Source organism: Pseudophryne corroboree, chromosome 6, assembly GCF_028390025.1.
Source record: "Pseudophryne corroboree isolate aPseCor3 chromosome 6, aPseCor3.hap2, whole genome shotgun sequence".
NCBI classification, from domain to species: Eukaryota; Metazoa; Chordata; class Amphibia; order Anura; family Myobatrachidae; genus Pseudophryne; species Pseudophryne corroboree.
In genome coordinates this window covers 809,408,277-809,696,634 of record NC_086449.1, presented here as the reverse complement: position 1 = coordinate 809,696,634, position 288,358 = coordinate 809,408,277, and the positions used below count along the sequence as shown (strand labels likewise).

Genomic DNA, 288,358 nt, shown 5'->3' with positions numbered 1-288,358 from the left:
TCGGGGAAAACGCAGGCGTACGCTGGGTGGGTGTGTGACGTCAAAGGCCAACCCTCAAACGTTAGAATCAACGCACATGAAGAGTAAGTCCAGGGCTGGTCTCGTTTTGCACAAAATGTGTTTGCAGGCGCTCTGCTGCACAGGCGTTCGCACTTCTGCAAAGCGAAAATACACTCCCCGGTGGGCGGCGACAATGCGTTTGCACGGCTGCTAAAAACTGCTAGCAAGCGATCAACTTGGAATGACCCCCAAGGTCCCTGTGTCACTAAGCCTTGGAGAGAGATAAAGTGGAAGTAGATAAAGCACCAGCCAATCAGCTCCTCGCTGCAATGTTGCAGGCTGCGTTTGAAAAATGACAGCAATTGGTTGGTAGTTTATCTTTCTCCGCTTTTTCTGGGAATAGGGATGGTCGCCCCTTAATGTTATTTCAAGACAGAGAATAATATAAGATATAATATAACCTTTGTAGATCTAGCATTTTTCTAATAGAGAAAAGCTTTTTTGTTAAAAAAAAAAGAAAAAAATACCCATAATTTATTTTTGTTGAAACAGTAGAAGGCGGCTCCCAGAACCGTTCACACATCAGGAACCCGGTGAGAGCAGCTGAGTATGGCTAAGCTGCCACGGTATTAAAATAAGGTAAATAACAGCAATATACGTAATTTATCATGGCAACAAAAGATTATACTATTTGCCATCGTTAGGATAATAATGTTATGTAGAGCCGTAAATCTCTTTTTTTTCACATTTTGGTGGCAAAACTAGGGCGTTGGTGCACCTGCTGTCATCTGGATTTAGGAAGCACTATCCCTGATCTACCCGACTTCTCCGGTCACAGGGCAAACTCCATTACCGCCATTGAGGTCGCCATCCTATTTCAGAAGTCATATCGACTTCCACCAAAAATGGGTACATTCGCGCAATTGAAGGCGGTGACATCGCAAAACAGCAATTGTAATCCGGGACTGAGCTATTGCACAGCCATTAATAACTGCACGGTCATAAATAACCCTTATTGTACAAAACAAATTAGGACGAGTAACAACATGGCCATGGTTCTTTAATGGTTAACATGTATTCACTTGACAAACTAAAGTAACACAGACTAGTGTGTAGGCAGCGCATAAGAACAGAAGCAGCTAGGGTACGCAGGTTTTCTTTGCAATTATTCCATACTGTGTGTCATGGAGAAGATTAATTGAGAATTATGGTTAAGGCTTCACAATGGATAACCTGCCATCTGTTCTCTCCCTTTTTGCATGGATAATTTATGTATTTTCCCTCAAAAAAAGCTGCACAGCTGTTTCTCACTGGAGTCACATGGTACTGCTCACCGAGCAAACCCATAATGCTTCAGTCCTCCCAAAAACATTACAAACCTTCCCTTACTGAGGTAAAAAAAAAGAGGGAAAGTATTTCACTTTGTGATTACATGCTCTACCATGATAGTTGGTACATCCACAAGGCAAACCTGGCTGCTGCCTAGGGCCCTGTGTGCACCGAGTGGCCCAGAATTTATGATGTTGTTAGTTTTTTGCTTTTTTTTACAAATTGAGCAGGGCCCTAACTAGGGGTGTGTGAGCGGTGCCACCGTCTAGGACACATGACGTCACACGTGACGTGGCCAGCCCAGGGTGTAATATCTAGAGATGAGCGGGTTCGGTTCCTCGGAATCCGAACCCCCCCGAACTTCAGCCTTTTTACACGGGTCCGAGGCAGACTCGGATCTTCCCGCCTTGCTCGGCTAACCCGAGCGCGCCCGAACGTCATCATACCGCTGTCGGATTCTCGCGAGGCTCGTATTCTATCGCGAGACTCGGATTCTATATAAGGAGCCGCGCGTCGCCGCCATTTTCACACGTGCATTGAGATTGATAGGGAGAGGACGTGGCTGGTGTCCTCTCCGTTAGAATAGATAGAGACACTTGAGTTGATTACTTAGTAATTTTGGGGAGCATTAGGAGTACTCAGAGTGCAGAGTTTTGCTGATAGTTACTAGTGACTGACCACCACCAGTTTTATTTATTATTTAATATAATCCGTTCTCTGCCTGAAAAAAAACGATACACAGTCACATACCATATCTGTGCTCAGCCTCAGTGTGCTGCATGATAATATCATCTATATGTATATCTGACTGTGCTGAGTGCTCACTGCTCACACAGCTGAATTGTGGGGGAGACTGGGGTGCAGTTATAGCAGGAGTACAGTGCACACTTGCTGCCAGTGTGACTGACCAGTGACCACCAGTATATTGTCTGCCTGAAAAAGTTAAACACTCCTGTCTGTGGTGTTTTTTTTATTTATTCTATAAACGCATTCTGCTGACAGTGTCCAGCAGGTCCGTCATTCATTATATTATATAAATATTTACCTGCAGTAGTGTTATATTTTTTTTGTTCATCTCTATCATCTTTATCATCTCTATATTAGCAGACGCAGTACGGTAGTCCACGGCTGTGGCTACCTCTGTGTCGTCAGTGCTCGTCCATAATTGTATACCTACCTGTGGTGGGGTTTTTTTTTCTATCTTCTTCATACTAGTAGTTTAGGAGTCTGCTGACAGTGTCCAGCAGGTCCGTCATTATATTATATATACCTGCAGTAGTGATATATATATATATTTTTTATATCATTATCATCTCTATACTAGCAGACGCAGTACGGTAGTCCACGGCTGTAGCTACCTCTGTGTCGTCAGTGCCTCGTCCATAATTGTATACCTACCTGTGGTGGGGTTTTTTTTTCTATCTTCTTCATACTAGTAGTTTAGGAGTCTGCTGACAGTGTCCAGCAGATCCGTCATTATATTATATATACCTGCAGTAGTGATATATATATATTTTTTATATCATTATCATCTCTATACTAGCAGACGCAGTACGGTAGTCCACGGCTGTAGCTACCTCTGTGTCGTCAGTGCCTCGTCCATAATTGTATACCTACCTGTGGTGGGGTTTTTTTTTCTATCTTCTTCATACTAGTAGTTTAGGAGTCTGCTGACAGTGTCCAGCAGGTCCGTCATTATATTATATATACCTGCAGTAGTGATATATATATATTTTTTATATCATTATCATCTCTATACTAGCAGACGCAGTACGGTAGTCCACGGCTGTAGCTACCTCTGTGTCGTCAGTCACTCATCATCCATAAGTATACTAGTATCCATTCATCTCCATTGTTTACCTGAGGTGCCTTTTAGTTGTGCCTATTAAAATATGGAGAACAAAAATGTTGAGGTTCCAAAAATAGGGAAAGATCAAGATCCACTTCCACCTCGTGCTGAAGCTGCTGCCACTAGTCATGGCCGAGACGATGAAATTCCATCAACGTCGTCTGCCAAGGCCGATGCCCAATGTCATAGTACAGAGCATGTAAAATCCAAAACACAAAAGATCAGTAAAAAAAGGACTCAAAAATCTAAATTCAAATCGTCGGAGGAGAAGCGTAAACTTGCCAATATGCCATTTACCACACGGAGTGGCAAGGAACGGCTGAGGCCCTGGCCTATGTTCATGGCTAGTGGTTCAGCTTCACATGAGGATGGAAGCACTCAGCCTCTCGCTAGAAAAATGAAAAGACTTAAGCTGGCAAAAGCACAGCAAAGAACTGTGCGTTCTTCGAAATCACAAATCCACAAGGAGAGTCCAATTGTGTCGGTTGCGATGCCTGACCTTCCCAACACTGGACGTGAAGAGCATGCGCCTTCCACCATTTGCACGCCCCCTGCAAGTGCTGGAAGGAGCACCCGCAGTCCAGTTCCTGATAGTCAGATTGAAGATGTCAGTGTTGAAGTACACCAGGATGAGGAGGATATGGGTGTTGCTGGCGCTGGGGAGGAAATTGACAAGGAGGATTCTGATGGTGAGGTGGTTTGTTTAAGTCAGGCACACGGGGAGACACCTGTTGTCCGTGGGAGGAATATGGCCATTGACATGCCTGGTGAAAATACCAAAAAAATCAGCTCTTCGGTGTGGAAGTATTTCAACAGAAATGCGGACAACATTTGTCAAGCCGTGTGTTGCCTTTATCAAGCTGTAATAAGTAGGGGTAAGGACGTTAACCACCTCGGAACATCCTCCCTTATACGTCACCTGCAGCGCATTCATCATAAGTCAGTGACAAGTTCAAAAACTTTGGGCGACAGCGGAAGCAGTCCACTGACCAGTAAATCCCTTCCTCTTGTAACCAAGCTCACGCAAACCACCCCACCAACTCCCTCAGTGTCAATTTCCTCCTTCCCCAGGAATGCCAATAGTCCTGCAGGCCATGTCACTGGCAATTCTGACGAGTCCTCTCCTGCCTGGGATTCCTCCGATGCATCCTTGCGAGTAACGCCTACTGCTGCTGGCGCTGCTGTTGTTGCTGCTGGGAGTCGATGGTCATCCCAGAGGGGAAGTCGTAAGACCACTTTTACTACTTCCACCAAGCAATTGACCGTCCAACAGTCCTTTGCGAGGAAGATGAAATATCACAGCAGTCATCCTGCTGCAAAGCGGATAACTGAGGCCTTGGCATCCTGGGCGGTGAGAAACGTGGTTCCGGTATCCATCATTACTGCAGAGCCAACTATAGACTTGATTGAGGTACTGTGTCCCCGGTACCAAATACCATCTAGGTTCCATTTCTCTAGGCAGGCGATACCGAAAATGTACACAGACCTCAGAAAAAGACTCACCAGTGTCCTAAAAAATGCAGTTGTACCCAATGTCCACTTAACCACGGACATGTGGACAAGTGGAGCAGGGCAGACTCAGGACTATATGACTGTGACAGCCCACTGGGTAGATGTATTGACTCCCGCCGCAAGAACAGCAGCGGCGGCACCAGTAGCAGCATCTCGCAAACGCCAACTCTTTCCTAGGCAGGCTACGCTTTGTATCACCGCTTTCCAGAATACGCACACAGCTGAAAACCTCTTACGGCAACTGAGGAAGATCATCGCAGAATGGCTTACCCCAATTGGACTCTCCTGTGGATTTGTGGCATCGGACAACGCCAGCAATATTGTGTGTGCATTAAATATGGGCAAATTCCAGCACGTCCCATGTTTTGCACATACCTTGAAATTGGTGGTGCAGAATTATTTAAAAAACGACAGGGGCGTGCAAGAGATGCTCTCGGTGGCCAGAAGAATTGCGGGACACTTTCGGCGTACAGGCACCACGTACAGAAGACTGGAGCAACACCAAAAACGCCTGAACCTGCCCTGCCATCATCTGAAGCAAGAAGTGGTAACGAGGTGGAATTCAACCCTCTATATGCTTCAGAGGTTGGAGGAGCAGCAAAAGGCCATTCAAGCCTATACAACTGAGCACGATATAGGAGGTGGAATGCACCTGTCTCAAGCGCAGTGGAGAATGATTTCAACGTTGTGCAAGGTTCTGCAACCTTTTGAACTTGCCACACGTGAAGTCAGTTCAGACACTGCCAGCCTGAGTCAGGTCATTCCCCTCATCAGGCTTTTGCAGAAGAAGCTGGAGGCATTGAAGGAGGAGCTAAAAGGGAGCGATTCCGCTAGGCATGTGGGACTTGTGGATGGAGCCCTTAATTCGCTTAACAAGGATTCACGGGTGGTCAATCTGTTGAAATCAGAGCACTACATTTTGGCCACCGTGCTCGATCCTAGATTTAAAACCTACCTTGGATCTCTCTTTCCGGCAGACACAAGTCTGCAGGGGTTCAAAGAACTGCTGGTGAGAAAATTGTCAAGTCAAGCGGAACGCGACCTGTCAACATCTCCTCCTTCACATTCTCCCGCAACTGGGGGTGCGAGGAAAAGGCTCAGAATTCCGAGCCCACCCGCTGGCGGTGATGCAGGGCAGTCTGGAGTGACTGCTGATGCTGACATCTGGTCCGGACTGAAGGACCTGACAACGATTACGGACATGTCGTCTACTGTCACTGCATATGATTCTCTCCCCATTGAAAGAATGGTGGAGGATTATATGAGTGACCGCATCCAAGTAGGCACGTCAGACAGTCCGTACGTATACTGGCAGGAAAAAGAGGCAATTTGGAGGCCCTTGCACAAACTGGCTTTATTCTACCTAAGTTGCCCTCCCACAAGTGTGTACTCCGAAAGAGTGTTTAGTGCCGCCGCTCACCTTGTCAGCAATCGGCGTACGAGGTTACTTCCAGAAAATGTGGAGAAGATGATGTTCATTAAAATGAATTATAATCAATTCCTCCATGGAGACATTCACCAGCAGCAATTGCCTCCACAAAGTACACAGGGAGCTGTTATGGTGGATTCCAGTGGGGACGAATTGATAATCTGTGAGGAGGGGGATGTACACGGTGATGAATCGGAGGATGATGATGAGGTGGACATCTTGCCTCTGTAGAGCCAGTTTGTGCAAGGAGAGATTAATTGCTTCTTTTTTGGTGGGGGTCCAAACCAACCCGTCATTTCAGTCACAGTCGTGTGGCAGACCCTGTCACTGAAATGATGGGTTGGTTAAAGTGTGCATGTCCTGTTTATACAACATAAGGGTGGGTGGGAGGGCCCAAGGACAATTCCATCTTGCACCTCTTTTTTCTTTCATTTTTCTTTGCGTCATGTGCTGTTTGGGGAGTGTTTTTTGGAAGGGCCATCCTGCGTGACACTGCAGTGCCACTCCTAGATGGGCCAGGTGTTTGTGTCGACCACTAGGGTCACTTATCTTAGTCACACAGCTACCTCATTGCGCCTCTTTTTTTTCTTCTTTGCGTCATGTGCTGTTTGGGGAGTATTTTTTGGAAGGGCCATCCGGCCTGACACTGCAGTGCCACTCCTAGATGGGCCAGGTATTTGTGTCGGCCACTAGGGTCGCTTAGCTTACTCACACAGCTACCTCATTGCGCCTCTTTTTTTCTTTGCGTCATGTGCTGTTTGGGGAGTGTTTTTTGGAAGGGCCATCCTGCGTGACACTGCAGTGCCACTCCTAGATGGGCCAGGTGTTTGTGTCGGCCACTTGGGTCGCTGAGCTTAGTCATCCAGCGACCTCGGTGCAAATTTTAGGACTAAAAATAATATTGTGAGGTGTGAGGTGTTCAGAATAGACTGAAAATGAGTGGAAATTATGGTTATTGAGGTTAATAATACTTTGGGATCAAAATGACCCCCAAATTCTATGATTTAAGCTGTTTTTTTAGGTTTTTTTGAAAAAAACACCCGAATCCAAAACACACCCGAATCCGACAAAAAAAATTCGGTGAGGTTTTGCCAAAACGCGTTCGAACCCAAAACACGGCCACGGAACCGAACCCAAAACCAAAACACAAAACCCGAAAAATTTCCGGTGCACATCTCTATTATCGCCCTGCTATGGCTCTGAAATGAATGGGGAATGGCCCAATCCGGGTGGTATTCATGTGACCGCCGGTCAGCTGACCGACAGTCGCCACCGAGCCCGCAGCGTGGCGAGCGCAGTGAGCCCGCAAGGGGCTTGCTGCACTCGCCCCTCCCCGCCGGTCACCAGTACTACACCCCCCAATCCAGTGTGTTGCTCAGGGAACCATGGGGTATTAATTTGGCTCTGTGTACATAGACCTGGGTATCTTTGGTACAATCTTGTCTACTCCCCTGGTTCTGTATGTCCAGGTGGCTCTCTAATTTGGACACCCTCTGAAGTCCTGCCCGCTTCTGTAGTGAGATGGACAGGGTAATGATGGCACAATTTGCATGATCATGGCTCCACCGCCTTTTCCCACATGAGGGGGGTGGGGCTGTGTGCAGTCTTCGTGTGGGCCCTGTCCTCTCTCGCAGGCATTGTGCCATGTTTCCGGTATCCTACCATGCATGTGCAAATTGTCCTGTCCATGTGGTACTCTGAGGAGGTGAGTATAATATTTGTGTGCAGAATGTGCAGTGTGGACCCCTTGGACCCAGGGGCCCATGGGCACAATATACCCTGCAGCCATTATAGCTATACCAGTGAGTGTTAGAGACCCATCTTATGGAATTCACCTTGACGTGGTTGATGGATCTTGTATTTGGCCAAACATGCATTTGTACTCCATGTTCATTGAGGTGTTGATCATAATTGTAATTACCATCAGTGCTGTTAGTGCTTAGAGGACAATGCAGTCCTATTCTGGTCCTCAAATCACTACTTACCAGACGCCAACCATACAAAAGGAATTAACGCTATTGCGGTCCCCGTCGTGTATATAATTGACAAATTCTAAGGAACGCGGAATGACAATCCCCAGAGTGGCAACGGAAATTGTAGATCGTATCACCACAACTCTGCACCCCTGCGGCATGTCCCACCACAAGATCCAATGCATGTGCCATTCTTCCAAAACGTGTCAGTCTGCCCAGCTTCGAGCACTCATCTACTAAAGCCATAAATGTGGCCTAAACGCGCAAATATCCACAGTTTCCAGCGGCCGAGAGAAAATAAATTACCACGCCAAGTCCATAAAATGTATCACTTATTCTGCAAGTCACAACGCCCCCGATAGACCATACAAGACGTATGTCCAAGGACCTGTCAGTAGGGACAAGCCAACATGTGCAGTCTGTCAGGGAGAGCGCAGCTGAGCAGAACCAGTTTGCAGTCTGCAGGCTTTAGACAGCACAGACGTGCAAGGAGGAACAATGACAGACGCGAGACTCCCGCCAATTCCTGCATAATGTTAATGTGACATCTACATGCACGGTATTTTGACACGGTATTAATGTCAGTGAAAGCATTTTATCGGCGTTTGAACTTTAAATGTGATGCTTTACCATTATGTTTAAAGTTATAGGGGGTCATTCCAACCCAATAGCTCGCTGCAGTTTGTCACAGCGCAGCGATCGGGTCAGAACTGCGTATGTGCCGGCGCATGGCAGCTTTCGTTACCTAGCGATCGCCTCTGAGACAGAGGCAGTCGCTAGGCGGGAGGGGGCTGAATGGCGGCGTTAAGCCGCCGTTTAGGGGGAGCGGTCCGGCCAATGCAGGCGTGGCCGGACTGTAGGGGGGGCGGGCTGCAGCGGCGGCTGTGTGACGTGTCACACAGCCGCTGCGGCCAGCGGGAGCGACGAGCAACTCCCGACCAGCCGCAGGAGCTGCGCTAACCGGGAGTTACTCCTCAAATACAAAGGCATCGCCGCTGTGCGATGCTTTTGTACTTGTGCGGGGGGGGGGGGGGGGGGGGCGGCACTGACATGCGGGGCGGACTAGCCCTGTGCTGGGCGTCCCCCCGCATGTCTGTGAAACCGATCGTAGATGTGCTAAATTTAGCACATCCACGACCAATGGCTAGATGCCTCATCGCTTGTAAAGTGATAAAATGGAGAGTGAAAAAGTACCAGCCAATCAGCTCCTCACTGCCATGTCACAGGCTGTGTTTGAAAAATGGCAGTTAGGAGCTGATTGGCTGGTACTTTATCACTCTCCAGTTTATCACTTTACAAGCGATGATACATCTGGCCCCAAGTCTAAATTACCCCCATTGTCTGTATATACAATAACAGGTAAATTATCAGGTTCTGGATCACTGGTGCAGCAGGGACGTATGTGAAGTGCGACCCAGACGTATGTGCAGTACAAAAACCGCTGAGATCCGCAAACATCGCCATCGTCTTCAACTGTAAGTCACTATTTTCCTGTTTTGCTTATTTTGTTTCTTGTACTCTGTAATTGAGCGCTGCAGATTCCTTGTGGCGCCATATAAATAAAGGATAATAAAATTAATTGTGACCACTTTCAAATCGGGCCCACAAGCACATATATACCAGTGACGTGCGGTGAGGTCATTGGCTGGGGGGGGCAACATCAGTATCGGCAGGGTCCCGCCGCCGATTCCCCCCGCCCAGCACTGGATCCGCTGTCCAATCACATCTGCCTCGCTGACAGGGACGTGGTGTCCCTGTCAACGAGGCACTTGTATAAGTGCCGCTTTCACTGCTTTTCTGCTGTACTCCCCCTCCTCCCTGTCATTAGTACTCCGCTCAGGGGCGGGGTTTCACAGAATAAATGCGTTTGCATCATTTCGCAAAACTCCTCACCCCCGAGCGGAGAATTATGACAGGGAGTCAGGGGAGAAGAGGGGCGGGCTGGCGGGCTGACAACTGGCATTACTGAATAAATAATATGAGCACTAAAGTATGTTTTTTGTTAGTGCTGGGACTTGTAGTGCGGTGGGGAGGACATACAACGTATAACATATGTAGGACAATACAAAAGAACTGAATGAGCAGCAGAGTGAAAGGAGAAAGTTACAATTTAGTATAAAGAGAAAAGAAGAAAGTAAAATACTAAACAAATTAAAGAGCAAAATGTTAACCCAGACGGGCCTTGTAATGGACGTATATAAATCTCAACATACCACCGCCCAAAAAAAAAAAAGACTGTAAACATTGGATTTCGCTCTTTAATTTGTTTATTTCATTTGTTTAGGCAAATGTGTATTTTTTTATATCGGAGGGGGGGGGGCGCATTTTTAAATCTCGCACTGGTAGCCAAAATGAAAAGAAACAGCCCTGCTGTCCCTAACCGGTATCCGGACTCTGGGTCGACACCACTTAGGACGACACCAATTAGGTCGACAATAAATCGGTCAACACTAGAAATAGGTCGACATGACCATTAGGTCGGCGTGAACAAAGTCGACATGCAAAAAGGTCGACATGAGTTTTTCACTTTTTTTTTACTTTTTCATACTTTACGATCCACGTGGACTACGATTGGGAACGGTAACCTGTGCCGAGCGCAGCGGTAGTGAAGCGAGGCACCTTGCCCGAAGCATGGCGAGCGAAGCGAGCCATGCGAGGGTACACGGTGCACTAATTGGGGTTCCCGGTCACTTTATGAAGAAAACGACACAAAAAAAACCCATGAAAAACTCATGTAGACCTTTTTTCATGTCGACCTTCATGTCGACCTATTTCTAGTGTCGACCTAGATACTGTTGACCTAATGGGTGTCGACCTAGACACTGTCGACCCTGAGTCCCATACCCCCCTAACCATCCCCTTCTGCAGCCTAACCCCTGCAGCGTAACCCTAAACCTAGCCCCAGTACTTACCATTGGGGTGCTGCTGTCGTAATTTTGACCGTCAGGATTTCCACCTGCCGGGATCCTGACCGCATTCCGCTTAATGTCATACATGGAAGTAACTGAGCTTAAATCAAAAAAATGTTAACTATAGGCAAATAGTACATGTTTTAATGTGCCATAAAATGAAGACATTAAAACAATTCAGTGCAAAGTGTGCCGACTGTCTCCCCTGAAATCCTGCCACCCTCGCGCCGTGTGGACTAGTCCTTCCCCAAATCAAGGCATGCGTCCTATTACCTAGAAAATAACTGTAGGATATTCATTACTGCTGCTGGGGGAACTCTCATTCATTTGATATGCAGAGGCGCCACCTAGAGGTGAAAATCTCATAGTTCCGGAAACTAAAGCGCCAAATCTGTGTTGCAGTGAGAATGTTTGCAGATTCCGCCCTCTGCACGATTCTGTATCGCCTTCGCAAACAGAAGGGATAATGGGGGGTAATTCCAAGTTGATCGCAAAACCATGTGCACTGCAGGGGAGGCAGATATAATATGTGCAGAGAGAGTTAGATTTGGGTGGGGTGTGTTCAATCTGCAATCTAAATTGCAGTGTAAGCAGCCAGTATTTACCCTGCACAGAAACAAAATAACCCACCCAAATCTAACTCTCTGCACATGTTATATCTGCCCCTCCTGCAGTGCACATGGTTTTGCCCAATTGCTAATAAACTTCCTGCTGCGATCAACTCAGAATTACCCCCAATTTGTCTAAACTGGCTTTTATACTTACGGCATATTTATCAATATTGTTTTTACTAAAATAACGTGAAAACACCCTTTTCACGTGTGTGTCCGCGGGATGCTCATGCTGTGACACTCTCACTTTACAGCGCCGATGCCGGTTGGAAGATTCACAGCAGCAGCTAACTGGAGACTGGGCGGGATGTATTAAGATACATCGCCGCCCCTCGCTGCTTATCGCAGCAATGTTGATCGCATATGTACTAACATATGCGGTCAATATCGCAATGCGGTGACGGAGGCCCCCCGCGATACCTGTGAGGTGGTCTGCGGGGGTCTCCGTCACCTCCCAGGGGTCTCCACACTTCTCCCACGCCGGGAAGTAGCAGCAGGCTGCCCCCAGCGCCTCCTCCTCTTCCCTGCAGCCGGAAGGACCTCCGGCTGCGTTGCTAGGGGGAGGAGGAGATTACCTTCCGGGTCCAGGGCTGCCTGGAGGAAGGTATGCCGGGGGGGAGGGGAGTCAGCATCTGCGGCAGGGGCGGCGGATTGCGGCGGTCGGCGATAAGAAGCCCATAGGCTTCTATAGGGTATAGCCATCCAGAGATTTGAAAATGCAGTAAAACCCCCGTTTTCAGGGGTTTTACCGCATTTTTCCTTTAGTACATCCCGCCGACACAGAGAAGGAACGGGCACTGAGCCCTGGCTGCAGCAGCGTGCAGGTAAGCGCTAGCTCAGCAGGGAAAGCCGCAGGGGTCGCAAGGGGGAGGGTGATAGCCGACGGCAGCACATTTGTGGTCACACACTAAGGGTATTTTTCGAGAAAAGTGCCTTGAGAAATTGCGATGAAAGAATTTGCAGGGACAGAGCTTTCTAGCAAGCTCTGTTCCTGCACGTGATAACTGATATATCCCTGTGACGCATTCAAGTATGACTTTGCGGATTGGGGCAAATATATCACATCCCATCTGCATCTGAGATGCGGATTGTGACAAATATGCCCCTAAATCTTAGGTATTTCAAACTGAACAGGAACCGTCTCCATTAAAGGTATTGTATACATTTCACACCATTTACAGAACTGTATATATAAGCTCAGGCCTTGTCTATCACCAATTTCCTGGTGTTAGCTTTATGCTTTACAATGACTGGAAGCTGTTACGTCCTCCATGTTTATGGTTTGTAAACACATCAGCGACCAGGCATGGGAACCAGCAGGAATTCTGAAGGAGACTGTGGGGACAACCGGACTCCAGAGGACTTCAGGGCAAGTGGGAGAGACTGCATTGGGGGTAAGTATCAGGGGGATGAGCCTCGGTGTGTGACATTCCTGACAGGGTGCATCCTTGTGAGTATTAGTCTAGCTCACTAGGGGGGAGATGTGTCAAGCCTTGGAGCGAGATAAAGTGGAAAAGTTGCCCAACCAATCAGCTTCTGTCATTTACTTAGCACAGTCTTTCGAATGACTGTTACATGCTGATTTGTTGTTTCAGGTCATTTTTCTACTTTATCTCTCTCCAAGTGCCATATGCACTAAGCCTTGAAAAGTGATAAATTGCACGGTGATAAAGAGGTATATTCATGAAGCAGTGAAAAGAGTGGAGAAGTGAGCCTGTGGAGAAGTTGCACATGGCAACCAATCAGCTGCTCCGTACAACTGTATAGTATGCAAATTATAAATGTTATGTCAATGCTGATTGGTTCTCCGCTGGCTGACCACACTTTTTACTGCTTCATGAATAGACAAAGTATCAACCAACCAGCTTCTGTCATTTTTCAAACCCAGCCTGTAACATGGCAGTTAGGAGCTGATTAGCTGGTACTTTATCACTATGAAATGTATTACTTAGTCCATCTCCCCCAAGGCTCGATACGGGTGTGGTTCATCAAATCGACAGTATCTAGGTCGACAATGTTTAGGTCGACCACTATAGGTCGACAGTCACTAGGTCGACATGGATGGAAGGTCGACAGGGTTTCTAGGTCGACATGTGCTAGGTCGACAGGTCTAAAGGTCGACATGAGGATTTATTTATTTTTGGTGTCGTTTTCTTCGTAGAGTGACCGGGATCCCAAATTAGTGCACCGCGTCCCCTCGCATGGCTCGCTTCGCTCGCCATGCTTCGGGTATGGTGCCTTCGCTCCGCTACCGATTCGCTCGGCACAGATTACCGTTCCAATCGTAGTCCACGTGGATCGTTAAGTATGAAAAAATTCAAAAAAAGAAAAAAAAAATGAAAAACTCATGTCGACCTTTAGACCTGTCGACCTAGCACATGTCGACCTAGAAACCCTGTCGACCTTCCATCCATGTCGGCCTAGTGACTGTCGACCTATAGTGGTCGACCTAAACATTGTCGACCTAGATACTGTCGATCTTCTGACCGGATCCCGCTCGATACACCCCCCTCAAAATGTCTTTCTTTGGGGGTCATTCCGAGTTGTTCGCTCGTTATTTTTTTGTCGCAACGGAGCGATTAGTCGCTAATGCGCATGCGCAATGTCCGCAGTGCGACTGCGCCAAGTAAATCTGCTATGCAGTTAGGTATTTTACTCACGGCATTACGAGGTTTTTTCTTCGTTCTGGTGATCGGAGTGTGATTGACAGGAAGTGGGTGTTTCTGGGCGGAAACTGGCTGTTTTATGGGTGTGTGCGAAAAAACGCTACCGTTTCTGGGAAAAACGCGGGAGTGGCTGGAGAAACGGAGGAGTGTCTGGCCGAACGCTGGGAGTGTTTGTGACGTCAAACCAGGAACGACAAGCACTGAACTGATCGCAGATGCCGAGTAAGTCTGGAGCTACTCAGAAACTGCTAAGAAGTGTCTATTCGCAATTCTGCTAATCTTTCGTTTGCAATTTTGATGAGCTAAGATTCACTCCCAGTAGGCGGCGGCTTAGCGTGTGCAAAGCTGCTAAAAGCAGCTAGCGAGCGAACAACTCGGAATGACCCCCTTTATTGTGTATAGGAGTTTGTAGCAGTCTAAAGGACCAATTTAATTAAGCATGGCATCCTGATGTAGCCTTGCATATGACATGCTGCAATGCAGATTTCCAGATATTATGGAACTCTAATGATTTGTGAGCAAAATATAAATAAAATAACTTTGTTAGTATTTGAATGTTCCCTGAAGAAAAGTCTCATAAAATCCTCGTAAACTCTCAAGTAAAAATTATTCTGAAAAAAAAAAAATGAATAAAATAAGATAAAATATTACCTAGAAAAAAAAGTAAACTCATGTTTTTGAAATACACATTTTAGCAATTTTATTTTACTCTTCTGTTTTGACGCGTCTCCACGATTCTACGTTGCGCAGCACATTTCTCATCCTGCATATTAACAAAGCGCAATTGCCAAGGGGCGGAATAAAATGATCTTGGCGCGGTTTGCTTGATTTACACAGACGCGTCTAATTTGCGTGTATGTTGGAGCCAATGAGTATAGGAGGGTGGAGAAGGGTTACAGAAACTAGACGTAACTGAGATATCATTTTGTGGAGTGAAACTATTAGAGGATGGGGAGTGGGCCCTATATATTTAAAGGATTCCATGAAACCTTGAAAGGTGCTGTTATTACCCCTCCCAAAAACAATATTTGGGAAAGCAAAAATTTCAGGCGCAGGCCAGTCTCCTGAATCTTGCACCTCTCTCTTGTGAAGTGGGTGGAGCATTGATGACGCATTTTGCATCCTTATGACAGAATCTCCAGCGGCACAATAATATGAGTAACAGCTTTGCGCATAGAAGGTGAGTACTAATGCAGAAGAAGATTGGCAATGCCTCCATTTTTGTGTGGTGCTCACACAAATATATATACAGTATGTATCTCCTATATATTAGCCCAGAGTGACTGCATGTATAACGCTGGGCGGAGTCATACAGTCACAGATCTGGGTGGCTGAATGCAGGGCAGGAACTCCCTCGATTCGCCCAGCCCCGCCCAGTGCCCTACCCGTCTCCGCCCAGTCCACTCTGTCCCCTCTCCCCACACAGTCCCCGCACCCTGGTGACACTAGAGCCGGTTACTGGGCAGCATGGAGGAGAATGGCAATGTGCCAGGGGCAGGCACTGAATGCCTCACCCACCTGCGGCACCCTCGCATCCGCCCTCACCCACAGACCCCCTCCCCCATCTGCGGCATCCCCCACAGCCACTCCTCCCCCATCTGCGCAATCCCGCACCCTCACCTCCACCATCTGCAGCACTTCTGGAACCCAGCACCCAACCTCTTTCCCCCCTTGCAACTCCCCCTCCCCCAAATGCACCCCCCCTACATCGCCCCTCCCCCATGCACAGCACCTCCAGACTCCCTCCTTCATCCATGGGCCACCGCACCGATCCGTCCCCCACCAGCATCTACAGACCCCATCCAAACCCCCTGCCCCTCAACCCGCGGCACCCCCCAAGCCGCCCCAAACACACCCCAACTGCGGCACCCCGCAACCGCTCCCCCCCACCCACCGCACCACCCACTCGCGACCCTCCCCAACCGCAGTAATCTCGCACCCCGCTCCTCACCCACCCACAGCGCCCACGGACACTCCACCCCCATCCACGGCATACCCGCACCTGCCCCTCCCTTGGCCGTGGCTCTTCCGGACACCCTACCCCACCCGGCACCCGCGACACCTGCCACTCCCCCAACTACAGCACCTCCGGCTCCCTCCCCTATCGGACCCTCCCCCACCCGCATAATTTACAGACACCCTCCCCCATCTGCAGACCTCCCACACCTGCACCTCCCACACCCGCAGCACCTCCGGACAACCACCTGCAGCACAACACCTCCGGACCCCCTCCCCCACCCACGGCTCCCCCGCAACCGCCCCTCCCCCACCTGCAGCATCTACATACCCCATACGCACCATCCCGCACCCACACCTTCCCCACCCGCAGCATCTACATACCTCATACACGCCATCTCGCAACCAACACCTCCCACACCTGTAGCACTGCTGGAACCCATCACCCAACCCCCCCCCCCCCCCCCCCCCACACACACACACACACACACACACTGAACTTCTGTGAGTATAGGTGCTACCAATGGAAATGGGGTTATTAAGAAACACTAATACTGTGGCCATTATATGTATAAGCGACACTGCTACCTGTGGGCATTGTGTATAAGTGGCACTGCTACCTGTGGCCACTGTGTGTATCAACGGTATGTTCTCTCTAACGCCTTGCCTCTCTTTATCCTCTCCCTACCACCCTGCCTCTCCCTATCCTTTACCGATCGCACAGCGTTTCTGTATATTCCCTTTCTCTCCACCCCCCCACCCACCCCCTTACGCCTCTCTGTCTTTTCTCAACCGGACACCATTTCTGTATGCTCTCTATACTGCCCTGCGTTTCTGAATCTGTTATCTACCGGCCTGCGTCTGTTCCAAGGCGTGCAGGGGTTAATGGGGCGTAGCTCCTTCCGACGGTGTGAAGAGCGCCCGTAGGGCGCGATGAATCACCTAGTATATTATATATTGCATAGTACATATGATAGATATGTAAACTGCCATAGCGTAGCTTACATATTGCACTGTACAGTAACAAACAGTATGAATGAAAGGGTTCTGCAGCTTTGATAAAAAAAATTTTTTTCATATTTTGGGAACTACATTTATATGGAAAATCCCACATCCAATAATGCAGTGTGGGTAATGGGATAGAGGGGGTAATTCTGAGTTGATCGCAGCAAGAACTTTGTTAGCAGTTGGGCAAAACCATGTGCACTGCAGGGGGACAGATATAACATGTGCAGAGAGAGTTAGATTTGGGTGGGGTGAGTTCAAACTGAAATCTAAATTGCAGTGTAAAAATAAAGCAGCCAGTATTTACCCTGCACAGAAACAATACAAGCCACCCAAATCTATCTCTCTCTGCACATGTTATATCTGGCCCCCCTGCAGTGCACATGGTTTTGCTCAATTGCTAACAAACTTGCTGCTGCGATCAACTCAGAATGACCCCCAGAGGGGGTCATTCCGAGTTGATCGCTCGTTGCTGAATTTCACAACGGAGCAATTAAGGCAAACATGCGCATGCGCTAAGTATTTTAGCACAAAACTTAGTAGATTTACTTACGTCCGAACAAAGAATTTTCATCGTTGAAGTGATCGGAGTGTGATTGACAGGAAGTGGGTGTTTCTGGGCGGAAACTGGCCGTTTTCTGGGAGTGTGCGGAAAAACGCAGGCGTGCCAGGATAAAACGCGGGAGTGTCTGGAGAAACGGGGGAGTGGCTGGCCGAACGCAGGGCGTGTTTGACATCAAACCAGGAACGAAACGGCCTGAGCTGATCACAATCTGTGAGTAAGTCTGGAGCTACTCAGAAACTGCTAAGAATTTTCTATTTGCAATTCTGCTAATCTTTCGTTCGCAATTCTGCTAAGCAAAGATACACTCCCAGAGGGCGGCGGCCTAGCGTGTGCAATGCTGCTAAAAGCAGCTAGCGAGCGATCAACTCGGAATGACCCCCATTGTGCGGTGCAGAATTTCTACAGTAATTAGACAGACAGTCATTAGCTTGACCCCATATGGCCGACATGCAATAGATTGATACGGTCAAGAGGTGGACAGGTAAAGGTAGGCAATGAATAAGGTCGACAGGTATAAAAGGTCAACATGAAAATGATTGACACAAAAAGGTCAACACAAGTTTTTTTGGTGTAATTTTGTATGTTTCATACCATGTGACCACATTATGGGGGTCATTCCGACACGTTCGCACGCAGCGGTTTGTCGCTGCGGTGCAAACGGGTCCGGAATGCGCAAGCGCGGCGGCTGCACTGCGCGTGCGCGACAATGCCCGGCGACAGGGGTCGCCGGGTTACGTACAGGAGAACGAAGAAAGCGGTCACAGAGCCGACTGCAAGAAGATTGACAGAAAGAAGGCGTACCTGGGCGTCACCGGACCGTTGGAGACCGTTTTCAGGGAGTGGTAAGGAAAACGCAGGCGTGTCCAGCAGAACGGAGGGCGGATGTCTGACGTTAAAGCCGGCCCCAGCATCGCTGAGATCGTCGCACAGGGTAAGTATGTCCAGGGCTAGTCTACTTTTACTTGAATTTTTTTTAGCTTAGCAGCCCTGCTAAGCTAAAATACACTCCCCCATAGGCGTAGACTAGTTGACCGCAGCAGCAGCAGCTAAAAGTTGCTGGTTGCGATCAACTCGGAATGACCACCTTAGTGTAATATTTACCCTCGTGAGGCTCTCTTCTCTCCTTGTTTCAGGTAAGGTGGCTCGCACCACTACCGCCGCGCTCGGCACAGGTTACTATTCCCAATCGTAGTCCACTTGGATGGTGGCATTAAAGGGAAAGTATGCCTTTTTGCAGATGACACAAAGGTATGCAACAGGGTAGACACACCAGGTAGGGTAAAACAGATGGTTGAGGATCTAGGTAGACTAGAGGAATGGTCAAGAAAGTGGCAATTACAGTTTAATGCCAAAAAATGCAAAATCATGCACTTGGGTCTCAAAAATTCAAAGGCTAAATATAGTATTAATGGCACTATACTGGAAACTACTGAGGAGGAAAGGGATCTAGAAGTCACTATTTCAGATGACTTAAAGGCTAAATACAGTATTAATGGCACTATACTGGAAACTACTGAGGAGGAAAGGGATCTAGAAGTCACTATTTCAGATGACTTAAAGGCTAAATACAGTATTAATGGCACTATACTGGAAACTACTGAGGAGGAAAGGGATCTAGAAGTCACTATTTCAGATGACTTAAAGGCAGATAAGCAATGTAACAAAGCAATGAGGAAGGCTAGTCAGATGCTTGGTGCATTGGGAGAGGAATCAGCAGCAGAAAGAAAGAAGTAATAATGCCACTGTATAGGTCATTGGTACGGCCTCATCTAGAATACTGTGTTCAATAATGGAGGCCATATCTTCAAAAGGATATTAATACATTAGAGACTGTACAAAGAAGGGCAACTAAAATGGTGCATGGCCTACATCACAAAACATACCCAGAAAGACTAAAACATCTAAATATGTATAGTTTGGAGCAGAGAAGGGAAAGGGAGGACATGATAGAAACTTTCAAATATATGAAGGGTTTTAACTAGAGATGAGCGCCTGAAATTTTTCGGGTTTTGTGTTTTGGTTTTGGGTTCGGTTCCGCGGCCGTGTTTTGGGTTCGAACGCGTTTTGGCAAAACCTCACCGAATTTTTTTTGTCGGATTCGGGTGTGTTTTGGATTCGGGTGTTTTTTTCAAAAAACACTAAAAAACAGCTTAAATCATAGAATTTGGGGGTCATTTTGATCCCAAAGTATTATTAACCTCAAAAACCATAATTTACACTCATTTTCAGTCTATTCTGAATACCTCACACCTCACAATATTATTTTTAGTCCTAAAATTTGCACCGAGGTCGCTGTGTGAGTAAGATAAGCGACCCTAGTGGCCGACACAAACACAGGGCCCATCTAGGAGTGGCACTGCAGTGTCACGCAGGATGGCCCTTCCAAAAAACCCTCCCCAAACAGCACATGACGCAAAGAAAAAAAGAGGCGCAATGAGGTAGCTGTGTGAGTAAGATTAGCGACCCTAGTGGCCGACACAAACACCGGGCCCATCTAGGAGTGGCACTGCAGTGTCACGCAGGATGTCCCTTCCAAAAAACCCTCCCCAAACAGCACATGACGCAAAGAAAAAAAGAGGCGCAATGAGGTAGCTGACTGTGTGAGTAAGATTAGCGACCCTAGTGGCCGACACAAACACCGGGCCCATTTAGGAGTGGCACTGCAGTGTCACGCAGGATGTCCCTTCCAAAAAACCCTCCCCAATCAGCACATGATGCAAAGAAAAAGAAAAGAAAAAAGAGGTGCAAGATGGAATTGTCCTTGGGCCCTCCCACCCACCCTTATGTTGTATAAACAGGACATGCACACTTTAACCAACCCATCATTTCAGTGACAGGGTCTGCCACACGACTGTGACTGATATGACGGGTTGGTTTGGACCCCCCCCAAAAAAGAAGCAATTAATCTCTCCTTGCACAAACTGGCTCTACAGAGGCAAGATGTCCACCTCATCTTCACCCTCCGATATATCACCGTGTACATCCCCCTCCTCACAGATTATCAATTCGTCCCCACTGGAATCCACCATCTCAGCTCCCTGTGTACTTTGTGGAGGCAATTGCTGCTGGTCAATGTCTCCGCGGAGGAATTGATTATAATTCATTTTAATGAACATCATCTTCTCCACATTTTCTGGATGTAACCTCGTACGCCGATTGCTGACAAGGTGAGCGGCGGAACTAAACACTCTTTCGGAGTACACACTTGTGGGAGGGCAACTTAGGTAGAATAAAGCCAGTTTGTGCAAGGGCCTCCAAATTGCCTCTTTTTCCTGCCAGTATAAGTACGGACTGTGTGACGTGCCTACTTGGATGCGGTCACTCATATAATCCTCCACCATTCTATCAATGTTGAGAGAATCATATGCAGTGACAGTAGACGACATGTCCGTAATCGTTGTCAGGTCCTTCAGTCCGGACCAGATGTCAGCATCAGCAGTCGCTCCAGACTGCCCTGCATCACCGCCAGCGGGTGGGCTCGGAATTCTGAGCCTTTTCCTCGCACCCCCAGTTGCGGGAGAATGTGAAGGAGGAGATGTTGACAGGTCGCGTTCCGCTTGACTTGACAATTTTCTCACCAGCAGGTCTTTCAACCCCAGCAGACTTGTGTCTGCCGGAAAGAGAGATCCAAGGTAGGCTTTAAATCTAGGATCGAGCACGGTGGCCAAAATGTAGTGCTCTGATTTCAACAGATTGACCACCCGTGAATCCTTGTTAAGCGAATTAAGGGCTCCATCCACAAGTCCCACATGCCTAGCGGAATCGCTCCGTGTTAGCTCCTCCTTCAATGTCTCCAGCTTCTTCTGCAAAAGCCTGATGAGGGGAATGACCTGACTCAGGCTGGCAGTGTCTGAACTGACTTCACGTGTGGCAAGTTCAAAGGGCATCAGAACCTTGCACAACGTTGAAATCATTCTCCACTGCGCTTGAGACAGGTGCATTCCACCTACTATATCGTGCTCAATTGTATAGGCTTGAATGGCCTTTTGCTGCTCCTCCAACCTCTGAAGCATATAGAGGGTTGAATTCCACCTCGTTACCACTTCTTGCTTCAGATGATGGCAGGGCAGGTTCAGTAGTTTTTGGTGGTGCTCCAGTCTTCTGTACGTGGTGCCTGTACGCCGAAAGTGTCCCGCAATTCTTCTGGCCACCGACAGCATCTCTTGCACGCCCCTGTCGTTTTTTAAAAAATTCTGCACCACCAAATTCAAGGTATGTGCAAAACATGGGACGTGCTGGAATTTGCCCATATTTAATGCACACACAATATTGCTGGCGTTGTCCGATGCCACAAATCCACAGGAGAGTCCAATTGGGGTAAGCCATTCCGCGATGATCTTCCTCAGTTGCCGTAAGAGGTTTTCAGCTGTGTGCGTATTCTGGAAACCGGTGATACAAAGCGTAGCCTGCCTAGGAAAGAGTTGGCGTTTGCGAGATGCTGCTACTGGTGCCGCCGCTGCTGTTCTTGCGGCGGGAGTCCATACATCTACCCAGTGGGCTGTCACAGTCATATAGTCCTGACCCTGCCCTGCTCCACTTGTCCACATGTCCGTGGTTAAGTGGACATTGGGTACAGCTGCATTTTTTAGGACACTGGTGACTCTTTTTCTGAGGTCTGTGTACATTTTCGGTATCGCCTGCCTAGAGAAATGGAACCTAGATGGTATTTGGTACCGGGGACACAGTACCTCCAACAAGTCTCTAGTTGGCTCTGCAGTAATGATGGATACCGGAACCACGTTTCTCACCACCCAGGATGCCAAGGCCTCAGTTATCCGCTTTGCAGTAGGATGACTGCTGTGATATTTCATCTTCCTCGCAAAGGACTGTTGAACAGTCAATTGCTTACTGGAAGTAGTACAAGTGGGCTTACGACTTCCCCTCTGGGATGACCATCGACTCCCAGCGGCAACAACAGCAGCGCCAGCAGCAGTAGGCGTTACACGCAAGGATGCATCGGAGGAATCCCAGGCAGGAGAGGACTCGTCAGAATTGCCAGTGACATGGCCTGCAGGACTATTGGCATTCCTGGGGAAGGAGGAAATTGACACTGAGGGAGTTGGTGGGGTGGTTTGCGTGAGCTTGGTTACAAGAGGAAGGGATTTACTGGTCAGTGGACTGCTTCCGCTGTCACCCAAAGTTTTTGAACTTGTCACTGACTTATTATGAATGCGCTGCAGGTGACGTATAAGGGAGGATGTTCCGAGGTGGTTAACGTCCTTACCCCTACTTATTACAGCTTGACAAAGGGAACACACGGCTTGACACCTGTTGTCCGCATTTCTGGTGAAATACCTCCACACCGAAGAGCTGATTTTTTTGGTATTTTCACCTGGCATGTCAACGGCCATATTCCTCCCACGGACAACAGGTGTCTCCCCGGGTGCCTGACTTAAACAAACCACCTCACCATCAGAATCCTCCTGGTCAATTTCCTCCCCAGCGCCAGCAACACCCATATCCTCCTCATCCTGGTGTACTTCAACACTGACATCTTCAATCTGACTATCAGGAACTGGACTGCGGGTGCTCCTTCCAGCACTTGCAGGGGGCGTGCAAATGGTGGAAGGCGCATGCTCTTCACGTCCAGTGTTGGGAAGGTCAGGCATCGCAACCGACACAATTGGACTCTCCTTGTGGATTTGGGATTTCGAAGAATGCACAGTTCTTTGCTGTGCTGCTTTTGCCAGCTTGAGTCTTTTCATTTTTCTAGCGAGAGGCTGAGTGCTTCCATCCTCATGTGAAGCTGAACCACTAGCCATGAACATAGGCCAGGGCCTCAGCCGTTCCTTGCCACTCCGTGTCGTAAATGGCATATTGGCAAGTTTACGCTTCTCCTCCGACAATTTTATTTTAGGTTTTGGAGTCCTTTTTTTTCTGATATTTGGTGTTTTGGATTTGACATGCTCTGTACTATGACATTGGGCATCGGCCTTGGCAGACGACGTTGCTGGCATTTCATCGTCTCGGCCATGACTAGTGGCAGCAGCTTCAGCACGAGGTGGAAGTGGATCTTGATCTTTCCCTAATTTTGGAACCTCAACATTTTTGTTCTCCATATTTTAATAGGCACAACTAAAAGGCACCTCAGGTAAACAATGGAGATGGATACTAGTATACAATTATGGACTGCCTGCCGAGTGCAGACACAGAGGTAGCCACAGCCGTGAACTACCGCACTGTACTGTGTCTGCTGCTAATATATAGACTGGTTGATAAAGAGATAGTATACTCGTAACTAGTATGTATGTATAAAGAAAGAAAAAAAAACCACGGTTAGGTGGTATATACAATTATGGACGGGCTGCCGAGTGCCGACACAGAGGTAGCCACAGCCGTGAACTACCGCACTGTACTGTGTCTGCTGCTAATATATAGACTGGTTGATAAAGAGATAGTATACTCGTAACTAGTATGTATGTATAAAGAAAGAAAAAAAAACCACGGTTAGGTGGTATATACAATTATGGACGGGCTGCCGAGTGCCGACACAGAGGTAGCCACAGCCGTGAACTACCGCACTGTACTGTGTCTGCTGCTAATATAGACTGGTTGATAAAGAGATAGTAAACTCGTAACTAGTATGTATGTATAAAGAAAGAAAAAAAAACCACGGTTAGGTGGTATATACAATTATGGACGGGCTGCCGAGTGCCGACACAGAGGTAGCCACAGCCGTGAACTACCGCACTGTACTGTGTCTGCTGCTAATATAGACTGGTTGATAAAGAGATAGTATACTCGTAACTAGTATGTATGTATAAAGAAAGAAAAAAAAACCACGGTTAGGTGGTATATACAATTATGGACGGGCTGCCGAGTGCCGACACAGAGGTAGCCACAGCCGTGAACTACCGCACTGTACTGTGTCTGCTGCTAATATATAGACTGGTTGATAAAGAGATAGTATACTCGTAACTAGTATGTATGTATAAAGAAAGAAAAAAAAACCACGGTTAGGTGGTATATACAATTATGGACGGGCTGCCGAGTGCCGACACAGAGGTAGCCACAGCCGTGAACTACCGCACTGTACTGTGTCTGCTGCTAATATATAGACTGGTTGATAAAGAGATAGTATACTCGTAACTAGTATGTATGTATAAAGAAAGAAAAAAAAACCACGGTTAGGTGGTATATACAATTATGGACGGGCTGCCGAGTGCCGACACAGAGGTAGCCACAGCCGTGAACTACCGCACTGTACTGTGTCTGCTGCTAATATATAGACTGGTTGATAAAGAGATAGTATACTCGTAACTAGTATGTATGTATAAAGAAAGGAAAAAAAACCACGGTTAGGTGGTATATACAATTATGGACGGGCTGCCGAGTGCCGACACAGAGGTAGCCACAGCCGTGAACTACCGCACTGTACTGTGTCTGCTGCTAATATATAGACTGGTTGATAAAGAGATAGTATACTCGTAACTAGTATGTATGTATAAAGAAAGAAAAAAAAACCACGGTTAGGTGGTATATACAATTATGGACGGGCTGCCGAGTGCCGACACAGAGGTAGCCACAGCCGTGAACTACCGCACTGTACTGTGTCTGCTGCTAATATATAGACTGGTTGATAAAGAGATAGTATACTCGTTACTAGTATGTATGTATAAAGAAAGAAAAAAAAACCACGGTTAGGTGGTATATACAATTATGGACGGGCTGCCGAGTGCCGACACAGAGGTAGCCACAGCCGTGAACTACCGCACTGTACTGTGTCTGCTGCTAATATAGACTGGTTGATAAAGAGATAGTATACTCGTAACTAGTATGTATGTATAAAGAAAGAAAAAAAAACCACGGTTAGGTGGTATATACAATTATGGACGGGCTGCCGAGTGCCGACACAGAGGTAGCCACAGCCGTGAACTACCGCACTGTACTGTGTCTGCTGCTAATATAGACTGGTTGATAAAGAGATAGTATACTCGTAACTAGTATGACTATAAAGAAAGAAAAAAAAACCACGGTTAGGTGGTATATACAATTATGGACGGGCTGCCGAGTGCCGACACAGAGGTAGCCACAGCCGTGAACTACCGCACTGTACTGTGTCTGCTGCTAATATAGACTGGTTGATAAAGAGATAGTATACTACTAATATTATATATACTGGTGGTCAGGTCACTGGTCACTAGTCACACTGGCAGTGGCACTCCTGCAGCAAAAGTGTGCACTGTTTAATTTTAATATAATATTATGTACTCCTGGCTCCTGCTATAACCTATAACTGGCACTGCAGTGCTCCCCAGTCTCCCCCACAATTATAAGCTGTGTGAGCTGAGCACAGTCAGATATATATATACATTGATGCAGCACACTGGGCTGAGCAGTGCACACAGATATGGTATGTGACTGAGTCACTGTGTGTATCGTTTTTTTCAGGCAGAGAACGGATATATTAAATAAAACAAACAACTGCACTGTCTGGTGGTCACTGTGGTCGTCAGTCACTAAACTCTGCACTCTCTTCTACAGTATCACAGCCTCAGGTCAATCTCTCTCTCTCTCTCTCAACCCTAATCTAAATGGAGAGGACGCCAGCCACGTCCTCTCCCTATCAATCTCAATGCACGTGTGAAAATGGCGGCGACGCGCGGCTCCTTATATAGAATCCGAGTCTCGCGATAGAATCCGAGCCTCGCGAGAATCCGACAGCGTCATGATGACGTTCGGGCGCGCTCGGGTTAACCGAGCAAGGCGGGAAGATCCGAGTCGCTCGGACCCGTGAAAAAAAACATGAAGTTCGGGCGGGTTCGGATTCAGAGAAACCGAACCCGCTCATCTCTAGTTTTAACAAAGTCCAGGAGGGAAACATTCTCCAAATGAAGTGAAGCAATAGGACACGAGGACATGCACTGAGACTGGAGGGGGGGAGGTTCAGGGGAAATTTGAGGAAATATTACTTCACAGAAAGGGTAGTGGACAAGTGGAATAGCCTCCCATCAGAGGTGGTAGAGGCTAAGACAGTAGAGCAATTTAAACATGCATGGGATAGACATAAGGATATCCTTACAAAGAAATAAGGATCAAATAAGGTCTGAGACAAAATAAAATAAAAAAAAGGGGCAGACTAGATGGTCCAAGTGGTTCTTATCTGCCATCACATTCTATGTTTCTATGTACATTAAAAGTTGAGAAGTATGTGAAAGTAACTTGTGTCAACCAAATGTGTCGACCATATGGTGTCGATCTATTGACTGGTTTCCTAGATATCATCGATCTATATACATTTGGAACCCATGGGAGATGGGACATCTGAATGACCTGTTTACTAGACATCACGCACATGAAATACTCCCGCCTGTGGAGATGTGTTATTATTATAAGTAACTTCATTTACATTGGCAACACATTGATAAATAATGTTTGTGTGCAGCGGGCTGGATCTTATTCATGAGGCCTGCGCCTGACAGCCCAGAACAGTTCTGCGTTACTGGGCCGCAAGCCTGTTAATGGCAAATCCCACTTACAGTATGAATGGTTTGTTCCCCGACATCTGTGACTGACACACCTTATAGTAATGTATTGCTGGTAAACATCACAAGCCTTTGTGAATGACAGTTCTCCGCTCTGGCAGGAGGGTACCTGCGGCCTCGTCAAATAAAAAAACAACAAATAAACAAATTGAAATATACAGCAGAACTGGTATACGGCCTTTTATTGTCAGAAACTTTCATTATTATTATTTTTTTTTTTCCCAATTATCTTGATTCTAGTTTTGAAGTTGAGTATACGCCGCACTTTTTAAATGAGACCTTTCAAGCAGTTATATATGTAACGTTATGCCCATATTGTTGAGAGCAGGTTGACCCATTCAATACAGGCTGCTTGGACACATTGAATTAATAATAAAATGATCAAATTTCTATAAAAAAAAAAGTAATCTTTAAATACTTGAAATACCTTTAAACTTTTTTTTAAAATAACTTTTTGGAACAAAGAAAAACAGTGAGTATACAACAATACAACCCTTTGTGCCAATATAAACAAAAAGCATCTTATATAACCCACCCTTGAGAAAGGCGCCAATGTGCACTGAAACGCGTCAGCCGTACAGAATGTATTTATTCCTGTGGAAGCTGTATAATATCTTTGTGGAGCTGGGCTTGTAGAGATTATAATATCAGTCTAATTGCAAGCTTAGAACAGGTGCCCGTTCGTTACTACATTAGGCTGGACACACACCAAAGCAACTTGTCGGTGGGCCTGCCGTCTCAGGGACACAGCGGTCAATTCAGGTAAGTATACACACTTACCGATCGGACGTTCGGTGTGTCTTTCCTCTCTCCAGCTGGATTGGCATTTGAATTAGTCCGTCCAGCAGTGGCATCGGCCCCCTAAGCACTTTCGTGGGCGGTCGGAGCTCCGGGTGCCGAAAAAGTTGGAGGGCGCGCTGCTGCCCCTCACCTCCCCCCCCCCCCCTTCCCGCGGGCCACAGTACTGCCCTCGATGCTGCAGCACCTCTCTCTTTCCTGGAAGCTGCTGCACGTCTCTAGTTCAGATGCTGCAGCAGCTCTCTCTGCCCTAGCTGCTACAGAACCTTTTTCTGCCCCAGCTTCTGCAGAACCTCTCTGTGCCCCAACTGCTGTAGCACCTCTCTCTGCCCCAGCACTTCTCTTCACATTGATGCTGCAGCACCTCTCTCTGCCGTAGCTGCTACTGCTGCAGCACTTCTCTCTGCAGTACCTCTTTCTGCCCCGGCTGCTGCAGCACCTCTCTCTGCCTTAGCTGCTGCAGCACCTCTCTGCATTAGAAGATTAAGTGCCTCTTTCCGTCTCTCAAGCTGCTGCAGCACCTGTGCTCCACAAGGTCTAGAACCAGTACTGTCACCAAGTTAGGATTTTTAAATATTGTTTGTTTTCACATGTAACATGCCACCACATGTTATCCAGGCCCTCAATACAGTTCAGGGGAGGGGGACGCCAAAACTTACCCTTGCTCCGGGGCACCATGGCGCCTAGCTACACCCATACTTGCCTACCCTCCCGGAATGGCCGGGAGGCTCCCGAAAATCGGGTGACCCTCCCGGCCCCCCGGAAAGGCGGGCAAGCCTCCCGCTTTCCCCCTCGGCCGCCCGCAGCAGTGAACAAGTAGGCGGGCCGAGGGGGTCCGATGACGCGATTCGCGCTGAATCGCGTCATCGTAGCTCCGCCCCCCGCTATGCAGCGCCTCGTTTCTCGGCACAGCACAGCGGGGGGTGGAGTCACAATGACGCAACCCTGATGCAACGCCCCCGGACCGCCCATCCTGCTGCCGGCCACGCCTCCGAACCACCCGTCCTGCTGCCGGCCACGCCCCCATTCACCTACAACGCTGCCTCCTCCCGGAGGAGGAGGCAGCAAAGTAGGTAAGTATGGCTACACCTCTGCCTGTACACACAGCGAGATGTGCCGATATATCTTTAGAAATATTGTCCATCAGTTGTGCTGCTCTTGTGTTCAGCTCCTGACTGTCATGAGTTTGAAAAATGACAGTAGGGAGCTGATTGGCTGGAACATCACTTATCATACGCATCATATTTGAATTGAAAAAAAGACCCATTTATTAATACGCTTTGCATCTGTCCATCTAAATTACTGTGATCTATGAAAATACTTCTGTAGACACAGGGGAAGATGTAATTGGCCTTGGAGACAGATAAAGAAGAGAGAGAGATAAAGTACCAGCCAATCAGCTCCTAATTGCCATATTACAGGCTGTGTTTGAAAAATGGTTTTGGCATATTTATCTGGGAATATATGTAATACCACCAAAGCTGGTTTCATCCGACCCTTTACAAGAGCCAGGACATGCCCCAGGGTCTGTCAGAGAGAAGTGTGGAGAAATTGCCCAGTCATCTTCCACCTATGATTTTATGGAATGTACTTGATAAATGTTACCTTGATGCTGATTGGTTTCAATGTGAAACTTCTCTACTGGTCCACGTCTGTTTTCACTGTTTGATACATCAACCTTATCTCTCACAGGGTGGGATGCATCAATGGTAAGAATGGGGTCAGACCATTTTTGGAGGTTTGGCCGCATTTCGCATGTACACCAAGCTCCGGAATGCGATACATTCTAGAGCTTGGACCCTGTAGGTAACGCGCGTTACATGCAAAATGCGATGCTTGAAGCATCCTGCCCACATTCAGGGGGAGATTTATCAAATTTCGGAGAGAGATAAAGTGGAGAGAGATAAAGATTGCAGGCCGTGCTTAAAAAATTACAGTGATTGGCTGTTACATTATCTCTCTCCACTTTATCTTTCTCCAAGATTTGATAAATAGAACTCTCCGGACAAGATGGAACTTGTAGTCCCCCCACCCGCTAGATTGCCGCAAGTGGCCTTTTGCACCACTGTTGTGCTATGTTGAGTGCTTTAAAACTGAAAAATTTATACCTTGGAAGGCTGTCAGGGTAAGCTGGGCCTTGTAGTTCCACTACAACCGCAGGTTTTAATCCACAGTAATACAAATTTTAAAGAAAAAACTTGCACCACTACCAAGGAACCTTTCCTTTTACTTATAAAGCCATGATTCAGCTCATTCAGGTACCCTGGGGATAGAGGCCATAGCCTCAGGGTGATCTGTGACATACACCCCATGTAATGTCCTAAGAATGTCACAATTAACCTGACACGTCAGTGTCATGTGTAACAAGATGCATACCTGCTTTGGAACATGTGTCTGAGCGATGACTCTTCAGCCCAAAACAATAGCGCGGTGGACGCCACTGTCACCATCACGACACAGCGTATTACTGAGTCTGTCTGACAATGGGGAGATAATTGACAAGAGCTTTAGGATTAGTCTCAGTGACACAGAGCCCAGTTACTGATCTGCAGATCATTGGAGGTTAACCTGCAGTCATGGGTAACCCTGGAGACCGGGCCTTCGGGCGCTTTGCAAACTTTGCTCAGATGCTAATTGGTGCAGTGGGAGAGTTGATGTGTAACTCAGAGGAATGAGAGACAATATGGAGCCGTGGTCCCCTGGATCTGACAAATGAATGAATTGTAATATATTGTAATGACGCTTCTAACAGGTGGGAATGATTAACTGCGCTGACAGGCCACCTAGACAATTATTAGCCGCCATGGGTTTAATGTAGAAATCGTCTCTTCATGCCTATTCTGAGTTCTAGGACTAAGGAGACTACATACAGTATTTCAAGTCCAATTATCACGGCAAGAAAAACATAGCTTTTCATTGCGAACTATAAATATCTTATCACCGTGTCGGTTCAGCTATGGAAAACTGTAACCGCTACTTATCTCCGCAGCGCGTATGTTTAACTAATTTCAGATACCAGTTCCGCATCTTAAAAAGAATAAATAAATAAAATAATCATTACATATATACTAGGTGATTCATCGCGCCCTACGGGCGCTCTTCACACCGTCGCAAGGGGCTACACCCCCTTAAGCATAGCACGGGCTTTGGGCGGGCAATATGTTGAATATATGGAGTATTACCTCCAAAACTAATTTTATCATTGGTTACATATTGTGGAGACAAAGGGCTTGCGACTGTGTGAACAGCGTAGGCAGGGCACGATGTATAACTTAGTAGGTTCTGTGGTTGGGGGAGTGGCGGGTGGGGGAGGGGTGGTTGCAGGGGTGCTTTGGGTGGTGGAGGGGCGGGTGGGGGGTGGACTGAAGATGGAGGAGGGTGTCTGTAGATGGTGTGGGTGAAGGGAAGGCGAAGATGTTGTGGATGGGGGAGTGTGGGGTGCAGGATCGAGCCAGATGGGGGAGGGTGTCCTGGGGTGTGGCGAGTGGTGGAGAGAGTCCTGAGCAACCGTGGTGGTGGTGGTATAGCGCTGGTGTAGCGGTGGTGCCGTGGGTGGTGTAGGAGTGGTTGAGGGAGTGCGATGGGTGGGTAAGGGCCGGGTGCGGGAGTTGAGTGCTTGGGGGAAGGGCGGATGCGGGGGTGCGGCGGTGGGGGAGGGGGTATGGAGCCATCGTGGGTGGGGGAGGGTGCGGTGTTGCTGCGGTTGGTGGAGGTGTGGGATTGCGTGAGGTGCATCCAGCTGGGGCCCGGCAGAGTTGACAGTATAGCGGACATAAGCACAGTATAGGTGACAGGCGGTTGGTGGAGGGGCGGGTGCGGGGGGTGACGGCGGTGAGGTAGGGGGTCCGGAGCTGGTGCGGGATAGGTGGGTGCGGGGATGGCGGTGGAGATATAATATATAAACGTCTACATACTATTGAGTAATTTTAGATTGTACCACAGACAGTACTGGGCTACATACACACACATGCAGCTGCAGACACGCTCTTTACGCCGTCGTAAGGGGCTACACCCCCTTAACCTCTGCACGCCTTTGCGGGGTCAATATTTGTACTATATGGAGTATTACCTGCGTTCCTAGTTTTGTCAGTGGTTAAAAATTGGACGATGAAAGGGCGTCCAATGGTGAAGGGGGCGTAGCTCCTTGCGATGGGGTGAACAGCGCCTGCTGGAAACGTGAAGGGGGCGTAGCTCCTTGCGATGGGGTGAACAGCGCCTGCTGGAGACGATGTACAGAATGTAGCGGGTGTGTGGGGGACCGCGGATGGGGGAGGGTGGCAGTAGATGCTGCATGTGGAGGGGGGTGGAAGCGGGGGGGTGCGCGGATGAGGGAGGGGGCGGGTGGTTATGCAGGTGGGGGAGGTGCGGGGGAGTGGGGGCCGCGGATGTGGGAGGGGGTCTGTAGGGGCTGCGAGTGGTGGAGGGGAGGGGGTGCTGGGGGTGGGGTAGGTGTGGAGCTGTTGCGGATGGGGGAGGTGTTCCGAAGGTGCTGCGGGAGGGGAAGGGGCAGGTTGCGGGGGTGATGCGGGTAGAAGGTCCAGAGGTGATGTGGGGAAGGAGGGGAGTGCTGCGGGTGGTGGAGGGGCAGGTGTGGTGGGTGGTGGAGGGGGTCTGGAGGTGCTGCGGGTGGTGGAGGGGCAGGTGCTGGGGCGCTGCGGGTGGGATAAGGGCGGTTGCAGTGGGTGCAGCGTATGGCGTCAGGGGGCGCTGCGGGTGATGATGGTGCAGGGATGCCACAGGTGGGGTGGTGGTCCCGGGAGTGGGGTCCGGAGGTGCCGTGGGTGGGGGAGGAGCATGGGGTTGGGGTAGGGGGTCAGGAGGGGCCACGGGTGGTGGAGGGGCGGTTGCTGTGGATGGGGGACGGTGCGGGTGGGGGAGGTGCGTGGGTGGGAGTGGAGGTGTGGGAGAGGCATATTCGGGGGTGCTGTGGATGGGGGAGGGGGTCCGGAGGCACTGCGGGTGAGGGAGGGTGTACAGGGGCACAGTGACACATGCGCAGACACAGTATACAGGGGGGCTGGCAGCCATGCAGAGGCACATACCTTCTGTTATACTGCTGCTCCAGCCCCCCCTCCTCCCCAGCACATCGTACATAGGTGGTCATTCCGAGTTGTTCGCTCTGTAATTTTCTTCGCATCGCAGCGATTTTCCGCTAATTGCGCATGCGCAATGTTCGCACTGTGACTGCGCCAAGTAAATTTGCTAAGAAGTTTGGTAATTTACTCACAGCATTACGAGGTTTTTTCTTTGTTCTGGTGATCGTAATGTGATTGACAGGAAGTGGGTGTTTCTGGGCGGAAACTGGCCGTTTTATGGGAGTGTGTGAAAAAACGCTACCGTTTCTGGGAAAAACGCGGGAGTGGCTGGAGAAACGGAGGAGTGTCTGGGCGAACGCTGGGTGTGTTTGTGACGTCAAACCAGGAACGAAACTGACTGAACTGATCGCAGTGGCAGAGTAAGTCCCGAGCTACTCAGAAACTGCAAAGAAATTTCTATTCGCAATTTTGAGAATCTTTCGTTCGCAATTTTGATAAGCTAAGATTCACTCCCAGTAGGCGGCGGCTTAGCGTGTGCAATTCTGCTAAAAGCAGCTTGCGAGCGAACAACTCGGAATGAGGGCCATAGTCTGTCTCCAGCCTCCCAATTACCTGGCGTCGCGGGCGGGTCGGGAGGCAGGAGGACGCACATGTGCTCAGTTGTGTGTCCAGAGCTCATGATCAGCCGCTCATGTTGTGCAGCGGTGGGAAACGGACGGGTGGCGGAGGGGGCAGGTCCGCGTTGTTGCAGCTGTAACCAATGGCTGTTGAGGGGGGGGCGGTGCCGCGATGGAGGTCAGAGCTTTAACCAATGGCTAGCGAGGGGGGGGCGGTGCCGCTACGGAGCCTTAAGTTGCTGCTGCTGTGTCTGACTGTCTGTACAATCCAGCGGCCGCTCTCTGTTATCTAACCTGCGTAGTGTTATGAGTTATTTCTCACATATCTGTCTCTTTATATATATTAGTGCAGAGCTATGGCTTTTAGGGTAGAACTATGCCTTGACTCCGCCCAGTGATGTGACTCCGCCCAGCGATGTGACTCCGCCCAGCGTTAGCAAATGAGGCACAAAGTCACAGATCTGGGCTAATATATAGGAGATACTGTATATCACATTGGCCTCTTCACGTGCACATGTAGGGCTGTTGCAAATTTCGATGGCGCGACCGATGGCGGGGTCTAAGGACGCACCAAGGGGTCTATTCATGAAGCAGTGAAAAGTGTGGATAAGTGAGCCTGTGGAGAAGTTGCCCATTTCAACCAATCAGCTACTCCGTACAATAGGATAGTATGCCAATTATAAATGTTACTTCAATGCCGATTGGTTGGTATAGGCAGGGGTTAAAGTGAGGGGGAATGAGGTGGAACTGAGTTCCACCACCTCTAATGGTAGGGAGAACTAGTTCCACCTCCTCCATTGCCCTGCACAGTAATTCCAACAGAAAAACCTGCCCCATCACCTACATCAATAGATGTGTTACTGATGAGCTGCAGCCACCTCCCCTTTCCTCAGGTCCTGGTGGCTCCATGGTCCTCCTCCATTTTCAGCCCACCCCTCCTGGTACTCACCCACGCTGTGTCTGTTGTACAGCATTCATCCCCTCCTCAGGGCCCAGTGGCTTCCTTTTCCGTCAAGGCGTATGTGATATCATGCTGTCACCGCTGCTGAAGTGAAGAGGAGCCATGAAGAGGAGCAGGCTCTGTGCATCTTGAAGACAAGATGAGTGGGGGCTGGAGAGACAAGAGAGGTGGAGAATCTGCTGGGGGTATACAGGGCATGGAGCTGCTGGAGGGACACAGGCAGTGAGCTGCTGGATTGATAGAGGCAGAGATGCGTATAAGGGGCACTACTATTGTGGGCATTATGTGTAAGAGGCACTACTCCTGTGGGCATTCTGTATATAAGTGGCACTACAACTGTGGGCATTTTGTGTATAAGTGGCACTTCTGTGGCCATTATGTGTATAAGTGGCACTACTGTGGTCATTATGTATAAGGGGCACTACTACTGTGGAAATTGTGTATAAGGGGCACTACTGAGGGTACTGTACATAACGGGCACTACTGTGTGGCATAACATGTATAGAGGGTACCACTGTGTAGTGCAATGTGCATAAAGGGCACTACTGAGTAATGTAACCTGAATAAGGGGCATTACTATGAGGTGTAATGTGAATAAAATTGTGCTACTGTGTTGTGTAATTTGAATTGAAAGTACTATTATGCGATCATGCTGCTTCTTTGTGAGATCAATGTCTCTTTACAAAGTATGGTAAATAGGGCACTAATTTATAGTTTGCAGGGGGGTGCCAAAAACACTAGCACTGGCCCTGGCTCCGCTTAATGTGGGGAGGGAGGGGGGTCCTGGGTAAATTAGGTACACCACCTCTCCAGGACCACTTTAAGCCCTGGGTATAGACAACTTCTCCACACTTTTCACTGCTTTATTAATAGTCCCCCAAGTGTGTACAGTGGGCATCTCAGTCCTTGCATAGACGTACACCAGGGAAGGAGTTTGCAAAGGTATTTGCAGATGGGCCACCGCCAATAGGCACAACTGCTGATGTTTCTGCCTCCACCTCTATATCAGACGTTTTATATTTTATGTGCAGTTTCATGGAGATATTGTGTTTAATAATGTTGTTATTATTATAAGCCAAATCAGAAATTAAATTAAGCATGTACAAAAGCGTTGTTAAGTGGTTTAAAGCCCCCACAATAGTAACCTGGTCTGAGAAGAAGATGTAAAAAAAAAGTGCATTTTCCAACTACAAAGACGTTGATAAATCACCTTTAAAACTGAGAAGTAATTATGTGAGCATTGCATATAGATTTCTCTCTGCTTTGATGAATAGCCGCTAAGTGACATCACTCTGTTTCTGTCACAGTCCTGTGATGTACGACTTGTTTAAGGCTCCAATAATCTTCCTAGTAGGAACCAGTAATCGGTGTAAACAAGGGACCCCTTTAATGGGACCATACCACCTACTGGGTGGATTGGCGGGCATTTATTAATTGCAATTGCATCCACTTATATTCTACTTTTTGCATTATTTATATTCATCTCTGAGCGTATTTATGTATAATTTATATAGAATCATTTATAATGTACGGTGTACAGAGACTTTCAAAAGTAGTATTAAAACCTAATAAGAATGTACAACTATACGATACATAAATTGTACATATACACTGCTCAAAAAAATAAAGGGAACACTGAAATAACACATCCTAGATCTGAATGAATGAAATATTCTTATTAAATACTTTGTTCTTTACATAGTTGAATGTGCTGACAACAAAATCACACAAAAATTATCAATAGAAATCAAATTTATTAACCCATGGAGGTCTGGATTTGGAGTCACCCTCAATATTAAAGTGGAAAAACACACTACAGGCTGATCCAACTTTGATGTAATGTCCTTAAAAAAAGTCAAAATGAGGCTCAGTAGTGTGTGTGGCCTCCACGTACCTGTATGACCTCCCTACAACGCCTGGGCATGCTCCTGATGAGGTGGCGGATGGTCTCCTGAGGGATCTCCTCCCAGACCTGTACTAAAGCATCCGCCAACTCCTGGACAGTCTGTGGTGCAACGTGGCATTGGTGGATGGAGCGAGACATGATGTCCCAGATGTGCTCAATTGGATTCAGGTCTGGGGAACGGGCGGGCCAGTCCATAACATCAATGCCTCCGTCTTGCAGGAACTGCTGACACACTCCAGCAACATGAGGTCTAGCATTGTCTTGCATTAGGAGGAACCCAGCATATGGTCTCACAAGGGGTCTGAGGATCTCATCTCAGTACCTAATGGCAGCCAGGCTACCTCTGTCGAGCACATGGAGGGCTGTGCGGTCCCCCAAAGAAATGCCACCCCACACCATTACTGACCCACAGCCAAACCGGTCATGCTGGAGGATGTTGCAGGCAGCAGAACATTCTCCTTGGCGTCTCCAGACTCTGTCACGTCTGTCACATGTGCTCAGTGAGAACCTGCTTTCATCTGTGAAGAGCACAGGGCGCCAGTGGCGAATTTGCCAGTCTTGGAGTTCTCTGTCAAATGCCAAACGTCCTGCACGGTGTTGGGCTGTAAGCACAACCCTCACCTGTGGATGTCGGGCCCTCATACCACCCTCATGGAGTCTGTTTCTGATCGTTTGAGTAGACACATGCACATTTGTGGCTTGCTGGAGGTCATTTTGCAGGGCTCTGGCAGTGCTCCTCCTGTTCCTCCTTGCACAAAGGCGGAGGTAGCGGTCCTGCTGCTGGGTTGTTGGCCTCCACCACGTCTCCTGATGTACTGGCCTGTCTCCTGGTAGCGCCTCCATGCTCTGGACACTACGCTGACAGACACAGCAAACCTTCTTGCCACAGCTCGCATTGATGTGCCATCCTGGATGAGCTGCACTACCTGAGCCACTTGTGTGGGTTGCTGGAAGGTCATACAGGCACGTGGAGGCCACACACATTACTGAGCCTCATTTTGACTTGTTTTAAGGACATTACATCAAAGTTGGATCAGCCTGTAGTGTGTTTTTCCACTTTAATTTTGAGGGTAACTCCAAATCCAGACCTCCATGGGTTAATAAATTTGATTTCCATTGATAATTTTTGTGTGATTTTCTTGTCAGCAGCACATTCAACTATGTAAAGAACAAAGTATTTAATAAGAATATTTCATTCATTCAGATCTAGGATGTGTTATTTTAGTGTTCCCTTTATTTTTTTGAGCAGTGTATTTAGTTATGTTTCTGAACTTGCTCGTTGTATAATGTGGTAAAAAATTAACTGGAGGACACTATAATGCTGCATAATATATACTTGGGCAATGTAATGTGGCACAACATGAAGTAGAGGCACTATAGTTTTGCATAATATTATGAACTGGGGATACTGTAATGTGGCATAATGTGTACTGGCAGCCCTACAATGCGACATTGGGCAAAATAGTAACTAGGGCACAACATTAACAACTGCAGTGGAGAAGTGTCTCTCTAGAAGCATTGGACAGGGGCCCTTTCAAAATGTTGCTATGGGGCCCACAAAGTTCTGGCTACACCCCTGCGGGGATTATTGGCATCGAGTGCGCTACTGCACATACTCCAAGATGGTTCCCCCAGGAAAACTTCATTCTGTAACTAAGATGGCCGCAGTTCTGATACAGAAAATAGACATTAAATAGACAGACAGTCATTAGGTCGACAGTAAAAGGTCGACAGGGTGAAAAGGTCAAATAGTCAACAATCAAAAGGTTGACAGGGTCAAAAGGTCGACAGGGTCAAAATGTCTACAGTCAAAAGGTCAACAGGTTCAAAAGGTCAACAGTCAACAAGATCGACAGTGTCAAAAGGTTGATACAAAATATTTGGTGTTGTTTTGTGTTTGTAAACATTTTTGCCCCAATTTTTTTAAATGTGTGCCCTCACGGGGTCTACTAGTATTCATGTCAATAGTTTGTGACATGGATAGTAACAGAGCCGGCCATAGGCATAGGCAAACTAGGCAATTGCTTAGGGCATTTGATATGCCTAGAGGCATCAGCTGCTTCTGCTGATTAAAATGATATTCGACATGCCTATATTCTGTGTGTAGCATTTCATATGCAGATACAGCCACAGTCTCACACAGTATATAGGCATGCTGCATATCATTTTAATCAGCAGAAGCTGCTTGTGCATCCTAGCCACGTAGCAATGCAAATAAGATGCATTTTCATTAAAAAGGTTTCAGGCGTTAGCATTGAGGCAAGATTTATGAGGACACATATGTATCCAAGCAGAGGCAGAGGTCACAGTGTTAGTGGCAGTGTGAGTGCTGTGTGCAGGTGGGTTGATTGTGCAGTAGTGTTCGGAATATGTGTAAGGAGCATTATGTGTGTCATGTAAAAATGCATTAATAATGTGCAACATATGTGTAAGGGGCACAATTGTGTGTCATGTGTTTAAGGGCATTAATAATGTGCGGCATATGTGTAACAGGGTACTACTGTATGTGTATCATTATGTGTATAGGGGCACTAATAATGTGCAGCAAATGTGTAGGGGCACTATGTGTGTCACTATGTGTATAAGGGCATTAATAATGTGCGGCATATATGTAAGGGACATTATGTGTAAAAGCACATTAATAAAGGTTGTCATAATGTGTAAGGCACATTATGTTTATAAGGACATTAATAATGTGTAAGGGGCATTACTGTGTGGAATTATGTGTATAAATGCATTACTAATGTGTGGCATTATGTGTAAAAGGTGCTCTACTATGTGGCGTTGCGTATAGAAAGGGCATTATTGTGTCATCTAATGTGAATAAAGAGCAATAGGGTGTGGTGTAATGTGAATAATGAGCAATTCAGTGTGATGTAATGTGAATAAGGGGCTCTACTGTGAGGAGTAATGTTTATAAGGTAAAGTGATACTACCGTGGGATGTAATATGAATTATGGACAGTATCGCATGATCAAATGTAAATAAAGTTGCAGTGCTGTGTGGCGTAATTGGAATTGGGGTTACTATTGTGTGGCCATGCACCTTGCTAGCAAAAACACACCCCTTTTTGGGCTGTGCGCCAAATGTGCGAACTGTTCCTATTTAAAATATAGGGGGTACAAACACCAAAATAAGGACTGCTATGGGTGAGGGGTGATGGTGCTGGGAAAGAGGTGCAAGGTCAGAGGCGGAACCAGCGGTGGTGCTAGGGGGCACCAGCCAAAATTTTGCCTAGGGCATCATATTGGTTAGGGCCGGCTCTGGATAGTAAATGCAGTAAAAGTTGTAAAAATGTAAAGAAAAACTAAAAAAAAAAGTGTCAACCTTTTGACCCTGTCGACCTCTTGACCCTATCGACCTAATGCATGTCAAGCATTAGTGGTGGACCTATTGACTGTAGACCTTTTTTAGTGTAGATATATAGACCGGATACCGATGGCAGTGGTAGATTGTACTGAGTATGCTTGGCGCCATCTTGTTACTGTGTAGAGTGACATAGTGGGAGACGGACATTTCCCCCTTAGCTCCAGAGAGATCCTGCCATTGCCCGCCTTTTTACCACAGTTTTAGAAACCCTGCACCGCCACTGATTGCATATACAGGTACATGTACTGGTGACCTGCTCCAACCCTGCTCTGCCTCATGCTACTGTATAACCAGTGTAACCACAGTGAGTAGGGCTGTACCTACTATCCTTAATAAGCCACACTACTGGTTAAGCCACTGGACTGTTAACTGTCCAAAGACACAGTCTGCTGGTGTGTACATACCTCATAGACACCAAGGGGTAAATTTACTAAAGTGTGAGTTTTTTTAGAAGTGGATATGTTGCCCACAGCAACCAATCAGATTCCACTTAATATTCACCCAGCACCTTCTAGAAGATAATAGCTAAAATCTGATTGGTTGCTAGGGGAAACTTTTCCAAAAACTCACACGTTAGTAAATATACCCCCACCCCCCAGTCAGTCAAGTGCCAAACAGAAGAAGTCCATAGCGTTCCAGATGCCTGAGCAGCACACAGGCACCCCGCTTGCCACATGTAAAGACGCAGGGTGCTCCATAACACAAGTGAAGACAGCAGAGTGTTTAAAAATAGAGTGTCACTACAGAGATGGATTAGAGTGCAGAAGCTGCATGTCTGTGAGAAGCTCACATACAGGACCTATGCCCATAATGAGCTTTATCAAAATAAAGGGTGCAGAGAATTATGCTACATGGAGGTTTGCAATGGAAATGCAACTAAAGCGTGAAAGGCTGTGGAAGGTAACAGTAGATCCTGGTGATAGTCCAAGTCCAGATGATGTAGAGAGCCATGGGTACCAGATAAAACTGAGCCAGAGACTACCAGTGTGGAAGTTCAACTGCAGAAAAGATCTTCTGCTAGATCAGATATCAGCAAACCACCTAAGAGGAATGACGCAAACATCACATCTAGTGAACCTCAAGATATCCAAAACTGATTGATGTGAGTGATAATCTAAGATGCAGAAGGAAAAGAGACTGTGCAAGATTTAAAAGTCACAAGCGCAAAAGGCATCAAGAATTATGACAGTGACAGCAGCCTGAAGTTAGTGAGTTAAGAGACTGTTGCCATGATCCATTTTGTCAGTAGGAGGACTCTTGTTAATGTACCGAGCAAGAAGGCCAAACCAAAGTCACTTGATATGTTGATGTTTTTTCATGTATTTAACTTCACCTTTCTTACAGATTGCTATGAGAAAACTTTATTTGGATGTAACATCGAGAAGCTTGTAGCGAGGGCCAGTATTGGTATAGGCGTGCGCTACTACGCATACGCCAAGATGAATCCTCCAGGGAAGCTTCATTCCTTAACCAAGATGGCCACCTCAGATAATACTACGCATACGCGGCGCCATCTTGTAACTGTGTAGAGTGACATAGTGGGAGGTGGACATCTCCCCCTTAGCTCCAGAGAGATCCTCCCATTACCTGCCTCTTTACCACTGCACTGCGTCTGATTACACGTACAGAAATCGGCTGGTGACCTGCTCCAACTGCGCCCCACTACAAGCTCCGTTTAATGCTGTAATCAATGTAACAACAGTGCGTATGGCTGTACTTAGTATCCTCAATAAACCACACAACTAGTTAAGCAACTGGACTGTTAATTGTGTTAACTTGTGTTCCCATGGTGTGTACATAACTCTGGCAACCCACTGCATGTACACATGTTTCCAACAGGGAGCAGTGGGATGAAACTTACGTTCTCGGTTCCAGTCGTATTAGGTCCTCTCAGGTTCTCCCAGGTGCCCATAAGAGTCCCATGATGCAGTTGCTTTCAGTCACTCAGACACTGGGAGTGCACTGCGCAGTGACATCATCACTGTGTGGCACGCTCCCAGGCAATCAGTGACTGAGAGAAGCCTCATCACAAAACTCCAGCTCTTCTACTAGAACAGGGCCTGGGAGAGGACCACACAATGCGACCGCTGACAAGCCCTCTGACCACTGCTGTGTGACTAAGGTAAGTGAAAGGGGAGGAGGGATGTCGGGGGAGAGGAGGATAGCCCCCTAAATAGCTGTCTCATTGCATCCTTCCTGCATATATGCCACTGAGCCTTTCACAGCACACACTGACCTCCCCACAGCTCACTCACTGAACCCCAACAGCACTCACTGTCCACCTCACCGCACTCTGCCTCTTAATTGTCCACCTCACAACACCCCCGTTTACTTCACTGTCCACCTCACAGCAGCCCCCAGCCCCTTTCATGTCTACCTTGCAGCACACTCCTTGGCCAAGGGTCTACTAGCACCATGATCGATTAATTGTGGAGTGTCCCCCCAAAAAATACATTGGTGCCCATAGAAAAATAAAGCAAACACACTGCTCTAGACGGGGGGGGGGGGGGGGGGAATCACAATTGGCCATGACAGAAAAAAAAACAAATACATTGGCCCCTACAGGAAAGAATATAACAGATTGGCCCCCACAGAAAAAAATACATAGGCCCCCAAAGGAAAAACAAACACAAAAGCTCCTGCAAGAAAAAAAAAAGCAAACACATTGGTCCCCACACAAAAACAAATCTCACACATTGGCTCTCATACGAAAAAACTCCACACACATTGACTCCCACAGGAAAATATAAAACACACATTAATTGTCCCAGCCCCCCACAGAAGACCAACCTCTACACTGTACATCTTGCGGTACTGTACACTGCACATCTTCCAGCACTGTACACCGCACATCTTGCAGTACTATACACTGACTGTACATCTTGCACTACTGTACAATGTACATATTGCGATACTATACACTGCACACCTTGTAGTACTGTACACTGCACAACTTGTGGTACTGTTCTCCACACATCTTGCAGTACTATACACCGCACATCTTGCAATACTGTACACAGCACATCTTGGAGTACTATACACTGCACACCTTGCAGTACTGTGCACTGCGCAACTTGCGGTACTGTACACTGCACATCGGGGCTAATTCAGACCTGATTGCTGCTGTGCATTTTCGCACAGTGGGCGATCTGGTCTGAACTGCGCATGGCCCACAGTGTGCACGTGCATGCAAGAGATGCTATCGGCATCTCAGCCCAGCGATCGCCTGGGCGGGGGGGTGGGCAGCGTTTGGGCGCCGTTTTGAGGGCGCGGTCTGGTCAACTCAGGCGTGCCTGGACCGTGCGGGGGCGGGCCGCGGTGGCTGCGTGACATCACACGCAGCCACTGCAACCCAGGATGCGACAAGTAGCTCCCTGCCAGCGCGCAGGAGCTGTGCAGGTAGGGAGCTACTTATAAAGTACAAAAGCATCGCCGCTGTGTGATGCTTTTGTACTTGTGCGGGGAGTGGGGGTAGTGCCTGACATGCGGGGCGGACTAACCCCGTGCTGGGCGTCAACCCCCTGCATGTCAGAGTAAATGGGCCTAACTCAGACCTGATCGCTAGGGTGCATATTTTGCATGCCTGTGATCAGGCAGATGCCGCCTAAAGTGGGTGGGGAAATTGCTGTGCAGGGGTGCGATCAGAAATTTGTGCAGTCTCTGCACAGCCCAGGACTTACTCTTCCAGTGCGATGATCAGGGCCCGAGCTGATGTCAGAAACCCTCCCTCCAAACGCCTGGTCCCTCCTCCTACGTTTCTCTGGACACTCCTTAAAAACGTCCTCTTCCTGTCAGTCACCTTGCGATCACCCATGCGATTGATTCTCTCGCACCATCCCGTCGCTCCCCGTCGCTGTGGACAGACGCACCTGCGCATTGCGGTCCATATGCATGCGACGTTCAGACCTGATCGCAGGCTGTACGAAAACGCAGCCTAGCGATCAGGTACTGTACACTGCACACCTTGCAGTACTGTACACTTCACATCTTACGGTACTGTACACTGCACCTCTTGCAGTACTGTACACTGCACATCTTACGGTACTGTACACTGCACCTCTTGCAGTACTGTACACTGCACATCTTGCAGTATTGTAAACTGCACATCTTGCGGTATTCTATACCGGCGCACATCTTGTGGTACTCTATACCGCACATCTTGCTATATTGTACACTGCACATCTCATAGTACTGTACACTGCACATCTCATAGTACTGTACACTGCACATATTGCAGTACTGTACACTGCACATCTTGCAGTACTGTACACTGCACATCTCATAGTACTGTACACTGCACATCTTGCAGCACTGTACACTGCATATCTTGCAGTACTGTACACTGCACATCTCATAGTACTGTACATTGCACATCTTGCAGTACTTTACACTGCACATCTTGCAGTACTGTACACTGCACATCTCATAGTACTGTACACTGCACATCTTGCATTACTGTACACTGCACATCTTGCAGTACTGTACACTGCAAATCTCATAGTACTGTACACTGCACATCTTGCAGTACTGTACACTGCACATCTTGCAGTACTGTACACTGCATATCTTGCAGTGCAGTACAGTACACTGCACACCTTGCAGTACTGTACACTGCACGCCTTGCAGTACTGTACACTGCACATCTCATAGTACTGTACATTGCACATCTTGCAGTACTGTACACTGCACATATTGCAGTACTGTACACTGCACATCTTGCAGTACTGTACACTGCACATCTCATAGTACTGTACACTGCACATCTTGCATTACTGTACACTGCACATCTTGCAGTACTGTACACTGCAAATCTCATAGTACTGTATACTGCACATCTTGCAGTACTGTACACTGCACACCTTGCAGTACTGTACACTGCAAATCTCATAGTACTGTACACTGCAAATCTCATAGTACTGTACACTGCACATCTCATAGTACTGTACACTGCACATCTTGCAGTACTGTACACTGCACATCTCATAGTACTGTACACTGCACATCTTGCAGTACTGTACACTGCACATCTCATAGTACTGTACACTGCACATCTGCCAAATGAAGGAATTTGGAAATACATCACTCCTTTTCAGCACTAAAGACATGGAAAGTTTTATTCTAACACAGATAGAAACTTGCTAAAGGAGATAATTACAGCATAAAACGCCTTTCTTATGTCCTGCTGAGGTAGCTGCAACACAATCATCACAGGGATCTGGCAGAGGGGCAGTGCAGAATTAATCAGGGTGAAGTGTGAATGTGCCCCCTCTCTGCACAACGCCACCGGAAAATCACCTTTTTATTTTTTGTACTGGTTTTCTTAAATCTAGGGTGTAATGAAGCAGCGCAGTGAGGTAAAAATAGTATCTTTTTATTATTTTTTTAACCTGTGGTTGAAATATAGACTGCGGGAATCAAGGGGATTAATCTCAGGAGACTACAGTATGTAAAGTCATCATAACTAGCAGATTTATTATCTCCTACCAAGAGAATGCGTCTTCAGGAATAAATTATCGATCCCCACCGCAGGTCTGATTACAGCACCTAACTGATTTAACTCCTCTGTCCCTCCACAAGATATACAGCATATGTGTAATATACTGTATGGAGACTAGAGATGAGCGCCTGAAATTTTTCGGGTTTTGTGTTTTGGGTTCGGTTCCGCGGCCGTGTTTTGGGTTCGAACGCGTTTTTGCAAAACCTCACCGAATTTTTTTTGTCGGATTCGGGTGTGTTTTGGATTCGGGTGTTTTTTTCAAAAAACACTAAAAAACAGCTTAAATCATAGAATTTGGGGGTCATTTTGATCCCAAAGTATTATTAACCTCAAAAACCATAATTTACACTCATTTTCAGTCTATTCTGAATACCTCACACCTCACAATATTATTTTTAGTCCTAAAATTTGCACCGAGGTCGCTGTGTGAGTAAGATAAGCGACCCTAGTGGCCGACACAAACACCGGGCCCATCTAGGAGTGGCACTGCAGTGTCACGCAGGATGTCCCTTCCAAAAAACCCTCCCCAAACAGCACATGACGCAAAGAAAAAAAGAGGCGCAATGAGGTAGCTGTGTGAGTAAGATTAGCGACCCTAGTGGCCGACACAAACACCGGGCCCATCTAGGAGTGGCACTGCAGTGTCACGCAGGATGGCCCTTCCAAAAAACCCTCCCAAAACAGCACATGACGCAAAGAAAAAAAGAGGCGCAATGAGGTAGCTGTGTGAGTAAGATTAGCGACCCTAGTGGCCGACACAAACACCGGGCCCATCTAGGAGTGGCACTGCAGTGTCACGCAGGATGTCCCTTCCAAAAAACCCTCCCCAAACAGCACATGACGCAAAGAAAAAAAGAGGCGCAATGAGGTAGCTGACTGTGTGAGTAAGATTAGCGACCCTAGTGGCCGACACAAACACCGGGCCCATTTAGGAGTGGCACTGCAGTGTCTCGCAGGATGTCCCTTCCAAAAAACCCTCCCCAATCAGCACATGATGCAAAGAAAAAGAAAAGAAAAAAGAGGTGCAAGATGGAATTGTCCTTGGGCCCTCCCACCCACCCTTATGTTGTATAAACAAAACAGGACATGCACACTTTAACCAACCCATCATTTCAGTGACAGGGTCTGCCACACGACTGTGACTGATATGACGGGTTGGTTTGGACCCCCCCCAAAAAAGAAGCAATTAATCTCTCCTTGCACAAACTGGCTCTACAGAGGCAAGATGTCCACCTCATCATCACCCTCCGATATATCACCGTGTACATCCCCCTCCTCACAGATTATCAATTCGTCCCCACTGGAATCCACCATCTCAGCTCCCTGTGTACTTTGTGGAGGCAATTGCTGCTGGTCAATGTCTCCGCGGAGGAATTGATTATAATTCATTTTAATGAACATCATCTTCTCCACATTTTCTGGATGTAACCTCGTACGCCGATTGCTGACAAGGTGAGCGGCGGCACTAAACACTCTTTCGGAGTACACACTTGTGGGAGGGCAACTTAGGTAGAATAAAGCCAGTTTGTGCAAGGGCCTCCAAATTGCCTCTTTTTCCTGCCAGTATAAGTACGGACTGTGTGACGTGCCTACTTGGATGCGGTCACTCATATAATCCTCCACCATTCTATCAATGTTGAGAGAATCATATGCAGTGACAGTAGACGACATGTCCGTAATCGTTGTCAGGTCCTTCAGTCCGGACCAGATGTCAGCATCAGCAGTCGCTCCAGACTGCCCTGCATCACCGCCAGCGGGTGGGCTCGGAATTCTGAGCCTTTTCCTCGCACCCCCAGTTGCGGGAGAATGTGAAGGAGGAGATGTTGACAGGTCGCGTTCCGCTTGACTTGACAATTTTGTCACCAGCAGGTCTTTCAACCCCAGCAGACTTGTGTCTGCCGGAAAGAGAGATCCAAGGTAGGCTTTAAATCTAGGATCGAGCACGGTGGCCAAAATGTAGTGCTCTGATTTCAACAGATTGACCACCCGTGAATCCTTGTTAAGCGAATTAAGGGCTCCATCCACAAGTCCCACATGCCTAGCGGAATCGCTCCGTGTTAGCTCCTCCTTCAATGTCTCCAGCTTCTTCTGCAAAAGCCTGATGAGGGGAATGACCTGACTCAGGCTGGCAGTGTCTGAACTGACTTCACGTGTGGCAAGTTCAAAGGGCATCAGAACCTTGCACAACGTTGAAATCATTCTCCACTGCGCTTGAGACAGGTGCATTCCACCTACTATATCGTGCTCAATTGTATAGGCTTGAATGGCCTTTTGCTGCTCCTCCAACCTCTGAAGCATATAGAGGGTTGAATTCCACCTCGTTACCACTTCTTGCTTCAGATGATGGCAGGGCAGGTTCAGTAGTTTTTGGTGGTGCTCCAGTCTTCTGTACGTGGTGCCTGTACGCCGAAAGTGTCCCGCAATTCTTCTGGCCACCGACAGCATCTCTTGCACGCCCCTGTCGTTTTTTTAAAAATTCTGCACCACCAAATTCAAGGTATGTGCAAAACATGGGACGTGCTGGAATTTGACCATATTTAATGCACACACAATATTGCTGGCGTTGTCCGATGCCACAAATCCACAGGAGAGTCCAATTGGGGTAAGCCATTCCGCGATGATCTTCCTCAGTTGCCGTAAGAGGTTTTCAGCTGTGTGCGTATTCTGGAAAGCGGTGATACAAAGCGTAGCCTGCCTAGGAAAGAGTTGGCGTTTGCGAGATGCTGCTACTGGTGCCGCCGCTGCTGTTCTTGCGGCGGGAGTCCATACATCTACCCAGTGGGCTGTCACAGTCATATAGTCCTGACCCTGCCCTGCTCCACTTGTCCACATGTCCGTGGTTAAGTGGACATTGGGTACAACTGCATTTTTTAGGACACTGGTGAGTCTTTTTCTGACGTCCGTGTACATTCTCGGTATCGCCTGCCTAGAGAAGTGGAACCTAGATGGTATTTGGTAACGGGGGCACACTGCCTCAATAAATTGTCTAGTTCCCTGTGAACTAACGGCGGATACCGGACGCACGTCTAACACCAACATAGTTGTCAAGGCCTCAGTTATCCGCTTTGCAGCAGGATGACTGCTGTGATATTTCATCTTCCTCGCAAAGGACTGTTGGACAGTCAATTGCTTACTGGAAGTAGTACAAGTGGGCTTACGACTTCCCCTCTGGGATGACCATCGACTCCCAGCAGCAACAACAGCAGCGCCAGCAGCAGTAGGCGTTACACGCAAGGATGCATCGGAGGAATCCCAGGCAGGAGAGGACTCGTCAGAATTGCCAGTGACATGGCCTGCAGGACTATTGGCATTCCTGGGGAAGGAGGAAATTGACACTGAGGGAGTTGGTGGGGTGGTTTGCGTGAGCTTGGTTACAAGAGGAAGGGATTTACTGGTCAGTGGACTGCTTCCGCTGTCGCCCAAAGTTTTTGAACTTGTCACTGACTTATTATGAATGCGCTGCAGGTGACGTATAAGGGAGGATGTTCCGAGGTGGTTAACGTCCTTACCCCTACTTATTACAGCTTGACAAAGGCAACACACGGCTTGACACCTGTTGTCCGCTTTTCTGTTGAAATACCTCCACACTGAAGAGCTGATTTTTTTGGTATTTTCACCAGGCATGTCAACGGCCATATTCCTCCCACGGACAACAGGTGTCTCCCCGGGTGCCTGACTTAAACAAACCACCTCACCATCAGAATCCTCCTGGTCAATTTCCTCCCCAGCGCCAGCAACACCCATATCCTCCTCATCCTGGTGTACTTCAACATCTTCATCTTCAATCTGACTATCAGGAACTGGACTGCGGGTGCTCCTTCCAGCACTTGCAGGGGGCGTGCAAATGGTGGAAGGCGCATGCTCTTCACGTCCAGTGTTGGGAAGGTCAGGCATCGCAACCGACACAATTGGACTCTCCTTGTGGATTTGGGATTTCGAAGAACGCACAGTTCTTTGCGGTGCTTTTGCCAGCTTGAGTCTTTTCAGTTTTCTAGCGAGAGGCTGAGTGCTTCCATCCTCATGTGAAGCTGAACCACTAGCCATGAACATAGGCCAGGGCCTCAGCCGTTCCTTGCCACTCCGTGTGGTAAATGGCATATTGGCAAGTTTACGCTTCTCCTCCGACAATTTTATTTTAGGTTTTGGAGTCCTTTTTTTACTGATATTTGGTGTTTTGGATTTGACATGCTCTGTACTATGACATTGGGCATCGGCCTTGGCAGACGACGTTGCTGGCATTTCATCGTCTCGGCCATGACTAGTGGCAGCAGCTTCAGCACGAGGTGGAAGTGGATCTTGATCTTTCCCTAATTTTGGAACCTCAACATTTTTGTTCTCCATATTTTAATAGGCACAACTAAAAGGCACCTCAGGTAAACAATGGAGATGGATACTAGTATACAATTATGGACTGCCTGTCGAGTGCAGACACAGAGGTAGCCACAGCCGTGAACTACCGTACTGTACTGTGTCTGCTGCTAATATAGACTGGTTGATAAAGAGATGTCTATGTAACTATGTATGTATAAAGAAGAAAGAAAAAAAAACCACGGTTAGGTGGTATACAATTATGGACGGACTGCCTGCCGAGTGCAGACACAGAGGTAGCCACAGCCGTGAACTACCGTACTGTGTCTGCTGCTAATAATATAGACTGGTTGATAAAGAGATGTCGTAGTAGTATGTATGTATAAAGAAGAAAGAAAAAAAAACCACGGTTAGGTGGTATACAATTATGGACGGACTGCCTGCCGAGTGCAGACACAGAGGTAGCCACAGCCGTGAACTACCGTACTGTACTGTGTCTGCTGCTAATATAGACTGGTTGATAAAGAGATGTCTATGTAACTATGTATGTATAAAGAAGAAAGAAAAAAAAACCACGGTTAGGTGGTATACAATTATGGATGGACTGCCTGCCGAGTGCAGACACAGAGGTAGCCACAGCCGTGAACTACCGTACTGTACTGTGTCTGCTGCTAATATAGACTGGTTGATAAAGAGATGTCGTAGTAGTATATATGTATAAAGAAGAAAAAAAAACCACGGTTAGGTGGTATACAATTATGGACGGACTGCCTGCCGAGTGCAGACACAGAGGTAGCCACAGCCGTGAACTACCGTACTGTGTCTGCTGCGACTGGATGATAAATGATATAAAAAATATATATATATCACTACTGCAGCCGGACAGGTATATATTATATATTATATAATGACGGACCTGCTGGACACTGTCTGTCAGCAGAATGAGTTTTATTTTTATAGAATAAAAAAAACAACAACACACAAGTGAAGTCACACGACGAGTGTTTAACTTTTTCAGGCAATCACAATATAAGTATACTACTAACTATACTGGTGGTCAGTGTGGTCAGGTCACTGGTCAGTCGCAGTGGCACTCCTGCAGCAAAAGTGTGCACTGTTTAATTTTAATATAATATTATGTACTCCTGGCTCCTGCTATAACCTATAACTGGCACTGCAGTGCTCCCCAGTCTCCCCCACAATTATAAGCTGTGTGAGCTGAGCAGTCAGACAGATATATAATATATATAGATGATGAAGCACACTGGGCTGAGCCTGAGCAGTGCACACAGATATGGTATGTGACTGAGTCACTGTGTGTATCGCTTTTTTCAGGCAGAGAACGGATATATTAAATAAACTGCACTGTCTGGTGGTCACTCACTATATAATATTATGTACTCCTGGCTCCTGCTATAACCTATAACTGGCACTGCAGTGCTCCCCAGTCTCCCCCACAATTATAAGCTGTGTGAGCTGAGCAGTCAGACAGATATATAATATATATAGATGATGCAGCACACTGGGCTGAGCCTGAGCAGTGCACACAGATATGGTATGTGACTGAGTCACTGTGTGTATCGCTTTTTTCAGGCAGAGAACGGATATATTAAATAAACTGCACTGTCTGGTGGTCACTCACTAGTAAACTCTCTGCACTCTCTACACTTCTACAGTACTCCTCCTAGTCCTAAGCTCCAGTAAATCTCTCTCTCTTATAATCTAAATGGAGAGGATGCCAGCCACGTCCTCTCCCTATCAATCTCAATGCACGTGTGAAAATGGCGGCGACGCGCGGCTCCTTATATAGAATCCGAGTCTCGCGATAGAATCCGAGCCTCGTGAGAATCCGACAGCGTCATGATGACGTTCGGGCGCGCTCGGGTTAACCGAGCAAGGCGGGAAGATCCGAGTCGCTCGGACCCGTGAAAAAAAACATGAAGTTCGGGCGGGTTCGGATTCAGAGAAACCGAACCCGCTCATCTCTAATGGAGACATATATACCGAGATCAAACAAAAGCATTATAGTGGGTGTGTGTATATATTGTATATATATATATAATATATAATATATATATATACACATATATAAAAAGGGCAAGGGCAATCTAACTCTCTCTGCACATGTTACATCTGCTTCCCCCTGTAGTGCAACATGATTTTGCCCATTAGCGTGTTTTTTGGGGGGTTTGCAAACCTGAATAACCCCCTTAGTTGTTTAAATCAATATAACTGACATACTGTACTAGTTAAGCCACCTCTGCTCAAATATGACTATCCTCACAACCTGGCTTGTTAGTGTACCTTGAAGACTATGGTTGGGAACCCCTGTTGACAGATCAGTAATTGGACTCAGTACTTTGGGCAGTTAACTAAACAGTAATGTCTAAGAGAAAAGCATAAAGATATAAAGGAAAGAAGGGGGTAGAGTTTAAAGTGGCAATTTCCCACGGGCAATGTGCTACTTGGACAAATAGGCTCATTTGCACACGAATATAACATCATTGCTAATATAAATCTGTGAGGGGACTGGTAATATAATGATGTGGATGACTGTACTGGTATAATTATGTCAGGAGTGTAACAGTGAAATTGTGCTGGAGACTTTATACCTCATTATAAAGTTACTGGTATTTTGTAGCAGTCGTTCACCGTGTCGCTAGCTATCATGCCTAGTGTTGCAGGATTTTTTTTTTCTGTTTTCCCAACCTTCTCATTTCTGTCCTAATCTTTCTCTTTCTCATATATCCCTCTCATCTCTGTCCTCCCTCCTCCATCTGTCTCTTTCTCATCTCTGTCCCCACGTGTGATCCCTATCATCTCTATTCTCGCTCCCCATCTCTTCCCACCTCTGTCCCTCCCCCACATATCTCTCATCTCCGTCCCTCTCCCCCCCATCTCTCTCAGCTCTGTCCCCCTACTCCCCCATCTCTCTCTATCTCATTTGCTCTCCCTCTCCTGTCACTCTTTTTCACCTCTATCCGCCCTCTCCACTCTGTCTCACATCTCAGCCCCCCCCCACCCTGCTGTCTCATCTCTGTCCCCCCATTTGCCTCTCCCAACTGTCTCTCTCTAATTTTCCCCCTCCTGTCTCTCAATCTCCCCCCCACCTTGCAAATGTGAGAGTTAAGTTGGGAGTGCGTGTCACCTCCAAACATTGACAACATTGCCTTATTTCATCTATTCCTGTGAGCCAATGAGAGCTGTGAGTGGGCGGGACCTTAACTCACTTCAAGGCAGACGTTTAAGTTTATTATATTATAGAAACCCATGATTGTGTCTGCTCCAAACCACAGTCAGTATCCACAAAGGACTGAGTATTCATACATTAACAGCAATCTTGATCTTTACCGGATTTGCCCGGATCAGGGATGTGGTTATTTTGTAATGATTACGCTTTTGTGAATGTCGGGCGGTGCACTTTTGTAAGCATGTTGGGGGGGAATAACTTAGCTCTCTTTTTAAACTACTGCAATGTTGCTGATCCAGCCTCCTCTATTATATTCTATTGCATTTATTATAGCACATATTCATTTTAGGCAGTACTAAATAATTATTTGTCAACAGGATCTAAAATCAGAATTGCTGAAAAAAATATACCAAACAACTTACATGCGCAAGCCTACAAATTTCCGGTACTCGGGGAGTTAACCCCCTTTAAACAAGTTGCCATGGAAACTCATAGAACACATAAATCCACCTCTTTTCTAGTAGCTGAAAGATTAATGAGCGCCAAACCAGACGTGGCAATTGTCACTGAATTACTGACTTTTTTTTTTTACTGATTTTGAGTCCTGGCTGAATTTTAGCATAAGTGGCACTGTAAACATTTACTGGATTGAAGGCGGGCAAAGCCGAACTTTCTTGTTTTAAGATGACAGCCGAAATTTGCAGCTGCCACCTTGCGCTGAGACTGGCGTAAGTGTCTGGCATGTTAGCTATTTCTGTACATTAGAAGTGAGGAAGGCACACTGTGCGTCTGCAGCTGTTGTGGAGGGAGCAGCAGTTTTCTTGTGTGCCCTGCCAACCAAGGGCTGGTACTATACAACAGGGGTAAGCAACATGTGGCACTCCAGCTGCTGTGGCTCTTTGCATCCCAGCGGCATACCCTGCCACAGTATTGGCCTGTCCTAGCAGCTAATCTGTGGCTGGGCATGCTGGGATGATTAGTTCTACAGCAGCTGGAGTGCCGCACGTTGCCTACTATTGCTCTTCAACATATTTTCTAACCATTCACCCTGGCATGGGGAGATGCTGGACAGGAAGGCCCAGGTAGGGGGAGCGGGAGGCATGCTGCAGTTAATGATGTCATAAAATAATTAAGGAGTCTCCCAGTTGACAACAGCCAGAAAGCCACATATTACATGACCCTGATTTATATACCCTGATTTATATACTGTAAGTGAATATTATTAAAGAGGAAACTTTCTCTACCTACCTATTTGCTTCTGCGATCACAAGAAAAATCAACAACAGCTACAACAGTGCCCCCCAGTGGTCAAATTATCTGGAGGATCGAAGAAAACCTGCATTATCCTATATAATAAAAGGCTAACACTGCTCCTCACCTCTATGGGGGGATTCAAGTGTTATGCATGCTGCCAGCCACTAGATGGCGCCCAACAGAGCTGACTGTTATGTTGTTCCATCATGCTGACGGGCTGGTAACTAGTCAGGATATAAATATTAAGCCAATAACTTCTGTGATACCCGGGAAGCCAATAACTTCTGTGATACCCGGAAAACCAATGACTTCTGTGATAACTGGGAAGCCAATAACTTCTGTGATACCCAGGAAACCAACAACTTCTGTGATACCCGGTAAGCCAACAACTTCTGTGATACTTAGGAAGCCAATAACTTCTGTGATACCGGGAAGCCAATAACTTCTGTGATACCAGGGAAGCCAATAACTTCTGTGATACCAGGGTAGCCAATAACTGCTGTGATACCAGGGAAGCCAATAACTTCTGTGATACCAGGGAAGCCAATAACTTATATGATACCAGGGAAGCCAATAACTTCTGTGATACCAGGGAAGCCATTAACTTCTGTGATACGCAGGAAGCCAATAACTTCTGTGATACCAAGGAAGCCAATAACTTCTGTGATACGCAGGAAGCCAATAACTTCTGTGATACCAGGGAAGCCAATAACTTCTGTGATACCAGGGAAGCCAATAACTTCTGTGATACCAGGGAAGCCAATAACTTCTGTGATACGCAGGAAGCCAATAACTTCTGTGATACCAGGGAAGCCAATAACTTCTGTGATACCAGGGAAGCCAATAACTTCTGTGATACCCGGGAAGCCAATAACTTCTGTGATACCAGGGAAGCCAATAACTTCTGTTATACCGGGAAGCCAATAACTTCTGTGATACCAGGGAAGCCAATAACTTCTGTGATACCAGGGAAGCCAATAACTTCTGTGATACCAGGGAAGCCAATAACTTCTGTGATACGCAGGTAGCCAATAACTTCTGTGATACGCAGGAAGACAATAACTTCTGTGATACCAGGGAAGCCAATAACTTCTGTGATACGCAGGAAGCCAATAACTTCTGTGATACCAGGGAAGCCAATAACTTCTGTGATACGCAGGAAGCCAATAACTTCTGTGATACGCAGGAAGCCAATAACTTCTGTGATACGCAGGAAGCCAATAACTTCTGTGATACCAGGGAAGCCAATAACTTCTGTGATACCCGGGAAGCCAATAACTTCTGTGATACGCAGGAAGCCAATAACTTCTGTGGTACCAGGGAAGCCAATAACTTCTGTGATACTAGGGAAGCCAATAACTTCTGTGATACGCAGGTAGCCAATAACTTCTGTGATACGCAGGTAGCCAATAACTTCTGTGATACGCAGGAAGACAATAACTTCTGTGATACCAGGGAGGCCAATAACTTCTGTGATACGCAGGAAGCCAATAACTTCTGTGATACGCAGGAAGCCAATAACTTCTGTGATACCAGGGAAGCCAATAACTTATGTGATCAACGGAAAACCAATAACTTCTGTAATACACTGGTAGCCTTATTTTACATGGCAATTGAATTTTGTGCACCAACATCAGTGGCGTATCTAACTATCTATAATGGGTGCAGGCTGTTCGTGCACACTGGCATCTGGGTCCAGGGGGGCCCACGCTGCACATCTTGCACCTATTTTATCAATCCTTACCCCTCTGGAGGCTCGTGTTGGCAGCAGCAGTGCTACACAAATTACATGGACAATGGCCGCCACTCCATTTTCCCGGAGACCAGTGCAGACGCACTAAAATCGAGCACTGTGCTAGGGTTTACTTAGTGACCCTAGATCTCAGAGTCTGCTGTCCTGCCAGCTATAGGGGGCCCGGATGGAGACTGCACATGGACCCCGTCCTCTATGCACCTCTGGCCAACATACTGGGGCTGATTTAGAGTTAGAAGCAATGCAAATTCAAGAAGTGACCTTGTATCGGGACAAACCATGTTGCAATGCAAGGGGCGCTAATACGGTTATTAATTTCCATGCAGTGTAAATACTGGCGGTCTGTTTAGCCCTCGCATGCTGGACAGCTTTAGTTTTACTTTGCAAGTTAGATTTAAGTATAGACACGCCCCTAGGAGGAAAAAATGTATTGCGCTATCCTCCTTCTCCTTTGTTTTTGGGTTCCTCAATTACATTCTTCGGCCGATCCACTCCTGAGAGGATATTGGATCAGGAAGTGTGGGGTCATTACCTAGGAACAGAGCCAGGATTGAGAACTTGCTTAGAGGAAAGTTAATCTTTCCATATACTCTCCATGTAACCCTTCTTAGCGCCTGATGAAGTTTACTATTGTTTCTATAGACACGCCCAACCCAAACCTAAATGTCTCTGCACATCTTACAGTGCCTCTTCCTGCACGAGATCCATTGTATAGATAGACAGTGTCTAGATAGGCAGGTAGACAGTGCTCAAGGTCAACAGGTACAAGAGGTCGACAAGTTCAAAAGGTCGACATGACAATGGAAATAGCAACCTTGCCCAAAGCGTGACGAGTGAAGTGAGTCCCCCAGGGTACACGTGCAATTATTGTGGTCACATATGATGAAACAGAAAATGACACCCCAAAAAGTAAAACATTTCTGTCAACTTTTTTTGTCAACCATTTCCATGTTGACCTTTGCACCCCTGTTGACCTAATGTCCTGCCCCTTTCAGACTAATTACCGTAGATCTTCTATAGCACACCCCTCCTGCAGTGCAGCATGGTTTTTACCCCGCTGCAAAGTTACTGGCTCGTTTTGGCTTGGCTCCTAACTTAGAATGAGCCCCTCTGTATTCATATAAACACGACTTCCTAAAAATAAACAATGCTGAAGTTCCTGCAAAGTGCGCCGCATAGTCACTAAAACATACACCAGAGGAAATGTTTATAAATCATATTTAAATGAGTTTAGGCTGACAGATTTCTCTCAGAATACATGGAGTGATCCAATTTGTTTGTAAGTAATGCAAACAACGGCGCCATCTGCTATGTAAACAAGACACGCATTGTAGCAATAATGCAAGTTAATTGGCCCAGTTTCCCGTTCTGTAGAGAAAAATCACTAGTGAAATTGGACTTGCTAATAGAACAGAAAAAACTCACATTCTTAATAACTATGGGGGTAATTCTGAGTTGATCGCAGCAGGAATTCTGTTAGCAACTGGGCAAAACCATGTGCAGTGCAGGGGGGGCAGATATAACAATTGCAGAGAGAGTTAGATTTGAGTGGGTTATTTTGTTTCTGTGCAGGGTAAATACTGGCTGCTTTATTTTTACACTGCAATTTAGATTTCAGTTTGAACTCACCACACCCAAATCTTACTCTCTCTGCACATGTTATATCTGCCCCCCTGCAGTGCACATGGTTTTGCCCAACTGTTAACAAATTTGATGCTGCGATCAGCTCAGAATTAGGCCCTTAAGAACATAGCTTAGCGGGGTTGCAAAAGTTTACATAGCCAGATGGACTTGGTGCATTTGGTTGTATAGACTCAATCATGCGCCTCCTGGTAATTATTAGTTATTATCGCTGCTTACTGCGGCAATGGGAAATTAAGGATCACCGGAATTTGCCGAGTTTCACATCCAGGGACAGGGGCTTCTGTAGTAAATACTTTCTAAAACTAAATAACTATTTGCGAGATGAGTAATTCGCCCTTTGGTTAGCAAGAAATTGGGCGTTTTTTTTTTCTTTTGCAGAAACTTTGTTCCTTTCTATACTTAAATATTCTATCCCCGCTTCTCAGGAATATTTACCTGCCAGTGTACAAAACTAAAGGCCAGTACTGACGGGAGAGATGTGTGCTGAGCGACCTAATACAGACCGCTCAGCACACATCTTTCCCCCCACTCAGCACAGCGTGATGTGCTGAGCGAGGAGGGGGGGCGGACGGGGGGGCTGCTCACTTCACACAGCGCTGAAGTGAGCGACCCGCTAGATTGAGCCTGCATGCAGGAGCAATCTAATACCGGCGATAGCGATATGCGCGCGGGGGGGGGGGGGGCAGCAACGGGGGGAGGCGTTCGCGCGCGGGGGGGGCAGCAACGTTCCGTTTCTTAGACGGAGGTTGCCGGGGCGGAGGCGGCAAAACGGGAGCGGCGACTTAAAAATGGGGGTGGGGGGGGCATGGGCGTGATCACGGTGGCTGCGTGACATCACACGCAGCCATCGAGATTGGAAACATGGCGGCTAGCCTCCTGCAGCGATTGCAATTTCTGCTTGATAAAGGGGGGGGGGGGGGCGGAGGGGCGGCGGTCAGCCCTGCAATGGGTGGCAGCCAGCTTGTGATCTCATGGATTGCAAATTCTGCTACTTAGCAGAATTTGCAATCCAACCTGAATCAGGCCCTCTGACTGCTGGCAAATCAATCGCATCCCGTTTCCGTGCAGGGTAAATACTGTCTGCTTAATTTCTACACTGCAATTTAGATTTCAGTTTAAACACCCCACCCAAATCTAACTCTCTCTGCACATGTTACATCTGCCCCACCTGCACTGCACATGGTTTTGCCCAATTGCTAACTTTTTTGGTTTGCTAACAACTCTGAATTACCCCCTATATGCTACAAGCGCTATACGCTGCACTTATGGTACCGCTGAATTCACAGATTTTCGGTCGCAGACTCATAGGTCTTGCGTTCACAAATTTGCGAAACTGGGGAGATAAGGCCGCGATACGGGCGAATTCTAATGCCCGCTGCCGACATATACGCACCGTCTCAACAGCAACTTGCCCCTCCTAAATGCTGGGGTTGAGTTAACTGGATAAACTCTGAGGGGTAGATTTACCTTAGAAGCGTTTTGCCAAAGCTTTGGCCGATAGTTGTAAAACGGCAATAGTAACAAATGCTGAACCAGACGCCTGTCTCAGGGAATTCCATCCTATGTGTGTGGTACAAAAGATCTACAGTTATTAGGTAGACAGCTAACTGGTCGACAGGGTTAAAAGGTTGACAGGTAAAAGGTAGGCAGCATAAAAGGTCGTCAGGGACAAAAGGTCAACAGAGTCCAAAGGTCAACATGGAAATAACGGTCAACACAAGTATTTTATGTTTTCTTGGTGTCATTTTGTATGTTTCATCATCTGTGACCCTGATTAGTGGAAACGTGGACCCTCGCGGGCGTGGTTAATGGCAAACCAAGCAAAAGTTGAAAAAAATGTGAAACCCCCCAAAAAGTGTGTGGACCATTGTCATTTGACCTTTTCAACCTGTTGACATTTGTACCTGTGAACCTGTTGACCCTGTCGACCTATTGCCTGTCTATGTACACTGTCTATCCATAGTCCGGATATCAGTTATTATATAGATATGTATTTTATACAGTATTTTATTAAGTACACCTTATAAATGCTGCAAGGATTCTGTACAACACCATCTCACGCAAAAGGGGAAGAGAACGGAATACATGCGATATCCTGGCGGATGGGATGCCGACGGTCATGTGACCGACACCGGCTGCCAAAAATCCTGAGTATGTTTAAGTATGTTTACCCTCCCCCCTTAACCCCCAACCCTAACCTTCCCTTCCCGCAGCCTAACCTTAAGCCCCACCCCGCAGCCTAACCCTAACCCTCCCCAGGGGTGCCTAGTCCTATCCCCCCTTACCGCAGCCTAACCTTCTCTTCCCCGCAGCCTAACCTTCCCTTCCCCGTAGCCTAACCCTCCCTTCCCCGTAGCCTAACCTTCCCTTCCCCATAGCCTAACCCTCTCTTCCCCGCAGCCTAACCCTCCCTTCCCCGTAGCCTAACCCTCCCTTCCCCGTAGCCTAACCTTCCCTTCCCCGTAGCCTAACCCTCTCTTCCCCGCAGCCTAACCCTCCCTTCCCCGTAGCCTAACCCTCCCTTCCCCGTAGCCTAACCCTCCCTTCCCTGTAGTGTAAACCAACCTCCCCACGCGGCTTACCACTGAGGACTACCAGCAGAGGCCAATCAGGATTCCATTGTTCAGGATCCCGGCATCGGCATTTCAATCCATGTTGGGAAGCCAGGGACGGCATTCTGAGCAGTATTGGGATTCCGGCGTTGGGACTCCGACTGCCGGGATCCCGTACGGATCCCAAGAGAACAATTTTTCACAGTTTCATATAGGTTTTCCTTTTGCCTAATCGCCTGTCTTCTTTCTCGGCAAACAAAAAGGCCACTGACATTCTTATCCACCTCAATCATGTGAGGTTTTCCTTTTTGTGTAAAAAAATAAAATAAAAGCTCTGTACTTAAACCTAAATAATCTCCTGAAGCCTGATGGCCACGTAACATTTCATCTAACAAATGTTATATAATTAGTTCTATATGTCCCTATTTCCTGCAGACTAGATGGGCCAAGTGGTTCTTATCTGCCGTCACACTATGCAAATCACAGGACACAGTGAGAAAGCAAAAATATTATAGCGCCGTATTTATCTATCCCGTTAGACTAACTAAAGGTTATCTGATCTGTAGGAATAATGGGCCTAATTCAGATCCGATCGCTAGGCTGCGTTTTCATACAGCGGGCAATCAGGTCTAAACTGCGCGTGCGTATGCACCGCAATGCGCAGGTGCGTCGCACGGGTACAAAGCGGATCGCCGCTCAGCGATGGGTTTGTGCGAAGGATCCATTCACACGGGCGTTTGCAAGAAGATTGACAGGAAGAGGGCGTTTGTGGGTGTCAACTGACCGTTTTCTGGGAGTGTTTGGGAAAACGCAGGCGTGTCCAAGCGTTTGCAGGGAGGGTTCCTGATGTTAATTCCGGTCCCGGACAGGCTGATGTGATCGCAGCAGCTGAGTAAGTCCGGGGCTGCGCAGAGACTGCACAAAATCTGTTTGTACTGCTCTGCTACACATGTGATCGCACACTTGCAAAGCGAAAATACACTCCCCTGTGGATTGCGACTATGCGAACGCAGGACTGCAAAAAAAAAACCTAGCGAGCGATCAGGTCTAAATTAGCCCCAATATTGGGGGTCATTCCGAGTTGTTCGCTCGTTATTTTTTTTTCGCAACGGAGCGAATAGTCGCTAATGCGCATGCGCAATGTCCGCAGTGCGACTGCGCCAAGTAAATTTGCTATGCAGTTAGGTATTTTACTCACGGCATTACGAGGTTTTTTCTTTGTTCTGGTGATCGGAATGTGATTGACAGGAAGTGGGTGTTTCTGGGCGGAAACTGGCCGTTTTATGGGTGTGTGCGAAAAAACGCTACCGTTTCTGGGAAAAACAAGGGAGTGTCTGGGTGTGTTTGTGACGTCAAACCAGGAACGAAACTGACTGAACTGATCGCAGATGCCGAGTAAGTGTGGAGCTACTCAGAAACTGCTAAGAAGTGTCTATTCGCAATTTTGCTAATCTTTCGTTCGCAATTTTGATAAGCTAAGATTCACTCCCAGTAGGCGGCGGCTTAGCGTGTGCAAAGCTGCTAAAAGCAGCTTGCGAGCGAACAACTCGGAATGACCACCTACATGTCACTATGGGGTACATGTACTAAACCCACAGTTACCGACATTCTGGCTGCTCTCTGCGGGAGAGGCAGCCAGGTCGGCTCAGAGGGCGGGCAGGGGAGGCTGTCACGAAGAGGAGGGAGTGGGCCGGAGGCGGGATGGGGCGGAGCAAGGGCGGGTGGGGCGGAGCAAGGGCGGGTCACGATGACGCCTCCTTTAAGCCACCCCCCCGCTCTGTAATGCAGCGATCGCCGGCATTGCACTGCAGGGGGCGTGGCTATGATGACGACTGCTCGGACCGCGGATGGGCAGGGGGGACCCCGCGAATCGGGAGACTTGCCTGCTCTTCCGTGGGGCCGGGAGGGTCACCCGATTTTCGAGAGCCTCCCGGCCATTCCGGGAGAGTAGGCAAGTATGACTAAACCATGATAAAAGTGGAGAAGTGAGCCAGTGGAGAAGTTGCCCATGGCAATTAATCAGCTGCTCTGTATATTTTGATAGTATGCAAATTATAAATGTTACGTCAATGCTGATTGGTTGCCACGGGCAACTTCTCCACTGGCTTCTCCACTTTTATCACTGCTTAGTACATATCCCCCTATGTCTCTCATTGATGGGATTTAAGACTAACGTAATATAAAATGCAGAACACATCAGGTTTTGCATTTAATATTCTTGCCCTATCAAAGCCAGTGAGCCGAACCACTGACACACAGTGGCCTTTCCGTAAATATACCCCCGGGGCTTTAACAGGCTCCAGACAGATCTACTTATTTCCAGTGACCTTGCAAACAATCAAATCTGATCTTTGCCCTGCACTTTGTAGATAAATATATCCAACTATATAAAGTCCTTGGTGAAAAACACAGAAAGAAGTTACGATATAAAGCAAATCAATAACTGTAATGTAGCTGTCTGTGGTGGTTACCGGCAATGTGAAAGCAGGAATAAGCAATTAGAGGTGTGAGAGGAATTACATTCAGCTGCATGAATTCACACTGTACAGTATATAAACCATGGGTTCTCAAACTTGGTTCTCAGGAGGAGGACCCCAAACAGAACATGTTTTCCAGGTCTCTGGGTTATTGGCACATCTGATATAGGATAACCAGTCCGTTGGAAGTCTAGCCCCTCTGTCTGCAGTGCCTCATCCATTGATAAGAAATACTTGCTTATACCCCTTTCAGACCAAAAGCTGGGGTGCATCCCGGGTTACGGAACATGGGTTCAAACCGTGTCATAGCGGCTTGAAACCTGTTCACGCCGCAGGGTGGACCCAGGTTATTTACGGTGGGTCTCCTCTGCCGGTGTTTGGAGATGACATCATCTTTAAGCTTGGTGAGTCGGCTCTCCATAGGGTTTGAACAGGACCTGGGCCGGATGACTGGGGTTACCCGTTCACACTGCCCTTTAACCCGAGTCCTTCCCAGGACCAACCCTGCAAGCTGCCCAGGTTGAATTTACTGGACACAGGGTTTTTTTTTTTGTGACCCTTTAACACCGAGCCGCGTCCCGGTTCGATTCGGCGTTGTGAAAGGGGTATAAAGGGCTGTTCCTGGCTCCTTCTTGATTGGATTGGAGTTCCCCATTGTGGCTATAGCTCCTTTACAGACCCGGTAGCAGTGTCAGCATAGAATACAGTAAAATAATGCTGTGCCCATTGCAATAATACTTTGGGGCACATAAACTGGGGGGTAACTGAAGAGAGGGAGAGGGGGTCTTTGTGTAATGAACACGCCGGTACTCACCTTCAGGTTAATTCCTTTGCGAAATCATTGGAAAAATGGACACAGAGCAATATCTCTCAGGGCTTTAGGGTTACAGTCAACACTTTTTTTCTGGGCAATGTCACTTACATGTTATACATATATGTTCACATTCTAACCCTACTACAGGGTCATAACTAGGGTTGTGCGACTGGTCCCACAGCCCTGGATGTATGGCCACTGTCAGTGGCACCAAGAGGGGGGGTAGATGAGGATCTGGTCGGGGGAGGGGGGGTATAGGGTTAGGCTATGGCCCCAGAGGATTTAGGTTTAGGCTGCGAGGAGGGGGGGAGGTTGGGGATAGGCACTACCGCCAAGGGTTAGGGTGAGGCTGCGGAAGGCGGGAAGGGGAGAGGTTTAGGGTTAGGCAGCCAGGATTACAATCTTCGGGATGCCGCGTTTGGTATTCTGACCAACGGCAAATCAAACCCATCTCACTAGAGGGTACTAATTACCCAGGCCCTGTTGTGTGCTGGGCTGCAGTGTGGCCGTGGAGGAGCTTGAAGTACTATTTTTTCTGTATTTTTTTTCTAAGGGTGCATGACCATGCCTCCTGTGATTAGGCCACACCCCCTGAAAAGTACCTGGGTCCAGCTAGGCTCTCTACTGCCCTGGCTACTGTCCCAGGCTTCTGGGGTGACTAGAAGGGCACCCCACTGCTTGGAGAAGCATCCAGCGTGTCTTTAGGACTTGCCTAGTGCACATATCCATACTCTAGGCAACTCGCTTCTGTGTCACTGGTGGCAAAGCTCCTCACTTCAGTGATGTCGTTACATCACATGACGTCACGTGTGTGTGTGTGTGTGTGTGTGTGTGTGTGTGTGTGTGTGTGTGTGTGTGTGTGTGTGGTGTGGTGCCTTGCTACATGTGTGTGTGTGTGGTGTGGTGCCTTGCTACATGTGTGTGTGTGTGGTGTGGTGCCTTGCTACGTGTGTGTGTGTGTGTGTGTGTGTGTGTGTGTGTGTGTGTGTGGTGCCTTACTACGTGTGTGTGTATGTGTGTGTGTGTGTGTGTGTGGTGTGGTGCCTTGCTACCAAGAATGGTGTCACGCCATGTCTTTTAAGTGCAGCTGAAACACAGCTGGGAGGGAAGCTATTTAATATTTCAGTGTTTTTCCTGCTGACAGAAAAACTCTACGTGCAAAGTTCTACATAGGATCCAAGCAGTGTTGCAGCAGCAGAGCTGTTTAATCGCTCTGTGTGACAGGTGCTAGGTAATGACCATGAAGGGCCCTTTGGGCCCCTTCCAGCACACATGTTTCCGCCATGCTTTATAAGGCCTTGCTTGTCATCAATGGCCAGGTTTTTGAAATCTTGAAGAAGGAAATATAAATAGACAAATTCCGTATACATAGTAATAATGAATCCCGTTTATTATTTGAGTGTAATAAAAATTTTGTGTGTGTGTGTGTGTGTGTGTGTGTGTGTGTGTGTGTGTGTCCCATTATTTTTGTCACATTCAATAATACGGCTCCTGTGACATCTCATATATTCAAACTTTAGAGTGCTTTGCGTGTCTGTGTATTTTTCATATACTTTATACAGTAAAAACTCTGGCACAAACGTTAGTATGACAGGAAAGCCTCTGCCTCACCTGCCTCACGCCACCGCACGTCACTGCTGTATGTATGTATGGGTTTAGTAATGCATCAGAGCTGGGCCCCTGGCAGGGTAGCGGCTTTATCCCCCTCCTCCTATAGCCATTACCAGTGCTCAGTGGCGTCACATTTACGTGCCTGCAATGGGCTAAAACCAGGTTCCGCCCGCGAAGCCCCGCCCCTCTATTTAAGCCCCGCCCATTCCAGTGAAACCCCGCCCCTTTATCCTCGCTGCCGCACCGGGTGTCACAGAGGTGAGTGACGCCTCTGCCAGTGCTGACTGTCCATCCTCCAGCATATTATCCCTATAGCACTGCGGCATTTTAGTCTATTTTTAGTAATTTATTAAAAGTCATAGAGCGCACGCATATGTATTATTCATATTAGTCCATGGGGTAGATTTATCAAAGTTTGGAGAGAGATAAAGTGGAGAGAGACAAAGGGGCATATGTACTAAGCATTGGAGAGAGATAAAGTACCAGCCAATGAGCTCCTAGCTGTCATGCTTCAGGCTGTGTTTGAAAAATGATAGAAAGGAGTTGATTGGCTGGTACTTTATATCACTCCACTTGATCTCTCTCCACATAGGCCCTCATTCCGACTTACTTCTTTTTGCAGCCGTGCAAACGCATAGTCGCCGCCCACAGGGGAGTGTATTTTTCGCTTTGCAAGTGTGCAAACGCGTGTGCAGCTGAGCAGGCCGAAATTTATTTTTTGCCGTTTCTGAGTAGGTCTGGACTTACTCAGCCCTTGCGATCACTTCAGTCTTTTTGGTGCCGGAATTGACGACAGACACCCGCCCTGCAAACGCTTGGACACGCCTGCGTTTTTCCAAACACTCCCTGAAAATGGTCAGTTGACACCCACAAACACCTTCTTCCTGTCAATCTCCTTGCGATCGGCTGTGCGAATGGATTCTTCGTTAAATCCATCGCTCAGCAACGATCCGCTTTGTACCCGTGCGACTCGCCTGCGCTTTGCGGTGCATACGCATACGCAGTAGTGACCTGATCACAGCACTGCGAAAAACAGCAGCAAGCGATCAACTTGGAATGACCCCCATAGGCCCTCACATGGCATTTACAATATATATTCCCTGCCGCACATACGCACACATTAGGTTTATTTTTGTCAGATGCCAAACTTTACATTGTTATCCATCTTGTGCATATATAAAATTATCAAATACACTGCGATTACTACAAGCCCATATTATACCAATAGTACCCATGAGATTGTGTGTCCAGATTATGCCAGCAGTGACTATATAGACTAGCAGGTACCTAGATCATACCATCTTTGGCTATATAGTTATATATAAGCACTAGCAAACCTCGGAATGTAGCAGCGATGCCCTCATTGCTGTCTCCATCTCTGAAAACAAGAATATGCCCCACCAGGGTTTTTTTCTGGGTACTCAGAAACCCCCCCCTGCGTGCACCACTGATAGGGTACATTTTAGTAACAGCGTCCACCTGAAGCTGAGGTTTGAGTGTCTCGGTTTCCTCTATGCCCAGGCACCACTGAGTCTAGGGTTGCTATAATAGCCTTTTAATCAGGGAACCATATGAATGACGCAGGTTCTGTGCCCGGCTGGCTTCACGTTTGCATTTCGCCTGGTTTTAATCAACCACAGAACCTGTGACCTCCATGTGTGTCCCTGACTAAAGGGATACTATAACAATATTGAAAAAAGAGGATAAATCTGTATAACCTGGCCAGAGGCGTATCTAGGGTAGGGCGAGTGGGGCACGTGCCCTGGGCGCCTTGGCAGGCACAGGAGAGGGGGGCGCCGGCGGCGACCAGGGCATCATGCCCCACTCGCCCCCGTCAACCCTAAATGTGAGGGGAGGAGAGCGCAGCGTCTCTCCCTCCCCTCACCGCCGCTGCCAGCACTAGCAGCGGCGGCGGCACAGTGGGGCATGTATCTGGCACCAAATGGGGCATGTAACTGGCACTGAGTGGGGCCTGGCACTGTGGGGCATGTAACTGGCACTGCGGGGCATGTATCTGGCACTGTGGGGCATGTATCTGGCACTGTGGGGCAATGTAACTGGCACAGTGGGGCAATGCAACTGGCACTGTGGGGCAATGTAACTGGCACTGTGGGGCATGTATCTGGCACTGAGTGGGGCATGTAACTGGCACTGTGGGGCATGTATCCGGCACTGTGGGGCATTGTATGTGGGGCAATGTAACTGGCACCGTGGGCTATTTCAGTGGCCACACCCCTTTCTGGAGCGTGTCCACACCCCTTCGTGGCCACGCCCATTTTTATTATTATTAATTTTTATTATTATTTTTTTTTTGGGGGGGGGGGGGCACGCGCCATGTTCCATCTTGCCCTGGGCTCCCAAAACCCTAGCTACGCCTCTGAACCTGGCTCTGTCCCTGGGAATAAGGGCATGCCAGCAGCTGCTGGGCAAACAGTAAAGGCAGGCATGAACCTACTGCTAATATAATATGGTGCACACAGGGGTATGAGGCAGCCTGGTCTCCCTGTCACCACCACACAGTGTCTGCTGCATACAGGATAGGTGACTGCTGGGTGAGCGGCACTGGGCACCACCACCTGCAGCAGGGAGAGTGGGAGTGGTCATGCGATGGCAGCCAATCAGAGCCGCGTATGAGAGTGAGGCTTGGCACGCAGGCCATGTGCTCGGAGTGGTCGCCATGGCGACAGGTACACACACGCTCTAGGAACTGGCACCGGGCCCTGGGGGGTGGGGACTGGGTAAAGCCCGGGGGAGAGGCCACTCTCACTCACTCAGGAGCCTGTATCAGTGAGGAGGATGCACAGGGCAGCCCGAGGGAAGCAGGTGAGGGAGCAGAGGGCGCTGGGGCTGCTGATGACCTGGAGGGTAAGGGGGGGAGTTATGGGGTGGTGAACTGGGGGGCACTGGTGGTGTCACAGGTAAAGTGTGAGTGAGTGTGTGTGTACATTTCAATCGTTTAATTAAATTTGTGAGTATAAAATAAGTAAATGAGTGAGAATGTGCAACAGTGTGAAGGGTTAAATCTCCTCTGTCATTGTGCATTGTGTAAATATTGTTTCTTTTTCTTTTGCCTTGGATTTAGCTTGCATTGCATAAAATGAATATAGCTCCACCCATAGTTTGTTGGGAACTGTGTGAAATCACCACCCCTAGATGAAGTACTAGGCTGTATCCTACTTCCCCCCATGTAGCCTGTTTTACCCCTCCTATGCAGTAAAGTTAAACCAATAAAGTATTTACTTTTGCCTACCCCTCCCTGGACATTCCAATCCCTCCCTAGACAATGATGCCTTATATACCATTGTTATGAACAATAAACGCAGAGTGATTCTTAATTACATGGTGTCGTGTATAATCTGTAATTTTAAGGATTGCTCTCACTGACGTCAGTGGCCATCAAATCGAGGGGTACAAAAAGAGGCTGATATCCTTTCAAGTGGGGGCTCAGTCCTGGATTCAGTTGATCGCCCCCGAATCGGTAAGATAGAGAATTCATTGTCTGTCTTTTCCGTAAGGGATTGCGTTCAAACACTGAATTTGAACTCGCTCCGTGTTCCGGGAACACGTGACAAGGTAATATTTAAGTCCGGGACTTAATATTACGTAGTTTTATGTAAAGCCATAAAACAGGTATCAGGGATACCATATAATCTTTAATGTCTGGGACTTAAAGATACGTCTGAGAAAAGCGCAATTCTCCAAAGACGTTAGTATCTGGGATACTTAAAAAAAATAGACCTGGGGTCTATACGTAACGTAGAAAATACCCCGATTTGATCGCCTATATTCTTGTATGCTTGTAGTGTGATAAGTTCTTATGTTTGGTCCAGACGGCTGGTAAGTTTTCGTCTGCCAGATATCTTTACTCAAAACACTTTTCTTGCTTCCTGTTTAAAACGCTGTATTTTTTCTGACATCTTGTACGAAGGTAAGCGTACCCGTCAAAAGATTTCATGTTCTCATTATACAGATAATATTGTGATATTGTCAATGACTAATTAACTGGTGTTAACTAATGCATGCATAGAAAGTTTTTGTAAATTGCATAGAAAGTCTTTTTGTTGTGAAGTTGTATAGAAGGTTTTTTTTTAAACTGCATTTTTGTTGTGATATTGCATAGACAGTTGTTATAAGTTGTTGTAGAAATTGCGTAGAAAGCTGGTGTAGATTGTATTCTTTACTATGGGAGGGGGTCAGAGTAAGACAGTCATTTACCCCCCACCTTTACCAGGAGAAACATGTAAGGAATATGTTGCCCGTAACTCCACCACAGATTATTATTTAGTTAACCCTTGGGTGGATAACTTAGCAGGATGGACAGAGAAAGTTGGCAGCCCCAGTCCATTCCCCCGTGACGGTATTAATTATCCCTTTTATATGGACATGGTCAAAGGTCTTTGTCTGGAAGACAAGGAAGCCTGGCCATGGTACGATCATGACCCACAATGGGACATGACATATATGCGTGCTGGAGGAGAGCAATGGCTCACGATAGCACCTCATTGGTATGACAAGAATATCAAGCAGAAACAGCGTAGAATAAAATCTGTAACTTCCAGACTGCATAAAGCTGAGGAATTTAGAAGCAACAAGTTTCTGAAAAATTCTTCTCCCCCGCCTTACAATCCCCTATACCCCTCCTTAAAAGACACAGATCTGTTAGCTGCAGTTGCTTTGTCACGAATTCCGATGCAAAGGGGAGGGGGAGGAGGGGAAGGGGAAGGAGAAGGAAGCTCAGTTGCTTTGTCACGAATGCCGATGCAAAGGGGAGGGGGAGGAGGGGAAGGGGAAGGAGAAGGAGGCTCAGGAGGAATAGCCCCCCCTGACAGTACCCTCCACATAGACGTAACCACCCCCGCCCCTAGTGCCCCTACTCCTAACAAACAAATCACCTCCCGCCGTAACGCTGACTCAACTGTTATCATTCACCACCCTCTTACCCCCTCCATAACGCGATCCGGCACTGGTTTCCTTGAAAACAGTGCTGATGCCAGCAGTGTCGCCACCCAGCACCTGCCCTTTATGACAGTAGGGGATCAGTTGTTAAAGAAACCCATTGAAATAGAGGATTTAGACAGAATTGTTAAGAACTGTCCCAAACCCACTGTTGCACCTGACGGCTGCATAGCTTACTTGAAAAAGGCTTGCACAGGACGCAGCTATACTCAAGAAGATATGAAGCTGATCATAGATGGGGTTATAGACCATTACAACGGGTGGGATTGGAAAAAGATTCCCACCATAAACACTCCTACCACCCTTAACGATGCCGTTCGCTACCCTCTCAATACTGGGGACGGTGTAACGGAGATGTGGAAGGAAATTGAGACCCATATGAAAGAGATTTTTAAAACCCGAGCTTCTCTTCCTATTGCCGTAGCATGTAAACAAAAGCCCACTGAAACTGTCACTGAGTTTTGGAAGAGGTTTAAAAAGTGTTGGTCTGAAGATGCAGGTCTTACTCTTGTAGATACAGACCATTTACTAATTTCTACCTTTGTAAATAACTTGTTGCCATCTGTTATGGTCCCTGTTAAGCAAGGTGTTTCTTCCTGGACCTCTGATAATATTAAGGAATTTGAAAAGCACTTATATGAAAAGGAAGCTGCAGGATGCTTTGATGTTAAAAAACCCTTGCAGAATGCCCCAACTCATAATTACCAAAATCACAGAAACCGGGGAGATAGACGCCAGCAGCACTTTACTGGCCCACCCCGCAATCCAGCCCGATATCAAAACCCACAAGCCAGGCCACCCCACCCCCCTGACTCTGCCAGCAGGAAACAAACCTCCTGCTTCAACTGTGGAAGGGACGATCACTGGGCAAGGGATTGCCCTTGTCCCCCACAAAACCACCGACAGCCCCAAGCTCCGGCTCCCTCCCGGGATCATCCCCGACAGTCACACAACAACCCCTTTCAGGATCATGTCCGATTCCGAGTTGACTGGCAGGACCCCTCCCACTGACGGGGCCCGGAGGAGGGTATCCCAGCCTTTGCCCAACTCACCAGACACTGGAAGGACCCACCGCTACTAACCTTGATTATAGGAAAGAGAGCAATCCCTTTCCTGGTAGATAGCGGGGCAACTACTAGTGTTTTGTGTGTCGACCTGTACGATGGTCATTTGGAAAAGACTGCTCCTTCAATGGGAATCAATGGGATACCCACAGATGCTTACCTGACAGATGCCCTTAGTGTCAGAACCACGGGAGGCACGTATATGGGTAAACACAATTTCACTGTAATACCTGAATGTCCAATTAATCTTCTGGGAAGGGATCTTCTTAGCAAACTCGAAATCTCCATTCTCCCTTCACCCACTAGCAGTGGCCTGGAGGTCGAGTCCCCACACCTACCGGTGTGGGAGGCAACAGACATTACACCTGATTTTGACAAAGTGAACCCTGCTCTATGGTCGGAGGGTCCCTATGACACTGGCCTCATTCCTTGCACACCATATAGAGCAACCCTGAAACCTGACACACAACCTGTCTATCAAAAGCAATACCCCTTGTCACAAGAGAAGGTTGAAGGTCTTAGACCAATGATACAACAGTTTCTCCAACAAGGCATTCTCAGACACATAATCTCACCTTACTGCACACCAGTCAACCCTGTTGCTAAGTCAGATGGTAGTGTAAGGTTTGTACAAGACCTCAGGGCAATTAACCAACTCATTGTGCCCATAGCACCCATTGTACCTGACATTAACTCACTCATTTCAGCTATCCCTGCAGATGCTGCAATTTTTTCTGTGATTGATTTAAAAAATGCATTTTTTAGCATTCCAGTGGATGCACAGACACAGTTACTTTTTGCATTTTCTTTTGAGGGCAAGCAACTCACCTGGTGTCGTTTACCCCAGGGCTATATTGACGCACCCGTTGTCTATAGCATTGTACTCCAGGCCACATTGGGGCCCTGGCAACCTCACCATGGTTCAGTCCTGCTACAGTATGCAGATGATCTGCTGCTCTGTAGTCAAACTGAGGAGGCCTGCCGGGAGGATGGTATATCACTGTTAAACTGGCTCTGTGAATGTGGACACAAGGTGTCCAAAACAAAAATGCAATGGTGTAAGAAGCATGTGGATTACTTAGGTTTTGTGCTCACTCAGGGGGAAAGGAAAGTCAGTCCACAGCGCATTCAGTCTGTATTGGGCCTGGTCACCCCAACTACCCAGAGAGAACTGCTGTCTTTTCTGGGTATGGTAAATTACTGCAGACAGTGGATATCTGATTGTTCCTATTATGATAACATTTTGAGACAAGCCACACTGAAAGACAAACCTAATATTGTACAATGGTCACAAGAAATGTTAACTGCATATGAAAGCTTAAAGTGTATGTTAATGAAAAGTCCGGCACTTGGCCTCCCCAACTATGTACTACCTTTTCATTTGTTTGCAAGGGACAATTGTAAAACCATGGCGGGGGTGCTCACACAGTTTCATGGAGGAAAGTTGCGCCCAGTGGCATTTTTTTCCAAAGTAATGCCTGTCACTGTGCAAGGTATGCCTGCTTGCCTCAGGGCACTTGCAGCCTGTGCAATGGTAACTGAAATGGCCACCACACTCACCCTAGGCCACACAACAATACTTCACACCACTCATGATGTTCTAACCATTTTAAAAGGGTTACACACACAACACATGTCAGCTCAGCGCCTTAGTGGATATGAGGTTCTCCTTTTGAACAACCCCTCCCTCACCATTAAGTATGCCACCAACTCTTCAGGTCCTGCACCCATTCTCAACGCTCTCCTGGGGCTCAAAGGTCCTGAAGACCACCCTCCTGAACCCCATGACTGCTCAGCCTCCATTGAGTCAGAAACATCCCCCAGACTGGACATGTCCCCTGTCCCTGTCCCCGACGCGGATGTCATTTTTGTAGATGGTTCCTGTAGCAGACCCAATGACACCACGTACCAAGCGGGTTATGCTATTGTCACTCTCCCTGACATTATTCTGGAAGCACAGCCCATTCCTTACCAGTCAGCACAGGCTGCAGAGCTCATTGCTCTCACAAGGGCTTGTCACCTTTACCGGAATAAACCAGTCACCATCTACACTGACTCCAAATACGGGTACGGCGTCGTGCATGACCATGGGGTCATTTGGCAACGCCGTGGTTTCCTTGGAGCTGATGGAAAAGGCATATCACATGCCCAACTCATCTCTGACCTTCTGCATGCCATAACCTTACCCTCTGACATTGCAATCCTCCATTGCAGGGCACACACCGGGGGGAAGGATGCAGTCTCCCTTGGAAATGCCCTTGCTGACTCTGCTGCCAAACATGCAGCCTCACAGCCCATCACTCAGGCCCACATGACCATCATGACCCCCCCAGCTCTCGACAACCATTACCTGATCACCCAGTTACAGGCCTCAGCCTCCAATGCCGACCTAGCTGACTGGACTTACCCAGTTTTGCAGAAGAATCCTAAAACAGGATTAATCTGCAAAGAGGGGAAACCCTGTATACCCCAGTCCAGTGCACCCTTGTTTATTGCTCACTACCATGGCATAGGACACCACAGTAAGGCAACAACTACCTTACTTTTACGTAATGATTTCTATGTCACGGATGCCAAGTCATTAGTAGATCAGTATGTCAGTAGATGCATCACTTGCCTGCGAAACAACCCCAACAACCCTGACAAGGCAAAACATCAGCATCTTGAATATCCCACCACACCCTTTACACACCTGCAAATTGACTTCACCCATATCCCAGGTACTGGTAAACAGGAGTATGCCCTGGTCATTGTAGACATGTTCTCTCGATGGCCAGAGGTATTCCCCACTAAATCTGAGGATGCAAAGACAGTTGCTAGGATCCTAACTCAGGAAATCATCCCCAGATGGGGGTGCCCATTGCAAATCAATAGTGATAAAGGCTCCGCCTTTACAGCAAAAATTACACAGGCCTTGGTAAAGGCCCTGCAGGTGGAATGGAAGTTCCACATCCCGTATCACCCGCAGAGTTCAGGGGTCGTAGAACGCATGAATAGGACCCTCAAAGACAAGCTTAGGAAGGCCACAGGGGGTACCTTCCATAAATGGAAGAAGGTCCTTCCTATTATCCTAGCAGAGATCAGAATGACACCACAAAAGACTTTGGGTTACTCCCCCTTTGAAATATTAATGGGTAGGCCCTTCCCTACACCTTGGGCTAAGAAACCATTAGTAATACAGGAGGGAGATCTAGAACTTATCAGAGAAGAGTATGTCAGGTCCCTGATAATAAAACTGAATGAAATTGAACATGAGGTTGTTTGTAAAAACCCTTTGAATCCACAGGAACCTACACACCCCTTTAAAGTCGGAGACAGAGTCGTGGTGAAGGTGCTCCCCAGGAACAAGAGCCCAGGAGACTTTACCTACGGTCCAGAGACAGAGGTCGTAGCAGTAACCAGAACAGCAGTCCTGACAGAGGAAAGCCCCACCTGGATCCATGCATCCCGAGTGAAAAAGGTTCCTAGACCAGACCTAGAGAGGGAAGCAAGTGATTCCAGCGAGGTACAAACGGGGGCAGACAGCCCTGACCTCCCACCTAGCGAAGACAGAAGAACAGAGGAGGATGAGGAACCTGTCCCCTACCTCTATCCTGGGGACTATGTTGATAATCCTAATGGTCCTCACTTGCCAAGCTACAGCTGAAGTAGACATTACACAAAAATCCGGCACCTACACATTTTGGTATAACTCCTCCAATACTGAGGTTGCCGCCTATAAAATAGATTTCTGTACCATTGCTCCCTGTCTTAACAAACATTATGCCTGGCAGTGTGATCAGTATGGTACACGTAATACCCCCACTGAAGCCTATATTTGTGTTACTAGTAAATATTGGGGAAATAAATGTGCGTATTGGGGATCAGTGGGATGGAATTCTGGCCATAGTTATGGATACCAGCCCAAAGAGGCTCTCTCAAGAAAAGACAAATATGGTGAGTCCCTGCTTACCCGTCTTACCCTTCATAGACAAAACAGATGTGATAGTAAATTCATATTAAGCATAAAACATCCCCAGTCTACTGATGCAGGCACCTATGTCCTAGGTGAATCCTTTTTTTTAAACCCATCCCTTACACCATTCTTGTTACAGGATATGTTTAACAATGAAAAGTATGCCCAGCTCAAGCCCCCTAAACCACGCCCCAACCTCTTGAAACCTCATATAACCACCTTCAAGGATATGATGGCCGTTAACAATCCCACCTTTAAAGACACCCTAGCTATTGAAACTGGTTTCTCTGACATCAATTTCTGGTTAGAATGGATGAAGTATAGTGCTAGCAAACATAATAAAAGTAACTGTTATGTCTGTGGCAAATCTAGGCCCCACCTAGGTACAGTGCCCCTTAATATACCCCTAGAACAGGAAAATTGTTTTTTCAGCCTTTTTAATGACACCAAAACAAATGACAGTCAGTGCGAAATGTGGAAAAGGGAATATCCCATATTGTCAAAAAATCCCAACCCAGGAAGCACCATAACCATATATCCTGGAAACTATACCTGTTATACATCTAACACCACCACAGGGAGAAATTTAAAAACCTTCCCACCAGGGTATTGTGCAAATAAAAGAACAACTGTTTTAGTCAACCAAACTAGATCATTAGGTGACATTTATTATATATGTGGGGATATGAAGCTTAGAACTAAATTAGACACACCATGGTATGGTGAGTGTGCCCTGGCCAAAGTCATAATGCCACTCCTAATGATCACCGATGACCCCACTCCTCCCTCTAATACTCCTGCTAATCGAAAGAAAAGAGCACTCCCAGGAGGTAGCTTTGACCCCCACGTATACATTGATGCTATAGGGGTCCCAAGAGGTGTTCCAAATGAGTTCAAAGCTAGAGATGAAGTGGCTGCGGGTTTTGAATCATTGTTCCCTATAGTAACTGTAAATAAAAACGTAGCCTGGATTAATTATATATATTATAACCAACAAAGATTTGTTAATGATACCAAAGATGCTCTTAAAGGTATAGCTGAACAGCTAGAAGCCACTTCCCAAATGACATTTCAAAACAGAATGGCCCTTGACATGATTCTAGCAGAAAAAGGCGGTACATGTGTTTACATTAGTAAGGTGGAAGGCTGTTGTACATATATTCCTGACAACACTGGTCCCAATGGTAAGGTTACTTTAGCCATAAACAAATTAGAAACCTTATCCATAGAACTTAAGAAAAATTCAGGTGTTGATAACCCATGGAGCCAATATTTTGGGTGGATTGAAAATTGGAAACAGGCTCTTGTGCAAATAAGTATATTCATAATAATAACTTTAATCTTTATAGGTCTCATAGTTTATTGTGTGATTCCCTGTGGAAAGAAACTCACATCTAAAGGTATTGACACAGTCTTGATGTATTATGATGTTACCACTAGCCCCATCACCTCCTCTGATAGCAAAGGCCCCGATGATTATGTTCAATATCTAAAAAATTGGAGAAACAAAAAGGGGGCTCTACAGAAGAATCATGTCGTATAACAATCATGATTCTAAGAGGGGATTGAAGGGTTAAATCTCCTCTGTCATTGTGCATTGTGTAAATATTGTTTCTTTTTCTTTTGCCTTGGATTTAGCTTGCATTGCATAAAATGAATATAGCTCCACCCATAGTTTGTTGGGAACTGTGTGAAATCACCACCCCTAGATGAAGTACTAGGCTGTATCCTACTTCCCCCCATGTAGCCTGTTTTACCCCTCCTATGCAGTAAAGTTAAACCAATAAAGTATTTACTTTTGCCTACCCCTCCCTGGACATTCCAATCCCTCCCTAGACAATGATGCCTTATATACCATTGTTATGAACAATAAACGCAGAGTGATTCTTAATTACATGGTGTCGTGTATAATCTGTAATTTTAAGGATTGCTCTCACTGACGTCAGTGGCCATCAAATCGAGGGGTACAAAAAGAGGCTGATATCCTTTCAAGGTGATAGTGAGGGGGCTGGGGGGATTCTAAGCATTATGTGTACAAAATGAGGAATGGTCAAAGTATAAACATGATGGTCAGGGAGCTCCTAGTAAGGGTTCAAAAAGTTACAAGTGGGTACACACACACACACACACACACACACACACACACACACACCACACACACACACACACACACACACACACGTGAGGCAGAGCCTTTCCTGTCATACTAACGTTTCATCCAGAGTTTTGAACATATAAAGTATATGAAAAATATAAAGAATATATCAGAAATATCTTCTTTGTATTATTCTAATCATTTTTATAGTCAAAACTCTAGAGTAAAAAGTATATGGCAGGTGAGGCAGTGCCCCCTTGCCTATCCTTGTGTATAATGCCCACATGTATATACCGCTGCACCTGTGTATAATGCCCACATGTATATACCGCTCCCCCTGTGTGTAATGCCCACATATATATACTGCTGCACCTGTGTGTAATGCCCACATATATATACTGCTGCACCTGTGTGTAATGCCCACATATATATACTGCTGCACCTGTGTGTAATGCCCACATATATATACTGCTGCACCTGTGTGTAATGCCCACATATATATACTGCTGCACCTGTGTGTAATGCCCACATATATATACTGCTGCACCTGTGTATAATGTCTACATGTATATACCGCTGCACCTGTGTATAATGCCCACATGTATATACCGCTCCCCCTGTGTGTAATGCCCACATATATATACTGCTGCACCTGTGTGTAATGCCCACATATATATACTGCTGCACCTGTGTGTAATGCCCACATATATATACTGCTGCACCTGTGTGTAATGCCCACATATATATACTGCTGCACCTGTGTGTAATGCCCACATATATATACTGCTGCACCTGTGTGTAATGCCCACATATATATACTGCTGCACCTGTGTATAATGTCTACATGTATATACCGCTGCACCTGTGTATAATGCCCACATGTATATACCGCTGCACCTGTGTGTAATGCCCACATGTATATACCGCTGCACCTGTGTATAATGCCCACGTGTATATACCGCTGCACCTGTGTATAATGCCCACGTGTATATACCGCTGCACCTGTGTATAATGCCCACGTGTATATACCGCTGCACCTGTGTATAATGCCCACGTGTATATACCGCTGCACCTGTGTATAATGCCCACGTGTATATACCGCTGCACCTGTGTATAATGCCCACGTGTATATACCGCTGCACCTGTGTATAATGCCCACGTGTATATACCGCTGCACCTGTGTATAATGCCCACGTGTATATACCGCTGCACCTGTGTATAATGCCCACGTGTATATACCGCTGCACCTGTGTATAATGCCCACGTGTATATACCGCTGCACCTGTGTATAATGCCCACGTGTATATACCGCTGCACCTGTGTATAATGCCCACGTGTATATACCGCTGCACCTGTGTATAATGCCCACGTGTATATACCGCTGCACCTGTGTATAATGCCCACGTGTATATACCGCTGCACCTGTGTATAATGCCCACGTGTATATACCGCTGCACCTGTGTATAATGCCCACGTGTATATACCGCTGCACCTGTGTATAATGCCCACGTGTATATACCGCTGCACCTGTGTATAATGCCCACGTGTATATACCGCTGCACCTGTGTATAATGCCCACGTGTATATACCGCTGCACCTGTGTGTAATGCCCACGTGTATATACCGCTGCACCTGTGTATAATGCTCACGTGTATATACCGCTGCACCTGTGTATAATGCTCACGTGTATATACCGCTGCACCTGTGTATAATGCCCACGTGTATATACCGCTGCACCTGTGTATAATGTCCACGTGTATATACCGCTGCACCTGTGTATAATGCCCACGTGTATATACCGCTGCACCTGTGTATAATGCCCACGTGTATATACTGCTGCACCTGTGTGTAATGCCCACATGTATATACCGCTGCACCTGTGTATAATGCTCACGTGTATATACCGCTGCACCTGTGTATAATGCCCACATGTATATACTGCTGCACCTGTGTTTAATGCCCACATGTATATACTGCTGCACCCCTGTATAATGCCCACGTGTATATACTGCTGCACCTGTGTATAATGCCCACATGTATATACCGCTGCACCTGTGTGTAATGCCCACATGTATATACCGCTGCACCTGTGTATAATGCTCACGTGTATATACCGCTGCACCTGTGTATAATGCCCACGTGTATATACCGCTGCACCTGTGTATAATGTCCACGTGTATATACTGCTGCACCTGTGTATAATGCCCACGTGTATATACCGCTGCACCTGTGTATAATGCCCACGTGTATATACCGCTGCACCTGTGTATAATGCCCACATGTATATACCGCTGCACCTGTGTATAATGCCCACATGTATATACTGCTGCACCTGTGTATAATGCCCACATGTATATACCGCTGCACCTGTGTATAATGTTCACAAATATATACTGTAGCACCGGTGTATAATGTCCACATGAACCCTTTGGCTCATATATTGTGTGTAAATCTGGCTTCAGTACAAGTCAGTGCCTCCCGGCCTGATACATACACACAGTAGGTTTTAGTAGATGGCACGTCATCTACTGTATCTGTGGTGCCGGGATATATATAATGATTGCTAGCTATTACTAATCCCCGGGGACCGTCCCATCCAGAACTTTAGGTGTAGACAGTTCTTGTTTTGACATGTATTTCTGAGCACCTGTACTGGTAATACATTGTATGAACGCCTCATACCTGTTGGCAGGGAGCATATAAATCATTTAACACTTACTAATGAGTTATTTTTGGCGCTGGGAAGGGCATACAGTGCACTTTACATGACACGGATCGTTCACCTGCCCCGCAGAAAATGTCCCGGAAACTTATGTTAGAAAGTTGGCAGCTGAGAATGGCAGTGTGTGGTTGTGGGTAAATAACACGTTGTAGAGGGATTATGTTGGCATTAGTGAGACATACACTTAGATTGTTCAGGTTAACAGGAGGTGAAGACAGGCATTTGGAAAGTCTCATGATATGGGGAAGGGGGGGTGACAAGTCTCCAACAATATAGCACCCAGCTAAACAAGCTGTAATGGCGCATGTAGCGTATTCACTGTAAATACAAAATGCTTCTCGTTTCTTAATTGTTGTGACAATTTCTACGTTCTCATCCTGCTTAGAAAGTGCTTTAGACTGCGCACATGGAAATAACTTGTCCTACTTACCGTCTATAAATGTCACACTTAGTATCGTGCTGCCAGGCGGTCGCCTCTCGGTAATTTCCCATTCTAAAGCAAATCCATAAATTTACTTCTGCTCATGGAAATGTCCCTGACAGCAATTTTGGATAAAGATACCGGAAAGTAATTCAAAATATCAGACGGCCATCCTCACGGGTGTAATTGGGTTTTTAATGATCTTTTATTCCCTGTAAACTTCCCTGGTTGTCTAAATAAATTCAATAAGAAAGGACCTTTAATACCTTGCAGAGTCATATGGCGTACACCTACTGTATGGGGGGGATGCTACGCATGAAAGTGTGTGACATCGGCCTCGAGGATGTAAGATTGATGGGGTGCATGGTATAATGTTACCCTACAACGGTATACTGTAATAAGGTCGAGTAGCAGGAGTAAAGTTATTAATAAAAAGTTAGAAGTGAAACTGTTTTGTTCCTTCTTGTTTTTAACTGCTATGGAGCGTATTTATTAAGAATAGAGGGGCAGATGTATTAACCTGGAGAAGGCATAAGTAAGTGATAAACCAGTGATATGTGCAACGTGATAAAGGCACCAGCCAATCAGATCCTAACTGTTAATTTACATATTGGAGCTGATTGGCTGGTGCCTTTATCACCTTGCACATATCACTGGTTTATCACTTCCTTATGCCTTCTCCAGGTTAATACATCTGCCCCAGACTCGTTAAATTTGTGGTGACTTTCACAACCACACAACACTCCCGGGGGTTATACGCATTTTGATCTCCTCTCCACTTGCGACTAAAGAAAGGTAACTTTGTCCTAATGGGGCGTTGTCACCTGGGGAAAGTTCAGTGAGGACGCGTTGCCGGAATTGCGTGCTGCTCAGTGTTGCGGCATGAGTATAAATATGTGTGTTTTCAGGCGTATCGTATCGTTCAGCGCCATGTATATGGCGGTGCTTGTGCTCACTTACGATAGGAAACAAAGCGTACAGATATGGACGTATGGACTGCAATGATGCATATACACTGATGCTGTTAAATATACACGTTCATTTCCCTGTATGCAATAGGGAGCAGCTGCGCCCAATTTGCGCCGTCAGATGCATATTGCGTAATGGCGAATCAAAAGCCGATCTGGAAGATTACATCGCTGGAAATTCACACCTCTGTAGAGACCGCTTCCAGGACAAAATTCCATTCATAGAAATGTATTTGTGACCGTGGGGCAGATGTATTAACCTGGAGAAGGCATAAGAAAGTGATAAACCAGTGATATGTGCAAGGTGATCAATGCATCAGCCAATCAGCTCCAATATGCAGATTGACAGGAGCAGATTGGCTGGTGCGTTTATCACCTTGCACTTATCTCTGGTTTATCACCTCCTTATGCCTTCTCCAGGTTAATACATCTGCCCCCATATCTCTAATCCCAAGCAAAACACTCATTGTTATAAAACCCCTAAACTTAATAAAAAAACACACCAAGCGCAGTGGTGTACCCGTAATGGTTGCAGTGTGAGGCCACAGGCCCATGCGTAAAGGAGGGGGCCCGTACAGCACAACCTGCATCCAACGGGCACTCTCATGTGGTGGCGTGCCGCAGCGACGGCAAAGACGCAAGTGGACACATCTGTATTTCCGGAAAAATGGCGCATGCACAGAATGCTCTGGTGTGGGGCTAGAGTATTCTGCACATATATGATATAAATGAAACTGTACCCTGATAAAACAATCAACGTCCCAAACAGCCAATTCTTGGTTGGTCAGTCCGATTATTGCACAATGCCTATACAGCATCCAGGGCAAATTATCGTTGGGATTGGCTCAGTTGATGTGGACTACGGGTGTGGTATGGAGGGTCGACAAGAGTTAGGGCGACAGTGTCTAGGTTGACCACTATTGGTCGACAGTAAGTAGGTTGACATGGGTTCTAGGTCGACATTACTAGGTCGACGTGACAGAAGATCGACATGAGTTTTTTCACTTTTTTGGTGTCGTTTTCTTCGTAAAGTGACCGGGTACCCTAATTAGTGCACGGTGTCCCCTCGCTCGCCATGCTTTGGGCAAAGTTTCCGTTCCCAATTGTAGTCCACGTGGATCGTAAAGTATGAAAAAGTAAAAAAAAAAAGTGAAAAACTCCTGTCGAACTAGAAACCATGTCGGCCTACTTACTGTCGACCAGTAGTGGTCGACCTAGAGACCGGATACCTTGGACTACTGCACCACATATGATAGTACTGATAAGCCGATATCGTGGACATTTTGCCGTGCATACTGTACCTGATCGGCCTGACGTAATCGCAAAATTGGCCAATTATCAGACGGCGCATGCTCTGCGTCTGCATGGCGCGTGCGCGAAAGCCGCAATGCGATTGCAGGCCCAGCAAAGTGCGATTACATAGCATTGCCGTTTTCGGGCGTGCATCTGACGTTCGCTGTGATTGCAGCGACTTAAAACATGGCGCCCGGTGCAACTACATTCGCATTATTCCGAGTAGCCCCGGGTCCACTGCAACTGTAGATGATGCTCAGTTTTTGCGTATGCATCGCAGATATGCAACGGCATATGCAAATTTGCTAATGCATCGGTGGTCGTCTTTTTCCTTCCGGGGCGGCTCTTCACATGCGTTTTCTAGCAGAAACAGGATTGAGAAAATCGCACTTTCTGTCGTAATAGCGATCCAAGCTGAATGAGGCCCAGAGTTCATCTAAAAACATCACCCCAAAGATCTTTAGGGACATTACACTCTGGTGAGAGAGCTGAAATACGGCTGGGGGAAGTGGATTTCTCCCAGATAAAACCAGCGTGACCCGGAGGATACTTAGTGCTTGGCGTGTTGGAGAAACTGGATCTCATGCAGCCGTGGCAGCATTTGCTGTGCGTGCCTGCCAGGTCTTTTGTGTATGCAATCTGTAAATACATGTACATCTTAGTAATTAGTATAATTGCTTAGTTACTGGTAAGTACCTGAGAGCATAGTAGCAGCACATAACGCTGGGTGGAATCACCTAATACCTCAATGTAACGCTGAGTTTCTGAGCAAGATCTTACACGTGGAAGTCCAGATCTCAGGATCAGTGGGGCCTCAGGGCTGAGGTTCTGCTAGTTGGTCGGACACAAGTACAGGATCTGCTCTTTGGGGGTAATTCCAAGTTGATCGCAGCAGGAAATTTTTTAGCAGTTGGGCAAAACCATGTGCACTGCAGGGGAGGCAGATATAACATGTGCAGAGAGAGTTAGATTTGGGTGGGTTATTTTATTTCTGTGCAGGGTAAATACTGGCTGCTTTATTTTTACACTGCAATTTAGATTGCAGATTGAACACACCCCACCCAAATCTAACTCTCTCTGCACATGTTAAATCTGCCTTCCCTGCAGTGCACATGGTTTTGCCCAACTGCTAAAAAAATTCCTGCTGCGATCAACTTGGAATTACACCATTTGTACAGTAGTAAAAAACTTGTGAATGTTTCCTAATTTAAGTGAATCAACCAAGTGCAGTTCAACCTGTGTATCATTAAACTTCTACTAGCGTGTTACCGCTATGCTTACTTCCGGGCTGTGCCAGAATGAACGGGAGACTCCCAAATTTAGAGAAGAGTCTAGAAACCTCTATATCAGGCATTCCCAACCGCAGACCTCAAGGCACACCAACAGTGCAGGTTTTAGTGATATCCAGGCTTCAGCACAGATGGTTAAATCAAAATAACAGAGGTACTAATTAAGTCACCTGTGTTCAAGCCTGGATATCACTAAAACCAGGACTGTTAGTGTGCCTTGAGGACCATGGTTGGGAAACACTGCTCTATATCCAACCCTCAACCATTATGTATTAGGCATCGGGCACTTTGATGAAGAAATTTGCAGCAAATCGTATAATCGTTGCCTCTCCCCCACCATAGCCTGATGACACAAACCATGGGAGAAGCACCTTACCTACTGCTTATGCTGGGTACACACAAGACCAATGTCGGCCCAGATTCCCCATACACACTGGAACGATGTTCATGAAGGACGGAAGGATCATGTTCCATCCTTCATCACCATACTACAGAACACTAGCGTTATCTTCAGGTTTGATATGCAGCACATAAAATCTGACGACGTCGCTAGCGGCCGCGGGCACCCGCATATCGGGCATACACACTGTCCAATATGCACCGATGTCCAATCCGGCGAATCGACCAACATATAGCTCATATCGGAGCATATTGGGCAGTGTGCATGCCCTATATGCGGTAGCCCACAGTCGCTAGTGACGTGGTGCTACGCATCAAATCTGACAATATCGCTAGCGACAACATGTATGCTAATCAGGGACCATACCACATCCTTCCAAACTTCCTGGGTATTTATCATATGTCTTAACATACTATATACCAAGAGCAAACTATTGGGGCAGATGTATTAACCTGGAGAAGTGATAAGGCAGTGATAAGTGCAAGGTGATAACGCACCAGTCACCTCCTTGCGCTTATCACTGCTTTATCACGGCTTCATCCCTTCTCCAGGTTAGTACATCTGCCCCATTGTTTGTCTGAAGCTACAGAGGACTGTGCTGCCGTTCCAGCTATTGTTTTTGTCTTTATCACCGTTACAGAGAAGACATAAGCAGCTGTCGACACATCATGTCTGACGACACAGGAAACCAGGACGTTCCGTCTGAGCACACGGAGAACAGCGAGTCAGAATCGGTACGTCGTCTCAGTTTGAGCATTTTTGTATTTGTTACATTTTTACTTGCGGGAGATGTTACAAATCCTCATATAACATATATTATAATACGTGGATTTTTAATAAAGAACGTTATTTTGGCAGTGTCTACAATTCCTCTCATAATCATGTAGACATAGAGGATATATAATAATTAGAATTTATAGTCACATAAGGTGCACTTTGTGCAACAATGATGTGTCTTCCATTTTGTGAATTCACCAGCTGCATTTTTGTGAATGGGGGTTCAGCTCATAAAATGGCTGCATACGTTGCATAGCCTCAGTACCTCAGAGGCCACAGGTTCTTCAGCAGTCTATGAATATTGCTTTAGGAATCATGGGGGACCTAGTTTTGCAGTATCGCATAGCATTTTCCTGCTGACAGGAGGCCGGCTTACGCGTTTCATTATACATACTTCATCAGGGGTCTCTATGTACAGCACCTGCTATATTGCTGCATGGGCACAAACATCCTACAGGCCCCCCCCCCCCCCCCCATACACAGGTCCGATTTGGCCTGTTTTCATCTGACTCCAACGGATCAGGCCGACGGATCATATGAAAACTGGCCAAATCGTCTGTGTTTTGACACGAGGTCGGATCCGATGCGCGTTCCCGTGCTGCACGTCCGACCACCGACTTGGGGCGGGCTCCGGCAGCGGGGAACGGGATCACATGCGACATGTCACATGCAAAAGGGCCGCATGCGATATATCGCATGCAATCAGCTCCCAGTCGGCTAAAGGGGCATCGGCTGCCATTTCTCCCGTAGGAGAAGTCGCACCTGTGTATGGGGGCTTTTAGATGGGGCCAAAATATTTATCAAAGTAAAAAAAATGTCCTGTCCTTTCCCACACTGCTCCCTCTCATCGGAGACCATTATGCTTCTGATGGAATACATACGAGATGCCGGTGGTCACATGACTGACTGTGGCATCCTGACACTGAATATGCCGACATCGTTGGGGGTAAGTATTTTTTATCCCTTCCCCTGTCCCCTACCCTAATCCAAACCCTTGGTGGGTGGTGGCTAGGGCTGACCCTCCCGGGGTGTGTGCTGCTGCTACTGTCTGCTATGTTACCTATATTAAGCACCAATGGATGTTTCCATTTAGTACTGGCTGCTAATTGTATCACCTTTTGTGTACTTTTAACACACATCTATTCAGTGTATTTGCAGTTCTTATGTATTAATGTTTGGGGTTTTTTTTTTTAAAGAAAAATATTTTAAATTAAGTTTGGAGTCCCAAAATCGGAAAAATCCTCCTTTTGACCTCATTGCCTCATTTGGAGGCACAAGAGAGGGGTTCCGTCTAAATTCCCGAGATGTAAAAAAAAATAGTCCTAAAATAACGCAGTGCCTCTGGCACAAACAAAGGTCCTGTCTGGTGGAGAGAATCCCCAGCAATGGAATTGTATCTCCCAGGGAAATATACACTTTCCCAGCTCGTCACAGAGACCTGGGGCCCAGCCGACATCATCTGCCTTCTCCTCATGAATGTATAATGTGGTCAGAGGGCCGGGATGAGACTGGAGCAGCTTCATCCTGGTTTCATTCCTGTTGATTGTAAGAGCAGAATGTTAATACACATCCAGAGCACGGTAATATAAATATCCCCACAGCACAGGGGCGAGAGGTGCTATCCACTTCTCCTGCCTGGTGGGAGCAGAGTGTCACATCTCCGAGGCGCTGGGAGGCAGCGCAATGACTACAGATGTGTGAGTCACTGAGAGAAGCCACTTAGGAGCATACACGCTGGCCACAATAGTGCAAGGTGTCGACAGATGATACAAACTTAGGTGAGGTTATATAAAAGATATTCGTCAGAAAAGGGCACTTAGTTGGTCCATCGTGGCGTCCAGGATCCGCACCTCAATAACGCCAATTCTCATTGCTGGCTAAATGCGAAATAGGGCGTCTGCAGTTGTGATAAGGGGGGTCATTCAGGGTGCGGATGCAAAGCGGCGGTTGTACGCCTATCGATCAATGTTTTTGCACATGCGCAGCGAGTACGGTCGTAGCAAAATTTTAGTTGCAAAGTGAGTGACAGGACGTCCGCGTTTGGGGGTGGTAACAGGGAGTGGTCATGCGAACACAGGCCTGTCATGGCCGTTCGGGCTGCGTTCTACGGCCATGCATATACTAGCAGCTGCAATCACACTTGTTACTGGAGAGGACTATGCGTCATGGAAGAGCAGCTCAGCCTGCGCGTCTTCAGAGGCACTCAGGGTGTACGTGGCGACCCGATGTGCGACGATGTTACCGATGGTTCTGCAGTCGTGCGGCTCCGTATGCAGAGATGCAATCGCAACGGGCGTCCTTTTGCACGGGTTAGGAAGAACAACCGCACCTGAGTGACCCCCAATATCTGGTGCTAGTCTGCAGTTATTAGAGTAGGTCAGGCATGTCCAAACTGCGGCCCACCAGCTGTTATGAAAAGACATATCCCAGCATGCCCTGACAGAGTTTTTCTGTCAGAGAATGCTAAAGCTGTGTCAGGGCATGCTGGGATGTGTAGTTTCTCAACAGCTGGAGGGCTGCAGTTTGGACATGCCTGGACTAGGTCAACACCATGTGGTCAACAGGGTCAATAGGTCGACAGGTAAAAGGTAGACTGTGTAAAAGGTTGACAGTCAAACGGTCGACATGAAAATGGTTGACACAAGTTTTTTTTTTTTTTGGTGTTAATTTCTTTCATCATCTGTGACCCCAATTAGTGGTAACGTAGATGCTTGCCACACTTCAGGCAGGTTACTATTCCCAATCGTAGTCCACGTGGATGGTAAACCAAGCAATAGTTTAAAAACTTGTGTCGACCGTTTAAATCAGTCTGCCTTTTGCCTTTTGACCCCATTGACTATAAGGTGTTGACCTATTGACTGTCTCTAGACAGTGTCCATCCATAGTCTGGAACCCATTTGTTGCATAGGGGCTGGTGCTGTCAGTGTGCAGTGTACGCCCACTTGTGGAACGTATTTTGTATGTTTTCACGCTGCGCGTGGCCCTGAGCACCAGTAACTGCAGAGTCCTGCACCGTCCAGCCGCATCTCCACTTGCATTGGAATGACGTGGTGTGGGCATGGCGTCAGTACTGCGGGCAGTGCTGAGTTTGGCAGGAGTGTAAATACGCATGTCTTCAAGCAGCTATTATACAGTGGTGAGGAAGCTTGGCGTATACAGATAGTGGGTGGCCCAGCCGCAGAGACGCGTACAGCGCTACATACGGAAAAATTTACTCATTTAGTTCTATTAAAAGCAAATGCCCTTTAACATTTCTGGCTTAAACATGCCAGCGTGCTTAGTAAATAAACCCCTTTGAGTCTATTCAAAATACAGTTTAGATGGGGGAGTTGCAGCTTCCAGTGACATTACAGCACTGCGTGCACTGATACGGACAGCTGGGCTCCCTGTTATGGGCACCTTCCATTCCCACGGTGGTGTGGTCTGGGTCTAGCCGAGCTTAGATAGCGATTCCCCATGGATTGGTTACCAGCATACTGGGGGCAGCCACTGAGCCGCCTCAAGTCCTCGAGTGGCAGCAGGTACCCTTAAGCATTGCTTCCAGGGACTCTGCAGTCTACCTGTGCCGGGGTATAGAACAAAGGACAGCCATTTGCCTGTCCGTAGAATATAATCCACCTTAGCCGATCAGGTCTGAACTGCGCCGGCGTGGCAGTGCGCCAGCGCATGTCAGACAGCCAACGTTGGTCTCAGCCCTGCGATCGCCCCTGCCTGAATTGGCTGCCGTTTTAGGGGCGCGGTCCGGGCAACGTGGGCATGCCTGGACCGTACGGGGGGTGGGGGTGGGGGCGGGCCGTGGGGGCTGCACTGGTAGGGATCTACTCTTCAAGTACAAAAGCATTGCCGCCGTGCCATGCTTTTGTACTTGTGCGGCCGGGTAGGGCCTGACATGCTGGGCGTCCCCCCACATGTCAGGGAAGTTGAACGTAGATGTGCTAAATTTAGCACATGTACCATCAGGTCTGAATTAGGCCCCATATCACATCCCACAATGAATCCAAAGTGTTTCTCCTGCTGGTGGGAACTTTAATAGTGTTCACTCTAGGAGTGAAAAGGGGCAGGGCGCCGGACTCCGGGGGCACATGCCCGAAATGGGGGGGGGCATGCAAATTAGGGGGCGTGGCCACGTCTCCGTCATTTTAAGGGGCGGTGCGGCCCACAGATGCTTCTATAGAGAGCGTCTGTGGCCGGCGACGTCACTGTTGGGGGCGTGCCCAGCACCTCCGTCGGTGCTGGGCTTCCCCCAGCCCTCTCCCAATGCGTGAATGGATGCCGCGCGCATGCGCACGGCATCTATACACGCCGGGAGGGCAGGGAGCGGGCGGCTGTTCTAGCAGGGAGCGGGCGGCTGTTCTAGCAGGGCGCCGCAAAAGGGGCAGGGCGGGTTTTGCCTGGTAAAAAACGGGCAGGGCGCGGCGCCCTGCTAAAACAGCCTAGAGTGAACACTACTTAAGCGCAACATGTCCAACCGCTAGTGACGAAAGTCCAATAAAGTCTTCTGCTACAGTAGCTGCAAAAGCAACTTTCCCTGCTGCCTCCAGGGCACTGGTTGCCCCATCCAACCATCTAGAAGTAACAAAATCCACCTGGCGACATTAAAGAAAATGTTAAACCCCCAACAAATAAGAACCCACCAGGACAGTTATAGTAACGGCACATAGGAGATGACTAGGTGAGAAGGAAGTCCTATGGGCTTAACCTCAATGGTCAGCATGCCTTGAACCCTGCTCAAGTCACAGCCATCTAACCAGTGGCCCCCAAACTCTCTCGGAATGCAACGCCCTAGGCTTTCTGTCACAGCACTCCTAGGCCAATGGTTTCTGTACATTGCCATGTATATGTCCACCAAACTCTCCTGAACATGCCATGACTTCCTCGTGTACCCCTACCAATACCCACCAATCCCTTCATGCCCTCAGACCTCATACCCATACAACATTCTGTGGGCTGAACTGATATTCAGAAGAACGCAGCCAATTCATTTACTAGGTGACATATGGAAATACAATTGTACTATTTGTGAAATGAGCTGTCTGCTACCGCTACCTCCTATTTCTCCTCATCTAGTTGTTTTAAACATACTTGCTAACTTTTGGGACAATTTACTAAGCTTTGGAGAGAGATGAAGTACCAGCCAATCAGCTCCTAACTGTCATGTTACAGGATGTGTGTTGAAAAATGATAGTTAGGATCTGATTGATTGATTGGTAGTTTATCTCCATCCATTTTATCTTTCTCCAAGGCTTAGTAAATAGACCCCTCTATGGATAGTGGTAAGCACAGAGTCGGACCATGGCGTAGTGCCCCAACTTGCAGTACCACATCCCGGGTGGCAGCCATGATGACGCCATCTGCAGTGAATCACATGATCACACCCCCACGTTGGCTGGGATCTGGGAAGGATCCCTGCTCTCGCGGGGGTTAGAGAGGACTCGCAGACAATAGGAGATTGTGATTATAACTACATCCACAGTAAAGTTGACCAATGATTTTCTCTTCTGGTTTCAGATGAAAATGTCCATGTGTTAGAAGAAGTTATTGTATAGCACAATGCAGAATATTACACGTCATGTTTATGTCCTTCTCGTTGTGTAGGATGAAGACCCTTATGAGTCGGAGACGGTTTCCCCCTATGAGTTATACTCAGGTAATTTGGATATACTAAATACATATGCAGTACATATATGAATGATCCCATGTTGTATGTACTCCCATGTACTTTATACTGTGAGAGAAAGTTATTAAAACTGGTGCAACGGGAAAAAAGTAGTTGCAACCAATGCAATGTGTGCATGCAATGTGTGCTATAAGTTTTTATCTATGGGCAACACCACATTATCCCTCGATGTGTGTCCTTCCTTTTCTACCGTCACTGCCCTAATATGATTATGTACAGCACGTATCAATGTTTTGTCATGTCCATACGCAATGGTCTGGCTCCTTGTGATTGAGCTTAGAGATCTTTTTCCATCTGGGAGGTTATTTACTAAATGCCAAAGTATAGTATACCACAGCCAACCAATCGGGAAATAGCTTTTATCTGTCTAGTGCAAGTTAGACCTTGTAAAACAGCATTTAATTGGTTGCTATGGGTTACTGACAACACATTGCTGATACACTGAAGATCTCCTATATCTGCATTCCTATTTAGATTATGTAGCGTTATAGACACCGTGGTTCATGCAGCAGGTTTATCCAGCGCAGGATAATCCGACCGCACATCCACCCACTTGTATACACTGCTTCATGTGTCCTATAAGAGCAGGGAAATTGTCTCTTGGATTGTATGTTCCTATCTTCTGTTCCTGTCATTCGGTGTAAATGGTTTGCGCCATAATCTCTTCAGTGCTTGAACCGTGGTGAGCGAAACGAGCCCGCGAGGGTACAAATTTGGCTCAGATATGGTGAAACATACAAAATGACACAGAAAAATATATTGTGTCGACCGTTTGACTCTGTCGACCTGTTGACTGATTTTACTGTAGATCTATTGAACCGCACCCTAAAGTAAGACCGTACCCCCTCCTCATCTATTGCCTTCACATGCATCTCAGGGAAGCACTGAATTCCCTGCGTGCAGCAGTGATATAAGCACATCTCTCTGTATAAACCTGTGGCCTTCACCGAGCTGTAAGAAACGCATGATGAATTGTGCGCACTGTGCTCCAGCTGTAATCGTTATGGGTTACAGTCGCTGAAAGCCGTCTTGGAAGAGACATTTCTTTTATTAAAGTGTTTTAGTATGAAGGCTAGTGATTCACTACATTTGCCCTTATCAGCGGGGATCTGTCACCTTCATATCAGTTTGAACCAGTGTTTAAAAACAGTTTAACTTGGCTTCCTTTAGGGGCGATTCCGTTCTCCCGTTTTTACACATAATAAGGCTTGCAAAGATTCCAGGAATACGGAATTTCTGCAGTGGGGTACATTGGTTTCCACAGGGAAACATCAGGGTGTAGAGATGGAATCTTGATCCAGGCACCAACAACCTCCCAGGATGCATTGGGGCCTCCTCTATAACCCCGCTTCCAGGCACTGTGAGCTCAGTTTCGAGTTGGTGCCCTGCAGATCAGGTTACTTAACAGGGGGGGCTGCATTGGGCAGCCCTGAAAAAGCTTTTAGATGACTTCAAGAGCTGCAGCACTTACATGTCAGGGTGACATTCTCTGCTGCGGCTCTGTCACCTCCCCAGCAGCGTCGCATATTCCCGCTGGCTCTGTTCCCAGGTACTTGCGGCGGAGACGCTCCGGCTCTAGGCACACGATCGCAGCGCTCTCCTGGTTCGCGTGGCTGCTACAGAAGGGAGGAGGTAAGAGGGTCCCCCAGACGGGACCCGCCATTAAATCGCGTTCCGACCGCAGTCTAAGGAGACGGAATGCGATGCTGGCGTGGACACTGTAACCGAGCAGGGACCCCACTATATAGGAGTACAGGTCTGATATATAAATATCCTCTTTAATAAGACTCCATAGTACCAGGTGGTGAGGACCAGCATAGGGGAGAAGGCGCTTGACCTGTAGCCCCTCCCCCAGCTCCAGGCGCCATCTACTGCTGGTGTTCCCGCCCTGGAGCTGCCTTACACTCTCCCTCACTCCCTGACTGAGACGCTGGGCGCCATCTTGTAAGAATAGCTGCGACTGGTCTCCGGGACTGCAGGGCAAGGTCTCCTCTGTAAATCCGTCTGTACATCAGCGCCGTGATTTTATAGACACTTAAGTATTCTACCTGTCAATATTAAGACAGCGTTAGTTAAGAACAAATGTACCTGTGACAGAATATATTGTACGAGTATTCTCATATATACATCCGGTCTCATAAACTCAAATAAATGGTCACTGTTGACACAATACAAACACTCCCTTATTCTTATAGGGTGTCCGCTATCCCCTAAGTATTTGGCATAGGTACGATGCCTTTTAAAATTAGATAGGAATGGGGGGATAGGGGTATCGGCGACCAACGGTGTCTGAATAAATATAAATATCTATGAAGAAATGGCATAAAAAGATACGTAATAATGGGATAAAATTTTTAACAATTAATTTATTTCCACATATAATAACAACATAAAAGGATACAGCTATAAAATGAGATGGACTAAAATAGAGGGAAGGGAATAGCAAGACACTGAATATTGCGGTATCCGTTCAGATGGTCGACCATGTTATGGTCGACAGTCATTAGGTCGACCACTATTGGTCGACATTGACATGGTCGACATGGACGACACATGAAAAGGTCGACATGAGTTTTTTAACTTTTTTTTCTTTTGGGGAACTTTTCCATACTTTACGATCCACGTGGACTACGATTGGAACGGTAATCTGTGCCGAGCGAAGCGGTAGCAGAGCGAAGGCACCATGCCCGAGGGGACGCGGTGCACTAATTGGGGTTCCCAGTCACATTACGCAAAAAACGACATAAAAAAAAAGTTAAAAACCCATGTTGACCTTTTCATGTGTCGACCATTTTCATGTGTCGACCATGTGCCCATGTCGACCATGTCAATGTCGACCAATAGTGGTCGACCTAATGATTGTCGACCATAACATGGTCGACCATTCATACCGGAACCGAATATTAATAGAGGGCTAAAACCATAGATTTAAATAAATAAATAAAAAATGAATAAAAAATGAGAGATTCCTGCTTATCTTAGTATGGAGAGTCACATGAGGTACATCCAACGCATTTCGTCTGTCTGACTTCATCAAGCGGCTGCTAAGAGTGCTTTGCTCCCAAATACTAATCCTTCTGCACAGAAGGCAAAAGGTACCACTTTTCGCTCCTTTCAACCTCAAGGGAAAGCAAAAGGTCAGACATACCCGAGACAATCTCGTGCTCCCAAGACCACTAAGCCCAAGGTCAAACAATCCTGGGCTACCCGTCGGCCTGCTTCTAAACACGACAAGCCTGCTGCATGACGGGGCAGCCCTCCCCCTGGGGGACCCCAGGGTGGGAGGCCGACTTCTGCGATTCACTCAGGTCTGGTTGTAGACCACTTCAGACGCATTTGTGCGAGAAGTTGTCTCTCACAGGTACGCAGTCTCAAGAGATGTCCCCCTCACCAGTTCTGCGCAGCGGTTATCCCTTCAGATCCGTTAAAGGCTCAAGCTCTACAACTGGTTGTGCATTCCCTCCTGGATACAGGAGTGGTGGTGCCGGTACCTCTATCCAAGAGAGGCAGAGGATACTACTCGACCCTGCTTTTAGTCCTGAAACCCAATGGGGCTTTCCGGCCTATACTCAACCTCAAATCACTGAACAAGTTTGTGAGATTGTCCAAGTTCCGTATGGAAACACTGCGCTCAATTGTACTGGCCATGGAACCCGGAGACAATATGGTATCCCTGGATATACAAGATGCTTACCTGCATAAGCCTATTTCCATATCACAACAGCAGTATCTGCGTTTTGCTATTGGCAACCATCACTATCAATTCCAGGCTCTGCCGTTTGTACTGGCCACGGCTCCTCGGATCTTCACCAAGGTTATGGCCGTGATTACGGCTCATCTCCGTCGCCAAGGGAATCGGGATCCTGCCGTATCTGGACGACTTGCTGATTCTGGCAAACTCCCACGATGTTCTCCTCAGTCATCTACAACTGACGGTAAACATCCTGCAAGCCCACGGGTGGCTTATCAACTGGAAGAAGTCCTCGCTGGTCCCTGCTCGGAGCATGGTGAACCTGGGGGCACTGCTGGACACATACAGCCAACGGCTGTTTCTGTCTCCAAAGAAGGTCCTGAAACTTCAGGACATGATCAGATACTTCCTCTCTCACCCAAGAGTGTTGATACACTCGGCGATGCAAGTACTAGGCCTCATGGTGTCGGCTTTCGACACTGTAGAGTACACTCAATTTCATTCCCGCCCTCTGCAGAGGTTAATCCTACCTCATCAGATCAGGTCTCACATGATCTCCTTAACTGCGGAGGTTCGTCTGTCAGTGACCTGGTGGCTACAGGACCAGCGGTTAAGCAGGAGCCGTCCCTTCTGGATCCCCAACTGGGTCTTACTGACTACGGATGCCAGTCTGAGGGGTTGGGGCGCCGTGTTGGAGCAACACACTTTCCAGGGTCGGTGGACCAAAGAGGAATCACTCCCGATAAACATTCTGGAATTGCGGGCAGTGTTCAATGCTTTGTCTCTCGCCCTGCCTCTGTTACAGAATAGGCCTGTTCAAGTACGGTCAGACAACGCCACCACGGTGGCATACATAATCCATCAAGGAGGCACTCGAAGCCGCATGGCATTGATGGAAGTATCAAAAATCCTTTGTTGGGCGGAATGCCATCTGCCAGCAATAACGGCAGTGTTCATTCCGGGAGTCCTCAACTTGGAAGTGGATTTCCTCAGTCGTCAGGAAGTGCATGCCTGAGAGTGGAGTCTTCATCAGGAAGTCTTTCAACTCCTAGTGGACAAGTCGGGCCTACCAGATGTAGACCTGATGGCTTCTCGACACAATCACAAAGTTCCGGTCTTCGGATCAAGGACCATGGATCCTCAAGCAGCGTTCGTGGACTCACTGGCAATTCCACGGAACTTTCGGCTGCCCTACGTGTTCCCTCCAGTGTCTCTCCTGCCCAGGGTGTTATGGAAGTACAAACAAGAAGGAGGGATACTACTTCTGGTCGCTCCAGCTTGGCCCAGATGGCATTGGTTCTCAGACCTGGTTCTATCGATAGAGCATCCTCTTCTTCTTCCTCAAAGCCCAGACTTCCTCGTTCAGGGCCCTTGTGTCTACCCGGACCTGGCCAGACTGGCTTTGACGGCGTGGCTCTTGAAGCATCACTCCTGAAGGCCAAGGGATTCTCTGAGGCAGTTATCCAAACTATGCTGAAGGGTCTGGAATCCTTACTTCACCTGTTGTGCTGCTAAGAATTATGACGCATACAAATTCAGAACTTCCAGGCTTTTCTGCAACAAGGCCTGGACTTAGGCCTTCGGGCTTTCGTCTGGCCCCCCTTAAAGGTTCATATCTCTGCCTTGTCTGTGTTTGTTGTAGAGAAAAATTGCGTCTATTCCTGACGTTCATACTTTCACTCAGGGTGTTTTTTATTTTTATTTTTTATTTTTTATTGAGACATCATGGATGATATATATAAAAATAATGTTGGCATTTTAGCAATCGCAATAAAACACTTTACATTTGAGCATTATGCCATTAATTCACATAGTATCATAATAAAGTAATAAAAGATAATACACAGTATACAATCATTCTTAGGAGTCACTCGTGTTATTATAAATAATACAAATAGCCTTGAGGGGAGCCGTCATCAACTCCCAGTTCTCAAACCAAGGATATAGGTTGGTCTAGTGCTGCTAATCTAGTCTGATACCACGTGGTGTTATTTAAACTATTATGAATTTGCAACCGCGTGGTGAGGGGTAGACTGGAAATATAAGATTCCCATAAAGTGAAAAATCGACCCACTCATTTACCCTTATCCACAATAGCTTCTACCCAGTCCATCCGGAATAGGTGGTGCAATTTAGTTAAAAATAAAGGTGTCTGCGGAGGCGTGGTGTCTATCCAACCCTGAAGTATCGTCTTTTTCCCCGCTGCACTGAGGGCTACCAGTAAATTTTTACATTCTGATGGCATTCGGAGAGTAGGATCGATAATACCCAAAATCGCCCATTCAGGGGTAAATGGCACAAAAGTTATCAGTTGAGCCTCTGCGTATCTTCTAATGAGATGCCAAAAGTATTGCGCAATGGGACATGCCCATAAGCAGTGATAGGTATCAGCTTCACTTTGGTGGCATTTTGGGCACGAGTGTGTCTCAGACGTTCCCATATGGAAACGCCGCAATGGGGATAAGTAAGTGTTATGATATATACAGGTTGAGTATCCCTTATCCAAAACGCTTGGGACCAGAGGTATTTTGGATATCGGATTTTTCCGTATTTTGGAATAATTGCATACCATAATGAGATATCATGGCGATGGGACCTAAATCTAAGCACAGAATGCATTTATGTTACATATACACCTTATACACACAGCCTGAAGGTCATTTTAGCCAATATTTTTAATAACTTTGTGCATGAAACAAAGTGTGTGTACACTCACACAATTCATTTATGTTTCGTATACACCTTTTACACACAGCCTGAAGGTCATTTAATACAATATGTATGTATTAAACAAAGTTTGTGTACATTGAGCCACAGAAAACAAAGATTTCACTATCTCACTCTCACTCAAAAAAGTCCGTATTTCGGAATATTTCGTATTTCGGAATATTTGGATATGGGATACTCAACCTGTATTTAGAAATAATTCTGTGTACATACTCGCAGGCAGGACCTTCCGGGAATATAATAAGGCTTTTTCCATCACGGGTATAGTCAGACCAGGAAAGTGAGTCAACCATTTGGACAATGCCGCCTGTTATAGTAGCATGATCCAATATTGTTCTTAAGAATGTATAATGTATAGATATGGCTTTATGACTAGGTACCGGGTGTAGTAAAAGTCTGTCAAGGGAGTTTGGCCAATCTCCTTCCGCAAAATGTGTAAGACTATGTCTGACAAAAAATTGTGTTTGCAAAAATGGCAGGGGAAACGGGGTAACCACAGCATGTTTTGTAGATACCTCAGAAAAGGGTAACAGGCGGCGGTCCTCCGCGGATACCAATGATCGAACCGATGTTATACCAGCCTCTCTCCACATAGTAAAGGGGTGAGCAGCCATGCCGTCTAAGAACTCAGGGTTTTTGGTTAAAGGTAGATGTAGGGAGTAATATTGGTTTAATTTCGCGTTGTGGCGCAAGATGTGCCATATTCTCCTGGTAGACCACAAAAGCGGGTTTGTTTTAATATGGTCTGGAATTTCCTGATCATGTTGGTAGAGGAAACACGTTAAGTCTATGTTCGTTAAAAAGCTCTGTTCCAAGGACGTATTTGTGTAAACAGAACTCTTTTGTAGCCAGTCCCTTAAGTGTCTTAAGAGCACGGCCTGATTATACACTACCACATCAGGAAAATGAATCCCTTCATTGGATTTGGGTTGGACAAGCTTACGTAAAGCTATACGTGCACGGCCTCCCTTCCATATAAAAGTTCTGATAAGTTTATTAATCAATTGCGTATCCGTTTTTGTCAGCAATACAGGGAGCGTTTGCAGTGGGTATAATAGGTGCGGTATAGCCACCATTTTAAGTAGATTGGCCCTGCCCAAGTATGACAGCGGCAAACGTTCCCAACCCTTAATATCATCAGTTTGGATATGTATGGCTTTGCTCACATTAAGCTTGTACAGTTCTGATATATATCGTGGCACCATAACTCCTAAGTATGAGATGTATGTTGATACCCAGTGCAGTGGGAAATGTGATGTACAGTGCGGACAGGTGGTATTGCCATATAACAGTAACGCTTTAAATTTGTCCATGTTGATACTAAAGCCCGAAATGTGGCCAAACAATTGGATTTTTTCCAAAATAAGATGAAGGGAATGCTCGGGGTCAGAAATATAAAGAAGGGTATCGTCGGCAAAGGCTGATAACTTCATTTCCTGCCCGCCCACTCTTATCCCCCGAAAGGCCGGCCAATCCTGCAAGGTTCGAAGCAGTAGATCAAGAGCTAAATTGAATAATAGTGGTGATAGAGTGCAGCCTTGACGGGTGCCCCTCTCCAAAAAGAACCGTTGACCCCTAATCCCGTTTATCAGGAGGGAGGCAGATGGTTTATTGTATATATAATGAATGTAGTTAATAACACTCAGGGTGTTTTATGGATTCAGCCTCCCTATGTCCCTCCTGTGGCTCCATGGGATCTGTCTGTTGTCCTGAATGCCCTGCAAGAGTCTCCATTTGAACCTGTTGAATCAGTGGACCTTAAATGGCTCAAGGTCAAGGTCCTGTTCCTACTGGCTATTGCCTCTGCTAGTAGGATGTCAGACCTAGGCGCTCCATCCTGTCGTCCACCCATTCTGATATTTCACTGTGACCGAGCGGTTCTTAGAATTCGCCCTGGTTATTTACCTAAGGTGGTGTCATCTTTCCACCTTAACCAAGAGATTGTGGTTCCGGCCTTTATCTCTTCTGATTTGTCCTCCAAAGAGCGGTCTTTGGATGTGGTAAGGGATCTCCGTATTTATGTGGAGAGGAATGCCTCTATCAGGAGTGCAGATTACCTTTTTGTACTTTTTGGTTTTCACAAACTTGGCTGGCCAGCGAATAAGCAAGTCTTGGCCAGATGGATTAGAATGATGATTGCACAAGCCTATGCGCAGGCTGGACTTCCAGCTCCTGCTGCTATCAAAGCCCATTTTACTCGGTCTGTTGAACCTTCTTGGGCGTCCCGCTGGGGCGTGTCCGCTGAACAATTGTGTAAGGCGGCTACGTGATCCTCAGTGAACACGTTCATTAGGTTCTATGCCTTCGATACTTCCGCCTCCCAGGATGCTTCCTTTGGCCGCTGGGTTCTCATACCCGCTACGGCGCGTCCCCTCCCATGAGGAACTGCTTTAGGACATCCTCCACGTATTCCCTGTGGAACACAGTGTACCCCGCCGTAGAAAAGGAGATTTATGGTAGACTTATCATGGTTAAATCTCTTTCTGCAAAGTACTGTACATTGGTTCCACAAGGGCCCACCCTGACGCACCTAGCTTCTATGGGTTTGTATGGCATTAGCCTCTAGACCCTTCTCCTGTCGTGAGAACATGGGGGCAGATGTATTAACCTGGAGAAGGTATAAGGAAGTGATAAACCAGTGATATGTGCAAGGTGATAAAGGCACCAGCCAATCAGATCCTAACTGTTAATTTACATATTGGAGCTGATTGGCTGGTGCCTTTATCACCTTGCACATATCACTGGTTTATCACTTTCTTATGCCTTCTCCAGGTTAATACATCTGCCCCATGGTTCTATGTGACTAACATCTACCTTCTCTTTTACCTGCTCCTGCATTGGACTGGTTAATGAAACAGCTCACAGTGCCTGGAGGCGGGGTTATAGAGGAGGCCCCAATGCATCCTGGGACAGTCTAAAGCTTTAGCCTGTTGGTGCCTGGATCAAAATCCATCTATACACCCCCAATGTTTCCCTGTGGAACCAATGTACCTCGCAGAAATAGATTCAACCATGGTAAGTCTACCATAAATCTCCTTTTTATCTTAACCCCATTCAGTTCTCACTTGTTTTCTGGTACAGTTTTATTCAGTTTATTGCTCTTGTAAGTTTATCATGCATGCAATAAGTTATTACTGGCAGGCTGGCGAGAAGATCCAGGGCCTTTAGGATCAAGCAGAAATGTGCTTGAATCATACACCGGTACACAGGTTTGGTATGTGAACCCTGTCTGTGTCGGTCATGGTGACCGCCGGCATCCCGACAGCCGGGATCACCTATCGAATGAGAATGCCGACAGAGGAGGTCAACCACTTTCTCTGTTACGCTGATCCCCGAATAGCCCTCATGCACGTCGACACACACTATATACTTGCGTTCAACTCTGCAGCCGTCCCCAAACTGTACAGAATTTTAGGAGAAAAATGGGAACGTTTACATGTATGTAGATCATGAAGTGTTCACAGTTTGGACCTTAACATATATACTATTATTTACATAGAGACATACTATTTTGATTTCATTATTATTACCAGTTATTTATATAGCGCACACATATTCCGCAGTGCTTTACAGAGACTATTTGTCCATTCACATCAGTCCCTGCCCCAGTGGAGCTTACACTCTATATTCCCTATCACATGCACACACACACACATTCACACTAGGGTTTATTTTGTTGGCATCCAATTAACCTACCAGTATATTTTTGGATTGTGGGAGGAAACCGGAGTACCCGGAGGAAACCCACGCAAGTACGGGGAGAATATACAAACTCCACAGTGAGGGCCATGGTGGGAATCAAACCCATGACCTCAGTGTTGTGAGGCAGTAATGCTAACCATTACACCATCCGTGCTGCCCTTTTCATGTATAGTTTTATGTATTTAACCCTTTCCAGCTTGGGCGATGCTCTCATAAATAAGGACTTGAATACGGATGTAAATGCTGTAGACCTTCGTTATGTGGTAGTCCCTGTGGCCACCGTGTACTGATCCATTTAAGAACATTTCATAATCCCTTTCATCCCGTAATAAAACACTTTGTATTTTCTGTTACGGTTTGCCAAAAAGTTTCTGTGCTGCGCTGGCAGAGAAAGCCCCGCAGTCTAGTTCCCAGCGGTGGCGACATTTCCAGCCACCTGCATGTTACACTAATCACACGGCGGCGGAGGTGTCCTTGCCACACACTCCTTCCTCCTCGCTGCTTTACACCGCGCCCGGCTTTGTAGCAAAAATATAATGACTGTAAACTGCGGCTTCGCTCAATGTTATTGTCATCAGTAACTTCAACAAAGAGCCCACGTGGAGACATCAAACCTTTACGTTGAAAGATTCCATCCACTTCCAAATGTATCATTGAATGATCAATCCCTTAAAACCGCATGATAGCAGAGGCAATTATCCATCGTGCGACCTGGAGGGATGGGCTGTATAAAGGGAAGGCTCAGACTGCAGTTACAATCCGGGAACAGGAAACTGTGCTGTAGCCATTAAAAGAGAGCAGGGTGTGTAAGCGGGGTGTTCGCTTCCACAGCAAGCAGAAGTTAGGATATAAAAGACAGAGAGAAAATATTCTTGCTACATTTTCACGTACAGCTTTAAGCGGGGGTTATTCAGTATCGCCCATCAGTCCTTAATAAAAGCTGCGCAAATTGAGTATGCCCCCATTGTGACAATTACTCCAAGGGTTACAACGATTGGTGACTGATTAACCCCTTAAGTGGCATGCCCGGAAAATCTCCAGGGCCTGATCCACTGAAGAGACTGGATATCCCAAAATTTCTGGGGCATGTCCAGCGCTGCTCCCCCACCTCCCTCCCCCTCCTCCACTCGCGGGGTGGAGTTCTGTGAAATGATGCAGTTGTGTCATGACATCACAACGCGACCGCATCATTCTGCAAAACTCCGCCCCCCCTCCCCCAAGCGGAGTATGAGGGAGGAGGGGGAGAGGTATTCAGTGCTGGCAGGCACTACCAGTGATACTTACCCTTGGCAACACGCATTACCCCTGGTAACGAGCATTACTCTTGGCAACGAGCATGGATCCCAGAGCATGAAACCCCTGACAACGGACATGACACCCAGCACGTGAAACCCCTGGCAACGAGCATGACACCCAGCATGTAAAACCCCCTGGCAACGAGCAAGACACCCAGCACGTGAAACCCCTGACAATGAGCATGACACCCAGCACGTAAAACCCCCTGGCATCGAGCAAGACACCCCTGGCAACGAGCAGGTCATTTAATTTAAAAACCCACCCTGGGAGGTGTGACATAGTAAAAATAAAGTTACCACTGAAGGGGTTAAAGGGGATGGAAGCACCCAGCCACAATGCAAGATGTGACACAACAGGCTAAGGTGGGGGGGGGGGGGGGGGGAATCAGCATCAGATGTCCCTATATTTGGGGACAGTGACTGCATTGAATGTAATGGCCCCATGAATGGGTAATTTTGTTCTCTGAATCACCTAGTGAATGACCGTCTGCTGCCTTTTTGGGGGCAGAGAGGGGGCGACAGCAGCATCCGTTTCCCAAAATGGAGACGTGCTGCCGCCGTTTTGGGGGCAGTGGTGAGGATAGAATCTCTATTGGAAGACTGAGCCCCTTTGTAGGAACTGCGGCAGGAGGTATCCACTTAGATCAGACACCTCCTGCTGCATTACCATATTAGTGCTGTAAAAGTTGACAATATATTTAAAACTAGTGCAATCGTTAATGTAACCGGACGCAACCCTGCATCGATTAGCGTACGGCACCTCCGATGCTATGAATACGCAAGCTCAAACCTGTGAGTATATGGACGCAACTCCGATGAGAAGTGCAACACTTTACCTTAAATAAACACGTTACAAGTGTACTGCACTCCAACCCGCAAACATTTAATAAAGAGAAAAGGGGAAAACAGAATGCAGTAACAATTGATCATACAATAAACACAGGTATACAGAGAAATGCAAGTATAATATAATACACCAATAAGGACTTAGGGTAACAGACCAAATTCATACGCATGCACCCCTGGATCCAGGCCACAGTCGTCAGCAGATAACCGCGATGATTCGAGATAGGCGATCTAATGCTTACTGTGGCCTGTCAGGACTTCTAACCCCAACGTGCAGTGGGGGATGCACTGCTACAATTGGCCAGTAAAGTACACTGGCCCTCATTCCGAGTTGATCGGTCGCAAGGCGAATTTAGCAGAGTTACACACGCTAAGCCGCCGCCTACTGGGAGTGAATCTTAGCTTCTTAAAATTGCGACCGATGTATTCGCAATATTGCGATTACTAACTACTTAGCAGTTTCAGAGTAGCTCCAGACTTACTCGGCATCTGCGATCAGTTCAGTGCTTGTCGTTCCTGGTTGACGTCACAAACACACCCAGCGTTCGCCCAGGCACTCCCACCGTTTCTCCGGCCACTCCTGCGTTTTTTCCGGAAACGGTAGCGTTTTCAGCCACACGCCCCTGAAACGCCGTGTTTCCGCCCAGTAACACCCATTTCCTGTCAATCACATTACGATCGCCGGAGCGAAGAAAAAGCCGTGAGTAAAAATACTTTCTTCATAGTAAAGTTACTTGGCGCAGTCGCAGTGCGAACATTGCGCATGCGTACTAAGCGGATTTTCACTGCGATGCGATGAAAAATACCGAGCGAACAACTCGGAATGAGGGCCCCTGTTTCAAATCATGATAGCCCATTGGTCCCCTTCACAGGTATTGTCTTCAGGAGTGCGATATTGGCTAATGAACTGACGATCATTTTTTGATACCAGACATAGGGAGATAATATGTCCCTGTGTGTCTATAAGCGTTATTGCGCAATTTTCACTGTTACACATGTGTTACAATATATATATATATATAAACGGTGTGTTGGGTAATGGTGTCTATGTGTATATTATCTATAAGTAAGAAATATTTGCTATGTGTTACAGTATGATATTTATTAACAAATACGTCTTCTACCGTAATGTGCACAGTAACTCGCCGATGCGGTAATTCGCGCCCTACCGTATTACCTATAGCATGCGTAAATGATGCATGCGTCATAGACGCGTCCATTAGTAAATGCCGTTGTGTATTCTAAATATCGAAATATGCAATTTGACTTTGACAGAGTGATTGCTGCTGCTTCTGTGTGAGCAGCAGCGATGCCTCTTCCAACCACATCACAATCAGGCCCAAAATGTGCCCCAGAAGTGGGATCGCTGATCTGGCCCTAACCACAAGAAATGCCCGGCTGGGCATAGGGCAGCATGTGCCAGCATTACTCCCGGAGATAACCGGCAGAGACAAAATGAAACTATTAAGTCTGAATCATACACACATTTGTCACTTTCCTCATTGATCTGGTAGAAATCGGCTTTATCTATGTGATCCGACTACTAATATCTCTGTGACGAAGCAAATGGAACACAGGCGATGGTATTTGCTCCAATGGGAGGGATTCCATTTCATTCAGCCAATCATAAGCAGCCACTGATCTTCATCATGGTCAGTTTGCATTAGAGATGGATCATCAGCAATTGGTCAACCGGCAAACAGCGTATGCCGTGTGGCCAGCCTTTACTATTCATGGCATCGCTTACGCGTCCGTCCACCCACTTACACGCCCGTACTCCCACTTAAACGCCCGTGCTCCCACTTAAACGCCCGTGCTCCCACTTAAACGCCAGTACTCCCACTTAAACGCCCGTCCTCCGTAGCCCAAGAGGCTAGCGCAGATATATCTTGATCAGCAAGGATAAAGATGGATAGGTACATTATCTCTCTCCACTCTATCTCTCGCCAAGGCTTAGTACATAGACCTCTAAGCCCGTATTGCGGACAGTCAGGAGGTGTTTCTTATCGACCAGTTCTAGTGCTGATAAATAACAAATGGGTATTTCTACTTGGTACTAAGGGGTCTATTTACTAAGCCTTAGATGGAGATAAAGTGGGCACAGATAAAGTACCAGCCAATCAGTGTCTCACTGCCATGTCACCGGCTGGTTTTGAAAAACGACAGGAGCCGATCGGCTGGTACTTTATCTCCGTCCATGGCTTAGTAAATCAGTGGCGCACCCAGGGGGGGGTTTACTGGGTCACCTCAGTCCCCACCCCCGTGATTGGCTCCACCCAGTTCTGGAAACCCCCCCATGCAAATCCTGCGTTTGCCACTGGTATATAGACCCCTAAGTATATAACATAAGCTGCTTGTTGTCGTCTTTCAGTGAAAACCAAAAAGTATGTATTTTTTTTTAATACCAGTTGTTTTTTTTTTTATATCGTCTTTATCATGTTTTGGAAAAGTAGCTCCTTTCATTTTTTTTTTTTATTTAATCTTTTTTTTTCTTTTCTATCACTTTGAACATAAATTTGCAGCCCACGGGTATGTATACGTGTAATAGGAGGCGAGAGACAGCACCGGAGATTGATGGATGTACTGGCCTTATTTATTGTTTATAGCGCAGTGATTAATGGTCTTCTCTGGTCTGTAATGTAGTACTCATTTGCCTCCACGTTAAAGGATTGGGTGATTTATTTGTCTCAGCGTAGGTGTTGCATTTCAATAGCTTGACAGTGATAACATTATATCCACATGGACTATTAATTAGGTACGAGTATAACAGAGCTGTGTACTCCAGCAGAATTGACGAGCTGAATGCAAGATTTAGGGAGGGGGGAACGGGGGGGGGGGGGGGGGGGGGTTAAAATACTCATACGGGCCCTGGGCAGATTAAATGGGTATTTACATTATTTACGGCAGAACGGGAGTGAGCAAACACCTGTTCTATACCGTGCACATCTAGAAACTATTTAACATTATGCTGAGATAATTAAACTGGATTATCACAAAAGAAGAGGAAATGACTATGATTTTCTTATAATTACCCTTAGTTTTTTTTTTTTCTTTGCGGCTAGCATTTTGTGGGCGTTAGGAATAAAAGTCTGTAAGATCACAAAACAACTGAAAATCGCTTAAAATGGTAATTAACTGCGGCAGAGAAAAACTACTGATTTCCTGATGTGCATACGTATAATTTTTATTTTCCTTGCATTTTTCTGACGAGGGCTCTGCCGGCTGCAGAATCTAGGCCCCGTCACCTGCAACATCAAACCGACTGTTCCAAATCGGCTTCGTCTTGTAGCATGACAAAAAAATACACTAATTTTCTCTTATTGATCTGTACCCTTGATGCAAGTACTCCGGCTTCCTCAGCTAGTGTATACGTACATTAAATATAGACCGACGCAGTCACGGTATGTAATGTTCTGACTGCGTTCTCACGGCAGTATATAATTTTCCGGCTGTGTATTTATCACAACAATTATCTGCCTAGCTGAAAGGAAAACATATTGCAACCGTCGAAATAATGATTTTTAATCAGGAGTAATTTAGAAAATAAATATACTTAACATTTAGGCGCCATTGGATTTTTCAATCATTTTTATTTTAAATTAGACAGATTTTCTGTCTAGTCACAAATCACATTTTTCTATGGCTTGAGGCTGTACAGGAATTTTTTGCAATACAGAGATTATCGTTGTCCAACATTGAATATTATTATGTAATGTTGTTACTTGGCGTTACTGTATCCCACACTGCGTGCTGTTTTTACGGCTAAAGGTGGGTACACACTGGTAGATATATCTGCCGATCAATTGATCGGCAGATATATCTATGGATGGATGGGGCAGTGTGCTGTGCATACACACGTTGCCCGATCTGTTGGGGACTGACGTCATGAACTGGGCGGGCGTGTACACACGCCTGCCCAGTTCAGCTGTCAATCACCGCCGGCTGCCGCAGCAAGCGTACAGGCGGTCGGCCGACCACCCGTACACACACAGCGACGCGGCAAAATATCTGTAGATATATTGGCCGTCGGCTGTGCTGCGGGGCCGACGCGATAAGTCTGTGAACGACGGAGTTCACAGACGTATCGCCCGTACACACTGGCCGACGGACCCACGATATATCGGCCGTTCAAGAGAACGGCCGATATATCGGCCAGTGTGTACCCACCTTTAGGGTGCACCGTGGATGTTGCATTAAAGTCTAGGTTTGGATCTGTATGCTAGACTTTTACATTTTGGACACCCTTCCCTCTGCGCCCCTCTACACACTTAAATTAATGTAAAATAAAGCGAAAGACTCCACTTATATTAAAGTAGAGACTCCCAGTCAATCCACAGTCTTCGCAAAAGGTAATTTGCACATAAATCATAAAAATAAATCCAGATGATACATGCAAAAGAGAATGAAAAGACAATCTAGTGCAATATGTTCACCAAAAATGTCTTCCATATTGTATAATAAATATTAATCCAGCAAGATCTTAAAACAAAGGTAATTTAATAGAACAATTTGGCAATAAAAATGTCCATATTCATATGGAGAAGTGATTGTCATTCACTGCTGTTACAATCCAAAACTTATGAGGGTGGCTTCCTACTAGAATCCAGATTTAAGAAGTGCACATAGGAAACTGTATAGATGTTCCACGTCTCCAGGGAAGAATCAGCTCCAGTAATGGGCATCTCGTTCTTTCCTCGTCTGGTTGGTCTGCCACTTAACCCCCTTTCTTACTCAACGCGTTTCGATCAGTATGCTGATCTTTGTCAAGGCAAGATCTTGCTGGGGGGGGGGGGGAGCAGATGAAACATGTGCAGAGAGAGTTAGATTTGGGTGGGTTATATTTGTTTCTGTGCAGGGTAAATACTGGCTGCTTTATTTTTACACTGCAATTTAGATTTCCGTTTGAACACCCCCCACCCAAATCTAACTCTCTGCACATGTTATACCTACCCCCCCCCCCCCCTTGCAGTGCACTTGGGGGGTTATTCCGACCCGTTCGCATGCAGCGGTTCTTCGCTGCGGTGCGAACGGGTCGGTACTGCGCATGTGCGCCGTGCACATTGCACATGCTCGTCGGGAACAAGGAAAGCATTCGCAGTGGCGACCGCAAGAAGATTGACAGGAGGAAGGCGTGTCGGGGCGTTGACTGACCGTTTTCCGGGAGTGGTCCAGCGAACACAGGCTTGTCCAGGCGTTTTGAGGGCGGATGTCTGCCTTCAAATCCGGGACCTGCATCGCTGGATCCGTCGCAAATGGTAAGTAGGTACAGGGCTGGTTTTGTTTTGTTATAAACTTTTTTAGCATAGCAGGGCTGCACAAGCGATCGCAGCCCTGCTATGCTAAAATACACTCCCCTATGGGCGCCGTCTAGTTGATCGCACGAGCAGCAAAAAGTTGCTACGTGCGATCAACTCGGAATGACCCCTTATGTGCACTGCAGGGGGGGGGGGGGGGGGGGGCAGATGTAACATGTGCAGAGAGAGTTACATTTGGGTGGGTTATTTTGTTTCTGTGCAGGGTAAATACTGGCTGCTTTATTTCTCTAACGTCCTAGTGGATGCTGGGGACTCCGTAAGGACCATGGGGAATAGACGGGCTCCGCAGGAGACTGGGCACTCTAAGAAAGATTTAGTACTACTGGTGTGCACTGGCTCCTCCCTCTATGCCCCTCCTCCAGACCTCAGTTAGAATCTGTGCCCGGCCAGAGCTGGGTGCTTTTAGTGGGCTCTCCTGAGCTTGCTAATAAGAAAGTATTTTAGTTAGGTTTTTTATTTTCAGAGAGCTTCTGCTGGCAACAGACTCTCTGCTACGAGGGACTGAGGGGAGAGAAGCAAACCTACTAACTGCGGCTAGGTTGCGCTTCTTAGGCTACTGGACACCATTAGCTCCAGAGGGTTCGAACACAGGATCTTAACCTTGGTCGTCCGTTCCCGGGGCCGCGCCGCCGTCCCCCTCGCAGAGCCAGAAGACAGAAGCCGGCAGAAGCAAGAAGACATCGAAATCGGCGGCAGAAGACTCCTGTCTTCACATGAGGTAGCGCACAGCACTGCAGCTGTGCGCCATTGCTCCCACACTAACCCACACACTCCGGTCACTGTAGGGTGCAGGGGGGGGGGGGGGGCGCCCTGGGCAGCAATTAAGTACCTCCTGGCAAAAGCAGCATATATACAGTTGGACACTGTTATATGCATGAGCCCCCGCCATTAATTTTACACAAAATTGCGGGAGAAGCCCGCCGCTGAGGGGGCGGGGCCTTCTTCCTCAGCACTCACCAGCGCCATTTTCTCTCCACAGCTCCACTGAGAGGAAGCTCCCCAGGCTCTCCCTTGCACGATAGAGAGGGTGAAAAAGAGATGGGGGGGCACATAAATTTGGCGTAAAAACAATATATACAGCAGCTACTGGGTTAACACTAAGTTACTGTGTGATTCCTGGGTCATATAGCGCTGGGGTGTGTGCTGGCATACTCTCTCTCTGTCTCTCCAAAGGGCCTTGTGGGGGAACTGTCTTCAAATAGAGCATCCCCTGTGTGTGTGGTGTGTCGGTACGTGTGTGTCGACATGTCTGAGGTAAAAGGCTGAGAGGGTGTCTCCGTCGACAACGCCAACACCTGTTTGGATATGTGTAAGTGCTGAGGTGAATTGCACAAAAGAATAGAGAACGGACAGGAAATCTACCCATGTCTGTCCCTGTGTCACAGAGACCTTCAGAGTCTCACAATGCTCACTATCCAAAATAATAAACACTGATATCGACACGGAGTTTGACTCCAGTGTCGACTACGATAATGCAAAGTTGCAGCCAAGATGGATGAAAGGTATTCAATATATGATTATTGTAATAAAAGATGATTTGCATATCACTGATGACTACTTTGTCCCTGACACAAGGGTACACATGTTAAGGGGAAGAAAGCTGTGGTAAATTTCCCTCCTCTCATGAGGAAAAAGAGCGGGAATCTCCAGACAAGAGACTGCAGCTTCCCACAAAGAATTCTCAGGCAGTATCCTTTCCCCACTAGGGCCAGGATGTGTTGGGAATCTTCCCCTAGGGTGTCCTGTTTGCACAGAAGGTAGCACTAGCTATTCTCAGGGATTCTGCAGATAGCGTGCACATTCTAGTATACTACTCAGACCGGCGATTGTGTCGGCACGGGTTTATAGCGCTGTGGCAGCGTGGACAGGTACCTTATCAGCAGAGATTGAGACCCTAGTAGGCATATATATATATATATATATATATATATATATATATATATATATATATATATATGTGGAAGGGGGGAATAGGGGTACCAGCGACTTGCAGTATCTAATATATAAAAATAACTATGAAGAATATAGCGGGATACGGTTTCCAAAAAAAGTAACAAAATATTTATTTATACAATTTGAGATATAATAATGGGATAAAAAAGTAGGTAAAAAGATAGATAATAAAAACAATAAAAAATACTAAAAAATATAGATAAAATAATACAGTTAAGCTAGAACCCTAAATCACGTAAAATCAGTAAAAGCAATTTTATACTGAAAAGTATTTTAGGATAAGAAAATGATGCTTACCTTGATGAAGTCTGAGGACGAAACGCGTTGGATATACCTCCACTGACTCTCCATTTTTAAAGATAAGCATCATTTTCTTATCCTAAAATACTTTTATCAGTATAAAATTGCTTTTACTGATTTTACGTGATTTAGGGTTCTAGCTTAACTGTATTATTTTATCTATATTTTTTAGTATTTTTTATTGTTTTTATTATCTAGCTTTTTACCTACTTTTTTATCCCATTATTATATCTCAAATTGTATAAATAAATATTTTGTTACTTTTTTTGGAAACCGTATCCCGCTATATTCTTCATAGTTATTTTTATATATTAGATACTGCAAGTCGCTGGTACCCCTATTCCCCCCTTCCACACCTTAACTCTAAAGGCAGCTTATCACTGCTGAGTACTTAGGGGTTAGCCGACACCTTACATTTTTAAAGGAGTGTCTTTAACCACTGTATTATCTTTTAATAAATATCTGTTCACACACACCTGTGGCGCCGTACCCCCACTACCTATATATATATATATATATATATATATATATATATATATTAAAGATGCTGTCTTAAGTGATAGATATATATAAAACATGCCCAAAGAGACATGAGTATACTGGGTCCTAGAGTCAAAGCTATGTCGATTTCTGCTTGACGTGTCCTGTAGAATATGCAATGGACAGATGATGCCGACTTAAGAGGCATGTGGAAGGCTGAGGATTGTGTGGAGAAGGGTTCTCGGACCTGGTCTACACAGATATAGCTGGTAATTCTGATATTTTGTCTTATATTCCTGCACAGCCTAGGAAAGCACGACATTATCAAATGCAGCCTTTCGAAGTCCGAGGTGCGTCCTTTCTTGCCAGAGGCGGGGGCACAGGAAAGAAGCTGCACAACACAGCTAGTTCCCAGGAACAGAAGTCCTCCCCGGCCTCTACAAAAATCCACCGCAGAGCTAGGCCCGGTGGGGGCACGCCTTCGTCCGTTCAGCCACAAGTGGATTCACTCCCTGTTAGAGTCCTGGGCAATAGATATTGTGTCTCAGGGATACAAGCTGGACTTTGAGAAGATGCCCCCTCACCGACAGCCCAGCCGGCTTCCCCCCACAAGAGGGAAACAGTGTTAACTGCAATTCATAAATTGTATCTTCAACAGGTGGTGGTCAAGGTTCCCCTGCTTCAACAAGGAGGGGGTTATTATTCGACCATGTTGTAGTCCCGAAACCAGACGGTGCGGTCGGACCCATATTGAATTTAAAATCCCTGAACATATTCCTGAAAGGGTTCAAGTTCAAGATGGAATCGCTAAGAGCGGTTATTGCAAGCCTGAAAGGGGGAGATTTTATGGTGACTCGGGACATAAAGGATGCATACCTTCATGTCCCCATTTATCCACCTCATCAGGCGTACCTCAGAATTGCGGTACGGGATGGTCATTACCAATTTCAGACGTTGCCGTTTGGTCTCTCCACGGCCTTGAGAATATTCACCAAGGTAATGGCGGAAATGATGGTGCTCCTGCGGAAGCAAGGTGTCACTATTATCACGTACTTGGACGATCTCCTCATAAAAGCGAGATCAAGAGAGCAGTTGCTGAACAGCGTCTCACTTTCTCTGGAAGTGAAACGGCAACACGGCTGGATTCTATATATTCCAAAATCGCAGTTGGTTCTTACAGCTCATCTGCCTCTCCTAGGCATGATCCTAGACACAGACCAGAAAAGGGTTTATCTCCCGATAGAGAGAGCTCAGAAGCTCGTGACACTGGTCAGGAATCTATTAAAACCAAAACAGGTGTCAGTGCATCACTGCACTCGAGTCCTGGGAAGGAGGGTGGCATCATTCGAGGCCATTCCCTTTGGCAGGTTCCATAGGAGGACCTTCCAATGGGACTTACTGGACAAGTGGTCCGGATCACATCTTCGGATGCATCGGTTAATCACCCTATCCCCCAGAGCCAGGGTGTCTCTCCTGTGGTGACTGCAGAGTGCTCACCTTCTCGAAGGTCGCAGATTCGGCATTCAGGACTGGGTCCTGGTGACCACGGATGCAAGCCTCCGAGGGTGGGGGGCAGTCACACAGGGAAGAAATTTACAAGGGCTGTGGTCAAGGCAGGAGACTTGCCTTCACATCAATATCCTGGAACTAAGGGCCATATACAACGCCCTAAGTCAAGCGGAGACCCTGCTACGCGACCAACCGGTTCTGATCCAGTCAGACCGCAGTGGCTCATGTAAACCGCCAAGGCGGCACAAGGAGCGGGTGGCGATGGTAGAAGCCACCAGAATTCTTCGCTGGGCGGAGAATCACGTAAGCGCACTGTCAGCAGTGTTCATTCCGGGAGTGGACAACTGGGAAGCAGACTTCCTCAGCAGGCACGACCTCCACCCGGGAGAGTGGGGACTTCATCAGGAAGTCTTCACGCAGATTGCAAATCGATGGGAACTGCCACAGGTGGACATGATGGCGTAACGCCTCAACAAAAAGCTAAAAAGGGATTGCGCCAGGTCAAGGGACCCTCGGGCGATAGCCGTGGATGCACTAGTAACACCGTGGGTGTTCCAGTCGGTCTATGTGTTTCCTCCTCTTCTTCTCATACCAAGGGTGCTGAGAATTGTAAGAAAAAGAGGAGTGAGAACAATACTCATTGTTCCGGATTGGCCAAGAAGGACTTGGTACCCGGAACTGCAAGAAATGCTCACAGAGGACCCATGGCCTCTGCCTCTCAGACAGGACCTGTTGCAACAAGGGCCCTGTTTGTTTCAAGACTTACCGCGGCTGCGTTTGACGGCATGGCAGTTGAACACCGGATCCTAGCGGAAAAAGGCATTCCGGATGAAGTTATTCCTTCGCTGATAAAGGCTAGGAAGGACGTGACAGCAAAGCATTATCACCGTATATGGCGAAAATATGTTGCTTGGTGTGAGGCCAGGAAGGCCACTACAGAGGAATTCCAGTTGGGTCGATTCCTGCACTTCCTACAGTCAGGTGTGACTATGGGCCTAAAATTAGGGTCCATAAAGGTCCAGATTTTGGCCCTATCCATTTTCTTTCAAATAGAACTGGCTTCACTGCCTGAGGTTCAGACGTTTGTTAAGGGAGTGCTGTATATTCAGCCCCCTTTTGTGCCACCGGTGGCACCTTGGGATCTTAACGTGGTGTTGGGTTTCCTGAAATCCCACTGGTTTGATCCACTTAAGACTGTGGAGCTAAAGTATCTCACGTGGAAAGTGGTCATGCTGTTGGCCTTAGCTTCGGCTAGGCGTGTGTCAGAATTGGCGGCTTTGTCAGGTAAAAGCCCCTATCTGGTTTTCCATATGGACAGGGCAGAATTGCGGACTCGTCCGCAATTTCTTCCAAAGGTGGTGTCATCTTTTCATTTGAACCAACCTATTGTGGTGCCTGCGGCTACTTGTGACTTGGAGGATTCCAAGCTGTTTGACGTAGTCCGGGCTTTGAAGATTTAGGTAACCAGAACGGCCGGAGTCAGGAAGACTGACTCGCTGTTTATCCTGTATGCACCCAACAAGCTGGGTGCTCCTGCTTCAAAGCAAACTATTGCTCGCTGGATCTGTAACCCGATTCAGCAGGCTCATTCTGCGGCTGGATTGCCGCATCCAAAATCAGTGAAAGCCCATTCCACAAGGAAGGTGGGCTCTTCTTGGGCGGCTGCCCGAGGGGTCTCGGCAGTACAGCTTTGCCGAGCTGCTACTTGGTCGGGTTCAAACACCTTTGCAAATTCTACAAGTTTGATACCCTGGTTGAGGAGGACCTTGTGTTTGCCCATTCGGTGCTGCAGAGTCATCCGCACTCTCCCGCCCGTTTGGGAGCTTTGGTATAATCCCCATGGTCCTTACGGAGTCCCCAGCATCCACTAGGACGTTAGAGAAAATAAGATTTTACTCACCGGTAAATCTATTTCTCGTAGTCCGTAGTGGATGCTGGGCGCCCGTCCCAAGTGCGGACTTTCTGCAATACGTGTATATAGTTATTGCTTAATAAAGGGTTATGTTATGTTGGCATCCATTGGTTGATGCTCTGTTTGTTCATACTGTTAACTGGGTAAGTTTATCACAAGTTATACGGTGTGATTGGTGTGGCTGGTATGAGTCTTACCCTGGGTTCCAAAATCCTTTCCTTGTAATGTCAGCTCTTCCGGGCACAGTTTCCTTAACTGAGGTCTGGAGGAGGGGCATAGAGGGAGGAGCCAGTGCACACCAGTAGTACTAAATCTTTCTTAGAGTGCCCAGTCTCCTGCGGAGCCCGTCTATTCCCCATGGTCCTTACGGAGTCCCCAGCATCCACTACGGACTACGAGAAATAGATTTACCGGTGAGTAAAATCTTATTTTTTACACTGCAATTAAGATTTCAGTTTGAACACACCCCACCCAAATCTAACTCTCTCTGCACATGTTACATCTGCCCCACCTGCATTGCACATGGTTTTGCCCATTAGCTAACAAATTTGCTGCTGCGATGAACTCTGAATTAGGCTCTCTACCCTTTCTATCTGCCCCACATGCAGCGCAACATGGTTTCATCAAGGGGCAAATTGTTTTTGTTTGTTTTTGATTTGCTCCTAATTCTGAATCAGTTCGTAGAAACGGACTCTCAGGTTCTTCCCAGTGGGATCTATAGTTTGGTGTTTCCTTCGGTTCAAGGCAGCTTTTGTTGCGGGTCTAGACCCTGAAGCTCAGAGTCAAACTACCAGCGGGGCAGACGGGGCGGTTACCCCAGGGCCCCCAAATATAGCACTTCTACTCTGTTGGGACACAAAATATAAACCCCACAGTCGGCTCAGAGTCCCTTCACTTCAGCGTCACGGACGTCAACCAGTAATGATGACACAATACCCCTTTCACACAAAGCTTCTGACCCCGGGATATTTCTGGAGCAACCCGGGACCTGGCTTGGGGTGAGAGGGTCAACCCGGTCTGTGTGTTCCGGGAATCCGACCATGATCGCGCCCAGGGTTCATCCAGGGAGCAACCCGGGTAGGCTGGAGTGTGAGCGGTGCGGCTCAGGTTTTCCAAACCAGGTGAGACGCTTAAAAGATCCGGTTGACTGTTTGGGGGCGCTAACAGCCTCCCTGAGACATCACACAATCAGCTGCTGTAGCCAATCTGACAGCGCTGTGCCAGGCACCCCGCACACAACCCGATGGACTGACACCGCCGCCAGATGCCCAGCGCAAGCAGCCGCCACATGAGTAATCAGGGGCACCTATTCAGTTGTGCTGAGTGACCGTAGCAGCATCTGCAGCTTGACCACGGTGGCTAGCATGTGACTCTGAGCCGCTGGCCATCTCACCCCAGGTCACCCCGCCGCTGGGCCATCTGCCTCCCTACCTATGTCCTGCAAAGCCAGCGATAATGTCAGCACACCCTGCAGAGCCTGGACAACCTGATGGGGGGGGAGAAGAAGAGGACGCAGGTGGAGGGCTGACACAGGTGCAGTGAGAACAGGGAAGACCTGGGAATATCCCGGGAGCAAAGTGCAATGTGAAAGGGGTCTGAGCAGTTGTGACATGGGTTGAAACCATGTTCAATATGGTGGTCGGTAGGGGGGCACCACCCTAGTTGTCCCACAAACCTTATTCCGCCCTTCTGAAGGTGATTCGGTAGAATGGGGCTGTAGGGTAACCCCTGGCACTCGGTTACTATGTCCCTCTGTAAGTAATGTGGAAGCTGCATTACTTTGTACATAGATCACGATTATAGTAGGAAAATGAGAGAGGAGACACAGACATATAAGCAGATGCTATAAGCTCCATTTTTATCCACACAACGCGGCTGTTTCTAAATCCGTAGGTTTTAATGCGGAATATAAAAGGCATCTAATTAAAAACTCCCAGAAACCGGAAAAAAGCAAAATACACGCAAAATGCATTTAATTAAAAAGGCTGTTCTGTTAATTAGAAGCGGGCTTGTATTATTACTACAGATTTGCTAGATGTGCTGCCTTGAATAACTTCCGTAAAATCATCACACTCGCTGCGTGCGTCCGTGAAAACGATCGGCAGCCCCTCAGTATTCTAGCGGTTGGTGCACTACATGTCCCAGGAGAGGTGCGAGGGAATTTTCTGTGTACTCGGGCCGGAGGGACCAATCTCTTTACTCATCACCGCACGGAGGACACAAAATTTAATATAGGTGACGTGACGGAGGGGTCTGTTAGAGGTTCAGTCTTTACAAGAAAAAGCATGATAATTTGGGGTTTATGTCCCCCGAATTTTCCTGCCATCCTCATAGTAACTGTAATGTTGTCTATGATAGTCTCTCCGGGGTCCCGTCACACACCCCACAAAATTTCTATTATGTTCACCAAATCTCCCCAACCATCCCTTCCAGGCTAAACCTTCTGTAGTGCTACTAATCCATCCCAAATTACATTTCCTGTCCGGCAAATATCTTTGTCATCCCAGATTTAAATGCTTTGTCTTCAGTCACCTGCAGCTCAACGTAATTCTTAGCCAAACTTTGCAACTTTTTAATCGGAGGCTTCACTGCAAACCGCATTATCCGGCCCCTGGTCCCACTTCATTCTGGATCCAGAAGGCTGGTCAACTCTGGGAGTCTGAGCACACCCCAAAATTGGTAGGCATCCAGGACATCCTGGAAGAGTTGTACATTTTAAACACTAAATGAACATAATTTATATTGCTATGCAAACACATCTTGCCATATACAATCTTGTTTCATTCACAAATCCATATATAAGTAATAACCCATACGGTAGCAGTCACCGGGTTTAAACATTTATGGGGAGATTCCATTATGCAAGAGGTTCCGATGCAACGGATAACACGCGTTGTATTGGCGTCCGTGGCTCCAATGCAACTTCCCCACTATTAGAATCTTTCCTTTTTAGTATTGAAGATATAACCTTAAAGTACAGTGTGAGTAAAAGCTTAATAACAATTGTTACCAGATATCATTCTTGAGAAAATTAGCTACAGTGACACGACTCTCTTTTTGGAGTGTATTCAATTGCTAGTGAAGGGTGTGAATTGCTGTTCCTACGGCGTTCAAGTGCCTGCAACAGCACCCCATTGCAAACCCTTTGCCTGACCAACTAAATGCCGCTGCCGTAAAGTGCGGAGGGTGATGCGCAGATTCAGGCCAGGCGAAGGACTCGCCGGCAGTTGAATTGCCCCCTTTATGTCTTATGTTTTCAGCTATGAGAGCTTTTGGTGTTCTATAAGCAGTCTCTTGGTGTGGGCTGTCTTGTGGAATGATGATAAGTAGTGGTGAAAGTTTACACCGATGGCAGTGTAAGAATGTAGTGTGAGCGGAGTTTACACATTCACAGCAAGATGGCTGTAGGAAGCGGAGGGACCCTTTTCGCACAACAAAAGTCCTTGCAATATAAAGGAGCGACCCTCTGGGAACTACCGCCATATGAAGATGGCGCTAGTTCCCGCAGTAAAAACTCTGGAAAACATTCAGTATTCCGAGGTTGATGATTATCCAGCGGCGGTTGTGTAATGGGCCCCTTTAGCATACTGAATAGGCCCCTATAACTCATGAGTATTTGTAGCTGCTCAGATGATGACTAAGGGAGATATGTACTAAGCAGTGATAAAAGTGGAGAAGTTGCCCTTGGCAACCAATCAGATGCTCTGTATACTTTTTTTTATAGTATGCAAATTATAAATGTTAGGTCAATGCTGATTGGTTGCCATGGGCAACTTCTCCACTGGCTCACTTCTCCACTTTTATCACTGCTTAGTACATGTCCCCCTTAATGAAGAACTATAAAGGCCCCATACACTACAACGATATGTCTGAGGCTGAAGTCGGATGTAATTTCCCTTGATCTCCCCCGGGACATTCCCAGGAGTGATTCCATTACGATTTGGTACTTTTGTGCTATTTTTGCATAAGATATATCGCATGCGATCGATGAAGCCGCTATACATCGCATGCAATATATCGTACGGCATACAATTGTACCGTGAGATATATCTGATGGGCTGGATAGAGGGCTACGGGGGCTGGGAGTGTCCTGAGAATGGCAGTCACACGTCCATGTGATACATCGCATGCACAAATAACACACTTTTTTCAACCGATTCCATCCAATTCCGATATATCATTAGTGCAGCACCAACGACCTAGGGGATTCTATCTGACAGCCACGGGGACGCGCATCAGATTGGATACGATCTAAAACACATACGATTGTACACAATTTCATACAATATATCAGTCGGATATATCGGAATTGTATGAAATCGTGTAAAATCATACTAGTGTATGGGGCCCTTAAATAAAACGATATAGCAGCATCAGGCAATACATATAACATTTATGTTCTATGTTGTATCTTCCACTATCTGTTGCTGTGCAGCTGTATTCCTGATGCCTGACATTGGACTTACATTATGTGCCATCACTTTGTTCCTCATGTCTCAGCCTTGTCACTGATTCTCATCTACTAGCTGCAATACCTTGAATGGGGCCTATCCCACCAACCAATCGTCAGGAGGTATTCCCCTGCCGCATGCACTGGAGGCACCCCTATAGCAATAAAAGGGTGTTTTTACGCTACCAAACTAATCAAGGGCATGGAGACGCTGGAATACGAGGAAAGGCTTGCAAGGCTAGGCATGTTTACATTGGAAAAGAGGAGACTAAGAGGGGACATGATCAACATCTACAAATATATAAGGGGTCAATACACAGAGCTTGGGAGGGACCGGTTTTTTATAAGATCAGCACACAGGACACGTGGTCAGTCGGTTAGGTTAGATGAGAGGAGTTTCCGCACATTGAGGCGAAAAGGTTTTTACACAGTAAGGACAATACGTCTTTGGAATTCCCTGCCTGAGAGAGTAGTAACAGCGGACTCAGTCAACACCTTTAAGAATGGGTTAGATAAATTCCTATTGGATAAAGATATTCAGGGTTATGGAGCGTAGGCACGCATTATAGTTACTATAACTAGTCCTAACATAAAAATAACTAGTCCTATAATAAGACTGCATAGGAGACCACAAATAGGTTGATGGACATTTGTCTTTTTTCAACCTTAGTTACTATGTTACTGGGGATGTGGCGAGGCCTATAAGGGGCGTGGCCACGTCCAGCATGGTATGGCCACGCCCTCAGTGTGACGCAGAATCACCAGTGTTGGGGTTATAGAATATTACTTGGCCTTTTGGCTGAATGAGGAAATGGCAGGAACCCGAGCAGATGTATTATAAAGAACCCTGCGATATATTGATTTTCTGCAAACAATGGTCCCATTGACTGATTTCCTGTAAACGCTGTGTCATTTGGTAACAGAATCCTTACGGAATGCTCAGTTATTTGCTACTGGTCCACGCTCTGCGTGTGAGTGTTTGCTTTGCTGAATCACCGGCGCGTCCGTTGGAAGGAACAAGTAAAACATATCAGCTGTCATTATCGCCTCTTATCTCAAATCCTTATCTAATAATTAGCCTGCCATGCGAGAAGCCGTCATACTCAATTTCACACTTAAACAGGCAGTGATACCTGCCGCGCCGCTTGTACTTCTCACAGCTAGGTAGCAGATGGCGGTAACCGCACCATGATGCTTCGCTTTAGTGTATTACAGGATAGATATATATATATATATATATATATATATATATATATATATATACACACACACACATACACAGTGGGGCCCGTTTATAGTAGGACATGTGGGCTTTTTATGTACACGGGAAAACGCGTGTAAGAAAGAAAATGTAATTACTTGAATATGTTCGGCCAGGCTGAGATCTCAGGAGCATCCAGCCCAAACCAGTAGCATTTGCGGCGGGTTCCTAGACAGTTAAAAGATAGACAGTCATTAGTTAGACACTATATGGTCGACAGTCAAATGTCAAACACAAAAAAAAATTGTTTTGTTTTTCTGTGTGTTTTTTTTTTTTTTTACAACTTTTGCCTCATTTTACTATCCATGTCACAAACTATGACCTTTTAGTAAAGTTGTGGCGAGCGAAGCGAGACACCGATGCCCGAAGCGTGGCGAGCGGACAAATTGAATCAAATTTGGGTTAAAATTTTTTAAAAACACCCCAAAAAATGTTTGTGTGTGTCTGACTTATGACCCTGTCTGACTTATGACCCTGTCTGACTTATGACCCTGTCTGACTTATGACCCTGTCTGACTTCTCACCCTGTCTGACTTATCACCCTGTCTGACTTATCACCCTGTCTGACTTATGACCCTGTCTGACTTATGACCCTGTCTGACTTTTCACCCTGTCTGACTTATGACCCTGTCTGACTTATCACCCTGTCTGACTTATGACCCTGTCTGACTTATCACCCTGTCTAACTTATGACCCTGTCTGACTTTTCACCCTGTCTGACTTATGACCCTGTCTGACTTATCACCCTGTCTGACTTATGACCCTGTCTGACTTTTGACTGTCGACCATATAGTGTCTAACTAATGACTGTCTATCTTTTAACTGTCTATGAGCTATACCACACCCTTTGCGGCAGGCGTGTCTCGAGCGTTGCAGCTATGGCGTGGCTTTTGGAAGTTCTTCATTAAGAATGTGTACCCGTTCCATCTATACTGTCTATTGATACTAGTTCTCCTGTTACTTCAGTGACGATATTTTGAATATTTCCAATCACAAATCTGTTGCCTTCCGTCAACTGATCCAGTCATGTGTAGGGGTCCGATGGCAATGCCGCCCAGCAATCATGATTCAATTGCGATCGCATTGCAGAGACCTCAAATAGACGATGACCTCTGCCTACACAGCATGGCTGTGTAGGCAGGGGCACCGACGCATAAAATGGGTATGTGGAAGGGTCTGAGGGAATAAAAGGGGCACGGAGGGGTCTGATAGTATATAAGGGGGATATGGGGGTCTATGGTATATAAAGGGCGATGTTGAGAGGTTGGATGGTATAAAAGGGGTGTGTGTACTTTAGCCACCATGAACTTACTTCAGCTCAGTACCTTCCCGGGAGATATGGGGACCCCAAAACCATGTATTGGTGCCCAAGATTTCTGTTGCCGCACCTGCACAAATAAAGTACTTATGAAATAAAATTAAGATAAATAAAAATATTGTTGTTGTCCCCTTTATAAGTCCAGCGCTCTTCTTTCTGCAGTCTAAAACTGATGCAGCGTTACACATAATATTAAGCAGTAAGGGGGCTATTCAGAAATTGACGCAGCTAAGCGAAAATCGCAAATGGGCGATTTTCGCTCAACTGCGCATGCGCTGCGGCTGCAACGTGCGTGCGCAACCCTTCGCTATGTGATCACATCCCAGAAGGAGTGATTGACAGGCGGCGGTCGTCCGGGGGCGGCGACGCAACAATGAGGGGGAGGAGAGCAGGGAACGCAGGCGTGTCATAGCCATTTTCGGGGCAGGTCCGTGGCGTCGCCTGCGTTTCCTGCGAGTCAAAACATGGCGTCGGTGCCCCTGCCTACACAGCCATGCTGTGTAGGCAGAGGTCATCGTCTATTTGAGGTCTCTGCAATGCGATCGCAATTGAATCATGATTGCTGGGCGGCATTGCCCTGTGCTAGGAAGTGGGCGTGATGCCAGGAGGGGGGCTTGTTCTTCCGGGAATCCATGGGACTGTTAAAAAATTCAGAAGTCCCCTTGCGTGACGTGGGAACATGAGTAGGCTAGTATGAGGCATGCACTGCAGCGAATGGATGGTTAGAGGGGAGCAAAGGGCCCGCCTAGTGCGTTTTCACGATCCCCGGATAACACGGACAAGCCCTCATTGCGGTATGGCCCCGCCCCCTGTTTGGCTCGCTGGGCATGTTGGGCGGCAGTATATTCTATCTTCCTAGTTCATACCTGGCCGTTTTAGGGATTAGTGGGCCTTTAAATAATGAATTTCCTTTAATTACAGCCACTAGGCCAAGCGAAGCCGGTATCTCTAATTCATGACGGCAGCAGCGGCTGACACTGAATACCCTGTGACAGCACTCTGCATGTTTCCCCTAGTGCCTGAGACAAATTTATCCAGCATGTCAGCCAGTTTTGCCGTTTCCTGTTACAGCTACTAAAAAGGAGCTTTGAAATATCACAAAGTGACACATTAATGGCTCCGGAGTCCAGACTCTTCACAATTCCAAGAGACGCAAAGTAATGTCCTGCCGTTTAAAAATGGAAACGGGATAATGTAAATGTTCTGTGACAAAGTATCGTCTACTTTATACGGTAGCGGGAAGTCAGCATATTGATGGGCAGAGGTACAGGCGGAGAGCCAGCAGAGGTACAGGACGGTACAAGTGTACTTAAATGGGGTCAATACAATGATCTCCCGCTGAGTAAATTAATGGAAGTACTTTGCATAGTGTTGCTAATATCCATTACTTGTCTGTTCTTTTTTTTTAATGGATTGTATGATCAGATTTTACGAGGGCGGCCTTTACAAACGCAATGTGTCTGTATTATAATCCCTGTGCTGCTAGGCACATCTCGAAGACGTGATTTCCATAACTCTCAGACGTTATTTGGAGCACAGTAATCTGCAGAAATCACCAGCGGTGTTTGTACACAGCAGTATTGAGTATATATACTAATGCCGCAGCAGCTGTAATTCATACAGAGACGCCCATCGACGCTGTCTCTAATCCACAGCCTGCGCAGAAATACGCAGCAACGGAAGTACCATCAGTCGTCTGAGCAACTCAGAATGTCCCTGCACTTAGGCTGTCGGAACCAGTGAAACTGCCTACACAGACGCAGTCGCCGACTGCAAAGCACCCACAAAATGCTCACAACACGCCCGCATTTCACTAGCCACTCCCCTGGTACCTCTCATAAACGCTCGCTGACTGTCAATCACTCTGCGTCCAAATTCACACTACGACCGCTTTCGGTAAATCAACATGCACATTGCAAAAAACATCGCCCAACTGCGCAAACATCAGCATTGCGTCCAGTTAAGTCCATCTGTGGAACAGGCCCTTAGCCCCCAGTAAGCACCGCTACCACTCCTGTCCGTTATTCCTCCGATGTGATGCTTATTATCACATACATTTATGTTCTACATAACCCCTAACAGCAAGCGGTGTTGATGTAGATGGAGAGATGAACGCAGAGTCCGTTTGCAGAGCATCTTGTGTGTTTGCGCCCTACGCTTGCGCCGGAGGGGGCGAAGCAGATCATTACGCAAACTCCATGAATGCGTCCCCACTTATGACTAAGTGTATGTGACTTGGCTGTGATTGGTGCTAGGCAAAGTTCAGTGGGCGTGTCCACTGAATTACGGGGCTCTGCAGGATTGTTCGTACATGTAAATATACCAGTATGTACAGATGGATATTTTGCACCATGAACGTAACTAGTATAAGAGCACACTCGTAGTGATGTATACAGTATACTGGGTATAATGGGCCTAATTCAGAGTTGATAGCAGCAGCAACTTTGTTAGCAGTTGGTCAGAACCATGGTGGTCATTCCGAGATGTTTGCTCGTTGCCAATTTTCGCAACGGAGCGATTAAGGCAAAAATGCGCATGCGGTTAGTATTTTACCACAAAACTTAGTAGATTTACTCACGGTCGAACGAAGATTTTTCATCGTTGAAGTGATCGGAGTGTGATTGACAGGAAGTGGGTGTTTCTGGGCGGAAACTGGCCGTTTTCTGGGAGTGTGCGGAAAAACGCAGGCGTTCCAGCATAAAACGCAGGAGTGTCTGAAGAAACGGGGGAGTGGCTGGCCGAACGCAGGGCGTGTTTGTGACGTCAAACCAGGAACGAAACGGGCTGAGCTGATCGCAGTGTAGGAGTAGGTCTGGAGCTACTCAGAAACTGCTAAGAAATTATTTATTCGCAATTCTGCTATGCTAAGATACACTCCCAGAGGGCGGCGGCTTAGCGTGTGCAATGCTGCTAAAAGCAGCTAGCGAGCGAACAACTCGGAATGAGGGCTCATGTGCACTGCAGGGGGGCAGATGTAACATGTGCAGAGAGAGTTAGATTTGGGTGGGGTGTGTTCAAACTAAAATCTAAATTGCAGTGTAAAAATAAAGCAGCCAGTATTTACCCTGCACAGAAACAAAATAACCCACCCAAATCTAACTCTCTCTGCACATGTTATATCTGGACCCCCTGCAGTGCACATGGTTTTGCCCAATTGCTAACAAACTTGCTGCTGCGATCAACTCAGAATTACCCCCAATATGCTGGTCATTTGGTCTGTGTAATATATAAATATATATATATATATATATATATATATATATATTATATTTTTTTTTGTTTGTTTTTTTCTCTCCAGCTGAACATTTCTATTACCCCCATCCCCGGACCACCCAGGTTGTGTATGAAAATCATTGTGGAAGAAAACTACCACGGCTCAGAGAGCCACGGGATCTGTATGGTGTGTCCTCGGCCAGCTTCTTCCAACTGCCACGTTGGCCATACGAGTGCCAGGTGCTCCGGGAAAGAATTCAGCACATTGGTGAGCGCCTGCTACCTTGTCTTTTATACGGTGCAGCTTACATAGGGGTTAGTACATGCTGTACATTATATTAATATTAGGAGGTTTGTACCATGTAACACAGGTCATGGTACTGTAGGGGGTAAAGTAACTAAGCAATGGCTTCACTTGTAGGTTTTGAAACAGCAATAAGGGGTCTTACTTAGATGCTCGATGTTTATGCAATATTGCGTGTTCGGATGCAGCAGCAGATCACACAATGCCTCCGGCTGCTATAGCATATTATCGTACTGCTGTACACGCTGCGTCCATCTATAGATCAGGCCCCATAGATAGCGCAGAACACGCTGCGTCCATCTGTAGATCAGGCCCCATAGTAAGCGCAGAACACGCTGCGTCCATGTATAGATCAGGCCCCATAGTAAGCGCAGAACACGCTGCGTCCATCTATAGATCAGGCCCCATAGATAGCGCAGAACACGCTGCGTCCATCTATAGATCAGGCCCCATAGATAGCGCAGAACACGCTGCGTCCATTTATAGATCAGGCCCCATAGTAAGCGCAGAACACGCTGCGTCCATCTATAGATCAGGCCCCATAGTAAGCGCAGAACACGCTGCGTCCATCTATAGATCAGGCCCCATAGTAAGCGCAGAACACGCTGCGTCCATCTATAGATCAGGCCCCATAGTAAGCGCAGAACACGCTGCGTCCATCTATAGATCAGGCCCCATAGTGAGCGCAGAACACGCTGCATCCATCTATAGATCAGGCCCCATAGTAAGCGCAGAACACGCTGCGTCCATCTATAGATCAGGCCCCATAGTAAGCGCAGAACACGCTGCGTCCATCTATAGATCAGGCCCCATAGTAAGCGCAGAACACGCTGCGTCCATCTATAGATCAGGCCCCATAGTAAGCGTAGAACACGCTGCGTCCGTCTATAGATCAGGCCCCATAGTAAACGCAGAACACGCTGCGTCCGTCTATAGATCAGGCTCCATAGTAAGCGCAGAACACGCTGCGTCCATCTATAGATCAGGCCCCATAGTAAGCGGAGAACACGCTGCGTCCATCTATAGATCAGGCCCCATAGTAAGCGCAGAACACGCTGCGTCCGTCTATAGATCAGGCCCCATAGTAAGCGCAGAACACGCTGCATCCGTCTATAGATCAGGCCCCATAGTAAGCGCAGAACACGCTGCGTCCGTCTATAGATCAGGCCCCATAGTAAGCGCAGAACACGCTGCGTCCGTCTATAGATCAGGCCCCATAGTAAGCGCAGAACACGCCCGGTTTTGCATATTACTTTTTGCTCTTTTAAATGACGTTGGTGAACCCTCAGACATTGGGTTTCTGCTTGGTGAATATGCCCCATTGACCTGTAATATCTTAGTAATATGAAGCAGCATATAACATGTCTTCTAATGCTACATTTCTACTTACACTGCCACATTACATTAGTTTAGAGACCTACAAATCCCCCAGCGCCGGGCTGTCAGACACTACATTCTAATTAAAAGTGCTACTTACTTGTAGGTAAAATGCAGACGTCTTGGTTACACACATTATACTGCATGATAGGCATTTTGTGCAGCAGAAGTGTTGTTAGAAATGACAATAAATACACTACAGTGTAAATGCTTCCACAATAAGCCTGGCTGGCAGTCTCCGTAGCGGAATACATATGTATTCCCGGTGGACGGGATGCCGGCTGTCACAATTCCGGCAGCAGGGAGAGCGCAAAGAGTACTCTTGCGGGCCCGCCACAGGTTCTGTTCCCACTCTGTGGGTGTCGTGGGTACCCGCTAGTGGGACTAGCCCCTGTGCGCCGGCATTCTGGCTGTCGTCATTGTCGGCTGTTGGGATTCTGGCGTCGGTACCCTGACCGCCGGGATCCCCACAGCCGCCAAATGAACTGCATCCTTCCGTAGTGTGAAGATGCGTCTTTGTGCTGTGTGTATGTGATTGCTACATGGTTTGTTCCGGATAAAAAGTGACTTTTTTTTTTTTTGCTTAGGTCCCACCTTATAATTAGGCCTTAGCCTGGTGTACGTGGGCAAATTTGATGCCACTGTTAGCTGACTCTGATTGTACCTGATGGGGTCACCACTGGCCAAATATAATATTACAGTTTAAAATAATATTAAGTAAAAAAAAAAAAAGACCCCCCAAAAAAGGGGTAAATTCCTAATACGAAGCCTTCGCTCATACATGTGATGGTATATACTGTAGTGATGTGCAACAGCCGCACTGCACTGATTGAGCCTTAGAAGATCTGGATACTTGAGCATGGAAGGTTGAAGCTTTTCCCATTCACACGTCTTACAAAGTGTAGCTTGGGTCCTGCTGCCTGGGCTCTGATTGAGAAGCTCTGTCAGTCCTACACGGGGGCCGTAAGTCAACACCTCTATATTGTCCCATTTGTCTTATTCATCTTCATGTGTGTTTAGAGTGGAACCCCCCTGTACCAGAGCCAATGTACAGATCTACAGGCTTAGAGCAGGAACTGGCTGGCACCGAGCATTTAGAGAGCAAGGTGATCTACCAAGTCAAGGAAGGTAGGTACACTCGCCGTCCGTTCTTATTCCTCCATGCATAGCTCTGTCATGCATCGCTGTTCACAGGCTCACTGTTCATTGTACAATTCCTTCCATCTAACAGGCCTCTTGCTCTGTCTCATGGCTTTCATATTCTTTGTTGCTACTTGCTGCTTTCCAGCTTGTCTTAACCTTCATTTCCTTTTTGCTGTTCAGTTCTCCACATCTTTTCTCACCGCCCCAGGGCAGTTGGTGTGTCCTTGTTTTCCCTCTCTGTTCTCAGCTGTACCTGATGTCTCCTATTCCCTGTACTACCTGACTTTCCTCTACATACTCCCTTCTCCTACCACTCACTCTTACATCTCCTGTTCCACCACTTTCTCTCCAACCGCAAAACACGTCCACTTCCCCCACGTGCCACCACCTCTTCTCCCATACCCTCCAGTCTTACCTTAGGTAAACCATTGCTTATGGTATGTTCTACACCTTCAGCCCTCCTACTGCTACACCTTCCAAGTCATTCTCCCTCAACCTTATCTCCTGTTCACACTATATTTAGGCTTATATCTAATTTGTATTCATGTTGCGATCATCTACTGCCACTTTTAACTCCCCCCTATGCCACCATCCCCTTCAAAATTGTCACCACCCATCAAGATATCTCCTCCAGCCACATCCCACCCACTTAACTTGTGTCCAACAATCTCCACAATCTGTTCTTCCCCCTCATATCTGGTGATCTAAGCTCTTATGTCATCTTCTTCCCTTCCTACCACCAACAAACTAGTGTAAAGTAGACCCCTGCATGCTTCTCTTGTAGGACCTCCCTGTCACTTTTCACTTAACCAGCCTCTCCTCTTGCTCAACCATCACTCCTTTATATTTTTTATGGCTCTGTTCTTTTCTGGTTCCTTCCTTTCTTTCTAACCGCTCATTCTCTGCATCTTCTACCAGCAACTCCTCCATTCCTCTACTGCTACCCATTGGGGACCCACAAGGCTTCGTCCTTGGCCCTTTGCTTTTTTTGCTGTATATTTCCTTTCTTGGTGAAATAATTAACTGCAATGATAATCAAATTTACCTCTTCACCCCTAGGTTATCCCTCCCTTTCTCTTCTTTCCCCCCTTTCTTGTGTGCCAAGCTGCCCCTCCGCCATCTCCCCATGGATGTCCGAGCGCTATCTAAAGCTCATGATCCCTCATTCTTGATTCTCTGACCACATCTTTCACTGTGCCCAAAACAACACTCTCCTCTGTTTCTCATGGCCACTTCCAGTCTCTGTGACTCTGCTGCTATCACATTCTATTACCTAGAGGCAACTTTCTTATCCATGATGCTAATAAAACTCTAACCTTTTTTATATCCCGTCTTAACTTTCACATTTATTATATCCCATCTTATTATATATCTCATCTTACCATCTCAACCTCCTCTTGTCTGGCTCCCCACTGTCATTTCAATGCTTCTGTCACTCTACGTCCTCCTCCCTGATCTCTCAATTCCTACATTATACTGTATATAAAAACATAGAATTTGATGGCAGATAAGACCTTCTTGGCCCAACTATTCCTATGCCTATCCCAAGCATTTTTAAATTGCTCTACTGTCTTAGTGTCTACCACCTCTGAGGGGAGGCTATTCCACTTATCCATTACACTTTCTGTGTAGTCATTTTTCTCCTTGTACAATACAGAATTAAATTCAAACTCCTCATCCTCACTGGCCACGCTCTAATCCACCCCCCCTCCAACAACTTCAACCTTCCCCACCTCTTCATGCCCTCTCTGCTCTGCCAATAAACAGCTCCTTGACACCCCCACCCCACCACCACTGATAGCCATATCATACTATGTATGCGTAAAGGATTCTCATGTTCTTCTTGTCTGTGGAACCTAATTTCATGCCATGTCCACCATCAGTCTATCAGTATTTACTCTTGCTTCCCACAATCCCACTCAGTATCACCCACCCCACCACTCCTCAAGCTCAGTCTTTCTTCTCCCCATTCTTTCTGTCTTTCCTCCTATCTTCTGTCCACTGTTACCTCCTCTTTTTTCCTGGATTGGGTTCTATGCTTTAGGCATGTTCGGTACCTTGCCTATTAAAAACACGTATTATGCTTAATTTAAATGGCCTGCATTTGACCTCTTCTGTATGTTACTTGTTGGACCCCCAAGATTTATGTAGAATGATCTATTTCCCATTTCCTCCACTGTGAGGTTCTCTGGAATTTTGTGGAACACCCTATAAATAAATGATGATACTGAAATACTAAATTCCTGTGGAAGGTTTTGTTTTTCAAATAAATAATCATGGACTCTATTTTCATCCTGTTGATTGAGATGAAATGTTTGATCATTGCAGTGTAGTATAGCACAAATAAACAGCTAATTTATCCACGCATACAGCAGTATACTGTAATGTTCCAATCTCCGTAAGGCTAATTTTTCATAATTAGTCCAGTAATTAACAAGATGAAAGTGCTGCACCAGCAGACCGCAGGAAGATAAAACTTTACTTCAACTTTTGTAAATTGTACCCAGAAGTATCTCCCAGGGGTCCAACGGAGCAGCCGGAGAAGGAGAAAATATTCAGAATTTGGTGGGTTTTCTCCAAAGCTCACATCCTCCTATTGTTTCTCTTCATTACTCCAAGACTCCCACTGTTTCTGAACTACGGCTCTTAGCCAGGGGCTCTGAGACTCCTGAGGTCCAGCTCCGTAACCTGTCCACGTCTGGTTGCGGCTACACTTACCTGGCGCAGGACCCGTACTACACAAGCACAAGTGGTTTTATCTGTTTCCCCTGCTCTGACAATCACAGATTAGCAAGTCGTTTTGTCCAGGCCTCCTGTACAGGATCATTTGGGGCCTGATTCTGAGCTGCGACAGCCTGCTTACTAGTTTACGGTAATGTGAGTGTCAGCCCGTCTTTGTGAGTATCAGTTTGCCTGCATGCCACTTGCAGCCACCCCATGCTGGGTCCAATAGATCTGTCTGCAGTCTGTGGGCATAATTCAGACCTGATTGCAGCAGCAAAATTGTTCTCTAATGGGCAAAACCATGTGCACTGCAGGGTGGGGGTGGGGGGCAGATGTAACATGTGCAGAGATAGTTAGATTTGGGTGGGGTGTGTTCAAACGGAACTCTAAATTGCAGTATAAGAATAAAGCAGCCAGTATTTACCCTGCACAGAAACAATATAACCCACCCAAATCTTTCTGCACATGTTACATCTGCCCCTCCTGCAGAGCACATGGTTTTGTCAGAATCAGGTCTGAATGAGTCTCTATATTTGCAGCTTTGGCGCATGCACTGTCTTCAGAACATTGCGAGAGGTGCGCCCATTTCTGCACTGGCGTTCGGCTCAGATTCAGAGCCTTAGCCTCACTATATTATATATACCAGTATTATAGATGTAAAAACAGTTTAATGTGCACGCCTGCAGTATCTGGATGGGGCTCACTTACCATCCTCCTTTACTCTGGACGATTATTTATATAATACTCAGGCTGAGGTTATCTCTGTAACCCCCATATAATAATAATATGGGAAGTAGGGAAGCAGACACGGCTCCTCTTAAATGCCTCGGGTTCTGCCTATTAACGTCCATATTTAGATATTTCCTGTAATGGAAATAAAGCTCCTCGTACGCCCAAAAGATAAAACTCAGAAGGTCAGTTCAATCATCGCCGAGGGCATGTTCTGAATGTTAACAATCCAATTAAAATAGACTTCCTGCTAGAGTTCTGTATAGTGGAAGAAAGGTACAGATGTGTCCCCAGTCGTCACTGCTGCAGTCGTACCAAACAGCCCCTCTCGACGCGCCAGATCCTGTGAGAGTCCTCTGCGGGCGTTGGGGGGCCATTATTGCGTCTTATGGCTGTATTCAATAAGAGTCGGAAACTGCCATCTTGTCGAAAAGACAGCATTTTCCGACTGGAATAGGTCGGAAGGGGTTCCGACCTATTCAGTAGGGGCACATTTTTTCCGACAAGTCGGGAAACCCGACTTGTCGGAATGCTGTCGGAAAGCAGTTGGATAGGCGGAATACCCGCCAATCCACCTGCTGCTGTTGGAAACGGGGCCAAATCCGACAGGTTTTGGCCTCCTTTCCGACAAACTCAATCTGACTTGAAATCAAGTTGGATTGAGGTGAGGAGACGCGGAGCGGTGCGGCGGGCTACGGGGATGAGAGTAGTACCTGTAGTGCCTCCCCCCGCCGCCGCACACATCACTCCCGCTGCCAGCTCCGGCCGCCGCTGGAAGCTCCCCTGCCGGCCGCCTCACGCTGCTCCGCCCGTCGGCCGCCTCATAATGCTCCCCCCGCCGGCCTGTCGGAATGGACCCGACTCTTATTGAATATACCCCTAAGTCGCAATGTGATGTAACTAGAACACACCAGGAGACTGTGCGGATTAATTTGATATGCGACACTTGTATATCTAAGTGCGGGATCCGATCGGGATCCTGCATTCAGAATACCAACGCCAGAATCGCGACACTACCCGGAATGCCAACACTGGCATCCCGAATAGGGTCACCACCCCGGAGCAGCAATCCCGACTGCCGTTATCCCGAACTAGCATCCGCCGGGCTGCTGGAGAGGTAAGCCTCGGGAAAGGCGGGGGAGGTTAGGTTTAGTCTGTGGGGGGAGGGTAAGGCTGTGGCTCGGAGGGGTTAGGTTTAAGCTGCGGGGAGGGGGTTGGGTTTAGGTTGCTGGGTGGGGGGGGGAGGGCTTGGTTTAGGCTACTAAAAGGAAGGGCTATGGTTAGAGGGCCAGTGGGGGAGGGTAAGTATACTTACCTTCTCCTCTTGGGATTCTGATCATCGGGATGCTGCGATTGGTTTTCTGACCGCCCGCATTTGAATCCCAACCGCCGGCATTTGAATCCCAACCCCTGTGTGTGCGACTGAGTTTCTGACTCTGCATACGAAGTGCTACCCTGCAGCAGCCGTGTCTCTTTTCCATGCAAAATTCTGTTGTGCTTCATATACAGATTGAGTCTCACACAGCTATCCAAGTGTCGCATATCAAATGAATCGGCGCGCAGTCTCCTGGTGTGTTCTAGCCACATGGCATCGACGCATTTCCAGCAAACACAACGCTTAACACTAGCAGAGGGACCTGGCAGCTCACTTGCGTCAGCCATCTGGCACATTGCGGATAGATGTATGAGGACACATCTGTAGGTTTTACTTTTTACAAGCTGTAGATTGCAAGCTCTTTGACCCGCAGATTTATATTGAAAAATAGGCTCATTTTCCAACAGTGCCCCAACTAAGCATACTTTTCCAGGGCAATAGCAATTTATTCCCTATTAAGCGCCACTTAGGAAATGCCTTTTCAGTTTTCCTTTATGTCATGGCAAGTATTTTCCGATAATTGTTTTTTCTTCAATTTATCCTGATATCATAAAGCAACTTCATAAAAACCCATTTGGTAATTTCCACTTAATTTCGTCCCCTTAATATGTAGATGAGACACGGAAAACTTATATCTCCATAGAGATGTAATGGTTTCATTCGCTACCTAAACTGATTGAATCCTGTGCGGTTTCTTATTACCCGAAGACGTGTCTGACTCACAGCATGTGCAATTGTTTTGCTGTCACTCTATTTTTGCCTTCCCTTCCGTCCTGGTTTCTATTTTTAATCTAATCAGTTTTGTGGGTTTTTTGGGGGGGAGAAAAAAAATAATAATTGCTCCATAAAACGCTTTGGAAATGTCACGGATTGTGCGATTCATTGGCTCGCTCTCAGAACTGTGCCTTAATTGCTAATATTTTCAACATCTCCAGTTTTCTCTGCCACATTAGGAAATATTCCTCCCCCACACTGAAAGCCCTCCTATCACGCTGAGTCTGGCGTGTGGCATTTTACTTTTGTGCTACAAAGAAATGAATACACATAATTTTACTTGCTCCGAGCAAGACAGGGACCAAGATACGAGTACAGAAAGAGTTGAGCTTCTAAAGTTAATTGCTTCTCTAGGCTGCACATGTTTATGTGTATGGCAAATATGTGGGCAGACTCTTTGAACCTTCGTGTCTTTGGAGATCATTAACAAAGCACCAAAGACCGCCACTGCACCAGGTTCTGCATCGTTGGATGCACAACAGCTGCATACTGTCCGTGATTGACAGACTGCTGCCGTTTGGGGGCGTGGAAAGCCGCCGTGTCCCAAAACGGAGGCTTGACGCCTCTGTTTTGGTGAAGTGTCGAGGCCAGAATCTCCGTGGAAAGACAGAGATTTCCTGGCCTCTTTATAGGAACTGCAGCCCGGGCGATGGTGTCGCAGGTGATGCAGCGTCCTAAGACGCAACATGGATCACTAATGCAAGCAGGAAGCTCTCTACTTATACTCTACTTAGCCTACTGTTGCATTACTATGCTAGAATTACTACTTTTTCCCATGATTACTGTAATCCTCAAATGAGGCTAAACGGCGTAGAATTTTAAGATGAAAACAAAAGTTTATTTGAATGATAGAAATGAACAGATGTGGTAGGAGGTTGGACTTTTATGTGCTGTTTTCACTGTAACACGTTGCATCTGTGGAGACTGGTCAAGCTCTCTCCGCACCCTGGGCCACACCCTCATTGTGTTTCGAGGTTTCTTAACACCTTGAGGTGCGGTGCGCAGACGATCCAAGTGCACTGGTGGAAAGCCAAAACTGTAGAAATAACCTCCTCTGTGTCACATATTCATCCAGTCAGATGTCTACGCTAACCTTAGTAGCTGCAGAATCTCTCTGAATGTGGGTCACCTGAGAATGTCAGCCATTTTGTGCTATGCCACTAGACCACACTGATTGCAGATAGCCTATGACCAGGACACTTTCTGTTTCGTGTCTATGGTAATTTTGTCTGTCTCAGTAGAGATCCACTCTTTAACACATTGCTCTCACATCTTTTTGCTCTTAAACTTTTTTTTTATCCCTTTTAATTTTCTTTCTTAATTTCCTCTCTGTTTTCTTCATCATTTCATTAATGTTCTGTCTAGCTAATCCAGCCCAATTGCCTAATTCAAGTCCCTCTAATCTCGGTCTCCTTTTTTATAATTACTCGCCTCTCCTGGGAATTATCTTCAAGCCATAGCTTATACAAATTATGCTTTGATATTGCCCCCTCTCATCTGGTTTTTGTCTGTTCGTCCGTTTTCTTGTCTTCCCATACATGCGCGCGTCATGTACCCAGTAATATCTTAATCCAATCTCTTCACCTCATTTTCAGTTTTCTTTATCTGGTGCCTTTTAGGTTTTATTTCTCTCTTTACGTTTTTTTAAGACAAGGACATTCTCTGTCACCTTCGTGGTCTCGCATACATTAAAATCTAGTCCAGTCTCCCCCTGGTTTCTCTTACGTCCTAGAGGATGCTGGGGACTCCGTAAGGACCATGGGGTATAGACGGCTCCGCAGGAGACATGGGCACTGTAAAGACTTTAGAATGGGTGTGCACTGGCTCCTCCCTCTATGCCCCTCCTCCAGACCTCAGTTAGTTCCTGTGCCCAGTGGAGACTGGATGCACTGCAGGGGAGTTCTCTACTGAGTTTCTCTGAAAAGATTTTTGTTAGGTTTTTTATTTTCAGGGAGCACTGCTGGCAACAGGCTCCCTGCATCGTGGGACTGAGGGGAGAGAAGCAGACCTACTTAAATGATAGGCTCTGCTTCTTAGGCTACTGGACACCATTAGCTCCAGAGGGTCGGAACGCAGGTCTCGCCCTCGCCGTTCAACCCGGAGCAGCGCCGCCGTCCTCCTCACAGAGCCGGAAGATAGAAGCCGGGTGAGTATAAGAAGAAAGAAGACTTCAAAGGTGGCAGAAGACTTCAGATCTTCACTGAGGTAACGCTGCGCTCCATTGCTCCCACACACACACACACAGGCACAGCATGGGTGCAGGGCGCAGGGGGGGTGCCCTGGGCAGCAATAAACACCTCAAGATAATCTGGCAGCAAGTTTAGATACTGCAGGGGCAGTATGTTATAAAACCCCTGCCAGTATAAAGATATGAGCGGGACCGAAGCCCGCCGTTGAGGGGGCGGAGCTTGATCCTCCAGCACTAACCAGCGCTATTTTCTCCACAGCATGCTGCAGAGAAGCTGCTCCCGGACTCTCCCCTGCTGAACACAGTAACAGGGGGCAAAAACAAGGGGGGGGCACATTATTTGGTGCAAATATTATATGTTATAAGCGCTATTTAGACTGGGACTTTTGTTTTCAGTATATTGTGGCGCCGGGTGTGTGCTGGCATACTCTCTCTCTGTCTCTCCAAAGGGACTTATTGTGGGTCAGTCCACATATTTCAGTTATCCCAGTGTGTGTGGGGGTGTCAGTACGTGTGTGTCGACATGTCTGAAGCGGAAGGCTTGTTTAGGGAGGATGCAGAGCAGATGGTGATCGTGTCTCTGTCAGCACAGCCGACACCGGATTGGGTGGACATGTGGAATGTTTTAAATGCTAATGTGAATTTATTACATAAGAAATTGGACGAAGCAGTGTCCAGGGACAGAGCAGGGAGTCAATCCATGGCTTTTACTGTGTTACAAGACCCATCAGGGTCACATAAACGTCCCCTTTCCCAGATAGCATGCTGATACCGACACAGATTCCGACTCCAGTGTCGACTATGATGATGCACAGTTGCACCCAAGAGTGGCCAAGAGTATTCAATGTATGAGTATTGCAATAAAAGATGTTTTGCATATCACGGAGGATCCCTCTGTCCCTGACACGAGGGTCTGCATGTTTAAGGAAAAGAAACCTGAGGTAACCTTTCCCCCATCTCATGAGCTGAACGCGTTATTTGAAAAGGCTTTGGAAACTCCTGACAAGAGACTGCAGGTTCCCAAGAGAAATATTATGGCGTATCCTTTCCCTGCAAAGGAAAGGTTACGGTGGAAATCCTCGCCCACGGTGCACAAGGCCTTGACGCGCTTGTCCAAGAAGGTTGCACTACCGTCCCCGGACACGGCAACCCTCAAGGATCCTGTGGATCGCAGATAGGAGACTACCTTAAAATCAATTTATGCGACTACGGGTGCCCTGCTCAGACCGGCAGTGGCGTCGGCATGGGTGGGTACCGCTATTGCAGCGTGGGCAGATAACTTGTCATCTGACATAGACACCCTAGATAAAGATAGTATTTTGTTGACCTTGGGTCACATTAAGGACGCAGCCTTATATATGATAGAGGCTGCGAGAGATATTGGGCTGTTGGGTTCAAGAGCCAATGCCATGGCAGTTTCTGCTAGAAGGTCCCTGTGGACCCGTCAATGGACAGGTGATGCGGATTCAAAGATACATATGGAGGCTTTGCCTTACAAAGGTGAAGTGTTATTTGGGGACGGCCTCGCAGATCTGGTTTCCACGGCTACCGCGGGTAAGTCTTCTTTTTTGCCTTACGTTCCCCCATTGCAAAAGAAAACACCTCAATACCAGATGCAGTCCTTTCGGCGCATAAGTTCAAAAAGGGTCGGGGCTCTTCCTTCCTCGCCAGAGGTAGAGGTAGAGGGAAAAGAACTCCAGCTATGACTAGTTCCCAGGAACAAAAGTCCTCCCCGGCCTCTACAAAATCCACCGCATGACGCTGGTGGGGGCACGTCTTCGGCTCTTCAGCCAAGTCTGGGTTCAGTCGGACTTGGATCCTTGGGTGGTCGATATAGTATCCCAAGGCTACAAACTGGAGTTTGAAGATGTGCCTCCACGACGATATTTCTAATCGGCCTTGCCAGCTTCTCCGCCAGAGAGGGAAATAGTTTCAGCTGCCATACAAAAGCTGTGTCAACAGCAGGTGATTATCAAGGTTCCCCTAGTGCAACAGGGGAAAGGGTTTTATTCAACCCTATTTGTGGTCCCGAAGCCGGATGGCTCGGTCACACCAATTCTGAATCTAAAATCCCTGAACCTATATTGGAAAAGGTTCAAATTCAAGATGGAATCTCTCTGGGCAGTGGTCTCCAGCCTGGAAGGGGGGGATTTTATGGTGTCACTAGACATAAAGGATGCATACCTTCATGTCCCCATATATCCGCCTCATCAGGCGTACCTGAGATTCGCTGTACAGGATTGTCATACCAGTTTCAGACGTTGCCGTTTGGGCTTTCCACGGCCCCGAGAATTTTCACCAATGTAATGGCGGAAATGATGGTGCTCCTGCGCAAGCAAGGAGTCACAATTATCCCATACCTGGACGATCTCCTGATAAAGGCAAGATCAAGAGATCAGTTGTTAAAAAGCGTGGCTCTCTCCCTGAGAGTACTACAACATCACGGCTGGATTCTAAATCTACCAAAGTCGCAGTTGGTTCTGTCAACTCGGCTGTCATTTTTGGGCATGGTTCTGGACACGAAAAAAAAAAAAGGGGTTTTTCTCCCAGTGGAAAAAGCCCAGGAACTCCAGAACATGGTCAAGGACCTGCTAAAACCAAAAAGAGTGTCCGTTCATCAATGCACTCGAGTATTGGGAAAGATGGTGGCGGCCTACGAGGCCATTCCGTTCAGCAGGTTCCATGCGAAAACTTTTCAGTGGGACCTTCTGGACAAGTGGTCAGGGTCCCATCTACAAATGCATCTGAGGATAAGCCTGTCCCCCAGGGCCAGGGCATCTCTCTTGTGGTGGCTCCAGATCAATGTGCTGGAGTTAAGGGCCATATACAATGGCCTACTACAAGCGGGGAATCTTCTTCCCAACCTACCCGTTCTGATTCAGTCAGACAACGTCACAGCCATGGCGCATGTAAACCGCCAGGGCGGGACAAGGTGCAGAGCAGCAATGGCAGAAGCCACCAGGATTCTTCGCTGGGCGGAAAATCATGTAAGTGCTCTGTCAGCAGTCTTCATTCCGGGAGTAGACAACTGGGAAGCAGACTTCCTCAGCAGACACGTTCTCCATCCAGGAGAGTGGGGGCTTCATCAAGAGGTCTTTGCAGAGGTAACAAGTCGTTGGGGACTTCCTCAAATAGACACGATGGCGTCATGCCTCAACAAGAAGCTTCGGACGTATTGTTCCAGGTCGAGAGACCCTCAGGCAGGGGCGGTGGACGCCCTAGTGACACCGTGGGTGTTTCAGTCGGTCTATGGGTTTCCCCCACTTCCACTTATCTCAAAAGTATTGAGAATCATAAGAAGAACAAGAGTGCAGACAATTCTCATTGTCCCAGATTGGCTTCGAAGGGCCTGGTATTCAGATCTTCAGGAAATGCTCAGAAGATCTGTGGCCTCTTCCTCCCAGGGAGGACCTGTTGCAACAGGGGTCCTGTGTGTTCCAAGACTTACCGCGGTTGCGTTTGACGGCAGGGCGGTTCAACACCAAATCCTAGCTAGGAATGGTATTCCTGGGGAAGTCATCCCTACTCTGATCAAGGCTAGGAAGGAAATAACGGCGAAGCATTATCACCGTATCTGGAGAAAATATGTATCTTGGTGTGAAGCCAAGAATGCTCCTACGGAAGATTTTCAGCTGGGTCGTTTTCTCCACTTCCTGCAGACAGGAGTGGATATGGGCCTCAAGTTAGGCTCCATCAAGGTACAGATTTCGGCCTTATCTGTTTTCTTTCAGAAGGAATTGGCTTCCCTCCCAGAAGTCCAGACTTTTGTAAAGGGAGTGCTGCACATCCAGCCACCTTTTGTGCCCCCAGTGGCACTATGGGACCTTAACGTGGTGTTACAGTTCCTTAAATCGCACTGGTTTGAACCTCTTCAAACGGTTGACTTAAAATTTCTCACTTGGAAAGTAGTCATGTTGTTGGCCTTGGCATCTGCAAGGCGGGTGTCCGAATTGGCGGCTTTGTCTCACAAGAGCCCCTATCTGATTTTCCATGTGGATCGGGCGGAGTTAAGAACTCGCCCTCAGTTTCTACCTAAGGTGGTTTCGTCGTTTCATATGAACCAACCTATTGTGGTGCCTGTGGCTACGGGTGACTTGGAGGATTCCAAGTCCCTTGAGGTAGTCAGGGCCTTAAAAATGTATGTAGCCAGGACGGCTAGGGTTAGGAGAAAACAGAGGCACTGTTTGTCCTGTATGCAGCCAACGAGGTTGGCGCTCCTGCTTCAAAGCAGACTATTGCTCGCTGGATCTGTAATACGATTCAGCAGGCTCATGCTATGGCTGGATTGCCATTACCAAATTCGGTAAAGGCCCTTTCCACTAGGAAGGTGGGCTCTTCTTGGGCAGCTGCCTGAGGTGTCTCGGCATTACAGCTTTGCCGAGCAGCTACTTGGTCGGGTTCAAACACCTTTGCAAAATTCTTACAAGTTTGATACCCTGGCTGATGAGGACCTCATGTATGCTCAATCGGTGCTGCAGAGTCATCCGCACTCTCACGCCCGGTCTGGAGCTTTGATATAATCCCCATGGTTCTTACGGAGTCCCCAGCAACCTCTAGGACGTAAGAGAAAATAAGATTTTAAACCTACCGGTAAATCTTTTTCTCCTAGTCCGTAGAGGATGCTGGGTGCCCGTCCCAGTGCGGACAAATTCTGCAAGACTTGTATATAGTTGTTGCTTACATAAGGGTTATGTTACAGTTGAGATCAGTCTTTGGCTGATGCTGTTTGGTTCATACTGTTAACTGGTTTGGTTCATTCCATGTTGTACGGTATGTATAGTGTGGGCTGGTATGTATCTTGCCCTTAGATTAACAAAAATCCTTTCCTCGTACTGTCAGTCTCCTCTGGGCACAGTCCTAACTGAGGTCTGGAGGAGGGGCATAGAGGGAGGAGCTAGTGCACACCCATTCTAAAGTCTTTACAGTGCCCATGTCTCCTGCGGAGCCATCTATACCCCATGGTCCTTACGGAGTCCCCAGCATCCTCTACGGACTAGGAGAAAAAAATTTACCGGTAGGTTTAAAATCTTATTTTCTCTATCATATACCCAAACCCTTTGCTTTCTGTTTTGTCTATTCTTTAACTCTCACATGGCCCTCCCTGTGTCACACTTCTGTATCGTCTGAGTTTCTCTCACATTTCTGTAGGCTCCATATTTCAGTGTCCTCCTTCCCTCACTCACATTTCTTCTTTCTCTGAATTTCTCCTACACATTCGCTCACATTTAGTGTCCACATTCATTCACTCTCATGTCTGTGTCCTACACATTTCTCTAGCATTTTGTTGTCATCCTTTATTCCTTTGGTCTCTCAATTGTCTGTGGCCTACGCCTTTCTCTCACAGGTTTGTGCCCTACCCATTTTTCTTGCATGTCTGTGTCTCCCACATTTGGTATCCCCCTTCACTCACTCAAATGTCTCTACCCTTCACCTTTTTCTCACTTATTTCCTAATTTCTTCCACATTGCTCTGTTCACATTGCTCACTTTTTCCACATTTTTATGACCTACGCATTTCTCTTACAGTTTTTGTCCTTTTTCTCACACTTCTGTGTTCTCCTAAGTTCTCCAACACTTCTGTGACCTCCTCATTTCTCTCACACTTCTGTGACCTCTGTATTTCTCACACTTCTGTGACCTCTGTATTTCTCTCACACCTCTATGTTCTCCTCATTTCTCTCACACCTCTGTGGCCTCTGCATTTCTCTCACACCTATGTGTTCTCATTTCTCTCACACTTCTGTGGCCTCTGCATTTCTCTCACACCTATGTGTTCTCATTTCTCTCACACTTCTGTGGCCTCTGTATTTCTCTCACACTTCTGTGTTCTCATTTCTCTCACACTTCTGTGGCCTCTGCATTTCTCTCACACTTATGTGGCCTCTATATTTCTCTCACACTTCTGTGGCCTCTATATTTCTCTCACACTTCTGTGGCCTCTATATTTCTCTCACACTTCTGTGACCTCCTCATTTCTCTCACACTTCTGTGACCTCCTCATTTCTCTCACACTTCTGTGGCCTCTATATTTCTCTCACACTTCTGTGACCTCTGTATTTCTCTCACACTTCTGTGTTCTCCACATTTCTCTCACACCTCTGTGGCCTCTGCATTTCTCTCACACCTATGTGTTCTCATTTCTCTCACACTTCTGTGGCCTCTGTATTTCTCTCACACTTCTGTGTTCTCATTTCTCTCACACTTCTATGGCCTCTGTATTTCTCTCACAGTTCTGTGACCTCCGCATTTCTCTCACACTTCTGTGGCCTCTATATTTCTCTCACACTTCTGTGGCCTCTATATTTCTCTCACACTTCTGTGGCCTCTATATTTCTCTCACACTTCTGTGACCTCTGCATTTCTCTCACACTTCTGTGACCTCTGTATTTCTCTCACACTTCTGTGACCTCTGTATTTCTCTCACACTTCTGTGACCTCTGTATTTCTCTCACACACCTGTGACCTCTGTATTTCTCTCACACTTCGGTGTTCTCCATATTTCCCTCTCACTTCTGTGACCTCCGCGTTTCTCTAACATTTCTGTGTTCTGCACATTTCTTTTTAATTTTTTTGTGTTCTGCGCATTTGTGCCCGACTCCTCTGTATTTCTCTCACACTTTGGTGACCTCTGTATTTCTCTCACACTTTGGTGTTCTCCGTATTTCCTTCTCACTTCTGTGACCTCTGTATTTCTCTCACACTTTGGTGTTCTCCGTATTTCCCTCTCACTTCTGTGACCTCTGTATTTCTCTCACACTTTGGTGACCTCTGTATTTCTCTCACACTTCGGTGACCTCCGCATTTCTCTCACACTTTGGTGTTCTCCGTATTTCCCTCTCACTTCTGTGACCTCTGTATTTCTCTCACACTTCTGTGACCTCCGCATTTCTCTAACATTTCTGTGACCTCTGTATTTCTCTCACACTTCTGTGACCTCTGTATTTCTCTCACACTTCTGTGACCTCTGTATTTCTCTCACACTTCTGTGACCTCTGTATTTCTCTCTCACTTCTGTGACCTCTGTATTTCTCTCACACTTCTGTGACCTCTGTATTTCTCTCACACTTCGGTGTTCTCTGTATTTCCCTCTCACTTCTGTGACCTCCGCGTTTCTCTAACATTTCTGTGTTCTACACATTTCATTTTCATTTTTTTGTGTTCTGCGCATTTGTGCCCCACTCATTTCTCTCACATTTTTATGTTCTCCACAGTATTCTGTACTTCTCTTGCTGTTCCAGTGACTGTATTGACTGTAATTTTCTCTCTCAGGGTGGAAGGAATCTTACTTTATGTGTTCCCGTGTCGGTGGGAATCGCAGCCCTCTCAAGTCTGACTCCTCGCACAGTTGTGAAGATCCTAACATCACATTAGAGTTTGAATCTCGATTTGAGAGCGGGAATCTGCAGAAAGTGGTCCAGGTGTAAGTAACATCTCCTGACATAAGGATTCCTTCCATTACACCTGCAATTGCGTCACAGAATATCGCGACTCAGCGACTGTCCCGTTGCTATTTATCAGTCGGGGTCTATTCATGAAGCAGTGAAAAGTGTAGAGAAGTGAGCCAGTGGAGAAGTTGCTCATGGCAACCAATTAGCTACATTTCATATTATAAATGTTACCTCAACACTGATTGGTTGCCATGGGCAACTTCTCCACTAGCTCACTTCTCCGCACTTTTCACTGCTTTATGAATATACCCCTGAATGCTAATAGGTGCAGTGAATTAATAAAACGAAGATACATGTAATAACATTAATTCCTATTTTATCATGCAGTTATGTAGACAAATTATTATTTATATAAAAATTATATGATTTGAAGACGTTTTTTGCAATGAGGTGACATTAATTTAAATGAATGCTTCAGTTTTTCTGTCTTCCTCTGTGATTTTCAGCCATGTCACTCTATCATCAGGCTGAGTTGTTTCATTTTGTATCCATAGGGTATGACACAAAGCTGTTGTCATAGCACCATACAGTAGCATTTAGTACATAGATCACAAATGCTGATACCTACAACAACAAATAACGCTGTCTAACAATGCAAAACATGGCTGAAAAGCATGGCTAAACAGTAATGTACATCACTCAGTAAACATTTTTGTACAAACATATAACATACAGTCAGGTCCATAAATATTGGGGCATCGACACAATTCTCATATTTTGGGCTCTATACACCGCCACAATGGATTTGAAATGAAACAAACAAGATGTGCTTTAACTGCAGACTTTCCGCTTTAATTTGAGGGTATTTACATCCAAATCAGGTGAAGGGTGTAGGAATTACAACGGTTTCTATATGTGCCTCCCACTTTTTAAGGGACCAAAAGTAATGGGACAAACTAAACAATCCTAAATCAAACTTTCACTTTTTAATACTTTGTTGCAAATCCTTTGCAGTCAATTACAGCCTAAATTCTGGAACTCACAGACATCACCAGACGCTGGGTTTCATCCCTGGTGATGCTCTGCCAGGCCTCTACTGCAAATGTCTTCAGTTCCTGCTTGTTCTTGGGGCATTTTCCCTTCAATTTTGTCTTCATCAAGTGAAATGCATGCTCAATCGGATTCAGGTCAGGTGATTGACTTGGCCGTTGCATAACATTCCACTTATTTGCTTCAAAAAACGCTTTGGTTGCTTTTGCAGTATGCTTCGGGTCATTGTCCATCTGCACTGTGAAGCGCCATCCAATGAGTTCTGAAGCATTTGACTGAATATGAGCAGATAAATAATATTGCCCGAAACACTTCAGAATTCATCCTGCTGCTTTTGTCAGCAGTCACATTATCAATAAATACAAGGGAACCAGTTCCATTGGCAGCCATACATGCCCATACTGTTCTCTTCCCATCACTCTGGTACAAGTTGATCTTTGTCTCATCTGTCCATAGGATTTTGTTCCGGAACTGTAAAGTCTTTTTTAGATGTTGTTTGGCAAACTCTGATCTGGTCTTCCTGTTTTTGTGGCTCACCAATGGTTTACATCTTGTGGTGAACCCTCTATATTCACTCTTGTGAAGTCTTCTCTTGATTGTTGACTTTGACACATATACACCTACCTCTGGAGCAGTGGAGGAACTAGCGAGCGGTGGGCCCAGGTGCGACAAAATGCTTTGGCCCCCCACACACACACACACATCCCATCCAAGTCCACCCCCTCACCCCTGGAGAGGATCTGGTGAGGGGGACCTGCTCAGGGCCAGAGAAATGGATACTTAGCAACAGTGCCGTAACTAGACATTTTAGCACTGTGTGCAAGAAACAGCATCGGAGCCCCACCCCTGCATGCAAAACAGGGGCAGTGTGCGCCGTAGGCGCGCGCAAAAATACATAGTGGCGTGGCTTCGTGGGGAAGGGGTGTGGCCACAAAATAATACCAATTCATAAAACGATGCACAGTAGTCTCCATTCTTCAAATTACGCCGCACAGTAGCACCACTACACCAGGTAGAGACCCTTTTACACCTTACAACGGACAGATTCCTCTTTTTACACATAACGGCAGACAGCGTCCCCTTTTTACACATAACGGCAGACAGCGTGCCCTTGTTACACATAGCGGCAGACAGCGTACACTTTTTAAACATAACGGCAGACAGCGTGCCCTTGTTAAACATAGCGGCAGACAGCGTCCCCTTTTTACACATTACGGCAGACAGCGTACACTTTTTACACATAACGGCAGACAGCGTGCCCTTTTTACACATAACGGCAGACAGCGTGCCCTTGTTACACATTACGGCAGACAGCGTCCCCCTTTTTACACATTACGGCAGACAGCGTCCCCCTTTTTACACATTACGGCAGGCAGATTCCCCCTTTTTACACATAGCGGCAGGCAGATTCCCCATTTTTACACATAGCGGCAGGCAGTCCCCCCTTTTTACACATAGCGGCAGGCAGATTCCCCATTTTTACACATTACGTCAGGCAGTCCCCTCTTTTTACACATTGCGGCAGGCAGATTCCCCATTTTTACACATTACGTCAGGCAGTCCCCCCTTTTTACACATTACGGCAGGCAGATTCCCCATTTTTACACATTGCGGCAGGCAGATTCCCCAGTTTTACACATTGCGGCAGGCAGATTCCCCCTTTTTACACATTGCGGCAGGCAGATTCCCCCTTTTTACACATAGCGGCAGGCAGTCCCCCATTTTTACACATAGCGGCAGGCAGTCCCCCATTTTTTACACATAACGGCAGGCAGTCCCCCATTTTTACACATAGCGGCAGGCAGTCCCAAGAAAGAAAGAAAGAAAGAAGAATTATACTTACCCTCTCCGCTGGCTCAGGCTCCTCGGTGCAGCTTCTGGTCACGATTCCCGGGCAGTAGAGAAGGAGGAGGACGGAGGTGGAGGAGGGAGCCGCAGCAGCGCTTTGTTACTGGTGGAGGCGCTGCTGCTGCTGCCCCTCTGCTTCACTATAGGCTGTTCTCGGAAGACAGCCTATAGTGAAGCAGAGGGGCAGCAGCAGCAGCGCCTCCACCAGTAACAAAGCGCTGCTGCGGCTCCCTCCTTCACCTCCGTCCTCCTCCTTCCCCCGTCCGTGCCGCTGCTCCTCTCCTCTCCGGGCGGCTGTGCGCTGCGGGCAGCGGTTGCCCGCAGCGCACAGCGGCATGTAATGAGTCAGTTTGACTCATTACATGCTTGGGCCCCTGGACAGAGGCGGGCCCCAGTGCAACGCACTGCTTGCACTGCCGGTAGTTCCGCCTCTGCTCTGGAGAGTGTTCTTGATCTGGGCAACTGTTGTGAAGGGGTTTTTCTTCACCAGGGAAATAATTCTTCTGTCATCCACCACAGTTGTTTTCTGTGGACTTCCGGGTCTTTTGGTGTTGCTGAGCTCTCCGGTGCATTCTTTCTTTTTAAGATTGTTCCAAACAGTTGATTTGGCCACACCTAATGTTTTTGCTATCTTTCTGATGGGTTTGTTTTGATTTTTCAGCCTAATGATGGCTTGCTTCACTGATAGTGGCAGCTCTTTGGATCTCATATTGAGAGTCGACAGCAACAGATTCCAAATACAAATGTCACACCTGGAATCTACTCCAGACCTTTTACCTGCTTAATTGATGATGAAATAACGAGGGAATCGCTCACTCCTGTCCATGAAATAGCTTTTGAGTCAAATGTCCCATTACTTTTGGTCCCTTAAAAAGTGGGAGGCACATATAGAAACCGTTGTAGGTCCCACACCGTTCACCTGATTTGGATGTAAATACCCTCAAATTAAAGTGGAATATCTGCAGTTAAAGCACATCTTGTTTGTTTCATTTCAAATCCATTGTGGTGGTGTATAGAGCCCAAAATATGAGTATTGTGTGGATGTCCCTATATTTATGGACCTGACTGCATACAACAATACAAACAATAACATAACAAGTTAAGATGTGATGATGCAGAGACCTTCTGTCAAGTAAAAGAAATTCAGTAACGGATTGCACTCACATATTAAAAGCAAAAACAAGGATATCAACACTCTACAGTCCGGCTTTACAGCGATACTGGATCGGCCACTCCAAGTGCAAGATGATGGTAATAAGGACCAGGTAATGTCCCAAATGCCGCTGATGGGAGTACACACGCAACCACTTAACGCGTTTCAGACCCTAAATGTCCTTCGTCGGAAGCATTGATGAAGATTTTGGTCTGCAGGTACCTTGGTTGCAATCGATCTGATGACCGCAGCACTGTGAGGCAGCAATACCAACCACAGGGCATGATTCAGCCGCAGTAGTAGTAGCAAGTTTCACGCAGTATTCCGATCATTGGAAAACCGTACATGCACATATCCTGTAATACGCATGTGCAGCACGGCTCCTACATCATCGGACGTAGTATGATTGCATACGTCAGTCGACTGACAGTCTGCAGCCGTTTGGGGATGTGGAGGGGCTGGCCATGGGCTCCTTGCCCCTGTTTTGGTGGAGTGTCGAGGTCAGGGTCTCTGTCTTCTGATGGATATTTCCTGACCTCAGCAACAGAGCTATGGTGGCCGGTCTGCGTAACCTGAGCGTTACTCAGCTGTCTGATGGCGTCGCAGGTGATCTGACGCGGCCTCCTTGGTACCTATATTGCAGGAGCAGCAGCAAGTGCACATTAAGCATAATCATACTCACTGTAACAGCTCGCGTTCGTTAAACATGGTAAAAATGGATTCTTCTCAAGCTTGAGAAATGACTTTTGCACGTTACTAGCCTTTGTACTTTGTTTACCAGCTGATTATTGAGAAGAACAGAGCTGTTTTTCCTTCGTCACCTGTTTCTACCTTTTAAAATGTCATACAATGATGCCTGATGGGGTAATTCGCTGAGCTGCTCTGCCTCCTAGTGGTGAGTTCTGGCAGCAATAAGGAACTTCTAATAAGCTTCTCTCCAGGAGACCTTTGCACAAATACGTTTGTAAAATAAAATGATGGGTGTACCACAGCAGTAATGCGCAACAAATAAACCAAAGCAGCCTTGCTTCTACACAAAAAAGGAAAAACACATGAATTCCCTAAAATTCAGATAAAGTTACAATAGTGTAGCTTGCACTGGCGCTCAGTTTTAAAGATGTATCCCTTAATTTCAATAGGGGATATGTGAACCAACAGGGAATTTATAACAAATAATTTGTTACAAAAAGAGTGTGTTTATTTAAACGCATAAAATCACTGACATTTACAACATCCGGTAATGCTGGAACGCACGGGACGTCACTTCCGGTTGCGGCTGGAACGCAAACCGCGATACTTCCGGGATAGATCATCCGGCAACCGCGGACTTTGTACTAACAGGTGGAAATATTTGTAATTATCAACAGGGGTATAAATACACCCCTAGGAAGAGGTAGTCTCCATCCAAAACTTGAGAAAGGTCATAGCTACATGACCGAAACGCGTTGTTCTTGGACGGAGGAACCGGGTGGCAAGGACCAGTGAAGTAAGCAAAAGGACTGATACGCTGAATAAACCCTCTGCGGTGGTGCCTAGGCTATTTTCAGCCTTGGACCCATGTTGCTTCTTTAAGCTAGCCCACCGCAATCCCACAATATGGTGAGAGATTTACATCTATTGCACAGTCACTTTAAACTGGTCCAGATTCACCTATGCACTTTATGTATGTAAATGTCAGTGATTTTATGTGTTTAAATAAACACACTCTTTTTGTAACAAATTATTTGTTATAAATTCCCTGTTGGTTCACATATCCCCTATTGAAATTAAGGGATACATCTTTAAAACTGAGCGCCAGTGCAAGCTACACTATTGTAACAAATACGTTTGTGTCAGATGAGTGCAAGCGTCCCGTGGAGAGGAGCGCACCGCTGCCGCGGAGCCTTTGTGTTGCCAGAATACAGAACTGCGACTAGCCAATCACAGGCGGTTTTCCCTCTGCGAGCAACTGTTAATTGCGCAGACATGTGTCCGAGCCAGTCAGGTCCGTTGCAGAAATCTATTACCCACATTAGCATTTTTATTTTCTCAACAGGGAATTCTTTTTCTCTCTCCTCCAGTCAGTGGAGCTGCTGTCTGCTTTCTAGTGAATACTTTGCCGTAAACTCACTTAGTTGCTGTGCATAGTAATGGAATAACCCGCAGCCTTCACTCTGCTAGCTGACAGACCTCGTGCATGCTACAGAGAGCGCACGCAATTCCAGATGTCCCTATTATGTGTAATACCTGCTGGCAATTACGCTGACCGCCATACTGTATACCGGGAGAATCACATGAGATTGTGTTGCCTGGTGACTGTAGCTACAGAGAAATGTCTGACCATGAGAACAGTGAAGTGAATCAAGTTTAAGTTCTGTTAAAGTATTTTATTTTTGCATTTGACCCAGTGTTCCACTGCCAGATAGCAAGATCTGTGTAGCGTGCAATATATCTTTGTAAATTTGCACCTTGAAAAAATGATGTCTGAATTCTACATTGTTGTTTACATAGAAAGCTGTCTAGTATCTTTAGGCTACATTCATAGCCAGATTAAGGGTGGGGCGCAGGTGATACTGTACCCCGGGCCCCCCTCTGTCAGGGTGCCCCCCGGCCGGAGCACACTGACATCACTAGCTCTCCCTCTTGTGTAGCAGCAGGCAGCTAGAATGCGAGAAGGATAGTATGCAGTGCAGGCACAGAAGTATCAGGTTTCATGAGCTATCGATGGAGCTTAACGACCAGAGTAGAATGAGGAGGGGGCACTGAGCTGTAAGTGACCCAGGGATCCCAGCATCTCCTCCTCTTCTGTGTTGAAATACCTTTCTTATTAATTAAATAGTTCAACACAGGTGACGACAATAATCTATTAAGAGGGAAGTCCAGGAGCAGAGTATTTTTCCCTCCTGGAATGGGTCATGTTGGGAGGTACAGGTACACACAATCTAATATACATAACTCTTCCCCAGGCCCCCTTGTCTTAAGTGCCCCCCCCAGGCTTAATCCGGCCAAGGCTACATGCAAAAGGAGGCAGTATTTACCCTGCATGCAAACTAAATAAATACATGTATTTGCCCCCCCTTCCATGGCAACATGGCTTGATGGAGTGCCCAGGTGCAAAGGTGATCCTTTTTTTTTACTTTTGCTTTTCTCCCAACTTATTATCAGCTCCTTATTGAATTATACTGTAATGCATTTATCATGACTTTCTTCTATATATAATATTAGTAGCTCGAGGAAGAAAAATGCAGCATGCTCGACTCCACACAAAAATGTCCTTTGGTCAAAGAAGAACGCAGTAATATGAAATGTGGGTTTTCTATTGATATGCTGCTAGAGAAACCCATTGGAAGTAATGATCAAATGTCTTTTATTGATTTAGTAAGATGTCACTTATATAGTTACCGACTTTCTGGCTGAATTTAGTATGGCGATGTTGTCTTTCAGTGATCTGATGAGCTTTTCACGTGTGTGTCCTCTTCTAGAGGTGACTACGACTATCAGCTGACCCTGCGCACTGACCTGTACACAAGCCGACACACCCAGTGGTTCTATTTCAGGGTGAAGAACACAAGGGCAGGAGTACCTTACCGTTTCACCATCATCAACTTCATGAAGCGAACAAGCCTCTACAACCACGGCATGCGTCCCCTCATGTACTCCGAGACTGAAGCCAACACCCGTGAGATCGGCTGGCATAGAATCGGGGACGAGATCAAGTACTACAAGAATAACTTTGGCCAAGATGGACAATCCTATTACTCTCTCTCTTGGACCTTTAGTTTCCCACACAATGGAGACGTTTGCTACTTTGCACACTGTTACCCTTATACGTATTCCAACCTCCAGGATTACCTGTCCGGAATAGCCAACGATCCAGAGCGTTCCAGGTACTGCAAGATCCGGGTCCTGTGTCATTCATTGGCCGGGAACATGGTTTACGTACTGACCATCACCAACCCCTCCCCAGCCACTAAGGAGCCAAAGAAGAAGAAGGCTGTGATTTTGACGGCCAGAGTTCACCCGGGCGAGACCAACAGTTCCTGGGTGATGAAAGGCTTCCTAGATTACATTCTGAGTTCTGAGCTGGACGCTCAAATGCTAAGAGACACCTTTGTCTTCAAAGTGGTGCCCATGTTAAACCCAGATGGAGTGATTGTGGGCAACTATCGATGCTCTCTCACTGGCCGAGATCTGAACCGCAACTACAAGTCTAGGCTGAAGGACTCCTTTCCATCTATATGGTACACCCGTAATCTGATCAAACGGTAAGGTGCTGACTTCATTGGGAGATAACAATTGGGAGAGAAACGGGTACATTTGGGTGTTGTTGGCATAGAGGTGTTATTGGAAGCCAAAAGATCTGATAGGTTCACAGCCGACAGTGGTGTCAAAGGAGGAGAGAAAGGGACCAATGACAGAGGGATACTAAAGGCAAGGGAAAGAGGAGGGGGAGGTGGAGTTTGGTGTAGGGGCAGAGAAGGAGCAGGTTGGATAAGTAGGAAGTGCACAAGGAAAGGGCTGACCTTTTGAAGCTCAGTGGAGTGGTGGGTTTTTTGCCATGAGGTTGAGGACTATAAGAATAGAGACGTGGCCCTAGGATATGGCCTTAAGGAAGTCATCAGTGACCTTGGTGAGGGCAGTGTCAGCAGAATGAAGAGACGGCTGCATTGGAGTGGGTCTAGGAGGAACTGGGAGAAAGGTGGTGAGTAGGTAGATTCTACGGCATACAACCCACTCAGGAAGCTTAGAGGCGTAGAAAGAGGAAAGAGATAGGGTGGTAATTAGGAAGAAAGGAGGGGTCAAAGGAGGTTTTCTTCAGAGGAGAATGATAGATGAGCCAAGTGGGTAATGTGGGAGGAGGTAATAGGGGATGGGATAGAGAGAAGAAAGGAGGAGAGATGGGCATGCTCTTCAATACCTGAAACAGGGATTGATGTACATTAGAGCGACTCGCAGCGCAGGGCTAATTTATCACATAAATTGTGACCTAAATATATTTTAAAAATTAATATTTTTTCCCTGTTCTGATCCTGTGCTGTAGTCGCAGTGACTACAGACACTGTCCTTGTTACATAGGCTTCCCTATACTTTCATCAGAGATACCCAGCGACCACTATCACCGGCCAGGTGGCTTTGGTAGATGGGGAGAAGCTCTTTTCTCCTTATAATAGTCCTGTTAGGAGTTGCCAAACTCAGAAATATCTTCAGTAAGTCTCCAGAGGGATAGAGATGTTCTCATCAGCGTGCCGATGCTAGGGAGAACTAGTATAATAATTTTGCCCACTCCATAGCATGTAATCCTAAGGAGCTTTTTTGTTAATACTTATAAAAAGCCCCAAAAAGTTACATTTCTCATCATTGCATCTCGCAGCAATTTGGTAGGCCTATTTGGTCAATTTATCATACCCCAGATGCCGGGACACTGGCTCCTATAGAAGCCCTTCCCGGCAAAGTCTAGTGGCCTCCAGTGTCGGACTGGGGCATGTAGTGGTGTGGCCAGTCTGCAGAGGGGGTGTGGCCTGCCACCTCATTGGTTTGACTAACCATTAGAGAGTGCAACGTCTGGGCCCCTTCATAAATATATACAGTAAATTCAGCTGCTGCATGCATGATAATGTACCAGATTAATAACAGCAATGCACTGTAGAAAATACACCATAGTCCAGTATAAGGTTACATATGTATAATGTATAATTCAAGTGCACAGTCTGGAACCTGATCCTTAGATCAGGAGGTGGGCCCCCAGGCATTGGGGCCCACCGGTGGTTTCCCCTGTACCCCTGTGGGCCAGTCCAAGCCTGGTGGTCTCCATAGGATACAATGGGCTGATGCCATCTGGCATTACCTAAAGGGCCAAGCGCAGCCTTCTTGAACTTGGTAAATTAGACTTTTTATGCAATCATTATATAAGGCTATGGGGACTGTATTTGTGGATGGAGAGAGGGCAACCGAGCAGACATCCTCCGAATACAGGCCCCTAACTGTCACGCCATAAAAAATTAAGACCTAAACTTTGACAGTACAATGTCAGGAGAGGGGCACAGTGCTGTGCATGGCTAAGACTTAAATTGGGCTGACAGATATAAATGTCCCCCTGGTGCCCATCACAATTATAACATCACTTTTGCTGACACGTTAACCTTGTGCGTCTGGGTAAGTATTAACTCAAAGCACACATGCTGAGCGAGGGCTGGGAATTCATCCTGGGGATTACCTAGACTTATTCCTGCAACGTTTTTTCCGTAACAGAGCTACATGATTGCCGCGCTAATAGAGATTTGGCAGGAGTTAAGTTCTGAGACAGCAAGAAGAACTGACCACTTTTTAATTATCAGTGAGATACCTATTGCACAAAGGGCCTAATTCAAGGTTGATTGCAAAACAACATTTCTCTTACGTCCTAGAGGATGCTGGGGACTCCGTAAGGACCATGGGGGTATAGACGGGCTCCGCAGGAGACATGAGCACCTATAAAGAACTTTTAGTATGGGTGTGCACTGGCTCCTCCCTCTATGCCCCTCCTCCAGACCTCAGTTAGATCTTGTGCCCAGAGGAGATAGGGTGCATTACAGGGAGCTCTCCTGAGTTTCTCTGTTTAAAGAATTTTGTTAGGTTTTTTATTTTCAGGGAGCACTGCTGGCAACAGGCTCCCTGCATCGTGGGACTGAGGAGAGAGAAGCAGACCTACTTAACTGATAGGCTCTACTTCTTACGCTACTGAACACCATTAGCTTCAGAGGGAGTCGGAACGCAGGTCTCACCCTGCCGTTCGTCCCAGAGCCGCGCCGCCGTCCTCCTCGCAGAGCCGGAAGATAGAAGCCGGGTGAGTATGAGAAGAAAGAAGACTTCAGATCTTCACAGAGGTAAGCGCTCCCGGGACACACACACACAGCAGGCACAGATGGGTGCAGGGCGCAGGGGGAGCGCCCTGGGCAGCAATAAACCTCAGAACTGGCATATTGGGAGATATTAGGCTGCAGAGGCAGTAAATATGTGAACCCCCGCCATTTTTTGTAATTTCTAGCGGAACCGAAGCCCACCGCTGGAGGGGGCGGGGCTTGTTCCTCAGCACTAACCAGCGCCATTTTCTCCACAGAAGCTGCAGAGACGCTGGCTCCCCGGACTCTCCCCTGCTGAATTCAGGACAGAGGGCTTAAAAAGAGGAGGGGGGGCACAATTCTTGGCGCAGTGAGTTATATTATATCAAAAAGCGCTGTCTGGTATTTCTCCAGTGTCGGTGAGTGCTGGGTGTGTGCTGGAATACTCTCTCTCTGTCTCTCCAAAGGGCCTTATTAGGGAATTGTCCCCTTATAGCTATATCCCGGTGTGTGTGGGGTTTCGGTACGTGCGTGTCGGCATGTTTGAAGCGGAAGGCTCTTCCAAGGAGGAGGTGGAGCAGATGTGTGGTGAGTCCCCGTCGGTGGTGCCGACTCAAGAGTGGATGGATATGTGGCTTATGTTAAATGCAAGTGTGGCATCACTACATAAGAGACTGGACAAAGCAGAGTCCAGGGAGACAACAGGGGGTCAATCCACGGATTGGACCGACTCACAGGGCCCTTCAGGGTCTCAGAAACGTCCCTTGTCACAAATAGTAGACACAGATACCGACACGGAGTCTGACTCCAGTGTCGACTACGATGAAGCTAGATTGCACCCTAGGGTAACAAAAAGTATTCAGTGTATGATTATCGCAATAAAAGATGTTTTGCATATCACTGATGAATCCTCTGTTCCCGACACGAGGGTACACATGTTTAAGGGGAAGAAGCAAGTAGTAACCTTTCCCCCATCTCATGAACTTAACGAGTTATTTGAAAAAGCTTGGGAAACTCCGGATAAGAAACTGCAGATTCCCAAAAGGATTCTTATGGCATACCCTTTCCCTACACAGGACAGGGTACGTTGGGAATCCTCTCCCACAGTGGACAAGGCTTTTACACGCCTGTCCAAAAAGGTGGCGCTGCCGTCTCCGGACACGGCAGCCCTCAAAGATCCTGCGGACCGCAGGCAGGAGACTACTTTAAAGTCTATGTATACACATACTGGTGCTTTGCTCAGGCCGGCAATTGCGTTGGCATGGGTATGTAGCGCAGTTGCAGCTTGGACAGATACCTTGTCAGCTGACCTTGATACCCTGGACAGGGATACCATTTTATTAAGTTTAGCCCATATTAAGGACGCAGTCTTCTATATGAGAGATGCTCAGAGAGACATTGGACTGCTGGGTTCAAGAGCCAATGCCATGGCTATTTCTGCGAGACGAGCCTTATGGACCCGCCAATGGACAGGTGATGCGGACTCGAAAAAGCATATGGAGGTTTTACCTTACAAGGGTGACGTGTTGTTTGGGGAGGGGCTCGCGGATCTGGTTTCCACAGCTACCTTTTTAAATCTACCTTTTTACCTTTTGTTCCCCAACAGCAAAAGAAAACTCCACAGTATCAGATGCAGTCCTTTCGGTCGCATAAGCCCAGAAGAGGTCGGGGCTCCTCCTTCCTTGCCAGAGGTAAGGGCAGAGGAAAAAGAACACCTGCTTCGGCTGGTGCCCAGGAACAGAAGTCCTCCCCGGCTTCTACAAAATCCGCCGCATGACGCTGGGGCTCCCCTAAGGGAGTCCGCACCGGTGGGGGCGCGCCTTCGATTATTCAGCCAGGTCTGGGTTCGGTCAGACATGGATCCTTGGGCGATGGAAATTGTTTCCCAAGGCTACAAGCTGGATTTCGAAGAGGTGCCCCCTCGCCGATTTTTCAAGTCGGCCTTACCAGCTTCTCCCCAATGGAGGGAAGTACTGTTAGCTGCAATTCAAACTCTGTACCAACAGCAAGTGATTGTCAGGGTTCCTGGCCCAACAGGGAAAAGGGTATTATTCAACCCTGTTTGTGGTCCCGAAGCCGGATGGTTCGGTCAGACCCATTTTAAATCTAAAATCCCTGAACCTGTACATGAAAAAAATTAAAATTCAAGATGGAATCGCTCCGAGCTGTAATATCCAGCCTAGAAGGGGGGGCTTTTATGGTGTCGCTAGACATAAAGGATGCTGACCTTCATGTCCCCATACATCCCTCTCATCAGGAGTACATGAGATTCGCTGTACAGGACTGTCATTACCAGTTTCAGATGTTGCCGTTTGGGCTTTGCACGGCCCCGAGGATTTTCACCAAGGTGATGGCGGAAATGATGGTGCTCCTACGCAAACAAGGAGTCACAATATCCCATACTTGGACGATCTCCTGATAAAGTCGAGATCAAGAGATCAATTGCTGAAGAACGTGGCGCTCTCCCTGAGAGTTCTCCAACAGCACGGTTGGATTCTAAATCTGCCAAAGTCTCAATTGGTTCCAACGACTCGACAGACCATGGTCAGAGACCTGCTAAAGCCAAAAAGAGTGTCAGTTCATCAATGCACTCGAGTTCTGGGGAAAATGGTAGCAGCCTACGAGGCCATCCCCTTCGGCAGGTTTCATGCAAGGACTTTTCAGTGGGACCTTCTGGACAAGTGGTCCGGGTCCCATCTACAAATACATCAGACGATAACACTGTCCCCCAGGGCCAGAGTATCTCTCCTGTGGTGGCTGCACAGTGCTCACCTTCTAGAGGGTCACAGGTTCGGCATTCAGGACTGGGTTCTGGTGACCACGGACGCGAGCCTCCGAGGGTGGGGAGCAGTCACACAAGGAAGAAACTTTCAGGGACTGTGGTCAAGCCAGGAGGCTTGTCTGCACATCAACGTCCTGGAATTAAGAGCCATTTACAACGGCCTACGACAAGCGGAGGCTCTTCTTCGCAACCTACCGGTTCTGATTCAATCAGACAATGTCACAGCAGTGGCTCATGTGAACCGCCAAGGCGGGATAAGGAGCAGAGTTGCGATGGCGGAGGCCACCAGGATTCTTCGCTGGGCGGAAAATCACGTAAGCGCTCTGTCAGCTGTCTTTATTCCGGGAGTGGACAACTGGGAAGCAGACTTCCTCAGCAGACACGATCTCCATCCAGGAGAGTGGGGACTTCATCAAGAAGTCTTTGCAGAGATAACAGGTCTCTGGGGAATTCCTCAAGTAGACATGATGGCGTCACGCCTCAACAAAAAGCTTTGGATTTACTGTGCCAGGTCCAGGGACCCTCAGACAGTAGTGGTAGACGCCGTGGTGACACCGTGGGTGTTTCAGTCGGTCTATGTGTTTCCTCCTCTTCCTCTCATCGCAAAAGTTTTGAGGATCATAAGACAAAAAAGAGTACAGATAATACTCATTGTTCCAGACTGGCCTCAAAGGGCCTGGTACTCAGATCTTCAGGAAATGATCACAGAAGATCCTTGGCCCCTTCCTCTCAGGGAGGACCTGTTGCAGCAGGGGCCCTGCGTGTTCCAAGACTTACCGCGGTTATGTTTGACGGCATGGCGGTTGAACGCCGAATCCTAGCTGGGAAAGGTTTTCCGGAGGAGGTCATACCTACTCTGATAAAGGCTAGGAAGGAGGTGACGGCGAAACATTATCACCGTATCTGGCGGAAGTATGTCTCTTGGTGTGAAACCAAGAATGCTCTTACGGAAGATTTCCATCTGGGCCGTTTTCTCCACTTCCTACAGACAGGAGTGGATATGGGCCTGAAGTTAGGCTCTATTAAAGTACGGATTTCGGCCCTATCTATATTCTTTCAGAAGGAATTGGCTTCTCTACCAGAAGTCCAGACTTTTGTAAAGGGAGTGCTGCACATCCAGCCTCCTTTTGTGCCCCCAGTGGCACCCTAACGTGGTGTTAAAGTTCCTTAAATCTCACTGGTTTGAGCCCCTTCAAACAGTTGAATTGAAATTTCTCACCTGGAAGGTGGTCATGTTATTGGCCTTGGCATCTGCAAGGCGTGTGTCAGAATTGGCGGCCTTGTCTCACAAGAGCCCCTACTTGATTTTTCATTTGGATAGAGCGGAATTCAGGACTCGTCCTCAATTTCTGCCTAAGGTGGTGTCTTCATTTCATATGAACCAACCTATCGTGGTGCCTGTGGCTACGAGTGACTTGGAGGATTCCAAGTCCCTTGATGTAGCCAGGGCCTTAAAAATGTACGTAGCCAGGACTACTCGGATTAGGAAAACAGAGGCACTGTTTGTCCTGTATGCAGCCAACAAGGTTGGCGCTCCTGCTTCTAAGCAGACTATTGCTCGCTGGATCTGTACCACAATTCAGTAGGCTCATTCTACGGCTGGATTGCCGTTACCAAATTCGGGCGGCTGCCCGAGGTGTCTCGGCATTACAGCTTTGCCGAGCAGCTACTTGGTCGGGTTCAAACACTTTTTACTAAATTCTACAAGTTTGATACCCTGGCTGACGAGGACCTCGCATTTGCTCAGTCGGTGCTGCAGAGTCATCCGCACTCTCCTGCCCGGTCTGGAGCTTTGGGATAAACCCCATGGTCCTTACGGAGTCCCCAGCATCCTCTAGGATGTAAGAGAAAATAAGATTTTAAACCTACCGGTAAATCTTTTTCTCCTAGTCTGTAGAGGATGCTGGGCGCCCGTCCCAGTGCGGACTACCTCTGCAGGACTTGTATATAGTTGTTGCTTACATAAGGGTTATGTTACAGTTGGAATCGGTCTTTGACTGATACTGTTTTTTGTTCATACTGTTAACTGGTTGTGTATATTCCAGGTTATATGGTATGTAAGGTGTGGGCTGGTATGAATCTTGCCCTTAGGTTAATCCTTTCCTCATATTGTCCTTCTCCTCTGGGCACAGTTCTCTAACTGAGGTCTGGAGGAGGGGCATAGTGGGAGGAGCCAGTGCACACCCATACTAAAAGTTCTTTATAGGTGCCCATGTCTCCTGCGGAGCCCGTCTATACCCCCATGGTCCTTACGGAGTCCCCAGCATCCTCTACGGATTAGGAGAAAAAGATTTACCGGTAGGTTAAAAATCTTATTTTTCCTCTAATGGACAAAACCATGTGCAGTGCAGGGGGGGCAGATGTAACATGTGCAGAGAGAGTTAGATTTGGGTGGGGTGTGTTCAATCTGCAATCTAAATTGCAGTGTAAAAAGGAAGCAGCCAGTATTTACCCTGCACAGAAACAATATAACCCACCCAAATCTAACTCTCTCTGCACATGTTACATCTGTCCCACCTGCAGTGCACATGGTTTTTCCCATTAGAGGAAAATGTTGCTTTGCAATCAGCCTTGAATTAGGCCCTAAGCTAAGTGATTATTTATACAATTTGCTTAGAAGCCCAAGGTCATTAGTACGCCCAATGTTTAAAGTATACTGACCAACTTTTTTGGATCTCCTTCCTGAAGAGTTCCAGAAGAGGGCAAACCCCTGGCTTGGGGGGACACGGCACCTCATTGCATCGTCGTGTCCCCACCCCTTGCTGTTCTATGCCGCGAGTCACAGTTTTACAGTGGGGGGTGGTGGAGATAGGTGGGTGCGATTAAATGCGATTCGTTCTCTCTAATCTCCGCGCCACCCACTATAGTTAGAAAGTGGGCGGCACCGGGCTGGCCAAGTCATAATGTAACTTGCACCAGACCAATAGAATCACTGACTAGTGATGGTCGCTAGTAGCCATCCAATGACAAGAACGGACCAGGACCCAGACCCCTCTCTTCACGACACCATGACGTCACATGTTCTGGAGATCGGGGTGGCGGTAGAGGCCCACAAAATTGGGAAGTCTCCTGAATGTTTCATATCTGGCTGAGAGTCCTGTAACGCCACTACTTCTGTTCTCCCTTAAGTAGAATTGATCGGTCTCATGATCTCGCTGACACCGCTGGTTACACAGCACTGTATTCTCCGAGCTTGTCCTGGGAGATCATCTAAGATTCTTAGGTCTTACTAGCGCACCAGCCGACAAGTACATCAGTACCCGCAGCAGCGCAGTTATACAGGCGCACTGATATACTCTCTCCCTAACTTACTTCTTCACAGGCAACTTTATGTCTTGCCGTGCCTTCAGATGCTAGACAATGGAAGTCACATTTCTCAGTACTTTATGCACATAATAAAAGATAATAATCATTATTATTATTATTATAATAATACCCGCTGGCACCAAAGAGACTCGTTCTCTGCCCATGTTCCTTCCACTTGAGCGGCTTAAATCTTTCCATACGGGGCTGATTACCTTTAATGGTTTGTCTGCCGCTGTCAGTCACTCGGAAGTCCGCCAGGCATTTATAAAAGCAAAGCTTGTTTCATCTGATAATGTCTAAGTAAGAAAGTTTTCTGTCTCTAGACTGTGTGCACATTGCACCCTCTAGTGGTCAGCTTCATTATTGCCGCTACTTGGCCAATTCAAACTTTTTTCTCTTTCAAGGCAGATTTCATTTAAATTTGAATAATACTTTAAAAAGAAAATGGCTGTAAAAATGAATTATTTACCCTAACCCTCTATTGCTCTGTGTCGATCGGCACCCTTGATGGGTCTCCAAAAATGAGAAGCCAATTTTGTATAGACGGATGTATGGAGATCCAGCAACAGTGATTCCAGCCTTTAATTGCGACAGTCTGGGTAAACAAAGGATTGTTTGCTGGCATTAGCAGAACGGCTGCACTGGACAGTGGGCAGACTTGTTCAGCCCCACAGATAGGCAACAGTGCATCAATTTAAGGCTAATCTGAATCGGGCCAGTTGTACGGACAGGCCTACTGCTTCTGTAGCCCACCATTGCTATCTGCTGCAAACAGGGTGAAATGCTTCCAGTTCAGGACAGTTAGTATCTGGACATGGGTCACGTGGGCTGAGAAATCATGTTTCCATGACACTATCTTACCTCCCAACATTGCTAGGTATGAAGGTGAGACCTCTTGCGCGTTGCGACAGGGCCGTCTTCACAGTATGGTCTGCCCTGGGCAAAGCAATGCAGCAGGGCCCTTAACCAGTCATTCATGAGAATAAATAAAAAATTAATCTTAACTTACCCTTCCTGTGGTTCCGTGCCATCTCTCCAACATGCTTCCTTACAGTGAAAGATTGTCAGCACTCTGATTGGTGGATAGCTCCGGCCATTCACCATTAAGCATGCTGAGAGCCATTCACTGTCTGGCTGCAGGCTGGGAGGAAGGTAGAGGAATGCGGCACTCTGATGGGGCCCCGACTGCCCCTGCTTGAATGCCCCTAGAATCTTGGGGCCCTGGGAAGCTGCCCAGTGAGCCCATATGTTAACATGGCCCTTCGTGTGGGGAAGGGGGTGGAGCCTCATGGTGAAGGGGTGGAGCCTCGTGGCAAACCCCCATTTTTGAGGAATGCCCAACACTCTTCAAAATGCTGGGCTGCCCCAGGGTTCTCCCTTCAGTGTGAATAGATGCAGCATGGGTCTCCTCTGTTCTGCTCGCACGTTGCTCTGTTATGCATTAGCAAAACGGCAGAGCAGCGGTGACAGTGCTCCCGGCGGGTGGGACAGAGGGAACGTCCCAAAGAAACGGGCGTGCACTATGCAGATGGTAGGGTGAGGATATAGAGACAACAGAACGAAAGCATGGATCCTTCTCGCTTCGTCACCACTCTCCAGGCTGGCTTAGGCAGCGTTATGGAGACGTCCATCGTATTTGACCACTCAGCGTATAGTCCCTAAAACAAAGAAAATGATAGTGATGGTAATAGTGGAAGTAAAATAAATAGCTGCAGCTTATTTCCTATGTGTCATTAACTTGCAATGTTCTGAAAGCAAATGAACGCTTGTGACACCCGGGGAAAGGAGCGTCGGCCCAATCCACCCCATGTGACCGCGCTATGTGGCCTCATTCCAGCTTAAGGTCCTTTCGAAGTAGCAGTATGTATTTGTAATCGAGTTAGCATTACAAACATTAAGTAGAATACGTCCGAGAGATTTTCCTGGCCAGAATATTTTTATCGCTTGGTAACTGGCACCATTTGTCATGTGATATTGGGGAAGTGATCAGCGTCCGTATTGAAATTTCAGTTATTCCATTGTAATAGGCTAAGTGGCTCCATTACCAGGACTGTCTGAGCACTTCTCATTTCCGTACCATCTCTGAAGTCATTAAAACCCATCGTAAAAAGTCTGCCTGTCCTCTGACTGGCATACACGCATTGTACACACCGTTCCAGGGACCCATCAGCTTTACTTAGCGGCAGCCGCATCTGACGTGACTGAGGCACCTGTTACAGCCTCTGTAAAGTGAGCTGAGTGATAGTCATGAGAATGCCGCCGACACGTCAGAAGGAATTGGTGCCATTACTAATTCCGGGCACACAGCTGCTCTCAGCTGGCATATACCCATGCAGTACAAAAGCAGTATCCTTGTGCAGACTGGGAGGGGGAGATTCAATTAAGTGAGCGTTTCCTCACACATTATATAATTATGGCTAAAGTACCTAGGCTAATTCAATTAGACTGAATGAGAATCACGCCTGGAATAGGGATTAACAACAGTCATTGTTGCTCGTACCCACTAAAGATGGTGTATCGCACCCTAGCCTCCCGCTGTACCACACCACCGCTAGCTGCACAGACATGCCAGGCGACAATGGGCCTACTTCAGTAAGGATTGCAAATTCTGCTAAGTAGCAGAATTTGCAATCCTTTGGATCGCATGCAAGGCCGCCCAGCATTGTCACCATTGCTCCGGTGTGAGGACAGCTTCAAAATGTAGTACAGAAGTAGCTGTGGTTCTTATAACCCCCGTGCTGGTCTCCTGTGCTGGTGTGGCCTAAGGTCACGCATGCGCATGGCCATAAAGCATTCACTTTGGAGGCGGCGGAGGAATCTGCTCGTTTTCCTCTTCGCAACCCCGGATCTTCTTCCCATGGGAAGCAGCGGAGCTTCGGGAATCAATGCCATCTGAAGATGGCGTTTATTCCTGCAAGCCAACTACGAAAACATAGGCCTCAGTGCCCAAGTGCGGAACCCAGTTGGAGAGGAGGAACGTGCAGGACAACAAGGGTCAGATAGGATTCCTCTACACATGCTCTACTCTCCGGCGGGGAACTTATCGTTCGTTATAGGACCGCAGTGATCCGCGTATCCTTGGTAACGCAATACTAGAGTGCGAGACGTTGGTAAAGATCTTAAGTACTCGGCCAGGTAGAAACGCCTTTACCTGTATAATGTGGATCCTTCTCCTTCTCGCAGGGTGATGGAAGAACGGGAGATACAGCTGTACTGCGACCTGCATGGGCACAGCAAGAAGCAGAACGTCTTTATGTACGGATGTAAGGGCAGAGGTGGGCAGAACGGTGAGAGCCGATTGTGTGAGCGCATTTTCCCGTTTATGCTGAGCAAGAACTCTCCCGACCAGGTAACTTCCCACCTATCACACAGCGTTCCTCCTCTGAGTCACCTGCCCCATTACACCTCAGGGACCGGGGTTCTCCGCATACCACTAGCTTTCATTTATTGGCTTCTGTTGGCATTTGTTCAACAAAATCTTTACGCAGTGTAACGCAGACGCATACCCGGACAAAACGCATCGCCACTGTGTCCGAATCAAGCCTTAAATATACCGGCCAAAGCAAAGTAAGCCCTTTTTATGCGGGTGACCGCTCTTTAACGGCAATGGGAACAAGGCTTTCCACACCCCAGTGTTATTTATTATCATTGCTTCTAAATACCACAGAAAACTGTTGCATCAAAACGCAGAGCGCTAAGTTCCGTCATATCCAAGGGCAGCGAAACATAAACATTACTACACAGTATGTAAGAAAAATATTGGTGGAAAAAAATCAGAGGGAATCTAGAAAGTAACGTGTATAAGTCAGTAAATGGAAGTTGCCTGACACCTGGAAACCCCTGGCATGAATAACACTAGCCCTCCCAAACTGACTGTAACATGTGTAATTATGCCCATTCTTTATGTGTTCGTGCTTTCTGGTGTGTTATGTGTATATGGATTATAATTATACAGCTGCAGAATCTACCGCTGTGTCTATTAGTGTACGGAAATGTAGGTCTTGATTTCCAGCAATTATTACGTGTCTATCATTATTAATTACATATATTAGTATGTGCGCTAAACAGACCTTTCTCTCCTGAACATTTATGTAGTAGTACAAGAATTCTATTGGGGAATTTTTAATACCATACATAAAAATGTTGCCGATTGGTTGTAAAACTCAGAGCAGATGGAGGCGGACGCTGCATACAGAGGCGTGGCTGCGTCCATCTTTGAATCGGCCCATGAACGCAAAACAATAGAAATACTGGGGCTGGTTCGGACAAGCACATTTTGGATGATTATTATGGTGCTTTAGGACTTGCGTTGCTTACTACTGATGCTCTGTTCAGTTCTCCTTCTCAGCCTGCAAGTTCAGAGTGCAGAAGAACAAGGAAGGGACCGGACGCGTGGTCATGTGGAAAATGGGCATCCGGAACAGCTATACGTTGGAGGCCACGTTCTGTGGATCAACGCTGGGTAATGGTGCCGCTCCGTTAGTATATTGTCCAGTCCACTGTGCGGTGTAATATGTAGAACTGTGTTGTAGGGTTGCCAGTGGTCAGTAAAAAATTGTCTCATTTATATCTGTTGGTAAAAAAGAATAGAGGTCAGTAAAAAAAAAAAAAAAAACGACAAACTCTGAATGTCACATAGCACATTCATCAGACCAGTGCTTTGTATAGGAGTTAGTTAGGAGGCTGCTATTATACATTTCTGATACAGTTTAGAATGGCAACAATTATGTGTCCGTAAAAATATTGCTTGTGGAAATTGTGTATAGGCGCTCAGTGTGTGTGTGACGCACAGGAGCATTTCAATGTGTGTACAACACAAGCCTGTTCATTACGGTATGAAGGTGGAGGGAATTTTCCTTTGGACAGGAGACTTCCTTCTGTGTCTAAGCCTGGAGGCTGCCATTGGCTGACTGATCAGGAGTGTGGACATAGTAAATATGTATGTCAGTTTTTGGGAATTTTGCATAGTATGTACTGATATTAACTGACCAAGTTGCACACCACATCAGTGCACCAAATCATTGGATGTACTATCCTGGTGTTTGGGGTCCAGAAATTCAGACAGCATCCAATGTGTTGCTGTTTGCAGACCCCTAAACTGTATCCATCACTGGTCCCAGCCCTCTAGGGCATACCTCCCAACATCTTGAGCTGTGGATGCGGGACTCTCTTGCGCGATGAAGCTGTGCACGTCCAAAGGGGGTGTGGCTTATGGGAAAGGGTGTGGCTTAACAGGGGTGCAGCGACCGTGAGCCACTCCCCATTTTCGGCACTGAGGGGGCATGTTCAGCACTCTGTGAGCTGCTGCCCATGCCCCCAGTCCTTCCGTCTCTCGTGAATAGATGCTGTGCACGCAGCGTCTATTCACCTCTGCTCTACTCTGCCCTAAGGAGAGCAGCTAGTGACAGGAGCCTTCCAACTGTCACTCCCCACCACGGGACACTGCGGCCCACCGGTGGGACAGTCCCCCAAAAAACGGGACTGTCCCGCAAAAATTGGGACAGTTGTTAGGTATGCTATACAGTAGGGGGATGCCCCAAACAGTTCTATTACAATTCTAAATTTATTAAATATACAGCAAATGGTAATCAAGTTGAATAAATGCTGTATTTTTATATAACATATCATCATTAGCTCAGTATAATCTGTAATAAGGTACACATATTAGGTATCCCGATAAACATTATAGGTTGTAAAAGAGGTTCTGCTATACAGGTTGAGTCACACATATACAAAAATTCAGAAATACGTAATATTCCAAAATATGGAATTTTTGAATGCGACTGAGACAGTAACACCTTTGCTTTCTGAGGGTTGTATGTACACATTATGGTATGTAAATATTCCAAAACATGAAAAAATCTGATATCCAAAATACCTCTGTAAATATATCTCCTATAAAATAGCCCAGATCTGTGACTCTGTGCCTGTGTGGATAACGCTGGGCGTGGCTAGGAGCTCTCATTGGGTTAGCAGCAGGTCTATCACACCCAGTCCACAGCTGATTGGGCGAGAAACGCCCTCCCACACAGGTTACATCCAATGGGAGGCTCTGCCCTTTGCCTGCTGTGTTTTCACAGAGCAGGATTAGCAATGGGACTGATGGAGCTGCAGCTCCAGCCCCACATCCCAAAATAGTCCCCCTGCATCTGCAGCAACACACCCTCCAACAATTTACACATAAACATTGATGCAAATTCGAAAAGGGGGCGTGGCCACGGGACCTGCGCCGTGGCCACGCCCCTTTTCCTATACTTTCAATGGAAGTTTGGAGAGCCAAAAATCGGTACAGACCATAAAAAAAAGGTCCTGTACCTGCCAAAAAGGTGCAGCTAGAGGGTATGTCACTGCATCTGCAGCAAGTCTCTGTGCTGTAGATAGGGAAAAAACATCCTTTTACTGCAGCGTCCTATGGGGGTCTTTCTGACCTGATCGCTCGCTGCAGATCATCGCAATGCAGCGATCAGGTCAGAACTGAACATGCGCCGCAGTGCGTGCGCCGGCACATGGCTGACAGCCGACGGCTGTCGTTGCCTAGTGATCACCTCTGCCTGATTGACAGGCAGAAGCGGTCTCTGGGTGGGAGGGGGCGGCACGGCGGCGTATGCCCGCGGCTCTGTGACATCACACGCAGCCGCTGCAACCTGGCCAGCAATGAGTAACTCCCAGCCAGCCGCAGGAGCTGCGCTGGCTGGGAGTTACTCTTCAAATACAAAAGCACGGCTACGATCAGGTCGGAATGACCCCCTATGTCCTGCTGCCAGTCCACCTGCCCCCTCTGGCATCAACAATCCCCACTCCCTAGCCTCGGCGCTGGTGGAACAAAAGCTGCTGCGGCCACCGGCATAGATGTGTATGAAAGTGGCGCAGCGGAAGCCTTTCATAGACCTACCTGCGCAGCATACTCTATGAGCGACGGAGCCTCCTCTGCGCGTGATATCACAGAAGTGCCTCCCCACCACAGCCACGCCCAGATCCCCAGAGGCCCTGACTCCGCAACACAGTACCTGGCCTGCCGGCCTGGAAGCCCCGAGAAGGCTAATGTAACGGATAGAGGGTGATATCGCGGAGGGTAATGTATAGACGCTGAATCAATGTAAAAGGTGACAGTGCTGTGCAGTGCAGTGGGTGTGTAGTGTCACTGACACTGCACAGCACTCTCTCCTTTTACATTGATTCAGCGAGTCAGTCAGTTCTGTCAGCCGGTCACTATTGTTAGCACCAGTGTCCCAACGCACCGCATTACAGGGAAGTAGAAGCACTAAATAAACTACAGCTCCCAGCAGCCCTTAGCACCGAAGCATTCAGGCGCTAAGGGCTGCTGGGAGCTGTAGTTTATTGAGTGCATCTTCTTCCCTGTAATGCGGCGCGTTTGGAAACCGGCGCTAATAATAGTGACTGGCTGCTGTGCGAGTCTCCGGGAGAGCCACTGCCAAAGGGAGGACAACAGCTTAGCTGCTGACAGGAGGAGAAGCATTACCCGCCTCTCCCCCACTCGCAGTACCTCTGGGCCCCATCCGCGGCACCCGCACACAACCCCTCCACCACCCACGGTGGCTGCGGCCCCCACTCGCGGCACCCGCCCCTCCTCCACCAACGCACCAGCCCCTCTCCCACCCTCAACCACCCCTCCCGGCACCCCCGGCCCCCCCTCCCCATCCGTGTCTCCCCCGCACCCGCCACTCCCCCAACCACAGCACCTACTAGGTGATTCATCAGGACCTGCGTGCACTGTTCACGCCATAGCAAGTGGCTACGACCCCTTAACCATCGTACGCCCTTTGTCCATGCAATATTTAACCACTCACACAATTATGATTGGAGGTAATACTCCATATAATACAACAATTGCACGCCACAAAAGCGTGCAAGGGTTAAGGGGGCGTAGCCCCTAACGACGGTGTGAAGAGAACCCGTAGGGCGCAATGAATCACCTAGTATATATATAGTTAGCTTACTGTGTAAAACTCTGGGAATCAGTGCTTTTTTTTTTCCTAATTTTGCTTTTGCCTTAATATGCTACCGCTATAAACTATTATACCAGGTGAGTGTATGAAATAAGCAGGTTATTACTGGTTAAAGGTACATACCAGGATATTGGAAAATATTATTGATCATTTGATCCGGAACACGGTACCTGGAAGGGGTTAATATAAGGCGCTTTTCAGCTATTTTCTTTCTGTAATTTCCAGGTAAAAGACGCGGGACCCATTTCAGCACGAAGGACCTGGAGTCGCTGGGTTACCACTTCTGCAGTTCACTGCTGGATTATTGTGACCCGGAACAGACAAAAGTAAATAGGAAGCCCCCGTAGGACACAGAGTCCAGTCACTGGCGCTATACGGAGGGAATGGCCTTCATGCTGTCTCTGTGATATTGGTTTATGAGTGAGATTACTTCAGTGACACAACCTGACATGAGTAGGGACATTCACAGCTGTTTATACACCATGAGATTCCTGCTCCGGTCCAGTCCAGGGGAGTGAAGGTCACAGCCTCCACTTTCCAGAGGTTATCGTCTTCTAATTACTAGTAAGCGCACTGACTCGCGGGAAATCCAGGTATATTGCAGGTGTATCTCACAGCTAATCATATATAAAGTTATAATATATGGCGGGCTCAGAATTCTGGGCGTCATTTATCATCCTCAGAGCAAGCGTTGTATAATAGCTATGATGATATAGCACCTGCATACACATGGCACCAGAGTTATTTTAAAAGACAAACGAGCATCCCTCTGCCCCAGTGGAGCTTGCAATCTAATTTCCCAGCAGCAAACACACACCGCAATTGAGAGACCGTATCACCTGCGCAGTATGTGTGTGTTGTATCCGAGATCAAGGGCCGGAGCATCTGTAGAAAAGCAATTGTGACTACAGGGAAGACATTCAAACTCCAGGTAGATCTCTCCTTGTGTAGGATCCGTACACCGATCGGTGAGGCAGTGACGCTAGCCACTGTGCCACCATTCCGCACAGCCATATTTAATTTTACTCTGCACCAGTTGTGTTTGACATGTTGAAATGGGAAGGTGATACTGTAAGAAGTGACAGCTGTTGATGTAAATGATTTTTCTATAACGTCCTAGTGGATGCTGGGTACTCCGTAAGGACCATGGGGAATAGACGGGCTCCGCAGGAGACAGGGCACTTTAACAAAGAATTTGGATTCTGGTGTGCTCTGGCTCCTCCCTCTATGTCCCTCCTCCAGACCTCAGTTTGAATCTGTGCCCGGACGAGCTGGGTGCTGTTTAGTGAGCTCTCCTGAGCTTGCTATAAGAAAGTATTTTGTTAGGTTTTTTATTTTCAGGGAGATCTGCTGGCAACAGACTCCCTGCATCGTGGGACTGAGGGGAGAGAAGCAGCCCTACTCTCTGAAGCTAGGTCCTGCTTCTTAGGCTACTGGACACCATTAGCTCCAGAGGGATCGTACATAGGATCTCACCCTTTGTCGTCCGATCCCGGAGCCGCGCCGCCGTCCCCCTCACAGAGCCGGAAGACAGAAGCCGGGTGAAAGAAGCAAGAAGACTTCAAAATCGGCGGCAGAAGACTCCAGTCTTCACTGAGGTAGCGCACAGCACTGCAGCTGTGCGCCATTGCTCCCACACTACACCCACATACTCCGGTCACTGTAGGGTGCAGGGAGCAGGGGGGGGCGCCCTGGGCAGCAATTAGGACCTCTTGGCAAAAGCGGAGCATATATACAGTTGGGCACTGTATATATGTATGAGCCCCCGCCATAATATTACACAGAAACGCGGGACATAAGCCCGCCGCTGAGGGGGCGGGGCTTCTTCCTCAGCACTTACCAGCGCCATTTTTTCTCCACAGCTCCGCTGAGAAGAAGCTCCCCAGGCTCTACCCTGCAGATACACGGTAGAAGAGGGTAAAAAGAGAGGGGGGGCACATAAATTAGGTGCAAAAACATAATATACAGCAGCTACTGGGTTAACACTAAGTTACTGTGTGATTCCTGGGTTATATAGCGCTGGGGTGTGTGCTGGCATACTCTCTCTCTGTCTCTCCAAAGGGCCTTGTGGGGGAACTGTCTTCAAAAAAGAGCATCCCCTGTGTGTGTGGTGTGTCGGTACGCTTGTGTTGACATGTTTGACGAGGAAGGCTATGTGGAAGCAGAGCGGGAGCAAATGAATGTGGTGTCTCCGCCGACGGTGCCGACACCTGATTGGATGGATATGTGGAAGGTTTTAAATGATAATGTTAAATCCTTGCATAAAAGGTTGGATAAAGCTGAAGCCTTAGGACAGTCGAGGTCTCAGCCCGTGCCTGATCCTATGTCGCAGAGGCCGTCAGGGTCTCAGAAGCGCCCACTATCCCAAATTGTTGACACAGATACCGACATGGATTCTGACTCCAGTGTCGATTACGAGGATGCAAAGTTACAGCCTAAATTGGCTAAAGCCATCCGTTATATGATTATAGCAATGAAGGATGTGTTGTACATCACAGAGGAAACCCCAGTCCCTGACAAGAGGGTTCATATGTATGGGGTAAAAAGGCAGGAGGTGACCTTTCCCCCTTCACATGAGCTAAATGAGTTATGTGAAAAGGCTTGGGAAGCTCCAGATAAAAAACTGCAGATTTCCAAACGGATGCTTATGGCGTATCCTTTCCCGCCAACGGACAGGTTACGCTGGGAATCCTCCCCTAGGGTGGACAAAGCTTTAACACGCTTATCCAAGAGGGTAGCCCTGCCGTCACAGGATACGACTACCCTCAAAGATGCTGCGGATAGAAAGCAAGAGGGTACCCTGAAGTCCATTTATACACATTCAGGTACCTTACTAAGGCCGGCAATTGCGTCGGCCTGGGTGTGTAGTGCTGTAGCAGCATGGACGGATACCTTATCTGAGGAACTGGATACCTTAGACAAGGATACTATATTAATGACCCTGGGGCATATAAAAGACGCTATCCTATATATGAGAGATGCTCAAAGAGACATTAGCCTACTGGGCTCTAGAATAAATGCTATGTCGATTTCTGCCAGAAGGGTCCTGTGGACTCGGCAATGGACAGGCGATGCCGACTCAAAAAGGCACATGGAGATTTTACCTTACAAGGGTAAGGAATTGTTTGGGGAGGGTCTCTCGGACCTGGTCTCCACAGCTACTGCTGGAAAGTCAAATTTTTTGCCATATGTTCCCTCACAACCTAAGAAAGCACCGTATTACCAAAGGCAGTCCTTTCATTCACAAAAAGGCAAGAAAGTCCGAGGTGCGTCCTTTCTTGCCAGAGGCAGGGGCAGAGGAAAGAAGCTGCACAACACAGCTAGTTCCCAGGAACAGAAGTCCTCCCCGGCTTCCACTAAATCCACCGCATGACGCTGGGGCTCCACAGGCGGAGCTAGGCCCGGTGGGGGCGCGTCTCCGAAATTTCAGCCACAAGTGGATTCACTCCCAGGTCGATCCCTGGGCAATAGAGATTGTGTCTCAGGGATACAAGCTGGAATTCGAAGAGATGCCCCCTCACCGTTACCTCAAATCGGCCCTGCCAGCTTCAGCCTTAGAGAGGGAAATAGTGTTAGCTGCAATTCACAAGTTGTATCTTCAGCAGGTGGTGGTCAAGGTTCCCCTTCTTCAACAAGGAAAGGGTTATTATTCGACCATGTTTGTAGTACCGAAACCGGACGGTTCGGTCAGACCCATATTGAATTTAAAATCCCTGAACATATACCTGAAAAGGTTCAAGTTCAAGATGGAATCGCTGAGAGCGGTCGTCGCAAGCCTGGAAGGGGGGGATTTTATGGTGTCTCTGGACATAAAGGATGCGTACCTTCATGTCCCCATTTATCCACCTCATCAGGCGTACCTCAGATTTGTGGTACAGGATTGTCATTACCAATTCCAGACGTTGCCGTTTGGTCTTTCCACGGCACCGAGAATATTTACCACGGTAATGGCGGAAATGATGGTGCTCCTGCGAAAGCAAGGGGTCACAATTATTCCATACTTGGACGATCTCCTCATAAAGGCGAGGTCCAGAGACCAGTTGCTGATCAGCGTAGCACGCTCTCAGGAAGTGTTACAACAGCACGGCTGGATTCTAAATATTCCAAAGTCGCAGTTGATTCCTACGACTCGTCTGCCCTTCCTGGGCATGATTCTGGACACAGACCAGAAGAGGGTTTATCTCCCGATGGAGAAGGCTCAGGAGCTCATGACACTGGTCAGAGACCTATTAAAACCACAACAGGTGTTGGTGCATCACTGCACGCGAGTCCTGGGAAAGATGGTGGCATCATACGAGGCCATTCCCTTCGGCAGGTTCCATGCGAGGACCTTTCAATGGGACTTACTGGACAAGTGGTCCGGATCACATCTTCAGATGCATCGGCTGATCACCCTATCCCCCAGGGCCAGGGTGTCTCTCCTGTGGTGGCTGCAGAGTGCTCACCTTCTAGAGGGCCGCAGATTCGGCATTCAGGACTGGGTCCTGGTGACCACGGATGCAAGCCTCCGAGGGTGGGGGGCAGTCACACAGGGAAGAAATTTCCAAGGTCTGTGGTCAAGTCAGGAGACTTGCCTTCACATCAACATCCTGGAATTAAGGGCCATATACAACGCCCTACGTCAAGCGGAGACCCTGCTTCGCGACCAATCGGTTCTGATTCAGTCAGACAACATCACCGCAGTGGCTCATGTAAACCGCCAAGGCGGCACAAGGAGCAGGGTGGCGATGGCGGAAGCCACCAAAATTCTTCGCTGGGCGGAGAATCACGTAAAAGCACTGTCAGCAGTGTTCATTCCGGGAGTGGACAACTGGGAAGCAGACTTCCTCAGCAGGCACGACCTCCACCCGGGAGAGTGGGGACTTCATCAAGAAGTCTTCACGCAGATTGCAAGTCGGTGGGAACTGCCACAGGTGGACATGATGGCATCCCGCCTCAACAAAAAGCTATAGAGGTATTGCGCCAGGTCAAGAGACCCTCAGGCGATAGCTGTAGTTTGACGGCATGGCGGTTGAACGCCGGATCCTAGCAGAAAACGGCATTCCGGATGAGGTTATTCCTACGCTGATAAAGGCTAGGAAGGACGTGACGGCTAAACATTATCACCGTATATGGCGAAAATATGTTGCTTGGTGTGAGGCCAGGAATGCCCCCACGGAGGAATTCCAGCTGGGCCGTTTTCCTTCACTTCCTACAGTCGGGAGTGACTTTGGGCCTAAAATTGGGTTCCATTAAGGTCCAGATTTTGGCCCTGTCTATTTTCTTTCAAAATGAACTGGCTTCTCTGCCTGAAGTTCAGACGTTTGTAAAGGGAGTGCTGCATATTCCGCCCCCTTTTGTGCCTCCAGTGGCACCTTGGGATCTTAACGTGGTGGTGAGTTTCCTGAAGTCACACTGGTTTGAGACACTTAAAACCGTGGAGTTAAAATATCTCACGTGGAAGGTGGTCATGCTATTAGCCTTGGCTTCGGCTAGGCGTGTGTCAGAATTAGCGGCTTTGTCACATAAAAGCCCCTATCTGGTTTTCCATATGGACAGGGCAGAATTGCGGACCCGTCCACAATTTCTGCCAAAAGTGGTGTCATCTTTTCATATGAACCAACCTATTGTGGTGCCTGTGGCTACTCGTGACTTGGAGGATTCAGAGTTACTTGATGTGGTCAGGGCTTTGAAGGTTTATGTGGCCAGAACGGCTAGAGTCAGGAAAACTGAGTCGCTGTTTATCCTGTAGCCGTCCAACAAGCTGGGTGCTCCTGCTTCAAAGCAAACTATTGCTCGCTGGCTCTGTAACACGATTCAGCAGGCTCATTCTGCGGCTGGATTGCCGCTGCCAAAATCAGTAAAAGCCCACTCCACAAGGAAGGTGGGCTCTTCTTGGGCGGCTGCCCGAGGGGTCTCAGCATTACAGCTTTGCCGAGCAGCTACTTGGTCAGGTTCGAACACTTTTTTTCAAAGTTCTACAAGTTTGATACCCTGGCTGAGAAGGACCTTGAGTTTGCTCATTCGGTGCTGCAGAGTCATCCGCACTCTCCCGTCCGTTTGGGAGCTTTGGTATAATCCCCATGGTCCTTACGGAGTCCCCAGCATCCACTAGGACGTTAGAGAAAATAAGATTTTACTTACCGGTAAATCTATTTCTCGTAGTCCGTAGTGGATGCTGGGCGCCCGTCCCAAGTGCGGACTTCTTCTGCAATACTTGTATATAGTTATTGCCTAAATAAGGGTTATGTTATAGTTGCATCAGGGTTGGTCTGATGCTCTGTTGTTGTTCATACTGTTAACTGGGTAAGTTATCACAAGTTATACGGTGTGATTGGTGTGGCTGGTATGAGTCTTGCCCTGGATTCCCAAAATCCTTTCCTAGTACTGTCAGCTCTTCCGGGCACAGTTTCTCTAACTGAGGTCTGGAGGAGGGACATAGAGGGAGGAGCCAGAGCACACCAGTATCCAAATTCTTTCTTAAAGTGCCCTGTCTCCTGCGGAGCCCGTCTATTCCCCATGGTCCTTACGGAGTCCCGAGCATCCACTACGGACTACGAGAAATAGATTTACCGGTAAGTAAAATCTTATTATTTCAGTATTGCGTGTGTCTGAAAGAACTGGAGGAAATGGTTCAGCAGCGAGTGCGCTACATCAACCCACTGAGTCTGCAATCGGAATCCTTTTACAAAGATGTCCTCTCAGACCTGGATTCCAGGTTAGTCCTCGGACACTGCCAGTCACAAATTTTATATTTTGTCCAAAGAACTATTCAGGTTAGATAAAAAGCAGACTCTGCAACCGTTTCTATCGCATGCTGGGCGTCGCCCAGCGCAGTGCAAAGCCACCTAGCAGGTAACCCTCCGCCCCACTGCTGCGACCACAATTTACATTGCGGTCGCAGTAACTGTGGACGCACTGTGGGCATGTTTATAATCGGATCGGCTGCGCGTGACGTCACGCAGACGCCTCGAAAACGGTCCTGCCACGCCTGCATGCATTGACCGGGCCACTACCCCCGCATGGCGAAACGCCCATAATAAGATAGAACAAAAAAAGAGGATTCCTGCGCACTTTTCTAAAGGTATCTCAGAGTATAGGTCTTAACTATAGTCACTTGGTTAGTATACAGTTCCAATAGGAAAAACATGTTCAGTATATCCGGTCAGGCGATCAATATTCACAGTCACTTCTTTCACTGTAAAATTATTCTGGTTCCTTCAGTACAGATGAGGCATCCACACGGTCCCCGTTCCACTTTTGTTGTTATCAACCGCTTTTGGGTGAATTTATGCAAAATACAAATGGTGGACAGACCATAGTGTATACCATCAACTTTTTATTAATTAAAAAAATAATAAAGTGCCAAAAACATGGGTACCAAATATGACCTTCTAGGGAAGGCACAAGATAGAACATATAGGGGTTTTGTGTAACAAAAGCTCCTCCTACTGAGCTGTACCTCCTTCCGGTCCCAGGCAACACTGGCAATCCAACACCAACGCGTTTCAACCTCAATTCAGGTCTTTTTCAAGGTGTCGATAATAAGATGATCTTGTCCTTTGAGTCCCACTGCATGCTCTTGTATTTAGTGACTCAGGTGATCAGAGTAGAATGTGAGTATGGTTTAGAGCTGTATCCTCACCGACTGTTCTTCTCTGGGTTTCAGCACTGGGGGGTCGGACAGCTCCGATTCCAATGGTCCTCCTGCCCATCTGATGGAGCTGGCGTGTCGGGTAAGTCTGGTACAGACGATTGCAGATCTAACTGATTACATATAATGTACCAACATATAAATGTGTAATGTCTGACTCGTACAAGACAATCATTAAGTCACATATGGGGCCCGATTCAGACCTGAATGCTGTTGTGCGAATTCGCACAGCGGCCGATTATCTAATGACTGCGCTTGTGTATGCATCGCAGTGCCGAGGCGCGACGCCAAACAGCGTCAGAATGGTGCGAAACTTTTGATCGCTAGGCGAACGCAGGGTGATTGACAGGAAGAGGACGTTTGGGGGTGGTAACTGGCTGTTTTCTGGGAGTGTCAGGAAAAACGCAGGCGTTCTCAAGCGTTTTATGGGAGGTGGTGTGACGTCAGCTCCGGCCCCGATCAGCCTGTTTCTATCGCACTGTAGGAGTAGGTCCTGGGCTGCGCGCACACTGCACAGTATGGAAAAATAATTAGATGGTGAGTGAGTTGTGAACGGATTTGCAGATGTCCGCTGCCTGGCAAAGCTATCGCACAGCGTACACATGCATTCGCACACTTGCACGTGGGCGGGTTTTCACTCTCTATGGGCGGCGCTTATCTGAGCGCAGCCCTCTGCAAATTTGCAGCACAGCGTTCAGGTCTGACTTAGGCCCTTAGTCAGTACAGAGGAGTCGCTGACTGCTTTCCATGTCTCTCCAGGCTGCCCAATGCCTAGGTCATGGAATCTACGGTGACAAATAAATGACATTATTCAATAGAATATAGCCCATTGATTGGCTAGAAGATGGTGATAGCACCGAGGCTCCATCAGTATCATCCAGGGCTGAATTGCACTGCTGCTTTCTTCTCACGGTGACAGTGTCTCATGCGGAATACAGTTCCCTTATCAAATTATCCATCTCTATCCCCCCACACACAGGTAAAATCCCGGAAGAAGCTGCTGAAATCAAAGAGAGAAAGGAATTCACATAGAAAGGAGTCGGAGAGGAACCTACTGCAGGATCCGCTGGTAAGAACGGCAAACTGCGGCAAGATTCTGTCACCGTGTAACAATATCCTACCAGACTTGTACGTTGTTCCGGAGCAACAGTCATGCAACGGCCCCTGTATTCTCTGCAGCAGTGATGTACTTACATTGGTCATTCCTCAGAGCTTTCTCCTCTCCGTCTTCTTTGTCCTTCTGTCATTGTCATGTCTCTGACGTCATGTGCATTTGTGGTCCTTCGTAGGATACGCAGGTGGGGTAGCATCTTTAGATGGCATTTACAGCAGGCCAAACCACAGCTTTCTCCTAACGACGGGAGTTCAGCGAGGCAGAAATGTGAGTGGCTTGTAACAGGCCTGCTTCTGCACACTCATCCAATAAACAGATTTTGGTTAGCCTATTATATTGAAGGGGCAGATGGAGTGTATTTTAGGGAGCAGAAAAATATTTACACTACCCCTGAGTGATAATCAGGGACGTCTTTTGCAGTATCTAGGCACAAATTCAATGAGAGAGCAAAATAAATTGCAAAATGTACTGTTAGAACACTTGAAATAAACAAATCCCAATTTCTCTTACGTTCTAGGGGATACTGGGAGCCATTTAGTAGCATGGGGTATAGACGGGTCCACTAGGAGCCATGGGCACTTTAAGAAATTGATAGTTTGCGCTGGCTCCTCCCTCTATGCCCCTCCCACCAGACTCAGTTTAGAAAATATGGGTGTAGTATGGTATGCCGGCGGTCGGGCTCCCGGCGACCAGCATACCGGCGCCGGGACCCGACCGCCGGCATACCGACAGTGTTTCGAGCACAAATGAGCCCCTTGCGGGCACGGTGGCTACGCGCGCCACCCTATTTTATTCTCCCTCCAGGGGGGTCGTGGACCCCCACGAGGGAGAATAAGTGTCGGTATGCCGGCTGTCGGGATTCCGGCGCCGGTATACTGTGCGCCGGGATCCCGACAGCCGGCATACTGAAGACCACCCGAAAATATGCCTGGAGGAACCGGTCACGACTAATGTAAGCTCCTCAAGAGTTTTCTGCATTTAATTTCTAAATTTGTTATTTTCAGGCAGGGCTGGATGGCACCAGCCTGCCTGCTTCGTGGGGACATAGGATGGGGGGAGAACGGCCCAACCTCCCAAAGGGTTAATGGTCTAGTAACCCGCTGACAGGACACTGAGCTCTTTAGGGAACTATTCGCAAGCCCCACCACGGCGAGTGTACACCCCTAACAGAGCCAGAAGTTAGAAGAGTGGTGAGTACTAAGCCGACGTCCTGGTTAGCGGGTTGCCGGCTATTTTGGCGGCATGAGGGTACGGAGACGTACGGCTTCTAACCAGGGCGGACTGCATCTCCCGCCTGTGTACAGACACAGATGCTGCACAGCGGACAGAGTACCCAGACTGGCAACAAAGCCATAAAAGGAGCCTGTCTCCATTTTATGCACTCAGACACATACAGCAAATATAAAAAAGAGCGGGAAGACCGCGCACCATTGAAGGGGCAAGGCTTCACTAAGAGCGGATCCAGCAGCTCACCAGCGCCATTTAACCTCTGCAGCTGACACAGCCGCTGACTGACAGGGACACGCAGCTCCTCCGGAGAGACTCCAGATTACCTCAGCGGTACCAGGGGGTCATAGCAGGGGGGAAGCGGTTATCAGTGTACTAAGGGCCTAATTCAGACCTGGTTTTCTCGCTGCGCTGCGATCAGGTCATAACTGCGCGCGCGTATACACCGCAATGTTGCACGGGTACAAAGCGGATCATTGCTGTGCGATAGATTCTACGAAGAATCCATTTGCACAGCCAATCGCAAGGAGATTGACAGGAAGAGGGCGTTTGTGGGTGGCAACTGACCGTTTTCTGGGAGTGTTTGGAAAAACGCAGGAGTGTCCAAGCGTTTGCAGGGCGGGTGTCTGATGTAAGCAGGGCCGTTTCTAGCCAATTTGGTACCCAGTGCGAGATTTAAAAATGTGCCCCCCCCTCCCCCATTCACATAAGAAAAAATGCCCCCCCCCCCATAGATATAAAGAGTAAAAGCATGCGCGCGTGCTCCTGGCAAGAGGGCGTGGCCTCATTAAAATGGGTGTGACTTTAAGATGGGCGTAGCCTCATCTGATCTCATCATCACGGCCACCACAGGATAAAAAAAAAAAAGTCCTCATTTTACACATTACAGCAGGCACGCGACCCCATTTTACACAGCACGGCAGGCAAGTGTCCCCATTTTACACAGCACGGTAGGCAAGTGTCCCCGTTTTACACATTGCGGCAGGCACGTGCCCCCATTTTACACAGTACGGCAGGCAAGTGTCCCCATTTTACACAGTACGGCAGGCAAGTGTCCCCATTTTACACAGTACGGCAGGCAAGTGTCCCCATTTTACACAGTACGGCAGACAGGTGTCCCCATTTTGCACATTGCGGCAGGCACGTGCCCCCATTTTACACAGTACGGCAGGCAAGTGTCCCCATTTTACACAGTACAACAGGCAAGTGTCCCCATTTTACACATTGCGGCAGGCACGTGCCCCCATGTTACACAGTACAACAGGCAAGTGTCCCCATTTTACACATTGCGGCAGGCAAGAGTCCCCATTTTACACATTACGGCCGACTGCGTCCCCATTTTACACATTCCGGCAGGCAAGAGTCCCCATTTTACATATTACGGCAGGCAAGTGTCCCCATTTTACACATTCCGGCAGACAGGTGTCCCCATTTTACACAGTACGGCAGGTGGTGGTGGTGGGGAGGGAGGGAGGGAGAGAGAGGGAGAGGGGCTGACTTACATTTGAAGCGGTTCTTCCCGCTCTTCAGCCGCCTCTCCCTCGTCTGCGCGGCTCCCCCTTCTCCCTCCTCCCGAAGTGCCCAGCTCGGGGGGTGGGGTTTCGCGGAATGACGCGATTGCGTCGTGACGTCACGACGCAAACGCGTCATTCCGAGAAACCCCGCCCCCCGAGCTGGGCACTCGGGAGGAGAGGGGAGGGGGGATTCAAAGTGCTGAAGAAGTGCCCGCAAGAAACGGCACTGGATGTAAATTCCGAGACCTGACAGGCTGAAGTGATCACTGCGGCTGAGTAAGTTCTGGGCAACTCAGAAACTGCACAAAACTTTTTTGTACCGCCCGGCTGCTCATGCGATCGCACACTTGCAAAGCAAAAATACACTCCCCTATGGGCGGCGACTATATGCTCGCAGCAGTGCAAGAAAACCCCTAGCGAGCGAGCAGGTCTGAATTAGGCCCACAGTCCCTAATCTAGGTACTTAGTCTGCGACCCGGCTAAGCTTGGCATTAGCGATAAGGGCGCCGTGTGCTGGATCCAGACTCTCTCTGTCTCTCCCTGGAAGGGCTCTTTGTGGGTTAATTGTGCATTGAACCTTTTCCTGTGTGTGTGGGCTGTCACTATACAGTATGTCAGACAAAGAGTGTGTTTCATGCAAGGTACAGTGTTCCTCTTCCCTAGTGTGTACTCAGTGTAATGTCCCTTCCCAGGCTAGTGGGGCAGAACCAGCATGGCTGGACTCCATTAGGGGAATGATTTCCTCCATTTCTACTAAGTTATCTCGAAATGAGAAAGAGACGCAATACTTAAGGCAGTCTATGGATGAGTTAATGAAAAATGACTCTGTCCCCAAGCCAGCGTCTCAGTCACTCGCCATCTGTCCACAAAAATGTACTTTGGCCCATATCCTGCAGTCTGACTTGGATGATGAGGGGTCAGACATGGAGGAGGGTGAGGTGGACTCAGAGGTGGGGGATGGTACTCTGTCACAGGGAATAGATGCTCTCATAGAGGCTATCAGAGAGGTTCTGCATCTCCCTGATAAAGTGACAGAGGAAAGTGAGGAATCTTATTTTAATATAAAAAAGAAATCCTCAGCCACTTTTTCCTGCGTCAAAGGAACTAAATACCCTGTTTGAAGAACCGTGGGTTGATCCTGATAAAAAATTTCAAATCCCTTAACGGTTGTTATCATCTTTCCCTTTTCCTCCTGACAATAGGAAGAAATGGGAAAATCCATCAATAGTGGATGCATCGGTATCCAGGCTCTCACGAAAAATTGTATTGCCTGTCCCGGGTGCAGCCTCCCTAAAAGATGCGGCTGACCGCAAAATTGAGAATACACTCAAATCTTTGTATACAGCTGCTGGGGTGGCCCAAAGACCCACTACAGCATGTGGGTGGATTACAAAAGCCATTGCTAAATGGTCGGGTAATCTGATTGAGGGGTTAAACACCTTACCTCGAGGAGGTTGTCTTGTTCCTACAACATATACAGGACTCTGCGAACTTTATGGTGGAAGCCATAAAAGAAATAGGCTTGCTTAATGCACGTTCTGCGGCTATGGCAGTGTCTGCACACAGGGGTCTATGGCTACGCCAGTGGACTGCGGATGCGGACTCCAGGAAAGCCGTGGAGGGGCCTACCTTTCACAGGGGAGGCCTTATTTGGAGATGAACTTGACAAATGGATCTCCAAAGCTACGGTGGGTAAGTCTACATATCTTCCTTCTGCAGCTCCCCCAACTAGGAAGGCCTACTCAGGACCCAGTAGGCAGTCCTTTCGGACTGCCAAATTTAGGGGCAAGGCCAGAGGTTCTTCTACCGCCGTCAGAGGCGGTAGAGGTAAACCACACAAACTAGCATCTACCGGTTCACAGGAACAGAGCTCCGGAACTGCTTCCTCAAAGCCTTATGCGTCACGCATAAGGTGGACAGCGATGCCTGGGAGCCCGGTTAAAATTCTTCAGTCACATCTGGACGGGATTTGTCAGGATCCCTGGGTCACAGCTCTTATATCCCAGGACTACAGACTGGAGTTCCAGAAGCTTCCACCTCAGATTCTTCAAATCATGCTTACGAGTTTCACAGGAGGCAACTATAACCTTACAGGATGCCATTCAAAAACTGGTACAGACTCAAGTCATTGTTCCAGTTCCACCTCAACTGCGTAACAAGGGGTACTATTCCAATTTGTTTGTAGTACCGAAACCAGACGGTTCGGTAAGACCGATTCTGAACCTCAAGTCGATGAACCCATACTTACGAGTGTTCAAATTCAAGATGGAGTCTCTGAGAGCGGTGATCTCAGGTCTGGAGGAGGGGGAATTCCTAGTGTCTCTGGACATCAAGGATGCGTACCTTCACATTCCGATCTGACCACCTCATCAGGCTTATCTACTGTTTGCACTGCAGGACTGACACTACCAGTTCCAGGCCCTGCCATTTGGTCTCTCCACGGCACCGAGAGTGTTCAACAAGGTGATGGCAGAGATGATGTTTCTATTCCGCAAACTGGGAGTGAACATAATTCCGTACCTGGACGATCTTTTGATAAAGGCGTCGTCCAAGGAGCGGTTGTTGGACAGCATTGCCCTCTCAATCAGACTACTCCTGGATCACGGGTGGATTCTGAACCTTCCGAAATCTCACCTAGAGCCAACACAAAGGCTTCCTTTCCTGGGAATGATACTGGACACAGAGTCTCAGAAGGTGTTCCTTCCTTTGGAAAAGGCATTGGTAATCCAGTCAGTGGTCCGGGCTGTCCTGAAGCCAACCCGGATATCGTGCATCTGTGCATTCGCCTTCTGAGGAAAATGGTGGCCTCTTACGAGGCGCTTCTGTATGGAAGGTTTCATGCAAGACCCTTCCAGCTCGATCTCTTGGACAAATGGTCCGGATCACATCTTCACATGCACCAGAGGATCCGTCTGTCGCCAAAAGCCAGGATCTCTCTTCTATGGTGGCTTCAGACTTCTCACCTAATCGAGGGTCGATGGTTCGGGATTCAGATTGGATTCTGCTAACCACAGACGCAAGCCTGTGGTTGGTGAGCAGTCACCCAGGGGGTGCAGTTTCAGGGAAAATGGTCAAGTCAGGAAGTCGTCCTTCCAATCAACAACCTGGAACGCAGGGCTATATACAACGCCCTTCTGCAGGCCTCATCTCTTCTTCAAGATCGGGCCATTCAGGTCCAGTCGGACAATGTACGGCAGTGACGTACATAAACCGACAAGGGCGGAACGAAAAGCAGAGCAGCAATGTCAGAGGTGTCAAGAATTCTCCTCTGGGTGGAAAAACACTCTGCGGCATTGTCGGCGGTCTTAATTCCGGGAGTAGACAACTGGGAAGCAGACTTCAGCAGACACGACCTGCACCCGGGGGAGTGGGGCCTTCATCCGGAGGTGTTCAGGTGGTTGATACGTCGGTGGGGATATCCACAAGTCGACATGCTGGCCTCTCGTCTCAACAAGAAGCTCAATCGGTATTGTTCCAGGTCGAGAGACCCATAGGCAGTGGCTGTAGACGCTCTGACGACTCCATGGGTCTATCAGATGGTGTACGTGTTTCTTCTTCTTCCTCTGATCCAAAGAATTCTGAAAAGAATAAAAAGGGAAAAGGTTCAAGCAATACTCATTGCTCCGGACGGGCCTGGTATGCGGATCTTCTGGAGATGCTCCTCTAAGATCCGTGGCCTCTACCTCTTCGCGAGGATCTTCTGCAACAGGGCCCGTTCGTCTATCAAGACTTACCGCGGCTATGTTTAACGGCATGGAAGTTGAACGGCTGATTCTAGCTAGGAGAGGGATCCTTGACGAGGTCATCCTGACTGTGATCCAAGCCAGGAAGGTGGTAACGTCTAAACATTACCACCGTATTTGGAAGACATACGTCTCTTGGTGAGAGAGCAGAAAATATTCTGCGGTCGAATTTCATCTGGGACGTTTCCTGCTTTTTCTGCAGTCAGGTGTGGATGTGGGCTCCATAAAAGTCCAGATTTCGGCTTTATCCATTTTCTTTCAGAAACAATTGGCTTCTCTCCCTGAGGTCCAAACGTTCTTGAAAGCTGTTCTGCACATCCAACCTCCCTTTGTGCCTCCCACAGCACCTTGGGATCTCAATTTGGTGTTGGAGTGCCTCCAATCGGACTGGTTTGAACTGTTACAGGAGGTAGACGTCAAGTATCTAACGTGGAAGACCGTCACACTGTTGGCCTTGGCTTCAGCAAGACGTGTGTCGGAGCTGGGGGCATTGTCTCACAAAAGCCCCTACTTAATTTTCCATGAGGACAGAGCTGAACTCAGAACTCATCAGCAATTTCTTCCTAAAGTGGTGTCTGCATTTCACATCAACCAACCTATTGTGGTTCCGGTTGTTACCGACACCTCTGCTTCTTCAAAGTCTTTCGATGTTGTGAGGGCTTTGAAGCTGTATGTAAAACGAACAGCTCGTCACAGAAAATCAGACTCGCTGTTTGTTCTTTATGATCCCAATAAGATTGGGTGTCCTGCTTTAAAGCAGTCAATTGCACGTTGGATCAGGCTCACTATCCAGCATGCTTATTCCACGGCAGGATTGCCGATTCCAAAATCTGTACAGGCCCACTCTACTAGGTCGATGGGTTCTTCCTGGGTGGCTGCCTGGGGTGTCTCGGCTTTACAGCTTTGCCGAGCAGCTATTTGGTCAGGCTCGAACACGTTTGCAAAGTTTTACAAGTTCGATACTTTGGCCTCTGAGGACTTTCAGTTTGGTCAATCAGTTCTGCAGGAATCTCAGCACTCTCCCACCCGGTTTGGGGGCTTTGGTACTTCCCCATGGTACTAAATGGCTTCCCAGTATCCCCTAGGACGTAAAAGAAAATAAGATTTTAATTACCTACCGGTAAATCCTTTTCTTGTAATCCGTAGAGGATACTGGGCGCCCGCCCAGCGCTTCGTTTTCCTGCACAGTTACTTGGTTAAGTAATGTGGTTTGGTTCAGCTGTTGCTGTTCCTGGTTTCAAGTTTGGTTAGCATGGCTTTCCTCTTGTTCGTGTGTGCTGGTCCGGAATCTCACCACTATCCTTTTATATCCTTCTCTCAAAGTATGTCCGTCTCCTCGGGCACAGTTTCCTAGACTGAATCTGGTAGGAGGGGCATAGAGGGAGGAGCCAGCGCACACTATCAATTTCTTAAAGTGCCCATGGCTCCTAGTGGACCCATCACCTCATGGTACTAAATGGCTTCCCAGTATCCGCTACGGGCTACGAGAAAAGGATTTACCGGTAGGTAATTAAAATCCTATTTTCCGCTAATTGTAAAGACTAAAAGGTTATTTCACCTTTTTGAAAGTTTTTGTTTCTTTTTTACGTAACCCTACACCCCATCGCCCCATTACCTGTCCACAATCTTTAAAGCAAATGCACCATGCCTAGGTTGCCTTTGTATATCAGGCTATGTTATATTTGCATCTTGAGTACCTAGTTTAATCAAACCGCTCTCCACTTAAAGTAGCTGATAATATGACCTGCAAGTTGAGAGGGCCGCTGAGGCATTGGGCGGGCCCAGGTACTGCATGGAGCATAGCCTATGGAGGGGACGTGGCTTCACCACATAGTTATTGTTAGTTCCAGTGGTAGAAAGGATCATCAATGGGTTCACCTTCAGTGGTGCCATTGGTTCTTTACACCGATGGCATGAAACCATTGGATGGAAAGCATCTATGGTTTGGGACATGGCGAACCAATTAGGGAAGAGGATGGGGCTGAGCGTTGTGGCTGGGAGGAGGAGCTAATCAGCAGGCCAATCTGTATTATGGAACAGCACAGGGAGATTGGGGGGGGGGGGGGAGGGGGGCAGACTCCGTTTCTCCTGAGCCAGGAACAAAAATATTGGATACCATAATATATACAGGGACATGGAACGTTGTCACGTACTGTAATTTATTCCTTTTAAAATGAATGCAATCCATTATGTCATTTTCATATGATTGGAATATGATAAGGTTTGGACAAGTTATTTTCCAGATCTCGCCTCGCACTACACATGGCTGGCGCTTCATTTTATTGCAGGTGGTGTAAGTGGTTCTTATTGCACGAGTGTGTTTGCTTATTCCAATGGATTTAATTTCTAATGTGAGTTCAGGAGCTCATGCTTCAGTCCCTTCAGCGCACCAGAGGGGTAACGCGTCAGCCAATTCCCGGGCGTCTTATTGCGGAAAAGGTCACAGAATATCTGAAACTTCTTCCTTTGTAATTAAACGCCACTTGATTACAGTGTAATTATTTGTTTAATTATGGCGCCTTCGGTTTGGCATTTTAATGGAAAACATCTCCGTTGATTACACGGAACTATTTTGTAATTACTATTTTTTTTTTTGTTTACCATTACTCTCTGGAACCATTCGCAGCGCTACATAGCGAGAGAATAATATCGACTGCGTTCGTCTCTGTTCCTGTAAATAATTTATGTCCCCATACAAGCCACCAAGAGGCTAATTGTGTGACTTTAATGCTTGGAAAAGAAGAACGCGTTGTCCCATCTACATAAGAGATGCCATTAATGAGCCGATGACGATGTTTGTTTTGTCCAGGATGAAGATGAAAGCACAGGAGAGAAAGCGGGAGCACCCATTGTGGACCAGCAGCTAACTGCAATGGCCGTAAGCATCGCGCTTCAATATTATGATGTCATTTATTAGTGTCTAGGGCACGGGTATGCAATAAACCAGCCCTCCAGCTGAACTACACATCCCAGCATGCCTTGCAACCATTTTAGCATGGCCAAATAGCAAATTGTGGCAGGGTATGCTGGGATGTGTAGTTGTTTAGCATCTGGAGGGACGCTTATTTGCCCACCCCTTGTCTGGGGTGGGTCTATGTCTGAGTGGAACCCATTGTTTGAGGTAATTCTGGATCCTAAAATGTAAAAACCTCAGTGATTTATCTTCTCTTTATTATACTGGTCTGAATCGCTAGTAAATGATCTGGGTTGTGTACGCAGCCCCTGACGCATGTGCAGTTTATTAAGAGACACCAGATGCAACCGCATTTGGAATTTTGAGCAACTCTGAATGATCCTCGTAGTCTTACATTCTTAGTATCGGGAACAAGGGGCCTAATTCAGACCTGATCGTAGCAGCAAATTTGTTAGCAGTTGGGCAAAACCATGTGCACTGCAGGTGGGGCAGATGTAACATGTGCAGAGAGAGTTAGATTTGGGTGGGTTATTTTGTTTCTGTGCAGGGTAAATACTGTCTGCTTTATTTTTACACTGCAATTTAGATTTCAGTTTGAACACACCCCACCCAAATCTAACTCTCTCTGCACATGTTACATCTGCCCCACCTGCAGTGCACATGGTTTTACCCAACTGCTAACAAAGTTGCTGCTACGATCAGGTCTGAATTAGGCCCATAGTTTGTTCTGCTGGAGCTTCTCTATGGTCTGTGAACGTCACACCAGGAGCTGAATGCATAACGCAGCAGAGTATCATTACGTAGTGCATTCTAACCTTATGTAACATTGTCTTTCACTGGAGATCAGTCACATTTCAACCCCGGATGTCATGTTTCACATACTGCGTTCTGTGTGCAGTGATATGCAGCGGTTGGAATAAGGGGCTTTTGGGTTTACAAATGATGTCACTGCATCCAATGAACATTTTCAGATGCAGAACTTCATTAGGAGGATCAGCATTCGGACGTTGGCATCACGGTGCGCCAGTTACCTGTATATAGTAGATACGCACTCAATACGGAACGCGAAACACTTTGCTTTCCACTGCGGCGGTGAGATGCTCCCGCCACCTGTACAGTGAGGGGCACGCTGTTACACCTCTGCATATTAGAAACATGCCCAGGTCTAAGAGATGGAGTAATATGACGCGTCAAACTGCGTATAGGTTACGCCAAGAGTCTGGCCTCTTATTAATGGGAAATCACTCCATTTACTATCATGGTTCAGGTACAGCTCGTTTGTGGGGTGTAATAACGATGGGCAGTAGGACTTGTCAGGATTGGCTTCATCATATCTGGCATCTTTCTATGTTTGAAACTTTGTTTTACAATTGGCAAAGTGGACTGGAAATATGTCTCCTCCAAAGAGATACTGGAAAGTACAAAACGCATCCCATTATAGAGACTGGTCAGGCTTGGTAGCGGGGTCAGGCACGGGGGTGGCTATGACCCCTTTGCAAAGCTGCGGGCACAGGGAGGCATGGTAGCACAATCTTGGATGCATTGGTATGCATGCCTGGCAGGATGGACTGACCTCTATCACTGCCTTACTGCCACTGCAATTACCAGTATGAGAGTCATTCCGAGTTGAACGCTCGCTAGCAGTTTTTAGCAGCCGTGCAAACACATAGTCGCCGCCCACGGGGGAGTGTATTTTCGCTTTGCAGGAGTGCGAACGCCTGTGCAGCAGAGCGCCTGCAAACACATTTTGTGTAAAACAAGACCAACCCTGTAATTACTTATCCTGTGCCATAATTGCTGCGACGAGTGACACGGTAATGGCATCAGATACCCGCCCTGCATACGCCCGACCACGTCTGCGTTTTTCCAAACACTCCCAGAAAACTGTCAGTTGACACCCAGAAACTCCCTCTTCCTGTAAATCTCCTTGCGTTCGGCTGTGCAATTGGAATCATCACTAGAACCAGTGCAAAATCACAAAGGACTTTGTACCCGTACGACACGCGTGCGCATTGCGGTGCATATGCATGTGCAGATTAGCCGTTTTTTTCACTGATCGCTACGCAGCGAACAACGGCAGCTAGCGATCAACTCGGAAGGACCCCCATAATCCAGTCCACACCAGAGCTGTATTAAGTCCTGTTATTAAGTGGTGTTTGGCACAATCCCCTCCACACACCTAGGAAACCCCTGAAATATGCTCACATCCTCTCCAACCTTTTAAGACCTATCTCACTCTGCCAGAAGAAACCTTCCCTTGGTGCTGCCCTACACCATAGCGCATCTGCTTTGTACTTGGCAAGTAACGTACATATCCCAAAGAAGTAAAATTACTAAGGGCTACACATGCTCCGCCTTGACTTGCATATATGTAACATTAGTGCATTAAAAAGTATCGAATAAGCCATATTAGAATGTAAGTTTGGGTGTTTGGGACCGCCATTGCCCCCATGGCTGCTCCTAGGTTTAAATGCACTGTTTTTAACTGTTGAATAAGTCCCAAACAAACTTCCCCAGCTTAAGTAGAACCGAGTTTCCTTGTGTATAACCCATATGCATGCCCCGGGTAGTACGTCGGGGTATAACACTGACCCTACACCTGCCTGTTTTAAGCAGGTGAGCAGGACATTTCTACAGAAGAACAGCGCAGGATCCCTGGAGGATTTGAGGGATCCCATATCAGATGTAAGTAATGGGGTGTCATTTATACACACTGTGCTCCATCCGGCCCTAAAAAAAAAAGTGGAGAGAGATAAAGTATCAACAAGCTTTTGTCATTTTACAGGCTGTGTTTGAGAAATGACAGGAGCTCCCATGACCGCCGCTGCATTCCACAGGCCGTGCATACAAGGGGGGAAACAAGTCTTCCTCCCAAGTCTATCAGCCCTGAGATGCATAGTGCTGCTCTCTAAGCCAGGGCTGTGGGCGCTGGGAAAAAATAATCAGGGTATATTTGACGCCCCAGTTGTGCTTGTATAACGGTAGAACACAGCACATTATACAATATTAATAAACAAAGTAAAACCACAAAACACCTGCAGTATGTTCCTTCTACAGACGTTAAATAGTAACTTTTCAAATTGGTAACTTATACAAAGCAGTGCGGATACTAATGCGCTCTGGCCCACCAGCACATGTGACGCCATGATGACATCACACAGAGGGAGGCGGGGACCAGGAAGCTTGGCGGCTCTCCGGGGTGCTGAATGTGGGTGCTCAATATCCTATCTTATCAGGCCCAATTCACTATGGGGGTTATTCAGAGATGAAGGCAGATGGGTGCATATTCAGCCAAATCTGCGTTTATCTCTGCACATGCTGGGTGCCGCCCCCTGATGCGTCCGTAATTACAATGCGGATACATCGGATTTAAGGTTGACCCCTGGTTGCACTGTCAGGCGGTCAGTGACCATCTTTTTTATCCGAGCGGCTGCGCGTGATGTCACGCAGCCGCCCTGAAAACGGTCCCATCCCGCCCCCGTTTTTCTGGTGACCCCTCCGCAATGCTGCAACGCCGTCGCCTGTCAATCACATTGCGGATGCATCCTTCGGGGATGCGACCACAATGTGTATGCCCGCGCAGCTGCTGTGGGGCCGGTGCACAGGCGCAGTTTGCCACACTACGGACAACTTTAATGTTTAGAATATTTCCATTTAAAAAAAAAAAGTCTTGTGTGTTTTTAGTTCTGTGCCTGTTTCTGTCTTACAGTTTCATGGGCCTGATTCCGGGTCCTGCGTGGTTCCTCCTTAGCCATGGCGAGATTGGCATGCTGCAGCGTTGGGGTGGGGGGGTGGCGGTGACCGGGATAGTGTGATGCCCCAGTTTTTGGAGGAATGCCTAGCCCAGGGCCTGCAGAGTCGGATGTAGACTTCCCGGACCTGGCAGATGGTTCCGACGGCCAGACAATGGTGATCTGATGCTGTGTCTTTGGACGCACCACTCGGCATGGCAGACGCTGGCAGGAGGCGTCTCTTCCCTGCAGACCCCTTATATAGCGTTACCATATTAGTTGTACACTTCCCGTACATATCGGAATCCAGACCCATGTTTGTTATTATATTATCTTCTTATGATAATGGACAAATATATCTGACTTGTATCTTTCATTTATTGCAACACTAGTCCTGTGGAAAGGATGATGCATTGAAGGTACAGTACAATCACACACCTACTGTCCCCCGATTACACCCCTTCCTCTTATACTCCTACTAGCACTATCCCTGCCACCACTACTCCTTTGTTCCCTCGTCTCCATCCTCCGCTGCAACCTGTGTCTGCCCCCTTGTTGGGTTCAGGATTACTGAACGGAGAATTACTTCCTCTCTGTACCCCTCACCCCGCCTCTAGTTGTGTTGTTGTGTGATTGTTATATTCATCCTGTCTACGGACATATTATTGTGTTTGTTTAATCCCTGCGTATACTATGGCGTCATATACAGTATAGATAATAATAATACAATAATATAATGTAATCTCTGTGCATTATACTTTTTGAATTGCATAGCTGTAAAATGACGATCACCTATTGTTTTATAAATAGACTGCTTAAAACGTTTCTTTAGTTCTTAAAATGTCTGTAATTCAACCATTTTTACTACGATTTCATAGATGGTGGAATTTCTATTAAAAGTTTGAGCGTTAGGAGAGAGGGCGAAGCATTGGTCAGAGCACAGGTGCTGAATGGGCTGTCGGTGCGACTCTTCTTGTCCCTATTTTCATTATACAAACCCTCACACGTCTGTAGGGGATGTGGTCAGCATCCGGTCAGTCTGGATGCCGGCGTTCAGATGACCAACGTCGGCATCCTGACAACACTCAGAATCCAGGCGTCGGAACCCTGACCGCTGACATCCCAAGGTAAGTATTGGGGTGCCGGTTAGGGGAGGGGAATTAGGGTTAGGCCATAGCAGCTACCCCCTGTGATTAGCCGTAGCTGCCAAACCCCTCCCACCTCCCCCAAGCGGGTTAGGAGTGGGGGCAGAGGAGGGGTAATTTAATTACCCCACCCCCTGTCGGCATTCTAAAAATCGGGATGTCACAGTCGGTCATGTGACCTCCCGCATCCCGACCGCTGGCATTTACTATTACAAGGGCCGGCCTGCAATTAGAAAAGTAATCTGCGCCTAATTGTATGATATATTCTCTGTAAAGCGCTGCAGAATATGCGCTATATAAATAACTGATAATAATAATAATAATAAATACCCCCTAAACGCCTTCTTTTCTTTCCTATATTACACACCTAAATCCAGGGGTGCACTATCAGTGGCCGGCGGCCGGGATCCCAGGGGGGGCCAGGATCCTGACCGCCGGCATACCGACAGCTGGGCGAGCGCTAATGAGCCCCTTGCGGGCACGGTGGCGTGCTACGCTATTTATTCTTCCTCCAGGCAGGTCGAGGAACCCCAAAAGGGAGAATATGTGTCGGCATGCCGGCTGGCGGGATCCCGGCGTCGGTATGCTGGTCGCCGGGATCCCAGCCGGCAGCATACTGAAGACCACCCAAATCCAGGGGTAGGTCCTCTTGGCTCTTCTGATTCCCAGTATAAATCTACCAGTGGAGAAGAGGAAAAGCCCCAATGACAATGCTTAGCGCTCCACTAGAAGACTCTGGCTGTAACTAAGCACACAGAGTGGCTTTGCTCTGATTGGTCAGAAAGTGAATATGCTTCTCTGATTGGTTCAGTATTGCGTGTGAGGTTTAGGCGCTATGAGCTGCACTGATACAGTGCAATGATATGTTACATGTACATTGTATGCTTCTGTCCCATGTTGGGATTCCGGGGAGACAGCTGCCATTCACTGCCAAGCACACACCTGCCACATGTGCACATGGGTTCTTGGAGGAGAGGAGGGGACTAATGCTGGGTACACACTGGCAGATATATTGGCCAATCAGTTGGTTGTCCAATATATCTTTTGCTGATCTGCAGGTGTGTACAAGCAATATATCTGTGAAAGACGTCTTTCACAGATATATTGCATCTGCTGTACAACACAGCAGATGACCAGTAATATCTGCAGATATATTAGTGCATCTTTCAGTGTGTATGAACAATCCCCATCTGCGTATATAGCTGCAGATAGATTTAACAGCAGATACATCTTTAATATATTGGTGCATCTTTCTGTGTATATGAAGAACCACCATCTGCAGATATATCTGCAGATCGATTGAACTGCAGATATATCTGCCAGTGTGTACCCAGCTATAGGTATATGATGTACACCCTCCTGGTCTTGTTGGTGCCCTTCCTTCACAACCTAAAATCAGGTTGTGCATTTTACATTTCCCTTCCTACAGCACAAAATTGTTATCCAGGTGTAGCCAGCTTTGTTTCTAACACAGGGGTCTATTTAGAAAGTAAGGTATATACAGCGCTAACAGAAAACTGGATATGGGAAAATAATCACAATTTATTAAAAAACATTGTTGCAACAATTAAATTCATATATAAAAGAAGGACATTATTTTGTCATTAAAAAATAAATAAATGAAGAAATATATATATAAAGGGCAGGCACAGCAATTTTTGTTTGATAAATTACCACACGAGGAGACCGAATAGATGTACTGGTATGAGTCCTTGGAGTGGTGGCCACAGTCCTAGGGAGCAGTTTGCAGTGCTAGCAGGTAAGGTCCAAATGTAAGAGGCAGATCTTTCAGATGTTTGATCCGGACTGAGATGCGTCCTGTTGGAATGGTGGATCTTTCTGCGCCTCGTGGACATCCGCTATTTTTCCCAATTAGCTGGTGGACTTCTAGGCTGATTTCCAAGTTCCAAGAGTGGTTCCAGTAATATACGGCTCCTCAGAACCAACGCATTTCGCTGTATTCACAGCTTTTTCAAGGTGTATGTGCCCTCTGTGTGGATGCCCTTTTTAAAGGCTGTGCTAATTGCCCATTGAAAACAGCTGAGATCGATTTTAGATATCTCAATAAATCAAAAAACAAAACCATATCCAGTTCAGACTATTTGTAATTGGTGGAGACAAATGCATATTCATAAACCCAACAAAATTGATTAGTATAAAAGAAGATATATAGTAAGAATACAGGGACACTTCCTGTTTATTTGTGGGCAGATCACATGACCGCATGTATGCGTGGCCATGCATTGGTTTAATCATAACATATGACCTAATCACGTGACCAGGTCACGCGACTCGCTCCGGTCACGTGACTTGCTCCGGTCACGTGACCGGCACCATGTCCGGACATACGGCAACTCGTGTCACTTCCTATTAGACATCAGGTCACATGTTGAATGCATACATGTGACCGGCATCCTAGACCGGAAATGCATCATTCCCTTACTTTGAAGCCTCTAAAGGGTCACGTGACCGGGTACAGAGATAGCTATATTGCCCTTAGTGAACGTTTTACCTTCATTCCCAATACAAATCCGTTATTATACTTATGAAACTTTACTATAGGCAGTATAAATACTTTGGATAGATAGTTGTGGGTATATGAGGAAGGAATAAAGATCCCATAACAGCAATAATTATCAGTATTCCAATGGATAATTCGATGCTGTATTATGTATATATATTAATAAACATAAATAAACACATAAAGTATAAACTTCTTTCAATTTGTTTTGATCATAGACTGCGATCAGATATAGACATTGTTCCAAGTATATATCCAAGAGGTTATCAAATTGTTTATTTAAAGAAAATAAACATATACTTGGAAGGAGCCTTTTTCTCCTCCTCTCTTTGCTGACATCTTGTGGTGGGTTTCCATAGTGGCATTTTCTAAGGAGATGTCTAGTGATTTCCACAACCACCATCAAAGATGTAATCTAGGAGGTTGATTTCCTCCGAGTATATGGAAAATGCATAAATATATTGTATACATAAATCTTTTGTGTTATGTGTATATTTTTCTTTTCATATTATTTTGAGTATTTTAATATATTTCGCCAACACAACAATATATATACCCATATATCTATATATCTATGTCAAATTGTCTATTATAAAGATCGAAATAGATATATGTGTATGGAGAGACTTTTCTTCTTTCCTTAATTAATGGTATCTTGTTTTGAGATTTCATGTTGATCTTTGAACAGAACCACCTAGTCAGCTCCATATTAGTTATTGAAGACATGAGTGGGTCAACCATTAATTAAGGAAAGAAGAAAAGTCTCTCCATACACATATATCTATTTCGATCTTTATAATAGACAATTTGACATAGATATATAGATATATGGGTATATATATTGTTGTGTTGGCGAAATATATTAAAATACTCAAAATAATATGAAAAGAAAAATATACACATAACACAAAAGATTTATGTATACAATATATTTATGCATTTTCCATATACTCGGAGGAAATCAACCTCCTAGATTACATCTTTGATGGTGGTTGTGGAAATCACTAGACATCTCCTTAGAAAATGCCACTATGGAAACCCACCACAAGATGTCAGCAAAGAGAGGAGGAGGAAAAGGCTCCTTCCAAGTATATGTTTATTTTCTTTAAATAAACAATTTGATAACCTCTTGGATATATACTTGGAACAATGTCTATATCTGATCGCAGTCTATGATCAAAACAAATTGAAAGAAGTTTATACTTTATGTGTTTATTTATGTTTATTAATATATATACATAATACAGCATCGAATTATCCATTGGAATACTGATAATTATTGCTGTTATGGGATCTTTATTCCTTCCTCATATACCCACAACTATCTATCCAAAGTATTTATACTGCCTATAGTAAAGTTTCATAAGTATAATAACGGATTTGTATTGGGAATGAAGGTAAAACGTTCACTAAGGGCAATATAGCTATCTCTGTACCCGGTCACGTGACCCTTTAGAGGCTTCAAAGTAAGGGAATGATGCATTTCCGGTCTAGGATGCCGGTCACATGTATGCATTCAACATGTGACCTGATGTCTAATAGGAAGTGACACGAGTTGCCGTATGTCCGGACATGGTGCCGGTCACGTGACCGGAGCAAGTCACGTGACCGGAGCGAGTCGCGTGACCTGGTCACGTGATTAGGTCATATGTTATGATTAAACCAATGCATGGCCACGCATACATGCGGTCATGTGATCTGCCCACAAATAAACAGGAAGTGTCCCTGTATTCTTACTATATATCTTCTTTTATACTAATCAATTTTGTTGGGTTTATGAATATGCATTTGTCTCCACCAATTACAAATAGTCTGAACTGGATATGGTTTTGTTTTTTGATTTATTGAGATATCTAAAATCGATCTCAGCTGTTTTCAATGGGCAATTAGCACAGCCTTTAAAAAGGGCATCCACACAGAGGGCACATACACCTTGAAAAAGCTGTGAATACAGCGAAACGCGTTGGTTCTGAGGAGCCGTATATTACTGGAACCACTCTTGGAACTTGGAAATCAGCCTAGAAGTCCACCAGCTAATTGGGAAAAATAGCGGATGTCCACGAGGCGCAGAAAGATCCACCATTCCAACAGGACGCATCTCAGTCCGGATCAAACATCTGAAAGATCTGCCTCTTACATTTGGACCTTACCTGCTAGCACTGCAAACTGCTCCCTAGGACTGTGGCCACCACTCCAAGGACTCATACCAGTACATCTATTCGGTCTCCTCGTGTGGTAATTTATCAAACAAAAATTGCTGTGCCTGCCCTTTATATATATATTTCTTCATTTATTTATTTTTTAATGACAAAATAATGTCCTTCTTTTATATATGAATTTAATTGTTGCAACAATGTTTTTTAATAAATTGTGATTATTTTCCCATATCCAGTTTTCTGTTAGCGCTGTATATACCTTACTTTCTATCATTCACTCAGGGACCAACTATCCCTTTAAAACAGCAGCTGTAAAGGATAAGCATACCCTCTTAACAGCGCCGGACAAATTACCTTGGTAATTTATTTTTTGCACAGGGGTCTATTTACTAAGCCTTGGAGAGAGATAAAGTGTAGAGAGATAGAGTACCAGCCAATCAGCATCTAACTGCCATGTTACAGGCTGTGGTTTAAAAATGACAGGATCTGGTTGGTTGGTAGTTTATCTCTCTCCACTTTATCTCTCTCCAAATCTTAGTAAGTAGACTCCACAGTTCCTTAGGGTCTATTGTTGCATACATAACTCTTCCTCTGCGTGTAAATGTTACTAGCTGCACTCTTTAGCAGAGTCTATTGGTGCTTATCTTGCCTGACATCTCTTTATCCGTGGTGGATTCAGTCCTGTCTCAGATTTCAGCACCCTAGCACAAAAAGCCAGCAGCATATCGTCTGTGTGAGTTATAAGCAACTTTGAATGCGGTCACGTTCTCCTCATGCGTTAAGGCTGCATGTACGCATCTTCAAGCGCTTAAGAGCAAATGACCCATAAACATCCAAGTTTATTCTCTGCGACCCCTAGCTGGGCGTTACTGGGCATGTAAGCAACGTTGGGCGTATAGCCAGAGTTGCGTTCTATCCTGAGTTGTGTGCATGCGCCGTACACACGCCAAATCGCGTCTCCCGCACCTAGAGCGGGGTAGGTGTGACTGCCAGTGATATTGGGGACTTGAGCGGTTCTGATCACATAGATGCACAGGATACAGGCCGCATTAGCGTTCCATTCTCATTCCGTTCACAGCAGGCATTTATCTATATTTATATTTCTCTGACGTCCTAGTGGATGCTGGGAACTCCGTAAGGACCATGGGGAATAGACGGGCTCCGCAGGAGACTGGGCACTCTTAAAGAAAGATTAGGTACTATCTGGTGTGCACTGGCTCCTCCCTCTATGCCCCTCCTCCAGACCTCAGTTAGAATTTGTGTCCGGCCAGAGCTGGGTGCTCCTAGTGGGCTCTCCTGAGCTTGCTAGAAAAGAAAGTATTTGTTAGGTTTTTTATTTTCAGTGAGATCTGCTGGCAACAGACTCACTGCTACGTGGGACTGAGGGGAGAGAAGCAAACCTACCTGCTTGCAGATAGCTTGTGCTTCTTAGGCTACTTGACACCATTAGCTCCAGAGGGTTCGAACACAGGCCCAGTCCTCGGTCGTCCGTTCCCGGAGCCGCGCCGCCGTCCCCCTTGCAGAGCCAGAAGACAGAAGAAGCGATGAAATCGGCGGCAGAAGACTCCTGTCTTCATTAAGGTAGCGCACAGCACTGCAGCTGTGCGCCATTGCTCCCACAGCACACCACACACTCCGGTCACTGTAGGGTGCAGGGCGCTGGGGGGGGGGGCGCCCTGGGCAGCAATTATAATACCTTTTGGCATAAAATACACATAATACAGTCAGTTAACTGTATATGTGTAAAAAAAAAAACGCCATTAAGTTACAGAAAACGCGGGACAGAAGCCCGCCGCTGAGGGGGCAAGGCCTTCTTCCTCAGCACACCAGCGCCATTTTCCCTTCACAGCTCCGCTGGAAGCACGCTCCCCAGGCTCTCCCCTGCAGTATCCAGGTACAAGACGGGTTAAAAAGAGAGGGGGGGCATATAAATTTAGGCGCAAATCGATACAGACAAGCAGCTATTGGGAAAATCACTTATTAGCAGTGTAAATCCCTGTGTTATATAGCGCTGTGGTGTGTGCTGGCATACTCTCTCTCTGTCTCCCCAAAGGACTTTGTGGGGTCCTGTCCTCAGTCTGAGCATTCCCTGTGTGTGTGCGGTGTGTCGGTACGGCTGTGTCGACATGTTTGATGAGGAGGGTTACGTGGAGGCGGAGCAGAGGCAGATAAGTGTGGTGTCGCCCCCGACGGGGCCGACACCTGATTGGATGGATATGTGGAAGGTCTTAACCGACAGTGTCAACTCCTTACATAAAAGGTTCGATGACGCAACAGCCTTGGGACAGCCGGGGTCTCAGCCCGCGCCTGCCCAGTTGACTCAGAAGCCGTCAGGGGCTCATAAACGCCCGCTAGCTCTGATGGTAGACACAGATGTCGACACGGAGTCTGACTCCAGTGTAGATGAGGATGAGACAAATGTACAGTCTACAAAAGCCATCCGATGCATGATTACTGCAATGAAAGATGTATTGCACATTTCTGATATTAACCCGGTTACCACCAAGAGGGGTATTATGTTTGGGGAGAAAAAGCAGCCAGTGACTTTTCCCCCATCTGATGAATTAAATGATTTGTGTGAAGAAGCGTGGAGTTCCCCTGATAAGAAACTAGTGATTTCTAAGAGGTTACTGATGGCGTACCCTTTCCCGCCAACGGATAGGTTACGTTGGGAAACATCCCCTAGGGTGGACAAGGCGCTAACACGCTTATCTAAAAGGGTGGCACTGCCGTCTCAGGATACGGCCGCCCTAAAGGATCCTGCGGATAGAAAGCAGGAAGCTATCCTGAAGTCTGTGTATACACACTCTGGTACTCTACTGAGACCTGCTATTGCTTCAGCCTGGATGTGTAGTGCTGCAGCAGCATGGACTGATACCCTGTCAGACAACATTGATTCCCTCAACAGGGATACTGTTTTGCTAACCATCGAACATATAAAAGACGTCGTCTTATATATGCGGGATGCACAGACGGACATTTGCCTGCTGGCATCTAGAATTAATGCAATGTCCATTTCTGCCAGGAGAGTATTATGGACTCGGCAGTGGACAGGTGATGCTGATTCTAAAAAACACATGGAGGTTTTGCCTTATAAGGGTGAGGAATTGTTTGGGGACGGTCTCTCGGACCTCGTATCCACAGCAACTGCTGGGAAGTCGACTTTTTTACCTCAGGTTCCCTCACAGCCTAAGAAAGCACTGTATTATCAAATGCAGTCCTTTCGGCCTCAGAAAGGCAAGCGGGTCAGAGGAGCATCTTTTCTGGCCAGAGGCAAGGGTAGAGGAAAGAAGCTGCACCAGGCAGCCAGTTCCCAGGAACAAAAATCCTCCCCTGCTTCCACTAAGTCCACCGCATGACGTTGGGGCTCCACAGGCGGAGCCAGGTGCGGTGGGGGCGCGTCTCCGAAACTTCAGCAACCAGTGGGTTCGCTCACAAGTGGATCTCTGGGCTGTACAAATTGTATCTCAGGGATACAAGCTGGAGTTCGAGGCGACTCCCCCTCGCCGTTACCTCAAATCAGCCTTGCCAGCTGCTCCCAAGGAAAGGGAGGTAGTACTGGCGGCAATTCACAAGCTGTACCTCCAGCAGGTGATAATCAAGGTCCCCCTCCTTCAACAAGGCAGGGGTTACTATTCCACAATGTTTGTGGTACCGAAACCGGACAGTTCGGTGAGACCCATCCTGAATTTAAAATCCTTGAACACTTATATAAAGAAGTTCAAGTTCAAAATGGAATCGCTCAGGGCGGTTATTGCAAGCCTGGAAGAGGGGGATTTTATGGTGTCGCTGGACATCAAGGATGCTTACTTGCATGTCCCCATTTACCCACCTCACCAGGAATACCTCAGGTTTGTGGTACAAGACTGTCATTACCAATTCCAGACGTTGCCGTTTGGTCTCTCCACGGCACAGAGAATATTTACCAAGGTAATGGCCGAAATGATGATACTCCTTCGGAAGAAGGGCGTTATAATTATCCCGTACTTGGACGATCTCCTCATAAAGGCGAGGTCCAGAGAGCAGTTGTTGGTCAGCGTAGCACTCTCTCAAGAAGTGTTGCAACAGCACGGCTGGATTCTGAATATCCCAAAGTCGCAGCTGATTCCTGCGACGCGTCTGCTTTTCCTGGGCATGATTCTGGACACAGAACAGAAGAAGGTGTTTCTCCCGGTGGAGAAGGCCCAGGAATTGTCATCTCTGGTCAGGGACCTCCTGAAACCAAAACAGGTGTCGGTGCATCACTGCACGCGAGTCCTGGGAAAGATGGTGGCTTCTTACGAAGCAATTCCCTTCGGCAGGTTCCATGCAAGGATCTTTCAGTGGGATCTGTTGGTAAATGGTCCGGATCGCATCTTCAGATGCATCAGTTGATCACCCTGTCCCCAAGGGCCAGGGTGTCTCTGCTGTGGTGGCTGCAGAGTGCTCATCTTCTCGAGGGCCGCAGGTTCGGCATACAGGACTGGATCCTGGTGACCACGGATGCAAGCCTCCGAGGATGGGGGGCAGTCACTCAGGGAAGAAACTTCCAAGGACAGTGGTCAAGTCTGGAGACTTCACTACACATAAATATACTGGAACTAAGGGCCATTTACAACGCCCTGAGTCAAACAGAGCCCCTGCTTCAAAACCACCCAGTACTGATTCAGTCAGACAACATCACGGCGGTCGCCCATGTAAACCGCCAGGGCGGCACGAGAAGCAGGATGGCAATGGCAGAAGCCACAAGGATTCTTCGATGGGCGGAGAATCACGTGCTAGCACTGTCAGCAGTGTTCATTCCGGGAGTGGACAACTGGGAAGCAGACTTCCTCAGCAGGCACGACCTCCACCCGGGAGAGTGGGGACTTCATCAAGAAGTCTTCACACAGATTGTAAATCACTGGGAACTGCCACAGGTGGACATGATGGCGTCCCACCTCAACAAAAAGCTAAAAAAATATTGCGCCAGGTCAAGGGACCCTCAGGCGATAGCTGTGGACGCACAAGTGACACCGTGGGTGTACCAGTCGGTTTATGTGTTCCCTCCTCTTCCTCTCATACACAAGGTGCTGAGGATAGTAAGAAAGAGAGGAGTAAAAACTATACTCATCGTTCCGGATTGGCCAAGAAGAACTTGGTACCCAGAACTACAAGAAATGATCTCAGAGGACCCATGGCCTCTGCCTCTCAGACAGGACCTGTTACAGCAGGGGCCCTGTCTGTTCCAAGACTTACCGCGGCTGCGTTTGACGGCATGGCGGTTGAACGCCGGATCCTAACGTAAAAGGGCATTCCAGATGAAGTGATTCCTACGCTGATAAAAGCTAGGAAGGATGTGACTGTAAAGCATTATCACCGCATATGGCGGAAATATGTCGCTTGGTGTGAGGCCAGGAAGGCCCCAACAGAGGAATTCCAGCTGGGTCGATTTCTGCACTTCCTACAGTCAGAGGTGTCTATGGGCCTAAAATTGGGGTCCATAAAGGTCCAGATTTCGGCCCTATCTATTTTCTTTCAAAAAGAACTGGCTTCACTGCCTGAAGTTCAGACGTTTGTTAAGGGAGTGCTGCATATTCAGCCCCCTTTTGTGCCTCCAGTGGCACCTTGGGATCTTAGCGTTGTGTTGGATTTCCTGAAATCACACTGGTTTGAGCCACTTAAGACCGTGGAGCTAAAGTATCTCACGTGGAAGGTGGTCATGCTGTTGGCCTTAGCTTCGGCTAGGCGTGTGTCAGAATTGGCGGCTTTGTCATGTAAAAGCCCATATCTGATCTTCCATATGGACAGGGCAGAATTGAGGACTCGTCCCCACTTTCTCCCAAAGGTGGTATCAGCGTTTCATTTGAACCAACCTATTGTGGTGCCTGCGGCTACTCGGGACTTGGAGGATTCCAAGTTGCTGGACGTAGTCCGGGCTTTGAAAATTTATGTTTCCAGGACGGCTGGAGTCAGAAAAACTGACTCGCTATTTATCCTGCATGCACACAACAAGCTGGGTGCTCCTGCTTCAAAGCAAACTATTGCTCGCTGGATCTGTTGCACGATTCAGCTGGCACATTCTGCGGCTGGACTGCCGCATCCTAAATCAGTAAAAGCCCATTCCACAAGGAAGGTGGGCTCTTCTTGGGCGGCTGCCCGAGGGGTCTCGGCTTTACAGCTTTGCCGAGCTGCTACTTGGTCGGGTTCAAACACATTTGCTAAATTCTACAAGTTTGATACCCTGGCTGAGGAGGACCTTGAGTTTGCTCATTCGGTGCTGCAGAGTCATCCGCACTCTCCCGCCCGTTTGGGAGCTTTGGTATAATCCCCATGGTCCTTACGGAGTTCCCAGCATCCACTAGGACGTCAGAGAAAATAAGAATTTACTCACCGGTAATTCTATTTCTCGTAGTCCGTAGTGGATGCTGGGCGCCCGTCCCAAGTGCGGACTCTCTGCAATACGTGTATATAGTTATTGCTTAACTAAGGGTTATTGTTATGAGCCATCCCTTTAGTGAGGCTCAGTTGTTGTTCATACTGTTAACTGGGTAAGGTTATCACAAGTTGTACGGTGTGATTGGTGTGGCTGGTATGAGACTTACCCTGGATTCCAAATCCTTTCCTTGTTGTGTCAGCTCTTCCGGGCACAGTTTCCTTAACTGAGGTCTGGAGGAGGGGCATAGAGGGAGGAGCCAGTGCACACCAGATAGTACCTAATCTTTCTTTTAGAGTGCCCAGTCTCCTGCGCAGCCCGTCTATTCCCCATGGTCCTTACGGAGTTCCCAGCATCCACTACGGACTATGAGAAATAGAATTACCGGTGAGTAAATTCTTATTATCTTTCACAAGGCCGAAACTAGGATTTTCATCACCCGGGGCAAGACAGTAATTTGTCAAAAACCCTACTCCTCTAACTCCTCAGCGCCCCCTCAAATCCTGCACCCGGGGCGCATGCCTCCTTAGGCCCCCCCTAGTAACGGCCCTGTAACTTTCAATGCAATTTGTATTTTAACTTTGTATTTTTTTTCATCCTGTAAATATAAATAGGTAGTGGCACACAGCCCTTTGTGTTCTCTGTATGCTGCCAGCCACGGATATACGCCCTCCTGTAGTTCGTATTAAACACTCACTAGTAAACCTATATGATAAGCCCATCACATGACCCCGGAACACTCAGTGGCATATCAAACATGTAATAGAACGCTAAGCATGACCACACAAATTATATGAATGTTTTTCCTTCCGGATGAAGCTCTGTTCTCAGGAGAAGCCGCGAAACCTTCCGCAGGTGTCCAGGAGAAACAAAATGACCCTTTCTAAACCGCAGAGGCAGCCGCTCTTCCAAGATTTAGGTGCTAAAAAGGTATGTAATAATAAGTTTATTTATTTAATTGCCTGTCATTGGAACCACTGTTGCACAGCTTGTATGTTGAATTGTAGAATAATATATTTTTTTCTTTTTATGAATTCTGAAATCTTAACAGAAACTTACTAAGAACCAGATCGCACCTTCTCTGTCTCCTGCACCTGCCTCCACCTCCCTTCCTTTCCCATCAGCATCCTTGAGTGCTCTTTCCTCCTCTCTTTCCCTACACCTCTTCCCCAGCTGATTCAGAGTTGGCCGGTTCTCTCTCTGCGTGAAATGGAGTTACCTGGGGGTCTATACAAATGCACTCAAGATACTCGCTTGGGGGTCATACGTATGGGGTAGGGAACCCTGCTCCTGACAAATAGTAATGAGGGATGTTGTCGATGGGGAGACACTGGTTGGCCCCGATTTCCGCTTGTAGCAGCACAGATGTTAGAGTAGCTGTCCGTCCGCATGGAATACAGTTGAAAATGTCCCACCCAAAATGGTTGCTGCCTCTGAGGAGACACTTCTGAAGGTTGCTAGAGGAGGCGGCGGCCATTTTGGGAGGGACATTTAATAGACAGTAAAGGAGGCACTGGTAGGTGCGAACAGCGCAAAAATGCTGGAGCGAGGGCGGTGGCATCATGAAACCCCTGACATTGAGCAAGTAGTGTGGCATAATTCTATGGGGCATTACTGTGTGGTACATAGGAGCATTACTGTCTGTGTGGGGCATAATATGGTGTAAAAGAGCACTATTGTGTCGGTGTAAGGTGGGCTTTTCCATTGCAGTGAGGACCCGCCCCCATACAATGAGGCCCTGCCCCGGCATTGGGAGACAGACCTGGATAGAGAACTGTTACGCTCCCCTCTCTCTGTGTCCTTATACGCAACAGCAGACTGCAACAGTATTGTTTCCACAAAGTAAATAGAAACATTAATAGTGGCCACTTGACACGCTGTGTCATAGAGACTATGAGGGGGCAGGGTTGTCTTTTCATGAGCCGTTCATTTCTAGCCAAGCCAATGTCCAGGTCACAAGTATGTCTGTTATATTAACTTCAGCTCTGACATATACGGACTGAAGTTGGGAACAATAACTTTGAGGTGTTTCTCTTGTACGGAAGCTGTAAGTCGTTGTGTGTGTGGTGGGGAGATTATGGTTCTATGTACTCTATGAAGAGGGACCTACCTGTCACACATCACCAGACACAGACATCAGATAGATGGAAGAGTGGGGGTCTGTGTGAGCAGTATAGTGGGGGTATGTGTGAGCAGTATAGTGGGGTCTGTGTGAGCAATATAGTGGGGGGTCTGTGTGAGCGGTATAGTGGGGGTATGTGTGAGCAAGTATAGTGGGGGTCTGTGTGAGCAGTATAGTGGGGTCTGTGTGAGAAGTATAGTGGGGGTCTGTGTGAGCAGTATAGTGGGGGCCTGTGTGAGCAGTATAGTGGGGGTCTGTGTGAGCAGTATAGTGGGGGTCTGTGTGAGTAGTATAGTGGGGTCTGTGTGAGCAGTATAGTGGCGTCTGTGTGAGTAGTATAGTGGGGTCTGTGTGAGAAGTATAGTGGGGGTCTGTGTGAGCAGTATAGTGGGGTCTGTGTGAGAAGTATAGTGGGGGTCTGTGTGAGCAGTATAGTGGGGTCTGTGTGAGCAGTATAGTGGAGTCTGTGAGTAGTATAGTGGGGGTATGTGCGAGCGGTATAGTGGGGTCTGTGTGAGCAGTATAGTGGGGGTCTGTGAGCAGTATAGTGGGGGTCTGTGATCAGTATAGTGGGGGTATGTGTGAGCAGTATAGTGGGGGTATGTGTGAGTAGTATAGTGGGGGTCTGTGTGAGCAGTATAGTGAGGGTATGTGTGAGCAGTATAATGGGGTTATGTGTGAGCAGTATAGTGGGGGTCTGTGAGCAGTATAGTGGGGGTATGTGTGAGCAGTATAGTGGGGGTATGTGTGAGTAGTATAGTGGGGGTCTGTGTGAGCAGTATAGTGGGGGTCTGTGTGAGCAGTATAGTGGGGGTCTGTGTGAGCAGTATAGTGGGGGTCTGTGTGAGTAGTATAGTGGGGGTCTGTGTGAGTAGTATAGTGGGGGTCTGTGTGAGCAGTATAATGGGGTTATGTGTGAGCGGTATAGTGGGGGTCTGTGTGAGCAGTAGAGTGGGGGTCTGTGTGAGTAGTATAGTGGGGGTATGTGTGAGCAGTATAATGGGGTTATGTGTGAGCAGTATAGTGGGGGTCTGTGAGCAGTATAGTGGGGGTATGTGTGAACAGTATAGTTGGGGGTATGTGTGAGTAGTATAGTGGGGGTCTGTGTGAGCAGTATAGTGGGGGTATGTGTGAGCAGTATAATGGAGTTATGTGTGAGCAGTATAGTGGGGGTATGTGTGAGCAGTATAGTGGGGGTATGTGTGAGCAGTATAGTGGGGGTCTGTGTGAGTAGTATAGTGGGGGTCTGTGTGAGCAGTATAGTGGGGGTATGTGTGAGCAGTATAATGAGTTTATGTGTGCGCAGTATATAGTGGCCACTTGACACGCTGTGTCATAGAGACTATGAAGGGGCAGGGTTGTCTTTTCATGAGCCGTTCATTTCTAGCCAAGCCAATGTCCAGGTCACAAGTATGTCTGTTATATTAACTTCAGCTCTGACATATACGGACTGAAGTTGGAAACAATAACTTTGAGGTGTTTCTCTTGTACGGAAGCTGTAAGTCGTTGTGTGTGTGGTGGGGAGATTATGGTTCTATGTACTCTATGAAGAGGGACCTACCTGTCACACATCACCAGACACAGACATCAGATAGATGGAAGAGTGGGGGTCTGTGTGAGCAGTATAGTGGGGGTATGTGTGAGAAGTATAGTGGGGGTCTGTGTGAGCAGTATAGTGGGGGCCTGTGTGAGCAGTATAGTGGGGGTCTGTGTGAGCAGTATAGTGGGGGTCTGTGTGAGCAGTATAGTGGGGTCTGTGTGAGCAGTATAGTGGCGTCTGTGTGAGTAGTATAGTGGGGTCTGTGTGAGAAGTATAGTGGGGGTCTGTGTGAGCAGTATAGTGGGGTCTGTGTGAGAAGTATAGTGGGGGTCTGTGTGAGCAGTATAGTGGGGTCTGTGTGAGCAGTATAGTGGAGTCTGTGAGTAGTATAGTGGGGGTATGTGTGAGCGGTATAGTGGGGTCTGTGTGAGCAGTATAGTGGGGGTCTGTGAGCAGTATAGTGGGGGTCTGTGATCAGTATAGTGGGGGTATGTGTGAGCAGTATAGTGGGGGTATGTGTGAGTAGTATAGTGGGGGTCTGTGTGAGCAGTATAGTGAGGGTATGTGTGAGCAGTATAATGGGGTTATGTGTGAGCAGTATAGTGGGGGTCTGTGAGCAGTATAGTGGGGGTATGTGTGAGCAGTATAGTTGGGGGTATGTGTGAGTAGTATAGTGGGGGTCTGTGTGAGCAGTATAGTGGGGGTCTGTGTGAGCAGTATAGTGGGGGTCTGTGTGAGTAGTATAGTGGGGGTCTGTGTGAGCAGTATAATGGGGTTATGTGTGAGCGGTATAGTGGGGGTCTGTGTGAGCAGTAGAGTGGGGGTCTGTGTGAGTAGTATAGTGGGGGTATGTGTGAGCAGTATAATGGGGTTATGTGTTGTTGAATTCTCTGGATTAACTAAATTAACCATCTTGTTGCTGTTTGGGTTGTTAGGTAAAATTAATGAATTGAAAATGGATTTATAAAAATCAATTATTATTTATTCAATGGGCCACGCCCGTATACAGGGAAGAGAGACATCCTCTCTTCCTGTGTCAAATCATTTTAACAACGACATACACGTATCAACAATGAGTTTTATATAATACAAAGTAACGCCCATTTTGTATATACCTCCCATATGATTTCATTCTTCTGGAATACAATGTTAGGCAATAGAGTTATGCAATATTGGGACAATTATCAAAAATACTAAAATGATACTCGTGAGCTTCAACTGTGTCCATATTAGGAATTACATCTGTACTCTGTGAGCTTTTAGAAAGTGCGTATGTGGAATTAATACTCTGCCAACAAAGTTGTTTTTCTCTCAGGGTGTGTATAAAGTTCAAGATGAATTTGCTATATCATCTAGCTAAAATCGAAATGGATTCTGTTATGCTTTCATATTATACTAGTGAATATGAGAACCCTTTGCTTATTAAATGTATACATAATATACGTACTATCCCGTAGTGCACACACATAACTGTTAGGCCTTCAGCAGGTTGCCTCAGTCCCAGTATTCGACAGCTCCACCCTTTGATCAGGGACATTATCCATGTGCCCTGTCATCTCAGGAGAATTTCTGGGAACGTATAGTTCGCTAATAATCATTTCATGTAGTATTGCTATTCTGCCTTTGACAGTAGCCTTCTAACTACAACATATGCCGCACCTGTATGCGGTGAACATCAAATGAATGTCTATAATCACATCGGGGTCGCCAAAGAATAAACCTCATCACAGAATACATCATCACATACAATCACATACAATATATTTAAAAAAAAACATTTTCCTAATCCTGAAATTGAATACTAGGATTTAAACATTTATCTTTTCCAGTCCATATCATAATGCCTTGGTTAAAGTTCTTTTATATCATGGACCTCCTTTATATACTTGGCATTACACGTATCAGGATCCTTAATGTCTTTGGTCAAATAAGCTCAGCAGTGAGCTCAAAGTGCTGTTTCCGGAAATCAACAATATCCTCCAATTTGTGGTATTAAAAAATGTAGAACAATATGGTATCGTAATAGTTCATGTCCAATGTCCTGGAATCATCACAAATGTCCACAGTTCTGGAATATCCTATCATAAAGTTCAATCATGTTATCAATAATTTAATTGAAATAAAACGTCAACTTCCAGTTGATTAATCATACGACTTCATTAGCCATAGGAGAACTTATTAGCCACCTTTACCACTTCGAGGTTTTATTGATACTCTGGTGGCAGGAACATGTTTCCTGATTACTGAGTCAATTACTCTTTTTAGGAATAGTTCATCCTGCAAGAAAACTTTTCTCAAGTTAATATATGTTTTTGTATAAAATTGCTAAATCATTCTTCTTAAATAACAAACATCTTTAGAATTAATAGGTAACCAATTATATATCATATCCTAAGGACATGGTGACAACTATCATTCCCCGTTATGTATGATATCTTCTTTTAACCTTTGAATCTACTACTGGTAAAATACATTTATTAAATCATAAACTTTAATGAACATCCTATGTAACCATTACTATTTATATACCTAACTCATTATATCTAGCACATCTAGAAACCTTAGGTTAGTATATTGTAACAATCCTTTCACATTCCCTTAAATCAACCTTTTCTATCTACATAAGATAATTTTTTTTTCTGTATTATTGACCTATTTTATTTCCACTAACTGAAATACACCCGATATGTGTAGCTACTATTATCACCAGTGGTTCTTTCTTGAGATACTGTTGTATCTATACACATGTACCGTGTTTCACTATTATCACGACTCTATAAAGTTTTGGTAATCACATCAAATGTAAATTGCATAGAGAACTTTGGCCTGCTATTATACATTATACCTTATAATAGTCTTAAATAATGATTAGCAATACACTTTATATAGCTGCAGTACTTAAAATCTTTCCAACAATTAATGGTATTGCTGGACTGGATACTCCTCAGAATAATATCCTAAATTATTTAAATTATCCATGCATTAATCTATACATCTGTCTTCAAGTGGAGTATAATACTCACAACCACGTTTTTCAAAGTGTGTGTTCGTTACACCAGTCATAAATCCCTCTGGATTTCCTGCTTAGAAAAGAAAAGAGGAAGGAAGGGTCTTATTGAAATAATTCCCATCCACAATAATGGATGAGTACTCATACCTACACCACACGTTTGCTCGCTCTCTCTTCAAAAAAATAAATAAATTAAGTCCTAATGCTGTTATAAATAACGTCGCTCCCGTATACTTTCAAAAATGTTAAAAGTTCTGTAGGATATTAGCTTATAAGCACATAGTCCATTATCAATGATCATAATCATCTCTATCTTGATTGAAGGGTTCATTCAAATACAACTCTGTGGTAGTAACAGTAGTAACAGTCTCTGTATTGTATCTCCATACAATTGTTTTTAGTGTTAGGTTCCTTTAAGCTCTGGTCTCTGACCTTTTCATTTCATTGCAAGCTCATGGATCTAGGTGTCCTTCTTCTGCAGCCTTTGCAACGGCTGTATCAGAGTCAGCGGTACTTGCCAAGGACCATCCTATGCGATCTGTAATGGAACCAAAACATAAGCAACTTCTCACCATAACACCGTCTTCACTCTCTTAGTGATTGTCCTGTGCCGGACTGTGTGTTTTCATGTTGGTTAAATATCTTTCCAAGGTTCTTGCAGCTTTTGATATTCTTGTAACTGTTTAAATAATTTGTGTGACACATTTGAATCGTCAAATCATTTTGTAGTTTTGAATCAGTCTCTGGATAATATATCTTTGCAGGATAACATATCTTTGCTGGATTCCAAAAAGAATAACAAAAAATGATATAGAAGAGAGACTAAGCAGAGGCTTAGGTGTAATTCTACCACTATTGAACCAACGATTGGACCATGCCATGATTCAAATTCTGCCTTTCCTGTCTCTTTTGTAGATTAATAATGCTTAATTCTTTAAACTTTCCTTGTCACATTATGACTTTTTATTCTCAACATTACACATATTAAACACAAAATATTTTTCAAACTCCTATAAACTCTTTCTATCAGTAAAGAAACTTTACTGTCTTTTGAAACAATAGCTCACACCTCTGGCCTTATTATTCATTTCTCAAATAACCCCTTTAACACCTGTTACACATACTATAGTTCCTTATTTTTGCATTAAACTATGTTGTATTAAAACAATGTTGTTTTTAATCAACCCAATCATCTGCAGTAAACATGCTATAGCTTTCTTTATCACCATCACGATCCCTCTTATTATCACATAATTTATTTTGGTCCCATGCCAAAACACAATGTACACTTCTCCATTAACTTCATCCCACTATAGAAAGCTTGTGAATCTATTTCATGTTAATTACCCTTAGTTTTGCATCCTCATGACATTTCCCCTTAATGAAAATTGGCAACAACACTTTATTATTAATAATACTAATTCACTAATTCACCATCCCATTATCCCCTATGGATGCTCGAGAAATTATTCTCCTGTTAATCAGTTTTTTTTGGTTTTTTTTTTTCAATTCCTTTAAATGCAATGTGAAATGCGATGTAATCATTATAATTGTCTTACTCATCCACATTATATTCCTTATACTCCCCACTTTTGGGGGTGAGGAAGACAAGTATGCAGCTGTATCTAAGTTGTGGTGGATCCTGTGAATCGGGAAACACTCTGAGCTGGGCATCACTATGCCACCAGAGGAAACCCTACCAGGATAGGTTCTTGGACAGGGGAATCGGGTGATCAGTGAAGCAAGTAAAAGGACTGATACGCTGAATAAACCATCTGCGGTGGTGCCTAGGCTATTTTCAGCCTCGGACCCATGTTACTTCTTTAAGCTAGCCCAACGCAATCCCATTATATGGTGAGAGATTTACATCTATCACACGGTCACTTTAACTGGTCCAGATTCACCCATGCACTTTATGTATGTAGTATGTCAGTGAGTTTATGTGTCCTAATAAACACATTTTTCACGGAACAAATCATTTGTTACAATTTCCCTGTTGGTTCATATATCCCCTATTGAGTGAAGGGATATATCTTTAAATCTGAAATCTCTCCGTAAGCTACACTATTGCATTTTATATTTAAGTTGTATACTGTCAGAGGTAAAATGTACACATCATATACTATCTACTGCTTAACCTCAGTATTAAACCTATATACTCAGTATTAAACATATATGTTCTTGCTTATGCATAAGTGGATGGTTTGGCTCTGACTGTGTATCCATAATGTTTTATTCATGATAAAGTGTAATATTGTATTACCTTCTATAATTTCTTTGGTTATGAACTTAAATGTATGCATATAGCATTTCCCCAAAAAAAAAAAAATTACTGTATCTAGAGATTTATCATCTGGTCATACATATCTATCTATCAATAAATGTATACCAAGGCTCCACCCTCTAAGGGTTTTAACTATCTTTGGCCTAGCGCCCAAAAAAATCATCTAGGTAGTTAACTATGTCAGCACACAGTTGACTTTTTGTCTTTCGACACCGTGTGTCCTTTTCTGTAAGAAAACACAACTGTTTAGTATCTGACACCAATACTTCAAATAATTTATAGCACAAAGGTATATCATCCACATACTGGTTACATTTCTCAACATATCATTCAGACTGGCCAGTCCACACAACTGTACATTTTTTTTTTTTCATGCACACTCTTATTTGCTTCCAAGCAAACTTTTCTTGGACTGTGTCCATCCCATGGATGTTTTGGCACATATACATATTCACTGAAAAATCACTTACAAAACTGAACAACGCTCCTGCTCACATTTCTATCTGTATAACTATTCTATACAATCATATCCCCACACTTCCTGGCTACGGAACCTGGTTCATCACCGCATATTGTGCAGTCCACTAAGAACTTTTGCAACGTATTATATCGATGCCTATACAATGAGATGGATTTTAGCAAGCATATTTTTTTACCTCACGAACCCAGGGTAAGTGATATATAGATATGCTATGCATCCAACTTAATCTGTTCCTACTTTATTCTTCCTGGAATCTTTAGAAATACCCAGGGTAACTTTTACATTAGGATTCTTCCAAATAACTTTGAAGAATTGTCTAAAAGTATGTTAATACTGGAATCGTAGTGATTAATTGCTTGTTGCAATCTTTGATTTACATATACATTAAAGAATGCGTATTCCTTTATCTTTTCCTATGATTTTAGCTGCTGTTTTTACTGCTTTTCCCCGTCTAGTTCACCAGAGTTAGGGCGTTGTCTTCTTGACTGTCTGCCAGATGCAAATCTGTTAGCGTTAACGCTGTTAGCGCTGACATCTCTAGCCCATATCTGTTGCTGGGATTTTTTTTTTTTTTTTTTTTTTATATTTTCTGATTACAGTTATGCTGTAGAAAGAAATTGGCAGCATTTTCTACAGATTATCTGGTAAAGATATTAGTTCTTATATTAAACTGGAGTAGATAGTTTGTATAACAAACATTTCTAGAGTATTGCTTATGCAGAGGTTCCCAAACTGTGTGCCGGTGCCTCGGACGCTTGCAGGGGTTTCCTGGGTCGGTGGTCCAGGACCAATTCAAACTATCCAGTGCTGGTGGCTGCCAGTCATAAAATATGTGGCCAAACAGAAGCAAATATCCCTCACCACACAACTGACTCTAAGGATGGCATATAAACGCCATCTACTCCTTTTTTTTTTTTTTTCTTCCTAGGGGTGTTGTGAAAAAAAAATTCTGATATTCTAGGGCCACCTGATTAAAAAAAAAAATTGGGAACCACTGACTTATGCTTATTATGATCTATCTTGTTAGATGAAAAAAATTAAAGCTCACTGAACACTTTTTTTTCTTTACTGCGTCATGGCTTACACTGCTGCTGGAAAGGAGGGGGCACATTTCTGCGCTGTTACACAGCTCTCTGTGCTTTTACACAGCATTGGAAACTGAAGGGGTTTCTTTTTCTTTTTTTTTTCTTTTTTTTTCTGGCAGACCTTCTCACAATATATTGCATTAAAGAATATTTACGTGTTAAACAATACCATATGGAAACTTCACTTCATAGTTAGATAGTAACATTAGATAAACACATATTTTTAACTACAGATCTGTCAAAAGCCATTTGAACACGGACATCAACTTTTGTTTCCTCCGTTCACAAATAAATATATATATATATATATATATATATATATATTTCAAAACTTGTAACCATGCCAATCACAGACATAAGGTTTCTATTAGACACAGATCTGAGAATATACTTAACTGAACATTATGTTCCACCCACAAAAAAAAAACCATAGCACAAAAAATTTAAATAGTTTGCAAACTTCAATTTCCTGTAGATTTCAACAGTTTTGCCGATTTCAAAATACGCTTAGTATTGGTTGATCAGGCCAATATTATACAGCATGATTGAAATGCAAAACATATACTGTACCCTTTGTCACAGTACTATACAAAACTTGTGCTTCTATGGAATATTTCTTCCATACATGATATGCACACTTAGGGTTAATCCTCCCTGCCCTTCCCATACGCTGGAAAAATTCGCACTCCCTGCAATTTTTCACACACGCGACACGTCTGTCAACTGGGAAACTGCAGTAGATCCTCTTATCACAGACTACTATCACAAAGCAACATGCTTAGGTTATGCTTAAAACAACCAGCAACTCTTAGCAGCTCAGTATTGCAATATATATTTACACTCAATTACATATAATCCCTATAACCTCGGGTTGTTCACTCTATTTTTTTCATGTATCCTTCTTACACGTATAGCTGACTAACAAGGGAAGGTGATCTATGTGCTTTTTACTTTATTTTATTTGGCTCTTGGTCCAAAGCACTTATTCACGCAATCATTCATAGAGTGAAAAACACAGGTCACTGTTTCTTTGCTCAAATCTTTGAATTAATTTTGGTATTCTTATTTACATGCAACAGCATCTGTCAATCATCATTTCCGAGTTACTTGGTCCTTCAACCGATTTGGACATAATTTTGGTATTAATTTTACAAACAAACAACAACTAACAGGTCCCTGAGTTATTTTACTAGTGTCCAATCTCTCCACTCCTATTCTCATATTATAAAAAAAATACAATCACACAGACAGCTGGCAGGTATAGAAACAGCATGTACTGGAATATAGCACATACCATGGTATTCTATACTTACCAGTGCTGTAATGACTTTGGATGTTCCTTCCATCATCAGCTGCTGGCTGGCACACCCCTTTGAGAATTTGATGAAGAGATCGAGATCTATAGTTCCCGGACGAGCCCCCATCTTGTTGAATTCTCTGGATTAACTAAATTAACCATCTTGTTGCTGTTTGGGTTGTTAGGTAAAATTAATGAATTGAAAATGGATTTATAAAAATCAATTATTATTTATTCAATGGGCCACGCCCGTATACAGGGAAGAGAGACATCCTCTCTTCCTGTGTCAAATCATTTTAACAACGACATACACGTATCAACAATGAGTTTTATATAATACAAAGTAACGCCCATTTTGTATATACCTCCCATATGATTTCATTCTTCTGGAATACAATGTTAGGCAATAGAGTTATGCAATATTGGGACAATTATCAAAAATACTAAAATGATACTCGTGAGCTTCAACTGTGTCCATATTAGGAATTACATCTGTACTCTGTGAGCTTTTAGAAAGTGCGTATGTGGAATTAATACTCTGCCAACAAAGTTGTTTTTCTCTCAGGGTGTGTATAAAGTTCAAGATGAATTTGCTATATCATCTAGCTAAAATCGAAATGGATTCTGTTATGCTTTCATATTATACTAGTGAATATGAGAACCCTTTGCTTATTAAATGTATACATAATATACGTACTATCCCGTAGTGCACACACATAACTGTTAGGCCTTCAGCAGGTTGCCTCAGTCCCAGTATTCGACAGTGTGAGCAGTATAGTGGGGGTCTGTGAGCAGTATAGTGGGGGTATGTGTGAACAGTATAGTTGGGGGTATGTGTGAGTAGTATAGTGGGGGTCTGTGTGAGCAGTATAGTGGGGGTATGTGTGAGCAGTATAATGGAGTTATGTGTGAGCAGTATAGTGGGGGTATGTGTGAGCAGTATAGTGGGGGTATGTGTGAGCAGTATAGTGGGGGTCTGTGTGAGTAGTATAGTGGGGGTCTGTGTGAGCAGTATAGTGGGGGTATGTGTGAGCAGTATAATGAGTTTGTGTGCGCAGTATATAGTGGCCACTTGACACGCTGTGTCATAGAGACTATGAAGGGGCAGGGTTGTCTTTTCATGAGCCGTTCATTTCTAGCCAAGCCAATGTCCAGGTCACAAGTATGTCTGTTATATTAACTTCAGCTCTGACATATACGGACTGAAGTTGGAAACAATAACTTTGAGGTGTTTCTCTTGTACGGAAGCTGTAAGTCGTTGTGTGTGTGGTGGGGAGATTATGGTTCTATGTACTCTATGAAGAGGGACCTACCTGTCACACATCACCAGACACAGACATCAGATAGATGGAAGAGTGGGGGTCTGTGTGAGCAGTATAGTGGGGGTATGTGTGAGCAGTATAGTGGGGTCTGTGTGAGCAATATAGTGGGGGGTCTGTGTGAGCGGTATAGTGGGGGTATGTGTGAGCAAGTATAGTGGGGGTCTGTGTGAGCAGTATAGTGGGGTCTGTGTGAGAAGTATAGTGGGGGTCTGTGTGAGCAGTATAGTGGGGGCCTGTGTGAGCAGTATAGTGGGGGTCTGTGTGAGCAGTATAGTGGGGGTCTGTGTGAGCAGTATAGTGGGGTCTGTGTGAGCAGTATAGTGGCGTCTGTGTGAGTAGTATAGTGGGGTCTGTGTGAGAAGTATAGTGGGGGTCTGTGTGAGCAGTATAGTGGGGTCTGTGTGAGAAGTATAGTGGGGGTCTGTGTGAGCAGTATAGTGGGGTCTGTGTGAGCAGTATAGTGGAGTCTGTGAGTAGTATAGTGGGGGTATGTGTGAGCGGTATAGTGGGGTCTGTGTGAGCAGTATAGTGGGGGTCTGTGAGCAGTATAGTGGGGGTCTGTGATCAGTATAGTGGGGGTATGTGTGAGCAGTATAGTGGGGGTATGTGTGAGTAGTATAGTGGGGGGTCTGTGTGAGCAGTATAGTGAGGGTATGTGTGAGCAGTATAATGGGGTTATGTGTGAGCAGTATAGTGGGGGTCTGTGTGAGCAGTATAGTGGGGGTCTGTGTGAGCAGTATAGTGGGGGTATGTGTGAGCAGTATAGTGGGGGTATGTGTGAGTAGTATAGTGGGGGTCTGTGTGAGCAGTATAGTGGGGGTATGTGTGAGCAGTATAATGGAGTTATGTGTGAGCAGTATAGTGGGGGTATGTGTGAGCAGTATAGTGGGGGTCTGTGTGAGTAGTATAGTGGGGGTCTGTGTGAGCAGTATAGTGGGGGTATGTGTGAGCAGTATAATGAGTTTATGTGTGCGCAGTATAGTGGGGGTCTGTGTGAGCAGTATAGTGGGGGTATGTGTGAGCAGTATAATGGGGTTATGTGTGAGCAGTATAGTGGGGGTCTGTGTGAGCAGTATAGTGGGGGTCTGTGTGAGCAGTATAGTGAGGTCTGTGTGAGCAGTATAGTGGGGGTCTATGTGAGCAGTATAGTGGAGGTCTGTGTGAGCAGTATAGTGGGGTATGTGTGAGCAGTATAGTAGGGGTCTGTGTGAGCAGTATAGTGGGGGTATGTGTGAGCAGTATAGTGGGGGTCTGTGATCAGTATAGTGGGGGTATGTGTGAGCAGTATAGTGGGGGTATGTGTGAGTAGTATAGTGGGGGGTCTGTGTGAGCAGTATAGTGAGGGTATGTGTGAGCAGTATAATGGGGTTATGTGTGAGCAGTATAGTGGGGGTCTGTGTGAGCAGTATAGTGGGGGTCTGTGTGAGCAGTATAGTGGGGGTATGTGTGAGCAGTATAGTGGGGGTATGTGTGAGTAGTATAGTGGGGGTCTGTGTGAGCAGTATAGTGGGGGTATGTGTGAGCAGTATAATGGAGTTATGTGTGAGCAGTATAGTGGGGGTATGTGTGAGCAGTATAGTGGGGGTCTGTGTGAGTAGTATAGTGGGGGTCTGTGTGAGCAGTATAGTGGGGGTATGTGTGAGCAGTATAATGAGTTTATGTGTGCGCAGTATAGTGGGGGTCTGTGTGAGCAGTATAGTGGGGGTATGTGTGAGCAGTATAATGGGGTTATGTGTGAGCAGTATAGTGGGGGTCTGTGTGAGCAGTATAGTGGGGGTCTGTGTGAGCAGTATAGTGAGGTCTGTGTGAGCAGTATAGTGGGGGTCTATGTGAGCAGTATAGTGGAGGTCTGTGTGAGCAGTATAGTGGGGTATGTGTGAGCAGTATAGTAGGGGTCTGTGTGAGCAGTATAGTGGGGGTATGTGTGAGCAGTATAGTGGGGGTCTGTGTGAGCAGTATAGTGGGGGTCTGTGTGAGCAGTATAGTGGGGGTCTGTGTGAGCAGTATAGTGAGGGTATGTGTGAGCAGTATAGTGGGGGTCTGTGGGAGCAGTATAGTGAGGGTATGTGTGAGCAGTATAGTGGGGGTATGTGTGAGCAGTATAGTGGGGGTCTGTGTGAGCAGTATAGTGGGGGTCTGTGTGAGCAGTATAGTGGGGGTATGTGTGAGCAGTATAGTGGGGGTATGTGTGAGCAGTATAGTGGGGGTATGTGTGAGCAGTATAGTGGGGTCTGTGTGAGCAGTATAGTGGGGGTCTGTGTGAGCAGTATAGTGGGGGTCTGTGTGAGCAGTATAGTGGGGGTATGTGTGAGCAGTATAGTGGGGGTCTGTGTGAGCAGTATAGTGGGGGTATGTGTGAGCAGTATAGTGGGGTCTGTGTGAGCAGTATAGTGGGGGTATGTGTGAGCAGTATAGTGGGGGTCTGTGTGAGCAGTATAGTGGGGGTATGTGTGAGCAGTATAGTGGGGGTATGTGTGAGCAGTATAGTGGGGATCTGTGTGAGTAGTATAGTGGGGGTCTGTGTGTGCAGTATAGTGGGGGTCTGTGTGTGCAGTATAGTGGGGGTATGTGTGAGCAGTATAGTGGGGGTCTGTGTGAGCAGTATAGTGGGGGTCTGTGTGAGCAGTATAGTGGGGGTCTGTGTGAGCAGTATAGTGGGGGTCTGTGTGAGCAGTATAGTGGGGGTCTGTGTGAGCAGTATAGTGGGGTCTGTGTGAGCAGTATAGTGGGGTCTGTGTGAGCAGTATAGTGGGGGTCTGTGTGAGTAGTATAGTGGGGGTATGTGTGAGCAGTATAATGGGGTTATGTGTGAGCGGTATAGTGGGGTCTGTGTGAGCAGTAGAGTGGGGGTCTGTGTGAGCAGTATAGTGGAGTCTGTGAGCAGTATAGTGGGGGTATGTGTGAGCAGTATAGTGGGGGTCTGTGTGAGCAGTATAGTGGGGGTATGTGTGAGCAGTATAGTGGGGGTATGTGTGAGCAGTATAGTGGGGATCTGTGTGAGCAGTATAGTGGGGGTCTGTGTGAGTAGTATAGTGGGGGTATGTGTGAGCAGTATAATGGGGTTATGTGTGAGCGGTATAGTGGGGTCTGTGTGAGCAGTATAGTGGGGGTCTGTGAGCAGTATAGTGGGGGTCTGTGATCAGTATAGTGGGGGTATGTGTGAGCAGTATAGTGGGGGTATGTGTGAGTAGTATAGTGGGGGTCTGTGTGAGCAGTATAGTGAGGGTATGTGTGAGCAGTATAATGGGGTTATGTGTGAGCAGTATAGTGGGGGTCTGTGTGAGCAGTATAGTGGGGGTATGTGTGAGCAGTATAGTGGGGGTATGTGTGAGTAGTATAGTGGGGGTCTGTGTGAGCAGTATAGTGGGGGTCTGTGTGAGCAGTATAGTGGGGGTCTGTGTGAGCAGTATAGTGGGGGTCTGTGTGAGTAGTATAGTGGGGGTATGTGTGAGCAGTATAATGGGGTTATGTGTGAGCGGTATAGTGGGGGTCTGTGTGAGCAGTAGAGTGGGGGTCTGTGTGAGTAGTATAGTGGGGGTATGTGTGAGCAGTATAATGGGGTTATGTGTGAGCAGTATAGTGGGGGTCTGTGAGCAGTATAGTGGGGGTATGTGTGAACAGTATAGTGGGGGTATGTGTGAGTAGTATAGTGGGGGTCTGTGTGAGCAGTATAGTGGGGGTATGTGTGAGCAGTATAATGGAGTTATGTGTGAGCAGTATAGTGGGGGTATGTGTGAGCAGTATAGTGGGGGTCTGTGTGAGTAGTATAGTGGGGGTCTGTGTGAGCAGTATAGTGGGGGTATGTGTGAGCAGTATAATGAGTTTATGTGTGCGCAGTATAGTGGGGGTATGTGTGAGCAGTATAGTGGGGGTCTGTGTGAGCAGTATAGTGGGGGTATGTGTGAGCAGTATAATGGGGTTATGTGTGAGCAGTATAGTGGGGGTCTGTGTGAGCAGTATAGTGGGGGTCTGTGTGAGCAGTATAGTGAGGTCTGTGTGAGCAGTATAGTGGGGGTCTATGTGAGCAGTATAGTGGAGGTCTGTGTGAGCAGTATAGTGGGGTATGTGTGAGCAGTATAGTAGGGGTCTGTGTGAGCAGTATAGTGGGGGTATGTGTGAGCAGTATAGTGGGGGTCTGTGTGAGCAGTGTAGTGGGGGTCTGTGTGAGCAGTATAGTGGGGGTCTGTGTGAGCAGTATAGTGAGGGTATGTGTGAGCAGTATAGTGGGGGTATGTGTGAGCAGTATAGTGGGGGTCTGTGTGAGCAGTATAGTGGGGGTCTGTGTGAGCAGTATAGTGGGGGTATGTGTGAGCAGTATAGTGGGGGTATGTGTGAGTAGTATAGTGGGGGTATGTGTGAGCAGTATAGTGGGGTCTGTGTGAGCAGTATAGTGGGGGTCTGTGTGAGCAGTATAGTGGGGGTATGTGTGAGCAGTATAGTGGGGTCTGTGTGAGCAGTATAGTGGGGGTCTGTGTGAGCAGTATAGTGGGGGTATGTGTGAGCAGTATAGTGGGGGTATGTGTGAGCAGTATAGTGGGGTCTGTGTGAGCAGTATAGTGGGGGTCTGTGTGAGCAGTATAGTGGGGGTATGTGTGAGCAGTATAGTGGGGGTCTGTGTGAGCAGTATAGTGAGGGTATGTGTGAGCAGTATAGTGGGGGTATGTGTGAGCAGTATAGTGGGGATCTGTGTGAGTAGTATAGTGGGGGTCTGTGTGAGCAGTATAGTGGGGGTCTGTGTGAGCAGTATAGTGGGGGTATGTGTGAGCAGTATAATGGGGTTATGTGTGAGCAGTATAGTGGGGGTCTGTGTGAGCAGTATAATGGGGTTATGTGTGAGCAGTATAGTGGGGGTATGTGTGAGCAGTATAATGGGGTTATGTGTGAGCAGTATAGTGGGGGTCTGTGTGAGCAGTATAGTGGGGGTCTGTGTGAGCATTATAGTGGGGGTCTGTGTGAGCAGTATAGTGGGGGTCTGTGTGAGCAGTATAGTGGGGGTATGTGTGAGCAGTATAGTGGGGGTCTGTGTGAGCAGTATAGTGGGGGTCTGTGTGAGCAGTATAGTGGGGGTCTGTGTGAGCAGTATAGTGGGGGTCTGTGTGAGCAGTATAGTGGGGTCTGTGTGAGCAGTATAGTGGGGTCTGTGTGAGCAGTATAGTGGGGGTCTGTGTGAGTAGTATAGTGGGGGTATGTGTGAGCAGTATAATGGGGTTATGTGTGAGCGGTATAGTGGGGTCTGTGTGAGCAGTAGAGTGGGGGTATGTGTGAGCAGTATAGTGGGGGTATGTGTGAGTAGTATAGTGGGGGTATGTGTGAGCAGTATAGTGGGGGTATGTGTGAGCAGTATAGTGGGGGTCTGTGTGAGTAGTATTTTGGGGGTCTGTGTGAGCAGTATAATGAGTTTATGTGTGCGCAGTTTAGTGGGGGTATGTGTGAGCAGTATAGTGGGGGTCTGTGTGAGCAGTATAGTGGGGGTATGTGTGAGCAGTATAATGGGGTTATGTGTGAGCAGTATAGTGGGGGTCTGTGTGAGCAGTATAGTGGGGGTCTGTGTGAGCAGTATAGTGGGGGTCTGTGTGAGCAGTATAGTGGAGGTCTGTGTGAGCAGTATAGTGGAGGTCTGTGTGAGCAGTATAGTGAGGTCTGTGTGAGCAGTATAGTGGGGGTCTATGTGAGCAGTATAGTGGAGGTCTGTGTGAGCAGCATAGTGGGTTATGTGTGAGCAGTATAGTAGGGGTCTGTGTGAGCAGTATAGTGGGGGTCTGTGTGAGCAGTTTAGTGGGGGTCTGTGTGAGCAGTTTAGTGGGGGTCTGTGTGAGCAGTATAGTGGGGTCTGTGTGAGCAATATAGTGGGGGTCTGTGTGAGCAGTATAGTGGGGGTCTGTGTCAGCAGTATAGTGGGGGTCTGTGTGAGCAGTATAGTGGGGGTATGTGTGAGCAGTATAGTGGGGGTATGTGTGAGCAGTATAGTGGGGTCTGTGTGAGCAGTATAGTGGGGGTCTGTGTGAGCAGTATAGTGGGGGTCTGTGTGAGCAGTATAGTGGGGGTCTGTGTGAGCAGTATAGTGGGGTCTGTGTGAGCAGTATAGTGGGGTCTGTGTGAGCAGTATAGTGGGGGTATGTGTGAGCAGTATAGGGGGGTCTGTGTGAGCAGTATAGTGGGGGTCTGTGTGAGCAGTATAGTGGGGGTCTGTGTGAGCAGTATAGTGGGGGTCTGTGTGAGCAGTTTAGTGGGGGTCTGTGTGAGCAGTATAGTGGGGGTATGTGTGAGCAGTATAGTGGGGGTATGTGTGAGCAGTATAGTGGGGGTCTGTGTGAGCAGTATAGTGGGGGTATGTGTGAGCAGTATAGTGGGGTCTGTGTGAGCAGTATAGTGGGGGTCTGTGTGAGCAGTATAGTGGGGGTCTGTGTGAGCAGTATAGTGGGGGTATGTGTGAGCAGTATAGTGGGGGTCTGTGTGAGCAGTATAGTAGGGGTCTGTTTCAGCAGTATAGTGGGGGTCTGTGTGAGCAGTATAGTGGGGGTATGTGTGAGCAGTATAGTGGGGGTATGTGTGAGCAGTATAGTGGGGGTCTGTGTGAGCAGTATAATGGGAGTCTGTGTGAGCAGTATAGTGGGGGTCTGTGTGAGCAGTATAGTGGGGGTCTGTGTGAGCAGTATAGTGGGGGTCTGTGTGAGCAGTATAGTGGGGGTATGTGTGAGCAGTATAGTGGGGGTATGTGTGAGTAGTATAGTGGGGGCATGTGTGAGCATTATAGTGGGGGTCTGTGTGAGCAGTATAGTGGGGGTCTGTGTGAGCAGTATAGTGGGGGCCTGTGTGAGCAGTATAGTGGGGTCTGTGTGAGTAGTATAGTGGGGTCTGTGTGAGCAGTATAGTGGGGGTATGTGTGAGCAGTATAGTGGGGGTATGTGTGAGCAGTATAGTGGGGGTATGTGTGAGTAGTATAGTGGGGTATGTGTGAGTAGTATAGTGGGGGCATGTGTGAGCATTATATTGGGGGGTCTGTGTGAGCAGCATAGTGGGTTATGTGTGAGCAGTATAGTGGGGGCCTGTGTGAGCAGTATAGTGGGGTCTGTGTGAGCAGTATAGTGGGGGCCTGTGTGAGCAGTATAGTGGGGTCTGTGTGAGTAGTATAGTGGGGTCTGTGTGAGCAGTATAGTGGGGGTATGTGTGAGCAGTATAGTGGGGGTATGTGTGAGCAGTATAGTGGGGGTATGTGTGAGTAGTATAGTGGGGTATGTGTGAGTAGTATAGTGGGGGCATGTGTGAGCATTATATTGGGGGGTCTGTGTGAGCAGCATAGTGGGTTATGTGTGAGCAGTATAGTGGGGGCCTGTGTGAGCAGTATAGTGGGGTCTGTGTGAGTAGTATAGTGGGGGTATGTGTGAGCAGTATAGTGGGGGTATGTGTGAGCAGTATAGTGGGGGTATGTGTGAGCAGTATAGTGGGGGTCTGTGTGAGCAGTATAGTGGGGTCTGTGTGAGTAGTATAGTGGGGGTATGTGTGAGCAGTATAGTGGGGGTATGTGTGAGCAGTATAGTGGGGGTATGTGTGAGCAGTATAGTGGGGGGTCTGTGTGAGCAGCATAGTGGGTTATGTGTGAGCAGTATAGTGGGGGTATGTGTGAGCAGTATAGTGGGGTCTGTGTGAGTAGTATAGTGGGGGTATGTGTGAGCAGTATAGTGGGGGTATGTGTGAGCAGTATAGTGGGGTCTGTGTGAGCAGTATAGTGGGGGTCTGTGTGAGCAGTATAGTGGGGGTCTGTGTGAGCAGTATAGTGAGGGTATGTGTGAGCAGTATAGTGGGGGTATGTGTGAGCAGTATAGTGGGGATCTGTGTGAGTAGTATAGTGGGGGTCTGTGTGAGCAGTATATTGGGGGTATGTGTGAGCAGTATAGTGGGGTCTGTGTGAGCAGTATAGTGGGGTCTGTGTGAGCAGTATAGTGATACGGTTTTAGGAATACAGTAACTGAGTTCATACTTATATTTGCAGATCGGCGCGGCAGACATAAATAGGGAACGTTGCCATACAGCTGATACATACTGTGTGTTCCATCAGTCTCCCATCTTCTTCTAAGGAAACCAGTGCAGGCTCCATACAGTAACAGCAGATCTATGTACAGGAATATGAATTATGTCTGTATGGCACCTTTGTATACCATCGTACTTCCCCATCAGTATCTAAGAAGTATGGCTCAAAGTCCTTATAATGAGCGTGCTGTATATCTATTCCACAATACAGTACTCCCCAGGCTTCTTCTAGTGGTTGATTAAAGTCATTTCATTATGAAACCTCCTCTCTTGTAATTTATTTTATTTAATATTGAACAAAATCTATTTGCAGAATCCACAAAAATAAATGAGAACAAATTGCATGCATGATGTTCGTTTCATACAGAGGAGCATTAGACATTACAATATTCCTGCATCAGTTTGGTGGGAGCATCAAATCACTACTGTGTGCTGCTGGGGACCCTGCTCCTCCCACTATATAACTCAGTCTGTGACTTCCTGCTGCCTCCATTCCCCTCCTCACATCATGTCACTATCCCTGTCACATGCAGACCTGTCCTCACTGACACATCACTCATCTCCTGATATACTCTGTGCTGCTGGGAACCCTGCTCCTCCCGCTATATAACTCTCAGTGTGTGGCTTCCTGCTGCCTCCATTCCCCTCCTCACATCATGTCACTGCCCCTGTCACATGCAGCCCTGTCCTCACTGACACATCACTCATCTCCTGATATACTCTGTGCTGCTGGGGACCCTGCTCCTCCCACTATATAACTCTCAGTCTGTGGCTTCCTGCTGCCTCCATTCCCCTCCTCACATCATGTCACTGCCCCTGTCACATGCAGCCCTGTCCTCACTGACACATCACTCATCTCCTGATACACTCTGTGCTGCTGGGGACCCTGCTCCTCCCACTATATAACTCTCAGTCTGTGGCTTCCTGCTGCCTCCATTCCCCTCCTCACATCATGTCACTGCCCCTGTCACATGCAGCCCTGTCCTCACTGACACATCACTCATCTCCTGATACACTCTGTGCTGCTGGGGACCCTGCTCCTCCCACTATATAACTCTCAGTCTGTGACTTCCTGCTGCCTCCGTTCTCCTCCTCACATAATTTCCATGCCCCCTGTCCTCACTGACACATCACTGCTAAAGGTGGAATTGGCTACATGCTGTTCTATCCCCACCTACTACAAAATGGTGGACATGTAGATGAGTAAAACCTGAAGAATAACTTCTCTTTCTTTCACAATAATTTCTGTCTCTTCCAAAGAAAGAGCAGTGGGATACACAGTGTTATCTATGATGGGTGGTGTATGCGGTACACCCTCCACCTATAACATTCTTATTGTGCATGTCTTCAGGAAGTTGGCTCAGATACTGAAAATAGACAATGCTGGTAGATATCTGACCCGAGTCCTATCTTGTGCGCATGTGCCTTTATTCTATAGAAATCGCTGCAAAGTTAGGCCACTCTTAGATTCCTAAGAGCCACGCTCCTCTTCCCAGACCTAAGGAATGTCAGCCCATAAAATCATCCTAAACACAGCAATCCAAACCATGAATACACATAGAGAAATTTAGGCACAAACTGAAATTTTGCTAAATAAATGTAAAATTGTGTAGCGGCCCAGCCTTTGTGTTCTTGGTGAGCCAGAATGCCAGAACATAAATCAAGGAACTGTGCCTTCACTAACTGGCCCAATCTGTCACAGTCAGAGTTATATTTTACGAGAGTTCTGCACACATATAAAATATGCCTATTATTTTCATGCACTGGTTGGTAGCTATGGCTTGTGGGCATTTGGAAATATTGCTTGCAGCTTGAAACGAGATTTCATGTTCTGCCATGATACAGCTGTAAATGTGCAGCCCTTCAACCCGTCTGTGCGGGAGTCTCCACCCATAATACTATATAAGGAGACCTTGTCTATCAATCAGTGCTAGGTGATTGCTCTGCCTTTGCAACTGTGTTCTACCCTGCAAACGTAATACAGTCTCCTGATTTTCTTTTAGTAGTAGATAAACCTTTTTTTCTGCTTCGTATCTGATAAATACCTAGGCCAGTATTTACTAAAAATCCGAGTTTGGCCGATTTGTGTTTTTTTTTCTAAGTCCCAATCCGGGAATTCACTAAGCACCAATCTCGGCAGTGTCTGGTCTATTCGTAATGGTTTGAATGACAACGTTCCAAAATACGAATGAATAGACCATCGGTCAAACGCGGCTCTTATTTCATAGAATACGGGCATTCACTATTCATTCGTATTTGGGTGTTAGTTTCTGAGTGCTCAAGTGCGGGTCTGTTTTTTTTCCGATTAGTTAAAAAAAGCAGCAAAAAAATAGACCTGCTTTTTCCAGTCGAGTTTGGATAACCATGCATGGATCAGTGAGATCTGTGCATGGTTATTTATGGGAAAGGGTCTGTTTAGTGTAAAATCTGAAAAAAAAATTGCGTGGGGTCCCCCCTCCTAAGCATAACCAGCCTCAGGCTCTTTGAGGCGGTCCTGGTTGAAAAAATATGGGGGAAAAATGACAGGGGTTCCCCCATATTTAATCAACCAGCACCGGGCTCTGCGCCTGGTCCTGGTTCCAAAAATTACGGGAGACAAAAAGCGTAGGGGTCCCCCGTATTTTTGAAACCAGCACCGGGCTCCAGTAGCCAGGTACATAATGCCACAGCCGGGGGACACTTTTATACTGGTCCCTGCGGCCCTGGCATTACATACCCAACTAGTCACCCCTGGCCGGGGTACCCTGGAGGAGTGGGGACCCCTTCAATCAAGGGGTCCCCCCCTCCAGCCACCCAAGGGCCAGGGGTGAAGCCCGAGGCTGTCCCCCCCATCCAAGGGCGGCGGATGGGGGGCCGATAGTCTTGTGTGAAATTGTGAATATTGTTTTTAGTAGCAGTACTACAAGTCCCAGCAAGCCTCCCCCGCAAGCTGGTACTTGGAGAACCACAAGTACCAGCATGCGGTGGAAAACCGGGCCCGCTGGTACCTGTAGTACTACTACTAAAAAAATACCCCAATAAAAACAGGACACACACACCGTGACAGTACAACTTTATTACATACATGCACACCAACATACACACATACTTACCTATGTTCCCACGAGGCTCGGTCCTCTTCTCCATGTAGAATCCTTGGGGTACCTGTGAATAAAATTATACTCACATAATCCAGTGAAGAATCCGACCTTTGAATAATCCACGTACTTGGCAAAAAAATAAAACGGAAACCCGACCACGCACTGAAGGGGTCCCATGTTTACACATGGGACCCCTTTCCCCGACTGCCAGGACCCCCCCTGACTCCTGTCAAATAGGGTCCCTTCAGCCAATCAGGGAGCGCCACGTCGTGGCATCCTCCTGATTGGCTGTGTGCTCCTGTAGAGTCTGTCAGGCAGCACACGGCAGTGATACAATGTTGCGCCTATGCGCTCCATTGTAGCCAATGGTGGGAACTTTGCGGTCAGCGGTGAGGTTACTTTCGGTCAACCGCTGACCGCAAAGTTCCCACCATTGGCTACAATGGAGCGCATAGGCGCAACATTGTATCACTGCCGTGTGCTGCCTGACGGACACTACAGGAGCACACAGCCAATCAGGAGGGTGCCACGACGTGGCGCTCCCTGATTGGCTGAAGGGACCCTCTTTGACAGGAGTCAGGGACCCTCTTTGACAGGAGTCAGGGGGGGTCCTGGCAGTCGGGGAAAGGGGTCCCATGTGTAAACATGGGACCCCTTTCAGTGCGTGGTCGGGTTTCCGTTTTATTTTTTTGCCAAGTACGTGGATTATTCAAAGGTCGGATTCTTCACTGGATTATGTGAGTATAATTTTATTCACAGGTACCCCAAGGATTCTACATAGAGAAGAGGACCGAGCCTCGTGGGAACATAGGTAAGTATGTGTGTATGTTGGTGTGCATGTATGTAATAAAGTTGTACTGTCACGGTGTGTGTGTCCTGTTTTTATTGGGGTATTTTTTTAGTAGTAGTACTACAGGTACCAGCGGGCCCGGTTTTCCACCGCATGCTGGTACTTGTGGTTCTCCAAGTACCAGCTTGCGGGGGAGGCTTGCTGGGACTTGTAGTACTGCTACTAAAAACAATATTCACAATTTCACACAAGACTATCAGCCCCCCATCCGCCGCCCTTGGATGGGGGGGGACAGCCTCGGGCTTCACCCCTGGCCCTTGGGTGGCTGGAGGGGGGGACCCCTTGATTGAAGGGGTCCCCACTCCTCCAGGGTACCCCGGCCAGGGGTGACTAGTTGGGGTTTTAATGGCACGGCCGCAGGGACCGATATCAAAGTGTCCCCCGGCTGTGGCATTCTCTCCCCAGCTAGTGGAGCCCGGTGCTGGTTTCAGAAATACGGGGGACCCCTACGCTTTTTGTCCCCCGTATTTTTGGAACCAGGACCAGGCGCAGAGCCCGGTGCTGGTTGATTAAATATGGGGGAACCCCTGTCATTTTTTTCTCCATATTTTTTCAACCAGGACCGGCTCAAAGAGCCCGAGGCTGGTTGTGCTTAGGAGGGGGGACCCCACGCAATTTTTTCCAGATTTTTTAAGACTTTAATCAACTTTTTAAGGTACACAATGAAGCCCTGCACGGATCTCACAGATCCGGCCGGGATTCCTTGTGTTTTTTCAGGCAGTGTTTTACTCATCACTCCTGTAAAACACTGCCTGATATTACGAATCACATCGACATCGGAAAAAATGATTGTGCAAAACTCGGCAGCTTAGTGAATGATCGTATCAGGATTCAAAAAGTTGCAGTAAAATGCACCCGATACCATTCGAGTTCAAACACCCTTCAAAACGGCCAAAACACGAATCTTTGTAAATATACCCCCTAGTCTGCTATGTGCTGAATGTGGATTTCATGAACAAATGCACACTTACTTTAAGACAGATGAGCTGCAAACCTTTTACTATAATTATTTTACTTACACACCTCCTGTTGCCATATTTGAGAGCTTCTGCCTTTAGAGATCAGGTGCTAATGTGCAGCCATTCAACCCTTCTGTGCAGGAATCTACACCCCTAATGTTGTCTAAGGAGAATTTACTAGCAATCAGTGCTAGGTGATTGCTCTGCCTTTGCAACTGTGTTCTACCCTGCAAACATAATACAGTCTCCTGATTTTCTTTTATTATTAGATAACCCTTTTTCTTGCTCCATATCATCTAAACACCTGCTCTGCTGTGTGCCGAATGTGAATTTCCTGAACAAATGCACGCATACTTTAAGACGGATGAGCTGCAAACCCTTTACTATTATTATTTTAGTTACACACCTCCTGTTGCCATATTTGAGAGCTTCTGCCTTTAGAGGTCAATGGCCCTCATTCCGAGTTGTTCGCTCGCTAGCTGCTTTTAGCAGCATTGCACACGCTAAGCCGCCGCCTACTGGGAGTGAATCTTAGCTTTGCAGAATTGCGAACGAAAGATTTGCAGAATTGCGAAAAGAAATTTCTTTGCAGTTTCTGAGTAGCTCGAGACTTACTCTGCCACTGCGATCAGTTCAGTCAGTTTCGTTCCTGGTTTAACGTCACAAACACACCCAGCGTTCGCCCAGACACTCCCCCGTTTCTCCAGCCACTCCCGCGTTTTTCCAAGAAACGGCAGCGTTTTTTCACACACACCCATAAAACGGCCAGTTTCCGCCCAGAAACACCCACTTCCTGTCAATCTCACTCCGATCACCAGAACGAAGAAATTTCATTGTTAAGCCGTGAGTAAAATACCAAACTTTTTTGCAAATTTACTTGGCGCAGACGCACTGCGAACATTGCGCATGCGCAGTTTGCGACTAATCGCTCCATTGCGAAAATAACTAACGAGCGAACAACTCGGAATGAGGGCCAATATTAGGAACAAGGGACATTGCGTTATTGTCTTGACGCAATCACTGTACTTTTTAAGGAACTTACAGCCTGAAAGTGGCTTCCACAGGGCCGGAGTACATAGGAGTTGATCTATTTGAGTAGAATAAGATACTTTCATATATATGTTTATTTACTGCAGTATTCTAAAATGTTTATAATATTTGCGTTTTAGAATCAGTGATATAAGAGTGGGGGGAGGGGGGGTAAAAAGAAAAAGCCTTAGTAAATTCTGATAATGCCAAATAATTGTTAGTACATATCAACAGAACAGTGATCACATAATGTTATCTACGAGTCTGTTTGTAGTGTATATAGATAACCACGTATTTTTTTCATGCTGAAATTCTCTCACTTGAAAATGCTGCCACATGACACAATAGTATCTGTTATAATTGGGTAAATATTAAGTATAATGCCTTCACGTACAGCCATAAGCATAAGATGCGCTGACTGTATAAGGGTTCTGTGCATTTACCTTCGCTATCCTCTTGTTGTAACCATGTGTCTCTATTCAGGTCTCTGTCATCTACCTTTTGTTCAACGCCAACGGAGAAGTCATCACAAGCAAGGTGAGAGGCTCTGCGGTTCCTGGTGATGGATCTGTCCTGCAAGACGTGTCACTGGATTATAGCAGATGTGGGGGGGGGGGTGTCACATGTGTCACTCGTGCTGCCGCTGACCTCAAACACAATGTAAATCAAAAGTGCGGCTCATTAGCTCCCGTAGCAGTGGCTGCAATAAGCTATAGACACGGACTCCCCCGATGTGCTGTAAGTAATAATACAGAAAAGGTAACCGCGGCGCCGTAAGCAGAGGTGTAAAAACACAGATGATGCCGGGGTGGGGGCTCCTGAGAGAGGGGGGCACAGGGTTAACATATTCCCGGAGAGAGACCCCACCCCCCACCCCTCCCTTAATCCAGGTCCGGCCACACTAAGGGGTGACAGAAAGTTGGGAACATGTTGCACTACGGGGGGGGGGGGGGTCAGATGTAAAATGTGCAGAAATTTAGAGTTTAGACGGGTTTGTCCTAGCTGAACTCTGAAATGCAGTATAAGAATAAGCTGCCCAGCATTTGTGGACTACTGTACCTGCAAACATAGCCAGTATTTACACTGCATGCAAAATATTAAATGTATCTGCACCCCTTGCTGTGCAACATGGTTTCTTCCAGTTGCAAAGTTGCTCCTTTATATGTTTGCTTTATTCCCAGCTCAGAATCAGCCCCATAAACGCACAAATACTTCTATTTCCCTTTGTAGCGGTAATCTGGCAGGAGCTGGTAGTGAGGTGACTGAATAAGAACTTCTAGTACAAATAAATATCCTCCATGGTTACCGGCTACTGAATTGCTGTAAAACGTGCAGCTCGTCCCATTCTGCGGGCTGCTGAATAGAAGCACAGACTTGTCTGCGGCCCGGTTTCTATCATCAGAAGAAGGCAACATAAAATTGTTGTAAGATAAAAATACAGAGGATGGCGTATCATCTGTACTCGCGGCATGTGTCTGATCCTATAGTGAGAGAGATCTCAGTTACAGTAAATTACGGTCTATTCTTCAAGGCTAACCGATGCAAATTGCAAACCTGACGTCTTCCCCGCTTTTCATTTTTACTTTTCTCAACTACTTGTCTATTAACTCTTACACTCCCTGGCCTACCTCCTTGTACGACATATACAAGGCCAAAAGGGTACTCACAAACTTTAAATCACTTAATAGGGTTTTGTTTTGGATCCAGTTCTACTTTTACTAATATATTGTTTCATTTACTAATATATTGTTTCATTTCTTGTCTCTTATTTTATGGATCGGATTCTAATGAGATTCGTATTATTATTATTTTTTAATTCCTTCTATTATATATCTACATTTTTTTTATTTCCAATCATACGGCACGGGCAGATGGGCTCAGATGGGGCACTGGTGCTTACAGATGTGTACAAGATCCCGTAGAGTTTGCGTTGTAATAATAGTGGCCTGTTTATTGTCTGTTTCCCCGCATGTTGCATCCAGTCACATTCCTATGCCAGGAACCAGGGTGTCATGGACGTTGTCAGTCCTCTCAATGGTGAGTAGAGAGAGTGAACGTTGATTAAAAAAGTTCTAAGAAAACACATATATGTGTAACACAGTGCAGTCCAGCCTTGTATACCGTATCACAATGCAGCTATGTACAGAAATCTCACATGCACAATACGTACTATATAATCTCCTATGGTGTCAGTCTAGCAGAGGCTCCACCCCCTCCCAGCTCTCACTGGCTGCCTGATGCCCAGACACAGCCTCCCTACTCTTCCAGCACTGTACGGCTGTAAGGAGGACTGTTCCTTTCTGTCGGGTGTATGTCTATGTTAGTTTGTAGGTTTATATGGAGAAAGTCATCCCTGGTAGCCAAAAAGAATTGCTAATTTTCCAGGACACTTAGATGCAGTCCATACATCCGCTTCTGCACGATAACATCATTGTTCGTACAAAATACATATGCGTACATATATATATTTGACAAGTGCAGAAGAATACAGTTGCTCACTTGGATCCATTCCTTTTGATTGTGCCATCACCCAGAATGATTTTCTATTTGAATGTTTTCAGGTTTCCACTGGAACAGGCCACTCCCATTATTTAAGAACCTCTTTGCCCAGCATTTCCCCCTGGGCAGTGTGCTGGAACCGTACTGTTACAGCGTCACCCCAGCAGGCTCATTCAGCTGTAAAATCAGTGGTGGCTTCAAGTCCAATACAGCCAGTGACGGATGTGAGCTCGATTCAGGCGATAGGGTACACAAGCCAGGTGGGTATCTCACAGCTTGTGCGATGGTGGCAAACTATAATTAGTCATAATAAATATACCTTAATTTAAATGTTTACCTGCCGCGTGTTGCTATGGTTGCCATCCGAGGTTTGGATGCATGCAACTGTTACTAGTGTGTTAGGTAATAAAACGGTGTAGATTAATATCTGAAACCAAGAAAGACCTGCATCGAAGATCCCGTTTCCATCCTTATCTGAGTCCAATACTATGCTGAACAATGGGTGTGGTATTGAAAGTCGACAGTAACTAGGTCGACCACTATTGGTCGACAGGGTATCTAGGTCCACAGGGTCTTTAGGTCGACATGTTCTAGGTCGACAGGTCAAAAGGTCAACATGAGTTTTTAATGTTATTTTGGTGTCGTTTTCTTCGTAGAGTGACCGGGAACCCCAATTAGTGCACCGCGTCCCCTCGCATGGCTCGCTACGCTCGCCATGCTTCGGGCATGGTGCCTTCGCTCAGCTACCGCTTCGCTCGGCACAGATTACCGTTCCAATCGTAGTCCACGTGGATCGTTAAGTATGAAAAGGTTCAAAAAAAGAAAAAAATTGTGAAAAACTCATGTCGACCTTTTGACCTGTCGACCTAAAGACCCTGTCGACCTAGTTACTGTCGACCTAGACATTGTCGACCTAGTTACTGTCGACTTTCAGTCCGGATCCCCTGAACAATATGTGTGCCACCTACAGATAATGAATGCACACCTGGTTCCAACTAGAGGAAAAATAGTCCTTTCCTGGTGCCAACTATAATGTGGGAAGCCATATCTGGTGCCAGCTGGAGAAACTTGGGACACAGCTGATGCCCGTTACACAATACTGCGACTCCTCTACTGCCTACAGTGATACAGTCACAGCCGGGAACGTACTCCGGCTCTAGGAATATTCCCACTGTTCCGTTACTCTTGTATCACGTTGTTCCTGTGCTGTGCACCAACAGGGCATGTTTTACAGATCTCCTTGGTATCGCATGTGAAATAAGTAGCACCACCTGTGAATCTTTTTAAAATGTGTCACAGTAATGAGTACACCAGTGCACCAACTAGGAGATCTGGAAAACATGTACTGGTAGAGGTTCCTGAGGACTGGAGTTGGGAAACACTAATATAGAGGACCTTACCCAAAGTATTCTGTTTGGCCATAAGCTTGGACGCCAGATCAGTATCTCCAGCCATCATGTGATATCGAAGTTCTAAAATAGATTGGACAAAATGATACTTAAGTCACATTATTGTTTGGAGTATATAGGGGTGTATCCAATAGATGTCTGATCCTTTCCGATGGAAAGGATTCGACATCTCAGTATTCAATGAGCGGCCAAATCTAACCGGATTTGGCCACTCCCGACAATGCCAATTCAACTTATTTTAAAGTCGGATTGACATTGTTGGAAACGGGGCTACAAACTGTCAGATTTGGCCACGTTTCCGACAAAACACGTGGATCTGCGGCTATTCCGCCGATCCACGTGTTTTCTGACAAGTCGGAATTCCCGACTTGTCGGAAAAATAGGGGGAGGATTGAATAGGTCGGAACACCTTCCAACCTAAAAAATTCGGAAACTGCCGTCTTTCCGACACGACGGCAGTTTCCAACTGCAATTGAATACACCCCTTAGCATATAATGTTAGGTAATGGAACCCGCAGGCTAATTTGGTGGAAACTGGATTCCACGGATTTGTTTTGAATTTTGTTGTATTTTAACTTGATATATGTATTGGATGTTCCCTCATGCGCCTTTCCTTCTCTTACTTAAACCATCTTCTACTCCATACTCTCTTCGACGGCGCCAAATCCCGCAGTTTTCTGCCGCCCTGATACTTACGTCAGTGTCATCTGCTGATGCAGATATGTTTATTTACCCTGTACTTGTCCTATATTGTCTTGAACTGTAAGTCACTGTTTTCCTGTTTTGATTATTTGTTTATGTACTCTGTAATTGGGCGCTGTGGATCCCTTGTGGCGCCATATAAATTAAGGATAATAAGAATAAAATGTATTTAATTTCTTCTCGTTTTCTAGAGAAAGCTCCATTTCCTCCTTCTGTGTACAACCAAGATAAGAGTTCTTAGTAAGTGGCATATTTTATAGGAACAGAATCTTTTTTTTATTTTTTTAATAAATAGGCCTTGCATAAATTTTCATTAAACCATAACCATTTACTCTTAGTTCCAAGCGCATCTGGGCCAGAGAACTGACTCTAGACATGGACACCAGATGCTCTTTACTTCCAGAGCCAGCAAGTCAGGATCTGCTGCCCATGAATCTGAGAGCGAATGGGCCAGCTTTACCTCCTGTTCTCCTGGATACAGAGGTGCTGAATGTTCTACATCAGACTGGTAAGGGAATAGCTATTAACGGAATGAATCTGTTCTATTGTGACTGTTCTCCTGACACTTTCACTGCCTTTGTGTAGGAAATACGAGGGAGGTTCAATAAGTAAAGTAACAAGACCTCTGAGATGTGTAATGTTCTCTATATCAGTCTAATTTCCCACCAGAGAGAGCAGGTAGACCGTTGCTTCCTCTCACCGCCATTAGACTGCGCCTCATATCAGTCATACTGTCCCAACATCAGCTGTAAGATGGCCGGGCTGGCAGAAACATGGTCACACAGTGAGGTGCATAGCGTGATAAAATGTCTGCATTTAAGGGCACATCAGCAGCTGAAATTCATCGCCAATTTGCCGAGGTGTACTGTGATAACGTCATGTCACGGAAACAGGTTTGGGTTTTGGTGCAACGCCTGTGGTGGACGTGCTTGACCAGCCGAATCGCTGCTCATCTTGAATGTCTGTCCTGCCGTTATCAAAGCACCAAATCCAAAACCCGTTTCCGTGACATGCCGTTATCTCCAAACACCGCGACAAGTTGGCAGTGAAATTCAGCTGCTGGTGTGCCCTTTAAACGCAGAAATCTGATCACACTGCACACCTCAATGTTTGACCATGTTTTCCCCCAGCCCCGTGCAGTCTAATGGCCATGAGGGGAAGTAGTGGTCTACCTGCTCTGGCCTGGCGGGAAATTAGACTGATGTAGAGAACATTACACACGTGAGAGGTCTGGTTACCTGATTAAACCACCTTCGTATGTTGTAACACAGAGCCGTGGATACATTTGAAGAACCACTAGGTACAGTTGGAACGTAAGCATGCTTTTTTTATATGATAGCGACTTGAGTATGACAAAGATTCATACATTTTAATTTTGGTAGATTAAAAACAGATGTTTGTTTTTTTTCTATCTTCTGGAGAGTAGCGACCCTTTTCTAAATCTCTTATTTCCCCAAGGCAATTCTCTGCAGTCAGTGAACAAAACTTGCACGCCCGCACTGCCGAACAGGGATGAGCAAGGAGGCAGCAGCAGAATAACCGAAGAAATGCAGAGTTTTCCACACGTGAAAAAAATGACTTCCCTTCCTGCTGTGACTACCTCCACCGATGCCAAACTCAATATAGCCAGTGATCTGTATCCCACTTCTGCCACCAATATCAGGTACATTATAAGTATTTTATAGTTTTCCATTAACAAAATAGTAAAAATTGTTTCATACACTCATTATTCATGCAAACAGATTAGTAAAATAGTTGTTATGTCATATAAATGTATATACAATTGCAATTAAAGCGCACCTCATTGGGACAAAACCCTCGCATATGTGGCTTATGTCCCTACATACATGGATGCCAGTGCCTGCTGTGTAACATGTAGTTTAATCCTATAAATAAACTAAAGACACACACAAAATGTTAACCAAAAACGTAAAATAGACGTAAAAACACATTTGTATGTCAACTGTAAAACAGCCCCTAAAACTTTTTTTTTTTTTCAAACTATGATGTACAGTTTGGCCCTAATATGAGACTTACTTATGATGAAATCTAAGAGCTGTCCTTTTGTATAATATTGCTTCTTTATGGGACTTTGGGTCTAATTCCTGTTTGTACGCACTCACCTATGCAGTAGCGATTTGTCAGGCTGCGGGACTGCTAATCATCACAAATGAATCTGCCGCCCAGAAAAGCTTAGAGACGCTCGCCGAAGCCATCGTAAAGTCCTCAACAGCTGTGTACCAAAGCAATGCGCAGCACCGATGCAGTAACGAGGAACATCGGCTCCCCAAGTGATTCTGTGGTCACGCACACTGGCAGCAGCGATGCTGGCGCCATGTTTCTTTACATATATGATCACAGCTGGCGGCAAATACATGCCCTGAAAATGGGCATGACGCGCCTGCATTTTTTGCCGCCACTCCCCACTAACCTCCCCAAAATGGTCCCTTCCTGTTGATGACTGCGCATTAACATCACACTGCGCGCTGCATCGCAAAGGTACCTTGGCACATGCGCAGTGCGATCGCGGCGCATGTGCAGTCTACGATAGTCGCTCAGTTGCGTGAACATCGCCATTGCGTAGAAACATGCATTATGCCGTTAAATAATTTACAGATATAGCTATTATTTTTTTTTAACAAATCAATACATTTAACAGCATGGCGTTGTACTGTACTGTATTTTATTATTTTATACATTGTTCATCTTTTTCTCTTTTGTAGACACCTTCGAAACATTTTACCTAAGATGCGGGGCCATGCCAGTGCATCAAAATCTTCCTCTAATGCCAACATCCCGCCCTCCAGAAGGCTCAAAGGGCGTTCCATGGTCCATTCTAGCAACGGGACAGTGCAAAAGAGGAAGATGGGAAAGCCGTTCTGTCCTCGTAGACAGGAAGACCAAACCGTCAGTGACAGTCAGCATCCTGACTTATCGGTCAACACCTGGAAAGACATTCTGATTGGACTACAGACAGGCCAAAATCCTGCAGCACCCAAAGAGGACGTCTTAAAACATGGGACTTCCAATGGTTTTCTAAACTGCACCAGGAAATCTGGGCAACGGGCCAACCTGGCGCCCCTCCCAAAATAATGCTGCAATCCTACCGACTCGTATCATAGCTAGGTCTTCCTCTGCCGGGTGGTGGGGGGGTAATAGAAATGGAAGTATACTGTAACATTGCCAATTTACCTTTAAAACAACTTCAGCACATGAAAAATCTCTATATTTATTAGAATTATAACTATATAAACATGTAAGTAAACAGTCCCAGTATGAATGATTATCTAATGCACAATGTAGAATATATTCTTTTTTATTGTTATAATAGTGATCCAGTAAATATAGCTACATATTGGAAAAACATTGGCCCTCATTCCGAGTTGTTCGCTCGGTATTTTTCATCGCATCGCAGTGAAAATCCGCTTAGTACGCATGCGCAATGTTCGCACTGCGACTGCGCCAAGTAACTTTACTATGATGAAAGTATTTTTACTCACGGCTTTTTCTTCGCTCCGGCGATCGTAATGTGATTGACAGGAAATGGGTGTTACTGGGCGGAAACACAGCGTTTCAGGGGCGTGTGGCTGAAAACGCTACCGTTTCCGGAAAAAACGCAGGAGTGGCCGGAGAAACGGTGGGAGTGCCTGGGCGAACGCTGGGTGTGTTTGTGACGTCAACCAGGAACGACAAGCACTGAAATGATCGCACAGGCAGAGTAAGTCTGGAGCTACTCTGAAACTGCTAACTCGTTTGTAATCGCAATATTGCGCGTACGTCGGTCGCAATTTTAAGAAGCTAAGATTCACTCCCAGTAGGCGGCGGCTTAGCGTGTGTAACTCTGCTACATTCGCCTTGCGAGCGAACAACTCGGAATGAGGGCCATTGACAGATACAGGAGAGCTCACATCTCCCTCTGCAGGTTATTGGACGGTACTGCACCCCAATGACATTTCAGTCAAACGATAACATTTTATGTAATAACTTTTGAATGATGCGTCTCCTGGCGACAGCAGTGGCCTCTACAATGGATACAAAGAACCCTACACAACATAAGTGTTTAAATGAAGCCATACTTTCCTTCAGAGTACAAACATAGCCTAGGTGGTGTACAAGTATGTGAGATGAGAGGGTGCTCTTCATACAGTGCTTGTGTATTCTGTATTGAATATCGTTGGATTAAATATTTACATTCAGTGTTGGTGATTGTTACACACTTCACATTTTCCTGTTATCGTTACCGATGTTTGACGTCACTTTTATTTCATTCATAACCGGAAGTATTTTATATGTTCATGATAAATTGATATTTTACTGTTTTTATATTTGTGGTTGTGTCTGCTTTCTCTCTGCGTGTTTCTGTTTTCTACCTATGGATTATATAGGATTAAGGAAAGATTACTGTATGCAAGTATATAGTAGTATCACTAAACTGCACAAAATATTAGGGGGAAAGTAAAATAAAAAAATATTATGGTCACAATATATATATTATATTGAAATAATTCCTCTACGTGGGAACAGTAATTTATTATTACACATAGAGAGGCGCAGTAATTCATTTTCTCTTACGTCCTAGAGGATGCTGGGGTCCACATTAGTACCATGGGGTATAGACTGGTCCACCAGGAGCCATTGACACTTTAAGAGTTGAGAGTGTGGGCTGGCTCCTCCCTCTATGCCCCTCCTACCATACTTAGTTTAGAAAATGTGCCCGGAGGAGCCAGTCACAGCTAGGGGAGCTCTCCTGAGTTTTCCTGGAAAAAAGTTTTTTTTTTTTTAGAGTTTATTATTTTACAGGGAGGCTGCTGGCAACAGCCTCCCTGCAGCGAGGGATTGAGGGGGGGAGCAGTGTCCGCCCTGCGAGGTCTGAGCCTCTTACTCCGCTGACTGGACACTGAGCTCCTGAGGGGTCACAGGGGACCGCTCGCCTACCCTATACAGATCAGGCTCTCTTTGGGGAAGCTTTAGATGCGTGGATATCCACGGCTACAGCGGGTAAGTCTCCGTTTCTTCCCTCAGCAGCACCTGCTTCGAAGAAATCCATCTCTTCATCTGCAACGCAGTCCTTTCGGCCTAACAAGCCTAGAAAGGCCAGACCGTCTAATACCTTCTTTAGGGGAGGTCGAGTTAAGTGCAAGAAACCTGCCGCTGCAGGTTCCCAGGAACAAAAGCCTGCTTCAGGTACGCCAAAGTCCTCTGCATGACGGTGGGCCGCGCGGCCTGGAGGTGGGGCCAGTGGGAGTGAGACTCAGACAATTAAAAGGGTATCGTCCTGCCTGGAACCCTGGGTGATAGATATTGTATCCCAAGGATACAGGCTGGAATTTCAAAGTCTCCCCCCTTATCGTTTTTTCAAATCAGGTTTACCAGCTCTGCTGACAGACAGCACTGTACTACAAGAAGCTGTCCAAAAGTTGGTGGAGGCACAGGTCATTGTGCCAGTTCCTCCTCATTCGCAAACCACAGGTTACTATTCGAACCTTTTCGTGGTACCGAAACCGGATGGTTCGGTCAGGCCCATTCTGAACCTAAAATCATTGAACCCTTTTCTTTTTTTTTTTTCAAACTATTTTTATTATAATCTCACACCGTACAAAGTAGAGATGCAACATTTCGAGACATAGAATATACAGTTAGCATTGTATAACATAATATGCAGTATATAGAGTTATCCTGACGATTGAACCCTTTTCTAAGGGAGTTCAAGTTCAAAATGGAGTCTCTCAGGGCGGTGATATCAGGTCTGGAAGAGGGGAAATTCCTGGTATCCCTGGATATCAAGGATGCGTACCTCCACATTCCGATCTGGCTGCCGCATCAGACTTATCTCCATTTCGCATTACTGGACTGTCATTTCCAATTCCAGGCCCTTCCATTCGGCCTCTCCACAGCATCGAGGGTGTTTACCAAGGTGATGGCAGAGATGATGGTTTTCCTCCGCAAACAAGGGGTGAACATCATTCCGTATCTGGACGATCTGCTGATAAAGGCATCGTCCAAGGAGAAGCTGCTGCAGTCCATTGTTCTCACAACCCGCCTCCTCAAGATCCACGGTTGGATTCTGAACCTTCCAAAGTCACATTTGGAACCAACCCAGAGGTTGTCCTTTCGGGAATGATCCTAGACACAGAAGTAAAAAAGGTGTTTCTTCAACAGGAAAAGGCGTTGGTGATACAAACAATGGTCCGGGATGTTCTGAAGCCAGCCCGGGTGTCGGTTTATCAATGCATTCGCCTGTTGGGGAAGATGGTGGCCTCTTACGAGGCTCTCCAGTACGGGAGGTTCCACGCCCGGGCCTTCCAACTGGATCTCCTGTACAAATGGTCAGGATCTCATCTCCACATGCACCAGAGAATACGTCTGTCGCCGAAGACCAGGATTTCGCTCCTCTGGTGGCTACAATTACCTCACCTTTTGGAGGGCCACAGGTTCGGGATTCAGGAATGGGTCCTTCTAACCACGGATGCGAGCCTTCGGGGCTGGGAAGCAGTCACTCAAGGAGTAACTTTCCAACGAAGGTGGTCAAGTCTGGAAGCCGGCCTGCCCATCAACATCCTGGAACTAAGAGCCATCTACAACGGTCTTCAGGCGGCCCATCTTCTAAGAAATCGGGCCATTCAAGTACAGTCGGACAATATAACGACAGTGGCTTACATAAACCGACAGGGCGGAATGAAAAGCAGAGCTGCAATGTCAGAGGTGACAAGAATCATTCTCTGGGCGGAAAAAACACGCGTTGGCGCTCTCTGCAATCTTCATTCCGGGAGTAGACAACTGGGAAGCAGACTTCCTCAGCATTCACGATCTCCATCCGGGGGAGTGGGGTCTCCATCCGGAGGTGTTCAAGGAAATAATAGACCTATGGGGGTTACCCCAAATAGACATGATGGCCTCTCGTCTCAACAAGAAGCTTTGACGCTATTGTTCCAGGTGGTGGGATCCACAAGCGGTGGCAGTGGACGCCCTGGTGTCTCCGTAGGTGTTCCAGTCGGTGTACGTGTTTCCACCACTCCCACTCATTCCAAGAGTTCTAAAGCTTGTACGGAGTACAATAGTTCAAGCGATCCTCTTAGCTCCAGACTGGCCCAGGCAGGCTTGGTGCACGGACCTTCTGAATCTCTTGCAGGAAGAGCTGAGGCCTCTTCCTCTTCGGGAGGACCTGCTGCAGCAGGGGCCGTTCGCCTATCAAGACTTACCGCGGCTACGTTTGACGGCATGGAGGTTGAGCGCCTGATACTTGCTCGGAAGGGCATTTCAAAGAAGGTCATTCCTACCGCGATAAAGGCTAGGAAAGGGGTAATGTCTAAACATAACCATCGTATTTGGAAGAAATATGTCTCTTGGTGTGAATCCAAGAAGTTTCCTACGGTGGAGTTTCAACTCGGACGTTTTCTCCTCTTCCTGCAAGCAGGTATGGATATGGGCTTGAGGTTGGGATCTGTGAAGGCCCAGATTTCGGCCCTGTCCATTTTCTTCCAGAAACAATTAGCTGCACTCCCTGAGGTTCAGACCTTTTTGAAGGGAGTCCTGCACATCCAACCTCCTTTTGTACCGCCTACGGCGCCTTGGGACCTTAACGTGGTGTTGCAGTTCCTCCAGTCGGATTGGTTTGAGCCTCTACAGGAGGTTGAGGTCAAATTTCTTACATGGAAGGCTGTCACGTTGTTGGCCTTAGCTTCTGTTAGACATGTGTCCGAATTGGGGGCTTTATCCTGTAAAAGCCCTTACTTGATCTTCCACAAAGATAGAGCTGAGCTCCGGACACGTCAGCAGTTTCTTCCGAAGGTTGTGTCGGCATTTCATATCAACCAACCTATTGTGGTGCCAGTGACTACTGACTCCTCAATTACATCAAAGTCCTTGGATGTTGTGAGGGCTCTGAGGATATTGATAATGTCGATTTTATCTTAAAACAGAAAGCTATACCTTTAAACACACTTTTACCATGGAGCCGCTGCGGCCGCTAGACTTAATATGCACTCTACGTACCTTTTACGCTATTTGCGTACAGAGTCCCGTAACTTGTACGGACTTAGCGTACAAACGCCGCGCTGGGGGTACAAAGTACACAGCGCGCACACACCTAGAGATACACTTTAAACCTTTGATTGATAATGCAATGATATTACACATTAAACCTTATGCAGCGCTGACGGTACAAAGTACCCGCAGCGCGTACACACCTAATTATTACACTTTAAACCTTAGCAGGGAAAAGAGGACAGAACACCGATTTGTAGTTAATCACTGGGTTCCGACACCACAGAGTAATATTTCTGAAAGGGGGTTAACAATACAAATTATGCACTACAATACAACAGAGTAAATGGCTACAGTCAATGTACATACGTGAATAGATTCGCTTGCGCAACCCGGCCCGGTCCTCCGCAATCGGTAGATAGCGTTGTGAGTCTTGTGTGTGGCCAGGCTGCAGCAGGCTTTATTTATACAATTCTTCTAAAAGCAATACAATGGATACTGTAATCCCTTTGTCCATTGGACACAGGAATGCACTTTTACAGTACAGGAGAGGTCATAGGTCGATTTGAAAAGGTGGGCGATGTCTTTCCCAACGGCTCTTGTGGGTGGTCTCCTCTGGATTCCCGCCGCATACATAATGTACAGTAAATACAGTTTATATCTATATTCTACTTCTGCACATTACTATACGCAGGAACATGCAATCTTTCTCTAACCAACACCGGAATGTTACCCTTAAAATACCCTACAGCTGGATACTAGACATCACCTTATAACCTTAGTCTGTCCCTTCCTATCATGCAAAGGCGAATCCCTCAGTCCTGGAATCATTTAAACTGTTGTTACTTTCTGATGTGGTGCAGGGGGGCTATGTGTACAATGTGCACTATTTGGATTAAATATGTAATGTTTCGATAGCCCTCCATGCGTTCACAAACTCCGCCGTAAATACCCATACCACGCGCAGGACCGCAGGAGCGATCATACGCAAATTGCGGATATGTGCACGCGCAGCGGGCATGTGTGTGTTGTTTGTACGTGATGTGTGTACTGCAATATTTTTGGACTTTGACAATATATGTGAAGAGAACTTCTCATCACAGAAAATCGGACTCTGTTTGTCCTATATGATCCCAGGAAAATTGGGTGTCCTGCTTCTAAGCAGACGATCTCTCGCTGGATCAGGTTCACTATCCAGCACGCTTATTCTACGGCAGGATTGCCGTGTCCAAAATCTGTTAAGGACCACTCTACTCGTAAGGTGGGGTCTTCCTGGGCGGCTGCCCGGTGTGTCTCGGCATTGCAACTTTGCCGAGCTGCAACTTGGTCTGGGTCGAACACGTTTGCAAAGTTTTACAAGTTCGATACTTTGGCCTCTGATGATCTGAAGTTCAGTCAATCAGTTCTGCAGGAGCCTCCGCGCTCTCCCTTCTGGGAGCTTTGGTACATCCCCATGGTACTAATGTGGACCACAGCATACTCTAGGACGTAAGAGAAAATAGGATTTTGGTTACCTACCAGTAAATCCTTTTCTCGTAGTCCGTAGAGGATGCTGGGCGCCCGCCCAGCGCTTCGTTTTCCTGCAACCGTTATCTGGTTCAGTACTTCTTTGGTTTAGTTAAGTACTGCATTGTTACTTGGTAAGTAATGTTTCAGCGGTTGCTGAGTGTTTCAAGCCAGTTAGCTTGATGTGCCTTGTATGTGTGAGCTGGTGTGAATCTCGCCACTATTTGTCTTAAATCCTTATCTCGAAGATGTCCTTCTCCTCGGGCACAGTTTCTAGACTGAGTCTGGTAGGAGGATCATAGAGGGAGGAGCCATCCCACACTCTCAAACTCTTAAAGTGCCAATGGCTCCTGGTGGACCCGTCTATACCCCATGGTACTAATGTGGACCCCAGCATCCTCTACGGACTACAGCAAAAGGATTTACCGGTAGGTAACCAAAATCCTATTATTACACCTAAGGGGGCACAGTAATTCATTAATTACACATAGGCCCTCATTCCGAGTTGTTCGCTCGCTAGCTGCTTTTAGCAGCTTTGCACACGCTAAGCCGCCGCCTACTGGGAGTGAATCTTAGCTTTGCAGAATTGCGAACGAAAGATTCGCAAAATTGCGAAAAGAAATTTCTTTGCAGTTTCTGAGTAGCTCAAGACTTACTCTGCCACTGCGATCAGTTCAGTCAGTTTCGTTCCTGGTATGACGTCACAAACACACCCAGCGTTCACCCAGACACTCCCCCGTTTCTCCAGCCACTCCCGCGTTTTTCCCAGAAACGCCAGCGTTTTTTCGTACACACCCATAAAACGGCCAGTTTCCGCCCAGAAACACCCACTTCCTGTCAATCACACTCCGATCACCAGAACGATGAAATTTCTTCGTTAAGCCGTGAGTAAAATACCAAACTTTTTTGCAAATTTACTTGGCGCAGACATACTGCGAACATTGCGCATGCTCAGTTTGCGACTAATCGCTCCGTTGCGAAAAATACTAACGAGCGAACAACTCGGAATGAGGGTCATAGAGAGGCACAGTAATTAATTTTCTCATACGTCCTAGAGGATGCTGGTGATGACATCAAGACCATGGGGTATAGACGGGATCCGCAGGAGACATGGGCACTCTAAAGACTTTTCATTGGGTGTGAACTGGCTCCTCCCTCTATGCCCCTCCTCCAGACCTCAGTTTTAGAAATGTGCCCAGGCAGACTGGATGCACTCTGAGGAGCTCTACTGAGTTTCTCTGAAAAGACTTATGTTAGGTTTTTTATTTTCAGGGAGATCTGCTGGCATCAGACTCCCTGCTTCGTGGGACTGAGGGGGCAGAAGTAGGAACCAACTTCCTAAAGAGTTTCATGGCTCTGCTTCTGGCTGACAGGACACCATTAGCTCCTGAAGGGTACTGAACGCTAGCCGTGTCTAGATGCTCACTCCCACAGCATGCCGTCACCCCCCTCACAGAGCCAGAAGTCAGAAGACAGGTGAGTATAAGAAGAATGATCTTCTATCAAGTAAGTGACGGCTGAGTTGCGGCGCGGCTGGCGGGAGCGCAGTGCACCATTGCTGCCCACACACACAGGCACTGCAGGGTGCGGAGGGGGGGCGCCCTGGGCAGCAAGAAAAATACCTCAAACTGGCTAAAAGGGGGCATAAGATGCCGCTGGCACAGCCCTACCCCCGCCAGTTTAAATATGATGTAGTATACTGAGTGTAAGGACGCGCCATTGCAGGGGCGGAGCTTCTTCCTCAGGCAGCCAGCACACTGCTCAGCGCCATTTTCTCTCTCTCCTCAGACTGCAGAGAACACGCTGGTCCTCTCCTCCACGTCTGACAAGTACAGGGTGCTATTAAGGGGGGGCACAAAGCGATTGTGGTGCATTTGATAGTGTATATTACTATTTAAAAGCGCTGTTGGGCTGTGGACATACTGTGTTCACAGGAAATACTGGCGCTGGGATTGTGAGCTGGCTGCTTCTGTCCTGTGTCCCTCTGACAGATTTTACTGTGGGTCTGTCCCCAAAATAAGTCCCAGTGTGTCTGTGAGTGTGCTGTACACGTGTGAGGAATGTCTGAGGCAGGGAGTTCCTCCCCGGAGGCAGCCATTTTAGGGACACAGAGTTGTAATGTGGTGGCGCTACTGGCACACCAAGAGCCTGCATGGGTGAAAGAACAACGTGACAGTATGCATCTGATTAACCATAGATTAGATAAGTCTGAATCTAAGGCTGCATGCTGGAGAAAATCTGTGGAAGATGTGATTTTTCAGGATGCTGTTATTCCTTATGCGGGCGGCCCCTCTGGGTCACATAAGAGATCGTTTGCGAATGTTGTAAACACTGATACCGACACAGACTCAGATTCTTGTGTCGACGATAGTGACTCCAGAGAGATAGATCATAAATTGGCAAAAAGTATACAATATATGATTGTGGCTATAAGGGATGTGTTGGAGGTTACAGAAAGCACTCCTGTTCCTTAGGAGAAGGCTTATTTATGTTAAGAAAAGAAATCCAAAGTCACGTTCCCTCCTTCACACGAACTAAATGCTCTGTTTGAAGGGATGTGGGCGAATCCTGATAAGAAATTTCATATTCCCAAAAGGATTCAGATAGCTTACTCCTTCCCGGCTGAGGACAGAAAAAAAATGGGAGTCACCCCCTGTGTTAGACAGTGCGCTTTCCAGGTTGACAAAGAAGGTAATTCTCCCTGCTCCTTGCACGGCTTCTCTTAAAGAGCCGGCAGACCGCAAAATGGAAACGACATTGAAATCCATTTATGTTACCAATGGTACACTACTCAGGCCCACTATTGCCTGCGCATGGGTGAATCGCGCTATTGAAAAATGGTCAGAAAGCGTGTCATCAGAAATTGACACGATTGATAAAGATGAGATACTCCTTAAGTTAGGGAATATCAAGGACGCTGCCGCCTACATGCTGGAAGCAATGAAGGATATTGGACTCTTGAGTTCACAAGCCGCTACCATGGCAGTATCGGCTAGGCAGGCGCTGTGGATTCGCCAGTGGAACGCGGATGCAGATTCCAAAAGAAACATGGAGGCGCTCCCATATAAAGGTGAGGCCTTATTTGGCGATGGCCTGGATGCGTTAGTCTCGGCGGCTACCGCAGGTAAGTCGACACTTTTGCCCTATGCGCCTGCACCGGCAAAAAAGACCTATCACCCGAAAATTCAGTCCTTTCGGCCCAATAAATACAAAAAGACGAGAGGTTCCCCCTTCTTTGCAGGTAGGGGAAGGGGAAAGAAGCCCACAGCGGCTCCAGGTTCCCAAGAGCAGAAGTCTACCCCTGCTTCTGAAAAATCCTCAGCATGATGCTGGAGCTCCCTTGCGGGAGGCCCGCTCGGGTGGGGGCACGTCTCAAACTCTTCAGCCAAGGTTGGATTCTGTCTGGCCTGGATCCCTGGGTGTTGCAAATAGTATCCCAGGGATACAAACTGGAGTTTCAAGACGTCCCCCCATGCCTATTTTTCAAATCGACCTTGCCAGTTTCTCCGCCAGAAAGAGAAGCAGTAACAGCGGCAATCCAAAAGTTATGTCAAGACCAGGTCATAGTCCTGGTACCGTTGTCACAACAAGGGCAGGGTTTTTATTCAAGCCTCTTTGTTGTTTCCGAAGCCGGACGGCTCGGTCAGACCGATTCTAAATCTAAAGGATCTGAATTGTTATCTGAAAAGGTTCAAGTTCAAGATGGAATCACTTCGAGCGGTGATTGCAAGTCTGGAGGAGGGGGACTACTTGGTGTCGGTGGACATAAAGGATGCTTACCTGCATGTTCCCATTTATCCTCCTCACCAGGCTTATCTGAGATTCGCAGTTCAGGACTGCCATTACCAATTCCAGACGTTACCCTTTGGCCTCTCCACAGCACCGAGGGTATTCACCAATGTGATGGCGGAGATGATGGTCCTCTATCGTCAGAAAGGAGTCAGTATAATTCCTTATCTGGACAATCTCCTGATAAAGTCGAGATCCAGGGAGCAGTTGTTACAAAACATATCACTCTCTCTGTCAATACTCCAACAACACGGGTGGATCATAAATTACCCAAAGGCACAATTGGAACCGACAACAAGGTTGTCTTTTCTCTGGATGATTCTGGACACAGAAGTTCTGAGAGTATTTCTTCCGGTGGAAAAGGCTCTGGAAATCCAGAAAATGGTAAAACAGGTATTGAAACCATCGAGTGTGTCGATCCATCAGTGCATTCGGTTGTTGGGGAAGATGGTGGCGGCCTACGAGGCCATACAATTTGGCAGGTTCCATGCCAGAGTATTCCAGTGGGACCTGTTGGATAAGTGGTCGGGGTCACACCTACATATGCACCGAAAGATAATCCTGTCATCAAAAACCAGGATTTCGTTCCTGTGGTAGTTACACAGCTCTCACCTACTAGAGGGACGCAGGTTCGGGATTCAAGACTGGGTCCTGGTAACCACGGATGCGAGTCTCCGAGGCTGGGGAGCAGTCTCTCAGGGAGAAAACATCCAAGGACGTTGGTCACATCAGGAAGCCTGCCTTCACATAAACGTACTGGAGCTAAGAGCCATTTACAACGGCCTTCAACAAGCGGTACATCTTCTTCAACACCGTCCCGTGCAGATCCAGGCGGACAGTGTAACAGCAGTCGCGTACATAAACAGGCTGGGCGGAACGAAAAGCAGAGCGGCAATGACAGAGGCGACAAAAATCCTCAGCTGGGCAGAAAAACATCTACAAGCTCTGTCGGCAATATTCATTCCGGGAGTAGACAACTGGGAAGCAGACTTCCTCAGCAGACACGATCTCCATCCAGGAGGGTGGGACCTCCACCAAGAAGTTTTCGCAGAGATGACAAGTCTTTGGGGAGTTCCTCAAATAGACATGATGGTGTCTCACCTCAACAAGAAGCTTCAGAGATACTGTTACAGGTCGAGAGACCCTCAAGCAGTAGCAGTGGATGCACTGGTGACCCAGTGGGTTTTCCCATCAGTGTATGTCTTCCCTCCACTTCCGCTGATCCCAAAAGTACTCAGGATCATAAGGAAAACAAGGGTTCGAGCAATCTTCATTGCCCCAGACTGGCCAAGAAGGGCTTGGTACCCAGATCTTCAGCAGTTGCTCATAGAAGATCCTCGGCCTCTTCCTCCTCGAGAGGACCTGCTGCAGCAGGGGCCGTGCGTGTACCAGGACTTACCACGGCTACGTTTGACGGCATGGCTGTTGAACGCCGGATCCTAGCCAGGAAGGGTATTCCCAAGGAAGTCATCTCCACCCTTATTCAGGCCAGAAAAGGAGTAACGTCGAAACATTACCACCGTATTTGGAGAAAATATGTGTCTTTGTGTGAATCCAAGAAAGCTCCTACGGAAGAGTTTCATTTAGGGCGTTTCCTCCATTTTTTGCAGGATGGTGTGGAGGCGGGCCTCCGATTGGGATCAATCAAGGTCCAGATTTCGGCCTTGTCAGTGTTCTTCCAAAAACAATTGGCCTCTCTTCCAGAAGTTCAGACCTTCGTGAAAGGGGTTCTGCACATCCAGCCTCTATTCGTGCCTCCAGTGGCACCATGGGACCCAAAAGATAGAGTTGAAGTTTCTCACTTGAAAAGTGGTGATGCTTCTGGATTTGGCATCTGCAAGACGGGTGTCTGAATTGGGGGCCTTTTCTCACAAGAGCCCTTACCTGATCTTCCATGAAGATACGGCAGAGTTGAGAACTCAACAACATTTTCTTCCTAAGGTGTTTTCATCTTTTCACATAAACCAACCTATTGTAGTGCCAGTAGTTACTGACACATTCACTGAATCAAAATCTCTAGTGGTTAGAGCTTTGAAAATCTATGTTGCTAGAACGGCTCGTATGCGGAAAACAGAGGCCCTGTTTGTCCTGTATGCTCACAACAAGATTGGGTGTCCTGCTTCCAAGCAGACTATTGCATGGTGGATCAGAAATATGATTCAGCAAGCTCATACTACGGCTGGATTGCCGTTACCGATGTCGGTAAAGGCCCACTCCACTAGGAAGGTGGACTCATCCTGGGCGGCTGCCTGGGGGGTCTCGGCATTACAACTTTGCCGAGCTGCTACTTGGTTAGGGTCAAACACATTTGCTAAGTTCTACAAGTTTGACACCTTGGCCGATGAGGACCTAAAGTTTGGTCAAGTGGTGCTGCAGGGTCATCCGCACTCTCCCGCCCGTACTGGAGCTTTGGTATAGACCCCATGGTCTTGATGTCGTCCTCAGCATCCTCTATGACATATGAGAAAACAGGATTTTGATACCTACCGGTAAATCCTTTTCTCCTAGTCCGTAGAGGATGCTGGGCGCCCGTCCCAGTGCGTACTTTACCTACAGTTTAAGTTATTAGAGTTACACAAGTTGTGTTAACTTAGTTTTCAGCACGTTGCTGCAATTGGTTCATGCCTGTTGGCATGTGTTATGTTAAATGCCATGTGTGCGGCATGGTTGAGGGTGTGAGTTGGTAGATATCTCACCCTATATCTCTTTTCCTCGAAATGTCAGTCTCCCTGGGCACAGTTCCTACAACTGAGGTCTGGAGGAGGGGCATAGAGGGAAGAGCCAGTTCACACCCAATGAAAAGTCTTTAGAGTGCCCATGTCTCCTGCGGATCCCGTCTATACCCCGTGGTCTTGATGTCGTCCCCAGCATCCTCTATGGACTAGGAGAAAAGGATTTACCGGTAGGTATCAAAATCCTGTTATTACACCTAAGGGGGCACAGTAATTCATTATTACACATAGAGAGGCACAGTAATTCATTATTACACCTAAGGGGGCACAGTAATTCATTATTACACATAGAGAGGCACAGTAATTCATTATTACACCTAAGGGGGCACAGTAATTCATTATTACACCTAAGGGGGCGCAGTAATTTATTATTACATTATTACACCAAATTACTTCATTAGAGAGCGCTTAAAATAATTTAATTATTAATACTCAATGTATAATATTACATTTAAAAAAATCAATAAAAGTCAATAAAATATCCAACAGGTGTTGAGAAACATGAAATATTCACTCTCTAGCTTGAATTGATCACTGGCTCCAAGTTCATTGTAAATCCATAATATGGGTATTAGCAACAATCGGATATTAAGATGGACTTATAGGGACTTATAGAGTGTGGTATTCATGAGTTTCTGCAGCCTGCGATATGCTACTACTGTACCTCCCGCTTTTAAAAGGTTTTATCTCACCAGTTTGTGTCTCAGCCGTCACACAGAAGCAGTCTGAGTTAGGTGTAGGTGAGTGGTATAGAGCCCTTGTTCCAGCAAGCGGGAGGGAGGACGCGGCTTCCACATTAACGCTCGTCCCAGAGGTACATGTCCGTGGTTACACAGCAGCCGGGAGTCATGCAGTGTCCTTGACGCGTTTCTCCGCCTTCAGGCAATGGCGGTTTCTTCGGAAGGAGGCATATCTGAAGAAACCGCCATAGCCTGACGGCGGGAGAGAATAATTGATGTTTCTCAACACTTGTTGGATATTTTATTGACTTTATTAATTGAATATTATATATTGAATTATATATTGAATATTAAAAATTTAATTATTTTAAGCGCTCTAATGTAGTCATTTTACCTGTATTATTGCTCATTTCTATTGCTTTATTACACATAAGGGGGCACAGTCCTTTATTAGGACACATAAGGGGGCACAGTCCTTTATTATTACACAATTGGGGGCAACTATGCCAGCTATGCCCCCGGTCCTTTTATTATGACACATACAGTGGCAAACGCAGGATTTCTAGAGGGGGGTTTCCAAATACAATCCACAATGTTCCATTGTGCGGAACATTGGAGCAAGCGGTAGAAGGAACAAGTACCAACCCTGGACATTAATGTACACATTGGTCAGTGGTGCAAGTAGAAAAAATGTCTTAAGGGTACTGTGTGCACGTGCCGAAGGTGTGTGCACCAAAAATGGGTTTGGCCAAATGCCACATGGGGCGTGGCCAATGAAAGTGGGGGAGGAGCAGATACACATATGACCCCAATAGTCCCACAGTGCCAGATACACATTGCCTCACTGTGCCAGATATACAAATGCCCCCAGAGTGCCAGATATATATTGCCTCACAGTGCCAGATACACAAATGCCCCAGAGTGCCAGATACAGAAATGCCCCCACAGTGCCAGATATGCCCCCAGTGCCAGATACACATTGCCCCCAGTGCCAGATACACATGTCCCCCGCAGTGCCAGATATGCCCCCAGTGCCAGATACACATGTCCCCCGCAGTGCCAGATAAGCCCCCAGTGCCAGGTATACATGTTCCCCAGTGCCAGCTATGCCCCCAGTGAAAGACACACATGTCCCCCAGAGCCAGGTATACATGCCTCTCCGCCCCCATCTCCCCCTGCTCACCGCTGCTGCCGTCCTGTGTGTGCGACTGTGAGGGGAGGAGAGCGCAGCGTGCGCCTCTCCTGCCCCTCAGTAGGTGCGGGTGTCTTTCTTCAATTCAGCGCCCGGCCCGTGAGCCAATCAGAGCTTGCGGACCGGCAGCCAATGCTGACGGACCGCGAGCTCTGATTGGCTCATGGGTCGGGCGCTGAATTGAAGAAAGACACTGAGGGACAGGAGAGTGAATGCTGCGCTCTCCTCCCCTCATGCAGCGGCGCTGATCAGCGGAGGGAGGAGGGAGGCAGCGGCGGTGATCAGCGGAGGGAGGCAGCGGCGGTGATCAGCGGAGGGAGGAGAGAGGCAGCGGCGGTGATCAGCGGAGGGAGGCAGCGGCGGTGATCAGCGGAGGGAGGAGAGAGGCAGCGGCGGTGATCAGCGGAGGGAGGAGGGAGGCAGCGGCGGTGATCAGCGGAGGGAGGCAGCGGCGGTGATCAGCGGAGGGAGGCAGTGATCAGCGGAGGGAGGAGGGAGGCAGCGGCGGTGATCAGTGGAGGGAGGGAGGGAAGCGAGCGACGAGGAGCGTTGGCCCATCGGCGTGGGTACGGCGTACCCACAGCTAAATTCTTAAGGGTACGCCGTACCCACCCGTACCCGCCCACTTGCACCGCTGACATTGGTCCTTTTGTACACTGGATACTGTGTTGAACACAGTATTAATATTTCTCTAACGTCCTAAGTGGATGCTGGGGACTCCGTAAGGACCATGGGGAATAGCGGCTCCGCAGGAGACTGGGCACATCTAAAGAAAGCTTTAGGACTATCTGGTGTGCACTGGCTCCTCCCCCCATGACCCTCCTCCAAGCCTCAGTTAGATCTCTGTGCCCGAACGAGAAGGGTGCACACTAGGGGCTCTCCTGAGCTTCTTAGTGAAAGTTTTAGATTAGGTTTTTTATTTTCAGTGAGACCTGCTGGCAACAGGCTCACTGCATCGAGGGACTAAGGGGAGAAGAAGCGAACTCACCTGCGTGCAGAGTGGATTGGGCTTCTTAGGCTACTGGACATTAGCTCCAGAGGGACAATCACAGGCCCAGCTTGGATGGGTCCCAGAGCCGCGCCGCCGGCCCCCTTACAGAGCCAGAAGGCAGAAGAGGTCCGGAAAATCGACGGCAGAAGACGTCCTGTCTTCAACAAGGTAGCGCACAGCACTGCAGCTGTGCGCCATTGCTCTCAGCACACTTCACACTTCGGTCACTGAGGGTGCAGGGCGCTGGGGGGGGGCGCCCTGAGACGCAATAAAAACACCTTGGATGGCAAAAAAAATGCATCACATATAGCTCCTGGGCTATATGGATGCATTTAACCCCTGCCAGAATCCATAAAAAAGCAGGAGAAAAGTCCGCGAAAAAGGGGCGGAGCCTATCTCCTCAGCACACTGGCGCCATTTTCCCTCACAGCTCAGTTGGAGGGAAGCTCCCCTGGCTCTCCCCTGCAGTCACTACACTACAGAAAGGGTTAAAAAAGAGAGGGGGGCACTAATTAGGCGCAGTATTAACTATACAGCAGCTATAAGGGGAAAAACACTTATATAAGGTTATCCCTGTATATATATATAGCGCTCTGGTGTGTGCTGGCAAACTCTCCCTCTGTCTCCCCAAAGGGCTAGTGGGGTCCTGTCCTCTATCAGAGCATTCCCTGTGTGTGTGCTGTATGTCGGTACTTTTGTGTCGACATGTATGAGGAGAAAAATGATGTGGAGACGGAGCAGATTGCCTGTAATAGTGATGTCACCCCCTAGGGGGTCGACACCTGAGTGGATGAACTGTTGGAAGGAATTACGTGACAGTGTCAGCTCTGTATAAAAGACAGTGGTTGACATGAGACAGCCGGCTACTCAGCTTGTGCCTGTCCAGACGTCTCATAGGCCGTCAGGTGCTCTAAAGCGCCCGTTACCTCAGATGGCAGATATAGACGCCGACACGGATACTGACTCCAGTGTCGACGGTGAAGAGACGAATGTGACTTCCAGTAGGGCCACACGTTACATGATTGAGGCAATGAAAAATGTTTTACACATTTCTGATAATATGAGTACCACCAAAAAAGGGGTATTATGTTCGGTGAGGAAAAACTACCTGTAGTTTTCCTGAATCTGAGAAATTAAATGAGGTGTGTGATGATGCGTGGGTTTCCCCCGATAACAACTGATAATTTCTAAAATGTTATTGGCATTATATCCTTTCCCGCCAGAGGTTAGGGTGCGTTGGGAAACACCCCCTAGGGTGGATAAAGCGCTCACACGCTTGTAATGGCTCTACCTTCGCCTGAGATGGCCGCCCTTAAGGATCCTGCTGATAGAAAGCAGGAGGGTATCCTAAAAGGTATTTACACACATACTGGTGTTATACTGCGACCAGCAATCGCCTCAGCCTGGATGTGCAGTGCTGGGTTGGCGTTGTCGGATTCCCTGACTGAAAATATTGATACCCTAGATAGGGACAGTATATTTTTGCCTATAGAGCATTTAAAAGATGCATTTCTATATATGCGTGATGCACAGCGGAATATTTGCCGACTGGCATCAAGTCTAAGCGCATTGTCCATTTCTACCAGTAGAGGGTTATGGACACGTCAGTGGTCAGGTGATGCGTATTCCAAACGGCATTTGGAAGTATTGCTTTATTAAGGGGAGGAGTTATTTGGGGTCGGTCTTTCAGACCTGGTGGCCACGGCAACAGCTGGGAATTCCACGTTTGTACCCCAGGTCGCCTCTCAACATGAGAAGACGCCGTATTATCAGGCGCAGTCTTTTCGTGGACAAGCGGGCAAAAGGTTCCTCATTTCTGCCCCGTGACAGAGGGAGAGGAAAAAGGCTGCAGAAATCAGCCAGTTCCCAGGAACAGAAACCCTCTCCCGCCTCTGCCAAGCCCTCAGTATACGCTGGGGCTTTACAAGCAGAATCAGGCACGGTGGGGGGCCCGTCTCAATGAATTTCAGTGCGCAGTGGGCTCACTCGCAAGTAGACACCTGGATCCTTCAGGTGATATCTCAGGGGTACAAATTAGAATTCGAGACGTCTCCCCCTCGCCGTTTCCTAAAGTCGGCTTTACCGATGTCTCCTTCTCACAGGGAGACAGTTTTGGAAGCCATTCACAAGCTGTATTCCCAGAAGGTGATAATCAAGATACCCCTCCTGCAACAGGGAACGGGGTATTATTCCACACTGTTGTGGTACCGAAGCCGGACGGCTCGGTGAGACCGATTCTAAATCTAAAATCTTTGAACACTTACATACAGAGGTTCAAATTCAAGATTGAGTCACTCAGAGCAGTGATTGCGAACCTGGAAGAAGGGGACTACATGATGTCTCGGGACATCAAGGATGCTTACCTTCATGTCAAAATTTACCCTTCTCACCAAGGGTACCTCAGGTTTATGGTACAGAACTGTCACTATCAGTTCAGACGCTGCCGTATGGATGGTCCACGGCACCCCGGGTCTTTACCAAGGTAATGGCCGAAATGATGATATTCCTTCGAAGGAAGTGAATTTTAGTTATCCCTTACTTGGACAATTCCCTGATAAGGGTAAGATCCAGGGAACAGTTGGAGGTCGGTGTAGCACTATCTCAGGTAGTGTTGCGGCAGCACGATTGGATTCTCAATATTCCAAAATCGCACCTGGTTCCGACGACGTGTCTTCTGTTTCTAGGGATGATCCTGGACACAGTCCAGAAAAAGGTGTTTCTCCCGGAGGAGAAAGCCAGGGAGTTATCCGAGCTAGTCAGGAACCTCCTAAAACCGAGCCAAGTCTCAGTGCATCAATGCACAAGGGTTCTGGGTAAAATGGTGGCTTCCTACGAAGCAATCCCATTCGGCAGATTCCACGCAAGAACTTTCCAGTGGGACCTGCTGGACAAATGGTCCGGGTCGCATCTTCAGATGCATCAGCGGATAACCCTGTCACCAAGGACAAGGGTGTCCCTCCTGTGGTGGTTGCAGAGTGCTCATCTTCTAGAGGGCCGCAGATTAGGCATTCAGGACTGGGTCCTGGTGACCACGGATGCCAGCCTGCGAGGCTGGGGAGCAGTCACACAGGGAAGGAATATCCAGGGCTTATGGTCAAGCCTGGAGACATCACTTCACATAAATATCCTGAAGCTAAGGGACATTTACAATGCTCTAAGCTTAGCAAGACCTCTGCTTCAAGGTCAGCCGGTGTTGATCCAGTCGGACAACATCACGGCAGTCACCCACGTAAACAGACAGGGTGGCACAAGAAGCAGGAGGGCAATGACAGAAGCTGCAAGGATTTTTCGCTGGGCGGAAAATCATGTGATAGCACTGTCAGCAGTATTCATTCCGGGAGTGGACAACTGGGAAGCAGACTTCCTCAGCACGACCTCCACCCGGGAGAGTGGGGACTTCACCCAGAAGTCTTCCACATGATTAAAAACTCGACAGGTATTGCGCCAGGTCCAGGGACCCTCAGGCAATAAGCTGTAGACGCTCTGGTAACACCGTGGGTGTACCAGTCAGGGTATGTGTTCCCTCCTCTGCCTCTCATACCCAAGGTACTGAGATTGATAAGATGGAGAGGAGTAAGCACTATATTCGTGGTTCCGGATTGGCCAAGAAGGACTTGGTAACCGGAACTTCAAGAGATGCTCACGGAGGATCCGTGGCCTCTACCTCTAAGAAGGGACCTGCTCCAGCAAGGACCCTGTCTGTTCCAAGACTTACCGCGGCTGCGTTTGACGGCATGGCGGTTGAACGCCGGATCCTGAAGGAAAAAAGGCATTCCGGATGAAGTCATCCCTATCCTGATCAAAGCCAGGAAGGATGTAACCGCAAAAACATTATCACCGCAATTGGCGAAAATATGTTGCGTGGTGCGAGGCCAGTAAGGCCCGACGGAGGAAATTCAACTGGGTCGATTCCTACATTTCCTGCAAACAGGAGTGTCTATGGGCCTGAAATTGGGGTCCATTAAGGTTCAAATTTCGGCCCTGTCAATTTTCTTCCAAAAAGAACTAGCTTCAGTCCCTGAAGTTCAGACGTTTGTAAAGGGGTACTGCATATACAGCCTCCTTTTGTGCCTCCAGTGGCACTTTGGGATCTCAATGTAGTTTTGGGTTCCAAAAGTCACATTGGTTTGAACCACTTAAATCTGTGGAGTTAAAATATCTCAAATGAAAAGTGGTCATGCTGTTGGCCCTGGCCTGGGCCAGGCGCGTGTCAGAATTGGCGGCTTTATCCTGAAAAAGCCCTTATCTGATTTTCCATTCGGACAGGGCGGAATTGAGGACTCGTCCTCAGTTTCTCCCCAAGGTGGTTTCAGCGTTTCACCTGAACCAACCTATTTGTGGTGCCTGCGGCTACTAGGGACTTGGAGGCCTCCAAGTTGCTAGACGTTGTCAGTGCCCTGAAAATATATGTTTCCAGGACGGCTGGAGTCAGGAAATCTGACTCGCTGTTTATCCTGTGTGCACCCAACAAGCTGGGTGCTCCTGCTTCTAAGCAGACTATTGCTCGTTGGATTTGTAGTACAATTCAGCTTGCACATTCTGTGGCAGGCCTGCCACAGCCAAAAATCTGTAAATGCCCACTCCACAAGGAAGGTGGGCTCATCTTGGGCGGCTGCCCGAGGGGTCTCGGCTTTACAACTTTGCCGAGCAGCTACTTGGTCAGGAGCAAATACGTTTGTAAAATTCTACAAAATTGATATCCTGGCTGAGGAGGACCTGGAGTTCTCTCATTTGGTGCTGCAGAGTCATCCGCACTCTCCCGCCCATTTGGGAGCTTTGGTATAATCCCCATGGTCCTTACGGAGTCCCCAGCATCCACTTAGGACGTTAGAGAAAATAAGAATTTACTTACCGATAATTCTATTTCTCATAGTCCGTAGTGGATGCTGGGCGCCCATCCCAAGTGCGGATTGTCTGCAATACTTGTACATAGTTATTGTTACAAAAATTGGGTTATTATTGTTGTGAGCCATCTTTCAGAGGCTCCTCTGTTATCATGCTGTTAACTGGGTTCAGATCACAGGTTATACGGTGTGATTGGTGTGGCTGGTATGAGTCTTACCCGGGATTCAAAATCCTTCCTTATTGTGTACGCTCGTCCGGGCACAGTATCCTAACTGAGGCTTGGAGGAGGGTCATGGGGGGAGGAGCCAGTGCACACCAGATAGTCCTAAAGCTTTCTTTAGATGTGCCCAGTCTCCTGCGGAGCCGCTATTCCCCATGGTCCTTACGGAGTCCCCAGCATCCACTACGGACTATGAGAAATAGAATTATCGGTAAGTAAATTCTTATTTTAACACTATAGATGGTCTCTGTCTTAGGCTGTATCAAACATATTTAACTAATATAAATAAAATAAGCGGTCAGGTAAAGGTTAAACATCTGATAATTAATAAATACACAAACATTATAGAACCAGTAGGAGACAGAACTGTACTTTCTAAGCACACATTCTCCCACCTCATGGTAAGGCTCCTGTCTCTTCTTCCTGGCAGCAACTCTCTGGACCACTGCAGTGACTGAGGGTTCAGATCCACACACACACAGCAAACATGGTAGAATAAGCTATTACCACTGGGCATGTGCAGCAGCTCTGCCCCTTTAAACTGCAGGTTGTGGCGACAGCTCTCGTAAGCGTATTATATTCTATTGCTATTGTCATAATCTGAGTCCCTGGCCAAGAGGAGAGGGGTTTCCAGGCAACCAGAAACCCCCCCTGCGTTTGCCTATGACATAAGGGGGGAAAAGTTACTTATTAAAGACAAGGGGGAGGCACAACATTTATTGTATTACCCTGGTACCCACCACCCACTAGCACTTAGCATTGGTTCGGGTATCACTAGTTATTTGGGCATCCCTCTAGAGCACAGGTTCTCAAACTCGGTCCTCAGGACCCCACACAGTGCATGTTTTGCAGGTAACCCAGCAGGTGCACAGGTGTATTAATTACTCACTGACACATTTTAAAAGTTCCACAGGTGGAGCTAATTATGTCACTTGTGATTCTGTGAGGAGACCTGCAAAACATGCACCATGTGGGGTCCTGAGGACCGAGTTTGAGAACCTGTGCTCTAGAGGACTGTACCCCACGCTGAGTAGCACGCACCTCTGCGTAAGGTTTTTTTGTTTTTTTACATATCCCTTTATTGTTTTAAACACACGGTGACTGGCCAGGTAACACAGGCTGCCTGCGGCCTGGGCTTTCTTACCTCCAGGCACCTCTCTGCTGCCGCCCTTCTCACTGGGTGTTCCAGCAGTGTGTTAGGCCTCAGCCTGATTATTTTTACTGTCCCATTTTATTACTATGATGTTTTGAAAAATTGTCGTTATCTAACATGCCGGTTTGAAATCCACTATTTCATCAGGTGTTTGGCCTTTAGTAAATATGAAAACCACCAATAACCTGCCTGTTTCACCAGTCCGCACTTTAGTAAATGTACCCCCTAATGTGTAACCTGTTAGGGAGTAGTGTAACGCTGCACCCCAATACAATAATTACTGTGACATGACCCCGCTGTTCTCCTACACCCGGAACGTCTTTGTATCTTGTTCCACCTTAATGTGCATTTTTTTAGTTAAAATCCCATTTCTGCTACAATAGCAGGACTGTGCCTCCCTACACATGTATGTGGACAGCCACTAAGCCACACACGCATACGGTACATGATATCATGTATGTATACTGGCTGTGTTTCACTGCAGAGCATTCTGCAACTTGTAGTTCCACAGCTGTGCCACAGAAACCCCTGCCTCTGTGTCTCTCTCACGTCTCTGATTGCTATTCATGTCTGGTACATTAACATACAGATGTCCTTTAATAGCATCTAATTATATCTCCCCTGAGCATACCTCTCAACATGACCCTCTCCTGGAGGGACACGGGGTAATTCAGAGTTGATTGCAGCAGCAAATTTGTTAGCAATTGGGCAAAACCATGTGCGGTGCAGGTGGGGCAGATGTAACACGTGCAGAGAGAGAGTTAGATTTGGGTGGGGTGTGTTCAAACTGAAATCTAAATTACAGTGTAAAAATAAAGCAGCCAGTATTCACCGTGCATAGAAACCATATAACCCACCCAACTCTAACTCTCTCTGCACGTTACATCTGCCCCACCTGCAGTGCACAGGGTTTTGCCCAACTGCTAACAAATTTGCTGCTGCGATCAACTCTAAATTACCCCTACAATGCTCTGCTTCTGGACTTTTCTCTTAATTTATGATTGCCGGCACCTGTGTTGAACAGGTTAATGGATAAGAAAGGTGTTTCAGCACAGGTGATGTAAGTCATACAATAAGAGGGAAGTCCAGGAGCAGCGCATTCTGTGCCTCCAGGAGAGGGTCATGTTGAGAGGTATGTCTGAGGCTTTTTATAGGCACCGTTTCCCCAGCCCAGTGCTGTGCACCAGATAAACAACCCCCAGTACATACTTATAATCAGCTGACCCAGTCATGTGACTTACAAGTAACCGAGAGCTGTGTTTTGCAAGCTGATCCGACAGAGCTGGACTTATCTCTGCACCATGTGAGTTGTCTCTTGCTCTTTATGGGACCTGTTCAAAGTCTTTTTTTTTTATTTAATCCTGATAATGCCGCAGTTTCCTAAACTTCCCTGGCTGAGCTCGGTGTATTCCTGTAATACTGGGAGGTCTGCGCAACAAACAGAGGGGGTAGAGGGGCTGGGGACATGCAACTGGTCCCAGAAATTAACCCTTTCATGGCTGACCTGACCCTATTACGTGCGTGCGTGTGTGTGTCGTAATAGACCGCTGCTTGTTAAGTGAGGTTTGCTGCTAAACTATGGCCCAGATTTATCAAGCCTTGGAGAGTGATAAATAGCATGTAGATAAAGCACCAGCCAATCAGCTCCTAACTGACATGTTACAGGCTGTGTTTGAAAATGACAGTTAGGAGCTGATTGTCTGGTACTTTATCTCCGTGCATTGTATCACTCTCCAAGGCTTGATAAATCTATATCTGTAATGCTTTCCTTCTGACTTGTGTCCGGGAGTTTGGAAACTGTGCAGCGTGAACACTTTTGGGTTCTGCAAATGCCGATATGAAAACATTCTGATTCATGACCTGATTTGGACGCAAAGCGGGTGCCAGTGCGTCAGCCAGATTTGCTCGCTAGTGCTAATACGGGTATCCATTCCGCGTATGCCGGTTTCCGTGAATCGCAATGCGCATTTGTCGCACCACCCACTGCTTCAGCGCTTCCAACCCATGCCAGGTGCAAAACACGGATGTCCCATCTGCACGCTTCAAATGAGCCCGGAATTTGGGCTACACGGTCAAGAGACGCTGTGCGTCTGCGTGGAAACACTTATCTCATACAAGACTATATACACTCGAGTTCCAACAGATACGGAATTCTGCGCCACTGAGGGCGCTTTGTGCGATGCATGTGCAGACTGCGTTTGCTGATTATGGCGCAGACTGCTGATCTTGCTGCGAGACGGGTCCGATATTCTTTTGGGCCCCTCTCCAAAAGAATCCTCAGTACTATAGACCAGGGATGGGGAACCTTCTGCCCTCCAGCTGTTGTTGAACTACACATCCCAGCATGCCCTGCAACAGTTTTAGCATGGCTAAATAGCAGAACTGTAGCAAGGCATGCTGGTATGTGTAGTTCAAGAACAGCTGACATCCCTGCTATAGACTAAAGCCATCTTACGATTCATCTTCCACTTCACATTGGTGAATCTGATTGCATAGGTGCTACCAATAGAAAGCTGGGGGGGGGGGGGGGGGTGCTTTGCGGTTGGATTTGGGGGGACTGTGGCAGATGTCAGATGTGGCCCCTCCATGTTAAATCCCAGGGTCCTTAATATAAATGTGTGTTTTCCTGGGATATCCCGCAAATATAGTTTAATAAATAGGCCCCCTTGTCTTGTAGAAAACGTTTATGACACAAAATCGGTTTTCTGTGTTGAAGGGTGACGGTTGTGTCGACACAGGGCGCCTCATCACTGTAATAGCATATAACGATTTCTGATAATATGCTGCGCCGGGGAGAGGGGTGACAAGACTTACTCCTAATGGTGTAACAGTGAATGACTCCCTCGGCTGGAACGCAGGCTGCCCTTTTATATGGGAATGAGACGGCTTCATCTTCCAGAAGCATATAAGTCTATAGGGAAAGTGAGACAATGATCAGCACGTGTGTTGGCTCAATTCCCCGCAACAAGAATAGCTTTGCCCTGCGCGGAATGGCGAGATCTTCTCATACAGGCAATTATACTTGGAATATATTATCCGTCCTTCTTACATTATCTGTGAGAAATTCTCGCGGCTCTGAGTGTTAGTACTTAATGCTAATTTGTGCAGAAAGCACCGCGGCCGCCGCTGCTTTGTTTGGATGCTGCTAAAAAGCTATTGGACGTGGGAATAATGTGTCTGCTATTATTCTGTAACATAAAGAGTATTATTTTTAATCACTAAGGGGGAAATGTATCAATCCTTGGAGAGAGATAAAGTACCAACCAGCCAGCTCTTAAATGTCATTATTCAAACCCAGCCTGTAACATGGCAGTTAGGAGCTGATTGGCTGGTACGTTCTCTCTCCCAAGGATTGATACTTATCCCCCTAATTTTGTAAACAGCGATGCCTGCCTTACATATAATATTTGTTAGATACACTCTAGTGCAGCCGTGGCCAACCTGTGGCTCCCGACGCTGTCACCTGACCACAACAGATCCTGGAAACTGGTGCACTCCAACCAGACACACAGCAGCACTACGGTGACTGAAAACCGAGGGAGCCAGATACTGGGCTGTAGTGACACATGAGGGTGGGCTGGAGTGACACAAGGCGGAGCTGGCTGGAGTGACACAGAAGGATCCTGGCAGGAGAGACACAATGGGGAGCTGACTGGAGTGATATAGGAGGGTGCTGGCTGGAGTGACACATTGACACAAGGCGGAGCTGGCTGGAGTGACACAGAAGGATCCTGGCAGGAGAGACACAATGGGGAGCTGACTGGAGTGATACAGGAGGGTGCTGGCTGGAGTGACACATTGACACATGGGGGAGCTGATTGGAGTGATACAGGAGGGTGCTGGCTGGAGTGACACATTGACACATGGGGGAGCTGATTGGAGTGACACAGGAGGGTGCTGGCTGGAGTGACACATTGACACATGGGGGGAGCTGACTGGAGTGACACAGGAAGGTGCTGGCTGGAGTGACACATTGACACATGGGGGAGCTGACTGGAGTTACACAGGAGGGTGCTGGCAGGAGAGACATAAATGGGAGCTGATGGCTGGAGTGACACATTGACACATGGGGGAGCTGACTGGAGTGACACAGGAAGGTGCTGGCTGGAGTGACACATTGACACATGGGGGAGCTGACTGGAGTGACACATTGACACATGGGGGAGCTGACTGGAGTGACACAGGAGGGTGCTGGCTGGAGTGACACATGGGGGAGCTGGCTGTAGTGACACATGAGGGTGGGCTGGAGTGACACAAGGCGGAGCTGGCTGGAGTGACACAGAAGGATCCTGGCAGGAGAGACACAATGGGGAGCTGACTGGAGTGATATAGGAGGGTGCTGGCTGGAGTGACACATTGACACATGGGGGAGCTGGCTGGAGTGATACAGGAGGGTGCTGGCTGGAGTGACACATTGACACATGGGGGAGCTGATTGGAGTGATACAGGAGGGTGCTGGCTGGAGTGACACATTGACACATGGGGGAGCTGATTGGAGTGACACAGGAGGGTGCTGGCTGGAGTGACACATTGACACATGGGGGGAGCTGACTGGAGTGACACAGGAAGGTGCTGGCTGGAGTGACACATTGACACATGGGGGTGCTGGCTGGAGTGACACAGGAGGGTGCTGGCTGGAGTGACACATTGACACATGGGGGAGCTGACTGGAGTTACACAGGAGGGTGCTGGCAGGAGAGACATAAATGGGAGCTGATGGCTGGAGTGACACATTGACACATGGGGGAGCTGACTGGAGTGACACAGGAAGGTGCTGGCTGGAGTGACACATTGACACATGGGGGAGCTGACTGGAGTGACACATTGACACATGGGGGAGCTGACGAGTGACACAGGAAGGTGCTGGCTGGAGTGACACAGGAGGGTGCTGGCTGGAGTGACACATGGGGGAGCTGGCTGGAGTGACACAGGAGGGTGCTGGCTGGAGTGACACATTGACACATGGGGGAGCTGACTGGAGTGACACATTGACACATGGGGGAAGCTGGCTGGAGTGACACAGGAGGGTGCTGGCTGGAGTGACACAGGAGGGTGCTGGCTGGAGTGACACAGGAGGGTGCTGGCTGGAGTGACACATGGGGGAGCTGGCTGGAGTGACACAGGAAGGTGCTGGCTGGAGTGACACATGGGGGAGCTGGCTGGAGTGACACAGGAAGGTGCTGGCTGGAGTGACACATTGACACATGGGGGGAAGCTGGCTGGAGTGACACAGGAGGGTGCTGGCTGGAGTGACGCATGGGGGGAGCTGACTGGAGTGACACAGGAGGGAGCTGGCTGGAGTGACACAGGAGGGAGCTGGCTGGAGTGACACAGGAGGGTGCTGGCTGGAGTGACACAGGAGGGTGCTGGCTGGAGTGACACAGGAGGGTGCTGGCTGGAGTGACACAGGAAGGTGCTGGCTGGAGTGACACAGGAAGGTGCTGGCTGGAGTGACACAGGAGGGTGCTGGCTGGAGTGACACATGGGGGAGCTGACTGGAGTGACACAGGAAGGTGCTGGCTGGAGTGACACATGGGGGCGCTGGCTGGAGTGACACATTGACACATGGGGGGAAGCTGGCTGGAGTGACACAGGAGGGTGCTGGCTGGAGTGACACAGGAGGGTGCTGGCTGGAGTGACACATGGGGGAGCTGGCTGGAGTGACACAAGGCGGAGCTGGCTGGAGTGACACAGAAGGATCCTGGCAGGAGAGACACAATGGGGAGCTGACTGGAGTGATATAGGAGGGTGCTGGCTGGAGTGACACATTGACACATGGGGGAGCTGGCTGGAGTGATACAGGAGGGTGCTGGCTGGAGTGACACATTGACACATGGGGGAGCTGATTGGAGTGATACAGGAGGGTGCTGGCTGGAGTGCCCCATTGACACATGGGGGAGCTGATTGGAGTGACACAGGAGGGTGCTGGCTGGAGTGACACATTGACACATGGGGGGAGCTGACTGGAGTGACACAGGAAGGTGCTGGCTGGAGTGACACATTGACACATGGGGGAGCTGGCTGGAGTGACACAGGAGGGTGCTGGCTGGAGTGACACATTGACACATGGGGGAGCTGACTGGAGTTACACAGGAGGGTGCTGGCAGGAGAGACATAAATGGGAGCTGATGGCTGGAGTGACACATGGGGGAGCTGACTGGAGTGACACAGGAAGGTGCTGGCTGGAGTGACACATTGACACATGGGGGAGCTGGCTGGAGTGACACAGGAGGGTGCTGGCTGGAGTGACACATTGACACATGGGGGAGCTGACTGGAGTGACACAGGAAGGTGCTGGCTGGAGTGACACATGGGGGCGCTGGCTGGAGTGACACATTGACACATGGGGGGAAGCTGGCTGGAGTGACACAGGAGGGTGCTGGCTGGAGTGACACAGGAGGGTGCTGGCTGGAGTGACACATGGGGGAGCTGGCTGGAGTGACACAAGGCGGAGCTGGCTGGAGTGACACAGAAGGATCCTGGCAGGAGAGACACAATGGGGAGCTGACTGGAGTGATATAGGAGGGTGCTGGCTGGAGTGACACATTGACACATGGGGGAGCTGGCTGGAGTGATACAGGAGGGTGCTGGCTGGAGTGCCCCATTGACACATGGGGGAGCTGATTGGAGTGACACAGGAGGGTGCTGGCTGGAGTGACACATTGACACATGGGGGGAGCTGACTGGAGTGACACAGGAAGGTGCTGGCTGGAGTGACGCATTGACACATGGGGGAGCTGGCTGGAGTGACACAGGAGGGTGCTGGCTGGAGTGACACATTGACACATGGGGGAGCTGACTGGAGTTACACAGGAGGGTGCTGGCAGGAGAGACATAAATGGGAGCTGATGGCTGGAGTGACACATTGACACATGGGGGAGCTGACTGGAGTGACACAGGAAGGTGCTGGCTGGAGTGACACATTGACACATGGGGGAGCTGACTGGAGTGACACATTGACACTAGAGATGAGCGGGTTCGGTTTCTCTGAAACCGAACCCGCACGAACTTCATGTTTTTTTTACGGGTCCGAGCAGACTCGGATCCTCCCGCCTTGCTCGGTTAACCCGAGCGCGCCCGAACGTCATCATGACGCTGTCGGATTCTCGCGAGACTCGGATTCTATATAAGGAGCCGCGCGTCGCCGCCATTTTCACACGTGCATTGAGATTGATAGGGAGAGGACGTGGCTGGCGTCCTCTCCATTAGAAATTAGATTAGAAGAGAGAGAGAGATTGTGCAGAGTCAGACAGAGTTTACCACAGTGACCAGTGCAGTTGTTGTTAGTTAACTTTTATTTATTTTAATATAATATATCCGTTCTCTGCTATATCCGTTCTCTGCCTGAAAAAAAACGATACACAGCAGCAGCCAGTCACACAGTGTGACTCAGTCTGTGTGCACTCAGCTCAGCCCAGTGTGCTGCACATCAATGTATAAAAGGCAAAGCTTATAATAATTGTGGGGGAGACTGGGGAGCACTGCAGGTTGTTATAGCAGGAGCCCCCAGGAGTACATAATATTATATTAATTTAAAATTAAACAGTGCACACTTTTGCTGCAGGAGTGCCACTGCCAGTGTGACTAGTGGTGACCAGTGCCTGACCACCAGTATAGTAGTATATTGTTGTATGTATTGTATACTATCTCTTTATCAACCAGTCTATATTAGCAGCAGACACAGTACAGTGCGGTAGTTCACGGCTGTGGCTACCTCTGTGTCGGCAGTCGGAACTCGGCAGGCAGTCCGTCCATCCATAATTGTATTACAATATATACCACCTAACCGTGGTATTTTTTTTTCTTTCTTTATACCGTCGTCATAGTGTCATACTAGTTGTTACGAGTATACTACTATCTCTTTATCAACCAGTGTACAGTGCGGTAGTTCACGGATGTGGCTACCTCTGTGTCGGCAGTCGGCAGGCAGTCCGTCCATCCATAATTGTATTATTATTATAATATATACCACCTAACCGTGGGTTTTTTTTTCATTCTTTATACCGTCGTCATAGTGTCATACTAGTTGTTACGAGTATACTACTATCTCTTTATCAACCAGTGTACAGTGCGGTAGTTCACGGCTGTGTCTACCTCTGTGTCGGCAGTCGGCAGGCAGTCCGTCCATCCATAATTGTATTATTATTATAATATATACCACCTAACCGTGGTTTTTTTTTCATTCTTTATACCGTCATAGTGTCATACTAGTTGTTACGAGTATACTACTATCTCTTTATCAACCAGTGTACAGTGCGGTAGTTCACGGCTGTGGCTACCTCTGTGTCGGCAGTCGGCAGGCAGTCCGTCCATCCATAATTGTATTATTATTATAATATATACCACCTAACTGTGGTATTTTTTTTTCTTTCTTTATACCGTCGTCATAGTGTCATACTAGTTGTTACGAGTATACTACTATCTCTTTATCAACCAGTGTACAGTGCGGTAGTTCACGGCTGTGGCTACCTCTGTGTCGGCAGTCGGCAGGCAGTCCGTCCATCCATAATTGTATTATTATTATAATATATACCACCTAACCGTGGTTTTTTTATACCACCTAACCGTGGCAGTCCGTCCATAATTGTATACTAGTATCCAATCCATCCATCTCCATTGTTTACCTGAGGTGCCTTTTAGTTCTGCCTATAAAATATGGAGAACAAAAAAGTTGAGGTTCCAAAATTAGGGAAAGATCAAGATCCACTTCCACCTCGTGCTGAAGCTGCTGCCACTAGTCATGGCCGAGACGATGAAATGCCAGCAACGTCGTCTGCCAAGGCCGATGCCCAATGTCATAGTACAGAGCATGTCAAATCCAAAACACCAAATATCAGAAAAAAAAGGACTCCAAAACCTAAAATAAAATTGTCGGAGGAGAAGCGTAAACTTGCCAATATGCCATTTACCACACGGAGTGGCAAGGAACGGCTGAGGCCCTGGCCTATGTTCATGGCTAGTGGTTCAGCTTCACATGAGGATGGAAGCACTCAGCCTCTCGCTAGAAAACTGAAAAGACTCAAGCTGGCAAAAGCACCACAAAGAACTGTGCGTTCTTTGAAATCCCAAATCCACAAGGAGAGTCCAATTGTGTCGTTTGCGATGCCTGACCTTCCCAACACTGGACGTGAAGAGCATGCGCCTTCCACTATTTGCATGCCCCCTGCAAGTGCTGGAAGGAGCACCCGCAGTCCAGTTCCTGATAGTCAGATTGAAGATGTCAGTGTTGAAGTACACCAGGATGAGGAGGATATGGGTGTTGCTGGCGCTGGGGAGGAAATTGACCAGGAGGATTCTGATGGTGAGGTGGTTTGTTTAAGTCAGGCACCCGGGGAGACACCTGTTGTCCGTGGGAGGAATATGGCCGTTGACATGCCAGGTGAAAATACCAAAAAAATCAGCTCTTCGGTGTGGAGGTATTTCACCAGAAATGCGGACAACAGGTGTCAAGCCGTGTGTTCCCTTTGTCAAGCTGTAATAAGTAGGGGTAAGGACGTTAACCACCTCGGAACATCCTCCCTTATACGTCACCTGCAGCGCATTCATAATAAGTCAGTGACAAGTTCAAAAACTTTGGGTGACAGCGGAAGCAGTCCACTGACCAGTAAATCCCTTCCTCTTGTAACCAAGCTCACGCAAACCACCCCACCAACTCCCTCAGTGTCAATTTCCTCCTTCCCCAGGAATGCCAATAGTCCTGCAGGCCATGTCACTGGCAAGTCTGACGAGTCCTCTCCTGCCTGTGATTCCTCCGATGCATCCTTGCGTGTAACGCCTACTGCTGCTGGCGCTGCTGTTGTTGCCGCTGGGAGTCGATGGTCATCCCAGAGGGGAAGTCGTAAGCCCACTTGTACTACTTCCAGTAAGCAATTGACTGTTCAACAGTCCTTTGCGAGGAAGATGAAATATCACAGCAGTCATCCTACTGCAAAGCGGATAACTGAGTCCTTGACAACTATGTTGGTGTTAGACGTGCGTCCGGTATCCGCCGTTAGTTCACAGGGAACTAGACAATTTATTGAGGCAGTGTGCCCCCGTTACCAAATACCATCTAGGTTCCACTTCTCTAGGCAGGCGATACCGAGAATGTACACGGACGTCAGAAAAAGACTCACCAGTGTCCTAAAAAATGCAGTTGTACCCAATGTCCACTTAACCACGGACATGTGGACAAGTGGAGCAGGGCAGGGTCAGGACTATATGACTGTGACAGCCCACTGGGTAGATGTATGGACTCCCGCCGCAAGAACAGCAGCGGCGGCACCAGTAGCAGCATCTCGCAAACGCCAACTCTTTCCTAGGCAGGCTACGCTTTGTATCACCGCTTTCCAGAATACGCACACAGCTGAAAACCTCTTACGGCAACTGAGGAAGATCATCGCGGAATGGCTTACCCCAATTGGACTCTCCTGTGGATTTGTGGCATCGGACAACGCCAGCAATATTGTGTGTGCATTAAATATGGGCAAATTCCAGCACGTCCCATGTTTTGCACATACCTTGAATTTGGTGGTGCAGAATTTTTTAAAAAACGACAGGGGCGTGCAAGAGATGCTGTCGGTGGCCAGAAAAATTGCGGGACACTTTCGGCGTACAGGCACCACGTACAGAAGACTGGAGCACCACCAAAAACTACTGAACCTGCCCTGCCATCATCTGAAGCAAGAAGTGGTAACGAGGTGGAATTCAACCCTCTATATGCTTCAGAGGTTGGAGGAGCAGCAAAAGGCCATTCAAGCCTATACAATTGAGCACGATATAGGAGATGGAATGCACCTGTCTCAAGTGCAGTGGAGAATGATTTCAACGTTGTGCAAGGTTCTGATGCCCTTTGAACTTGCCACACGTGAAGTCAGTTCAGACACTGCCAGCCTGAGTCAGGTCATTCCCCTCATCAGGCTTTTGCAGAAGAAGCTGGAGGCATTGAAGAAGGAGCTAACACGGAGCGATTCCGCTAGGCATGTGGGACTTGTGGATGCAGCCCTTAATTCGCTTAACAAGGATTCACGGGTGGTCAATCTGTTGAAATCAGAGCACTACATTTTGGCCACCGTGCTCGATCCTAGATTTAAAGCCTACCTTGGATCTCTCTTTCCGGCAGACACAGGTCTGCTGGGGTTGAAAGACCTGCTGGTGACAAAATTGTCAAGTCAAGCGGAACGCGACCTGTCAACATCTCCTCCTTCACATTCTCCCGCAACTGGGGGTGCGAGGAAAAGGCTCAGAATTCCGAGCCCACCCGCTGGCGGTGATGCAGGGCAGTCTGGAGCGACTGCTGATGCTGACATCTGGTCCGGACTGAAGGACCTGACAACGATTACGGACATGTCGTCTACTGTCACTGCATATGATTCTCTCAACATTGATAGAATGGTGGAGGATTATATGAGTGACCGCATCCAAGTAGGCACGTCACACAGTCCGTACTTATACTGGCAGGAAAAAGAGGCAATTTGGAGGCCCTTGCACAAACTGGCTTTATTCTACCTAAGTTGCCCTCCCACAAGTGTGTACTCCGAAAGAGTGTTTAGTGCCGCCGCTCACCTTGTCAGCAATCGGCGTACGAGGTTACATCCAGAAAATGTGGAGAAGATGATGTTCATTAAAATGAATTATAATCAATTCCTCCGCGGAGACATTGACCAGCAGCAATTGCCTCCACAAAGTACACAGGGAGCTGAGATGGTGGATTCCAGTGGGGACGAATTGATAATCTGTGAGGAGGGGGATGTACACGGTGATATATCGGAGGGTGAAGATGAGGTGGACATCTTGCCTCTGTAGAGCCAGTTTGTGCAAGGAGAGATTAATTGCTTCTTTTTTGGGGGGGGTCCAAACCAACCCGTCATATCAGTCACAGTCGTGTGGCAGACCCTGTCACTGAAATGATGGGTTGGTTAAAGTGTGCATGTCCTGTTTTGTTTATACAACATAAGGGTGGGTGGGAGGGCCCAAGGATAATTCCATCTTGCACCTCTTTTTTCTTTTCTTTTTCTTTGCATCATGTGCTGATTGGGGAGGGTTTTTTGGAAGGGACATCCTGCGTGACACTGCAGTGCCACTCCTAGATGGGCCCGGTGTTTGTGTCGGCCACTAGGGTCGCTTATCTTTCTCACACAGTCAGCTACCTCATTGCGCCTCTTTTTTTTCTTTGCGTCATGTGCTGTTTGGGGAGGGTTTTTTGGAAGGGACATCCTGCGTGACACTGCAGTGCCACTCCTAGATGGGCCCGGTGTTTGTGTCGGCCACTAGGGTCGCTTATCTTACTCACACAGCGACCTCGGTGCAAATTTTAGGACTAAAAATAATATTGTGAGGTGTGATGTGTTCAGAATAGGCTGAAAATGAGTGTAAATTATGTTTTTTGAGGTTAATAATACTTTGGGATCAAAATTACCCCCAAATTCTATGATTTAAGCTGTTTTTTAGGGTTTTTTGAAAAAAACACCCGAATCCAAAACACACCCGAATCCGACAAAAAAATTCGGTGAGGTTTTGCCAAAACGCGGTCGAACCCAAAACACGGCCGCGGAACCGAACCCAAAACCAAAACACAAAACCCGAAAAATTTCAGGCGCTCATCTCTAATTGACACATGGGGGAGCTGACTGGAGTGACACAGGAAGGTGCTGGCTGGAGTGACACAGGAGGGTGCTGGCTGGAGTGACACATGGGGGAGCTGGCTGGAGTGACACAGGAGGGTGCTGGCTGGAGTGACACATTGACACATGGGGGAGCTGACTGGAGTGACACATTGACACATGGGGGGAAGCTGGCTGGAGTGACACAGGAGGGTGCTGGCTGGAGTGACACAGGAGGGTGCTGGCTGGAGTGACACATGGGGGAGCTGGCTGGAGTGACACAGGAAGGTGCTGGCTGGAGTGACACATGGGGGAGCTGGCTGGAGTGACACAGGAAGGTGCTGGCTGGAGTGACACATTGACACATGGGGGGAAGCTGGCTGGAGTGACACAGGAGGGTGCTGGCTGGAGTGACGCATGGGGGGAGCTGACTGGAGTGACACAGGAGGGAGCTGGCTGGAGTGACACAGGAGGGAGCTGGCTGGAGTGACACAGGAGGGAGCTGGCTGGAGTGACACAGGAGGGTGCTGGCTGGAGTGACACAGGAGGGTGCTGGCTGGAGTGACACAGGAAGGTGCTGGCTGGAGTGACACAGGAAGGTGCTGGCTGGAGAGACGCAGGAAGGTGCTGGCTGGAGTGACACAGGAAGGTGCTGGCTGGAGTGACACAGGAGGGTGCTGGCTGGAGTGACACATGGGGGAGCTGACTGGAGTGACACAGGAAGGTGCTGGCTGGAGTGACACATGGGGGCGCTGGCTGGAGTGACACATTGACACATGGGGGGAAGCTGGCTGGAGTGACACAGGAGGGTGCTGGCTGGAGTGACACAGGAGGGTGCTGGCTGGAGTGACACATGGGGGAGCTGGCTGGAGTGACACATGGGGGAGCTGGCTGGAGTGACACAGGAGGGTTCTGACTGGAGTGACACATGGGGGAGCTGGCTGGAGTGATACATGGAGGAGCTGAAGTGTATTATGTGAATATGGCTTTTTCAATATATTTTATGTGGATCTGGATTTTTACATTATTTTATGTGGAGGTGTATTTTTCAATGTATTTTATGTTGATTCTGGCTTTAAAATGTATTTTATGTGGATCTGGCATTTTCATTGTCTTTTATACCAGGGGTGTGGCCTAGCAAGCACAAGGTCACTCCCCATTTTTGCACACACGCCTTCGGCTTGATGTCGGCTCTTTGACGTACCTAACAAGATTTGTTGGCTCTTTGCCTCTGACTGGTTGGCCACCCCTGCTCTAGTGTATAACATCATCTGCAACTATAGAGTATGGGGGACATGTATCAGACCTTCTAAAGAGTAAAAAGGTGAAGAGTTGCCCATAGCAACCCATGTTTAATCCTCCTCCTTTTTTTTTTTTTTTTTTTTAGTACATTTTATAAAATGATAGAATCTGGCTGCTATGGGCAACATCTCCAGGGACGTGCAGTCAGGGGAGGTAGGAGGCAGTGCCTCCCCTGTCATAAATGATTAAAATAATGTAAAGAAGATACTTAGGACACATATTCTGTGTTATAAGTATCTGCTTTACTAGCAGTGGCGTAACTAGAAATTTTTCTCCCCCAAGCCAAAAAATCCTTCGGCGCCCCCCCCCCCCCCCCCCCCATACCCCCCGTAATTGGCACTAGCAAAGGTAGAAAGCGCGCGCGCGCCGGCAAAAAGGGTGTGTGGCTTTGTCGAAATGGGCGTGGCTTTGCGTGGAGGGCGTGGCATTGCAGGAAAAGACTACCTTATACCCCAGTTTTGCAACCTGCACGCCCAGACGTTAGCCACCACAGGAAAGAACAAAAATCATGATTCATGCCCCTTACATTATTTGTCCTTTTTCCTCCTTATAGTAATGCCCAGTATACATTATTCCACATACTGCAATGGCCCTTAGACATTATTCCACACACAATAATGCACATGACACAATATGCACACACTGTAATGCCCCAGACACATTATGCCACACACCGTAATGCCTGTGACACATTATGACAGGAATCGCAATGCCCGTTATACATTATGCTACACACTGCAATGCCCCTGATACATTATAGCACATACAATGTCTGTGACACAATATGACACACACCACAATGATCCTGAGACATTATACCACATACCACAATGCCCGTGATATAGTATACAACACACCGTAATGCCTGATACATTATGACACACACCGCAATGTCCGTGATATATTATGCCACACACCATAATGCCCATTACACATTAAGTTCTACAGTAAGGCTTCTAATTACTTTTAAATTACCTGCTCGTTGCCAGGGGTTTCATGCTCTTGGTTCCATGCACGGTGCCAGGGGTTTTCATGCTCAGGGTGTCATGCTCGTTGCCAGGGGTTTCATGCACTGGGTGTCATGCTCGTTGCTAGGGGGTAGTGCTTGTTGCTAGGGCCATGCCCCCAGTGCCACATATGCCCCCAGTGCCAGATATTCCCCCACAGTGCCAGGTATATGCCCCTAGTGCCAGATATTCCCCCACAGTGCCAGGTACATGCCCCCAGTGCCACATATACCCCCCCCCCAGTGCCACATATGCCCCCTCAGTGCCTGCTCCCCCCAGTGCCAAATATTTCCCCACAGTGCCAGGTATATGCCCCCAGTGCCAGATATTCCCCCCACAGTGCCAGGTATATGCCTCCAGTGCCAGATCTTCCCCCCCCCCAGTGCCAGGTATATGCCCCCAGTGCCAGATCTGCCCCCACAGTGCCAGGTATATGCCCCCAGGGCCAGATCTGCCCCCCCAGTGCCAGGTATATGCCCCCAGTGCCAGATCTGCCCCCACAGTGCCAGGTATATGCCCCCAGGGCCAGATCTGCCCCCACAGTGCCAGGTATATGCCCCCAGGGCCAGATCTGCCCCCACAGTGCCAGGTATATGCCCCCAGTGCCAGATCTACCCCCCACAGTGCCAGGTATATGCCCCAAGTGCCTGTTCCCCCCCCCCCCCCCCCATGTGTTGGAGGGACACGGAGCGCATCGCGCGTCTCTCCTGTGTCCCTCCTGGCACTCCCCCGCTGGTCTAATAAAGGAAGTGCCGGTTCGTGAGCCAATCAGAGCTCACGAACGGCACTTCCTTAGACCGGCTGGGGGAGAGAGAGCCAGGGAGGGACACAGGAGAGACGCGCGATGTGCGTTCCGTGTCCCTCCAACACAGCAGGGAGGGAGAGGAGACCGCAGATTGACATGCGGACGCTCGTCCGCATGTCAATCTGTTCTAAGTCAGTGGCGCCCCCGCAGCCCCTCGCCCCCAAGCCACCGCGAGGACTGTGGGGGCAGTAGTTACGCCACTATGCTTTAGGCTGTGTATTATCCTAATAATTTTACCCTATAAAAAACTGTTTTAAATGTGTTTCGGAGGCACCGTTCTCGGTGCCTCCCGCCGTCAGTGAGAAAGGTGCGGAAGCGGGGGGCGGGGCCAAGCATTGGGCAGTGAAAGCCCATTAAAAAAGACCTATAAGCGGCACCTACTAGCAGTGCCGCTTTGACAGGGGGCGTGCTTTCAGCTCATATGATAGCACGCCCCTGTCACTGAAGAAGATAGGATTGGGCAGTGGGAGGGCCGGCCCCCATCATTAACCCTGGACCTGGTACAGTGCTGCGTAAGGCGCGGGCACCACATTTAGGAGGGCGCCGCAGCCCGATATAACCATGCCGGAGTGAGTTCTTCTGTTTCCCCCACACGGCCGGCTTGGGAATGCCCTGGGCACAGAGCTGCTTTCCCGCATCTGTAGGATCCCGCAGTGCAGCCAGGGCTAGCGGGGCGCACACAGGGTCTGCACGGCTCCACACCCCGGGTGAGTCTCGGGAAAGTTGTGTGCCCCATGCAGTGTCTGTGATCTGTCTTTGCCCGGCGCCGTGTATTCTGCATTGGGCATACAGCGCCTTTCTGTACATAGCGCCCATACTACACTGTTGTGTGAGAGCGCTATGTAGGAGATACTGCAGAGACGCAGCAATGGGTGAGAGCAGCGCCTTATCTGTAAGTACCCCAGGCTGTGGGGTGAGCACTGGCCAGCGGAGAAGGACGAGGCCCAATGTATGTGGAATCCTGCTGGCTTCCCAGATGCAGTCCCTATGGAAAGGTAATATGTACATCTGGGTGTCCCTGTGGGCAGCACTGCCTGTACGCGTGTGTACTCCATTACTCTCTATTATCTCCACCATATGTAACAGCAGCTAATTAGCAGCATTTCTGTGCTCTGGAAGTATCACTGATTAGGTAAATGCTGCTTATTTGTGGAGAAAGTAATCCCTCCCATGAAACTGTCCTCAGTGATTTGCTGTGAAAGTTTCCTGGTGATTGCAGGCAATGTGCTGCCATACATCGCCGCAGTATATGCCTGCACACATTTCCGACTGTTACCGTAGCGCAACATTGCTAATGTTTCCTGCGTACGTCTGAAGCGTGAGAGGAAAAATGAGCGAAGTTCCTGGTGGAGATGTGACCACCCAATGCTTTTACCATTTCAAGTACTTATGTTTATGGGAGGGTAGGGGGTGGGGGGGGGGCATGTGGCCGCAGTGGCCCATGCTGAGTCTGCCCGGCTGACAGGGGACCGTGTAAAGGCAGATGCAGACTTCTGCTGCTGGGCTCTATGGCAGGAGGATTACTGCAGCAATGGACAGCCACAGAGTTGTGAAAACGGTGCGGAGACAGCAGGGAGATATCTGAAAAGATCCCTCATCTGCACAAGCTGCTGCATCAGTGACGGCGGCATTAACTAGCAATGGCGAGGTGGGACTCGGAAAACATTATGGATGCAGTGCCTCACCAGCTACTGACTTCACCGCACGCCACTGAACATCTCCACTTATATTCTGTAGTAGTAGAGGGATATAGCACTTTTCATTGTGTGAATGTGATGTGAGTACTCCCATCTCAGAATGTCACCGCTTATCTCTGTCAGTAACAGATGTATCAAACCTTCAAGAGAGATAAAGTTGAGAAGCTGCACCTAGCAACCAACCAGTTTGTGCCATTTTATAGCCTGTGCTAGATAAGTGACGGAAGCTTTCTATGAAAGGATTGATACATCTCTTCATTCAGTGATGCCCATTCTCTCCAATGGGTGGTGGTGGGGTTCTCAGGGTGCAGTACCTCTCCCCACCTGCAGGTGTGATGCCAGTAACTAATTCTCAGGGTGCAGTACCTCTCCTGGCCTGCAGATGTAATGCCAGTAACTAATTCGCAGGGTGCAGTACCTCTCCCCACCTGTAGGTGTGATGCCAGTAACTAATTCTCAGGGTGCAGTACCTCTCCTGGCCTGCAGATGTGATGCCAGTAACTAATTCTCAGGGTGCAGTACCTCTCCTGGCCTGCAGATGTAATGCCAGTAACTAATTCGCAGGGTGCAGTACCTCTCCCCACCTGTAGGTGTGATGCCAGTAACTAATTCTCAGGGTGCAGTACCTCTCCTGGCCTGCAGATGTAATGCCAGTTACTAATTCTCAGGGTGCAGTACCTCTCCTGGCCTGCAGATGTAATGCCAGTTACTAATTCTCAGGGTGCAGTACCTCTCCCCGCCTGCAGATGTGATGCCAGTAACTAATTCTCAGGGTGCAGTACCATTCCCCGCATGCAGATGTGATGCCAGTAACTAATTCTCAGGGTGCAGTACCTCTCCCCACCTGTAGGTGTGATGCCAGTAACTAATTCTCAGGGTGCAGTACCTCTCCTGGCCTGCAGGTGTAATGTCAGTAACTAATTCTCAGGGTGCAGTACCTCTCCTGGCCTGCAGGTGTAATGCTAGTAACTAATTCTCAGGGTGCAGTACCTCTCCCCGCCTGTAGGTGTGATGCCAGTAACTAATTCTCAGGGTGCAGTACCTCTCCCCGCCTGCAGGTGTAATGCCAGTAACTAATTCTCAGGGTGCAGTACCTCTCCCCGCCTGCAGATGTGATGCCAGTAACTAATTCGCAGGATGCAGTACCTCTCGCCACCTGCAGGTGTAATGCCAGTAACTAATTCTCAGGGTGCAGTACCTCTCCCCGCCTGCAGATGTGATACCAGTAACTAATTCGCAGGGTGCCGTACCTCTCCCCACCTGCAGGTGTAATGCCAGTAACTAAGTCTCGGGGTGCAGTACCTTTCCCTGCCTGCAGGTGTGACACCAGTGACTAATTCTGGGAGCACTATGGTAAGTCAGACTCAGTATGTAACACATTCTCTCAGTATGTAACACATTCTCAGCCTACTAAGCCTAGGTTACTAAACACATAGTTTAAAGGGGATGCGGTGAATATGCCGGCAGTCGCAATACCAACACAGGAATCCTGACACCCATTTGAATCCTGACGTTGGAACTCCGAAAAGGCCAGGAGACCGACGCTGGCATCCTGACCATTACAACAGCCGGTGGTTTAGGGACAGGAAGTGGGGTGGTTAGGTTTAGTTGCCATTAGGGTCAACCTGCGTGGGAGGGAGGGTTAGGTTTAGGCAGCAGGGACGGGAGGGTTAGGTTTAGGCACCTCCGGGAGGTGGGAAACTGTTTTATATTTGTAGTGTCCGCCTCTTGCACTTTCTCTCTGTGGTTCTCAGTCAGCAGGTTCAAAGGCCTTGCGTGATGGTTACACTACAGGCACTCTGGAATGAAGAAAGGGTGCAGCAAAGTTTATTATTAATACCAGCAGCCAGTAACTTATTCTTCTAGGGCTGACATACCGCACTTTCCAGAGCATGCATCATTACTGACTCACTGCTCCAGCAGAGCTTACAGTCTAAATGCATTGCAGAGCTGTGAGAAAAGAGGTCGAAGACTTTATGGGGTCTATTCATGAAGCAGTGAAAAGAGTGGAGAAGTGAGCCTGTGGAGAAGTTGTCCATGGCAACCAATCAGCTGCTCCGTACAATTGTATAGTATGCAAATTATAAATGTTACTTCAATGCTGATTGGTTGCCATGAGCAACTTCTCCCCTGGCTCACTTCTCCACCCATTTCAATGCTTCATGTAATGACCCCTTTATCTGTGAGAAAGTGTAAATGATGGCGTAAGTGCTGCTCACAAAGCGTCAGAATGAAGTGCTGGAGGGGGACCATAATACCTGAAAGCCCAGGGGCCCGCCCATAATATAGCCCTGCCCACCAGTATGTCTTTAAGACATAAGGAGAGAGCTAGATCACCCTGAGAATACCAATGGAAACATACAAAGATTACACAGATAGGGCCCAGGTTGGAAAACAAACAATGACCACAGAACTGGTCAAGCAGCAATGCTAACCACTGTGCCACACAACACAGTAACGGGTATATAGTGTATTTACTGTGTAATATTTGTCATTTTAACAAATTTACCTTCATATATTTTTATGTATGAATGTGCAGGCTTCCCATTGTACACCAGTCATAGACGATCTGATGCATGTTGGGGGCCGCACTGGACATCGATCTAACCTTCATAAGCAAGTTCAATTCAATACACTTAATCAATAAGAGAGACCCTGATCTGTAATAAGGTATCAGCAGGGGCCTTCAGGTGAATGCTCGTGGGGGGAGGAGAGATAGATTAAGGGAGGGTGCGCCCTAGGCAAGTACCCCGAGCCCCCCTATCTGAGAGGGCCCCCCACTGGGTCTTCATTGCCGATCTGAAGCAGTGAACCAGCAGCTACTGACAGGCTAGGGGGTGTTGTATGAGGCCCCAGGGCCATCTGTTTTCCATCACATATGACGGATACACCCCACTCCTTTTGGGTGTAAACTATGCAGGTAATATTGTGATGCATATCTGTAGATACACTGTTTGTCCATGTTTTGTAGTTTTGCTATAAATGAGTTTATTACTAAAACTTAAGACGTTTTAGTAACATACGAAGAGTACCCCTATCACCAAGTTTTGTTTTTTCCCTCCGAATATACTCTAGGGCAGGCATGTCCAAACTGTGGCCTTCCAGCTGTTGAGAAACTACACATCCCAGCATGCCCTGACACAGCTTTAGCATTCTTCGACAGCAAAACTGTGTCAGGGCATGCTGGGATATGTAGTTTCACAACAGCTGGAGGGCCACAGCTTGGACATGCCTGCTCTAGGGGGTCACCACTAGTAACCTATCTATCAATATATAAAGCTGTTGTCCTAACCTTTTAGGTGAAACATATTTTTAGTTGTACATGAATAACCTGTAATACAGCGCAGCATATATTTCCCCTCTTTAGAACCTGTGCATGAATGTCAGCCAAACGAGGGGCGGAATGTAACGGAACCAGAGTTCAGAGGTCGTGCGGAATGCCGGCCGATCTCCAAGACGTTTTTTAAAGGGGGATTTATGTACAAGGCGTGGTTAAGTGGCCAAAGGAAATATTTAGGCATCCTTGGAATAAAGTAGAATGTAGATATGAGGTGACTTTGAGTAATATTTGACCGTAAACTACAGTTCTGTATAATGAACTAATAATTTATCATGGTTTTTTTTTTCCCACTGTTGCCTCCCTGTAGATTGGAACGTCCTGGGATGAGAATGTCCGAGTGGCAGAAGACGCGTATAAGCTCTAGCTGGTTGGGCTACATGGTCATCTGCTTACAGAGCATCGTCTGCTCCCTCCTCGTGTACGCCTTGATTATCGGAGGTGGAGACATTGTGGTCGCCGGCTGCAAGAAGATCGGCTTCTACAACTTCTCCTTGTACAATAAAACTCTGGACGGTTGTTACTTTATAACCCAGCTGGAGGATCTGCCCTCGGCGGGAGAAACCACGCGTCGTGGTCTGGTCCTGGCCATCATCCTAACCTACTCTTCGCTGGTCACCGTTATCATGGGGGTCCTGACGGCGATGTGCGCTCAGTGTTTCCAGGACGGCGTCCTGTGGAAGTTTGCGTTGGTGCTAAACGTCCTCAGCCTGGCAGGACTGTGTCTCGGGATGACCACTTACCTCTTCTTTACCTGGGACCTATTTGACATCTCCCAAGTGACACCAGGCTTCCTGGCTCTGCTGCTGGCCGCCGGTGGACTGTCTCTTCTGTGTTGTATGATGAGTCATTACACACGCCTCACCTGTACCAGGGCTACGTCCGAGAGCCGCAACGCTGACGACGAACTTTTGTTCTTTAAAGTTTAATTATTCCACTGTAACATTTGCACGCTAAATAACTTTGCACATATATAGAGGGAGATGCATCAAACCTTGGAGAGAGATAAAGTGGAGAAGACGAAGGTGCAGGATCACGTGCCGCACTGTAGCGGATTGTGTTCTATAGATCGTTATTGTCTTTTCTTTTGAAGATTTTGGACAAGTATTTCCATATAACGATGGGAAGGAAGCATTACGGTATTATACCTTATGGAATATGCACCTTGTCAGCTGGAGATTGCTGTTCTGGGCTTATTAATTATTTATAAGATTTTATATTTTTGTTGGTCTATATGAATTACTTAAAATAAAGGAGTTCGTAATAATATTTATGTAGTAGGTACAGACTTAAAGAATTATTTCACTAAGATCTCTGCTCTGCCCCCCTGTACTAGAAGACTGGGAACCCCTTATATCCCATCGTTACATGTATAGGTCTTATCCGCTGCATTTTTTGTCCCGCCAGCCACTGAGGACTGTTGCAGCCTTAAACCGCGCATAGAATAATTTGTCCATTGTAAAGGTGGGTACACACTAGGCAACGTGCTCTATGAGCGACGTCGTCTAGTGTGTTCCCTTCCCTGCCGGGGCGGTCGTCGGCAGTGCATACACACTGAACGATATGCAAACGATATCGCTCAGTGACGTGACGCCGTGCATGCAGTTTTTGGACGACAGTCCAAATTGAGCCGCACACACAGCCGACAGCGAGGGTTGTTAATGACCTGCGGGGCCGCGCATCGCTCGTTGTTGGGCAGAATAGACACTAGTCGATATAGTAAACGACGTCGCTCAGGAAGGGCAAAATGAGCGATGCCGCTTACTTTATCGGTAAGTGTGTACCCACCTTGTGTGTGGAAAGGCCAGCCAGCACCTGACGGGGCAGATATCGGACCAGCGGAGATTATTTAGGAGTATAATGCATCACTTACATGCAGTGGTGCAAGTAGAAAAAATGTGTTATAGGCACTGTGTCGGCGCGCGCCAAAAAAATGGGTGTGGCCACATGGGGCGTGGTCAATGAAAATGGGGGCGTGATACACATATGGGGGGGAGGGGCAGATACACATATGACCCCAATAGTGCCAGATACACATTGCGTCAGTGCCCGATACACAAATGCCCCCACTGTGTCAGATACAGATACCCCACTGTGTCAGATATACATTGCCCCCCAGTACCAGATACAGAAATGCCCCCCCCCGTGCTAGATATGCCCCAAGTGCCAGATACACATGTCCCCCCCCCCCCCCAGTGTCAGATACACATGTCCCCCCAGTGTCAGATATGCCCCCAGTGCCAGATACACATGTCCCCCCCAGTGTCAGATATGCCCCCAGTGCCAGATACACATGTCCCCCCCAGTGTCAGATGTGCCCACAGTGCCAGATACACATGTCCCCCCAGTGTCAGATATGCCCCCAGTGCCAGATACACATGTCCCCCCCCCAGTGTCAGATATGCCCCCAGTGCCAGATACACATGTCCCCCCCAGTGTCAGATGTGCCCACAGTGCCAGATACACATGTCCCCCCCAGTGTCAGATATGCCCCCAGTGCCAGATACACATGTCCCCCCCAGTGTCAGATATGCCCCCAGTGCCAGATACACATGTCCCCCCCCCCCAGTGTCAGATATGCCCCCAGTGCCAGATACACATGTCCCCCCCCCCAGTGTCAGATATGCCCCCAGTGCCAGATACACATGTCCCCCCCCCCCAGTGTCAGATATGCCCCCAGTGCCAGATACACATGTGTCCCCCCCCCCCCAGTGTCAGATATGCCCCCAGTGCCAGATACACATGTCCCCCCCCCCCCCCCCCCAGTGTCAGATACACATGTCCCCCCAGTGTCAGATATGCCCCCAGTGTCAGATATGCCCCCAGTGCCAGATACACGTCTCCCCCCCCCCCCCCCTCCCAGTGTCAGATATGCCCCCAGTGCCAGATACACATGTCTCTCCCCCCCCCCCCCCCCCCCCCCCCCCCAGTGCCAGATATGCACCCAGTGTCAGATACACATGTCCCCCCCCAGTGTCAGATACACATGTCCCCCCAGTGTCAGATATGCCCCCAGTGCCAGATATGCCCCCGGTGCCAGATACACATGTGTCCCCCCCCCCCCCCCAGTGTCAGATATGCCCCCAGTGCCAGATACACATGTCTCCCCCCCCCCCCCCAGTGTCAGATATGCCCCCAGTGCCAGATACACATGTCCCCCCCCCCCCCCAGTGCCAGATATGCACCCAGTGTCAGATACACATGTCCCCCCAGTGTCAGATACACATGTCCCCCCAGTGTCAGATATGCCCCCAGTGCCAGATACACATGCCCCCCCCAGTGTCAGATATGCCCCCAGTGCCAGATACACATGTCCCCCCCCCCCCAGTGCCAGATATGCCCCCAGTGCCAGATACACATGTCCCCCCCCCCCAGTGTCAGATATGCCCCCAGTGCCAGATACACTGTCCCCCCCCCCCCAGTGTCAGATATGCCCCCAGTGCCAGATACACATGCCCCCCCCCAGTGTCAGATATGCCCCCAGTGCCAGATACACATGTCCCCCCCCCCCCCCAGTGTCAGATATGCCCCCAGTGCCAGATACACATGTCCCCCCCCAGTGTCAGATATGCCCCCAGTGCCAGATACACGTCTTCCCCCCCCCCCCACACCAGTGTCAGATATGCCCCCAGTGCCAGATACACATGTCTTCCCCCCCACCCCAGTGCCAGATATGCCTCCAGTGCCAGTTACACATGTCCCCAAGTGCCAGGTATACATGTCCCCAAGTGCTAGGTATACATGCCTCCCCCCCCCCCCCCCCCCCCTTCCCCTGCTGCTCACCGCCGCTGCTGCTGTCCTGTGTGTGTGAGGGGAGGAGAGTGCAGCCTGCGCCTCTCCAGCGGCGGTGCGGGAGTCTTCCCTCAATTCAGCGCCGATACGTGAGCCAATCAAAGCTCGCGGTCCGGCAGCATTGGCTGCCGGTCCGCGAGCTCTGATTGGCTCACGTGCGGCGCTGAATTGATGGAAGAAACTGAGGGGCAGGAGAGGCGAACGTTGCGCTCTCCTCCCCTAACAGCAGCAGCGGAGGGAGGGAGCGGCGGCCCGGCTGCGGTGGGTACGGCATACCCACGGCTAAATTCTTTAGGGTACGCCGTACACACCCGTACCTGCCCACTTGCACCGCTGCTTACATGTAACAGAAGCAGCATGCAGGCGATTCACAATACAGATGGAGCCTGGCTCGTCTAGCCTTCTCTGGTGTACTGTGGTGCACCAAGGCTTATTAGCATAAACCCTTCATCTATTGTTCTCAGCTGCAATACAATACAGAGAGAACAATACAGCAGGGGATTAAGTCATTACAGCAGGGGAGTAAGTCTGACTGACCTGTCTCAGTAATCCTATTAAAGGGATAGATGAGCATGGCTCCATCTGTACATTTGAAGTTTATTCCCACTTTAAAATAAAAATGCATTTCCTATACAGTTCTGAGGCTGTGCGTCTCCTGTGCACATCGATGGCACCTGCAACTCTGAGCACGGACTCGGGACCAGGCCCTTTCTGTATTACTTAAGGCATGTGTGTATACATTACACCAGGGGTGAGGAACCTTTTTTTCTACCAAGGACCATTTAGATATTTTTAAAATCCTTCGGGGGCCATACAAAAATTATCAACTTAAAAATGAGCCTGCTATATTTGGTAAAAAATGTAATTAACTCCCCCCTAATGTGATGGCTGGCACTGCTTCTCTTTGGTTTGTTGTGATTCCAAAATCCGCTGAAGAGCGTTGATTTTATGCAGACGCATTTGGCCTCCTAATTCCCTGAGTTTAGCGTGTTTTGAGCTGGAATGACGCTCCAGATTGGCTTGTTTCGTTACTGCGAACGCATCGCCACAAACTAGGCACACAGGTTTGCCTTTGACTTCAACAAAAAAATAATCGTTTCTCCTTTTCTCTTGGAAAGATCGAGACTCTGCGTCAACTTTTCTTTGTAGTCTCCATTGATGTTGCGATGAAGAAAACTCCAGGATTTATTGACCGGTCACAATAGGGCGCTCAAACCTCATGAATGTAATCTAATAATCCATGCCTTGATAACCTACTATGGATGCCGTCCCCCTGCTAGTCCCACATGCCGCCCGCGGTTGCCAGGTAACCCATGTCACTCAAGTCCCCTTCCTAGTCCCGCCTGCAGTTGCCAGGTAACCCACCTCCGTGCCGCATACTGCCGTCCTCCTCTTTCCATCCCCACGGTCGGATGCCGTCTCCCTCCTCTTCTGCAGTTTCCTTGGTACTCTCGCAGGGCAGGGCAAAGTGGCTATGTGGGCCTTATACGGCCCGCGGGGGCCGGACATACCCCACCCCTGCAATACACTAATGCCTAATACATTTAAACTTTCTTTCTTAATAAATTGCAAAACATAAAAAAAAAGTTATTTCATTTTACTTTTGTCCTTATCATATGGGCACTGCATATAGAAAAGGAATGCTAGACGATATTAATACATTCCTATGTAGATCAGGTGCAGTTGTCTAGATGAAGTTAAGGTTCCATTACAGACATTGGGGGTCATTCAGCATGGATCGCTACTGAGACTGAAATAGCGATGGTCTCAAAACGGCTACTGCTAAAATTCGCATGTGAAGAGCCTGCGATGGTAAAAGATGCCCTCCGATGCATATGTAGATTTGCGATCCATACGTAGGAACCGAGTACCATCGACAGATGCAGTTGACCCATGCCTGCTCAGAACAATGCGGATGCAGTCGCAGCGGCCTCATGTTTTAAACTGCAAGCGATCGCAGCTGACGTTCTCCCAACCACTCCCCACAAACGCCATGTAACCTCCCACAAACTGTCCCTTCATGTCAATCAATTTGTAATTGCATCTCACTGAGCCTGCGAACTCACGCCAATCGCAATGCGGCCTTCACGCACGTGCAATGCGTTCGAAGCGCGTGCGCAGTCTGCCGATAACCAGACCATTTGCGTTTTTGCAATTTAGCGATCCGTGCTCAGTGAGGGCCATTATCCCATTCCTGACTTATTATCCAGAACATGCATTTTATACATCACGTCAGCCGTACAGAAGGGGAAAGATTAAACTGTTCCCTTCTCCATTTGATAAAAATTATTCAGCTTGTAATCAATGAATAATGGGTCTCTGTCGTAATAAAACACATAATTAAAGTTGAATAACTGAAAAACTGCTGCGCATGCGCATTCCGGACCCATTCGCACGGCTGCGAAAAAAAGCAGTGTGCGAACGGGTCAGAATGACCCCCTATATGCCTGCACTGGATACACAGGCTCCGGCCTGCGCGCTTGTGCGCTCTTAGGAAGGTATTACATTATGATCAGTTCTGATTGACCTGACGAAATATCCCACAAGTTGTGCCTAAGCCCCAGAAATTGCAGTATGGAAACTTTGAACCGGTTTGCTTCTGTACACACCTGACGCAAAAGCAATACCAGCACAGACGTGACAAATAATATACTGGGATAGATGCATTTATTTCCCGTAATGTGGGAGCAATTTCAGCCAACCAGTGTTCAACTCTGGATTGGGCTCATAGGGGTCAATTCAATTAGACGTGAGTTGCTGCTGTAATGGCGTGGAAACGCTGCCAATGGCCCCCCAAGTGGCCCGATCGGACACCGCACTCGTGGATTTTTGTACGCAGCCCTACGGGGCTGCAAATAAACACCCATGGGTCCGGCAGTACTGTACGTGCGGCATATGGCCGCATTTAATCATGGACATTAGTAGGTTGCATCTAATTGAATAGACCCCGTAAGTGTACACAGTGGGAAATATGGTGTTCTTATTATAAAAATGGAACACTCACCTACTAGTAAATCATTAACCCAATACTACAAATCCATGATTCCTGTTTCCTTCTGAATAACTGAACTTTTATTCTTTGCTAAAAATGGACATTGTACCTCGCGGCGCAGCACGTACAGCACAAAGTATAAAATAAGAGTTTTTACACTCAGAAAAGAGTGGAAATATGAGTCCACACACAAGGATTAAAGCTACTCCGGTGAGGAGTCCTCATGGGTAGTGCTACCAGCAGCAGTCTCTTCTCATCGACTCCAACGCGTTTCGCAGATTACACGCTACTTGCAATGTAACATTTAGCACTGAAGACTCCCCAACAAACCAGCACCTTGTGATACATCTTCAGCTGAAGAAAATCTCTCTGACATATTTTAAGGGGTCGTCGTCCTCGTCTGAATGTGTCCCAGGCCCAGCTGCGCTGTCTCTCAAGTCTTTAGAAAGTGGTAGAATGCTTTTTAGGGTTCGGGATGATCCTTCCAAGGGTAACGGAGATTCCTCATCGCTCACTTTATCCGCGGCAGGTTTATCTTCATCTTCTTGTGTGTCTTCTACAGCGTCCTTCTTGATGTCGCTACGCGTTTTAACCTGAAATAGAATGTGACCTATTATAAGCAATGGGCCGCACATACAGGAAGTGACATCATTTCCTGACCTTACAACCCGTGTTTCACTAATGTCATCTGCACCCATAAAATAAAACATAAAAACAAAATGGATGGATCCACGTTATTTGAGAAAACATTGTTACCCAAGCTCTGTGTCTCACTAAAGGATGCCTAGTTCCAGACCAGGATTTTGCTGATACTCTAAAATTGAATCTAAGATTTAGGCCAATATTGCGTATATGGGCAGATGGCAGCTTCTGAAAGGATCCAATAGGAATTGAAACGATGACCTCAGAATCCAACAATTACACAGTTATTTTATATAAGAGTTTATTAGACTTGCTTGTATATTATGTTATGTATGGAAGTTACCTCATTGAGTATCTCTAGCGCGTACTCCACCAGCTCCTTCTCGTCCATACAGTAGACAGTGCGCTTCCTGGGAGATCTAGACAGAAAGAACAAGAAAATAACCGGTTGCAGAAGTGTTTTCTGGCTCTTTTCACCCCCAAATCCCAAACATTTCAGCCGCCATATTCCAGTCCAACAAGATACTGTCATGTGACTTCTTACATTTTTTCCCTCTTCAAATGCTTCGTACACAACTTCTTGGTCTTTGCTTTGTCTTCTGTCATCCATGGTGGAAGGACCCTCTTTTTCGCTATGGGCTCACCACCGTCCATTCCTCTGTAACACATATACAGGTTATGGAATGCACCTTAAAGAGGACACCCCTGACTTCACACAGTGATTGCAGCCATTTTGTGGCCAACACCAGATAGCCATGAACGATGCAGCATCAATTAGGAAGCAGTGGAATCGCCATACTCCATGGTTCAGTGATACTGATGATGCCTACAAAATGGCTGCCTCCACTGTGCATACAAGAAGGGTTTACTTTTAAAGAACACCTGTCTGTGGTTCTGTCGCACCTGTCCCCATTAAAAATGTCCCTTCCAAAGTGTTGGGTATGGGATGCTGGTGGGCAGGATTCCAACGGTCAGCATACCAACGCCGGGATCCTGGCCACTAGAATGCCGGCAGGGGGCCGAGCGCAACGAAAGCCCCTTGTGGGCTCGGTGGCTCACCACAGGTTCTATTCCCACTCTACGGGTGTTGTGGACACCTACAAGTGGGAATAGTCCCTGTAAGCCGCAATTCCGGCTGGCGGCATTGTCAGTAGTCGGGATTTCGGCATCAGTATCCCGACAGCCGGTGATTTAACTACATCCCCTTACAAAATGGCCACCGCCTCCTCTAGCATCCTTAAAAACGGTCTCCTCAGGCGACAGTTGCGATGTGGGCTGCAGACAAGTATCTCCAAGTCCAGGCAGTGGCATATTAATAGCCCCAGCAGACCACCAGCGCCCACAAGCCACCGCAGGGTCTGCGGGGGCTATTGCTACGCCACTGCTTTTAGGGGAGGGGCTGGTTCAACCAAGTGCTTCCGAATCCAATGATTGGACAAGTTGGGTTTGGGTGACCGGCGCTTGAGAAACCGCCGGTCACCATACCAATGCCGGGATTCCGATCTTTAGATTGCCGGCGGGTGACGAGCGTAAAGAAGCCCCCCTGTCTGTGATGCACTGCTCCAGCACCGAGCATACACCTGCAACGGCACATGAACTTGTCCCCATTACACCCCGATTTTGCAGATTTTTGTAGGGTTGCAAACAAAGGTCAGCGACCACGGTGATACCGTAAGTGCAGCATATGTGTGTGGTAGCCATATGTGTGTGCCCTTACCAGGCAATCTGGTTCCCTCCTAATTCAATCGACCCCA

General features: G+C 47.3%; 3 protein-coding genes across 13 annotated transcripts in view; 2 read left to right on the top strand and 1 right to left on the bottom strand.

The window, feature by feature from the left end:
- The first annotated feature begins 67,737 nt into the window (after nucleotides 1-67,737).
- Nucleotides 67,738-237,681, top strand: AGBL3 (AGBL carboxypeptidase 3). Of its 8 annotated transcripts, none has more exons than XM_063929025.1 (23): nucleotides 67,738-67,899; nucleotides 84,880-84,973; nucleotides 90,612-90,663; nucleotides 124,751-124,933; nucleotides 127,367-127,474; nucleotides 142,548-142,698; nucleotides 150,179-150,961; nucleotides 162,786-162,951; nucleotides 163,938-164,064; nucleotides 167,795-167,895; nucleotides 174,148-174,266; nucleotides 175,218-175,284; nucleotides 176,182-176,271; nucleotides 185,610-185,678; nucleotides 188,331-188,399; nucleotides 202,481-202,591; nucleotides 229,232-229,285; nucleotides 230,731-230,785; nucleotides 231,310-231,507; nucleotides 233,550-233,598; nucleotides 233,697-233,866; nucleotides 234,817-235,021; nucleotides 236,082-237,681. In XM_063929025.1, exons 2-23 carry the CDS (start codon nucleotides 84,908-84,910, stop codon nucleotides 236,449-236,451), a joined length of 3,363 nt encoding a protein of 1,120 aa, XP_063785095.1. In that variant the 5' UTR covers nucleotides 67,738-67,899; nucleotides 84,880-84,907; the 3' UTR covers nucleotides 236,452-237,681. The 8 variants fall into 8 exon arrangements, with proteins under 8 accessions (XP_063785095.1, XP_063785096.1, XP_063785101.1 ...); XM_063929026.1 differs by having other exon boundaries at nucleotides 67,896-67,941; XM_063929023.1 differs by lacking the exons at nucleotides 67,738-67,899; nucleotides 84,880-84,973 and adding an exon at nucleotides 87,054-87,226.
- Nucleotides 237,682-258,236: 20,555 nt separating this feature from the next.
- Nucleotides 258,237-280,447, top strand: TMEM140 (transmembrane protein 140). Of its 3 annotated transcripts, none has more exons than XM_063930606.1 (2): nucleotides 258,237-258,343; nucleotides 279,489-280,447. In XM_063930606.1, exon 2 carries the CDS (start codon nucleotides 279,505-279,507, stop codon nucleotides 280,105-280,107), a length of 603 nt encoding a protein of 200 aa, XP_063786676.1. In that variant the 5' UTR covers nucleotides 258,237-258,343; nucleotides 279,489-279,504; the 3' UTR covers nucleotides 280,108-280,447. The 3 variants fall into 3 exon arrangements, with proteins under 3 accessions (XP_063786676.1, XP_063786677.1, XP_063786675.1); XM_063930607.1 differs by lacking the exon at nucleotides 258,237-258,343 and adding an exon at nucleotides 259,514-259,581; XM_063930605.1 differs by lacking the exon at nucleotides 258,237-258,343 and adding an exon at nucleotides 259,617-259,752.
- Nucleotides 280,448-286,019: 5,572 nt separating this feature from the next.
- Nucleotides 286,020-288,358, bottom strand: part of CYREN (cell cycle regulator of NHEJ) — a 2,828-nt gene continuing 489 nt past the window's right edge. For both annotated transcript variants that reach the window (XM_063930604.1, XM_063930603.1), the window contains exons 2-4: nucleotides 287,149-287,262; nucleotides 286,948-287,023; nucleotides 286,020-286,555 (exon numbers count right to left, since the gene is read on the bottom strand). In XM_063930604.1, coding sequence (XP_063786674.1) covers nucleotides 286,313-286,555; nucleotides 286,948-287,023; nucleotides 287,149-287,258 — 429 coding nt within the window. In that variant the 5' untranslated portion in view covers nucleotides 287,259-287,262 and the 3' untranslated portion in view covers nucleotides 286,020-286,312. The remainder of the gene's footprint in view (nucleotides 286,556-286,947; nucleotides 287,024-287,148; nucleotides 287,263-288,358) is intronic.

Excerpts from the sequence above, each read along its gene's own strand:
- AGBL3 (XM_063929023.1), top strand. The coding sequence starts at position 87,101 with ATGGCCGTTCGGGCTGCGTTCTACGGCCATGCATATACTAGCAGCTGC. Across the intron at positions 167,896-174,147 it reads GTGACCCGGAACAGACAAAA|TATTGCGTGTGTCTGAAAGA; the intron begins GTAAATAGGAAG and ends TTATTATTTCAG. Across the intron at positions 175,285-176,181 it reads TGATGGAGCTGGCGTGTCGG|GTAAAATCCCGGAAGAAGCT; the intron begins GTAAGTCTGGTA and ends CCCCACACACAG.
- TMEM140 (XM_063930606.1), top strand. The coding sequence starts at position 279,505 with ATGAGAATGTCCGAGTGGCAGAAGACGCGTATAAGCTCTAGCTGGTTG.